We start from the raw sequence: 271,596 nt of genomic DNA on the forward strand, positions 1-271,596 counted from the left end.
CCTCCCTGCAGTGACCCCCCCGACCTAGGATTCCTGCCCCCCAGCAATCGCCTCCCTGCAGCGACCCCCCGACCTACGACTCCTGCCCCCCAGCAATCGCCTCCCTGCAGCGACCCCCCCGACCTAGGATTCCTGCCCCCCAGCAATCGCCTCCCTGCAGCGACCCCCCGACCTAGGATTCCTGCCCCCCAGCAATCGCCTCCCTGCAGCGACCCCCCGACCTAGGATTCCTGCCCCCCAGCAATCGCCTCCCTGCAGCGACCCCCCGACCTACGACTCCTGCCCCCCAGCAATCGCCTCCCTGCAGCGACCCCCCGACCTACGACTCCTGCCCCCCAGCAATCGTCTCCCTGCAGCGACCCCCCCGACCTACGACTCCTGCCCCCCAGCAATCGCCTCCCTGCAGCGACCCCCCCGACCTACGACTCCTGCCCCCCAGCAATCGCCTCCCTGCAGCGACCCCCCGACCTACGACTCCTGCCCCCCAGCAATCGTCTCCCTGCAGCGACCCCCCCGACCTACGACTCCTGCCCCCCAGCAATCGCCTCCCTGCAGCGACCCCCCGACCTACGACTCCTGCCCCCCCAGCAATCGCCTCCCTGCAGCGACCCCCCGACCTACGACTCCTGCCCCCCAGCAATCGCCTCCCTGCAGCGACCCCCCCGACCTACGACTCCTGCCCCCCAGCAATCGCCTCCCTGCAGCGACCCCCCTGACCTACGACTCCTGCCCCCCAGCAATCGCCTCCCTGCAGCGACCCCCCCGACCTACGACTCCTGCCCCCCAGCAATCGCCTCCCTGCAGCGACCCCCCGACCTACGACTCCTGCCCCCCAGCAATCGCCTCCCTGCAGCGACCCCCCGACCTACGACTCCTGCCCCCCAGCAATCGCCTCCCTGCAGCGACCCCCCCGACCTACGACTCCTGCCCCCCCAGCAATTGCCTCCCTGCAGCGACCCCCCCGACCTACGACTCCTGCCCCCCAGCAATCGCCTCCCTGCAGCGACCCCCCGACCTACGACTCCTGCCCCCCCAGCAATTGCCTCCCTGCAGCGACCCCCCGACCTACGACTCCTGCCCCCCAGCAATCGCCTCCCTGCAGCGACCCCCCGACCTACGACTCCTGCCCCCCAGCAATCGCCTCCCTGCAGCGACCCCCCGACCTACGACTCCTGCCCCCCCAGCAATTGCCTCCCTGCAGCGACCCCCCGACCTACGACTCCTGCCCCCCAGCAATCGCCTCCCTGCAGCGACCCCCCGACCTACGACTCCTGCCCCCCAGCAATCGCCTCCCTGCAGCGACCCCCCGACCTACGACTCCTGCCCCCCAGCAATCGTCTCCCTGCAGCGACCCCCCCGACCTACGACTCCTGCCCCCCAGCAATCGCCTCCCTGCAGCGACCCCCCCGACCTACGACTCCTGCCCCCCAGCAATCGCCTCCCTGCAGTGACCCCCACGGCTCCCTGCAGGAACACCCCCCCCCAAGCTCCTTGCCCTCCCCAACCCAGCAATCCTCTCCCTGCAGCAGTCCTGTGGCTCCCTGCCCGGGCAGGCCCAGGGCAGAGGGGGCCAGAGAAACGCGCTGGGCAGCATGTTCCTTCCCCCAGTGTCCACCAGGCCCAAGCATACTCCTTTCACAGGCACTGCCAGCCCAGGCCTGGGCGAGCAGCCTCCCTTTGGGCCTGCTGCTGGCAGGCGTGGGGCTGACGCCAGCCCAGGAACCAAGCGCTGCTCAGCCGCAAGGCTCCCCTGGGTGCCCTGGGCAGCAGAGCCGCGCTGGCCAGGTGTGCGCTGAGGGCAGCTGCCAGCAAAGGCCCCTGTGCGGCCCGGCGGGGCTTTTACCCCCAGGGAGGCAGACACAGCTCTGCCCGCAAGCCGGCTCCTTGGCCAGGCCAGCTCCAGCAGCCAATGGCTCCCAGGCCGCACAAGGCTTCTTTGTGCTGCACATGGAGGCAGCGCGCGAGCAACCAGACGACACTGAGCGGCTCCTCGTCCGTAGCCCCGTTTAGTGCAGCAGGCCCACTGGAGGGACATGCCCACGGCCAGAGAGCGAGGGGCCCCGATGGGCCCCGTGTACAGAACCCTGCCCAGCCGGCCGCTGCACAGTGTGCGACTGACCCCGCTGGCACTTGGCATGGCCAGGGCCGGGCCGGGCATGTTGGGCAGTGGGTGCTACAGGCCACTGGGCTGAAACAGCGCAGCTCATGCCAGTGCCGGGCTCACAGGGCGACTGGGCTGTACACAGGGCTCCATGCTGGCCAGCACCCAGACTGTCCCCTGCCTCCCTTCCCATTGTCAGGGCTGGGCCCCCCACTGCCTGTAGGCCCCCCTCTGCCCAGCAGAGCATGTACCCCCCTCCCATGAGGTCAGCAGCCTCGGCAGGAGCCCCTGCGCGTGGCTTTCCCATGGGTGACTGAGCAAAGGCTACAACTGCACGGAGGCAGGAGCTAACCCAGGGGCTGTGGCCAGGGTCTGGGGGCAGCAGGAAGGTACCATCTGACAGCCAGGGGCCAGCTCTTCCCAAGCCCCATCGCTGCAGGGCCTGGGGCCAAGCCCCTGGCTAGGAACATGAGAAACTGCCTGGCAGCCGAGCCACTTCCCCTGCTGCACACGGCTTTGCCCGGTGCCAGCCAGGGAACCCGTGCCCCGGCCTGGTAGCGCCCCACAACTCTTCCCTACGCCCCCACAGGAGCCGCCAGCCAGCAGCCCGGCCCCGAGAGCTGCATCTCCAGCTGCTCAGGTGGGGCAGGAAGCGAGCTGCAGGCTTAGCGCCCGGCCTGGCTCTCCCGGGCCTCAGGCAGACGCAAGCCTGGCTCACCTCCGGCAGGGGAGGAGGTGGAGCGGAACCAGAGTTTACCAGGCCTGGCTGGCCCGGGGGTTGGACATCACACGCTGGGGCACATGCAGGGCTGTGCACCGCGAGGCTCCCAGGGCTCAGGTGCATTTAACCCTCCCTGGAGGGCTAGGAACTCAAAACGGGCTTTGGGCAAGTGCCTGAAAATCAGAAGTGAGAGCAGGAGAGCCGAGCCACCGTGACGCTTACCAGGCTGCTGCCCCTGCCTGAGCCCAGTGACCTGCAATGGGGCAAACAGCCCGGGGGGGGGGGCCGTGCTGAGCAGGGTTTGGGGGGGTCGGAGGTGTGATGTAGTGGGCACGTGGTACTCTGGCTGGGCATTCCCTGGTCACTGTTCTTGGGCTGTGGGCGACCCCTACTGGCCTACATCTGTAAGCACGGCCCGGGGGGGGGCATCTCCCTGAGGAGCCTCATGTCCCTAGACCATGGTCCAACCGATTCTCACCTGAGCAGGGAGGGGTCTGAACAAAGAGGGTGGGTTGGAGAAGGGGCAGTCTGGGAAGAGGGTGGGTCGGAGAAGGGGCAGTCTGGGCTGGGAAAACATGGAGACTGAGCCGAGTGCGGGGGTTCGGGGCCTGAGGCTGCCTGGCCCTCACTTGGATGCGCACACAGCACCCGGGCTGGGCTGCACCTCGCAGAAGCAATAACCCCCCATTCGACTGGCTGGCGGAGTCTCATCTCGCTGCAGACGGGCGCGGGGGGGGGGGGGTCCCCGACGCGCCGTCACAGAGTCCCGTGGCAGCCCCGTCCCGTAAGCGTTTCCAAACTCCCGGGGGCGGGGGCGCTAACAGGTCGGCACCACGGCCACTGCTCACTGCTCCGAGGGCTCCAGGAACGCGATTCACACCAGGACCCAGGGCTCAGCCTGGGAACAAGGGCTCCCTGCCAGGGTCCTGCGCATCGCAGGGGCCTTTCCCCTCCCCGGCGCGCTGCTCCTGGGGGCGGTCAGACCACGGGCCCTGCCACCGGCATTTGCAAATCAGTCGTTTATTGGTCTGGAGCGGCAGCTTGCTCTTTGGCTCCAGCCGCTCGGTGCAGGTTCCAGGGCGCGAGGGGCGTGTGCAAAGTCAGCAGAAAGCTCCCGTGGAAAGTCCTGCAAGGGCTGTGCTGGGCGGGAGCTGGCATGTCTCCCGCCGGGGCCGCCCTCGCAGGGTTAGTGTCCCCCGTTAGTGTTAATGAGCATTAGGAGCGGGCCTGGCCTTAGCTAGCGCCCCTGCCCACAGCCAGGCCCGAATGGCCCAGCCCGGGCTAAGTGCTATTCTCAGTCAGCAGGGGCAGGTTTGCACACCCGGCCTGGCCAGGGCTGAGGTATCCCCCGGGGTGGCTGCCCAGCAGGAGGGCGGAGGTGCCAGGCTGGCCCTGCCCCCCTTGGGTAGAGAGCCCACGAAGCCGTGTGCACTGCAGGCTTGGCCCCTCCTGCACAGGCCACGGGACACACAGGCCACGGGACACAGCCTGTCCCAGCTGAGCTGGCTGGCCCCCGGCCTGGGAATACAGCGGGGCAGGGAGCTGGGGGCTCCCCACACACTGAGCTCTACGTCCTCCGATCAGCAGCTGCCCAGAGCCGTGGCCAGTGGAGATGCCTCGGCCCTGGTCTCTGGCCCATGGCGAGTGGTGCCCCCTGCACCTGCCCAGGGCCTGCCCCACTCCAGCCTCACACGAGGGGCCCTGCTTTTCTGGGAACATCCCCCCTCCCCTCCCTGCAGCAGGCCCCTTCCCAGGGGCGGGGGAGGCCGGTGGCTCGGGACGGTCCCTGGGCCGCCAGAGGGAGCAGGGCGGGATCCTCCAGAGCAGTGGCCCAGCTGGCCGGCCTTACGCAGGCGTGGCCAGGCCCAGCCCGGCAGGGGGAGACTATTGTTCCGAACACAATGGGGCGGAAGAGGATGTTGGGGCTGAGGATCTGTGGCAGGGCCCCAGCACATTCCTCTGGTGCCCGGGGGGGGGGCGAGGGGAAGGCAGGATTAACCCTGGCCAGCCAGGAGCCGGAGCGGGAATCTCGGCCGGCGGGGGCTTCTAGAGCGCCGGGACAGCCCCACGGCGCTGCAGCTCTCTGGCGCCGGCTCTGGGGGCAGCCCCCCACCCCCAACCATGGCGCAGGGTTGGCAGGCTGGCAGCGTGAGGGCCCGGTGCCCATGCAGAGGTGGCGCGTTGGGTTCCCGGCGCAGCACCTGCTCTGCCTCCTGGGCAAGGGACCAGACGCGGCTACAGAGACAGCCGCCAGCAGGCCAGGGGCACCACGGGGCCGCCTGCCGGGGCTGCGGAGCACAAGGAACTCGCTCTGCAGCCCCTGGGCTCGGACCGGGCAGCAGACACGCCCTGGCCAGGCAGGGTGGGGGCAGTGCCCAGAGCCGAGTGGGGAAGCAGATGGATCTGCCCGGGCACGGGGAGCAGTGGCACACCCGCACCAACCTGCGCCAGGCACGGGCGCCTGCAGCTCCGCCAGAGACGGGCAGGGCCCAGCCCCTCCTCCTGCCCCAAAGCCAGCAGAGCCGCTGGCTGCAGGTGCCTAACGCTGCCCTGCGGGCAAAACAACACGGCTCCGGCTCCTGGCCTGGACGAGGAGCCAAGGCAGGTGGGCGCTTGGCACCAGGTGTCTGAGCTGCTCAGACGGGCGGGTCTGGGACGGGTTTCTGCAGAGCTCCCAGTGCCGGCCACATGCCCGCCGGCCAGAGGGAGGCCCAGGCAGGGACTGCACAGGCAAGAGCCAGGCCAGAGCCCTCCCGCCCGCCATGCGCTAGAACCAACCGCAGCCAAGGGCCAGAGGGTGTAAAGCTGGCGAGGGAGCCAGGCCTGGCCCCCCGGGGGTGTAAAGCTGGCGAGGGAGCCGGGCCTGGCCCCCCGGGGGGGGTGTAAAGCTGGCGAGGGAGCCGGGCCTGGCCCCCCGGGGGGGGGGTAAAGCAGGCGAGGGAGCCGGGCCTGGCTGCAGGAGGGAACGTTTCAGCTAAAAGCACCCTAACTTGGATGGTAGGTTCGGAGTCGCCGCTCCCCCAACAGCGAGGAAGGACCAGGCAGTTGGCAGCCTGCTCGCCCAGGACGCCCCAGCCAGAGGACCAGGCCGGGGCTCCCCAGGGCTAAGGGCCCCTCCCTGGGAGAAAAGCAACTGAAAATACAAATAAATAACGGTGGGGGGACACGGAGGGGACTGGGCGCTGGCGCGAGGCCTCTCTGGCTGTGCCACTGGTGCATGCTGGCGCCGCGCCGGGGTCTTTGGGCAGCTGAGGGGCTGCAGCACTTGGCCAGGGCGGGGAGGAGAAAGCCGCATCCCCTTTGGTTTCCCCCGGCTTCCAGTTCGGCTCCAGGAATCCCTGCCCGGCCTGGCCCATGGCAGACGGTGCTGGAGGCGACGGCTAGCACAGCCTATGGGGCAACCGCCCAAGGGCTGAGCCCCCTTGGAGCCGGCGCCCTGCCGGGTCTCCTGGCTGCAAGGCACTGGAGGGGCTCCCCGGAACGGCGGGGAGGTGGCACCAGAGCCGGGGGGCCGCGTGGGCAGCCGGACGCGCCCTCTGCCCCAGGTCCTCTGGCAGGAGCCGGGAGCGCCCGGGGGGCAGGGCTGCTCTACGACTCTCGGGCGCCGAGCAGGAGACTCTCCCGGAGGCAGCTGAGCTGCTCCTCCCCCAGTTTGATCTTCTCCTCCAGCTCCCGCTGCTCGATGACCAGGGCCGACTTCATCTTGACGAAGTGCTGGTAGTCCTGGAGCTGCTCGGGCAGCAGGCAGCGCGCCACGGTGCCGAAGACGGCCCGCTCCCGCCGGTCCACGTGCTCCTTCAGCTCCTTGGCGTCCTCCAGCTGCGCCGCCAGCTGCCGCTTCTTCTCCAGCAGAGCCAGCTGTGGGAGCAGAGAGCCGAGTGGGCGGGAGGGGCATGGGGCGGGCAGTGGCCGTCTGGGCCCGGGGCCTGGGTTTCTCGCCTCCCCCAGCCGGGCTGACGGCCCAGCACACGGCCCAGCTTAGCCTGGCGTGGGCGCCCTGGCCAGCCGGCGGGGCCCGGCGCGGGAGCAGAGCCGGAGCCTACCTTCTCGGCCGGGCAGGCCTCGGGGCCCAGGCCGTTGAGGGCGTTCTCCACGCGGGCCAGGCGCCCCGACAGCGACAGCAGCAGGTTCACCACCTTGTCCAGGTCGCCGAGGAAGAGGCGGAACTTGTCGAACTCGCTGGGCTTGCAGACGCCCTTCACCTGGTCCTCCACCTCCTCGCCCAGGGCTGCGTTGGCAGCAACGTCCTCCTGCAGGCCCCGCTGCGCCTCCCGCAGCACCCCCAGCTTCCGGCTGATGCTCTCGATGAGCTGGGCCTGCCGAGGGGAGAGCCAGGCTCACAGCCGCTCCGCGCTCAGCACGGGGCGGGCTGGGAGTCCGGACACCCGGGTTCTGGCGGGGCTCTGGGAGGGATGTGGGGGCTAGTGGTTAGAGCAAGGGGGAGTTTGGGAGCCCAGACACCCGGGTTCTGGCGGGGCTCTGGGAGGGATGTGGGGACTAGTGGTTAGAGCAAGGGGGAGTTTGGGAGCCCAGACACCCGGGTTCTGGCGGGGCTCTGGGAGGGATGTGGGGGCTAGTGGTTAGAGCAAGGGGGAGTTTGGGAGCCCAGACACCCGGGTTCTGGAGCGACTCTGGGAGGGATGTGGGGGCTAGTGGTTAGAGTGGGGATGGGGGGGAGGCTAGGAGCCCGGACTCCTAGGTTCTCCCCCTGGCAATATCAGGCCCTAGAGGCAGGCCACAATCCCCATAGTGTCTGCCCCACTTTACCTTCTTCTGCGCTAGTTCGTGATCCACCTCCTCCTCCTCGGAGGCCCCCTCCGCCGCCTCCGGCAGCTCCGCCATCTTGTTGAGCAGCTCCGCCTTGCCCGCCGAGGTGTTGTAATAGGCTGCGTAGCAGGGGGGGCTGACGGCGCCCCCCGGGGGAGGGGAGAGGGGCTGGAACTCCTCCCTGCACACAGGGCACAGGGGTGAGGCACCCGGAGCCGCGCTCCCATGCACCAAGCCAGGTCCCTGGGGAACCAGCACCTCCATGCCCATGGTGCCTAACCCCACTAGGCTCTTTGAACCCTGAGCCGGCTGCCCCCGGGCCTGGCCTTCCTCCCCCATCCCCCCCAGCCCCTGCTGCACCCAGACCCCCCACCCCAGCTCCTCCTGCGCCCAGACCCCGCACCCCTCCCCGCCCAGCTCCTATGCCATGGGTGCGGGTATGAAATTCACTGCCCCCCATTCCTGGAGCACCCCATGCCATTGGCACCCCACTGGGTGTCCCAGAGCAGCTGCCCCCAGGGCACAAGGGAGCACCCCAGCCCTGTGATGGGGCAGGGGCGACCCCCCCACTCCCTGCTGGACACAGAAAGGGGCCCAGCGGGTGGGAAGACGCTGAGATCGCTCGGGGCCTGCAGCCGCTCTGAAGGAACGCGGGACGCTCCCTAAGGCATTAGCACCCACAAGCTACTTACAGACCAGGCCCCGCCCAGGGATGCCTCAGACGCCTCCTACCTTTCCTGAGCCTCCGCCTCGCTCTGCTTCTCGGGCCGCCAGTCCTGCTGGTAGAGGTCCCTCCAGGAGTGGCGGTGCCCTGCCGAGAAGAGCTCGCCCATGACCTCGGCGGCCGTCACCATGCGAGCGGCCGGGCTCAGCACGCCAGCCAGGGAGCGGTCCCGCCCCGCCACGTCCCGCAGCAGCTCCTCCGAGGTCCTGCGGCAGGGCGAGGGCCTGCCCAGCCGGCAGCTCTCCACCTCGGCATTCTCCTGGGCCAACTCCGCCTCCTTGGGGGCTGCAGCAGGAGGCAGCGAGTGAGCGGGCACGTCCGTCACGTGGCCCGGGCCACGGGAACTCACAGGGAAGTACCACTCACCCAGGCGGGGGGGGCTGGGCCGGGGGCGCTCCTGGCCCCAGCTGATCACTTGGTATTGCTCGTCCTTTACAGACTTGCCCGTATCCCACCGCGGCGTCGCCTTCGCCTCCTCTGTGGACCTGACTGGTCTGGAAGCACAACCCCAGGGGAGAGGGGTGAGTGGGAGGCGCCTGCAGTGTGACAGAGCCCAGAGCTCCCCAGCCTGGGCTGCGGAGACCCCCCCCCCACTCCGGGAGCTGGAGCCCCCCCCGTGTGTTGCACCCCACCTGGCTCTCACAGGGTTCAGGCTGCGGGGGGGGAGGCAAGGAAGCATTCGGTCTGGTCCCCGCTCTCTCCGCTGGCCCCCAGGGACATTTCGCACAATGCTCCTTGCAGGAATTTTAGTTAAATAGCTCCTTGGACTCATATGTCCAACACACACTTGGGAGAAGAGACCTCAAAGCTAAACAGGTCCAAGACCTGCCCCCTTTGATCCCAAGACTCAGAGCCCCGGAAACCTCCCAGAGACAGAGAGGGCCACGCTCCGTGAAAGTACCAACTTAGTGTCATGTTACTGGATTTTAAGGGGAGCAGCCAGATAACTGCTGCACCCGGGGTGGGGGGGTGTTTGCCCCAAAAGTGTATACTAAGGGGGCCATGTGAGGTGTCAGATGAAAGCTTGTCTTCTACTGATTCTGTGTGTGCTAGTCATGTACTTGTATAATAACTGTGTGTGGAGCTAGAAACATGTACTCTGCAAAAAAAGCTCAGCCTATGGTTATGCTAATTAGCAGGGCTTGCCAAACCGTGGCGAGCCCCGCTCACCAGCCGCGCTGTCCAGTGATCTCTGCATGCGCTGATCGCCCGAACCCGGCTCTTCCACGTTACAATCTACTCGCCACGGGCGAGTATAGACTATTATCTGTCGAGCCCTGCTAATTAGCAAGGAGACAACGAGTCTCTAGGGGCCAATACACATCTCAAGAATGTGACTGATACCTAAGGGCTACCAGCCGGGGACACAGGGATAGGCCACGGGCCAGGTGACCTGCTGCAGCCAAGAAGATGCCAGGAGAGGTATATAAGTGCCGTGTGGCACCCTCCTCCGTTTTGGTCTTCAGCTCAGCTCTTGATCCCAGAGGCAGCACTGCAAGGAACCACGAGCCAGGAAGAACCGTGGACCCATCCTGACATAGGATGTAACCAGAGACTTCTAAGCCAGCAGCTGTAACATCTCTGCTAGAGCCTGCCTCGAGAACTGGGGGATTCGATGCATGTAACGTACTGTACTTTAACAACCTCACTCTCAGGCTTTTCTTCTTTTTAGTATTAAACCTTTAGATTGTAGATTCTAAGGGTTGGCTCAGCGTGGGCTTGAGATCCAGAGTGTAAATTGACCTGGGACCTGTGGCTGGTTTCTTGGGACCGGACAGAACCCGTTGGGGGGAGGTGAGATGGGTCCTATAACCCCTCACCTGTGTGCAGGCCTGGGACTGATTGGGGCACAGGGAGAGCTGGGGTGTCCGAGGGGTTTTGCTCGTGAGGCTTCTGGCTGGCCAGGCTGGCAGCTGAAACACTCGGTGCGGCTGGTCTGGGGCCCATTTGGGAAGGGCCACCAGCCAGGGGTGTGAGGAGCCCCGAGTTTGAGCAATTTGCCCTCAGCGGTGCCCAGACCCGGCCCAGCCCGGCACACCTAGCGAGGAAAAGCCCCGGGGCACGGCCCCCCGCCCGACACCGGCAGCCTGGTGACCAGCCCTTTGCTCCGGTGTCTCGCAAGCCAGGATGGGCCACAGGCCAAGGACCCGCCGGCCGAGGCACCCAGAGAGCCCCCCTTGGCCATGGTAAGGGGCATGAGAACGAACGGGCTGGCTGAGGGGGGCCACGCCTCAGTCACTCACCTCTGGCGCTGGGGCACCAGCCTGGCAATCGGCCCATGGCCAGGCCTAATGCCCACACCGCAGGGCATGGGGTGCTGAGCTCAGCCCTTGAGCTGCATGGGGCGAGGGGGCAATGGGGAGGCAGATGTGCACCCGCCACGGGGGGAGGGGGGCAGCGGGGGAGGAGCAGAGATGTGCACCCGCCACGGGGGGAGGGGGGCAGCGGGGGAGGAGCAGAGATGTGCACCCGCCACAGGGGGAGGGGGGCAGCGGGGGAGGAGCAGAGATGTGCACCCGCCACAGGGGGAGGGGAGCAGCAGGGGAGGGTAGGTGGGGGGCAGCAGGGGAGGGGCAGAGATGAGCACCCGCCACGGGGGGAGGGGGGCAGCGGGGGAGGAGCAGAGATGTGCACCCGCCACGGGGGGAGGGGGGCAGCGGGGGAGGAGCAGAGATGTGCACCCGCCACAGGGGGAGGGGAGCAGCAGGGGAGGGTAGGTGGGGGGCAGCAGGGGAGGGGCAGAGATGAGCACCCGCCACGGGGGGAGGGGGGCAGCAGGGGAGGGTAGGTGGGGGGCAGCAGGGGAGGGGCAGAGATGTGCACCCGCCACGGGGGGAGGGGGGCAGCGGGGGAGGAGCAGAGATGTGCACCCGCCACGGGGGGAGGGGAGCAGCAGGGGAAGGTAGGTGGGGGGCAGCAGGGGAGGGTAGGTGGGGGGCAGCAGGGGAGGGTAGGTGGGGGGCAGCGGGGGGAGGCCATGCACAGCGCCGTGGGGCACGGGGTACTTGCCTGGGTGCATCCCAGGGGCTGGTGTCCAGCGCCGAGGGCTCCTGCAGCGAGCCAGGGCTGTAGCAGAGGTCCGGCAAGGGCCCGGGGCCCGGGGACTCCTGCGGGAGGGTGCCAAGCGTTGGGGGCTGGGAGATGGGCCCGGGCTGGGCCGCAGCCGCAGGGGGCTTGTCCAGGGGAAGGCTGCGGGAGCGCTGCCGGGCCGTCTCCACGCAGCCGCCCGCGGGGCGCGGCTGCTCCAGGGGCACTGCCAGCAGGGCGGAGCCGGGCCCGGCGGGCTCCAGCGGGTACAGGCGGTGCTGGGAGGCCCGGCGAGTCCTGTACTTCTCCCAGTTGGGGGGCGGGGGCCGGGGCGGCCCCTTCTTCCTGGCTGGCCGCGGGGGCGTGGAGCGGGGCTCGGCCAGTTCAGCCAAGGGGGCGTCTCTCGTCTCCCAGCCCCGGGTGCCAGGCGGCTCCGAGCTGAGGTGGCTCTCGGAGAAGGCCCGGCCCCGCAGCGGGCGGTGGAGCAGCTCGCTGGGGCTCTCTGGCGCAGGCTGCTCGCAGTCCCAGGACAGGTCGTGGGAGGACGTGGCCCGGTACGGGGCCCACGCCAGCTCCGAGCTCTCCGAGCCGGGCCGGAACAGGCCCTCCCGTGGGAAGCCAATTTCACAGTGCGCCAGCTCGCTGGGGAAAAACGGGGGGCAGGCGCCCCAAAACCCATTCAGTCCCAACCTGCTTCCTGCCCCGCCCCCACCAGCCGGCCCTGCCACCCCGCCTCCTCCTCCACTGGCCCCGCCCCCACCAGCCAGCCCTGCCACCCCGCCTCCTCCTCCACTGGCCCCGCCCCCACCAGCCGGCCCTGCCACCCCGCCTCCTCCTCCACTGGCCCCGCCCCCACCAGCTGGCCCTGCCACCCCGCCTCCTCCTCCACTGGCCCCGCCCGCACCAGCCGGCCCTGCCACCCCGCCTCCTCCTCCACTGGCCCCGCCCCGCCCGCACCAGCCGGCCCCGCCACCCCGCGTCCTCCTCCACTGGCCCGGCCCCGCCCGCGCCAGCCAGCCCTGCCACCCCACATCCTCCTCCACTGGCCCCGCCCCGCCTGCACAGCCGGCCCCGCCACCCCGCCTCCTCCTCCACTGGCCCCGCCCCGCCCGCGCCAGCCGGCCCTGCCACCCCGCCTCCTCCTCCACTGGCCCCGCCCCCACCAGCCGGCCCTGCCACCCCGCCTCCTCCTCCACTGGCCCCGCCCGCACCAGCCGGCCCTGCCACCCCGCCTCCTCCTCCACTGGCCCAGCCCCCACCAGCCAGCCCTGCCCCCCTGCCTCCTCCTCCCCTGGCCCCGCCACCCCGCGTCCTCCTCCACTGGCCCCGCCCGCACCAGCCGGCCCCGCCACCCCGCGTCCTCCTCCACTGGCCCCGCCCCGCCCGCACCAGCCGGCCCTGCCACCCCGCGTCCTCCTCCCCTGGACCCGCCCCGCCCGCGCCAGCCGGCCCTGCCACCCCGCCTCCTCCTCCACTGGCCCCGCCCCGCCCGCACCAGCCGGCCCCGCCACCCCGCGTCGTCCTCCCCTGGCCCCGCCCCGCCCGCACCAGCCGGCCCTGCCACCCCGCCTCCTCCTCCACTGGCCCCGCCCCGCCCGCGCCAGCCGGCCCTGCCACCCCGCCTCCTCCTCCACTGGCCCCGCCCCCACCAGCCGGCCCTGCCACCCCGCCTCCTCCTCCACTGGCCCCGCCCGCACCAGCCGGCCCTGCCACCCCGCCTCCTCCTCCACTGGCCCCGCCCCGCCCGCACCAGCCGGCCCCGCCACCCCGCGTCCTCCTCCACTGGCCCGGCCCCGCCCGCGCCAGCCAGCCCTGCCACCCCACATCCTCCTCCACTGGCCCCGCCCCGCCTGCACAGCCGGCCCCGCCACCCCGCCTCCTCCTCCACTGGCCCCGCCCCGCCCGCGCCAGCCGGCCCTGCCACCCCGCCTCCTCCTCCACTGGCCCCGCCCCCACCAGCCGGCCCTGCCACCCCGCCTCCTCCTCCACTGGCCCCGCCCGCACCAGCCGGCCCTGCCACCCCGCGTCCTCCTCCCCTGGCCCCGCCCCGCCTGCACCAGCCGGCCCTGCCACCCCGCCTCCTCCTCCCCTGGCTCCGCCCGCACCAGTCGGCCCTGCCACCCCGTGTCCTCCCTCACTGGCCCGGATACCCTGCATTGTCCCCAGCCGGCCCTGCCACCCTGCATGCCCTCCCGCCAGCCCTTACCTCATTGACTGGCCCTTCCTGTTTCTCAGTCCCGGTTCCCACTCGGCCAGAGGAAATTCCTGCAAAGGAGAATCGGGAGTGAGATGGCCAGGGCGCCCCGCTCTCCAGCCCCGCCCCCGCTCGCGGGCGCAGGACGGGGGCAGCTCACAGCCCCGTGGCCAGACCCCAGCAGGAGGGCAAAGTCTCAGCAAGGAGACACATGGGCCTGGCAGCCAGCCGAGCCCCCACCCCGATGGGCAGAACCACAAGCCTGCTCCCGCGGCCACGCGCCCAGGGGCTGGGCTGCAGGGGAAGCTCCCCCGGCCCGGAGCTGGCGCCGGCTCACGTCACAGCTGAGGGTGATGGAGCCGGCGGCACCAGAGACATGCCCAGGCCAGGATGCCAGAGCCTGCCCGGGGAGGGCGCTGATTGGCTGGACCGGCGCCGCCGGCAGGCACGTGCTGGATGGACACAGCCACGGCACCCCCAGGTCCCACGGGAGACCGAACCCAGCCACCCCCTCCCCAGCGTAGGACAGCCTGGGGGGCTGAGGCTCCTGCTGCCAGTGGACGGCCAGGTTCACAGGGCTCGGGTGGGGGGTGAGAGGCAGAGGCTGGCTCCCCATCCCTAGGACAGACAGACGGACAGATGCCCCCCCGCGACAGGCCCACCTGGCACGGCTTGCAGGGAGGTCTCTTACCGGCAGCGGGGCCTTCCTCGCCGGCCAGGGCTCGCTCTGCTCCCGGGCGGGGTGGGGCGCGGGGCAGCAGCAGTCCCCGCACGGCGGCGCCCAGGGGTGGGGGTGGCAGCGGTAGCCGTGGCGGCTGGGCTGCAGCAGCGCGGGGCACACGGCGCCGGAGCAGTAGAGGCAGGGCTCCACGAGCACCGCGCCCGGCCCGGCGCAGGCCCGGGCAAAGGGCCGCCGACACGCCACGTCGCTGTGCCGCGGGATCCCGGCGCAGCACACGGGCAGCTCCAGGCAGCACTCGGGGTAGGCGAGGAGGCTCTGCCGCCCGGGCGACAGGGGCGCGTAGGCCTGGTCCACGGAGCGGCGCCGCAGGTCCCGGCACTCGGTGCCCAGGGGCTGGAAGGCGTGTGGCTCGGCGGCCTTCGCCCGGCAGCCGGGGGCCTTGCTGTGCCGGGCCCCGCACCTGCTGGTCTCCTCAAAGAACTTCCTGCGGTCGGCGAAGGGCAGCAGGACGGTGTCCTCCGGCAGGCGGAGCGGGGAGCTGGGCGCCTCCCCTGGGCTTGGAGCCCGCTGCAGCTTGTGCTCCGGGGACCAGCGCCACCGGCCCCCTCCCGCCTGGGCCCGCGGCTTCTCCCCGGCCGGGGCAGGGGCGATGGGTTCGGAGGCAGCAGGCTGCGGGGCTGGGGCGCTCCTGTCCACTGGGTGGCCAAGGCTCCGGCCAGGCTCCCCAGCCGGCGCCGGGGCTCGTGCAGGGCCGACCGAGTTCCTGTCCCTGGGGCAGGGCAGCCTGGCCTGTGGTGGGGCGGGGGGGCTCTCGCCCGGCTCCTCGGTCTCCTCCACCGGCTCCGCTGCAGCTGGGCCCTTGCTCCGTTGCAGCTGGGCCTTGCGCCGCTGGATCTCGTTGCGCAGGTTGGTGGCGAAGCGCTCGCTCCGGCGCCGCAGCTGGGCGGGGCGCCGGTGGGAGGGGCCCGACGGCCTGGCCCCGGGCCGGCTCTCTCCAGGCTCCGCAGAGCTGCCCGGGGGAGGCGGGCCTGGCTCGCCGGGGGAGCCGCAGGGTTTCTCCAGCTCTGGGCGACACCCGTACGGCCCCTGGCTGTGGGCCTGGCCGGGAGAGCGCTGGCCTTGCGCGGCGCTGTCCTTGGGCTGCTCCGGGCCCCCGGCCGGCTCCCTGCACAGCTGCTCCTCGGCGTCCCCTGCCCGCTGGCCGGGGCCCGGCTGCTCCAGGTGCAGCGGGCTCACGGTCCACTGGTGCCCCTCCTGGGGCTGGGCGTCCCAGCAGCTGCTGCCTGTGGCCACCGTCAGGGAGCGCAGCTGGGAGGCCAGCAGCTGCTCGGGGGCACTGTGCCGGGGCCCCTTCCACGGAGACGGGGCTGGGTCCCTGGCGGCAGCTGGCTCTGCCCCCTGGGGATGCTCCGGGCTCTCCCCCGGCAGCTGCTGCGAGCTGGGCTGGCGCCTGTCCGGGTGGGAGCTCAGCATGTAGTACTGGTCGGCGGACAGGCCCGCCCCGGCCTCGGGCTCCGTGGCTAGCGGGCCCGGCGGGGCGTCCGAGCTCTGCCTGCCCGGGAGGTGCAGGGTGGCGGCGGGGGCGGAGGCCCGGCGTCTCTCGGTGCCAGCTGGCGGCGGGTTGGAGGCCCGGAGGCTGTCCCTCCGCACGGGGGGCTGGGGCGCAGCGCCCGGCAGGCTGCTCTCCTGGGGGCAGGAGGACGGCCGGGAGGTGGGGGCCGGGTGGGCGCCTCCAGCCCCCTCGCTGCCCGTGTGCAGGTAGCGCCCGTCGGGGGCACGGCCGGGGCTCAGGCCCTGCAGGATGGAGTCAGTGGAGGAGGCCTCCTCGGGGCGCAGGGACAGGGCGCAGTCCGAGGCGTTGGAGCTCGCGGAGAAGGAGCTGTAGGCGGAGTCCCGCTTGTCGGGGTCCGTGCCGTGCTCCGCGGGCGAGAGGCTGCCCTCGTAGTAGGTCTGCCCCGGGGGGTCCAGGCTCTCCATGCTGCCGATGGAGCTGCTCTTCTCCGTGCTGCAGTGGCGGGACAGCTGGGCCCACTGCAGGGACAGCTCGCTGGGAGAGACACGGACGCGTGAGCGGCCCCCTCCAGCCCCGCCCAGGCCAGGCACGCTCCCGGGCAGCTCCCCTGGCCTGGGCAGGACGGACTCGCCCCCTCCCCCATGGGGCCTCCTGCCTGCCCTGCCCCAGGGCGGGCGGAGCCCGGAGCTGCTCCCCACGGGGGTGATCTGCTGGGCCCAGCTCCACTGGCTCCTGCTCAGAGGTGACGGGGGGGGGGGGCCCGCAGCGCCCTCGCCCGTCCCCTGCGCTGGGACGATCTGGCATCTGCAGCCCCACTCGGCCAAGAGCAGGAATTCGTCAGCTCCGTGCTGCCCGCGCAGCCGGCCCTGGGCCCCACCCTTCCTGCTCGGGCGCTGGAGCGCGGCAGAGGAAACCAGAGCTGGGGAAGGCCGCGAGCTGGCCATGGGACCCCTGCGGCAGCGCCAACGGGACCCCGGGGGGCAGGGCAGTAGCCAGCTAGGCAGAGAGCGCGCTGAGCTCCAAGACGGCCCAGCCCAGGGGGGGAATTCCAGGCTGAGGCACTCCGGAGAGGCAGGCAACGGGCACTGGGGCCGGGCACGGGGCACTAAGGCGAAGAGACCAGCCGGGACCTGCACCGGGGGAGCGGCCTGACCTCTGCCCTCGGCAGGGCCGAGACTCAAAACCAGCCTCAGCCAGCGAGTTGCCGATGCCCGGCTGGCCCAGCAGAAGAGGCGACCCAGAGCCGGGCCCCAGGGCCGGGGGCAGCTGGCTCAGGACACCTGGGGGCTCACCTGGCGTCACATCCCGAGTGCCAGGACAAGCTGAAGGCGTCGGAAGCACAGTGCATGGTGGCAGCCTCCGTCCGGACCTCGGAGAGCTTGGCCAGGTGCCAGGAGTGGGGCCGGATGACGGGCACGTTCCTCCTGCCAAGAGCAGCACAGGGCTGACACGGAGAGGAAACCGGGCTGAGCTCACTTCCTGAGGCTGCCCGGCCCGGCCCGCAGGGAGGCGCCCTGAGCAGGACAGAGAGACACCGGGGCACCTGCCCCATCCCGCCCCTCAGCCAAGGGGGAGCCGCTGGCACCTGGGCACGTTCCGCCAGGCGGACGAGGCCACCAGCGCGTGGGGCAGGGGAGCCCGCTCTGGGCCGCCCCTTGGCCCTCTGCCGGCTGGGCCTGGCACCAAGGCTCTCGGGCGGGGGGCGGGAGGCAGCCAGCGCCGGGTGAGCCGTGCGGTGGCCGGCGCCGATAGCACAGCGGTAACGCCAGGACTTGTGGGCGCAGGGGGCGGCCCTGCGGAGAGACGTGTCCCCAGCAGGCCCCCCATGGCGGGCTGGAGACGCCCGGGAAGCCCAGCGGCCAGGCTCGGGCGTCCCCCAGCCGGGCAACGAGCTGGAGCCAGGGAGCCCAGTTCTCGGGGTGTCCTGACCCCAGGGGACTGGTCAGGCGCAGCCAGAGATGGAGCTCGTCGGGGCGGTGCCCAGCCCCTCGCGGCCCCAACTTTCCAGCCAGGTGGAAACCTGTAGCCTCCCCGCAGCCTGCCCGAGAGCGCTCCGACCCAGTGGCCCCCTGGCTCCGGAGCCGGGGCGGGGGCAGGGCACCGGGCAATGGGCACGGCAGGGCCTTCCAGTGCTCCGGGGACTTAGTGCCCCAGGGGACAGGAGCCCAGCATCTCAGCCCTGGCTCGGGGGGAGGGCACCGCGCCCACAGGACCTAGCCGCAGTGCAGGGGCTGGGCCCTGACCCGCCCCGTTCACTGGCACGGAGCACAGCCCCTCTGGCACCTGGCACTGCCCTGGCACTGCCCTCGGGGGCCAGCCGCGATCCCAGAGGCCTTGCTGTGGGAGGCAGGGCTGGGCTCTGGCGAAACAGGGCAGTTAGCAGGGCCTGGGGGTCAGGGCACCGGAGGGGCTGGCAGGGGCTGAGGGGCACCGGCAGGGCCGGGTGCTTGGCATGGGAGTCCCAGGAGGCGGACGCTCCGTGGGGGCGCTAAGCAGGGCCCCTGAACCCCACGGGGTGGGCAGCGCTGGGGCCGAGGGGCAGATGCCAGGGGACCTGGGCAACGCCCACGGATCTGGCAGGCGTCACCCCCTCCAGCGAGACGAGCCGCACAGCAGGGCCCCCTCCCCTCCCACTGGGCCTGGCACCCCCCAGGGCAGCCAGGAGCCCCCCAGCCCAGGGCCCCTACTCACCATGGGGAGCCCAGAGAGAGCCGGGCTGGGTGAGCACGGCTGCCCCGTCCCAGTGCGCTCGGGAGCCTGTGCCGGGGGAGAGCCCCACCCCCGGGCCCAGTGGCCAATGGCTCCCGGCGCCGCAGCAGCCAGGAAGGCAGCACGGAAGTGATGTTCAGGGGAGATAACGCTCCGGACAGCCAGGAACTGGCAGCCACATGGGAGGGCGCCGGCCAGGGCTGGACAGATCTCAGGGCTTCCTGGCTCCGCAAGCAGCCACCAGCCCACGGGAGCAGCAGGCCCCCGCCGGTCCCCGGCTGCCCCGGGCTGGGGATGCAGGTCCTGTCACTGGTGCCCTGGGGAAGGGGGCGCCCCCCTGGCCGAGCTGGGCGGGGGACCAGGGCGCGTCCTGGCCCTGGGGTCTCCGGCTCGGCTCTTTGCCGATGCCTCCCCGGCGCCTGCCCTGGGCTGTGGGACCCGGCCGGGTCTGGGGCTGATGGCAACCAGCCGCTTTCCTGCCCCCGCAGCTGGGCCGCCCTCCCCAGCCCGGCCGCAGGAAGGCGTGGGAAGCCGGGAACCGGGAGGTCACTGGGGATCTCCAGCCGGCTCCGGGCCGCGCAGACTCGGGCGGGGGTTGGGGAGTCCTGGCTGGGGGCTGCAAACCACGAGACCCCTGAGCAGGAAACCACCAGCTCAGCTCAAGCCGGGCTCCCCCGCCCCACGGGAGCACCCCCGGCAGAGAGCGAGGGAGCGAGGGCTGGGCTCTGGGGCCGAGCCAGGCCCATCACGGAGCCCGTCTGGCTCACAGAGAGCCAGGGGCCCCGGGACCCCCCGCACCCTCCCCATGGGAGCCAGCCCAGACACAGCGCCGGTGGGGGGTGGGGGGGCTCAGGCGGAGCCGTCCCTGCCACGGGCCCCACGCCAGGCCTGGGCCGTCTCCCTGCCCCCAGGCCCTGGCTCCTGCAGGAAGCAGACACATTCCAGGCACCAGAGGGCAGCCGCGGCTCCGGCAGCGCTCGCCCCCAGCCTCCGGCTCCCCAGGCCTGGCGGGGGGGGCGGGGGGGGGGGAATCCTGCGGAGCCAGGGCCCAGAGCCAGGAGCAGGGGCGTCTCCTGGGCCCCAGCCCTGCCTCTAGGCAGAGCACCAGGCCTGGGGTATCCCCTCCGCTCTGGGGTCCCTGGGGGGGGGCCTCCATGCTGCCAGCTGGACCCTCCTGCAACTTCCCCCTCTGACCACATGGTGGCGCCCTCCCCCAGGGCCTGGAACACAGCAGGGCTGGCGCCAGGACAATTCACACGCAGACACGCGCTCAGACACATGGACGCGTGCAGTGACAGAGACATGCACACGCGTACAGACACACACGCAGTGACAGACATGCACACGCACACACACGCGTACAGACACGCGCAGTGAGAGACATGCACACGCACACACGCAGACACACACGCAGACACACGTGTACAGACACGCGCAGTGACAGAGATGCGCACACACGCAGACACACGTGTACAGACGCGTGCAGTGACAGACATGCACACGCACAGGCACACACACAGACACATGTGTACAGACATGCGCAGTGACAGACATGCACACGCACACACGCAGACACACACGCAGACACACGTGTGCAGACACGCGCAGTGACAGAGACGTGCACACACGCAGACACACACGCAGACACACGCGTACAGACGCGTGCAGTGACAGACATGCACACGCACACACAGACACACGCGTACAGACGCGTGCAGTGACAGACATGCACACGCACACACAGACACACGCGTACAGACATGCGCAGTGACAGACGCGCACACGCACACACGCGTACAGACACGCGCAGTGACAGAGACATGCACACGCACACACGCAGACACACACGCTCAGTGACAGAGACATGCACATGCACACACGCAGACACACACGCGCGCGTAGACACGCACAGTGACAGAGACTCGCACACGCACACACGCAGACACACGCTCAGTGACAGAGACATGCACACGCACACACGCAGACACACGCGTACAGACACGCGCAGTGAGAGACGTGCACACGCACACACGCAGACACACGCGTACAGACACGCGCAGTGAGAGACGTGCACACGCACACACGCAGACACACGCGTACAGACACGCGCAGTGACAGACATGCACACGCACACACACACACGCGCAGTGACAGAGACATGCACACGCGCACGCACACACGCAGACACACGCGTACAGACGCGCAGTGACAGACATGCACACGCGCACGCACACACACGCGTACAGACACACAGACACACGCGCAGAGACAGACATGCACACGCACAGACACACGCGTACAGACACGCGCAGTGAGAGACATGCACACGCACACACACAGACACACGCGTACAGACATGCGCAGTGACAGAGACATGCACACGCACACACGCAGACACACACGCAGACACACGTGTACAGACACGCGCAGTGACAGAGACACGCACACACGCAGACACACACGCAGACACACGTGTACAGACACGTGCAGTGACAGACACGCACATGCACACACAGACACACGCGTACAGACATGCGCAGTGACAGAGACGCGCACACGCACACACACGCGTACAGACACGCGCAGTGACAGAGACATGCACACGCGTGCACGCAGACACGCGTACAGACACACAGACACGCGCAGTGACAGACATGCACATGCGTGCATGCAGACATACACGCGTACAGACTCACAGACACGCGCAGTGACAGGGACATGCACACGCGTGCGCGCAGGCACACACGCGTACAGACACAGAGACATGCGCACAGTGACAGGGACATGCACACGCGCAGACATGCGTACAGACTCACAGACACGCGCACAGTGACAGACATGCACATGCGCGCATGCAGACACACACGTACAGACATACAGACGCGCCCAGTGACAGACATGCACACGCATGCACGCAGACACACACACAGACATGTGCGCAGCGATAGAGGCATGCACACAGACACAAACATGCACACAGATGCATGCACAGAGGCATGCACACGCACCCACGCAGACACACACACGTACACACACAGACACGTGTGTAATGACAGAGGTATGAACGCATGCAGACACACACACAAAGACACATGTTCAATGACAAAGAGATGCACACGTGTGCATGCAGACATGCACGCACAGACACAGACACGTGCACAGAGGCATGCACACGCACGCAAACACACACGTACACACAGACATGTGCGCAGTGATAGAGGCATGCACACATGCACACGCAGACACAGACACACACACACAGAGGCATGCACACGCACTCAGACACACACAAAGACACATGTTCAGTGACAAAGGGATGCACACGCATGCATGCAGACATGCATGCACAGAGACATGCACACGCACGCAGACGTACACGCGCACAGATGCGCTCACGCAGACACACACACACACACAAAGACACATGTTCAGTGACAAAGGGATGCACACGCGTGCATGCAGACACACACGCACAGACACGCGCAGAGGCATGCACACGCATGCACGCAGACACACACACACACAGACATGTGCGCAATGACAGAGGCATGCACGCACGCAGACACACAGACGCGCTCACGCAGACACACACACACGCACGCAGACACACACACGCACGCACACAGACACATGTTCAGTGACAAAGGGATGCACACGCGTGCATGCAGACACACGCACAGACACGCGCAGAGGCATGCACACGCACGCACGCAGACACACAGACGCGCTCACGCAGACACACACACGCACGCAGACACACACAGACGCGCTCACGCAGACACACACACACACGCTCACGCAGACACACACACACGCTCACGCAGACACAGCCAGACACCCCCCTACCTCCTGACAATCATCTTCAGCGTGCGGTAGGAGCCCTTGATGAGCACCAGCGCCTCCTGCCGGGAGCCGTACAGCGGCGTGCCGTTAATGTTCACCAGCTCGTCCCCGGGCCGCATCTTGCGGGACAGGGCCGCCTTGCCTCCATCCTCCACCTAGCGCAGAGCCAAGACAGCCAGCGTCAGACCGACGGGCAGCCCAGCGCCTCTGCCTTGCCCCGGCGCCCCGCCTGCCTTCCAGGGGAGCCCCGCCTGGCTGCCACGGGCAGAGATCTCGTGGGACAGAGGGTGCACTGCACAGTGGGCGAGCTGGGCCACGTGGCAGGGCTTGGGATGCACCAGGCCCGTTGAGGCGATGCATATCCTGGGGGGGCTGGGCAGTCATTGGGGGGTCAGGGCAGGAAGACCTCCCAATGCCAGCCCCCATCCGTAGGGCTGCAGGGTCCCCGTGCCTCTGTGCACATAACAAAATGTATTCCGCACATGGGGGGAAAAGTTGGCAGAACGTTGCCAGCGCCCCTCCAAACCCTCGTCCCCAATGTGGCTACTGGCAGCCTGGGCCACAACACGCCATCCCGGGGCACCGCCCTGAACAGCTAGGCACTGCCCCGTGCCCCTCACCATGGTACCAGGCACCCATCCTCCCTCGGGCACTGCCCTCTGGGCCCTCCTGCCGTGCGCCACCCACTGGCACAGCTGGATTCCAGCAAATGCTGGAGGAGCCAGGGGGTGCCTGGAGTCCCCGGCCAGGGATCAGCTCCTGCCCCACCTAGTGCTGACCGCTCGGCCAAGGGACCAGGGCAGGGCAGGTCTGCCCCAGGACGGCCCCCAGGGCCTGGCACCGCCAGCACGGTCTCCCCCTCTGCTGGATCTGCGGGGGACGCCGGCGGCACCGCCCACACGCTACCCCACAGGGGACACGGCCCAGCCCACAGCACGGCAGGCGGCATCCACGCTCCGGCCTCGTCGGCCCTTCCCCACCCCGCTGCCATGCAATCCCCCGCTGCGCCCCCCCCGCCCCCAGGGCTTCCCCCTCCCTGCTGGACTGGCCCCACTGGGGGGCCCCGCTCTCGGGCACCAGCAGTGCTGCTCCCTGAGCTGCAGAGAGGGGCCATCAACGCCCCTCCTCAGAGGCAACCGGGCCCCTGCCTGGGAACCCCCCAGCAGCCCCCCGGCCGGGACTCGTACCGCTCGCGGAGGGGCCCGCTGGCTGCTCTCGGCTCGGATCCCGGGGCAGCCGCAACGCCCCAGGGGCCCCGCTGCCCCCCGGACGGGCCAGGCTGGGCGGAGGCTCAGAGCCGCCCTCCCCCGCCCTGGTCACATGCCTCTCGCAGCCGAAAAATGTCTCCCGCTCTCCCCGCAGATTCCCTGCCGCCGACGGGCGCACAAGGGCCCATTGTGCCGCCGAAACACCAGCCCAGTGTCCAGGCTCCGGCCGCCCGGCCTGCGTCAGCCCAGGCAGGCGTGGGACGCAGGGCTCGGGCCACGGGGCATTCCAGCTCCGGGACTGGCCAGCCTGGCTCGGCCCCACACCCCTGCTCGCGGGCCCGGGGGGGCACGGACGGGGCCTGGCTTGGCCCCACAGCCCTGCTCGCGGGCCCAGGGGAGCAGGGGGAGCACGGACGGGGCCTGGCTCGGCCCCACAGCCCTGCTCACGGGCCCGGGGGGGCACGGACGGGGCCTGGCTCGGCCCCACAGCCCTGCTCACGGGCCCAGGGGGCAGGGGGGGCACGGACGGGGCCTGGCTCGGCCCCACAGCCCTGCTCCCTGGTTGGGGGGGAGGTGGCACGGACGGGGCCTGGCTCAGCCCCCCTCACTGGCCAAGGGGGGGGGGCACGGACGGGGCCTGGCTCCTGGCCAGGTAGGGAAGCAGCTGCTGAGCAGAGCCCCCCAGGCTGGCACAGGTGGGCCCCGGTGCTGCCCCTCTTCACAGAGGGGCCACTGGCTACATGTGCCTGGCAGACAGGCCCCATCTCCCTGGCCCAGGGCATGGCGGGGCGAGAGCTGCAGAGGAGACTGCCCGGGGCGCCTGGCCAGGAACCGGGCAAAGGAACGTGGGTCCCCCAGGGCCAGTGGCATGGACCTGCACAGAGGGGCAGGCAGGCGCCCGAGCATGGAGCCCAGAGCTGGAGTGGGGAGACCGAGACCCTGCCTGTGCTAAGAGCAGCTGGCCCCTCGCCCCAGCACCGTGCTCGTGCAGGAGGACGGGTTAGGGTCAGGGGCAGCGCCCGCACTTCAGGGGCGTAAAGCACCCTAGGCAGGCACAGCACCACTGCTGCAAGGGGAAACTGAGGCACAAAAGGGGCAGCGCTTGCCTGGCCACAGAAAGAGTCCAGAGTTCAGGGCCCTGCTCGGCTTTCCTTGCCTCCCTGAGTAGAGCGGGCCCTCCCCTGGACCCCTAGCCCCATGCTCCCCTGGCCTGCCCGGGACCTCCAACCGGTCCAGCCTGCTTTGGCCAGGAGGAGCCCTCGCCCGATCCAGGAGCAGAACGTCCCCTCCCCCCCCAGCAACAGCAGGGACAGCCCCATGCTCCGGGCCACAGCGTGGACGGCAGCCCCAGAGCAGGCAGGCTGGCACCCACTGGCACGGCAGGGACGCCCCAAGGGCCAGCGCTGCCCACGAGCCCCCAGCACCAGGGCACAAACAGGGGTGGGAGCTCCCAGCCACTCCCACGCCAGGCTCTGGGCCCCCTCGCCAGGCCCAGGCCCTGCCCCAGACAGGATGTGGCTGAGGCTGCAAATCCCTCCCTGGCTGACGGGCCGGCTGGCCCCGCTCCCGCTGGGCAGCTGCCTGAGCCCTGCCGGGAGGGGCCACGGCCACGGGAGTGCTGCTGCGGGCTCTGCCCTGGGCCCAGCTCTGCCCAAGCTGCAAGGAACCTGGGCTGGAGCCGAGTGCCCTGGAACAGGCTGAAGGATGAGCCAGGCCAAGGCAACCCCACAGAGCATGTGCCCCCGGGGACCCTGCCCCACACCCTCCCCTCCATGGCTGCCAACGGACTGGGGGGCACAGCCCCTCCTCACTGCTCCTGCCAGCCCCCCATGGGGACCCCACAGCCAAGCATTAGAGCATGGCAGCCCCCCGTGGCCCCCACAGCACATCACCCCCCCACGGCCCCCAGAACCCAGCAGCCCCCCAGAACCCAGAGGGCTCCCTGATGGAGCTCAGCAAGGCAGCCTGCGCCCCAAGTCCTGGTCCAGGCTACGCAAGGCAGGGCAGGGACCTGGGACAGAAGAGAAATCCGGCTCCCAGCACCAGACTCCTGCCATCTCCGTCCCGCTGCCGATCCCAGCCAGCGGCTGGCCAGGGAGGGCTCTCAGAGCCGGGGGGGGAGGGGCAGGCCCAGGATCTGTGTGCCACATGGCGAGAGGTGCCAGCACCAGCATCAGGCCCCAGGTGCTGCCCCGGGCGCTGTCCTCCCCTGCTGAGCCACAGAGCTGGCAGGGTAACAGGTCAAGCTCCACCCAGACAGCCTGCCCTGGGGGCAGCTGTGACGGCACATCGGGGACCCCTGCCCCCCGTCCGCAGCAGGATGGGTCTGCGCCAGAGGGGTCAGTGCTGCTCCGAGACAGCCCAGCCCGGGTGCCCTGTGGACATAGGAGGAGGGGGCAGGCAGCCTCAGAGCCCTTGGGGCGGGGACACGGGCCCCGATCCCCCCGCACTCAGCCTGGTCTCTTCTCCTCGTGTTGGCCCAGCCAGGACTGGCCCGTGGCGTGGGGGGGGGTCTGCTCTGTGCCGGGTCCCCCTGCGCTGGGGGGTGCGATTCCCACTGACACCCACCTTGGGATGTGGTGTCAGCACCTCGCTGGTCGCGGTGCTGGGGCTGTGGGCGACCCCTACTGGCCTCTGGCTGTGAGCACGGCCCAGCGGGGCTGCCTAAGTCGGGAAGACAAAGACCCAGCCCGCGGGACGAGCGGAGGCAGCGAGGGAACCAGGAAGTGAGTGTTGGGGGAGGGCGCAGTCTGGGGCTGGAATCATGAAGGAACCAGTCTGAGGAGGGGGCTGGAATCTAGGGGCCCAGGGACCCATCTCAAGGGGGCTGGGGCATCCTGGCCCTGACTCCTGTAGACGCACCACGTCTGTGCTGGGCTGTACCCTGGAGGAGCAAGAAACCCCCCTGTTCTACCGGCCGGCGGAGCCTGTTCTTGCTGCTACGGGGGTGCAGTGTCGGGGGAACCCCACATGCCATCACACCCCCCCTCGGCCCTGGGCCACTCACTCTCCCCAGGCAGCCACACCCCTTCCCCTGGCCAGGTGAGAAGTTGCCAGGCCAGCGTTTGCCAAGCAGGTCCCATGGAGCCCCGGGTGCCGCAGAACATGGGCAGGGGCTCCGCGAGAAATCGTGGAATACAGAATTGTCGTCTCACAATGGAAGCTGACGACAGAACAGCTCTTCACAGATACATTCTCCTGACGATAACGTAGCAGGAATTGAACCGTGCTCCCCACTGGCCAGCAAACGTTCTCATAGGTAGGGGCTCCTTGGGATAGGAACGGTTATTTTAGGGGTTCCTCCATGGGAAAAAAGTCGGGAATCACTGTGCTAGGCCATGGCCTATGAGCCTGTCTGCAGAGACCCGCCCCGCCCCACCCCTGCGCTGGGCAGCGCTTACAGACACCGGCCAGTAGGGGTCACCCACAGCCCACACAGCCACCAGTGACTGCCCGACAGAGTGAGCCAGGGCCACGAGGGTGTAGAGCCCCCCACTACGGCTCAGAGGCCCCGAGGCAGGGGCTCCGGCCACCGCGCTGTGGGCCCCCTGCTCTGTGGGAGCCCCTCTGCAGGCCGGAGGGCTCCAGCCACTTGCTCTGTAGGAACCCAACTCAGGTTGCTGGCCAGGGAGCTGCCTCCAGGTGCCCGGAGAGACCGAGGCGCCCGGAGAGACCGAGGGGTGCCCGGCAGCAGGCACAGGGGCCGAGGCGCCCGGAGAGACCGAGGTGCCTGGAGGGGCCGAGGCGCCCGGAGAGACCGAAGTGCCCGGAGGGGCCGAGGCGCCCGGAGGGGCCGAGGCGCTCGGCGGCAGGCACAGAGGCCGAGGTGCTCGGAGAGGCCAAGGTGCCTAGAGGGGCTGAGGTGCTCGGAGGGGCTGAGGTGCGCCCAGCGGCAGGCACAGGGGCCGAGGTGCCCGGAGAGGCCGAGGTGCGCCTGGCGGCAGGTACAGGGGCCGAGGTGCCCGGAGGGGCCGAGGTGCACCCGGCGGCAGGCACAGGGGCCGAGGCGCTCGGAGAGGCCGAGGTGCCCGGAGGGGCCGAGGTGCGCTCGGCGGCAGGCACAGGGGCCGAGGTGCCCGGAGAGGCCGAGGTGCGCCCGGCGGCAGGTACAGGGGCCGAGGTGCCCGGAGGGGCCGAGGTGCGCTCGGCGGCAGGTACAGGGGCCGAGGTGCCCGGAGGGGCCGAGGTGCGCCCGGCGGCAGGCACAGGGGCCGAGGCGCTCGGAGAGGCCGAGGTGCCCGGAGAGGCCGAGGTGCACCCGGCGGCAGGCACAGGGGCCGAGGCGCTCGGAGAGGCCGAGGTGCGCCCAGCGGCAGGCACAGGGGCCGAGGTGCCCGGAGGGGCCGAGGTGCGCTCGGCGGCAGGCACAGGGGCCGAGGTGCCCGGAGAGGCCGAGGTGCGCCCAGCGGCAGGCACAGGGGCCGAGGTGCCCGGAGAGGCCGAGGTGCGCCCAGCGGCAGGCACAGGGGCCGAGGTGCCCGGAGGGGCCGAGGTGCGCTCGGCGGCAGGCACAGGGGCCGAGGCGCTCGGAGAGGCCGAGGTGCGCCCGGCGGCAGGCAGGCTGCTGCATGTGGGCAGCTCAGAGGCTCCGTGCCCCCGCACTGCCCAGCCTAGTGGCTGCTGGTGGGAGGCCGTCTGAGCCTGGCTCTGGCGGGCAGGAGTGCGGGCGCAGTCGCCGGGCCAGGCCTGGGCACAGGGCAGGCAGAGACACACCCCATGCTCCGAGTGCCAACAGGAAGCTGCTCCCTCCAGGGCTCTTTCACCCCCACCCCCGCCGGGGCTCATGCCCTGCTCACCAGCGAGGGATGCGCCTGGCCTGAGAGAATTTGCCCCCCACCCGTGGGATCCTGGCCTCCCGCCCCCCAGCTCCACATGGCAGCAAAGGGGTCCCGGGGCCGCATGTGCAGCTGGCTGGGAGCCAGGAAAGCGGCACACCCCGCCGGAGCAGCCTTCGGCCCCTGCTCCCCGACTCCCGCCAGCTGTGGGTGTGGGGTCCCAGTGCCCACAGAGGGGCCGAGAGCAGGAGCCCGCCAGGTGGACACGCAGCCAGACCGGGCCTGGACTCAGACGCCCGGGTCCTTCTCGCTTCCCATGAGGCCGGCCAGCTGACCCGCCCCTCAGCTCTGGGCACTGCGGGGTGCAGGACCAACCCTCAGGGAGCATGGCAAGCGGAGACAGGTCCCCCCCGAACCGGCCCAGAGCACTGGCTGGGGCTGCTGGACCCCCTGGAGCAGGCAGGCCTGGGGCTGTCCGTCCCCCACTGCTGAGCCCTTTGGCCCCAGAGCCCCATGGGCACCCGCCTGACCCGAGATCAGCTGCCCACGCTGGCCCACAGACCCCTGGGTGCCATGAGCGGGAGCCCAGCTGGGCTCCGTGTGCTGCCCCTTCTGGGCATGTGGGTACCTGCTTACTCACCTCCCCAAGGCCAGGGGCTGCAGCCAGCTCCCCTCGTGCCCTGGCCTCCCCCAGAGCCCCGCCCGGCTGCCCCGCTGCACTGCACGGCCTGCACCTTGCTCCAGCCCTAGCCAGGCCAGCACCAGGGCCCTGCCCCAGGGCTCACGTCGCTCGCTCACAGCAGACCAAGCCTGGGCCAACTGGTGCATGGTGGCATCCCCTGTTGCCCGCCCTGTCCTGCCGGCCAACACAGAACCAGGCCCAGCGCCCCTGCCCCTCCCAAGTTGATAGCCTGCCATGCCATCGGCAGCCCCCGCTCGGGTGTGCTGGAGCCACGAAGCAAGTCCCTGGGGAAGACACACGCGTGAAACTAGAGTCAGTCGATTCTGCCCCGTCCGGCATCTCCTGCCACCTGGACTAGCCCCCACCCACCAGGCAGCCGGGTATCTCCCCCTCCACTGCACAAAGGGGAAACTGAGGCCCAGACTGAAGGTGCACTTTGCCCAGGCTCCCACAGCCAGTCAGAGACGGAGCCCGGCCAGGCACACGTGGCTCCCCACTCCCTGCTGAGCCCAGTGGCAGGACTGGCCGGTGGGCAGGCTGCCGGGTGGGTGCTGCCGACCGGTTGCCCCTCCCGACCCGAGGCAGGACTCAGGGACCGTGTCCCACTGGGCTTCCAAGGAGAATCACCAGCGCAAGTGGCCGACTGTGCAGGGCCATCGGCAGCAGCTGCCCCAGAGGGAGCAGCCCCGTGCAGGCCATGGGACACACAGCAGCCCCGTGCACTGCCCACTGCCACAGGGCCAAGGGCCCGGGCCAGCCACCAGCCCAGCCCACAGCAGCAGACTGGGGGGGACAGGAGGATGCACCCTGCTCTGGCAGCCAGGGACCCCACCTAGCTCAGAGCTGCCCCCGAATGAGCCAGCGGGCCCTGGGGGTGGCCCCGGGGAGCTGCCCGGCCGTGCCCAGGCCACAGCGGGTGCTGAATTGGGCCAGGGCCATGCACACACCTTCCGCCCCCGGGCGTTCCCAGCAAGAGGAGGGAAGTGGAGCTGGAGGCCAGGCAGCTGGGAGAGGTTCCTGGGGCGGCCAAGGCCGATCCCGCCCACCCAGCCGGCACAGGGGACATGACGCTGGCCCGGCTGCCCGCAGCCCCCTCCAGGCCACGCGGCGGCATGGGGGGCGGGAGGAGGGCCAGGCGCCGCGGGACGGAGGAGCAGTGCCGGCGTCCCCCCCCAGGAGCACGAGCAGCCGCCTGCCACTGTGGCACTACCCACAGCCGAGCTGCCCTCCCCCTCGGCTGCCAGCCCCGCCAGGTCCCCACCACCCTGCCCGGGGAGCCCAGGGAGAAGGGTCAGCCCGGCAGGACCAGGAGAAACTCGCACACTTCCCGGCTGCCGCCAGGTGCCCACAGGCCTATGCCAAGGGCACGGACCCCCCGGAGCGGCAGGCGATTCCCCCAGCCCAACCCACAGGCCCCCTTCGGATTCTGGGAGTCTCAGGAACCCCAGCACCATGCTGCCCGCACCACCAGGGCCTGCAGAGCCAGGGCGGCACCCAAGGGAGGGCCCCAGCCTGCCCGCTGCTCAGACCCCCAAAGCCCAGTGTGACTGGGGGGGTGTCTGCTCTGTGACCCGGGGCCCTGCGCTGTGGGATTCCCACGGACTCACCCCGTGCGGATTGGCCCAGACACCCCGGCCCAGCCTGGGCAGGGAACAAGGCTCTTGCCAGGGGAGAGACAAAGGGAGGGCGGCGGAGCAGCCACCTGGCTGGGGGCAGGCCTGGGAGCTGGGCATTCTTGGCTGGGATGACATGGAGAGAGCAGGCTGAGCAGAGCGCTGGGAATTGAGGGGCCCGGGCACCCTGCCCCCAGGGCTCTAGAGCTGCCAGCCTGACGCCCTATGGCCACATCCCGTCTGCGCTGGGCTGTACCCGGGGAAGCACCAACCCCCCGTTCCACTGGCTGCGGAGTCTCCTCTCGCTGCTACGGGGTGCAGGGTGGGGGCCCCGAGGCGCCGCCACACCCGGCTCCAGGGAGCTGGCGGGGGAGGGACGCCTGGCAGAACCGCAGCCAGCGGGGCTCACCCGGCCCCTGCACTACGCCAGCCACGCAGCCCTCCCCGCCCCTGCAGCGGGCACAGCCCAGGCCCGGCCCCAGCCCACGAGGGCAGCTCCCCCCCCAGCGCAGCCAGCTCCGAGCTAGAGGTTTGATGTTCAGCACATGGGCCCTGGCCCCACCCCCGCCCACGGGGCCCCACCCACATTTCCGGGGGCGCGAGGCCCAGGAGCGCAGCACCAAGCACTCTCCCGCCCTGCCCGGAGTGGGGGGGCAACGCTGGCAGCCAGAGCCGGGGCATGAGAAGGGTTCGCCCCAGGCCACGGCCGAACTGACCTCCCCAGGCAGCATGTTCCCCGCCACCCAGCCAAGCCGCTCCCCTGTCGGGCTCTGCCGGCCCAGCGCCCCGAGGGGGGACGTGTCGGGTAACTGACTGAGGGAATAGTCGGGCACTTAGCCCCCAGGGCGCCTCCGCACATTCGCCCCAGGGCTGCCGCCAGCTTCAAAGGCAAAAGCCACGAAGCCCGAAGTCGGCAGGGAACTGCCACTTTGAACGGCCCCCCACTTCTCCCGCCCCCCGCTGCCTCTGATCCCCCCCTCTTCTCCCGCCCCCCCGCTGTCTCTGATCCCCCCTCTTCTCCCGCCCCCCGCTGCCTCTGATCCCCCCCTCTTCTCCCGCCCCCCCCGCTGCCTCTGATCCCCCCCTTCTCCCGCCCCCCCGCTGCCTCTGATCCCCCCCTCTTCTCCCGCCCCCCCGCTGCCTCTGATCCCCCCCTCTTCTCCCGCCCCCCGCTGCCTCTGATCCCCCCCTTCTCCCGCCCCCCCGCTGTCTCTGATCCTCCCCCTTCTCCCGCCCCCCCGCTGTCTCTGATCCTCCCTCTTCTCCCGCCCCCCCGCTGCCTCTGATCCCCCCCTTCTCCCGCCCCCCCGCTGCCTCTGATCCCCCCCCTTCTCCCGCCCCCCCCGCTGCCTCTGATCCCCCCTCTTCTCCCGCCCCCCCGCTGCCTCTGATCCCCCCCTCTTCTCCCGTCCCCCCCGCTGCCTCTGATCCCCCCCTCTTCTCCCGCCTCCCCGCTGCCTCTGATCCCCCTCTTCTCCCGCCTCCCCGCTGCCTCTGATCCCCCCTCTTCTCCCGCCCCCCCGCTGCCTCTGATCCCCCCCTCTTCTCCCGCCCCCCCAGCTGCCTCTGATCCCCCCCTCTTCTCCCGCCCCCCCCGCTGCCTCTGATCCCCCCCTCTTCTCCCGCCCCCCCGCTGCCTCTGATCCTCCCTCTTCTCCCGCCCCCCCGCTGCCTCTTATCCTCCCTCTTCTCCCGCCCCCCCGCTGCCTCTGATCCCCCCCTTCTCCCGCCCCCCTGCTGTCTCTGATCCCCCCCCTCTTCTCCTGCCCCCCCGCTGCCTCTGATCCCCCCTTCTCCCACCCCCCCCGCTGCCTCTGATCTCCCCCTCTTCTCCTGCCCCCCGCTGTCTCTGAACCCCCCTCTTCTCCTGCCCCCCCGCTGCCTCTGATCCCCCCTTCTCCCGCCCCTCCCGCTGCCTCTGATCCCCCCCTTCTCCCGCCCCCCCCGCTGTCTCTGATCCCCCCCTCTTCTCCCACCCCCCCGCTGTCTCTGATCCCCCCCTCTTCTCCCGCCCCCCACTGCCTCTGATCCCCCCTCTTCTCCCACCCCCCCGCTGCCTCTGATCCCCCCTCTTCTCCCGCCCCCCTGCTGCCTCTGATAAGAGCGGCCAGACTGGGTCAGACCCAAGGTCCATCCAGCCCAGTGTCCTGTCTGCAGACAAGTGGCCAATGCCAGAGCCTCAGAGGGAGTGAACAGGACAGGGAATGATCAAGCCACCTCTCTCCTGCCACCCATCTCCACCCTCTGACAGACAGAGACCAGGGACACCATTCCTCCTAACAGCCATTAATGGACTGAACCTCCATCAATTTATTATCTAGCTCTCTTTTAAACCCTGTTCTAGCCCTTGCTTAAACCTCCTTAGGCGAGGAGTTCCACAGGTTGACTGTGCGCTGTGTGAAGAAGAGCTTCCTTTTATTTGTTTTAAGCCTGCTGCCCGTTAGTTTCAATTGGTGGCCCCTAGTTCTTATATTATGGGAACAAGTACGTAGCTTTTCCTTATTCACTTTCTCCACACCAGCAGGCAGCGGGGGGGGGGGGGGGGGGGAGGACTAGTCAACTAGCCTGTCGACTGTCCAATAAGCATTTGCTAATCCAAGAGTCAACTAGTCCTTCACATCCGCCGTAAGAATCACCCTTAACGGGCCAGCGGCCTGAGCAGCCTGTCCATGGCCAGCCCAGGCATCTCACAGGCAGGGCTGCTCCGGCCCCCGGCCCACCCCCCTTCAATCGTTTAACCAGTTAACGGGGATCTGACTTCCCTAGCCCCTCCTCCTAGCCCAGACCAGTCACCCAGCCTCCTTGGGGATTTCACCCTCCAGACGCGTGTGCACGTCCGGCTCCCGCCACCCTCTCCGGCTCAGCAGGCAGCCGGGCATTCACGCCAGGGCTCCCAGATCAGCCTCTCTCGCCTTTCCTGCCCTTCTGCTCTCAACCTTCCCTCCCGAACGCCCACCCGCCTCCCTGCTCCCCGACACGCTCCTTGCTCCTTTCAGGCCCCCAGGCCCCGGGCGCCGCACAGCCTGCCTGCCTGCGCTGCCCCCCGTGCGTTTTAACTAGCAACGAGGCAAGCGCGGGTGGCAGCCAGCTGGAACGGTGAGTAGCAGGTTTAGGCTATTTCCACTGCACGGGGGGAGCCAGCCCAGCCCTGAATGGGAATTAAGAGTCATGTGGCCGCAGCTCCAACAGCCAGGGTTTATTTAACCTCCCTTTCAGCACCCTTTACATAAGTTTCCACTCGGATCTCACTGCAGGCGCATGGAACAAATGGCGAGGCACCTCCCAGCCAGAGTCCTAAAGCCGAACTCGCATTGAGAGCACACACAACAAAGCTGGTCGAGGGGTGTGAATGGGTAACCGGTTAACCAGTAAGCCTTCCCTTGCCAGATGAGGCTCTCCAGTAACCGGCCAGGCCACCGCCCCATGGAGCGCCGTGTAGCGAGCCCTGCCCAGCTGCCCCAGCCCGGCCCCATGCTACACCGCAGGCTGGTTAACAGTTACACATAGAGTTTAACCGGTTAACATTTAATACGGGACTTAACATCCCTAGTGTGGCTGCCAATATCCCATGCCACGTGTGAGCTGAGCACAACTGCTCCTGTGCCGTCTTCCTGAGCCTGCAGGCAGCCACGCTGCCTCTGCAGAGGCTCACCGCTTTGCTACATGTACAGTGAGGTTCACAAGCTGCTGGTCAGTTCCACGCCCCCGAGACAGCTGGCTGGACAGAGGGAGAGGGGAGACCTCTCTGGTCACGAACCGTGGGTCAAATGGCCAGAGAACCCCCCAACATTACCTAGAGCAAATTGCCCAAGGACGCAGCTGGCCTGGATTCAAACTTGCCAGTGACAGAAGAGCCACCATGCCTGGTGAATTACGCTGGCCTAAGACCCTGCACCTCATCACAAGGCCGGATTTCTCCAGCCTCCTGCCACTGTACCCTACAAGACCGTCCTTGCCTGGGCCCAAGAGCCCTTAGTCCATCGTCCTTCCGAGGCAGGCAGCTCCTCCAGCTTCCGGCCACAAGGCAGGTTCTCTATCCTTGGGCCATTCTGTGGCTCTTCTCTGACCCCTTTGCAATTTGCCAACCTCCTTGTGGCATGGTGGGCAGCAGCAGCGGTGGGCAAACTTCCAGCAGAGCCCAGGCCAGTGCTCGGGGGTGGAATCCCCCGCCCCCCGCTGCAGTCCCCGTCTGCGCAGCCCAGGGGTGTTCGCCCTCCGGCTGCAGCGCCAGGAGCTCACAGGGCGGATTGTCAGCCCCCCCAGCGGCTTTCCAGACCCAGAGTTGAGGCGCCTGGAGAGGAGGAGCCACAAGAGGGGGGGGGGGACAGAGCCTCGGGCTCCAGACCCAGAGGGAAGAGAGTGCGGATAAGGCAGCTCAGCCTCAAGCACCCACTGGCCAGAGGCCCCGTACCCCAGGGCAAAGCCCCAGAGGAGTCCCTCACTCCCCGGGCGGAGCAGCCCCCATCCCCCGTGCGCTGCCCCCTGGGCACCCACCTCTGTGCCCTGGCACGAGGGGGTCAGTCCAGAGCCCTGCTCCCTGCACAGCTGCACCCAGCGTCCCCCAAAGCCCGGCCCGGGGCCGCCCGGCTCCCTTCTGCCCCAAGGGCCCCCCTGAGCCCTCTACTCCCGGCCCCACAAGGACCCCCCCCCCCGCTCGGCCCCGCTCCCGGCCCCGCAGGGACCCCCCCCGCTCGGCCCCCCGCTCCCAGCCCCGCAGGGACCCCCCCCCCCGCTCGGCCCCGCTCCCGGCCCCGCAGGGACCTCCCCCCGCTCGGCCCCGCTCCCGGCCCCGCAGGGACCCCCCCCGCTCGGCCCCCCGCTCCCGGCCCCGCAGGGACCCCCCCCCGCTCAGACCCCCCCGCTCCCAGCCCCGCAGGAACCTCCCCCCGGCTCAGACCCCCCCGCTCCCAGCCCCGCAGGAACCTCCCCCCGGCTCAGACCCCCCCGCTCCCAGCCCCGCAGGAACCTCCCCCCGGCTCAGACCCCCCCGCTCGGCCCCGCTCCCGGCCCCGCAGGGACCCCCCCCCGGCTCGGACCACCCCCCCCCCCCGCTCGGCCCCGCTCCCGGCCCCGCAGGACCCCCCCCCGGCTCGGACACCCCCCCCGCTCGGCCCCGCTCCCGGCCCCGCAGGGACCCCCCCCCCGGCTCGGACACCCCCCCCCCGCTCGGCCCCGCTCCCGGCCCCGCAGGGACCCCCCCCCGGCTCAGACCCCCCCCGCTCCCGGCCCCGCAGGGACCCCCCCCCCGCTCGGCCCCGCTCCCGGCCCCGCAGGGACCCCCCCCCCCGGCTCGGCCCTCCGCTCCCAGCCCCGCAGGGACCCCCCGTTCCCGGTCCCCCCCGAGACCATCTTCCGGCTCGGACCCCGCTCGGACCCCCCCGGCTCCCGGCCCCGCAGGGACCCGCCGGGCTTGGCGCCGGAGCCGCTTCTCCGCACTCGGACAAAAGTTTCCAGCGGGCCCGGCCCGGCTCGGCTCGGCTCGGCCCCGCCGGCGCCTTCGGGCTCAGGGCGCCCCCTGCCGGCCGCGCCGCGCCCTTACCTTGGAGACGATGAGGGGCTCCCCGTGCTCCAGCCCCCCCTTGAGGGTGAAGCCCCAGGGCGCGCCCCCCTGCAGCTGCACGTGCACGTACTGGAAGGAGACCAGGCGGCTCTCGGGGCGCCCCTCGGCCGGCTCCATGGCCCCATCCCCGGCCGGCGGGGCAGGCTCCCGCGGCACTAGGAGGAAATGACACGGAGCAGCCAGCAGCGTGACGGAGGCGGGGGCCGGGGCAGCCCGGGGGCCGGCCAATGAGGCGCGGCAGGGGTGGGGCGCGGGGCCGCCCGGCCTCATTGTTACACGCTCGGCTTGCGGGGGGCGGGGGGAGGCCTGGATGTGTATTTACACAGGGCGCTTGAGCACACGTGGGCATTTCTGTGTGCGAGTGCAAAGCTGGCTGCCTTCCTGTGTACTAGTGCAAGGCCACGTGCATCCCTGTGTGCGAGTGCAAAGCTGGCTACATTCCTGTGTACTAGTGCAAGGCCGCGTGCATCCCTGTGTGCGAGTGCAAAGCTGGCTGCATTCCTGTGTACTAGTGCAAGGCCGCGTGCATCCCTGTGTGCGAGTGCAAAGCTGGCTGCATTCCTGTGTGCGAGTGCAAAGCTGGCTGCATTCCTGTGTACTAGTGCAAGGCCGCGTGCATCCCTGTGTGCGAGTGCAAAGCTGGCTGCATTCCTGTGTACTAGTGCAAGGCCACGTGCATCCCTGTGTGCGAGTGCAAAGCTGGCTACATTCCTGTGTGCGAGTGCAAGGCCGCGTGCATCCCTGTGTGCGAGTGCAAAGCTGGCTGCATTCCTGTGTACTAGTGCAAGGCCACGTGCATCCCTGTGTGCGAGTGCAAAGCTGTGTGCATACCTGTGTGCCTTGAGCATCCCTGTGTGCGAGTGCAAGGCCTCGTGCATTTCAGTGTGCATGTGGCTATATGTAGCTGGGCATGTGTGCTCCTCCTTCGCACTGAGGCATGTGGGTCGGCATGCCTGTGTGTGTGCACTGCAGGCCATATGTGTGTAAGTGAGCATGGGACCTTGTGCATGGGCCTGAACTGCCCCGGTGCCCAGTCCCCAGGCCTGTCGCAGCTCCAGGAGAGAGCCCGCTCCCCAGTTAGAGGCCTGGGGCAGGTTCCCGGAGAACCCTGCTCAGGTTTGCCCAGTGCTGTGTGTACCCCGTGGCGATGGGGGTGTGTGGCTATAGGGATCCCTGCAGGGACGTGCTGGAAAACCAATTTCCGTACCAGCACGGCCTCTGCCGGGGCCACCCCTGGGAAGCAGCTCAGTCCTTACGGGCTTGGGTGCATCACATCCTCTGTCCCAGGGGCTTGCAAACACTGCAGGGCAGCGCCTGTCTCTGGCCAGCCATGACATCCTGGCCCCCAGCCGAGTTTCGCCCTTGACTCGGAGGGGCCAGGATTGCTCCTGATGTGTCTGCAGGGCCTCCCAGGGAGCCCTCGCCTGGTTGGGCTCTGGTCTAAGGGTTACTGGAATGCAAGTAATGACTCACCCGCAGGCAGTCCCAGCTGTCAGCCTGGCCACCCGCAGGGTTTTGCAACAGCAGGGTCCCCGCGTGGCCCCGAGCCAGCGTCCCGCGTGCACGTGTCCCAGCTGGCCACGAGCGCGGCGCCAAACAGAGCCACCCAGAGACAGCATCTCCTCTGCAGGCCGGCCGCCTTTGCGCCACGGCCCCCCAGGCACCAGGCCCTTTCACTGCTTGGCCAGCTGGTAATTGGTGAGTTTCAAGCCCAAACCCTGATTGGAGAAGGCGAGAAACCTGCCCGAGCGGGCGCTAGCCCCCAGCTGGGCCTTGCTGCCCAAACCTCCCTGGTCCCGCTTACCCAGCCCCGGGCCGTCCCCTCCCACCTCCCCGGGGAGGAAGCCGGCGGCCGTTGTCCCACTGCTCAGGTGTGAACCAGCAAGACAGTTTGCCCTCGCTCACACCAGCCATCTGGGACAGCACAGACCTGATCCCAGTGACAGAGCTCACAGCTAAGTGCTCTAACCACTGGACCACCCAGCCCTGAATGAGGAATTATCCAGGACCCTGTGCTGTTGCCAGAGCAGCGGGGAGCCTGTTGCCAGGCCTGTCTGCAATTCCTTTTCCGTGACTTGGGCACTAGGGCGAAGAGGGCGCCCGAAATCACAGGGCTGCCCTCTCTTGCCCCGCCCCCACCCCCGCCCTTGCTGTTAAACTGCTGCTCACTGCACAGCGCCCGGTGCCTCACTCAGCCCAGCCACCCCGGGGCCCAGGGCGGGGAGCCCCTCCCTGCCGCGGCACAGAGACTCCAGGCTGCCCCAGGTAGCGGCTGCAAGGAAGCCAGGGGCAAGACACACAAAGCCTCCACAGCCGGGGTTCCCTGGGGACTGGGGCGCACGGGGGAGCCTCGCCAGGCTGAGGAAAGGCACCGAGCCAGCCAGCCAGCCGTGGGCCCTCTCCCCAGAGCGGGGCCCTGCTTTGCCTTCAGGCCTGAGTGAGCAGCAGCCAGAAAGCTCCCATGGTGCCATGGCGGGGGAGGCGCTGGGGGGGGCCGCACTGCATGGCCACATTTCCAGGGTGGGTCCTCGCTTCCGTTCCAGGGATCCCGGCACCAAGCTCATCCCACCGGAATGTACTTCCATGCCCTCCGACGTGGCTGAGCTGCCTGGCTGCGCCCTTCCTGGCCACGCTAGCGGGCTGGGCCAGCTGAAAGCATGGGACGGATCCCTGCCCTGCCCTCCCTGAGATGCACAGCCAGCCGGGCAGAGCAGTGCCCGGGGAAGCCACTGAGCCACCGCGGCAGGACGGTGACTTGGGATCGAGCCACACCCACTATCTAGCAGACCTGACCCCTGGCCCCAGAGCGCCAACGCACTGTGCTGTGCACTGGCCTGGGAACGTGGCCGATGAAGGGTCCATCTCGTCAGACTGGCACTGGCAAATGCTGGGCACTCAAGCCAGGGGCCGTCAGAGGGCCAGGGCCTCCGGGAGCATGGAGGTTGAGGGCCCTTGTGACCGGTGCACCAGCAGGGTGCTGCGCTCGTTCACCGGAACAGGACTTGCCAGCCTGGACGAGACCCCAGGGCAGTTCCACTACCCACGGTGGCTGGTACCAGATGCGTCAGAGGAAGGCAGAGCCCCACAGTAACCCACGTGGGATAATCCCTGCCCCCCGTGTCAGGTGTGAAGGACCCTGCGGTAACAGACCTGCCCCTCTGCATCATGGGAGGGGTAAATAGCAGCATGCAGCTGGATATTGCTGAGCCATTAGTGCATCTACAGCCCGTCAGCCTTCATTCATAAATCACTCTTGGCCTTTCTCTCAGCGCTCCCTGCAGAGCGCCTCAAAGCCCCGCGCAGCCATTAGCTCAGTCACCTTCACAGCCCCCACATGCAGGACCTCAGTGTCCTTAGCCCCCTTTTATAAATGGGGAAACTGAGGCACAGAGCGATGCCTCAAGCCACGCCTTGCATCTGTGAGAGAGCCACGGTCCTGCCCCCCAGCCCGTCTGTTGCTCGGATTAAATAGGCCAAGGCCTTGGAAACCTCCACCACCCGCCCCCCTGCAGGAAGCATGCCAATTGTGCTGCTCTGGTCCATGCTCAGGAGAGATGGGCCACATGGGAGCGCCCCCTGCTGGCCAGTGGCTGCAGAGGCCTCCCTGGTGCCCCTGGCCAGGTCACTGCACTGCCAGGCTTCTGGGTGCATCCCACAAGTACAGGATCACGGCCATGCAACCACGTTGCTCCCTGACATTCCAGACCCTGGCCTCAGGCTGAGGGGGGAGAGCGCAGGGGGCCTTGCTGCCGTGCTGCCTCGGGGGTCTGGCTGCAGCTCCTGCTAGTCACGCCATCCCGGCCTGCTGCGTGTCAGACACGTAGAAGAAGATAATTTGTTGGACAAAAGTCAACATGGGTTCTGTAAAGGGAAATCCTGTCTTACTAATCTAGTAGAGTTCTTTGAGGGGTTAACAAACGTGCGGACAAGGGGGATCCAGTAGATACAGTGTACTGAGATTTCAGAAAGCCTTTGACAAGGTCCCTCACCAAAGGCTCTTGTGTAAAGTAAGTTGCCATGGGAGAAGAGGGAAGGTCCTTTCTTGGATTGAGAACTGGTTAAAAGACAGGAAACAAAGGGTAGGAATAAATGGTAAATTTTCAGATTGGAGAGGGGTAACTGGTGGTGTCCCCCAAGGGTCAGTCCTGGGACCAATCCTATTCAATTTACTCATAAATGATCTGGAGAAAGGGGTGAGGAGTGAGGTGGCAAAGTTTGCGGATGATACGAAACTGTTTAGGATAGTCAAGACCAAAGCAAACTGTGAAGAACTTCAAAAAGATCTCACCAAACTGAGTGATTGGGCAACAAAATGGCAAATGAAATGTAACGTGGACAAGTGTAAAGTAATGCACATCGGGAAAAATAACCCCAACTACACGTACAGTATGATGGGGGCTAATTTAGCTACAACTAATCAGGAAAGAGATCTTGGAGTCATTGTGGCTAGTTCTCTGAAAACATCCACGCAGTGTGCAGCGGCCGTCAAAAAAGCAAATAGGATGCTAGGAATTATTAAAAAAGGGATGGAAAATAAGACGAAGAATATCTTACTGCCCCTGTATAAAACTATAGTGTGCCCACATCTTGAATACTGTGTACAGATGTGGTCTCCTCACCTCAAAAAAGATATTTTGGCCTTGGAAAGAGTTCAGAAAAGAGCAACTAAAATAATGAGGGTTTGGGTCCCATATGAGGAGAGGTTAAAGCGACTGGGACTTTTCAGTTTGGAAAAGAGGAGACTGAGGGGGGCTATGACAGAGGTCTATAAAATCATGAGTGGTGTGGAGAGGGTGAATAAAGAAAAGTGTATTAGTTCCCATAATAGAAGAACTAGAGGACACCAAATGAAATTAATGGGTAGCAGGTTTAAAACTAATAAATAATCCCTAAATAATCCCTATTAATTATTTAATAACTGATAAATAATAATCCCAGGAGCCCAGGGATGTTTCTTGTGCCCACGTCTGAGCTGCATGGCCTCAGGCAGTCACCTGATGGCCTTCCTGGCCCTGCCCGCCTGCCCCTGCTTCGCGAGCGCAGCTGGGGGCGTCCCAATGGACTCGAGCCAAATGCCGGCCACAGTCCTGTGTTATTGTAGGGCTGCTCCGTGGGGCAGGCGTGTTACTGTAGGGCTGTGGGGGAAGGCAGGTGTGTTATTGTAGGGCTGCTCCGTGGGGCAGGCGTGTTACTGTAGGGCTGTGGGGGAAGGCAGGTTTGTTATTGTAGGGTTGCCCAGGAAGTGGGTTTCTTCCTGTGGGGTCGTTGGATCCCTCCTGCCAGGGGCTTTGAGTTCTCCTCAGGTCTTTCCCTGCACACACCTCTGGTTTTCTGCCCTTCCTGCTGCTTCCTGGGGCTGCCTCCGTGCCAGTCGCTCCTGGCTCGGGGAGGGGCCTGCTGGCTCGGCGGGGGGGGGGGTGCTGCTGGCTCGGGGAGGGGCCTGCTGGCTTGGGTAGGGTGCTGCTGGCTCGGGGAGGGGCCTGCTGATTCGGGGGGGGGGGTGCTGCTGGCTCGGGGAGGGCCCTGCTGACTCGGGGGGGGGCCCTGCTGGCTTGGGTAGGGCCCTGCTGGCTCGGGGAGGGGGCGCTGCTGGCTTGGGTAAGGTGCTGCTGGCTCGGGGAGGGCCCTGCTGACTCGGGGGGGGGGGCCCTGCTGGCTTGGGTAGGGTGCTGCTGGCTCGGGGAGGGCCCTGCTGACTCGGGGGGGGGCCCTGCTGGCTTGGGTAGGGTGCTGCTGGCTCGGGGAGGGGGCGCTGCTGGCTTGGGTAAGGTGCTGCTGGCTCGGGGAGGGCCCTGCTGACTCGGGGGGGGCCCCTGCTGGCTTAGGTAAGGTGCTGCTGGCTCGGGGAGGGCCCTGCTGACTCGGGGGGGGGGGGCCCTGCTGGCTTGGGTAGGGTGCTGCTGGCTCGGGGAGGGGCCTGCTGACTCGGGGGGGGGCCCTGCTGGCTTGGGTAGGGTGCTGCTGGCTCGGGGAGGGGCCTGCTGGCTCGGGGGGGGGGGGGCGCTGCGGTATCAGGCAGTGGCTGCTGCACAGAGCCCACACCTGGTCTGTTTTTCTCCAGGCATTGCAGCGCATCACCCCCCAGGCAGGCACATTCCTGGCCCCTTGAGCATCTTCCCGGCCCCACGCTGCTCCTGGAGAACCTGCCTCCTGCCCCTGTTAATTATCCCCCTGCAGCAGGGAGTTGGACTTTCCCCAGCTTTGCACAGGCCCAACAACAAGGGCAGTTGGAGAAGTGCTCCCCGTTGGTCCTAGCCACTAATTAATAACTCCCCCCCCCCCCGCCAGTCCAGCAGGAGCAGAGAGCCAGGGCGCACACAGGCGCTCGCCCCCACTGCCCCACTGCCACACACGCACCCAGGACCCACGGCAGCCCTGCAGCCCCGGGCTCATGCGATCCGGCTAATCATTAACCCGCGGGACCGGCATGCGGCCCAGCCCGGGCTGCCAGGTCTGTGCATGGCCAGGGGGCAGGGGCTGGGGGAAGCCTGGGCCCCAGGCGAGTAGCTGCGCTGTGTGAGCCCCCCGACATCTCTGCTGATTCACCCTAGGCGGCCTACCACTGCCAGGGGCTCACCCCAGCTCTACCCATGCCCCCCCCCCGAGCTTCCCCAGCTCTACCCATGCCCCCCCCCGAGCCTCCCTGGCTCTGCCCATGCCCCCAGAGTCTCCTCACCCCCCCGGCTCTGCCCATCCCTGAGTCTCCTCACCCCCCCCCCCCCCGGCACAGGGGGCTGCAGGCGGGGGGAGGGGCACACGCCACGGGGCGGGGGCAGGCACAGGGGCTGCAGGCGGGGGGAGGGGCACACGCCACGGGGCGGGGGCAGGCACAGGGGCTGCAGGCGGGGGGAGGGGCACACGCCGTGTGCGTAAGGTGCCACCCGTCCGTATTTCGGAGACCCAGCCGTGCTCGTCCCAGCAGTATTGGTCGCTCTGGCGTGTTCCTCTGCGCACCCAGGCCACGGGCTGGCCAGGGAGGGTGGGCGTGCGGGAAACGCCCGGGCGCGCCGTGGCCCCTTGGCGGGGCTGGTGGTCTCCGGCCTCAGGCTGGGCACCGCAGAGCAGGACTGGGCGGCACTGGGAGCCGGGTCTGCCCCACTCTTTGCCCCCAGCCCACCTCAAGCCTGGGCTGCAGAAACCCGGCTGGGAGCCGGCCCTGGAGGGGTTAATCACCCCCCCGCCCATGGGACCCCTGCCCAGAGCCCTTCCCCAGCTGGTCAGGGGACCCCGTTCCCTTGGTGATGCCGCCCCAGCAGCTCCCAGCTGGGCCGCCACTGCTGTCGGGAGAGGGCAGGGCTGGGGGGCAATGCAGGTGCGACATGGGGGGGCGTCTGCTCTGTGACCCGGGGCCCCCTGCGCTGGGCTGAGATTCCCATGGACTCACCCCAAGCGGATTGGCCCAGACACCCCGGCCCGGCCTGGGCAGGTAACAAGGCTCTTCCCCGGGGGAGGCAAAGGGAGGGCGGGGACGGCCACCTGGCTGGGGGCAGGGCCTGGGAGCTGGGCAGTCGCTGGCTGGGAAACATGAAGGAAACAGCCTAAGCTGGGTGCTGAGGGCCTGGGGGGCGATGGACCCCTAACCCAAGGGGGCTGAGGCATCCTGGCCCTGACTCCCCTACCCACGTCACGTCTGTGCTGGGCTGTGTCCTGGAGCGGCGAGAGCCCCTCCCCGTTCTACCGACTGGCGGAGTCTGTTCGTGCTGCTACGGGGGTGCAGGATCGGGGGGACCCCGACCATCCCAGCGGGTGACTTGGGGGAGGAACACACCCTGCCCTCGCTTCTGGGGGACTTTATATTGGTTCTTTCTTCTGTTCTCCAGCCCAAACACAGGAAACAGCAGCCAGAGCTGCAAAGCCACCAGCTCTGAGCGGGATGGAGCAGGCGTCTCCTGCCCCTGGGGTTCTAACGCCCAGGAGAGGCCTTTTCCCTCCTCTGCTCCAAGACTCAGGGATGGGCAGAGATTTTACTGCCAGGCCATGGACCAAGCCCCTCTCCCCCCCCCCCCCGGAAAAGGTCTGCAGTGACCTCTGCTGGAGAATTGGGTCAGCTGCACCCCGGGGCCAGGGATGCCAGACACTCAGCGATCCTGGGAGGGGAGGAGGGGCCGTGGCGGGGCAGTGGAGAACCGCCAGCCCTGGGCGAAGGCTACGGTTGCCTCACATGCTTGCTGGAGAGAGGAACTGTGTTTGGCAACCCAATCAGTCCCCAGCTCTTCAGTCCCCCCTCCGTCCTCCCTTTCCCGGGGCAGCCACCCAGGCTGGGGAGCCCTCCAGCTCGTGGCAGCACAGATAATAATCTGCACAGCAGGGGAAACTGAGGCATGGCATTTGCCCACACTCACGCAGTGCGTGATTGGAACCCAGGAGTGCTCTAACCATTGGCTCATGCTGTCCCTGCAGGGAGCCCTGGCCAGTCAGTGCTCATAAGAACATAAGAACGGCCGTACTGGGTCAGACCAAAGGTCCATCTAGCCCAGTATCCTGTCTGCCAACAGTGGCCAGCACCAGGTGCCCCAGAGGGGGTGGACCAAAGACAATGATCAAGCGATTTGTCTCCTGCCATCCGTCTCCAGCCTCTGACAAACAGAAGCCAGGGACACCATTTTATCCCCTGGCTAATAGCCTTTTATGGACCTAACCTCCATGAATTTATCCAGCTTCTCTTTAACTCTATTATAGTCCTAGCCTTCACAGCCTCCTCTGGCAAGGAGTTCCACAGGTTGACTACACGCTGTGTGAAGAAGAACTTTCTTTTATTAGTTTTAAACCTGCTACCCATTAATTTCATTTGGTGTCCTCTAGTTCTTCTATTATGGGAACTAATAAATAACTTTTCTTTATTCACCCTCTCCACACCACTCATGATTTTATAGACCTCTATCATATCCCCCCTCAGTCTCCTCTTTTTGAAACTGAAAAGTCCCAGTCGCTTTAACCTCTCTTCATATGGGACCCGTTCCAAACCCCTAATCATTTTAGTTGCCCTTTTCTGAACCCTTTCCAAGGCCAAAATATCTTTTTTGAGGTGCGGAGATGTCACGTTACTGAATTTGAGGGAAGCAGCCAGATCACTGCTGCACCCATAGGTGGGGGTGTTGGCCCCAAAAATGGTATAAAAGGGGCCATGTGGGGTGTTGAATAGAAGCTTCCTGTCTGCTAATCCTGTGTACGCTAGTCATGTGATTGTATAATGTCTGTGTGTGAAGTTATAAGCATGTACTTTGTGTGGATACTGAATATTTCTCTGCATGTGGTTGAGCATTGGGCAGGGCCCGGCCTATGGACATGCCAATCAGTGAGGCCCTGTGGGACAATGGCTCTCAATGGGCCAAGGACACACCTTGGGAATGAGGAATGACACCTAAGGGCTGCCAGCAGGGGACACAGGGATAGGCCACTGGCCAAGTGACCTGCTGCAGCCAAGAAGAGACCAGGAAGGATTTATAAAAGATGCCATGTGGCTGACTCCATCTTGTACTCAGCTCAGCACTTCATCCCAGAGGCAGCAGTGCAGGGATCGAAGAGCTGGAAAGAACTATGGACCCATCCTAACCTAGGATGTGCAACAAGGACTTTTAAGCCAGCAGCTGTAACATCTCTGCTAGAGCCTGCATCGAGAATTGGGAGATTCGGTGCATGTAACGTACTATCCTTTAACAACCTCACTCTCAGGCTTTTCTTTCTTGTGTTAATAAACCTTTAGATGTTAGATGCTAAAGGATTGGCCCAGCGTGATTTGTGGGTAAGGTCCAGAGGGTAAATTGACCAGGGATCAGTGGCTGGTTTCTTGGAACTGGACAGAACTTGTTCGGGGTAGGTGGGATTGGGTGCTAGGACCCCCCACCTGTGTATGAGGCCCGGGGCCACCTGGGGCACGGATATTGCTGGGGTGTCAGAGGGATTTTGCTCGTGAGGCTTCAGGCAGGCAGCTGAAGCGCTCTGTGGGACTGGTTTGTGGCCTGTTTGGAGAGGTCTCCAGTCTGGGGGCTGTGAGGAGCCCCGGATTTGAGCAATTCGCCCTGAGCGGACGCCCTGAGCGGTGCCCAGACCCGGCCTGGTCTGTCACAGGAGACCACATCTGTACACAGTATTCCAGATGTGGGCGTACCATAGTTTTATACAGGGGCAGTAAGATATTCTGTGTCTTATTTTCTATCCCTTTCCTAATAATTCCTAGCATCCTATTTGCCTTTTTGACCGCCGCTGCACACTGTGTGGAAGTTTTCGGAGAACTATCCACGATAACTCCAAGATCTCATTTCTGATTTGTCGTAGCCAGATTAGCCCCCATCACACAGTACCGATAGCTGGGGTTATGTTTCCCGCTGTGCATTACTTTACACTTATCCACGTTACATTTCATTTGCCATTTTGTTGCCCAGGCACTCAGTTTGGTGAGATCTTCTTGGAGTCCCTCACAGTCTGGGCAGGGCCGGAAAGCAAACAGATTGTGGTGCGGGGGTGGCATCAGCATGGACCCAGCGAGGGACACCCAGCACCAGGCTCTCCGGCACGTGGGACTCTTGTGGGGAAGCAGTCCCCCGGGTAGGGGCTGGCAGCTTTGGTGCTTTCAGCCACAGGAAACCAGAACTCAAGTAAACTGTAACCTGGTTTCTGCCACTGACCCACTGAGTGGCTTTAGGCAAGTCACTTCCCTGTCTGTGCCTCAGTTTCCCCATCTCTAGAAGGCCAATAATGTGCCGCACTCCCACAGCACTCTCCCTGCAGAGCTCTCCAAGAGTCTCATCGGCGTTGGCACGTCAAGCCCAATGACCCAGGGCAAGGTGGCTCTTTGTTCTCAAACCCATGTTCCAAGTGGGGAAACTGAGGCACTGAACAGGGAGGTGAGGGACACACTAGCAAAGGTGCAGGAATGCAGTAGGGAACCACACCGAGGTCTCCCCACCCAGCCCGTAGCCCCTTGGGAGCTTCTCCCAGGTGCTGAAGAGCTGGGAGACCCTGTGGGGCTGGCCCTTGGGAAGGAGTGAGTTGGCGTGCGCTGTCGCTGGCCCCAGGATCCCGATGGGGCTGCCCCCTTGCACTGACTCCCCGTGAGCAGTGGAGCGCTCTGGCTGGTTAGCCCTGAGGCCCTCTGCCCTGCGTGACGCTGACAGCCGGGGCCAGGCGGGGGCTGGGGGTGTGCCCCCTTTCTCAGAGCGGCTCTGGGCGGCCCAGGGGCTGGAATGCTGGTGAGCGTGAGCCCCCGTCCCTCACCCGCCCCAGCAGGGCTGCCCTGGGGAGCGGGCGCAGAACAGCTCCTGGCCCTTTAAATCCTGATTGACACGGGGCCTTTAAAATGGGCGGGCGGGCAGCACCCTTCTCACTGCGGTGCTGGGCCGGAGAGGAGGGGCTGGAGCTAGACCTGGCCCAAGGACCCCTGCCCCCACTGAGCGCTGGTCCTGCTGCCCTTGCTTGAGCCCTGCCCTGGGCTGAGGGCTTTAACTGCACCTGGTGCCCGGCCTGGGGGCTGGGTTAGGCCCTAGGTTTGCCCTCGAGGGGGCAGGACTTGCCTGGCTGACAGGCCCAGCGTGGGGCAGGAGAGCCCTGGGACCTGCCGCTGCCTGGGGCGGGGAGAATGCTTCCACCTGCCCTGTGGCTCCCATAGCACCAGCCCTTCCGAGCCCTTGTCCCCCCTTAGCCAGAGCCTGCTGCCCTCCGTCAGGCCCCTTGCCATGGGCCCCCTCTGCTCCCTGGCCAGCCTGCTCCTCTTGGCCCTGCTCCCCCTGGCGCTGAGTGGGGGGGCGGGCAGCACGGAGCCTGCTGCCCTGAGTGTCCTGGCTGGAGTGCCTGCCTTGCCCCTTCTCCAGGAGCTGCTGGGGCAGGTGCCCAGTGCCTGGCCGGGCCGGCCCCAGACGCAGCCGGGCAGCTCGCAGCCGCTGCACTACATGCTCGACCTGTACCGGGGCCTGGCAGACCGGGCTGGGCGCCCCCGCCGGCACCGCACGCTGGGCACCAGCGCCCTGCGCCTCCTCCGGCCCTGCGCCTCCACCCGGCAGCCTGGGGCAGGTGAGTCACTGCTGGGGGGGGGGGGGGGGGTCTAGGGCTTGATGGAGATCCCGGGGGGGGGGGGGGGGGCACAGCTCCAACTGTGCCTGCAGGGAGGGGCAGGAGGGTTCTGTGCCCCACCTGGCCCCTCTCCATGCTGCCTCCGGCTTGCCCCGGCTCCCTGGGACTGGGGTCCCAGAGCTGCTCTGGCAGCTGTGGGGGGCGCTGGCTGGCTGTGCAGAGCTGGCCCCATATGCTGGGCTCTCCAGAGCAGGCGCTGGCTACCCAGCCCCCCTGCTGGGGCAGGCTGGCTCGAGGGGTGCTCGGCACGTAGGGCCCTGCCCGTGCACCCTGCCCTGGGCCTGGTGGCAGGCGGGGCTAAGGCAGCATCTCACCCCTCCCTTCCCCCCATGGCTTGGGGCTCGTGCCCCCTGGGAACCGCACCGTGCTGGGGCCAAGGGGGACCTCTGGACCTTGCCTTGCCCCCTGCGGCCAGGCCCAGGCGGCTGCTGTGTCTGTGCCACGCTGGCTCCCACGGCTCCAGGGGCGGGAGAGCTGCCCGGGCGGCTGCTGTGTCTGTGCCACGCTGGCTCCCACGGCTCCAGGGGCGGGAGAGCTGCCCGGGCGGCTGCTGTGTCTGTGCCACGCTGGCTCCCACGGCTCCAGGGGCGGGAGAGCTGCCCGGGCGGCTGCTGTGTCTGTGCCACGCTGGCTCCCACGGCTCCAGGGGCGGGAGAGCTGCCCGGGCGGCTGCTGTGTCTGTGCCACGCTGGCTCCCACGGCTCCAGGGGCGGGAGAGCTGCCCGGGCGGCTGCTGTGTCTGTGCCACGCTGGCTCCCACGGCTCCAGGGGCAGGAGAGCTGCCCGGGCGGGTGCTGTCTGTGCCACGCTGGCTCCCACGGCTCCAGGGGAGGGAGGGCTGCCCGGGTGGGTGCTGTGTCTGTGCCATGCTGGCTCCCACGGCTCCAGGGGTGGGAGAGCTGCCCGGGCGGGTGCTGATCTGGGCGTAGCCCCTCCAGACACTCAGCTGCCCCCCCGCTGGGAGTCCTGCCCCCATGGGTGGCTGCTGTGCCGCAGGCTCTTGGCTGGGAGGGGCCACCTGGGGACTTGTTTCCTCCTGTCCGGTGTTGACAGGGACCCCAGCAGCCGGCTACCCAGCCGCCCCTCCCAGCCGCTCTAGGTTGGAGCTGTACATTGCTGGGGGGGGGGGGGGCAATGCTGCCCCTCCTTGAGGGCTGGTGTGTGGCCGACTCCGCTCCGGCTCCCCCTGCTCCGTGGCTGGAGAAGGAGCCAGCCTGGCTACTCATGCCACGCGCCTGCCCTTCCCCTTGCCACGGGAGCTGTGCCTAGGCAGGGAAGCCGTGCTGCTCTCAGCCTCTGCAGTGGCCAGGCTTTGCCCTGGTAGCCCTGAGCCCATCGAGAAACCCTCCGGGTCACACGGCCAGGGCCTGGCGTGAGCAGGAAACCGAGGTCTCCTGGCCTAACCCCTAGGCCTTGCTGCTGGCTGGTCCATGCCTCTTGCCGTGGCTGGGGGTCCCCTGCACAGGGTCTTGGGCATGGCACTGGCTCGAGGGAAAGGCCTGCCCCTCTGGGGTAACGGCTGGCTCTTCCCAGCTCTGCCCCGGCCTGGGCGTCTCTTCCCTCCGGGCAGCGCTGCGGGAGGCTCCGACACGTCTGGCTCTAGCGCTCTGTGCCCTCCGGACTCCCTTAGTGCCGCCCATGTGGCCCCCCCATGCTTTTCGGGGGGTATTTCCTGCTTGCCGGCCAACGCCTGCGTGTCTAAGGGGTGAGGTCTCTGGGAAGACCAGGGATGTGGCTCTGCCCTGCTGGGGGGGCAGCCTTGGCCAGCAGGTTCTTCCGACAGCTGGGGGGGCACTCGAGTTAAACAGACACGGACCAGATCAGCTCCCCTTTGATCTCCGGTGTCGGCGCCTGCTCCAGCTGCCCAGAGCCTCTAGGGCAGCCCAGGCAGGAACTGCCCGACTCGGGAGCAAAGCTCCTTATTTAGGGACAGGGCCAAGCAAGGGGGGCAGAAAGCCCCTGTCTGTGCAGGTGAAAGGGGTGGAGGGTGCCGGCTGGGCAGCTCTGGGGGGGCACAGTCACCAAAGTGGCTTGTAGGGGAGCGGGAGGCTGATTCTGTGTCCGGCTGTTGGGGCCATAACGCCCGTCTCCTCCCCCGCAGGGCCCTGGCATGTGCGGACCCTGGACTACCGCCTGACCGTCCAGCCGGAGATGGAACAGCTGGTGAGGGCCACGGTGGTTTACCCTGCGGCTCTGCCGCTGGCTCTCGCGCGGCTGGAGTGCGTGGTGCGGCTGCAGGGCGAGGGCAGGCTCTCCGGGCGCGCTCCCCCGCCAACAGGCCACCGGAAGCCCCCTGCCACCTCGGGCATGGCCAGCTGGGCGGAGCAGGACGTCACCCCCCACCTCCTGCCATGGGCCTGGGACTCCCAGGAGAGCCGGCTGCTCCGCGTTAGACTCGTGTGCGTGCGGCTGGGACCGGCGGCCAGCTCGGCTGGCTGGGAGGAAGCTGCTTCCTTGCATGAGCCCTTCCTGCTGCTCTACCTCAACGCCACTGGGCCAGGCCTCCGGGCCAAGCGGGACAGCGCCGGCGCCCAGGAGACACGCCGCGGGCCGGTGCCAAGGCGCAGAGCGCGCCAGGCAGGCAGCCCTGTCCCGGAGTTCCCCGGTTACGTGCCCCCGAGCAGTGCCGAGACGGAGGTGTGTGCGCTGCGCTCCTTCCGGGTCCGCTTCGCCCAGCTGGGCTGGGACCGCTGGATCATCGCCCCCCACCAGTACAACCCCAAGTACTGCAAGGGCGCCTGCCTCCGCATCCTGCGCTACGGCTACCACGCCCCCAACCACGCCGTGGTGCAGAACTTCGTCAGCCAGCTGGTGGACCAGCGCGTGCCCCGGCCCTCCTGCGTGCCCTACAAGTACAGCCCCATCAGCGTGCTCATGCTGGAGCCCGGCGGCAGCATCCTCTACAAAGAGTACGAGGACATGGTCGCCGAGTCCTGCACCTGTCGCTAGCGCCCTGCGCCGTGCCGCGGCCCCTTCACCCGGCCTGAGCCGAGCCCCACCCCGCACCGGGACTGGGGCTTTTACAGAGTTTGTCAGCAACCCCCCCAGGCTGCACAACGGCCACTGGGCTCTGCTGGGGCCTTTTACAAATGGACTCTTCTGCAAATGTTGCGGGGCTGCAGTTTTAAAGGAAGCGCTGGCTGGGCCGGGTACAAAGGGCGGGCGCTTCCTGGGAGCGCCACTGGGCAAACGGCGAGATGGGCTGGCCTCCGGAGAGGGGGCAGCCGTCCCGCCCCCGGGGGTCTGTCTGATGCTCCTGCTTCTGCCTGGGGTGGAACTGGGCCCCTCGTAGGGCGTGACGGCTCCCTCTGCTCAGCGCTGCTGGGGGGAGGGGGGTGACGGCTCCCTCTGGCCCGGGGAGCCTGCTCGGAGGCACCGCGGGCGCCGAAGAGGCAGCTCTCCGGAGAGCAGCCAGGCTGGCGTTGTGGGTGGGGTGCCTGGCGCTTGGCCCCTTGCTTGAAGATCTTGGCCCAGGGAAGCTAAATCTGCTGCTGGCAACCTGGCAGCAGAGCCCCAACTGCTTCCCCTGTGGGTCTGCCCCCCAGCGCTGGCTTGTTGGGGGCAGGGCCGCCACTCAAAGGGCTTCCATGGGGCGGGCCTAGGCTAGTGCTGCTCAGGCACTAGCCACCTGGCCTGTCCGATAGCCCTGTGGCCCGTGCCAGGTGCGCTGCGTGAGCGAGGAGCGCAGGGACACCCTGTCTCGGAGCCCTGGCAGGCGGGCGCTCTGGGACGCTCCAAGTGAGGGGCCGACCTTTTTAGCTTAAACGCACCCCGGCCGGGCCCAGTGCCGGCATGCAACTGGCTCCTGGCTCCAGGCCCCCAGCCGAGTGGCTAGTGGCCCCCACCTCTCCCAGCACGCGTTTTAGACTCCAGCCCCTAGTTCTGCAGGGACTGCCTGACTCCCCTCCCCCACCCCACTAACGGGGCTGAGCTTTTAGCCTTAACGCAGCCTTCCTGCCTCGCTTTCCCTTGAGCAGAGTCTCGACCTTTCTCCATCTCGACCCGTTGCTGCCCCCGCCCGCGGGTCCCTGGCCGGCGCTGCCTGGCACCGGCGTGTAGCCTCCCCGGTGGGCTGAATGGCTCTTGCCGCCTGCATCTATTTATTACCTGCTGTATTTAAGTGCTGTTGTGTAAATAAACGGACTCCTTTTGCTACAGAGAATCACAGCCTCTTCCCTGGCTCCTCCCGTCCCTGCTGCTCCCCTGGGCTGAGTCCAGGCCCCGTGTGCTCGCCCCTTGCCCTGTGGCCGGGGCGGGCTGCTTCCCGGCCGGAGGTGCAGGGTGGCACCTCCATCCCCTGGGCTATGGCCATGCCCCCTTCCTGGCAGGCCCAGGACTGAGGCCCGGCAGCCAGCGCGGAGCCTGGCCGGAGCCCCTCAGCATGCGGGGAGCCAGAGCAGCCCCCGCCCCAGCAAAGCCTCGTGGGCCAGGATGGGGCCCCGGCCCGGTGCACTGCCCGCCTGGGGCCCGTATGCCTGTGGCTCCGAGCGGGGCAGTGGCAGAGTCCCCGGGCGCCTGCCCAGCCGGGAGCCGCGCCACCCTGGGTGCTGGCTAAGTGCCTGGGCTGCGCGAGAGGCGGAGGTGGGGCCTGGGCTCTGGAACCAGGCTGGCTGCTGGGCTGTGGCTGGCTTGCCCAGGGCTGCCCCCAGCTGGAGGTTCAGGGCTCCTGGCACGGCGGCTGCCCAGCCCATGGGGGTCGATGCGGAGCTGCTGGGGGGGGGGGGGGGGGGCTTTGGGGCAGGGCAGTGACCAGGGGGCGGGGCAGCTGGCTGGGCCAGCTCTGCTTTGGGGGGAGGGGATCCCTCTGACCTGCCTGGTCTTGCCTTGCCCCGGAGCCAGGCTGGGACTGTGCAGGGGAGTTGGGGGAGGGGAGTTGCCCCCTCGTCCTCCAAGGTGTTTAGGCTCCAAGTGCCAGGCTCTGCCCCCCATGGCTGGGAGGGGTGAGGGGTGTCTCCCCTCCCCTCCGCCCTGTGGCTGGGTGGCCCGAGGCTGGAGCCAGCAAGCAGAGGAGCAGCCACCTACGGAGCTGGGGCTGGTCAGTGGTTGATCGCCTCTATCCTGTGCTCCCCGGGCTGGCTCCATCTTCCTCTAGGCTGCCTCACCTGAGCCCCACCCCAGCCTGTCCCTCTCCCCGCCTGTGCTGGGAGCTGGCATCAGGGCTACCAGCAGCTGGTGCAGGCCACGTGCCTCCCATGTGACAAGCCTCGGAGCAGGGGCCTTTTCTCCCCCATGTCATTCTCTCCATGCTACAGATGGGAAAACTGAGGCTACCAGGGTCTTCCCCCTCCCCCTCAGCATCAGACAAGCAGCCCCCTGCGGCAGGTAACCCCTCTGGTCCTGCACCCCATCTGCAGCCAGAGGAGACTCCGCCAGCCAGTAGAACAGGGGTTATTGCTTGCCCAGACGTGATGTGGCTACAGGAGTCAGGGCCAGGCAGCCTCAGGGCTTTTGGGGGAGGGGTGCCCAGGCCCCTGAACCCTCCGCACTCCGCTCAGTCTCTTCCTTTCATGTTTGCCCTGCCCTGCCCTGCCAGGTGCCCGTCCCTGCCTCTCTCCCCCGGGAAGAGCCTTGTTACCTGCCCAGGCTGGGACCGGGTGTCGGGTGAGTCCCTGGGAATCTCACAGCACAGGGGAAGGTTACAGAGCAGCCAGCCCCCCCACTATGTCACAGCCCCACAGTGCTGCGTTGGGCATCACAGCCTCCCTGGCCTGCAGATCCTGGGGGCCAGCCCAGCGGCTGGGCCAAGCCCTCGCCCCACCCCCGCCGGCTGCTCTGGTCTAGGGCAGCAGATGAGGGTTTAGCCCCGGTGGTGCTCGGGGGGTGGCTGGTCCCAGGCGGCCGCTTGCCTCCGGCTGAGAGCGATGGTGCACTGGGCCAGAGCAGCCGGGCCTGGCGGGGGTCCTGCAGAGCTGGCCGGCAGGCGCTGGGCCTGGCCAAGGCAGGGACAGAGGCTGATCTCTGCTGGCAGGGTCTTGGGGGGGGAGTGCCCGTGTGGCCCTGCAGAGTCAGCACCGCGCCAGCCAGGCCTGGTGCCGCGTTACGCAAGCCGCTGGAGACAGCCCTGCCCCAGGCCAGCTGGGCACCGGGCCCCTGTGGGATGGGCAGGCCTTGGCCAGCAGCTCGCCCCTTGCTGTGGGCAGGGCAGGGGAGCCCCACGCATGAGGCCAGACTCTGCCCCCAGTGACCGGGCTGCAAAAGGGTCGTTTTGCCTCCAGTAGGGTGGCTCTGGGGCCCGGGGCTGGGCCGGGCAGCTCCATGTTGGGGGGGGGGAGGAGGGAGGCAATGCAGGAGAGGGCTCTGCTCTGGGGGAGCGCTGGGGCTGCCCTGCTATGCTGGAGCCTGCTGGGGGGGGGGGGGGGGGGGCGTGTAACCTTCCGCCAGCCTAACCCCGGGGCGTGGAGTCAGCTGAGGCCAGGTGCAGTGGGAAGGGCTCTGGCCCTGTTCCGCCCGGGTCAGAGCAGGGGAGCCTGGCTGCGCGCCCTGCCCCTGGCAGCTTTGCCTGAGCTGGGGTTAACCCCTTGTGCCCCACAGCTGGGGCTCCCCTTCTTCTCCGTGAGCCAGGGGCTGGTGTGCAGGGAGCAGCAGGTGCTGCCGGTGAGACAGACCCTGCCCTACAGAGCTCACCAGCTAGGGACAAGGGGGGGAGGGGAAACTGAGCCACAGAGCAGCCCCAGGACTTGCCTTGGAGTAGAACCCACATGGCCTGGGCTCCTAGCTCAGTGCCAGCCCCACGGCTCTGGGGTGGGCTGGAGCGATGCGAGGCCTGCTGCCCTCGCCTGAGCTGTGCGCCCAGACTCGCCTGCCTGACAGGCAGCGGCCCTACGCGGGAAGAGCAGGGCCAGGGCCTGGGGGGCAGAGGAGCTCAGAGGGGTGGAGGCCGGGGCACTTGGGCAGCAGCTGGGGGACCGAGTCCACCCGTGCTGGGTCAGTCCGTGCCCCACGGCGCGTCCCCCTCCCCCCGCGCTGGGTCAGTCCGTGCCCCACGGCGCGTCCCCCTCCCCCCGCGCTGGGTCAGCCGGTGCCCCACGGCGCGTCCCCCTCCCCCCGCGCTGGGTCAGCCGGTGCCCCACGGCGCGTCCCCCTCCCCCCGCGCTGGGTCAGTCCGTGCCCCACGGCGCGTCCCCCTCCCCCCGCGCTGGGTCAGTCCGTGCCCCACGGCGCGTCCCCCTCCCCCCGCGCTGGGTCAGTCCGTGCCCCACGGCGCGTCCCCCTCCCCCCGCGCTGGGTCAGCCGGTGCCCCACGGCGCGTCCCCCTCCCCCCGCGCTGGGTCAGCCGGTGCCCCACGGCGCGTCCCCCTCCCCCCGCGCTGGGTCAGCCGGTGCCCCACGGCGCGTCCCCATCCCCCCGCGCTGGGTCAGCCGGTGCCCCACGGCGCGTCCCCATCCCCCCGCGCTGGGTCAGTCCGTGCCCCACGGTGCGTCCCCATCCCCCCGCGCTGGGTCAGTCCGTGCCCCACGGCGCGTCCCCCTCCCCCCGCGCTGGGTCAGTCCGTGCCCCACGGTGCGTCCCCATCCCCCCGCGCTGGGTCAGCCGGTGCCCCACGGCGCGTCCGCATGTCTGTGTGCTGCAGGGGTGGCCTGAGGATCTGGCCCGGGGCCTGGGGGAGGGGTGTGGGGCGCCTGATAAGACTCACCAGGGCAGTTGCCAAACAGCCGGCACCTGTCAAATATTTGATCACAGGGGAGCAGGGCCAGCAGCTGCGTGTGCTGGGAGGGCAGCTCCAGGCCGTGTCCACACGGGCCCCCTGCCCAGGCAGAGGCAGCATGGCCAGCGGGCTCCCCGGGGCGCCGGGCACCAGGCAGGCTCTGCTCCTCGGCGTGCTGCTGCTGCTGCTGCTGCGCTGCTGGCCGGTGAGTGGGTCTGCAGGGAGCGGGCGCTCGGGGCTGGGTGCTGCCGGGGCCCCGCAGGCTCTCCAGTGGCAGGGCCGTGCCGAGGGAGCGCGTCGCCGCCTGCCCTGGCTCTGCCCAAGCCGGGGCTCAGCGGGTGGCCCCGAGCAGCGTGGGGGGAGGGGCCGCGCAGCGGGCACGGGAGCCAAGCAAGTGGTTCCCGCGGGGGACCCTGCGCTTGCAGCAGCGCCACCGAGAGCAGGGTGGGGCCTGCCCGGCTCCTCGCTAGGCTGAGCCCCACCCTCCCTGCCAGCCCCGGGGAGACCGAGGCACCCAGTGGGGGGCACCCAGAGAGCCTGTGCGCCGCCCATCCAGCGCTCCCAGGGGCAGGGAACCAGGCGCTCGCTGCCCGGGCGGGCCGCCTTGCCACGGCCAACAGCAGCACAGAGCTGGGGCTGCCCCCAGGCCCCCTGCTCGCCCTGTGGCCGGCAGCCCTGGCAGCTTGCGGTTCCCGTGGGGGTGTAGGCGCTGCAGGGCCTGGGCCTGGCTGAATGCAGAGGGCTTTGCCCGCGGCTGGTGCTGTGAACCCAGCTCCCTTTCCCAGACTGCTCCCCCGCCCGCCCTGCCGCAGGGAGTACGGGGCCTGCCCTGGCCTTTGGTGCAGGCAAACGTGGGTCACACGGGCAGGGGCCCCTCCAATCCCACCCAGAACCTCCTGCCAGCCCAGCCCTGGGCTCCCTGCACACAGCACCCCTCACCCCCGCCCCACAGCCCTGCCGGTGCCCCTCACCCCCCGCCCCACAGCCCTGCCCAGCAGCCCTGCCGGTGCCCCTCCCTCCCGCCCTCAGCCCCTGCCAGCCCAGCCCTGCCGGTGCCCCTCCCTCCCGCCCTCAGCCCCTGCCAGCCCAGCCCTGCCGGTGCCCCTCCCTCCCGCCCACAGCCCCTGGCCCATCCAGCATTTGTGCCCTTGCTCGGAGGGGCTGGAGGTGGGAGGCAGACAAGCAGAGAGTCTCTGGTGCAAGGGCCATGTCGTGGTGGGGGCTGCCACAGCCCCTTCCCCCCAGCCCAGGAAGAGGAGGTGGATGGGGGATCGGAGCGCGAACAGCAAGGCAGCCAGCAGCCCGGCGTGCTAGCGAGGGGGATTTCACTACGCAGACAGCTGGAGGAAAAGCAATGCAGCGAAACACCAAAGTTACGTCCACACTGCGCTGTGAAATATGCAAATGAGGCGAAGCATGGAATATTGCAGTGCCTCATTTGCATAATCAATGAGCAGCTGCTTTTTGTGCAAGAGGCTACACGGCACCTTTTTGCGCAAACCCCCCTTGCGCAAGAGCCGTTCTGCTTTTCTCAGGAAGAGCGGCTCTTGCGCGAGGGGGATTTGCGCAGAATGGAGCTGTGCAGACGGCTCCTTTTTGCGCAAAAGCTTCTTGCGCGAAAAGCGGCTGCTTATTAATTATGCAAATGAGGCATGGCGATATTACACGCTTTGCCTCATTTGCATATTTCTTGCACAAATCAGCGCAGTGGAGGCGACGCCCAAGTGGCCAGCACTCTCCTGGGACGGCCTGTTTCACCTGGCGAAGGGCGTGAGCAGGGCCGGCCGCGGCTCTCAGGCGGGGAGGCAGTTTGGAGAAGCCATCGCGAGTCCCGGGAAAGGAAGCAGAAGCAGGTTGTCCTGGAGTCTCCAGGAATTAATCTTTAATGAGATTGGGTCATGTGATAGCAGCTCCAGGAACAGGTCCAGCCTCGCTGGCAGCCCTGACATGAGAACAGCAGCCTAAGGACATTGGACTGCCCCCCCTCCCCCCCGGGATCTTAACAAACTCGGAGGACAGGGTGCCAAGGTCTGTGGGAAGAAAATCGGAGGGCAGGCGGAGCCCAGCAGGCTGGCTGTGTCTCCAGGCAAATTGCAAAGGCTCCTGGGAAGCAAGGAGCGGACGGTGGTGTGACGGCGCGTCGGGGACCCCCGATCCTGCACCCGTCTGCAGCGAGATGAGACTCCGCCAGCCAGTCGACTGGGGGGTTATTGCTTCTGCGAGGTGCAGCCCAGCCCGGGTTCTATGCGGGCATCCAAGTGAGGGCCAGGCAGCCTCAGGCCCCTTGGGGTGGGGTCCACAGGCCTCGAACCCCAGCACTCCGCTCAGTCTCTTCTCGCCATGTTTTCCCCGCCAAGAACTGCCCAGCTCCCAGGCCCTGCCCCCAGCCAGGTGGCCGTCCCCTCCCTCCCTTTGTCTCCCCCCTGGGAAGAGCCTTGTTCCCTGCCCAGGCTGGGCCGGGGTGTCTGGGCCCACCCCCAAGTGGGTGAGTCCGTGGGATGGCGCAGCACAGAGCAGGCCGCCCCCCGCTACGTCACAGACGGGAAGAGGGGCGCGTAGCTCCCTTGGCCGGGGCCCGACAATCACTAAGGAGCCCCCCGGAAGTGGAAACCTTGGACCAGTTGCTAAGGAGAAGCAACGCGGGTAGGAAGAGACTGAGCCAGAAGGAGGGACCCCTGGCTGGGGGGGCCCTGGGAGCAGGGGGAAGGTGCCGGGGCGCAGGCCTCTGCATGGCCGGCAGGAGATTGGACAGCTGATGCTGGCAAGCAGCGGAGCTGTCTAATGCCTGTTTACACAGCGCAGCGGTGACGGGGCAGGCGCCCAGGCGGGGCAGGGCTTGCAGGCGTTTGGGGGAGGGATTAGGACGCCGAAGGATCTGGACACACCAGAGATGAACGTCAGTGAAGACACGTGCAAAGTACCCGCTTAGGAGGCCTCGCATGCCCCTGCTCCCTGGGGAACGCGGCCGGGCCGTGCGCGGGACAGCTCTGCCGGCTCCTTCGGTCGTGCAGCCGCCCAGGCCGCGGCGGCGAAATGCCGGCACTCTGGGGAGTCTAGCGGACGTGCCGCGGGCATGGCGGGAGGAAAGGGCCTGGTCCCGCTTGGCACTAAGGGCCCAGCTACTGTGCCCCGTACAGACGGTGCAGGAGAGATCGGAGCGCGCCCCACGAGTGGAGGCCCAGGACCCCTGAGCTGGGAGGGAAGGAGAACGTCCGGGCGGGTTCTGCTTGGCTCAGGCTGTTCCAGGGGCCGGGGGTCGCTGGTCCGCCATGGCGCTGGAGGCAGGGGGAGCTGTGGGTGAGAGCTTGGGAACCGCTCTCTCCCTCGGGGTAGGTTAGCTCCAGGATCGAGGTCCGGGGAGGCCGGGGATCCCCAGGGCACAGGGAGCCCCCTGAGCGTGTCCCCCAGCCTGGCCCAGCGGTGACTCCTGCTCCCAGCATTGCAGGACAGGCCTGTGAGATGCAGCCCCTGCCCTGCGCGGCGCTCTCCCTCGCACCCCCCTGCGCACAGGCCTCGCACGCGTGCGATGCGCCCGGGGGCAAAGGCCAGATTTGTGCTGCTGCCGCTGCCCCACGGCAGCGCCCTGAACCTGGCGCCCGGCTGAGCCCAGCCCGGGGAGGGGGAGCTTGTACTGCGTCTCCCCCTGCCCCTCCAGTATGGGGCCTGGCCCCTGCACACACTAACCCGCTGGCGGAGATGGGGGGTCGGGCTGGGGGCGGGCAGAGGAGGGGCAGGAGAGCCAAGGGATGACGGGGGAGCGGAGGGGGACTACATTGGTGCCCCAGCGTGGTGCCTGGGGGTAACTGCCCCCTTGTGCCCCGTCGCTGTGCCCCACATCCTAGATCTTCTCCGGACTGAGCTAATTGCCTCATTAGCCCCACCACTGCTCCCCCCCCCCCCGCAATGACCCCACCCCCGCAATGACCCCACCACTGCTCCCCCCCCCGCAATGACCCCACCCCCGCAATGACCCCACCACTGCTCCCCCCCCCGCAATGACCCCACCACTGCTCCCCCCTCGCAATGACCCCACCCCCGCAATGACCCCACCACTGCTCCCCCCCCGCAATGACCCCACCCCCGCAATGACCCCCCCTGCAATGACCCCACCACTGCTCCTCTCCTGTGGCTCTAGGGAACCGCAGGCCCTGCCGGGAGCAGGACGCTGCTCAGCGCCCCAGCCAGCCGCCTCCCCTCCCCGCCGGCCAGTCTCAGGCTGGGCCCTGCCGAGGGACCCGCCCGCCGGGCAGCCAGGGCCACGCCGTTCTGGAGGATGGTGGGCAGCAAGCCGCTGGGAGCCTTCTGCCGGCATGGCCTGGAGTGCAGCACCAGCATGTGCCGGTGAGTCCAGACCGCGGGCTGGCACCCCCCTCGCCATGCCCCCTGCTAACCCAGCCCAGAGTCCCCCCGCCTCTGCCGCGCCCCCCACTCCGGAGCCGCAGCCCCTGCTAACCCAGCCCGGAGTCCCCCCGCCTCTGCCGCGCCCCCCACTCCGGAGCCACAGCCCCTGCTAACCCAGCCTGGGGTTCCCCCGCCTCTGCCGCGCCCCCCACTCCAGAGCCGCAGCCCCTGCTAACCCAGCCCGGAGTCCCCCCGCCTCTGCCGCGCCCCCCACTCCGGAGCCACAGCCCCTGCTAACCCAGCCTGGGGTTCCCCCGCCTCTGCCGCGCCCCCCACTCCAGAGCCGCAGCCCCTGCTAACCCAGCCCGGAGTCCCCCCGCCTCTGCCGCGCCCCCCACTCCGGAGCCACAGCCCCTGCTAACCCAGCCCGGAGTCCCCCCGCCTCTGCCGCGCCCCCCACTCCGGAGCCGCAGCCCCTGCTAACCCAGCCCGGAGTCCCCCCGCCTCTGCCGCGCCCCCCACTTCCGGAGCCGCAGCCCCTGCTAACCCAGCCCGGAGTCCCCCCGCCTCTGCCGCGCCCCCCACTCCGGAGCCGCAGCCCCTGCTAACCCAGCCCGGAGTCCCCCCGCCTCTGCCGCGCCCCCCACTCCGGAGCCGCAGCCCCTGCTAACCCAGCCCGGAGTCCCCCCGCCTCTGCCGCGCCCCCCACTCCGGAGCCGCAGCCCCTGCTAACCCAGCCCGGAGTCCCCCCGCCTCTGCCGCGCCCCCCACTCCGGAGCCGCAGCCCCTGCTAACCCAGCCCGGAGTCCCCCCGCCTCTGCCGCGCCCCCCACTCCGGAGCCGCAGCCCCTGCTAACCCAGCCCGGAGTCCCCCCCGCCTCTGCCGTGCCCCCCACTCCGGAGCCGCAGCCCCTGCTAACCCAGCCCGGAGTCCCCCCGCCTCTGCCGCGCCCCCCACTCCGGAGCCGCAGCCCCTGCTAACCCAGCCTGGGGTTCCCCCGCCTCTGCCGCGCCCCCCACTCCGGAGCCGCAGCCCCTGCTAACCCAGCCTGGGGTTCCCCACACACCCAGTGACCCTCAGGCCTGAGCCCCTCCTGAACCAGGGGTGGTTGGAGCCGACCGCTTTGGGCAGTTGCTATGGTAATCCCAGTGAGGTGGGGGCCCTGGTGGTGGTGGCCGGGGATGGAGATGGAGACCCACTGCCCAGGGACGGGGTGATGGTCACTCCCCCTCGGCTCACAGCTGCTTTGCCTCCCCAGGGACAGGCGCTGCGCCCCCCCGCAGTACGTGTGCTGAACGCTGGAGCCCATCGCTACTCGCCCGGGGGAGGGGCTTTCAGGCGGTCCCATCCCAGCAGGGTGAATTCCAAGCCTGGACCCCCCGCAACCCCCAGCTGCTCCCTGGGCCTGCTGCTGGTACTGAAGGGGCCTGAGCGCGCAGGGGCCCCACCTGGAGCGGGGGGACCGGGCCCTTCCTGGCCCCAGCACTGCTCTGTGCATGGAGACTGGGGCTCGAGGGGTCACGTGGACAAAGGGCTGCGATCCCTCCCTGGAGCCAGCCGGAAGGAAATGCCCCCGCAGCCTGGCCCAGCAGAGCCTCCCCCCTTAGCATCCCTCCTGCCCCAGGGTGGGCAGACTCCCAGCCTGCCCCTGGGGATGGGCTCGGGGGGGGGGAATTCCCCCCCCATTGCAAGGTGATGGACGGCACCCAATGCTGCCCTGCAGAGACGGGTGGGGGTAAACATGGACTTCGTCCTGGAGAGGCCTGGATCCCCAGGCTCCTGGCCGGCGGCATCGCTGGGCACCCCAGGACTGCCGGGACCACGGAACCCTCCCTTGCTCACGCAATAAACGCCTCTGGCCGGAAAGGCTGCCACTTCCCGAGTGTTTGTGAAAGGAGCCGAGCCCCCCTCCTGCCAGCCCTGCAGCCCATCAGCTCTGAGCACCCCGGGCAGTGGCGCCTAGGAGCCCTGAGTCAGCAGAGCAGCCCTTGGCTGCCAGCTCAGCGCCTCTGGCCGTGCTCCAGGGAGCTGCAGATGAGCAGCGCATGGGAGCAGCCGGGGGCATGTCCACAGAGGCCCAGCGCCTGGTTCCCACAGGCTGCCCCCGGCCTGGGTGCTGGCTGAGCTGCAGAGGCTGCAGGCTGGCGGGCAAAGGCCATGCCGCGCTGGAGAGAGAACTCAGAGGACAGCTCCGGGGCCACTGACGGGCCTGTGACGGCGCGTCGGGACCCCCACCCTGCACCCCCGTAGCAGCGAGAGGAGACTCTGCCGGCCGGTAGAACAGGGGGCTATTGCTTCCCCGGTACAGCCCAGCACAGACGTGACGTGGTTACAGGAGTCAGGGCCAGGCAGCCTCAGGCCCCTTGGGGTGGGTCCACAGGCCCCTGAAACCCAGTACTCAGCTCAGCCTCTTCCCTTCCTGTTTTTCCAGACCAGACTGACTCTTCCCCCTCCCACTGGCTGCACCTCAGAACCCTCAGGGCGCCCCCCGCTGGGCTGTGCTTACAGAGAGAGGCCAGCAGGGGTCACCCACAGCCCAAGCACAGCGACCAGCGAGTGGCCCGCCCCCCACTAGATCAGAGGGCCTTTGCCCCATGCATCCCAGGCCAGCAGAGAGGCCGCTGGGTTTGTGTCTGCCAGCCCCTGGCCCAGCTCCCGCCTGCGCGCGCAGGCCGGGCCCATGCGGAGGGAGGCAGGCAAGTTTTCCACATGCCAAGGCCTGGCCCTGAGCAGCCCTCAACTCACCCCATGGGCTATGGTGTGCTCAGCAACAGCCGGCGCCCAGGCCAGCAGGGCCTGTCCATTGCTCCGGGGCCTGGGCCAACTGGAGGTGGAGTCGTGGCTTTCCCTGTCCCATCCCAGAGACCCTCCCCTCCTAGGACACGGGCTCAGTCTGCACCCCAGGTTCCAAGCCTAAAGCGAACAGCTACAGGGCCAGTGCCGGGGGGCAGCTACAGGGCCAGTGCACCCACCCACCCGGCCCCGGCCCGAGGCTGCCCCATCACTTGGCAGGTACAAACAGGACCCAGGGCTCCCAGCTGTAGCGTCCCCAGGCTGGTGCCAGACGCGCTGCGCTGAGGCAGGGCTCTCAGCTGCTCTGCGGGGAGAGGAAGGGCAGGGGTGCAGCAGGGGCCGGGAGCTTCTTGGTGCTGAGCGAGGCTGCTCCATGCACAGCGCGATGCAGGGTCCTGGGGCATCCCCTCTGCCCCGTCTCCTCCGGCCAGGGAACGGCCGAGGTCTCTGGCGCTCGCCTCCTCGTGCCCAGCCGGGTCTCCACATGGCGCAGAGGTGGGGAGATCCCCTCCCCCCAGGTCAATGGCCTGGCCATTGGGTTTCCATTGTCTTCCCAGAGTTTCTACTGACTTGGTGTCACCCTCAGCCGGCCCTTCCCTCAGGGACAGCTGGGCAACACCCCCTGCAGCTGGACGGGGCGGGAGGAGCCCCAGAGGGCAGGAAGGTGGCACCGGGGGCTTGGACAACCCTGAGGCAGCAGCATGGGCGGCAGGGGCTCCTCGGAGTGAGGCCCAAGCGCCCCCCCCCACTGGGTGCAGGCCGGGGGAGCCAAGGGGGTACCAGGGGGAGTCAGGGGTGGCCGGGGGGAGCGAGGGGCTGTGTGTGGGCAGGGGGGGCAGGGGGGAGCCAGGGGCTGGGTGCGGAGGGGAGCCGGGGGGGGTCAGGGTGGGGGGCCGGGGGCTGGGTGCGGGCCGGGGGTAGCTGGGGGGGGCGGGGTGCGGGCCGGGGGGGTGCGGAGGGGAGCCGGGGGCGTCGGGGCCGGGGGGGAGCCAGGGGGGACTGGGGGGGTGCGGGCGGGGGGTGCGGAGGGGAGCTGGGGGGGGTCGGGGGGCAGCCGGGGGCGGGGTGCGGGCCGGGGGGGTGCGGAGGGGAGCCGGGGGGGGGGGCAGGGGCGGGGTGCGAGCCAGGGGGGGGGCCGGGGTGCGGGTCGGGGGTGGTCGGAGGTGGGGTGCGGGCCGGGGGGTGCGGAGGGGGGTCGGGGTCGGGGTGCGGAGGGGAGCCGGGGGGGGGCCGGGGCGGGGTGCGGGCCGGGGGGGACGGGGGCTGCGGAGGGGGGTCGGGGGCGGGCCGGGGGGGGTCGAGGGCGGGGTGCGGGTTGGGGGGTGCGGAGGGGAGCCGGGGGGGCCGGGGGCTGCGGAGGGGGGCGGGGGCGAGGTGCGGCCGGGGCGGGCGGGGGCTGCGGAGGGGGAGCGGGGGGCGGGTCGGGGGGCCGGGGGCTGCGGAGGGGGGGCGGGGTGCGGGGCGGGGGGGGGCCGGGGGCTGCGGAGGGGGGGCGGGGTGCGGGGCGGGGGTGCGGGCCGGGGGCTGCGGAGGGAAGCCGGGGGGTGCGGGGGCGGGGGGGAGCCGGGGGGGGGTCGGGGTGCGGGCCGGGGGGTGCGGGGGGAGCCGGGGGGCAGGTGGCTGCGATCCGGGGGCAGCTCCACCCAGCGCCCTGCAATTGCGGGGCAGCCTGCCCGGGGGCCGCCCGGGGGCTGCAGGCGGGGCCGGGGACGCTGCGCCCTTCGCCGCCGCCGCCGGGGCCGGCGCTTTCCCCTCGGCCCCTAAAAGTAGCAGCCGCGGCGCGGGCACTTCCGAGCGGGCCGGCCTGGGCGCGGTCCTGGCAGCTCGGTATCCGGCCCGCGCCGCCCGCCCGCGCTCCGCTCGGCCCGCCCCCGCAGCCGGTACGGTGCTGCCAGGACCTGGGGGGACAGGCCCCGCCCCCTCCCCTCCCCGCCAATCGCCGTGCGGCGGTGCGCCCGGCCGGGCCGTGGGCGGCGCGAGCTCAGGGCGGGGGGGGCCCGGACGGTCCGGGCGAGCTCGGGCTGCAGCGGGGCCATGCGGAGCCGGAGCAACTCCGGGGTGCGGCTGGACGGCTACGCCCGGCTGCTGCAGCGAACCATCCTCTGCCACCAGGTGAGGGGCCGGCCACGGGCAGGAGTTGGGGAAACTGAGGCAGGGCGCGGCGGCAAGTGCCCGTGGCGGTGCTGGGGAGCCCCTCTCGGTCTCCAGCCTGTCGGGTCACGGTGCCGGCCGGGCGGGAGCGCTGTTCCCTGCTGCCCATCACTTGCCCCAGCCTGGATCTCAGCGGGTTCAGGTGCTTAGTGGCCCTGGGGTCTGGGCCCAAGTGGCATAGGCAGGAATTGAGACCCGCCTTCTGGAGCCTAGGCCAGCACCTCCCGGTGCACCGGACAGAGGGGAGAGCTGGGTATCCCTGGCGGACAGAGCTGTGTGCTAGGGGAGCCAGGGACTCTCGCACAAGCAAACGCTTATCGGACAGTCAACAGGCAAGTCGACTTGTTGTCCCCCTCTCCCTTAATGCCTCTGTCAAAGAGGCAGGGAGGGGGTACGTCAAAGCGGCAGAGCCCGGGCTCCACGCAGCACTGCTGCTTTGAAATGCCACGTGCAGCCCGGGGCCTCCTGGGGTGTCCCCAGGCTGCATGCGGTGTTTGAGTGGCAGCGCCCCTAACCCTAACCCGCTGCGTCCCGCGTCCCGGTGTTTGAGTGGCAGCGTCCCGCTGAGAGGCGCTGCCGCTTTGAAACACTGCGGAGAGCCCAGTGTCAGGCTTCTTGCGGCGTTTCAAAGCAGCAGAGTCATGTGGAGCCCAGGATCAGCTGGAGTAGCAGTAGCCCTATTTGATTAGTCAATTCGTCAATATTTAACATCCTTACCACGTGCACAGTGCTCTGCTGTATCACTTTGCTGCAACGGTTGTGTTTGCTGCTCAGCTTCCCTGTCACCCCAAGTGACAGCTGTGAACATTCACTCTCCCTGGCTGGGTGTCCGGTTGTATCTTGGGAAATCTTTCCAATTGCGGATGCTCTTCAAGGATCATTTGATTCCAGTCCAGAGAGCGGAGCACGCACCCACAGTCTGTAAATGCATCTGCCAGGTGTCTGGAGCGCGCACTCAGACCACATGGGATAGCACAGAAACCCAGCTGCTCTTCAGCAAAAGGAATGGCCAGAGAACCTGTGTGAACTCTCCCGTCACACACACGGAGGGTGCCTGGCCGCTCGCTGCCCTAGAACAAGCCCAAACCCGGGATCAGGTCCAGGTTTCTGTTTCACGCAGTTCTGCTTGTTGAATAGACCCCAAAGACACTACAGAAGCCTGAGCCCCCCCCCCCCCCTTATTTCTTTGAAAGCCCCCGGGTCGTTCTCTGCAGATGATGTCCCGGCTCCGAATTGGAGTTGGAGACCAGACACTCCAGCCCGACTCTGCCTTTGGCTTTATGTGGCTTTCAGCAAAGTTTCTCTGCCGCCTCCTCTCCCGCTCTGCAATCTGGGATAGTTCCTGCCTCGTGGTAATTGGGGGCTAATTGTGCGGCACTCTGCAAACGTTCAGCATTCTGTGGGGGCAGAGCAGGTGGAACGGCGTCAGTCCCACCTCTGCTGGCGAGAGAGTCGAGCTTCCAGAGACCGCAAGGCAAGCTCTGTGCGGTGTGAGAAGCCGGGGTCTCGCCCGCAGACGTGGGCCCAATTCACGGTATTAGCTCAGCCGTCTCGTGTCTCTGAAGCATTAGACCCTGTTCTCCCCGTTAGTGACTAGGAAGCATTGCCTGAGAGGTGTGACCTTTGAGCCCCCAACTGTGGCAGGATGTAGGTCTGTCTGCAGCGCTCTGGGGTTCAGCTAGGGCCCTTTCCTGCTGTGGCCACGCAGCGTCTCTCCGACCCTGCCGGACTTCCCCGGGCTGCTGCAGGGGGAACTGAACTTGCCTGGTCAGATCCTCTTGCCATGTGGAGCCTGCTGGGCAGCAGGGAAAAGACGGGGTGTTGATTTCACCTTGCATCTGGCTTTCTCCAGAGGAGGATCCCACAGGCAGAGATAATTGGGGTGGGGCAGAGTAGTGGGGAAATCCCCCCCCCCCAGCAGATGCTGAGGCTGGAAGGTGTGATTGCTTGTGCTGCTAGAGATACCTGCTCTGGCGCTAAGCCTGCTAGGGCTCTAGCGTGGCTGCCGTGGGCCAGCTGGCCTCCTGAGAGCGAGCCTAGGTCGCGGAAGGGGGGTGTTTGGCCGGCCCAGTCAGCGCTTGCAGGGGTGCGTCTGCCTGAGCTGGGAATGGCATCCGGACCGGCAGGGCGCTGCGCGAAGGGAGGTAGCGAGGGTCTCCGCACCCCGCCCCTCCGCGCAAGCCGACAGCTTTGGTGCAGGGTAGGAGGCGTCACGTTTCCGAGGTTGCAGGGTACGTGCGGGCTGGACGTCCTGGGAACTGGGGCTCTGCCCTGCCCCAGGCAGATCGGCGTGGGGGGTTCTGGGCACGGAGCCTTTCATCTTTCCCATCGCCCTTTGCCGGCTGGGTGCCCTGGCAAACGCCAGCGCTGGTTGCAGACCTGCCAGCACCCAGGCGTCACTCCGCAGGGATGGTGTGTGGGGGCGGGGGCCTCGCCATGGGACGGATCTTGCTCCCTGTTTTCAGCGCCCTAGTGGCTCTCCCCGCGCTGGCCTAGGCAGCACCGGCCGTTCGCCGGCACCCCGAGATCCAGGGCCGGGCCGGGGGCTCTGGAGTGACTGGCTCCCTGAACTCTGAGCAGCCAGGGCGGGGGGGAAACGCTCCGCTCCAGAGGAGGGCTGCCGAGAAGCAGGTGTACAGGGGAGCTGAGGCTGGTGCTGCAGAGCGGGGGTGCGGCCGGGGGGGTCATGTCCGCTGAGACGAACCCTTTGTGCCAAGTGCTCCCGCCTTTCCGGCCGGTAGAGCCGGGCCCAGGGGAGCGCAGGGGCTGCCTGGCACTGGCTCTTCGGCGGTAGCCATGGCAAAGCCGTTGGCGCTGCGTGCGGCCGGCCCTCCCCCCGCCCCCCGAAAGGGCCCAGACAACGAGGGTTTGTTCCACTGCAGCCGCTGGCCCAGTAAATGGGGATTGAAGCCAGGCAGGGGAGGGGAGAGTGTCCGTCATGGGGTCTGCAAAGGCCGGGCTGGCAGGGGCTGCCGTGCCCGCCAGACGCAGCAGCCCAGAGGGTCCGTGCTCTGTGTGGGGCCAGCCCGTGGGGTGTGGCTGGCCGGGCTCAGCCCAGAGGGTCCGTGCTCTGTGTGGGGCCAGCCCGTGGGGTGTGGCTGGCCGGGCTCAGCCCAGAGGGTCCGTGCTCTGTGTGGGGCCAGCCCGTGGGGTGTGGCTGGCCGGGCTCAGCCCAGAGGGTCCGTGCTCTGTGTGGGGCCAGCCCGTGGGGTGTGGCTGGCCGAGCTCAGCCCAGAGGGTCCGTGCTCTGTGTGGGGCCAGCCCGTGGGGTGTGGCTGGCCGGGCTCAGCCCAGAGGGTCCGTGCTCTGTGTGGGGCCAGCCCGTGGGGTGTGGCTGGCCGGGCTCAGCCCAGAGGGTCCGTGCTCTGTGTGGGGCCAGCCCGTGGGGTGTGGCTGGCCGGGCTCAGCCCAGTGGGTCCGTGCTCTGTGTGGGGCAGTGGCTCGGCCCATTGGCCGGCTGTGCTGTAGAAAGGTGTGACGGGCCGGGTCTGGGCACAGCTAAGGGCGTCTGCTCAGGGAGAATTGCTCAGACTCGGGGCTCCGTACAGCCCCAGACTGGAGACCTTCCCAATAGGCTGCACACCAGACACACGGAGCGCTCCAGCTGCCAGCCTGGCCAGCCAGAAGCCTCACAAGCAAAACCCCTCGGACACCCCAGCTCTCTCTGTGCCCCAATCAGTCCCAGGCCTGCACACAGGTGAGGGGTTATAGGACCCATCTCACCTCCCCCGCACGGGTTCTGTCCGGTCCCAAGAAACCAGCCACAGGTCCCAGGTCAATTTGCACTCTGGACCTTACCCACAGATCACGCTGGGCCAATCCTTTAGCATCTAACATCGAAAGGTTAGAAAGAGAAAGAAAAGCCTGAGAGTGAGGTTGTAAAGGATAGTATGTTACATGCACCGAATCTCCCAGTTCTCGATGCAGGCTCTAGCAGAGATGTTACAGCTGCTGGCTTAGAAGTCCTTGGTGCACATCCTAGGTCAGGATGGGGCCACGGTTCTTCCTGGCTCGTGGTTCCCTGCGATGCTGCCTCTGGGATGAAGAGCTGAGCTGAAGACCCAAATGGAGGATGCCACGTGGCATATTTATATCCCCCCTGGCTTCTTCCAAGCTGGAGAGAGTCACATGGTCAGTGGCCAGGCACCTGGATTCCTTCCCAGGTGGGTCTCTGGTACTTGAGACCTATTGTCCCTGGAGCCTTGCTCATTAGCAGGTCCATAGGCTGAGCCCATCGCTCCACCACGTACAGAGGAACTTCCGGTCTCCGCGCAGAGTCTATGTCTATAGCTCCACACACAGATCTCATACAATCGCAGGAATAGAATATACAGACTCAGTAGAAGGGAAGCTTTCATTGGACACCTCGCATGGCCCCCTTTGTACCCCCCATGGGTGCAGCAGTGACCTGGCTGCTTCCCGTAAACTCCGGTAAGGTGACAGAAGGCCTGAGCTGATGCGGGCTGTGGGTAACACCTGCTGAGCTCTGTGGAGTCCTGGGGTCCTTGCGGCTGCTGCTGGGCTGTGCAGACCTTGGGGCATCTCTGCGCAGGGCGGGGCGGAGCCTGGTGCCCTGGGCAGGCGGCGGACGTCGAGGTTTCGAGCCTGGGCCCTGGAGCGCATCAAGCCTGGAGCCGCGTGGGGAGATGCCGAGGGAGCTGGCCGCGGCGCAGGGGTTAGATCGCAGGGGCAGAAGCTCTCAAGTGGCCTCGGAGCTCTGCGCTCGCGCTGTGTCCCGTGGGGAGCACCTGCCTTGCAGCGCTGCGCTCCGTGGCCAGGACTGTGGGCCGGGGCCTTTGCGATGTCGTGAGCTGAGCTTTGAGGGAGGAAGGAGTGTCCAGAGGCTGGGAAATCAAGGTTCAATTCTCCCCAGTCAGTCGCTGAGCCCCGGTGCCTCAGTTTCCCCATCTGTAAAATGGGACTGGAGCACTGCCCTCTCTCGTGGGAGTGGTAGGCTGGAGATGTAGCTGAAGATAGGCAGGCCCCGGAAGACTGTGAGGGGCTCGCACTTCACGGTCATGGTGGGCCAGAGGGGGTCGGGCAGGGCTGCTTTGGCGTGTGACCCTGGGGGCCCTGGCTTTCCCCTGTTTGCGTTCCTCGTGGGTAAGCAAGGCGCCCTTCCCGGCTGCCTGTCTCCCCGTGGCTGGCCTGCCCCGAGCGCTCGGGGCTGGAAGTTGAGCCCAGGTCTCTCCCTCCCCGGTGCTGCAGGACCCAGTGACGGGGCTGCTCCCGGCCAGCTGCGACCACAAGGATGCCTGGGTGCGGGATAACGTCTACAGCGTGCTGTCGGTGTGGGGCCTGGGCTTGGCGTACCGCAAGAACGCCGACCGCGACGAGGACAAGGCCAAGGCGTACGAACTGGAGCAGGTATGGGGGCAGGGGCGGGACTTGGAGAGCTCCCAGCGGGACTCCCGGGCACCCGGACTCCTCCAGCGGAAAGGCGAACCCGTCCGCAGCGGGCCCAGTGGGGAGGGCGTTTCCGCGGAATCCCACCTCGCCCTCCGCAGCCACTGGCCTGTTTGGTGCCCAGGGCGAAGGCCTCCCCCTCCGCTGGCGCTCACACGTCAGGGTAGCTGGTGCGCCCTGCAGAGAGCCTGAAACGAGCTGGTCCCGTTCCCCCCGGCCGGCAGGGCTGCGCGCTGCTCACGGGCCGCTTCTCTGGACGGGGTCTGTCCCAGGCCCCGGCGTCCCCGCTGCTGGGTCCTCCAGTCGCCTCCTCCCACAGCCTCTTCTGGGGGCTTGTCCCCCGGGACTCCGTGGGGCTGTGGACACGTGGGTGCCACCTGCTCCCTGAGCCTCGCGTGGGGGGACCCCCTTGGGCCTGTCGCTGTGCTGGGGAGGGGGCTCTGTCCTGAGTCTTCCCCGCTGTGCTGCTAGCGCACCCGGCCTCCTCGCGCGTCCAGGCAGGCGATGGGCGAAGGTCTCTGACCCCACGGTTCAGCATCCGCCACCGGCGGCGGGGGGCCCTCAGACTGCTGACGGCCAGCGCGGGGTCCGGAGGATTTGTCCTCCACCGGACCGAGCCCGTGAGATCCCCGAGGGAGGACTGGGGGCAAGGCAAAGCTGCTTGGGCCCCGGGGAGTGAGCACGTAACACAATAATTCTGCACTGGGGAGAGGCTGGAGGGACTGTGCGGGGGTGGCCTTGTCCTCTTCTCTTGGGGAAGTGTCTTGGCACGTGCCACGGCAACCTGGGCTACCAAGGGGCAGGGCTCTGGGTCTCTCCCCCGCCCCCCTGGGATCCTGCTGGCGAAGGTGGAGGGGCTGTGCGGTGGGGAGCAGCCTGGCTCCATGCGTGTGGCCGACCCCTGAGTCCAACTTGGGCTTGAGCCTGGCAGGACTCCGGGCTGCACTGGCTGGGGACCCGGGTTGTCCCCTGGGACCTGCTCCTCCCTCGGCCGCTGGCCTGGAGCGCCAGTGCGGGGCATGTGAGCGGCAGGTCCGGTTACAGCCGCGGGCTCCGAAAGGTCAGGCCCAGCTGCTGCTGCGTCAGGGCTCCGATGTGCTGACCAGGCCTGGCCTCCTTTCTGCAGAGTGTGGTGAAACTGATGCGGGGGCTGCTGCAGTGCATGATGAGACAGGTACGGCGCTGGCGTTGGGCCGGGCACCCAGTGAGCTCGGCCCTTCCTGTCCCTGAGCGCCCCGCTGCCCCTCGCTCTGGTCCTCTCTGCATCGCTGCCCCGACCCCTCTGCCATCAGCCCCCCGCAGCGGCCGGCCAGAGGGAAGGCAGCTCCCCCAGCCAAGCCCCAGCCGGGCCCCGGGCTCGCTAGCACCTCGCCCTGATCGGCCCCTTTGCCCTGGGAGCTAAGTGCAAATGCTGCAGGGTCCCCGGCTCAGTCAGCAGGTGCTGGGTGCGTCCTGGCATGACTCTTGTGCCGCAGCCGGCTCCAGCCCCGAGCCCAGTGTCCGGGCTTCCCACGCTGCCCTCCGCGCCGGCGCCCGGTGTCGCTCGGTGTCCCTCGGAGCGGGGCGCCTCCTCCCCCGCCGGTGGCTCTTCGTCTCCCCAGGAGCCGCGCCCAAGGCCTCGTTCTCGTGTGGGCCCTGGAGAGCCTTGCTCCGGCCCCGAGTTGCCGCTGCCCTCGTGGGGGAAGCCCCCCCACGGCCCTGCCAGGAAAGCTGTAACCCGAAGCTGTTCAGGGTTTTGTAACAGGCCTGGTCTGGGAGCCACTGCCAGACATGGCGCCCCCCCCCCTTCCCCCCTCGGCCCGGCGCGCGGCCCCCACTGCCAGCCCCCCCCCTCGGCCCGGCGCGCGGCCCCCGCTGCCAGCCCCCCCCCCTCGGCCCGGCGCGCGGCCCCCGCTGCCAGCCCCCCCCCCTCGGCCCGGCGCGCGGCCCCCGCTGCCAGCCCCCCCCCCCTCGGCCCGGCGCGCGGCCCCCACTGCCAGCCCCCCCCTCGGCCCGGCGCGCGGCCCCCGCTGCCAGCCCCCCCCCTCGGCCTGGCGCGCGGCCCCCGCTACCAGCCCCCCCCCCCCTCGGCCCGGCGCGCGGCCCCCACTGCCAGCCCCCCCCTCGGCCCGGCGCGCGGCCCCCGCTGCCAGCCCCCCCCCTCGGCCCGGCGCGCGGCCCCCGCTGCCAGCAGGCGTGTGACTGTGCTCTCCCTTCTCGCGGCGCTGCAGGCGGACAAGGTGGAGGCGTTCAAGTACAGCCAGAGCCCCCAGGACAGCTTCCATGCCAAGTACAACACCCGCACCTGCGCCACGGTGGTCGGGGATGACCAGTGGGGTCACTTGCAGTTGGACGCCACCTCGATTTACCTGCTCATGCTGGCGCAGATGACGGCCTCTGGTAACCCCGGGGCAGCGCTCTGGTGCTGCCAGCTGTGGGGCCGCGGCGCGGGGGGTGATGCCTCTCGCCGCCTGAGGGCCGGGAAGGTGGTATCGTCCCTGTGCTGCGGATGGGGAAATCGAGGCACGGGGGTGGGACTTGATGTGTCCCAGGCCACAGGGGTTGGTGTCGGAGCTGGGAAGGGAGCTCAGATCGACTGACTTCCAGGCCTGCGCCTTGTCCGCGGCCAGGGGAACGTGGACTAAAGACTCGCAGATGGACGAGCTGGGATCTATCCCTGGTAACCAAGGTTCTTGTGCAACCCTGGGCAACTCGTGCCGCACGCCCGTTCCTCAGTTTCCCCCAAAATTGACCTTCTTGGGAGACTTCATGAGTGGAAAGAGCTTGGAGGCGCTGAAGGCCCCTGCACGTGCCCACCCCAGCTGTCCTTGCCCTGCGCTGTGGAGAGGGCCCAGCCCTCTAGCGGCCGTGAAACTCGGCCGTGCTGGGGCAGCACTTGCTCACCTTGGGGCAGCCTGAGCTCGGCGGGCAGAGCCGCTGTTCGGAGGTGGCGGGCCCAGCCCTCCCCCGGCAGTGATGCGGGGCCGACAACGTTCACACACTGGGCCCGAACAAGCGCCCGGCCTGGAGCGACTGTCTCGGGGTGCTCGGAACGCTGACGGCTCAGCCAGGCGCCGGCTCCTGTATCGGTACCGGGGCCCAGCCACCTCTGGCGCGCTGCCCTGCAAGCACACGGCGGGGCTGGCCCAAAGGCACCGGCGCTGTCGGCAGCCCCAGGAGAGGAAGCCAGGCTGAGCAGGCCATGGGCCCAGCGGCCAGGGTCTGGGCTGAGGCTGCTGGCGTGGTGTGGGGGAGGCAGCGTGTGTTGCTGCACCTGGCCTGGGGCCGAGCGGATGGACGCAGGGGCCGGGCTCGGGCGCTGCCTTTGCTGGGGTGACACTGGCGTTGGTTGTGTGCGGCTCAGACCCCGCCGTGGGGTTGGGCTGAAAGCCTGCTGTGAGCGGCGCACTCGGGGCTGGCTGCCGGGGAGCAGCCACAGGCGGTCGCACTGGTGTGACGTCCCACCCTCGCACCTGGAACCCGGCCGGGGAGCTGCCGTGTGGCCGCGCTGGAGAAAGCAGCCCCTGCGTCACTCGGCAGCGCCCACAGGCCAGGGGCCTGGCGCGAGTCCGTGTCTCCGGCGCGCTCTGCGCCCTGGCAGCTCAGTAACAGCACTTGGCTCCACGCTGCTTCCCCGTTGGGAGGAGGCCGCCGCCGCCCCCAATGCGCTGTCCGCCAGGGGCAGCGTGTGACTCGTGGCCCTGAGCTGGCGAGCGACTCGCCGTGGGAGGGCCCCGTGGCGCGCGGCAGGACTGGGCTCCGTGGGGGAGGCGTGGCCGGGCGTGGGCATGCGGCTGGGAGGAGCGAATTCTTAGCCAAGGGCGGTGCGTGACCCGTGGCCCTGAGCTGGCGAGCGACTCGCTGTGGGAGGGCCCCGTGGCGCGCGGCAGGACTGGGCTCCGTGGGGGAGGCGTGGCCGGGCGTGGGCATGCGGCCGGGAGGAGCGAATTCTTAGCCAAGGGCGGTGCGTGACCCGTGGCCCTGAGCTGGCGAGTGACTCGCCGTGGGAGGGCCCCGTGGCGCGCGGCAGGACTGGGCTCCGTGGGGGAGGCGTGGCCGGGCGTGGGCATGCGGCCGGGAGGAGCGAATTCTTAGCCAAGGGCGGTGCGTGACCCGTGGCCCTGAGCTGGCGAGTGACTCGCCGTGGGAGGGCCCCGTGGCGCGCGGCAGGACTGGGCTCCGTGGGGGAGGCGTGGCCGGGCGTGGGCATGCGGCCGGGAGGAGCGAATTCTTAGCCAGGGGCAGCGTGTGACTCGTGGCCCTGAGCTGGCGAGCGACTCGCCGTGGGAGGGCCCCGTGGCGCATGGCGGGACTGGGCTCCGTGGGGGAGGCGTGGCCGGGCGTGGGCATGCGGCCGGGAGGAGCGAATTCTTAGCCAAGGGTGGCGGGGGCTGCAGTGCGGTCGTGTGAGCTGGGTGGGGAGAGCGGTGGCCCCTCACGGCCAGTGCGCTCACAGGCCTCCCTCCTCCAGGGCTGCACATCATCCACAGCCTGGACGAGGTGAATTTCATACAGAACGTCGTGTTCTACATCGAAGCAGCGTATAAAACCGCCGTGAGTAGCCCCCGCAGCCACGCCTGGTCGCCCCGGCCTCCTAGTGCGGCGTGGGAGCCGCTTTGCCCGGGGCGGGCCCTGGGGGTGGGGGCATGGGAGCTGGTTTGCCCGGGGGCGGGCCCTGGGGGCGGGGGCGTGGGAGCCGCTTTGCCCGGGGCGGGCCCTGGGGGCGGGGGCATGGGAGCTGGTTTGCCTGGGGTGGGCCCTGGGGGCGGGGGCATGGGAGCTGGTTTGCCTTGGTGCGGGCCCTGAGGGTGGCGATGTGAGACCCGGTTTGCCCTGGGGCGGGCCCTGGGGGCGGGAGCGTGGGAGCCGGATTGCCCTGGTGCGGGCCCTGGGGGCAGGGGCATGGGAGCCGCTTTGCCCGGGGCGGGCCCTGGGGGCGGCGGCGTGGGAGCTGACTGAAATGGCCCCCTTGCCTGCTCGTGGCCAGGGCTGCTGGGCTGTGAGTCCTGAGTCCCGCAGTGATATTGCTGGGTGACTGGGCCAGTGGCTGTGTTTCTGTGCCTCGGTTTCCCCACCTGTGCAGCAGGACTGTTGCGTGGCTCCACCGCTCTGAGCTCTGGGTGTGAGAAGGCCCGTGGATTTAGGATCCTGCGGTCGCAGGGCGTTCCCTTGGGCTGGGGCTCCCAGGGCTGCTGGCCAACGTGTCGCCTGATGCGCCGATGTGGATTTGTGGCAGGACTTTGGGATCTGGGAACGCGGAGACAAGACGAACCAGGGAATCACGGAGCTGAACGTGAGCTCGATCGGCATGGCAAAGGTGAGCCAGGAGCGGGCGCTGGGGATGGGTTTGGGGGTCTCTTCCCAGGGCTCCTTGGTCTGCTTTGTCCTCCAGCCTGCCTGGGGCGCAGCTCCTATCTTGAGGGGGGGGGCATAAAACTCCCCCCAGGAGCCGCACCAAACGGCAGCTGTTCACGAGTCTCGGGCGAGAGTTCAGGCCTTTTCCCGCTGGTGTGTGTCAGCCCCTCGAGTGGGAAGTGTCCAGCGTGGGGTGCTTTGCGGTGCCTCAGTTTCCCCGTCTGCGCAGTGCGGGTGGGGTGTTGCGTGAGGGTGCCTTGCCGGCAGTCAGGCTGGTAAAGCTGCCCGTTGGGGTGTCTGGCCCTCTGCTGCTGCAGGGCTTAGGGTGGCAGCTCCACAGTCCAAACCCGGGGCCAGCCCGGCCCTCCTGGGGTTGCCTGTCGTGGCTCGTCTGTGCCTCGCGCGGGGAGGGGTCCCACGGCGAGCTGCCGCCTCCGCGCCCGTCTCACGCCCTGGCCTCTGCCTGGCTCCTGCTCGCAGGCTGCCCTCGAAGCCCTGGACGAGCTGGACCTCTTTGGCGCCAAAGGCGGCCCCCAGTCGGTGATCCACGTCCTGACGGACGAGGTGCAGCATTGCCAGGTAGGGCCCCCCCGCCCGCGGTCTGGCCCTGGCTCCGCGGCGAGCAGCCGGCCTGCGGGTGCAGCGGATGATCCGTGCCCCTCCCTCCTGCAGGTCCCGCCAGCCCAGAGCGCTTGTGTGCAGGCAGCAGGAGCTGGCGCCATGTGGCTCCCCGGGAGCTGGGGGGGAGGGAGGACCAGCCCCCACTGATAAGAATCCAGCTGGCGGGGGTGCAAAGGGGAACCTGCCCTGGGCCGGAGGTGGGTGGAGGAGGGTTAGAGCCCTTCCCCGGGCACATGCCGGGCTGCCAGGCCGTACCCTGGCCCATGGGGTCGCCACGCCCCTCAGATCTGGTCATCTTGGCTGCCTCTGCCCACCCCCTCTGCGCTGTCACAGCCCTTCCACCCCCGGGCTCCCCGGTCCTCTGTCCTGTGGCCCCACAGTGCCGCCCTGTGGTCCCCGCAGTGCCCCGCCCGGCAGCCCCACACTCACACCAGCGCCCAGCGCCCCTCGGCGAGCAGGGACAGCGCTTGGCACGGCCCTCTCCTTCCCAGTCCATTCTCCACTCCATGCTGCCGAGGGCTTCGACTTCCAAGGAGATCGACGCCAGCCTGCTCTCGGTCATCTCCTACCCCGCCTTCGCCGTGGAGGACAGCGAGCTGGTGGAGCTAACGAAGCAAGAAATCATCACAAAGCTGCAGGTAAGCGTCTCTCCAGGCTGGCCAGTACCCCCGCCGGCCCCGTGGTGCCCCCGCCCTGCGGCCCTCAGGGGGCAGGGACCAGCCGCTGGGGCCCCACCCGGTGAGACCGGAGAGGAACAAACCGCCGCCCGAGCGTGTCCCTCCTCCAGGAGCCAGGGGCCTTGCGCTGCGGCTGCGGCTGTGGCCTGGCCCGCCAGCCGGGGGGCGTGCGGGAGGGAGTCCCGCCCCCGCTGACACAGGCCAAGAGGCGGCGGGGGGGCTGCAGGCTCCATGCTGCGTGAGGGGCCCTTGCCCAGTGACTTTTCTCTCCGCCAGGGGCGTTACGGCTGCTGCCGCTTCCTGCGGGACGGGTACAGGACCCCCAGAGAGGTGCGTGCTCCAGGCTTGCTGCTGGGCTCCCTCTGCTTTGCACCGTCGAGTTCCCTGGCTGCGCGTGAGCGGGGCTGGCTGGCGGCAGGCCTGGAGGGAGCCGGAGACGCGCTGGCCTGCCCCAGAGAGCCAGGGCCAGCGGTGCGGGCTCCGAGGGAGCCTAGTGTCCATAGACCCCGGGGTCAGCGGGAGTCCCCAGCAGACGTGGCATTTCAAAGTGGCAGCGCCGCGTGGAGCCCAGGTCAGTGGGCACCCTGAGCCCCCCGCTGGCCCCGGGCTCCATGCTGCGCCTCTGCCCTGAAATGCACAAAGCCCCCAGGAAGTGCCCGGCGACTAGTCAGTTAATCGCTGTTCAACATCCTTACCCCTCTCCCGCCCGGCACCCCTCCTCGGCCTTCGCCCGACCGGGCGCACGTGGACGCTGGGCCCCTGCTCCTCCCATCCTGGGGGCCCTGCAGGGCATGTAACGCCAGCAGCCCTGGCTAGGGCACAGCTCTGCCCTGCTCCGCGCCTGCTCCTTCGCTGTGCAGAGGCCAGGCCAGAGCCGCCGCCTCCGGAGCCTGGCGTAGGGGGGCTTGCGTTGCTTATGCACGAGCCCTTCGGGCGCTGGGGTGAATGAGGCTCCGGCGCTGCTGCGGGACGAGAGATCCTCTGGTTTCGCCAGGCGTTTAACCCGCACGGCGCCTGGGGCTCCTTGCGCTGCCCTTCCCCGCCCTGCGGCCGTCGGGTGTCAGGGCCGGGGGCGCCGCGTTTTAGCAGGCGGGTCTGAGCGTCTGCCTGGACTGAGCTCTCGCTGGTCATAACCCGAGCGCGGCGTGTCCCTGCCTCTGCCCGGGGCGTCCCGGCCGGCAGCATTGCAGCCGTGGCTGAGAGACCCGGCTTCGGGGAGAGGCCAGCTGTAGCCTGTCTCCGACGCGGGCGCTGCTGGGATCAGCGCGGAAAATCGCCCCTGAATTTCCCACAAGCTGCCCCCGCCCTGCTAACTTGGGTGGGCAGCCGCCCCCGGCCGGGCCCCATTGAGCACGTCCAGCGCTGTCTGCCCTGGGTCCCCGGCCTTTCGGCTGGTCACGCGCCCGGTTCCCGCCCCGGTCCAGCCCTCCTGGCTTCCGGGCACGTGCTGTGCCAAGGGGCCTGGCTGGGCGCTGCCCTGCCTCTCTGGGCTGCCGTTCCCGCCGGGGTCCCCGTGGAGCCCCCAGGCGCTCGGGGAGCCTGCGCCTGGCTGGGCCCGTAGCTTTGGGTGTCTCCGCAGGACCCCAGTCGCCTCTACTACGAGCCCGCCGAGCTGAAGCTCTTCGAGAACATCGAGTGCGAGTGGCCTCTCTTCTGGACCTACTTCATTATCGACGGGCTCTTCAGCGGCAACACGGAGCAGGTTGGGGCGGGCGGGGGGGAGCCGGGCGGGGCCCCGGGGGGGGGGCTGCTTTTGTGTGGGTGTCACACGGTCGGTGTCCTGGCGGTCGCCCCCCTGCCGGGGAGGGCAGAGCGGCTGGGCGCTTGGTGCGACGTCGGGCGGCGGAGCCCAGTCCGGGGCCAGTCGCGGAGCAGACAGCCCTGAACGGCTGCGGGGCAGGCTCTGCCTGCGTCCTCCCCGGCCCGGCCCTTCCTCCGACGGCGGGCAGGGCGGCGCCCCGGAGCAGAGAGCAGAACAGGGGGCGGCCGCGCAGGGACCCGCCTTGGCGGTGGCTGGGACGTCCCTGCGTGTTCCCCGCCCCAGCTGCCGGGGCAGAGGCTGACTCCTGTGGGCTCCCGCAGGTGCAGGAGTACAGGGAGGCCCTGGAAGCCGTGCTCATCAAGGGGCAGAACGGCCTTCGCCTGGTGCCGGAGCTGTACAGCGTCCCCGCCAACAAGGTGAGCGCAGCCGGGCAAGACGGGCCTGGCCCCTCCCCCCGCAGGGCCCCGGGTGCAAACGCCGACCCTCTGGGGGTCTACGGGGCCTGCCCCCCTCCCCTCCTCCGCAGGGCCCCGGGTGCAAACGCCGACCCTCTGGGGGTCTACGGGGCCTGCCCCCCTCCCCTCCTCCGCAGGGCCCCGGGTGCAAACGCTGACCCTCTGGGGGTCTATGGGGCCTGCCCCCTTCCCCTCCCCCCGCGGGGCCCCGGGTGCAAACGCCGACCCTCTGGGGGCCTACGGGGCCTGCCCCCCTCCCCTCCTCCGCAGGGCCCCGGCCGCAAACGCCGACCCTCTGGGGGTCTACGGGGCCTGCCCCCCTCCCCTCCTCCGCGGGGCCCCGGGTGCAAACGCCGACCCTCTGGGGGTCTACGGGGCCTGCCCCCCTCCCCTCCTCCGCAGGGCCCCGGCTGCAAACGCCGACCCTCTGGGGGTCTACGGGGCCTGCCCCCTTCCCCTCCTCCGCAGGGCCCCGGGTGCAAACGCCGACCCTCTGGGGGTCTACGGGGCCTGACCCCTCCCCTCCTCCGCAGGGCCCCGGCTGCAAACGCCGACCCTCTGGGGGTCTACGGGGCCTGCTCCCCTCCCCTCCTCCGCAGGGCCCCGGCCGCAAACGCCGGCCCTCTGGGGGTCTACGGGGCCTGCCCCCTTCCCCTCCCTCCGCAGGGCCCCGGGTGCAAACGCCGACCCTCTGGGGGTCTACGGGGCCTGCCCCCCTCCCCTCCTCCGCAGGGCCCCGGGTGCAAACGCCGGCCCTCTGGGGGTCTACGGGGCCTGCCCCCTTCCCCTCCCTCCGCAGGGCCCCGGGTGCAAACGCCGACCCTCTGGGGGTCTACGGGGCCTGCCCCCCTCCCCTCCTCCGCAGGGCCCCGGCTGCAAACTCCAACCCTCTGGGGGTCTACGGGGCCTGCCCCCCTCCCCTCCTCCGCGGGGCCCCGGCCGCAAACGCCGACCCTCTGGGGGTCTACGGGGCCTGCCCCCCTCCCCTCCTCCGCGGGGCCCCGGCCGCAAACGCCGACCCTCTGGGGGTCTATGGGGCTGCCCCCTGCAGTTCCCTCCTGGCAAGAGGCATCGTCTCCCCAGCGTCGAACCCGGGCGCAGGGCAGGGGCTCTGCTTTCCCAGTCCGAGGTTCCCTAGCCCCCTTCCACTGTCCTGCGCCAGGGCCCCACCCAGACCTGCTGCTCTCCCGGAGCCGCCTCCTGCAGGCCCAAGGCGGGGCTCCTGTCAGACGGCTCCCGGCCCCAGGGCCTTCACCTGCTCCCCCCTTCCCCCCCAGTGTGACGGCGCGTTGGGGTTTTCCCGTCTCCTGCACCCCCGTAGCGGCACGGACAGACTCCCCCAGCCGGTAGAATAGAGGGAGTTTATTGCCTCTCCAGGATACAGCACAGCACAGATGGCATCTGGTTCCAGGGCAGGCCTAGGATGCCTCAGCCCCCCTTGAGATGGGGGAGACTGGGCTCCTAAATCCCAGCCTGTTGCTGAGGCTGCTTCCTCCATGATCCCAGACAGACTAACTCGCTCTCCTCCAGCCCTGCCCCCCAGCCAGGGCAGCATCCACCTTCCTTTGCTCCTCTCCCTGGGGGGTAGCTGGGCAGACAGGTTGAGAGACCCCTTTGCATAATGACTCACCCCGTCCTGCTGGGCCGTGGTACCGACAGCAGCCTGTGGGGGTCACCCGCAGCCCCAGCATAGCAACCAGCAAGGTACCCCCACTACGTCACACCCAGGGAACCTCCCTCCGGACAGTCGCTTTGCTCCACCCACAGTCCTCCCTCCCTCCCCTGCCCAGAGAGCCCTGTATTGTTACAGGCCCCGGGTCTCCCCCCTGCAAGGCCTCCTCTGCTCCTGGGACCCACCCTCCTGGACCAGCCCCTTGCTTCTGGGCCCCGCGTGCGGTGGCCAAGGTGGCTCTGCCCCACGGGTCCCCGGCTCTGGCCAGTGCTCCTGACACCTTTCCTCCAGCGGGAGCAGGGGTGCTGGCCCGGGTCCCAGCCAGTGGTCCCTGCCAGCCGGGAGCTTGAAATTCAAATGCTGCCCGGTCGAGCCGCGGTGCACCCACTGCTGGACTTTCAGTGCATGTAAAAAATGTATACCGCACATGGATGAAACTATTAGAGAACATTGGGCCCGACTGCTGCTGCCTGGGGGCTCCGCTGCCGGCCTGGGTCCTGCTCAGCTGCCGGCCCGCGAGCCGCTTAGCCCGGTTCCTGCCTGGCCGCCGCCCCGTGCCCGGGGGCATAGGGCAGCAGCTGCAAACGTGGCCGGCGGGCGGGCACCGCTGTGGGCTGCCTGACCTCTGCCTTGTCTCCCAGGTGGACGAGGAGTACCTGCACCCCCACTCTGTCGACCGGGTCCCGATGGGCAAGCTGCCCCACATGTGGGGCCAGTCTCTCTACATCCTGGGGTGCCTGATGGCCGAGGTGAGAGGGGCCCGTCTCTCCGGGCTCCGAGGGCGTTGGACGCTGGGGTGCTGAGCGCTCAGGCCGGGAGAGCTCCAAGTCGGCGAGAGGTGCCCGGCGTTCCCTGGGCTCGGTGGCTTTTCCTAGAAGTCTTGGTCCGAGCCGCTGCCTTCTGGCTCCCACGTGGGGCGCGCTGCCTCTTCCGCCCAGGGCCTGGCTCCAGCCGGTCCGCTGCCCCTCTCCCCCCGGCTCGCGGCTGGCTGTCCCGAAAGCTGCTCCAAAGAATCGGCCGCTGCCCGCCAGGCTAGCCCAGGCTGCAGCCGTTCAGCACAGTGGGCGCCGCACCGTGCCCCCTGCAGCCAGTGGCCGCTGCGCTTGGCTTCCCCGGGCTGGGCGAGCCCCCTCCTGCCTCCAGAGCTGCTGCGCCGCGGGGTCGGCATGCTCGGTGTTCTCTCTGCCCGAGCGCGTTCGTTCCTGCCTGTCCTGGCTCCCAGCGGGGAAGGGGGTTCCGGGCTCTTCCTTGCCAGTGTGAGCCGCACGGGGGCTCCCCCGGCCAGGTCCTTGGGGTGGGATGCGATGGCTCCTGCGCCGAGGGCTCTCCCTGAGGACAAGGCCTCCCGGTTGTATCTTGCAGGGGTTTCTCGCGCCAGGGGAAATCGACCCCCTGAATCGCAGGTTTTCCACGGTGCCCAAGCCGGACGTGGTGGTCCAAGGTGAGCGCGGCAGCCTGGCGGGCTGGCTCCCTGCCCGGGCCTGGGAACGGGCGGTTCGGCGGGGCAGTGCGCCCCAGCCCCGTGTGCTGTGGGAGATGCTGTCGGTTTGGCCGCCCCTCTGAGCAACACAGGGCCAGGACTCTGGTCTCAAGGTTCCTTGTCCCCTTCAGTTACCCAGCTGCGCTGGCGTTCCCCAGAGGTGGCTGCAGCGGCGCGGGAGCTCCCAAGGGGCCGGTTTAGGGGTGTGAAGCGTGCGAGGCCGGAAGCTGCTATGGGCAGTACAGTGCCTCCTGCCAGCCCCGCTCTTGCTCCCCGCCCCGGTGCCGTGTGGCCACTGTCGCTGCCGGGGGGCTCAGACCCCCTCGTGGCGGGCGGCGCAGCTTGGCGCGGGGCGCGGGTTAGCTGGGGCGGGCGCTGGCCCGCGGGGTGACGGAGCCCAAGCCACTGACCCTGCTCTCTGCCCGGCCCAGTGTGCATCCTGGCCGAGACAGAGGCCATCAAGGCCCTCCTGAAGAAGCAGGGCATCGAGGTGGAGACGGTGGCTGACGTCTCCCCCATCCGAGTGCAGCCGGCCCGCATCCTGAGCCACATCTACGCCAGGCTGGGTGAGCGGCTGGAACGGGGGGCAGGGAAGGGCAGCCGGGAGGGCCACTCGATTCTCCCTGGGCCTGGCTTCCAGCGTGTGCTAATGGCCTGCCAGCAGCGGGTCCTTTCGTGGGCGCTGCCGCCTCTGAGGCCCTGCCTGCACCCCCAGGTCTCCCCTCAGGCTGCCAGTAGCCCTGTCCTGACTGAACACGGGTGTGTCTGCCGGTCCCTGCTCCTGGGAGAGCTCCCTGCCCCGAGCCCCCTCCAGCACCAGTGTGGGTCGCAGCTGACTACGCCCGGCTGCCCCGGCGCGGCCACGCTGGTCCGGTCCCATCCAATCCCAGAGCGGGTAAAAGGGCCTCGGCCGCGCTGCCGTCGGTGGAAATGGCTCCGCTCCTGTTGAAACCCCCGTGGCCGCGGAGCCGCGCTCCTGCTCGCAGACCCCGTGGGCTACCCAGCCTCCGGCCGGCCAGTCTGCCCTGGGGCCTGGAGCACGGCGGGGCAGCTCCGCTCAACTCCCCTGCTGCCCAGATACGGCCGCGGCTCTCAGCCGGGCCACGTGGTCTCCTGCAGGCAGTGGCTGGTTGTGCAGCGGGCCAGGCCGTGGCTCGTGTCTGCGGGAGCGTGGGGCTCGCGTTCTACTGGGTGCACTGGTCGGGCGCCGGGTGCTTCCGCCCTTCTGTGCTGGGGGAGCAAGGAGCCGAGCCCCGGAGGGGCCGAGAGCCACTGAGCTGAGGGAGCCCTCGGAGCCGGGCGTCCTGCCAGCGGGAGTCGATGCTGCTCCCTGGCCAGCCGTCCCCCTGCGGCATCGCTTGGGCTTTGCGTTCCCCGGGTGGCCTCTCTGGGCTCTGCCCGCCCCCGAGGGGCCCGTTGCTGGCGCAGCCTCCAGCTTCCTGGAACCCTGCCCCCTCCCCTCTTCGCTGAAAGAGGAAGCCAAGCAATAGCTTCCCTGCGGCTTGTCTGTGGGCCCCTGCTGAGCCCGTGGCAGGGCTATAACCGTTCCCTCCTCTCCAGAGCCGGGTCCTAGTGCTCACCCTAGCGGGGCTGTATGTCCCCGTTTGACAGACAGACAAACTGAGGCACGGCACAGCCAGGGGCTTTGTCAGGATCTTCCAGGAGGCCAAATCTCCAGAGTGCCAGTCTGGTGCTCTGCCCACTAGGCTGCACTGCCTGGCTCAGGTGGGCTGTAATGCCTGAGGCGCAGCTGAGCGTGTGCAGGGCGGGAGCTGTCCTCGGAGCGAAGCTCTGGCGCGATGAGCCCATTCCTGCCCCGTGCGGCTTGTCCCCAGAGTGTTTCTTTCAAGTGCCCAGCCTTTGAGCTGGTCTCCCCCAGAGCCTCCCAGTAACACGGCGGTGCCCTCCCCTCCCCTCCCCCTCCCCTCCCCTCCCCTCCCGTCCTCTCACGCTTCTCACAGGTCGCAACAAGCGCATGAACCTGAGCGGCCGGCCCTTCCGCTACATGGGAGTGCTGGGCACCTCCAAGCTGTACGACATCAGAAAGACCATATTCACCTTCACACCCCAGGTGGGTGCCCCCTGGGCAGCATGGCGGCCGGCCGGCGTCCCGGCCCTCGTGGTATCGGCCCGGGGCGGCCGGCCGGCGTCCCGGCCCTCGTGGTATCGGCCCGGGGCGGCCGGCCGGCGTCCCGGCCCTCGTGGTATCGGCCCGGGGCGGCCGGCCGGCGTCCCGGCCCTCGTGGTAGCTGCTTCGGTCCCCGGGTGGTGGAGAGACGTGGGGGATGGGGGGAACGTCTCTACCCTTGGCGGGGGAATCAAGGCTTGCAGCCACCTGCAGCTCTTCTGAGCCCCCATCTCCACAGTAACGGCCATCTCCCCCCGACCCCCTTGTCTCAGGTCAGACTGGGCCTGCCGATCTCGGCCTGGTCCACGGGGGCCTCGGTCCGTGTCCCTGCAGCCGGTTAGCCAGGAGCCGCCGGGGAGCCTTCCTGCTTTGCTGCTGCTTCCCGTGAAGGCCCCACCCAGCTCTCCCTGTCTGCCCCCCCCCCCGACTTTCGCCCTGTGACACGCGGCTCCGCTTCTGCACCCCCAGTTCCTCGACCAGCAGCAGTTCTACCTGGCCCTGGACAACAAGATGATCGTGGAGATGCTGCGGACGGACCTCTCCTACCTGTGCAGCCGCTGGAGGATGACGGGGCGGCCGACCATCACCTTCCCCATCTCGCAGACCATGCTCGGTAACGGCTGCCTTGCCTGAGCCCGGGGTGGGGGCGGGTCGATGGGCGGCTGCGGGGGAGGTGCTGCACTCCGCGGGGTCAGAGCGGCCCACGGGGGCATTGGGGGCTGGGGGAGGGGAGGCTGCCACAGAGCAGCCTCTGTCCACAACAGGCCCAGGCTTGCTGCAGACAGAGGCTGCTCTGCACGCGAGCCCAGAGCCCCATGGACGGGAGCCGCTTTTGCAGACTGGCCCCCGCCCGTCACCCCGCAGAGGCAGCCGTCTGGGGTGGCCGGGGTCCCTGGGAGGGGCTGTCGAATGGTGGTGTAAGCGCGGGGGCTCGACTCCTCGTACCCGTTAGCTAACACCCCCGGGAGAGGTCGGGGGTGTCTCCGCCCTGCCCTGCCGGCTGCCGCTCTTGGCAGTTTCGCAGCTCATGACAGCTGGCTCCCAGCTCCCTGGCCCAGGGGGGCCGCCCCACTCCCAGCCAGTGCCCCCCCCATTTGCCAGCAGGGGTCTGCGCCCAGCCGAGAGCCCGGGGGAAGTCGGTGGAAGTGTTCCTGCCGAGGGCGTGCGCCAGCGGGGCAGGGCTGGGCGTGGACCTGCCATGGGCCGATCTAAGCTCTTCGTGTCCCAGCCCGGCCCCTGGCTGGCCAGGGAAGCTATTGGAGCATAACGGGGAGGTGGGGGGGCCTCCTGGTGTCCTCCCCGTGACCAGAGAGACCCGCGAGCGCCCTCCTGCCCTGCAGCTCACTCCCGGCCTCTCTCTGGCAGACGACACTGGAACCAGCGTGCACCCCACGGTGCTGGCCATGCTGCGGAAGCTGCAGGACGGGTATTTTGGCGGGGCGAGGTGAGCAGCAGCGCCTGCCGTGGCGCCGTGCCAGCCAGCTGGGCCCTGCGGCCCCACGCGCCCTCCGGGACGCTGCAAGGGAGCCTGGGGCGCAGGGCTCGGGTTGGGGCGGAGGGGAATGGGCGGTGCTCTGCCAGCAGGTGTGTCTGTCCCTGGCAGAGTTCGGCCGCCCCAGAGGCCAGGCTGGGGCAGTGCCGAGGCAGATCGCCCGGTGCCAGGGGGCTGTGGGGCACACGGTGGCTGGGGCTCAGAGTGCAGGAATGTTTTCCTCTAGCCCCTGAGTGAGGGCGGGGCCTTGCCCCCGGCCCTGTCCAGCTGTGGCGCGTGGCGGGAACCCAGGCTTACCCCGGTGGTGCTTTGCCCCAGTGGCTGGGCCGTGGAGCTGCCTCTTAGCTCGGTGGGGGAGGCCTGTAGGTTGAGGTCCAAGTTTGACCCCTCCTGCTAACGCCCAGTCCCCATTGCCAGGGGTTTCAGGCAGCCCCCCCGGCACTCCTCCTGCCTCTTGAAGGCCCGCCCTAGCCGGAGGGGTGGCTGTGTGCCTGGTAATGGAGGGTCGGGGAGACAGTCGCGTGCTCAGCCTCTCCCTCTCTTCAGCTCCCTCGGCATCCTCCCGCCCAGCGACCTGGCCCGCTGGTATCTCCCCCCGTGGCCTTTCTTCTCCCTCTCCTGCCCTGCCCCCGAGTGCCCGGGCCTGGCAGCCTTTCCCATTAGGTGGTCACTGCAGCATCTCACACGACGTCCCCACGGGGCTGCAGCAGCCTCGGGCTCGCAGAGTCCAGCATCCCGGCCGGGAGCCGGCAGTGCCGGGCGGGGGGCACCGTGCCGCCCAGGCAGAGCCAGTAGGACCAGCCCCGGCCCGTCTGACCGGCTCTCTCCCGCCCAGGACCCAGACGGGTAAGTTGTCCGAGTTCCTGACCACGTCGTGCCGCACCCACCTCAGCTTCATGGACCCCGGCCCGGAGGGTAAGCGCCGTGCCCACGGTCACGGGCTCAGCAGCACGCTCGACCCCGAGGACTGGCTGCATGGCTTCCAGCTGGCAGAGGCTGGTAAGGACGGGGGCGGGCGCCGGACTAGGCCGTGGTCGGTCCCTACACCAGCGAACTCCACGCTCTCGGCCAGGCGCCCCCCCGCTTGGCTGCAGCCCCCACCGGCCCGGGCTCCGAGGCGACTCGTGGGGGGTCGCTGGCCTGAGCCTGTCAGCCTAGCCGGCCTGAGGGGGCGGTGCTGAGGGGGAGCTCGGGGCTGGGCCGTCCCGAGGGTGCTGCTGGCTCTCAGCGGCCGCGCTGGGGGCCCCGGCCAGGCTGCTCGGGCCCTGGGAAGCAGCGTGCCCGAGTGGGCGCCCGTTCCGGGGTCGCGCCGATGTTCCCAGTCAGGGCTCTGGTCTCTGGAGGGGCCAGGCCTGGGGCTGCGGGCAAAGGGCAGGGCCAGAGCGGCTAGCCGAGGTCGCTTGTTTCCTCTCCATCAGGTGCAAAGAGCTCTTGGAACCGAGTGTCCGTCCCGATCCCTTTCCTTGCCCCTCCTCTGTCCCCCACTAACGGCTTGTCCCCCGCTTGCATTGCCTCACCCCCGGCTCCATGCTTGGCAGGGGCTCCCCCAGGGGCTCCCCCGGCCCGTCTGGTCCCTTGGGCTGGGCGAGGGGCTTGTGTCCGTGCTGGGAGGCTGCAGCTCTAGGGCAAGTTGGGGGCTCTGCGCTGGCCAAACAGCCCTTCTCACTAGACAGCGCTGCCGCCGAGCGCTCCTGCGGCTTCCCACATCCCCGGCAGCCGCTCGGGGCCCCGACCCCGCTCCATGTCCGTGCTGCTCTGTGTGGCCACAGCACGGAGCCCAGGTGGCAAACCCGGCCCGGGGCCTCGGGAAGTGCCGCATTCGAGCAGGTCCCAGGCGTGCTGGGCAGTCGGGGGAGGCAGGAGAGCTGTGAGGCCATGCCCATGCCGTCACGGCACGGGGCCCTTTGCATGCGAGTGCCGTGGCCGCCTGCCTGACAGCACTGCACCCTGCCTGTGGCACTCCGACCCTTCTCCCAAGGGTGCACCAGGCTGGAGCCTGGGGTGGGTCCTCAGGCTGCATGGAGGCTAATGCACCGCGTGGGCCTCGCAATCGGCCCCCTCAGGCGCCCGGGCCGCCGTGGAGAGTGAGTGTGCGGCTGCCTGCATGTGGCTGGCAGGCCAGGGTGTGAACACGCTCCCTTCACGGGGGCTCGCGGGCGAAAGGGCTCGCGGGCGCCGCCGTGGCAGGTGGGTCTGTGCCGCGCGGGGGCTCCGGGAACAGGGCGGGGCCGTGCTCACTAGCCACGCTACAGGCCAGGAGCGCCAGTGCGTAGAAGCCCTTTGCAAGCCTCGGTTTGCCAGTCTGGTGGCGGCAGGGCAGGGCAGGGCTGGGCTGGCAGCAAACCGCTCCTGGGGCCGGCCAGCCGGGGCCATTGGGTTTTTGGCCCAGGCGGGAGAGGGATAGAAAAGGTGGATGACGTCCGGGATTTATCGAGTGGCTCCGGGTTCTCTCTCGCACCCGATTGCACGCGAGAGCCAGCACTGGCATCCCAGCGGGCACGGCCGAGCCGGTCCCTGCTCAGAGGGGCGCCGTGCGGTTGGAGAGAAGCCGCGGGGGGACGGCTGGGCAGGGCCTGGCCAGGGCAGCTGGGAGTGACGCGGGGCCCTGGCAGCGCGCTCAAGGCGGAGGCCAGGCCAAGGCAGGGCTGAGGGGCAGGCCAGGCCTGTGATTGCCGCAGGCTGTCCGGGCCCAGGCGCTGCGCTGGCTTGAGGTGGTGCTGCCTGTGCACGCCCCGGCCCCCGCGGTTAGGAGCGGTGCCCAGCAGTGCCGCCTCCTTTCCCCAGTGCTGGGTAACGGCGACTCCCCCAGGGGTCCCACACGGGGCCCAGCTCTCCCCTCAGGGTCTCCCCATGGAAACAGAGCAGCAGCAGGGCCAGCCGGCCGGAGGAGGGGCTGGGCGCTGTGAGGGGGCAGGAGCCGGGTCGGCGCAGGGCCCCTCTGAGTGAGCCGGCCGGAGGAGGGGCTGGGCGCGCCGAGGGGGCAGGAGCCGGGTGAGTGAGCCGGCCGGAGATGGGGCTGGGCGCGCCGAGGGGGCAGGAGCCGGGTGAGTGAGCCGGCCGGAGGAGGGGCTGGGCGCGCCGAGGGGGCAGGAGCCGGGTGAGTGAGCCGGCCGGAGGAGGGGCTGGGCGCGCCGAGGGGGCAGGAGCCGGGTGAGTGAGCCGGCCGGAGGAGGGGCTGGGCGCTGTGAGGGAGCAGGAGCCGGGTGAGTGAGCCGGCCGGAGGAGGGGCTGGGCGCTGTGAGGGAGCAGGAGCCGGGTCGGCGCAGGGCCCCTCTGAGCGAGCCGGCCGGAGATGGGGCTGGGGGCAGGAGCCGGGTCGGCGCAGGGCCCCTCTGAGCGAGCCGGCCGGAGGAGGGGCTGGGCGCGCCGAGGGGGCAGGAGCCGGGTCGGGCGCAGGGCCCCTCTGAGCGAGCTGGCCGGAGATGGGGCTGGGGGCAGGAGCCGGGTCGGCGCAGGGCCCCTCTGAGCGAGCCGGCTGGAGATGGGGCTGGGGGCAGGAGCCGGGTCGGGCGCAGGGCCCCTCTGAGCGAGCCGGCCGGAGGAGGGGCTGGGCGCGCCGAGGGGGCAGGAGCCGGGTCGGGCGCAGGGCCCCTCTGAGCGAGCCGGCCGGAGATGGGGCTGGGGGCAGGAGCCGGGTCGGCGCAGGGCCCCTCTGAGCGAGCCGGCCGGAGATGGGGCTGGGGGCAGGAGCCGGGTCGGCGCAGGGCCCCTCTGAGCGAGCCGGCCGGAGATGGGGCTGGGGGCAGGAGCCGGGTCGGCGCAGGGCCCCTCTGAGCGAGCCGGCCGGAGATGGGGCTGGGGGCAGGAGCCGGCTCGGCGCAGGGCCCCTCTGAGCGAGCCGGCCGGGCAGGTGAGGCTGCGGTGCCTTGGTGTCCCTGCGCGCCAGGCGGCCTGGCACACGTGACTCAACCCCTCTCTTCTGCCTGCTCCTGCAGCTGACGCCTACGACGAAGTGGCTCAGTATTTAGACCTGCTGGAGCAGGCGGCTCCCCGGGCTGCCCAGAAGGGCGGGCTGCATCGCTTCCGAGCCGCCGTGCACACCACTCGCGACCTCATGGCCCTGGCGTGCCAGGCCAAAGAGCTGCACGTACAGAGTGAGTACGGCGCCCGGCCTGCCCGGGTCGTGCATGGGCACTTCTGCAGCCGAGCGCTGGCTCCCGGGGGGCTGGGGGCTCCCCAGAGGGAATTCGTCGTCCCCCCCGCTCTCGGGAGCAGGCTGGTACTGCTGGCAGACGTGAGGCACATTGGGGGGCTGCGTGGCACAGCCGGCCGGGTGCCCCGGGCCCTCTCCCGGTGCCCCGAGAGGGTCTAGCCAGGCCAGAGTCCCAGCACTGCTGTGAGGGTGGGCAGCCCTCCCTGCGGCTCCCCTCTCTGCCGCGCCCTGCCCAATACCTGCTCCTGCGGGGGGCTGCCCTGGCTCCTCTGCCGAGAGCCACTGGGGCCGCTCCCCACGGAGAGGGAGCCCGCCTCCAGCTTCTCCTCTGGCTCAGGTTCTTACCTTGCTCCCTCCCCGATCCGCCTCTGCTGGCGTTTCGTGGCTTGTCACGGGTGCTCCCCAAGCGCTGGCGTGCGGCGGCGGCCCGGGGGGCTTTGGGGCTCGGGTGGATGTGGAGCAAATGGGGGAGAAGGCGGGGTTAGGACTAGAAACGGGTCGGCTGTGTCGTCCCATCCTGCCCCTTCTGTTGCCGCGCGCCTGGGCATCTGCGTGCAGCCCCGAGCCTGGGAGGCGGAGGACCGGCCACTGCCCTCGCTGCGTCTGTGCCAGGGCGGCGTAACTGGCAGGCTGCAGCCATGTGCTCAGCCAGACTCGCGCTTCTCGGCTCTTCGCTGTGTGGCACCCGCGTGGCCCCGGGGCTGGCACCTGGGCCACGGCTGTGTGCTGCTCGGGCTGCACTGGGTTCTCCGCCGGGCCACCCACCTCCCGGGGCAGGAGGTTCGCAGCCGATGCCTCCCCAGCGGGGTGAACGCTGCCTGGATCAGCCGCTGGCGAGCAGGCCCCGCGCGTCCTGCCTGGGGCGGGGCAGAGAGGTTTTACTTGGGGAGCCCTGTGGCGGCAGCGCTTCCGGTCCGCTCTGCGCTCCCAGGCTGCGGAGCTGCAGGGTGGCGCACAGACCTGGCAGAGCCGTGCCAGGCAGGACCTCCTGCGTGGAGATGCCCTTACGCTGTGCCCTGGGTCTGATCCCTCCCTCTTGCAGCTCGTGGGGGGGAGCATTTAGCACCACTCCTGCCCCTGGCCTGGCCCAGCCCAGCCCCCTTTTGGAGCAGCGAAAGCCGACAGGCCTGGAGCTCCGCAGCGTCCCTGCCAGCTGCCCGTGAGCGCGCAGCACCCCGCCTGGGTTCCCTCGGGCTGTGGCCAGGGCCGGGGCAGGCAGTCCCCCCCAGCGTCACCTCGCTCTGGCTCTGGCACGCTGGTCCCGCATGGCCGGGGCGCTGTTCCTTGGTCAAGCCTTAGCCGAAGGCCAGGGCTTTATCCGCCCGTGAGTGAGCAACCGGGGCAGCCAACAGGCGGTTTTGAGGGCACTGGCCATTCGTTAACGAGCTGATTTACATAAACCCCCTCCCTAGCCGAAGTAGCTGCAGGGGCGAAGGCAGCAGAAGCCCAGCAGCAGAGTGGGGGCTGTCCGGCTCATTGCGCCCAAGGTAGCGTGTGTCTCCCCTGCCCTGCGGGCGGCTGGCGTGTGCGCATTTGGTGCAAGGAGCGCCTGGCCCTCAGAGACCACGTCCGGGCTTTGGAGGCCAGGGTGGCTGAACTGGAGGAGCAGAGGGAGGCCGAGAGGTGCATGGGCGAGGCTTCCCCTAGAACTGCCCACCTCCAGTCAGACAGCCCCCGCGGTTAGGGAGGGGGAAAGGCTCAGGGAAGGAGAGCAGAGGGGAATGACCCTCCTTCCCAGTGATGTTCTGGGATCCTCTCGCACTGAGGAGACATCTCCGGGGGAGGGGACTCCCGCCATTAGGAAGAGGCAGGTGTCAGCAATGGGGGATTCGATCGTTAGAGACACAGAGAGCTGGGTTTGTGCTGACCGGGAGAACTGGATGGTCACTTGCCTGCCTGGTGCGAAGGTTGCGGATCTCTCGAGGCATCTGGACAGACTTATGTGCGGTGCTGGGGAGGAGCCGGTGGTCGTGGTGCATGTAGGTACCAATGACATAGGGAGGGGTAGGAGAGATGTCCTGGAGGCCAAATTTAGGCTGCTAGGAAAGAGACTGAAATCCAGGACCTCTATGGTGGCATTCTCGGAAATGCTTCCAGTTCCACGCGCAGGGCCAGGTAGGCAGGCAGAGCTTCAGTCTCAATGCGTGGACGGGACGATGGTGTAGAGAGGAGGGGTTTAGATTTATTAGGAACTGGGGACACTTTTGGGATGGGGGAGCCTAGACAGGAAGGATGGGCTCCCCCCAAACCAAAATAGCACCAGACTGTTGGCACGTCACATTGAAAAGGTCGTAGAGCAGTTTTTAAGCTAAGGGCTGGGGCAAAGCCGACAGGTGCGGAGGAGCACATGGATCGGACAGACACATCTCTTAGGGGAGGGTCTATTAATAGAGATGCTCTGTGTTCCAGGCAGGGGGAGAGGATGGAAGTCTGGCTCGGATCAGATGAGGCACAATCAAATGAAAGAGTCTAACACACCAGGAAATGGCAGACAGATAAATAGTGACAGATTATTAAAGTGCTTAGACACACATGCTAGAATTCTACATGGTAAAATGGGTGACTAGAGTGCCTAGTTTTAAAGGAGGCTATTGCTAGAACAGGCATCACGGAAACTTGGTGGAATAAGGACGATCAATGGGACACAGTCATACCAGGGTACAAAATATATCGGAAGGACATAACAGGTCGTGCTGGTGGGGGAATGGCACTATACACGAAAGAAAATGTAGAATCAAATGAATTAAAAATCTTAAATGAGCCAAAATGTTCCATAGAATCTCTACGGATTGTAATCCCATGCTCCAATAATAAGAATAGAGCAGTGGGGATCTATTATCGACCACCTGACCAGGATAGCCATGGTGACTATGAAATGCCAAGGGAGATTAGAGAGGCTATCAAATTAAAAAACTCCATCATAGTGGGGGATTTCAACTATCCCCGTACTGATTGGGTACATGTCACCTCAGAACAGGATGCAGAGATACAGTTTCTTGGTACCTTAAGTGACTGCTTCTTGGAGCAGCTGGTTCTGGAACCCACAAGGGGAGAGGCTGTTTGTGATTTAATCCTAAGTGGAGCGCAGGGTCTGGTTCAAAAGTTAAATAGAACTGGACAACTTGGAAATAGTGACCATAATGTAATAAAATGTAACATCCCTGTGACGGGACAAACCCCTCAGCAGCCCAACACTGGCATTTCATTTCAGAAAGGGGAACTACTCCAAAATGAGGAAGTTAGTTAAACAGAAATTACAAGGTACAGGGACACAAGTAAAATATCTGCAAGATGCATGAAAAATTATCAAACCCCATAATAGAGGCCCAACTTAAATGTATACCCCAAGCACAGCCAGGTGAAAGAAGCAGTAAGGGATAAAAAGATCTCTTTTAAAAAGTGCAAATCACAGCCTAGTGAGGAAAATAGAAAGGAGCATACACTTTGTCAAATTAAGTGTAAAAATATAATAAGCCAAAAAGGGAGTTACAGTGAGCCAAAAACTCAGGAAGTCAGAGCAAAACGTTTCTGTGCATCAGAAGCAGGAAGCCGGCTAAACACCCAGTGGGGCCCTTGGATGATTGAGATGCCAAAGGAGCACTCCACGATGATGAGGTCATTGCGGAGAAGCTAAATGAATTCTTTGCTTCACTCTGCATGGCAGAGGATATTGGGGAGATCCCCAAACCTGAGCCAGTCTTTGTAGGTGACAAATCTGAGGCATTGTCCCAGATTGAGGTGTCATTGGAGGAGTTTTGGAACAAATTGAGAAACTGAACAGTAACAAGTCACCGGGACCAGACGGCATTCGCCCAAGAGTTCTGAAAGCACTCAAATGGGAAATTGCAGAGCTATTGACTGTGGCGTGTAACCGATCCTTTAAATCCGCTTCTGTACCCAATGAGTGGAACATAGCTAATGTAACGCCAATGTTTAAAAAGGGCTGTAGTGGCGACCCTGGCAATTACAGAGCGGTAAGTCTAACGTCAGTACCGGGCAAATGAGTCGAAACAATAGTAAAGAAGAACATGGTCAGACACATGGATGAACGTAATTTGTTGGGGGAAAGTCACCATGGGTTCTGTAAAGGGAAATCCTGCCTTGCTAATCTGCTAGAGTTCTTTGAGGGGTTAACAAACATGTGGACAAGGGGGATCCAGTGGCTAGAGTGAACTTAGATTTCCAGAAAGCCCTTGACAAGGTCCCTCACCAAAGGCTCTTAAGTAAAGTAAGTTGCATGGGATAAGAGGGAAGGTCCTTTCCTGGATTGAGAACTGGTTAATAGACAGGAAACAAAGGGTAGGAATAAATGGTCAGTTTTCCAAGTGGAGAGGTAACTAGTGGGGTCCCTGAAGGGTCCGTCCTGGGACCAATCCTATTCAACCTATTTATAAATGATCTGGAGAAAGGGGGGATCAGTGAGGTGGCAAAATTTGCAGATGATCCCAAACTGCTCAAGAGAGGTAAGACCAAAGCAGACTGAAGAGCTTCCAAAAGATCTCCCCAAACTCAGTGATTGGGCAACAAAATGGCAAATGAACTGCAATATTGATAAATGTAAAGTAATGCACATCGGGAAAAGTAATCCCAGCGACACATACAGTATGATAGGGGCTAATTTAGTTACAACTGCTCAAGAGAGATCTTGGAGCGATTGTGGAGAGTTCTCTGCAAACATCCCCTCAGTGTGCAGCGGCCGTCACAAAACGCAAATCGATGTTGGGAATCATTAAAAAAGGCAACACACAAAAACCTGTAGGAGAACATTTCAATCTCCATGGACACACAGTGGCAGAATCAAAGGTAGCCATCCTGCAGCAAAAAAACTTCAAGATCAGACTTCAAAGAGAAACTGCAGAGCTACAGGTCATCTGCAAATTTGACACCATCACTTTAGGATTAAACAAAGACTGTGACTGGCTAGGCAGCTACAAAAGCAGCTTCTCCTCCCTTGGTGTTCGCACCTCCACATCCACTGCTAGAAGTGGGCCTCGTCCTCCCTGACTGAATTGACCTCGTTACCTCTAGCCTTACTCTGATTGGAACTCTTTTCTTGTGCCTGTATATTTATACCTGCCTCTGGAATTTCCACTACATGCATCTGACGAAGTGGGTCTTTGCCCACGAAAGCTTACCGGTATGCTCCAATAAATCTGTTAGTCTATAAGGTGCCACAAGACTCCTCGTCGCTTTTATTCAAAAAGGGACAGAGAATAAGACAGAAAATATCTTATTGCCTCTGTATAAATCCATGGCACGCCCACATCTTGAATACTGCGTACAGATGTGGGTGCCTCATCTCAAAAAAGATCTGTTGGCATTAGAGAAGGTTCAGAAAAGGGCAACAAAAATGCTGAGGGGTTTGGAACAGGTCCCATATGAAGAGAGATTAAACAGACTTGGACTTTTTAATTTAGAAAAGAGGAGAGTAAAGGGGGATATGATAGAGGTCTATAAAATCATGAGTGGTGTGGAAAAAGGGGATAAGGAAAAGTTATTTACTTATTCCCACAATATAAGAACTAGGGGTCACCAAATGAAATGACTAGGCAGCAGGTTTAAAACAAACCAAAGGGAGTTTTTCTTCACTTGGTGCACAGTCAACCTGTGGAACTCCTTGCCAGAGGATGTGGTGAAGGCCAGGGCTTTAACAGGATTCAAAAAAGAGCTAGATAGATTCACGGAGGTTAGGTCCATCGATGGCTATTAGCCAGGCTGGGTAGGAATGGTGTCCCTAGCCTCTGTTTGTCTGGAGGTGGGTGACGGGGAGGGGTCATGTGAGGATTCCCTGTCGTGTTCCCTCCCTCTGGGCTCCTGGCGCTGGCTGCTGTGGGCACACAGGACCCTGGGCTGGCTGGACCATTGGTCTGACCCCGTCTGGCCACTCTTACGAATTGGGGCTCGCTCTGCATTCCCCCAGTGTAGACAGAGTCGTCTTTAACTCTGGGTGGGGCCAGCAGCAGAGCCAGCCCCCGGGACCTTCTCCCTTCCCTCTGCCCTGGTCTCAGGTCCCCCCGGGCTGGCCCAGGGGAGCTCGTATGCAGGGCTGCTGCCTGCCAGTGGTGTGGTTCCCGAGGTGTTTCCAGTGTAGGCGAGGTGGTTGGGGCTTTTCCCATTGTCCAAGTGGGGCTCCTGCGTGTCCATCTCTCTCTGTCGCCTAAAACTTAATAGTCCTGCTGCTAACCAAGAAAACTGCCTCCCTGGTTCCTTGTGCCCTTCCCTACACATCCCAGACTCCACTCCTTCCCGTCTGTCTGTCTGTCTGTCTGTCTGTCCCAGCCAGAGGGGTGCTGTGCGGCCCTGCCCAGGCTGGGGCGCCGAGCAGCTGGCACCGGCCCTGGCACGACGCGGCAGGGCTCACTGCTGCCCCAGCTGAGCTGTGGCACCGTGCCAGCCCTGCCTCTGCTGCCGGTTGAACTGTGTCACAAGCGACCCCTCCGGCCACCAACCAGCTCTAGCCTGGGCAGCCTGGACCTGCCGGCCTGTGGACACCCAGCATGGTGCTCACGTGTCTGACGCCAGCTCTCCAGCATCCCAGCGGCTGCACCACACTAGCGCGCCTGGGCCGCTGCGGGGGCTGGCGGTTACCGCTCTGCACAGGCACCTTGGCCAGAAAGCAGGCCCCAAACCATCTGTGTGGAGGCCAACTCGGCCGGCCTGCAGCTTCCCAGCCTCTCGCGGGCAGACGTTCCGCGGGACTCTCGTGCCGGCCTGTGCGCCAGCCCTGGGGAGGTCGGGGCTGCTGCGCGGTTCGGTGTTTCCCTCAGTGGGACCGAAACCTGCCGGCGAGAGGGGTCTGCTTCCCGCTGGCCTCGCTGGGCAGGTGGAGTCGGCGGCGTCTCCCGGCGGGGGCTGCCCGTGGCCCCGAGGAGAGCGGGCCCAGTCCGTGGATACTCGTTTACTTGCGACACGGCGAAAGGGTTCCCAGCCTGAGAATGCCGCGCTGGCCCGGGTAATGGTTGCTTCGGAAGGTGTCTGGCCTCTTCTCAAAGGAGGCGCGTCCTGCAGACAGCACCCAGCCACGGAGCCAAGGCCACTTGTCTCGTGGGGCCAACGAAATGCTTGGTTTCTCCTGGAGCCGAGGTGAATCGTTTGCCCATCTGTCGCCGTGGCCACTAGGCCCGCCCCTCGTGGCGTAGGGTGGGCTGGAACCGCTGGGAGACGTATGATGTGACCGGTCATGGCCGGGGCAGGGCCTAGCTGAGAGGCTGGAGGCCTCTCCCCACTCGAGTTCAGCCCAGCGTGGGAGGCGGGGGCCGTGGGGCAGGCTCCGTGTTCACCGTTGGGTGCAGAGGTGCCCGTCTGGCCCGAGCTGCGCGTCTGCCCTTCCTGTCTCCAGGCCAGTGGCTCTGCCGCGAGCAGGGGACGCAAATCGGCCTCTCGAGCGTTACTGGCGCTTGGCTTCCTTCCACGTCTGTAAAGTGAGGGTAAGGGACTTTCCCAAGGTGGCCGAAGTTGTCGGTGTCAGAGCCTGAGACCAGCGTGATTCCTCCCTTGTCCTGGCCAGCCCGTCCCAGGGCTGTTCTCCTGCCTCCCGTGGGAAAGCTTCCCGGCGCGATTAGCCGCAGGTTACGCCTGCTCAACGAGAGCCCCAGTTCTTTGGATGGTTTCCTGCTTTGCCCAGCGGCCCGGTTTCTGTGGCAGCCGGTGCACGATGCTCCCCGGATCGTTATTTCACCAGTACTTGCTCTGGGAAAGAGAAGCGGTTTTCTTCTCCCCTCACACAAGCGCTGCGGGGCCCTCGCTTCACCGCGAAAGTGCAATTTACAGAAGTTGATTTCTTTGGTACCGACCCGAACCCCAGCGGACACCGGGAGCCCGCGATCCTCTCGGTTGTTTCACTGTCAGCCGGTCGCTCAGACGCGCTGGTTACGTTGACGGGCGATAGTGCTGCCTGCTTCTCGTCTGCACTGCCCCCTAACGAGAGGGCAGGCGTGGGCTGGGGAAGCTGGTGTCGCGTTGTATTTACATGCCAGCTGTGCTAAACAGTCGGGTGCATTTCCGCCCTCCGGCCACCGCTCCTGAGGGCAGCTGCCATAGTGCGGGTGCTCGTTCCAAGCACACCGCGAGCTCCGGCGCCTGTCCTGTGCGGCAAGGAAATGGCGGAACCATCCCGAAGGAGTTAAATAACCGGCTCTGGACGACTGCTCCAAGCAGTGCAAGGAATTGGCTGGATTTGTGGGATCGCCAGGCAGCCCTCGCGCCGATGCTTTGCAGCCCCCAAATGCCCCAGAGTAGAAGCTACTGCATGCCCGTCAGTCCCACCCCCAGTCCTGTGCCCCGGGGCAGGGCTGGGGGCTGGCAGTCCCTTCTGAGCACAGCGGGCGGCTGCGCCAAGAGGTAACGGGGACTCCGAGCTCTGGGGCGGGGCGGGGCCCCTGCGTGGGGCGGGGCGGGCCGGGGAGCGTGGCGGGGGCAGTGGCTCCGTGCTGCCGTTGGAAGCCTTCCACAAGCAATGTCGGTTTCTTGCAGATGTCAACATGTACATCCCGTCCAAGCTGTTCCAGGCCTCCCAGCCCTCAGTGCACTTGCTGGGCTCCACCCACCCAGCCCAGCAGGATGGCAAGGTGACCGACTGGCTGCGAGCGGGGGTGGTGAATGCTGAGTGCACCCCAGCTCGAGAGTCAGCTGCCTGGCTCCTCTCTGTCCAGCTGGCACCTACTCAGGCTGCCGCTCAGGTGCAGCAGCGGCGTGGCCCGGGGGCGGCTAGGCCCGTGGATGCCCCCGGCGTGGCCCGGGGGCGGCTAGGCCCGTGGATGCCCGCGGCGTGGCCCGGGGGCGGCTAGGCCCGTGGATGCCCGCGGCGTGGCCCGGGGCCGGCTAGGCCCGTGGATGCCCGCGGCGTGGCCCGGGGCCGGCTAGGCCCGTGGATGCCCGCGGCATGGCCCGGGGCCGGCTAGGCCCGTGGATGCCCGCGGCGTGGCCCGGGGCCGGCTAGGCCCGTGGATGCCCGCGGCGTGGCCCGGGGCCGGCTAGGCCCGTGGATGCCCATGGCGTGGCCCGGGGCCGGCTAGGCCTATTGGCCAGCTGCTCAGCAGCTCCGGCACCGCCTGGCTGGAGGAACTGGTGTGGGAGGCCGGGGGGATCCACGGCTGCTCCGGCAGGTCACACGAGGGGCAGTGGTGGCTCTGCGGGAAGCGGGCGTGGGGCACTGGTGAGGCGTTCCCGGCAGAGCCTCCAGGTAGGGTCCTGGCAGGCAGAGGCTGCCCCAGCCCCTCGCTGTGGGGTGGCTTGCTGAGAGCAGGCTGCCCAGCCGTTAGCTGGGGCCAGGGCTCTGGGAGCGGAGCCAGGCCAAGCCGGCTGCCCTGTGGGGGTGCTTTGGGGCTCGGGGCCCAGCTGGAGCTCTCGCCTCTCCTCCCCCAGAGTCCCTCGCTCCACGCCCTGGTGAACCTGCCCCGCGACCAGGCTGGGGACGTGGACTGCAAGGCCCTGGTGGACCAGCTGCGAGCCTGCCCCACCCTGCAGGAGCAGGCAGACCTCCTCTACATGCTGCACACCCTGAGGTAGGACGTGGCCTTGCCTGGCTCCGTCTCCCTGCATCCCGGCCTGCCTGGCTCGCTGGGGGAGGCTGGCCGGCCACGGATTCGCCCTGCGCTGGCGCCTGGCAGGCCCTGCCCTTGTCCTGAGGCAGGGCTGGGGAGAGCGACCCCTTCCCCGTTCCTAGAAACCTCGCGTGCTGGGACCCCACAGCCGCCTGGCCGGTGCGTGCTGGCAGCCCCGCTAACGAGCCCCCCCGTCCGGTGCGTGCTGGCAGCCCCGCTAACGAGCCCCCCCCGGCCGGTGCGTGCTGGCAGCCCCGCTAATGAGCCCCCCCGGCCGGTGCGTGCTGGCAGCCCCGCTAACGAGCGCTGTGCCTGTGACGCGTGCGTACTCGGCTGGCGCGCGGGGAGCTGCGCGGTGCTGTGTGTGCGAGCCAGCGAGGCCCCTCAGCGGGCTGGCTCGACCTGAGCGGCCGTGCCGTGCTGCTGCGCTTCGGGGCCTTCTCCCCCACCCTGCGCTGTCACCGGCGTCCCCTTTGCCGCAGGGGGCCCGACTGGGACACGGAAATCGATGGGCAGCCGGGCGCGACCGTCAGGGACCTGCTCACCGAGCTGTACGTCAGCGTGGGGGCCACCCGCCAGTGGGCCCTGATCCGCTACATCTCCGGGATCCTGAAGAAGAAGGTGGAAGCTCTGGACGAGGTGAGGCTGGGCCCGGGGCCTGGGCCAGAGGCGGAGGGTGCGTCTCAGGGCTCGCCCGCTTCCTGGCGCGCACGGAGGTCCCCGAGGCGGAGGAGGTGCTGAGTGGCCTGGTCCCTTGGGAGCACTGGGGTGTGTAGGCGGGGCCGAGAGCCCGGCCGGGGGGCCCCTGCAGACAGCATCCCCCGGCCCGGTGTCGGAAGGGGCCGCTGACGCCCGCTGGGAGGGAGGGGGGCAGCGTGAGGCCCCAGGCTCCGTGGCGGAGCAGCAGCCATAACCAAGGGCGCGATGGTGTCTCTGTCCAGGCCTGCACTGACCTCCTGTCCCATCAGAAGCACTTGACGGTGGGGCTGCCCCCAGAGCCTCGGGAGAAGACCATCTCTGCGTGAGTTGGGTGCTTGTTCCTCAGCCCGGCCCGGGGCCCGTAGCGGGTGCGTCCCTCGGCCCGGCCGGGGGCCCGTAGCGGGTGCGTCCCTCGGCCTGGCCGGGGGCCCGTAGCGGGTGCGTCCCTGGGCCCGTAGCGGGTGCGTCCCTTGGCCCGGCCGGGGGCCCGTAGCGGGTGCGTCCCTGGGCCCGTAGCGGGTGCGTCCCTTGGCCCCGGCTGGGGGCCCGTAGCGGGTGCGTCCCTGGGCCCGTAGCGGGTGCGTCCCTTGGCCCCGGCCGGGGGCCCGTAGCGGGTGCGTCCCTTGGCCCCAGCCGGGGGCCCGTAGCGGGTGCGTCCCTCGGCCCGGCCCGGGGCCCGTAGCGGGTGCGTCCCTCGGCCCGGCCCGGGGCCCGTAGCGGGTGCGTCCCTCGGCCCGGCCCGGGGCCCGTAGCGGGTGCGTCCCTCGGCCCGGCCCGGGGCCCGTAGCGAGGGTGGGCGGGGGAACAGAACAGCCAGTGACAGCTCTCCCTGGCTCCCCCTGGCCTGGGGACTCTGCCACCCCCAGGAAAGGGGCCCAGCCCTCCCGGGTTGGGGTCCATGCGTGCTCCCTTGCGAGCTGGGCGCAGGGACCCCGTGGGGGGGGGCTAAGGGCAGGCGAAGGGCGTTGGCCCTGCTCGGAGGGGCTGTGGCTTGTACCTTCCCTGGCTGTGTGCCTGTCACTCCCCTCGTCTCCTCAGCCCCATTCCCTACGAGGAGCTCACCCGCCTGATTGACGAGGCCAGCGAGAAGAACATGAGCATCTCCATCCTGACCCAGGTGAGGGGGCCCAGGCCTGGCAGGGCCCGGGCGGCCTGGCGGTGCCCTCTGAGGCCTGCCCCTGGGGGGCTGGTCTGTGACCGTGTCTCCCTGCTTTTCCCATTCAGGAAATCATGGTCTACCTGGCCATGTACATGCGCACCCAGCCCGGCCTCTTCGCCGAGATGTTCCGGCTGCGCATTGGGCTCATCATCCAGGTGATGGCCACGGAGCTGGCGCACTCGCTGCACTGCTCAGGTACCGGCCCCTCTGGGTCCAGCCCGAGAAGACCAACAAAGGGCGGGAGCGTCGCCCTCGCTGCCTGTGTCCCGGGGCAGCAAGCGGCTGCCTTTGCCTGCCCGGGGGAGGTGTCCGGCGCGGTGTCCCCCAGCCGGGGTCCCGAGGCAGGAGAGGGCTGGGAGAACACGCTGTCCCCCAGGCTCACCGCAGGCCCTGGCGTGTCTGGGAATCTCTGTGGGCCCCTGGTTGGAGTAACGTGGCTATTGGGGTTAAATCTCGTCTAGGCGTGGAGCTGCTGAAATGTTTGGGGGTTTCACGCTTACACGGGGCGGGGAGAGGGGAGCGAGCGTCACCGTGAGCCAGCTCCCGCCTTCTCCCCCCTCCTCCCGCCACCATCGGCCCCGGGGCAGGCGGCTACGTGGGAGCCAGTTCCTGAGCATGGCTCCCGCCTGCCCCCTGGGCGGGCGCCGCTGGGAAGGGCGTGGAAGGGAGATGCCTGGCTCGTAGGCGCACCGAGCGCCCGATAGGACCCCAACACAGCGGCTCTGCTCGGACTGGCCTGCCCCTCCCTGCGCGCTCGGCTAGCTGCTTGGGCTGCGGAGATACCGGCAAGGGAAGTGCTTCGGCGTCTGGGGTGCGTGAAACGGCCCCTCCCTCTGACGGGACGCTCAGTTCCCCCGTCCGGGCGATGTGGGTTAAAGGAAATGCCGATGGCTCAGGGCGCTGCCCCCTTCTGCAGTCTGGCTGGTTTGTGCCCCCCAGCGACTTGCTTACAGACCCAGACCTAGAAATCCCGGGTCCCGGTGCCTGGCTCCCGAGCCCTCGCGGCCTTTGCCCGGCGCACGGATGGCTGGAAAAGCAGTCCTTGGGCACCAAGTGCTGTCCTCGCGTTTCAGGCTGCAGCCCGTCGAGCAGCCGGAACAAGCCATTGCGTGCAGCGTGCTCTGCACCGACTGCTCGTGCTTTACGCAGCCTGCGGGGCAGCTAGGCGGGGGTAGCCGAGTTGACGCACCCCCGGCCGCCCTCTGCCTGCCCCAGACACATACCCTGGCTGAGAGCGGCTGGCCCAGACCACGGGCCACTAGCCTGGGGCTTCAGAGAGCTGAGCGCAGTTCCTGCTGCGCCACAGACTCCCGGTGTGACCTTGGGCAAGTCACTCAGGCGGGTCTACACGCTGATGGTAGGTGCCACAGTTAGATCCTGGGGAGGTGTGGAACCCCTCCCGGCCTATGGAACCTGCAGCTCAGCACAGACACCGCGAGGCCGGCAGCAGGAAGCCTCGGGGAGGAGCGGGCCTAGCGCCGCGGGGGAGCCTACGGCTGTGCTGGTATCGCTCCGGGTGCTGAAGCCGGGCGGCTCTAGTGTAGACGTGCCCTGAATTCTCCTTCCCCCTGTTCCCCTGCTGTAGAGTGGGGGAAATACCCCACTTCCCGGGTGCGTCCTGGGGCCGTGGGCGTCCCCGCGCACACCCAGCCGGGAGAGGAGTGCTTGGTTCGGCCCCGAGGCGTCAGGCTGGCGGGGTCGCTTGGCCGTGCCGCTGCCGCCTCTCTTCCGGGGAGGGCTGGTGAATGAGCCCCGGAGCCCCCCTCTCCGCCCGTGGGGCCCTGGCTGACGCGCACCCACCCGTGAATCTCTGCTCTCTAGCTGAGGAGGCCACCGAGAGCTTGATGAACCTGAGCCCTTCAGACATGAAGAGTCTCCTGCACCACATCTTCTCGGGCAAGGAGTTCGGGGTGGAGAAGAGCGGTGAGTCTGTCGGGGCGCTGACCCCGCCAGGGGCTGTGGGAGCAGGGCTGGGCCGCCTCCCGGGTGCAGCTGCCCCTGCACGCGCTCTGCCCCGGCCGTGCCCTGCTCCCACTGGGGCGGGGCTGCCGGCGTCCTGAGACCCGGGTCCTTCCTCCTCCCGCTGCGGTTCAGGCTGCTTGGACTCACACGGGCCCCGCCCAGAACTCAGTGTTGAAATGCCCCCCGGCGCTGGCAGTGCGGGAAGGGGCGTGGCTCTGGGATGGCAGGGCAGCGGCTGGGCCCAGAGGCACCCCCCTTCGCTGGCGCTAGCTCGTGGGGTTGGAGTCTCTGGGCTGGTTAAAGCCAGGGCGCCAGGCCCTGCTCGCTGGCGGTGCGTGGGCGGGGCCGTGGGGGGTGTCAGGCGGAGGGGCTCGCTGGCGGTGCGTGGGCGGGGCCGTGGGGGGTGTCAGGTGGAGGGGCTCGCTGGCGGTGCGTGGGCGGGGCCGTGGGGTTGTCAGGCGGAGGGGCTCGCTGGCGGTGCATGGGTGGGGCCGTGGGGGGTGTCAGGTGGAGGGGCTCGCTGGCGGTGCGTGGGCGGGGCCGTGGGCGCCAGGTGCCCTGGCTGTGCCACGTCGCTGTGCTCCGTGCAGCGTGTCCTTACTGTCCCTCCCGTGGCAGTGCGTTCCGTCGACTCGGCCCTCACCCCCGCCATTTCCATCCGCGAGGTCGGTGCCGTGGGAGCCACGAAAACAGAGCGAGCCGGGATCGTGAAGCTGAAGAGCGAGATCAAACAGGTGGGGCTGGGGTTAGGGGCCAGCTGGCTGGGGGCCAAGGGGCTGTGGAGGGAGGGGCTGGGGCTGAACTGGCTGGCGTTCCGGGGGGGTCGTGAAGGGTGGGGCTGGGACGTGGAGGGCGGGGCTGGAGGCTGTGGGGGGGGTTGTGGAGGGCGGGGCTGGAGGGAGCAGGAGGCAGGGCTGTCTGTCTGGTGAGAAGCTGGGTGGTAGGTTGGTGCGGGTCTGCCGTCCTGCCCTGTGCTGGAGAGGATGGGAGCTACCCGCTGCCGGGGGCCCCGCCCTGTCGACAGCTCGGGGAGTTCTTCCCCCAGCTCCAGTGGCAGCAGGGACTGCGCGTCTCTAGCAAGGGCATCGGGCTCACCCCCCCATTGGCAGGAAAGTCCCGGAGCCTGGCGCAGCAGGGGGTAGATGCCTGGCCCCAGCATGCTCAGGATGCTCTCTGGAGAGCAGCTGGGTTCCTCCTTGTGCTTGGGCTCTGCAGCTGGCTCCTGTTCCCTGTGCCTACGAGGGAGCTGCTGAGCCAGGCCGAGGGGTCCTGGGAGAGCCGGGGCTGCTCTTGAACCCTGCCTCCTGGGCATCGGAGGAATGCTGTTCCCCGGGCCTCTTCCCTGCTGGCCCTGTGCTGTGGCAGTGTGCGCCTCGCCCCTGCTGGGCTCCAGCTCCGGCCCTGGCTCCGGGGCCGTGTGCGCCTCGCCCCTGCTGGGCTCCGGCTCCAGCTCCAGCCCCGGGGCTGTGCGCACCTCGCCCCTGCTGGGCTCCGGCCCGCGCAAACAGGCAGGTTGTTCCGGGGCGTGTGGGTGGAAAAGCTGCATGCAGCAGGGGAGAGGCTGGGCTCGTAAGAGGGAGGAGGGCCTAGTGGTTAGGGCACTGGTCATGGCACGCCAGGTCCCATCGCCGGCTCTGCGGGGGCGAGTCGCCCGGTCCCCACGTGCACAGCGGCCCAGTGGTCAGCGCTGGAGTGGTGCGGAGGGCCCGGCGCAGGGGCAGAGGGGACCGGGAGGGGTCGCTGCCGCCCCGTTCACACGCCTGGCGATCTCCCTTTTCTCTTTCAGCAGCTGGATAGGCGTAGGCAGTCTCTGAGGGACAGCAAGGTGACAGCCCCTTTTCCCCGCAAGCCTCGGCTTCTTCCGCAGCCTGGCGTCCCCAGAAAGCTTCCCAGCTTGCATGAGCTGCCGGGCTTGTGTCCAGCCAGAGCAGGCGAGCTGGCTTCCCCTGGCAGCTTGGGCCTCGGGTCAGCTCTCCGGCTGGAGGTGCCGGGGGCTGCAGCTCCGTCACTGAGGCCCAGCCAGCAAACGAGCTAGAGAGAGGCTGTGGGGCGGGTTCATGCCTTGCGTTCCCGCGCTTGGGGGTGGTGGCCAGGGGCCGGAGAAGCCGTGAAGGGCAGGTGGACTCCAGCGCAGGGTCTCTCTAAGGCAGACTAACAGCGCTGCCATTTGGGGACCCAGTCTGGGATCTCCTCTGGTTCTCTGGCTGCTGGCCGGGGCCAGCCTGGTCAGGCCCAGTGGGACCGGAAGAGGAACAGGATGGGGATGTACCGGGGGTCAGTGGTGGCGTGCACTCAGCAGACCTCTGAATGCAAGAGCGGCCAGGCGGAGTCAGCCCAGTGTCCTGCCTGCCGACAGGCCAGTGCCAGCTGCCCCAGAGGGAGGGAACAGAACAGGGAATCACCCTGTGATCCCTCCCCTGTCGCCCATTCCCGGCCCTGACACACACAGACTTGGGACGCCAGCCCTACTAATAGCTGTTGTTAGACCTAGCCTCCAGGAAATTATCTAGTGCTTTTTTGAACTCCTGTTATAGTCTTGGCCTTCACAACATCCTCTGGCGAGGAGTTCCACAGGTTGACTGCGCTGCATGAAGAAAAACTGCCTTTTGTTTGTGTTAAACCTGCTGCCTGTTCATTTCACTTGGTGACCCACCCCTAGTTCTGTTTTTATGGGAACAAGTAATTAACTTTTCCTTATTTACGTTCTCCACACCAGCCATGTTTTTGTAGACCTCTCGGATATCCCCCTTAGTCTTCTCTTTTCTAAGCTGAAAAATTCCAGTCTTGTTAATCTCTCCTCATATGGCAGCTGCTCCAAACCAAGGGTGTTAAGTATCGTGTAATTGACTCATTGAATAGTTGATGCATTTTTGCATCCACTATTCGATTAGTTAATAGGGTGGTGCTGCCCCTTAAAAATACCGCGGTGGCATTTCAAAGCAGCAGCTGTGACGGACCAGGCCAAGTCTGGGCACAGCTAAGGGCGTCCGCTCAGGGAGAATTGCTCAAACTCGGGGCTCCGTACAGCCCCAGACTGGAGACCTTCCCAAATAGGCCACACACCAGACACACGGAGCGCTCCAGCTGCCAGCCTGGCCAGCCAGAAGCCTCACGAGCAAAACCCCTCGGACACCCCAGCTCTCTCTGTGCCCCAAACAGCCCCGGGCCTAGCACAGGTGAGGGGTTATAGAACCCATCTCACCTCCCCCCAACGGGTTCTGTCGGGTCCCAAGAAACCAGCAACAGATCCCAGGTCAATTTACACTCTGGACCTTACCCACAAACCACGCTGGGCCAATCCTTTAGCATCTAACATCTAAAATCTAGAATCTAACACTGTTCATTACTAAAAGGAAGAAAAGCCGGAGAGTGAGGTTGTTAGGGTAACTTACATTCCATGCACCGAATCTCTCAGTTCTCGATGCAGACTCAGTGGAAGGGAAGCTTTCGTTGAAACACCCCCCATGGGCGCAGCAGTAACCTGGCTGCTTCCCTTAAACTCCGGTAGTGTGACAGCAGAGCCGTGTGGAGTCCCCCGCTGGCCCCGGGCTCTGTGCGGTGCTGCCGCTTTGCAGTACCCCCTCTTCTTTTCCCCTTTTGCCTCTATCTGAGAGGCAGCAAGGGAGGGGGAGTGACTAGTCGACTAGCCTGTCGTCTAGCATTTGCGTATCGACTAGTCCTTACCATCCCTACTCCAACCCCTCATCGGTTTTGGTTCCCTTTTCTGAACCTTTTCCAGTGTCGAGGGATCTCTTGCGATACGGTGCCCTCCCTGCGCGCCGCGCTCGAGATGCGGGCGTCCCGGGGGTTACCCAGCGGCAATACGATCTTCTCCGTCTCCTCCAGACCTTTCTTAAAGATTCCCCCATTCGGTTTGCGTTTGTGGCTGCCGCTGCACACGGAGTGGCTGTTTCAGAGACCTCTCCACAGAGACTCCCAGAGCTCCCTGCCGTGGTGACAGCTAACGTGGTCCCCATCGCTTTATGCACAGTGGCTTTGTGTTTGCCTTTGGGCACTCCATTGCACTCCCCACGTTGCATTTCGTCTGCCGTTTGGTGAGCTCCTTGGGGAGCCCTTCACAGTCTGCCTGCTTCCGAACCATCGTGAGAGGCCGAATCCCCTGCAGGCTCCCTGGTTCCCCCTTTGCCCTGGTCGCTTATGAATAGGTGGGTAGGCCGCTGGGATGGTCGGGGTCCCCCCGATCCTGCACCCCCGTAGCAGCACGAACAGACTCCGCCAGTCGGTAGAACGGGGAGGGGCTCTCGCCGCTCCAGGACACAGCCCAGCACAGACGTGACGTGGGTAGGGGAGTCAGGGCCAGGATGCCTCAGCCCCCTTGGGTTAGGGGTCCATCGCCCCCCCAGGCCCTCAGCACCCAGCTTAGGCTGTTTCCTTCATGTTTCCCAGCCAGTGACTGCCCAGCTCCCAGGCCCTGCCCCCAGCCAGGTGGCCGTCCCCGCCCTCCCTTTGTCTCCCCCGGGGAAGAGCCTTGTTACCTGCCCAGACCGGGCCGGGGTGTCTGGGCCAATCCGCTTGGGGTGAGTCCGTGGGAATCTCACAGCGCGGGGGCCCCGGGTCACAGAGCAGACGCCCCCCCCACGTCGCAGCCGGGCCCCAGGACGGACGCCAGCGGGACTCCCCTAGTCGCCTCTCTCCGTTTGAGAACTGACCCTCTCCTCCCAGGAGCCCTCCAGCGTCCAGGGCGGGCTGGGGGAGGGGAGTCCTGGCACAGGACCTGGATGACGGTGCTGTGGCTCCGACTGGGCCTGTCTGCATGCGCACGGCTGCTTGGGCCCCCTGGGTCAGAGCCTGCAGCCTGCCCTGGAGCGCGCGGCACTGTGCCCCAGCCAGACGCTGCCTTTGCTGGCTGCCCCAGTCACGCTGGGGGGCGCCTGTTAGAGCCTAAACTCCCCCCCCCCCCGTGTGACTTCAGCTCTCCCTCCCCCGCTCCCGGCCGTCACGCGGCCTGGCTACCTACGTCTGCGTGCTGCTGGCATGAGCTCACTGGCTGTCCCCCGACCACTCGGAGCCCCTGCCTGCGTAGTTCTCTCCCTCCAACACCCCCCTCCCCGAGATCATAGCTGGGCCGAGGGGCTGGCGGCGCCCAGCACTGTTCCCTCCAAGCTCCTCCATCCATGTGAGGAACAACTTTTGTTCTGTGCACCGAGGCATAAGCCAATGTGCACCACCAGCAGAAACGAACCGAGCTGCTAATCAGCCAGGCGGCATTGGATTCTCCCAAGCGGCCGCCCCCAGGGATCACTGGTGCCCAGGCGGAAGCGGCAGTGTCTGAAAGCCACACGCTGTCACACCAGGTACCCCTGGAAGGGAGCGGCTCCGTGGATTTCCCACGGTGGCGCGTGAGACCTGGACACACTAAACTGTTCACCCGCCTCTCCAGGCACCTGCCTGGCTCTTGAATCTTTGCCCCGGTCTGGCCCTGCCCCCGGCCCCGCAGCTCTGGAACGACTTCCTAGCCTGGCCCGGGTCTCTGGCCACCGCACCCGCCTGGGCTAGCCCCGACTGGCCGCAAGCTTTGCCCAGGCTCTGCTAGCGCATGTGCCGCCTGCTGCGTCCCTCAGGCTTTGACTGTCTCTTCTCTCCCCTCCAGTCCTGCGGCTTCCACTCGCTGGAGATGGAGTCAGGATCTTCTCCGGTAACGTGCGCCTCGTGGAGGGCGGGGAATGGGGCGCGGCCGCCTCGGGGGGGGGTGGAGCCATCTCCTGCGGGCGGGGTGGGGGTTGCGGAGTGTGGCTGCCTGTGGCTGGCTAGGAAGGCTACACAGCCATGTAGGGCAGGGAGCCAGTGGGTGGCCGCTTGGGAAGCCAGGCCCGGCCGCTGGGGCTAACGTGCTCTCCTCAGGAGGCTGCAGACAGCGCCCTTCCCTCCTGGCCTGTCCCCCCAGCCCGGGCGTGGGGTGAGCCGAGCAGGCCTGGGGCCCTGTGAGGTCCCGTCGCCCGCTGCCCCAGGGGCTCGAGAGGAGGGCGTGGAAGAGCCCTCTGGCTTGTCGGCTCGTGCCCCGGCTTGGGCGCAGGCTGTCTGGGGTCTCTAGTGGCCCCAGCGGCTTTGTCTCCTCAGCCGGCACCGGCGCTGTGTGTCCTAGCCCCACGTGGACACTGGCCCATGCGGCTGGCAGGGGAGTGTCCTCTACTGACCTACCCCGGTCGTCCGCTGGGGTGCTCGCCCGGCCTGGCCCTAGCTCGCAGCCTGGGGAGCAGGGCCCGGTGCAAGCTGGGGGCTCTGAGGCTCACCCCGGTCCTCCGGCCTTCTCTGTCCCTTGTTTGTGCTCAGGGTTCGGGGGGGTCCTTTGCCAGCATGCTGGGGGAGCAGGGCTCCATGGACGGCCGCCACGGCCAGTGGCAGCGGAGAAGGCGGCTGGACGGAGCACTCAACAGGGTCCCCGTGGGCTTCTACCAGAAGGTCTGGAAAATTCTGCAGAAGGTGAGGTGGCCCCACGCTGCCCCTTGTGCGGCGCTCCCCCCCCCGCCTGGCTCGGGGCACGTCCGGGATCCGGCTCCCCCGGGACAGCCCACCGGACGCATGCGCCCCTCCCCCGGGCCCCGTCCTGGGGGGTGCTTGGGAGCGCTGTCTGAGCCCAGGCCGGGCCCCTAAAGCCGGGTGCTGCTCTCTAGTGCTGGGACCTGCTCCCTCCGCCAGCACCACACAGCAGCCCTGGGCTGACGGTGCCGCTTGGGAGGGGCTGGGGGGGACGTGTGGCCCCTGCACTAGCCAGGGCAGCCCAGCCTTGGCCCCTGGCAGCTTGTAAGCTGCAGCTGTGGGCCCCGCTGGGCCCCCTGCCTGGCGCAGGCCACGCTGGGGCGGAGCTCTGCCCCGGCGGAGCTGCCAGTCTGCAGGGGAGGGTCCTGGTGCCAGCCGGCCTGCAAGGCTGTGGTCCCCCAGCGAGGCCTGGGTGCGAGACGTGCCGCTTATCTGGGAGATGCAAGGAAACAAGGGGGCTGTTGTGATCAGCCCTTCATCACCCTCCGGGCACCTTGCGAGGACTTGGCCAGCTGAGCCACAGCGCTCTGGAGGCTCCTGCGCCACTGTGGGTGCCCACAGCCAGACTGCAGCTGCAATGGCCTGGGGGCTACACATCCAGCGTGGGGGGAGTCAGCCTAGGAAGACGGCCAGAGGGGTCAGACCAATGGTCCGTCCAGCCCAGGGTTCTGCCTGTCGACAGGGGCCAGCGCCAGGTGCCCCCGAGGGAGGGGACACAACAGGGAACCCTCACGTGATCCCTCCCCGTCACCCATTTCCAGACAAACAGAGGCCAGGGACACCCACCATCCCTGCCCAGCCTGGCTCACAGCCATTGATGGACCTAACCTCCGTGAATCTATCTAGCTCGTTTTTGAACCCTGTTAAAGTCCTGGTCTTCACCGCATCCTCTGGCGAGGAGTTCCACAGGTTGACTGTGCACCAAGTGAAGAAAAACTCCCTTTGGTTTGTTTTGAACCTGCTGCCTGTTCATTTGGTGACCCCTAGTTCTTATATTGTGGGAATAAGTAAATAACTTTTCCTTATTCGCTTTTTCCACACCTCATGATTTTATAGACCTCTATCCTATCCCCCTTAATCTCCTCCTTTCTAAGCTGAAAAGTCCAAGTCTCTTTAATCTCCTTTCATATGGGACCCGTTCCGAACCCCTCATCCTTTTTGTTCCCTTTTCTGAACCTTTTCCAGTGCCAATGTATCTTTTTTGAGAAGAGGCGCCCACACCTGTACGCAGCATTCAAGTATTCAAGGGCGTACCCTGGATTTATAGCGGCAATAAGCTATTCTCTGTCTTTCTCTGTCCCTTGTTGAATGACTCCCAACATTCTGTTCGCCTTTGTGACTGCCTGCCCACTGTTTGCAGAGAACGATCCACAGTGACTCCAAGATCTCTCTTGAGTAGCCAAATTAGTCCCCATCGTATTGTACATTGGGTTGGGAGATTGTTCATAGCTGGGGAGGAGCACTGTGGAAAGGCATCTAGGACCAGAGGGGTCACAAGCTTAATATAAGTCAACAGTGTGACACGGGCAAAAAAGCAAACATGCTTCTGGGCTGTTAGCAGGCCCCGAGGAGTAATTCTGCCCCAACTGGGCCTCAGCTGGAGTGGTGTGTCCCGTTCTGGGCAGCACATTTCAGGAAAGAGGAGGAGAAATCTTTGTTGCCCAGAGAAGAGCAACAATAATGATGAAAGGTCTAGAAGACGTGAGCTGGGAGGGAAGACTGAAAGCTGCTCTTGTTCAGTCTGGAAAAGGAGACGGAGAGGGGATGTAAAAGCAGCTTTCAAGTACCTAAAAGGTGGTTACAAGGAGGGAGAAAAATTGTTCTCAACTCCTGAGGACAGGACAAGACGCAAGGGGCTTAAACTGCAGCCAGGGAGGTTGAGGTTGGACATGAGGAAACCCTGCCTGCCTGTCGGGGGGGTTACACTGGAATAAGTTGCCCGGGGGGTTGTGGAATCTCCCTCCCTGGAGATATTGAAGAGCAGGTTGGACACGCACCGGTCAGGGATGGGAGAGATCTGTGGTGTCCAGCCCGTTCTGAAGCAAACTAGCCCCATTATTCTGAAAATGTAAATCATTGTGAGAGCCAGCTAGCCCCGCCCAGCCGGCCAGATAGCTGCTAGTGGCTAGTGTAGTGACTAGCCGGCGCATGGCCCTGCTGCGAGGGCAGGGGACGGGGCCTGGGGACCTTTGAGGCCCCGCCCAGCTCTAGGACTGTGGGGTCTGTTTCAGGCCTGGTGGGAAAGCCCCGAGTCTGCCAGGAGCCCCGTGTGCCCAGCGGCTGCCTGTAGATCTCAGGGCTGCAAGGTGACGGGAAGAAGCGCGATGGGTTTGCAGCGTTTTAAACACTCCGCTGGGAGCCCAGGATGGCGACCGGGCCTGTCCGGGCTGCAGCCTCTAACCCCGGCTCTCTCCTGCAGTGCCACGGCCTCTCTGTGGAGGGCTTTGTCCTTCCTGCCTCGACGACCCGAGAGGTGAGTGCTCTGGGCAGGGCCGTGATCTGCGGGAGCATGGGGCGAGCGCGCCCGTCACAAGCGCTACGGCTGTGACTCCGGGCGCTCGGCACTGCCCGTTCCGAAGGGAGCGGGAGGAGTGCAGCCGCCTTTGTGGGGACGCGCCGTCCTTCCTGCCATCCCGACAGCTCGGGCGCGGGGCCAGGCCGGGGTGCGCGTGCGCCGAGCGAGGCCGGGACTGTTCCCAGCTGCACCGCGGGACCCGGAGCGCCGTGCTGCCGGCGGGGCTGGAGCGGGGGGCCGCCCGGGTGCGCAAGGCTCTTCACGGGCTCCTCTCTCGCCAGATGACTCCCGGGGAGATCAAGTTCTCAGTGCACGTGGAGTCCGTGCTGAACCGTGTCCCGCAGCCGGAGTACAGGCAGCTCCTGGTGGAGGCCATCCTTGTCCTCACCATGCTGGCTGACGTGGAGGTGCCCAGCATCGGCGGCATCATTGGTGTGGAGCAGATTGTGCACATAGCGAACAGCCTGTTCTGCGAGGAGCAGGTGGGGACCCTGCCGGGGCTGGAGCTGGCCCAGGCTGTGCAGTGGGGCTGGGGCGCTGGGGGGCCGGGATGCCACTCGGGTGCACTGGGGGCTAACTCCCTTCTGCCCCCCTAGAAAGCACTGGGCGCCGACGACAACATGCTGGAGAAGGATCCCGCCACAGGCATCTGCACCCTGCTCTATGACAGCGCCCCGAGTGGCAGGTTTGGCACCATGACCTACCTCTCCAGAGCCGTGGCGACGTACGTGGAGGAGTTCCTCCCCAGCAGTGGCTGCACCATGCAGTAGCTCCGCCTGGGCCTGCAGCTGGAGTTTACACCCTGCCGGGGCTGCGTTGGGGCGTGGCGCTAGCTTGCTGGAGGCTGTCTCCGTGCCGGGGGTGAGAACCTGGCTTGGCCCTGGGTTACCCCACAGCTGCGGAGAGCTGCCCCCAGCGGGGGAGGGGCCTCTGCTGCGGCCCAGCGATGGGGCAGGAGAGAGTGAGTGTGTGTGTGTGTGTGTGTGTGTGTGTGTGTGTGTGTGTGTGTGTGTGTGTGTGTGTGTGTGTGTGTGATTTGCATGCAGCCCCCCAGCTCCTCCCCCCGGACCGTCTGTGCCTTAGTCAGCCTGGGGGCTGCCCGGAGAGGGGCGAGTGGGGCAGGCTCCGGCTGCCCTGACCCCACTGGCTTCCCTCCGGCCTGGCAGGGTTTGCACTGGCGTGTGGCATTTGGAAGGAGGGTTTTAGAAACTGAGCTGTGGCTTGTCCTGCTGTGGCAAGGCCCAGAGCAACCCTCCTGGCATTAACGGAGCGACCCTAACCGCGTCCCTGCGCTCTGCCCCCTCGGCCCACATGCTGCTTCCCGTGCTGCAGGCTGGCCCCCACTCCTGTGCCCCACAGCGCTCCCCCCGCTCCTGTGCCCCACGGAGGCCCCACGGCGCTCCCCCCGACCCCCGTGTGCCCCACAGTGCTCCTCCCTTCTGTGCCCCACGGAATCCCCCTGCTCCTGCGCCCCACAGAGACCCCCCCTGCTGTGCCCCACAGCGCTCCCCCCGCTCCTGTGCCCCATGGAGGCCCCACGATGCTCCCCCTGCTCCTGTGCCCCGTGGAGGCCCCACGGCACGTCCCCTGCTCCTGTGCCCCATGGCGTTCCCCCCCCCCGCTCCTGTGCCCCACAGAGCCCCCCTGCTGTCCCACAGCACTCCCCCCGCTCCTGTGCCCCATGGAGGCCCCACGGCACTCTCCCCCACTCCTGTGCCGCACGGCGCTCCCCCTGCTGTGCCCCACGGAATCCCCACGCTCCTGCGCCCCACAGAAACCCCCCTGCTTTGCCCCACCGCGCTCCCCCACTCCTGTGCCCCATGGAATCCTCCTGCTCCTGCACTCCACGGAGCCACGGAGCTTTAGGGAACCAGGCAGAATTACAGGTGGGTGCACGGAGCCTGAGCTGCCCCTGGGCCCTCTTGGGGGCTCGCCAGCCCTATCCCATGCTGTAGGCAGCCAGGCTTTGACATGCTGTGCGCCTGACCCCTGGCCTGGCGACTTGCCCCCGCCCCTCCCAGAGAGCCCTGGCCGTCTTCTCACTGCCTCGCGTGCCTGGTCAGAACGGCAATGGGGAGGGGCCCTCGCTGGGGTCTGTCCCCCCAGGGACTCTGGTCTCAGAGCCCCTGGCAGCGAATGCGGCTCCTGCCCCCGGCTCCCTCGCTTGCAGAGCAGTGACTCGGCTCCCAGTGCCAGCTGCAGGGCAAACCCAGCCACAGCCCCGCCCCGCACTTTTACCCCCCGCAGGTGCCCAAGCTCTGCCCTTCTCCCCAACAGCACCCCCAGGGCTGCCTCCTGGAGCCCTGCCCCTTCCAAGGCCCACCACCAGCGTGCCCCCACTCCTGCCCTTTGCCACCAGACTGGCTTCTGTCATGCTCGTCTTGCAGAGGGGGCCTCCAGACAACTCTCCTGCCCTCCCTCCCGCCGCAGCCCGGCCCCGTGTGGCTGCGCGCCCCTTCCAGGTGTGCCCTAGAAACCTCCCCTGCCGCCCTCCGCACTGTCCCTCTAATCGACCCGGGGCTCCACGTGGCCCGTAGGCTTCCTGGTGCTCTCCAGCTGTCTGCCCCACAGCCATGCTGAGTGCCAGCGCCATGCCCACTTCTCACTCGTGCACCTCAAGCTCCTTGCAGCAGTTGGGACTATAGTGGCACCAGCCTCTGTTTGTCGGGCTAGGAATGGGCGAGCGGAGGGATCACTTGGTCGTTCCCTGCTCTGGTCACTCCCTCGGGCCCCCGGCATTGCCCACTGTGGGCAGGCAGGACTCTGGGCTGGATGGACCTTTGGTCCGCCCTGGTGTGGAAGCAGGATGCCTTGAGGGTTACTGGAGTGTGATGGTCACAGTCGAGCTCCTCCCAGTGCCAGAGAGATTGTCCCGCAGAGAAGGGGACAGGGAATGCCTGAGTTGGGGCTGCTTCATATCCAGTCGGTACCATGTCTTACAACAGGAGCCCTCCGGGAGCTGGGGGTCTCGCATGCAGCTAGCTCACCCGCGGAGGAGGCTTGAACCTGGGCCCTCCGATGTGAATGCACGAATGCCTATTGCCCCTGAGAAAGGAATGAAGCGCCTCTGGCTGCTGGGGGGCGGGGGAGACGCTAGTGCACACGTGAAGGCTCGTGACGTGGGTGTATCTGGAAAGTTGCTTTGTGCTCAAACACCCGAGTTCCTCCATGCTGCAAACCAGTCACTCCTGGCAGAGGGAGGAGGGGCTGGCGGAACTGGCAGCAGGACCTGCCCAGCCAAGCCTCTGGAAGTTCTTGCCATGGTCCTGGAAGAACAGCTGCCGGTGGCAGTGGATGCCTGGAAGGAAGCAGAGTGGCTAATCTCTGTGTTGGACGGGAACGCTCCTGGGCATTTATTGGAACAGAACAGGCCATAAAACTGGACTGTTTTTGGAGCGGGGGCTCCGACCATCCATCCTGCCACCCCTGTCCTCTGAACCCAGCCCCAAGCCCTCTGGGCCTGCTGTACTGATGGGCACCGGGGGCTGAGGAGCAACATGAATAGTAAACCCTTCTCCCCATGGAAGGAGAGTGCTGCCAGCCAGTGCTGAGTTCTGGGCCTCCACAGTGGGATGCTGGGCATCTCTATCTCCGGCTCTGGCACCACAGGCCAGGGGCTCTAGACAGCGTGTGCTCCAGAGAGCCTCCGTATGGGCCAGGAACCCGGCGTCCTGCCAGGGGGCTTCTGCTCAGCTGCGTTCAGCTTTGCTTCTGGAGAGAGCAGAGGCTGAGCTGCACCTGCACACCTGGTATGACACACTCAGGGGTGTGAGGCCAGCCGGGGCCCAGTTGGGCCGTAGGTAGTTAGGGGTTCCAGCGTCAGGCCGCGTGCTGCGCTCCACTGGGAGGGTTTGCTGGCCTAGCACAGTTGCACTCCTCTACACAGCCATGTAACAAATCTGCCTTTCCTAGGTCTTGCCTTTGGTTTCAGAGTGAGGCTGAGACGCATGTGAACATCAGACCTTTTTTTTTCCCTAATAAAACAAAAAAGCCCAACTTGTCTGAAGTGTGACAGGCTAGAATAAAACGCCTCCCTTTCCCTTGCGTGTCTGTTCATTTCTCGCGGGGCCATGGCCAGGCGGCTGGGGGTCGGCCCCCGCCGGGGGTCCTGGGGGCCATTCCGCTTGCCCGTCCCGAAGCCGGCTGGGGCGAGCGGCGTGTTCCCTGCCAAGGGGCTGCAGGCCCAGGAAAGGGCACTGGAGTGCGGTGCTCCAGGCAGCGCTGGGGGCGAGCGGCGTGTTCCCTGCCAAGGGGGCTGCAGGCCCAGGAAAGGGCACTGGAGTGCGGTGCTCCAGGCAGCGCTGGGGCGAGCGGCGTGTTCCCTGCCAAGGGGGCTGCAGGCCCAGGAAAGGGCCGCTGGAGCGCGGTGCTCCAGGCAGCGCTGGGGGCGAGCGGCGTGTTCCCTGCCAAGGGGGCTGCAGGCCCAGGAAAGGGCCGCTGGAGGGCGGTGCTCCACGCAGCGCTGGGGGCTGCTCGGACGTGCAGGGAAGCCAGCCTGGTCCCAGTGCAGACTGGATTGTGGAGAAAGGTGGGGCACAGGACTACAGCTCCCGGCGTGCCCCGCGCATGAGGCCACAGCTCCCAGCATGCCCCGTGCATGGGCCGCGCCGCGGGACTACAGCTCCCAGCAAGCTCTGCGCGTGGGCCGGGCCCTCAGGGCTACAGCTCCCAGCATGCTGTGCGCACGGGCCGCGCCGCCGGACTACAGCTCCCAGCAAGCTCTGCGCGTGGGCCGGGCCCTCAGGGCTACAGCTCCCAGCATGCTGTGCGCACGGGCCGCGCCGCGGGACTACAGCTCCCAGCATGCTGTGCACACGGGTCGCGCCGCGGGACTACAGCTCCCAGCATGCCCCGCGCAGGGTCCTGGCCCTCAGGGCTACAGCTCCCAGCATGCTGTGCGCACGGGCCGCGCCGCGGGACTACAGCTCCCGGCGTGCCCCGCGCCCGCCCGGCGAGCCGTTGGCCGAGGCGGAGGCGCGGGGCCGATGGAGGCGCTGCCCCCGGTCTATGTCTGCGGCGCCGAGTACCTGGCGCTGTGCGACTCGCTCTGCAAAGTGCCCAAGCGCGTGCGTGAGCCGGGCCCGGGGGGCGGGGGGCCCTGGTGGGGGCGGGGCGCTGGGGGGTAGAGGCGGGGGGGGGCCGTGGGGGCAGGGTGCTAGGGAGCAGAGGCGGGGGGGGGCCCTGGTGGGGGCGGGGCGTGGGGGGCAGAAGCGGGGGGGGCCGTGGGGGCAGGGTGCTAGGGAGCAGAGGCGGGGGGGGCCCTGGTGGGGGGTGGGGCGCTGGGGGGTAGAGGCGGGGGGGGCCCTGGTGGGGGCAGGGTGCTAGGGAGCAGAGGCGGGGGGGGCCCTGGTGGGGGGTGGGGCGCTGGGGGGTAGAGGCGGGGGGGGCCGTGGTGGCGGGGTGCTGGGGGGCCGAGGCGGGGGGGGCCCTGGTGGGGGCGGGGCGTGGGGGGCAGAAGCGGGGGGGACCGTGGGGGCAGGGTGCTAGGGAGCAGAGGCAGGGGGGGCCCTGGTGGGGGGTGGGGCGCTGGGGGGTAGAGGCGGGGGGGCCGTGGTGGCGGGGTGCTGGGGGGCCGAGGCGGGGGGGGCCCTGGTGGGGGCGGGGCGCGGGGGGCAGAGGCGGGGGGGCCCTGGTGGGGGCGGGGCGCGGGGGGCACAGGCGGGGGGGGCCCTGGTGGGGGCGGGGTGCTGGGGAGCAGAGGGGGGGGCCCTGGTGGGGGGTGGAGCGCTGGGGGGCAGAGGCGGGGGGGGCCGTGGTGGCGGGGTGTTGGGGGGCCGAGGCGGGGGGGCCCTGGTGGGGGCGGGGCGCGGGGGGCAGAGGCGAGGGGGGCCCTGGGGGAGCGATGCGGGCCTGGGGCCAGGGTAGCGGGGGGGGGGTTTACAAAGCAGTGTGAGGTGCAGCCCCCCGCGCTGCGCTGCAAGGCCTGTGCCCGGCCCTGGTGCATGGCGCCAGGGGGGGCTGGAGACGCGCCCTGCTCCCTGCAGGTGACGGGCGCTCGCTGGCTGTGTCCGGCCGTTCAGACCTGGCCAGGGAGCAGCCGGGAGCCTAGTTTAGAACAACCGGGCACAGATCTGTTTTGCTTTGGTACATTCTGTGTAAAAATCTCCTTCTCCCTGCGATAACTTCGGGGGCAAGGGGACCCCAGCAGACCTAATCTCTAATCAAGCTGCTCTCTTCCTGGCTCTTGGGTAGCCGGGGTCTCCTGGTGTGGAGGGGAGCAATATGTGCTAAGGGGTTTTCAATATCCTCTGATCCAGGGAAGCTTAAGAGTATACAAAACTTGAGATAGCTAGAGCCTGAAAGAATGTAACAGGCTTGGGGATAAGTAGAACCCTAGAAATCCATGGATGTCTGCTTTATATCGGCAGGTATCTGCAGATGTGGGTGCAGATATCTGAGGCTCATTTTTGCAGATTCAGTTGTAGATACAAAATTTTGTATCTGCACAGGGTTCCTAGGATAACTCCTCCTTGTGCCAAAAGCAGGCTGCTGGCTTGAGGCAAATTTTGAATAAATCTGGATAAAATCTTTATAGCAAAGTCTGCACCCTGCCTTTTAAATTAAAAGGCAAAGAAAAAAGTAAAACAAGGCAAAATCTGTTTGAAGTTGCCCAGAGTTCAGGAGTGAGTGACTGTCTCTGGGAGACGGATGAGTGGACTGAGTCCAAGTGAGATGCATGCTAGATGCAGCGCATCACATGGATGTCGCCTGCATGATGTACATAGGCCCTTTGGGTTTGGGTTTTATTTTATAACATTTCTTTTATAACATTAATTAAAATGGATAACACCTGAAATCTGAAGGTAGGGGTCGTCTCGCCGTGTGGCAGTAGCCTTCCACTCTCTGCAGCGGGTCAGCCTCTCAGCTTCCAGGACCTAGTTTTCTTCCTGTTCATTCTGCCACTTTGCAGAGGGAGCAGATGGAGCCATGGTGAAGTGCTGAGATGTGAGGGGAGCAAAGGGTGCACCCCATGACTACTGGCCCCTAGTATATAGAGCCCCCCCCCCCCCCCCCCCCCAACCTGGCTCGCCCTCCCACACAGCTCTGTCTGGTTTCCCTGCAAAAATGTCCTGGGTCCTGAAAAATCCACCATTTGGATGAAAATCAGTAAAACCCGAATGCTGGATTTTTCCAAACCCAGGTATTTTGGAGGGAAATCAGCAAAGACACATTGCTGGGCTTTGGACACACCAGCACCATTTCGGGGTAGGACCTCTGCCATGTCTGCTGCAAGTCTGTGTGAGGGTGAGCGTCACTGGCATGCTTTTACGTACGGCTCAGGCATGCGTCACCTGGTAACCTGTGCTCTTCATTTCTCTTCCCCTGTAGGCCAGCATGGTGCATTCTTTGATCAAAGCATATTCCTTACTGGACCACATGAGGTAAGTGACATCACCTCTTTCCTGAAGGCTGTATGCTAATTGTCTGATGCTGCAGGTGCTGAGTATCCTCAGCTCTCCGGGTACTCAGTGCCCGGCAGCGCTTTGCAGGACTGGGCCCTGCATTCTGTGCATTCATAAAACCCGTCCACTGACTTCTTGTGTTGGTGATTTATATGGTGAAACTCATGAGGGGTCAGAGTAGGGGGTTAATCAGACTGAGGGGGATGCATTCAGGAGTTTGCAGTTTTCCTTGACCTCTAAATTGTGCTTTGTGACAGTAAAGGGTGCATGCGTGTAACGCATTGGTTTGCTAAGCTGGGTGTCCTTGCTTTGCTGTGGTCCTGCCCCTAAAGGTGCTAACTGGAAAGCAGAACTCTCAGGTAGGAACTAAGGGTTCAAGAAGGCTGACACCAGTTCTGGAGCCAGGGGGCCAGATGTGGGATGTGAAAGGTTAAAAGGCTGCATTGTCCTGTTTATCTTACTACAGAGGTAGGCAATGATTCCCACTTTAGAAATTGTTCAAGTGCCTCGGGCTGCACAGGAAGGGGTGGGGCATCAAGTGGAAGAGGCAGGGCCAGGAGACTTCCAGGTTCCCCACTCCCAGACAATGGTTGGTCTGGGGGTGAGGGAGTGCTTTTGCCCCCTCCCCCCCCCCCCCATGGTTCCCGTGGGTGCCCATGCTCCTGGCATGGGAGGAGACTTCTCGCGCTCCCCTGCCCCTAGACCAATTAGGCCTGGGGGCGGGGGAGTGCACAAAGCCTCCTCTGCCCTTCCCCCGCCCTGCGAGCAGCGTGCAGCATTTAAAAGCACCACGTGCTCCGGGCAGGGCAAGGGAGGCTTCTTGTGCGTCTCGTTCTAAGGCCTGGGGCCAGGGCAGCGGCAGGGCCTCCGTGGGCCGAGTCTGGCCTGTGGAGGCCCGTTTGCCCACCCCTGTCTTGGTAGCACAAGTGAATTTCAGATCCAGACTGAGAAGCTTGCAGCCAAGGGGTTCCCGACACCTCCTGAGTCTGCCATGCTGATCTTGTTCCGTCGGTCTTGCTAGGCTAGTCAAGCCCAAGGTGGCGTCCCTGGAGGAAATGGCGAGCTTTCACACGGATGCCTATCTGCAACACCTGCAGAAGGTCAGCGAGGAGGGGGACGACGACCACCCGGAGTCCGTGGAGTACGGGCTGGGTAAGGGGCCTTTTGAGCGGAGACCCAGGGGAAGGCGGCTGTGTTCATTTTCAGCTTGCCCTTTTGTGCGTTTCTCACAGGGGGCTTTCACCAGAAGAAGCCTTCAAAGGTTTTCTCCTTTTCAGCCTTTTAACCAAAGGATGGTTCTGTTCTGGGGAGTGACTGTAAAAACGGGCTGCTCTTACTGCACCGCTCTGTGACATGCAGTGCAGACCTCTTCTCCAAATAGCGCCTGCAAGAGGCAGCATGTGTCCGACAGGGAGCTAGGTTCTAGCTGTCTCGTCCACCGTTAACACAATGCTAATTGAGTTTTGGTTTCAGGGTCGGTATTACAGGGGCTGGTGTGACGAGGAATTAACCCAGCATATCTTTCAGGTCACAGGGTAAATTGGAAGGCTGAAAGCTAGACACAATACAAGCGTTTACTTGGAAACTGAGTGCATTTGCTCTGGCGAGTCTCTACTGCCTGCAGCAGACATGCATTGGTTAGGGGTTGTGGTAGTGCTCTGGGAATGGCTGCATAGACAGCGTGTCGAGTGCCTGTCGAGGTGGGCTGGCAGGCACGGCTGCTGCCCCCCAGAGACAATAACCATGGGACCCCAAGGGACATCTTGGAACTGTACGTCGGTGGCCGGGCTGAATAAACAGTGACTTCTGGCCCTTGTCTAGGCTAGGGATGTCAATGTGTAGTCGACTACACGATTAACTGATGAGCCTGGGCTTATTGGTAATCCTGATGACTACACGCACTCCTCCCTTGCTGCCTTTGTATCAGGCAGCAAGGGTTGGGGGTGGGGAACTGGTGCCTGTGAGGAACTGGCTTTTAAGCTGGCTCCCCACAAGCACCAGATCCCACAGAGCTGCCTGCTCACCCACCCCCACTGCTGCTTCTATTCGAGAGGCAGCAGTGGGGGAGAGAAGGGAGCCAGGAGCCGTTACTTGGGGCTTTCAGGCGTCTCCACAAGTGTATCCGCTCCTGTGGAGCCGCCGCCCTATGGCTGTATCAGAGGCAGCAGCATGGGCGGGGCAGCCAGAGCTGTGAGTAGAGCCCAGTGCAGTCCCTAGTCCCCCAGGAATGCAGCCGTGTTCCCACTCAGTGACACTCCCTGGTTCTTGCCCTAGGTTACGACTGCCCTGCTACTGAAGGGGTCTTTGACTATGCAGCCGCTGTCGGAGGGGCCACCATCACTGCAGCCCAGTGTCTGATGGACGGCAAGTGCAAGGTAGCGATTAACTGGCCTGGAGGGTGGCACCATGCAAAGAAGTAAGAACACAGCCTGTTACCGCGCGCTTTCCACCCTGGTGTCTGAATGAGCCCGGAGCTCCTGGCTTTCCACGGCCCCGCAGGAGCCACAGAGGCCAATCCCAATGTATCGGGGGCTGCTCGGGTGGGCGGGCTGAAAGAGAAGAGGCAGCTGGGGAAGAAATGGGACATAGCACGGAGGAGCCCTCCCATGCTCTTTGCTGTGTGCCGTCGAGTGGTCGCTTAATTCTCTGCTAGTACCTCACGTGCTCCCAGGGCCGCTGCACTGCTCGGTGCTAGACAGACAGGCAAACTGCTGGTGTGCTGCCAAGCACTGAAGAAATAGGAAACTTGGATACAAATGAAGGCGTTAAGAAGAGGTGAGGTGGGCTGGGATTGGGGGTTGGGTCTTCATAGTCCTTCCTGCGCTCTGAAAGTACCTGTTAGCGCTGTACCCGAACAGCTGGGAGAGGGCAGTACTCAGAGCAGCCCGAGAGGAGAGGGGGACTTTTCCTCTAAGGTGCCCTCGTTCCCAGAAGGTCACTGGACTACAGGGCTACGTCTACACTGGCCCCTAATTCCGGAAAAGTCATGCAAAGCAGGTAAGTCAGAATAGGAAAATGCGCGGGGGATTTAAATATCCCCCGCGGATTTAAATAAACATGGCCGCCGCTTTTTTTCCGGCTTGGGGAAAAGCCGGAAAAAAGCGTCTAGACTGGCGCGATCCTCCGGAATAAAGCCCTTTGCTGGAGGATCTCTTATTCCTACTTTCAAGAATTGGAATTAGGAATTAGGGGCCAGTGTAGACATAGCCCAGGTGTATGCAGCTAGCTGGGGCTTGTCCCCTTATTACGGGCTGAGTTTCAAGCGACAGCGGTGCTTTATCTTCTGAAGTGCAACGGCCGCCTGACAGTGAAAAAGTGACCCTCCTTCTAATCCAACCATAAGATTTTCCAGACCCTCCTTCTAATCCAACCATAAGATTTTTGGACCAGTAGTCTGTCGGGATGTAAGACTATAGAGTGGGGGCCCACTCTGGCTGGGTGGGGCCCGCCCCCGTCCCCATCCCCGTATGTCCCGCACTTAGCCATTCGCACTCCTGATAGCCTATTGTTTTGGAATCCTGCCTGCCATAGTAACCTAAAGCTGCAGTATTGGAAAATAAATCCTCCCAAAGTACCTCATCGATTGTGGAATGCTGTATTTAGGGCCTGAGTGCGATTCCTTCTTGCCCTTTGTGGCCCAGTATGGGGCCAGTCAAACTTACTGCAGCTGTGTTCCCGAGCAGTCTGGGAAGATGTAAGGAGAGTGCAGAACAGTTTCATTGTGCTCAGGTCGAATGAATGTTAACAGCTTCTTGTGCTGTGCTGTTTTTACTGGCCTGCCTAGGGTCTGCCAGATCAGTGATGCCTGGAACTAGGAGACAGCGTCTCTGATGTGCTGAGTCCTTCGTGCTGTTTTGGGAGGAAATGTTGCATGCTGAAAACGGCAGGTTTCGCTTACTGATTTTCAAATCTCTGCAGCCTTTGCCAAAGTACCACTAGGGAGAGCTCTCGATTAAGTCCAGTGGCGTTCCCCCACTTCAGCAAGCACGTGGAGTCTCTTAGCTGTGTATTGTGTCTCTAGTTGAAGGTTCTGTCGGTATTTCCATGACAAATATCTGTCCTCAGGAGTTAATAGCTTGTCCATAGCGTCTGGCACTAGCCGGAAACGTAGCCTGCCGTGAGACAGCTGAGACCATCTCTTTTCTCTGGTGCACCGAACAGAAACGTCAGTACAGGTAGTTGGGATTTTGAAATCAGTCTCCAGATGTCTCACTGAAAATGCCTTGGGGAGCTCTGAGGGCACTTCCCGTTCCCGGGACAGGCGCATTGACAAGGACGTAACAGTGTCTTTGGCATTAGCTTTGCTCAGAGAAAAGCGTTCACTCCCGCGAGCTTGGAGGTTGTCCCACAGGAGCCTCCGTCGGTCACTGATGTGTCAGATGATGCATCCTGAACGTGTCCAATAAAGCCAAAGAAAAATCACCTGGTTATAGATACTCTGTTACGCTTGTGAATCCGCTGGGTGTTTAACTTGCAGCTGAGGCTTTTCCCTGGCGGCCCTGTCACTCCTGCCCACAACGTGCATTTTAAACACTAGCCTTGCTGTGTGCTCTTTGGGATCAGTATTAGAGGCACCCGATGTTTGTGTTCATCTGCAGAACCGTTACGGGGCTGTGCTAAACGCAGACAAAACCACTTCCTGTCTCCGCTGTCAAGTGAACTGCCTCAGCAAGAACACCCCTTTCCCCCGACCTGGATGCATTCAGCGCCTGCTGTTAGCGGTTCTATTCTTGGCCCACTGTTTCCTGAGGCTCTTTGGTTCTGCTTTGTAATAAACCTTCACTGATGTGTGACCTCGTCCGCTAGTGGATCTTTATCTTGGTGGCTCGGTTGCGTAGTTCATCCTGGAACCGCAACAGACAGGATTGAATAGAATAAATGCTTGGACTTAATGAGGACTCTTGTGCTGTTTGCACAGTGTAAGGCCCTGGTGAAGTGTCAGCCCAGAGTCACACCCTTAACAGCTGCTTCTGGTGTATTTATAGAGAGAGACCTCTCGGGCCTACCCCCACTGCGCTTCAATTTCCTAGTCGTGTGTGTTGTGTCCTGAAGCCTTCCTTTGCCTCTTGCCTAAGGCAGCGCCACATTCCCTCCCACCCACACTCCTGCAGCTCCAAACGCGGGAGAGCCCCAGACAGACCTTTCTAGGCAAGCGGGCCGCCGGTGTGGGCCACGTTTTCGTGATTGTGTATGTTACCCCTAGGGGAGTTCTGTGCCAAACATTAAAACTTCTACACACAATATCCTAAAAGTCTGCACGCCTTACTTATCCAAATAACACGATCGAAACATGCCAGTTCCAGGTCTTTTGGTAATTGATTTCAGAATACTTGTCAGCCACCTAACAAAGAGTCAGGAAATACTTCCCAGACGGGTTCCTTATTAAGGGCATTAATACAGAAGGGAGTCGGTCGTTTACACTCCAATACAGGAGTGCATCTCCCCCACCCTTCAGAAGCAGGGCAGATGCTTGGGCGAGTGGGGGTGACAGCAGCTGAGGAAGAGGGAATTAATTGCTGGGAAGGTGCCTCAGCCCCCACCAGTTACCAGTTAACCAGTAAATTTCTAGGGACACCAGCGCCGTGAGCACAACTACCCTGTCCCAGGAGCACGGCTCCGTTAGACAGTCTTGCGGCCTGCGGCGATGAAGGAGGGCCGCCCCTGCGGCTCGTGCGCCAGTCCAGGGTGGAAATCCCATGGGTTGGCCTTGAAAATGCATCGCCTGCCTGGGACAAATGTAGGCTGCTCGTTAACATGCTTGGGCAGCAGAGGAGGAGACCTTCCCTACAGTCACCCAGCAGCCGACACTTGGAGGCCTGTTCGGAACATGGTCTAAGTGGTAGTTCAGTGAATCCTACGGACACGCTGCAGGGCCTGGGCTTTGCTTGGTGGATCTAAGGGCTTGTCTTCATGGGCAAGTTCTTCTGGAAGAAGGCAAGGGCTTCGTGGCGGGGGTGGGAGGACAAGCGGTGGGCTGAAGGGGAGGGGGTGGGCCTCAGGCACTGGGGGACAAGTGGATTGGGGGTGGGAAGAGGCAGAGTGGTTGTTAAAAGGAAACACCTCTGGCTATTCTGTCAATGGGTGCTTAGTCCTAAACTAGGATCTTTGTTAAAGCCAGCTCAAAGTCAAGTTGTGTCCCTGCCAAACAAGCGAACACAGGGGTCTGCCAGATGCCCATTGCTAGCTGTGGCTTGTGTTCCAGACTCAGACTGCGGGCCCACTTCTGGCAGATAGATGGGTCTGTGGGGCTTTTTCAGGCTCACTGTGCAATCTGGTCAGTTTCAGAATGGTGCTCTAGTCCTACCTTACCCCGCCACTGCGAATGGCTTTGCAGTGACGTTTTCTCAGTCTGCTGCATATTTCTCCCCCATGCAGTGGGACAGGTCAGTGGGAACAACACAGGAACCTGAGTTCATGGGAAGCAGGGCATTGGGCTGCCCACAAGACATTGCCAAATGCACAGAAGCAAACGGTCTGGGAGGGGACCATCGTTTTGCGGCCTTTCAGTCGCTGTACTCAGAGGTGCTGGCTGTAACCGCAAGAGGTCACATTCAGGCAATGTAGCTTCTTAAACGTTGACTTTAGCACCAGGAAAGTGGTGGAGCAAACTGCAGAGAGAATGTCAGAGGGGACGCTGGGTAGTTAAATGATTCCAGGTTTTTTCCCCATCCCCCCATTTTTAATAGAGGAAATAATGATGCTGTAAAACCAGAGAAGCTCTGGTCTGCAAAAGTCATTGGGTTGGAGCTGACAGCAGAGCTACGCATTTGACAGGCAACTTGAACTGGGCGTGGGGGGTGGAGGAGAGAGGAGGAGGCAGGAGTGCTGGGTGTTTGGAAAGGGGGGATCTGGGTGGAAGGTTCTGATTGTCCTGTTCCCGGCACGGTGACCATTTTGGCAACAGCGCTCAGGCTTGTTAGTGAAGTTCCCCTCCCTCAAGTCATTGCACTTGTGGAGAAGGGAGGAACTTGGTCTGGATGTGAAGATATTATAAAATCTTGCTGCTTGTTGCTGGAGTCCATTTGGTGAGGTCTTTCTTCATGCTGGACGGCCCATCGTTTCTCTTGGGGATTGTGCTTGGGCTTTCAGATGGGCATTGCTCGGATCAGACTCCTGTTTTCTTTGCATATTGGTGCTCTACTTGCTCTTCACTAATTGTTGGTACTTCGCCAGTTACCCGTGTCCTCAGAAATGATTAGCAGTGCTGTGAGGGCGGTAGAGGCATTGTATGATGGTCCTACACTTTTTATCATGGGTCTCTGTCTCCAATTCAGCCTGGGCAGTGGCACATTGAAAGAGTGAACAATACTCACAAACGGTAGGCATGGTGCACAACAGAATGAGGCGAGAGGGTTTGTCTGTTGGACACACGCTGGCTCAGGGTATGCAATTAGCTAATACCATCCTTGTTATCTTAGCGAGGGAGCTGCTACGCAGCACTGCATGTGAATAAATCCATTCTTCAGCTTACATCTTTCCTTTACTTGCTGCTTTTTCTGCAACTGTTGTACGGATTTACACACCTAAGTGCACACATGCTTCTGTTTTGGAGCCCTGAGCCAAATGGGTGTATCTAGAATAAGTGCCCCTTTGTCAAAATAACCTGCTTGTGGGGGAAGTAGGATGTTGGCTTAATTGCTTCCTGAGGTCGTAAACGTGGAAACAGAAACCACAGTCTTCACGGGCTCAGGGCTTCTACTTCCAAATAGCCTAGGCTGGCTTGGGGCGAAGGGTTGGTGCCTTTTATGGCTCCAGCGCTGCCCTTTGATCTCTGGTACCACACTCCAAGCTTGCATCCACCATGAATCTCGGGGGCATCTTGGAAGCAGTGAATTCTCCCTGCTGGAAGGTGCACTTGGGCACTTGCCACTTCTGGTTTCCTTTACGTTTCTCCTCTGCTCTGCTTGCAAAGAGAGCCAGACAGCGGCAGCTGCTGCCTTGTCTTTCTGCGGGAGGGGGCTAGTGTGATCATCCAGTCTGACCTCCTGCACAACTGTATTCCCCACTCCTGTCATAGCCCCAGAGTCCTCAAGCCTTGGTTTCAAGCCTTCACGTACCCGAGAATCCACCGTTTAGTCTAGTGCATATCAAGTGACCCAGGCCCCATGCTGGAGAGGAAAGTGAACGTTCTCCAGGATGTCTGCCAGTCTGACCTGCGGGGAAGTTCCTTCCTGACCCCGGCATGGCCATCAGTTATCCCAGGGCATGTGGGCAAGACCCACCCCACCAGTCAGACACCTGGGAAAGACGTCTCCATGGTAACTCAGCACCCCTTCCCATCTAGTGTGTCAGTTCCACCTGTTGGAGATGTGTGCTAACAGCAGGCATGGATAAGGAACCGGGGAGGGCCTGTAACTGAGCCAGAGGGGGCATAGGAATATGAGTGGCCAGACCGGGTCAGACCAAAGGTCCATCCAGCCCAGGGCCCTGTCTGCCCACAGAGCCAGAGCCAGTGCCAGGGCCCCAGAGGGAGTGAACTAAACAGGGAATCATCAAGTGATTCATCCTTTGCCACCCATTCCTTGCTTCTGACACCCTCCCTGCCCATCCTGGCTAACAGCCATTGGTGGACCTGTCCTCCGTGAATCTGTCTAGCTCTTTTTTAAACCCTGTTATAGTCTTGGTCTTCTCAACATCCTCTGGCAGGGAGTTCCACAGGTTGACTGTGTGTTCTGTGAAGAAATACTCACTTTGGTTTGTTTTAAATCTGCTGTATCTTAATTTCATTGAGTGACCCTTCGTTCTTGAGTTACACTGCCTCTAGCAGTGAACCTCTCAGCTCTGCTCCACAGACTCGACTGGCTCAGGCTCTCAGCCACGCTGGGGGCCAGCCTACACTGAGGGGGAACCAGTAACATCTGCCCGCCTGGAAGGCTTCTTGTGGCTGTGCTCCAGGGCCTTGCTGGAGCCTAGCTCCAAGTACGATAGGGTTCTGGCGAAGCTGCCGAAGGGAGCAAGGCCCTGGCTGAGAAGAAAGGCTCTTGATGTATCGCATGGCTGACTTGGGCACGCAGGATCGCAGGCCAGCTTTTGGGACTGGGCCTTGAGCATGCAAAAGGGGTTTTGTCACAGATTTGCTTGTGATTGGCTTGCACTCTAGAAGAAAGGCACCAGCATTTCTTCTAGATTTCAGCCCCCTCCTAAGCCTCCTAGGGAAGGGCTGCTCAAACTTGGGCCACCAACAGTTACCCGGAAAGTGTCCCAGATGTTGGAGGGCTCCCCTTCACTTCCTTAAGATGGAGGGATTGCAGCTGCCCTTTCCTTCAGCCCAATGCCCTGCTAGCAGTAGCAAGGGAGTTAGTGTCACATTATTGGCTTGTGAGGGGAGCAGCCGGGTCACTGCTGCACCCATGGAGGGGTGTTTGCCCAAAAGTGGTACAAAGGGGGCCATGTTCCTAACTCCACATGCTGATCTATGAAGAGCAGATACAAAATCAGAGGAAAGGAAGCTTTTGTTTGACCCCTCACGTGGCCCCCTTTGTACCACTTTTGAGCGAACACTCCCCCATGGGTGCAGCAGTGACCCGGCTGCTCCCCTCACAAGCCAATAACGTGACAGTAAGGTTTGTGGCCCAGGAGGCTCGCTACTGTGTCTTGGATGCTAGGTTACCGATCTCCTTCCTTCTCCTTCGCTGGGCTTCCTAGAGGAGTGATGATTGCTACCTCTACTTTCCTGAGGGAGAAACTGAGGCCTGGGGAGGCTAAGTGACTGCCCCGTGGTCACACAACCTGTTAGTGGCAGCACCGGGGAGCCAGGTGTCCTACTCCTGCTCTGTGGTATCGTGTCCATTATGCTGGGCTGCCTCTCCCAGAGCTCCATGGGTTGTGCTTAGGTGGCCTCTGTATTGGATGGTTTCCGTGCTTGCCACAGACCCCCTGAGTCTGCCTGGTGCTCACAGATGCCTGGCTCCTCACAGGCGGCGGGTTCCTCTAACTCCTTTGCCTGCTGCCTCCTTAAATCAGCCTTGTGCACAGGAAGAATTCCTGGCACACAAATGGGGCTTTACTGTGGAGGCAGAGCTGGGAAGGGAGAAGTCCCCTGCGCTAGCGGAGATCAGCTCGTTCCCGCAGCGGCTTGCGTTTGCTCCCCGTATGTACCTGTGTGCAGGTCCATGGCACCAAGGAAAGCACGGTTCACGTTGATTTTGTGGGCCCTTCTTGCCCTGAGGGAGGAAGAAACTATTCCTGCCGTCAGCTTAATTCTCACCCCAATGGACCCTCACTGGTAGACTTTCTGGAGTGGGAGGGGGCTTTAAAGCTGCTCTCCTCTTCCCCAGGGCTGCATTGGAACGCCTCCTTGGGGAGATGCGCTTCCTGCACATGCAGGCTGAGAGCTGGATTTCAGCCCTCAAATCCAAAAGGAGCCAGGGTGGCGGCTGGGGCTGGGAGTGGGATCCAGCCCGGGGCAGTAGTGCCCTGGCTGCTTCCCTTGAAGTGCGGCCAGTGCCGAATGCTTCGACACTTACCTGCTGGCTGCCAGTTCACGGGGGTTCTTAGCAGCAGGAGTCCAGCGCCCAGACCGCACTTTAACCCATCCGCTGAGACTGCCTCCGCCGGTTAGCTCGGCCTTGGGGGCGTGCAGGTGTGTGCCTTAGGTGCGCTGCAGTGTCTCGCTTAGGGGTGTAATGGAGGAACCGGTTCAGCGGTTAAACCAGAAGCATGAGCTTATCGGTTACTGTTAACAATTACACGTTGGCTCTAGGTCCCACTCCGGGAGCCGGCTGCTGCCTCTGTATCAGAGCCTGCAGCGTGGGTTGGCAGCCAACTCCTGCAAGGGGGCTGAGAACCAGAGCCAGCTGCTGCCTCCCTATTGGTAATGTGCTACAGGCAGAGGAGTTCGACAGTCCGGTGCCTAAATCTGCCACCCTACGGTAGCGCCAAATTCATGTGGTGGTAACGCCAGGGAAATGCTCTGGATTGCCCTCTGCTCTTCAGCACCGGCCATGGGCCGTCCGTCAAGCCCCCAGAGGCCAGGGTGGCCGTTTTGGTGTGGATTAAGGTGAGACCGGCAGTCTCCTATTTAGCTGGACATGGAGCCAGGTTTCCAGACTCCCACGTAACTGACCAGCCACCCTGCGTGTTTGTGGATGGCTCTCGATGCTCCTGACCGGGGGCTAGTTGAGAGCTGGGCCTCAGATCTCTTCCTGCTCTGCCTTCCAGTCCACACTAGCCAGAGGCTGGGCTGCTGGGGGGGCGGTGGTGGAAGGTGCAGGGGCAAAGGCGGGTGCGCAACTGTCGAGTGTCCGCTTGGGGACGTTTAACTTCCCGACTGTTTCCTTGCAGAGACGAAGCGTCTGGCTTTTGCTACCTAAACGACGCCGTGCTGGGCATTCTGCATCTGCGTCGGAAATTTGATCGCATCCTCTACATCGACTTGGACTTGCATCATGGGGATGGTAAGGCTGCCTCGCGGAGGGCCCTGCTTCGGGGAGCCTCTGTGGGCACCAGGATCACCGAGGGGTTTGTAAAACCACGTGGCAAGCCCCTGGCCTGCACTCTGGATGCCTCAGCCGCAAATCACAAATATCCGTCCTCAAACAAGGTGCACGAAGGAGCAGCCTCATCTCCCCTTTACTGGTGTTGCTTCGCCTCGGAGGCCGGCGGGACAGCTGCGACTGGCCAGCCCGACTTGTGCAAGGCGGGCCCAGGTCTCCCCCAGCAGAACTGCTGTTTAGAATAGAACAGAACTATTTAGAACATTCTCCCTGCAGTTAATGAGCCCCGGCGAGGGGGAAGCGGTTCCCGAGGAGGAGGTGGAGGGGTGCTCTTCAGGCTGTGAAAGTAGATGAGATTGGCAGAGCCAGGCTATTTTGACTATTTAGGGGTAGGAGGGGAGGGAGCAGGCGATGCAGCTTAGGGCCCCTCCTGGAAAAGACTAGTTGATAGGCTCTTGGACATTTCCAAGGAGGAATGCGGAAATCTGCAGGCAGCCTGGGGCTGGCCAGAAGTCCCCTGACTCTGGGCTGCATGGGGTGCCTGCTTTGAAATGTACAAGTCTCCCCAGCGGGGGCTCTTGTGCATTTCAAAGCCATGGAGCCCGGGGGGTTTGCAGAACCCAGGGTCAGCTGGGGAGTCCCCAGCTGACCCCAGGTTGTGGGGTAATGGTAATGCTGCGCTGACCCCGGGCTCCACGGCGGCCCCTTTGAAACGTGCGGAGGTGGCGTTTCAAAGGGGAACCCGCCGCACAGCTGATCCCGGTTGAAGGTGCTCTCCCATGCTGAGGGCGTGGCGGTACCCTCAGAGGTAAGGGTCTGGATTGGTGCATCCAGAGCAGTCCCAGCCTTCTCACTCGTGGAGGTTTGCCGCAGTTGGCTGGGGGTCTAGCCAGACCTTGAGATGGCTTCTGCGCTTTCAGGGGGCCGGTACAAGTCAGGCCGATTCTTTTAACTGTTTGCTCCAATCTCCACGACTGGAGTCTTCAGTGAGTTGAGTCTTTGTCGGGCAGGCGAGATCCAGGTCGATGGGGCGCACGACTGATTCACATGGGTTGGTATCGGTGAAGAGCTGGGGCGGGGTGGGGGATCGTCAGTGCCCTGGGGGAGTGAGCAGCAGTGAGGCACTGCCTTGTGTGTGGAGGAGACGCCTCGAGGGCGGCTCTTGCCTTGCGACGAAGAAGGGTACGAGGTGCAGGTCCCTCCGCTCGCTTAGGCCCAGCTCTTCAAGCTCTCTAGCCATCGACTGCAGGGAGAGTTTAGATGCCTGCATTCTGGTGAGTGCCTTGCCCCTGGGGGTTGTGCCTGATTATTGCAACCCGAGGCCTTGTGCTGATGTTCTGAGCAGCGTAGCTATTCCAAGCAGCAAGCTCTGATTCTCTTAAGCCCCTCCGCCCAGGGTCTCCAGCGCACGCTGCCCCTCCCCTTGCACACGGAGTGCAGGACTGTCTCACGGCCATTGCTGCCTCGGTGCAGACTTGTGAGGCTGCAGCAGTCAGCACTGACTGATGATTCCATAAAAGGAAAGCGGGACTGGGCCTTGCTGAAGCTTTGGGGCCATTATTTCAACCCTATTTAACGTTTCCTGCTCTCTAACTTTTACGGCGTGTTTCATTTTAGTCCGTTCCCCCCCACATTTGGTTTGTGTTAAGTCTTGTGCAACCTTTTTTCCGTTGTCTGTGCATGCTACAAAGAGGGCTGGAACTGGTGTGCTGCAGAAGGGGAGAGGCCCGTCGCGCTGGTTCTAATCAGGAGTCAGGCTGTCCTGGGGCACCCCAATTCTGAGCTGCAGGCTGCCCTCTGCTCTTCCAGTGGGAGCAGGCAAGCCCGAGGCTGCTGGCTTTTGCCAGGCCTGGATGTGCAGACGAGGCTGAGACCAGCAAAACTCATGTGGCTTGTGACCCGCATTACATTTGAACTTGTCTCCGTGCGCTAAGTCCCCACGTGCATTGACTGGGTCGGATCTGCCCTCCCCCCGTTGCTTGGTTGGGGCATGCGCTTGCGTTTCCTTCGTAATGTGTAGCTTGTGAACCATTGACGCCTGAGCTGCTCCTTCTCTCTCTCTGGCAGGGGTGGAAGATGCCTTCAGTTTCACCTCCAAAGTCATGACTGTGTCGCTGCATAAGTTTTCCCCAGGATTTTTCCCAGGCAAGCAAACTTCCGTTTTCACGAACCAGCAGAGTTTCTGCATTTGGGTTAAGTCCTTTCCCTGTCCCTCTTTCCAGCTTCCCCCCCTCCCTGTTTCTGCGTCTTTTTTCCCCAGAACAGTGTGCACAGTCAGTACTGCACTTCCTCAGCCTCTCCCTGACACTACGCCTCAAGGGACCCTGCTGGGTCCGTTCCAGTGCTGCCGCTCTTTGCCTGGGCTGGGGTCCGGAGCGCCAGCCCAGAAGGGGCACTGAGAGCAACCTCACCCTGCGGGCACCGTTGGAGGGGAGTGGGCAGTGAGATGCCAGGCACCCTGGCTTGTGCCTTTTTCAGGAGAGGAAGGCTGGGAACCGCTGTGTCTACACTTCCTGCAGTGCAAGGTGCTGGCAGCCAGGAGACATGAGGCTCAGCTTGGGCTGTACGCAGCCCAGGGAGGATTCTACCATGGGGATTCAGGCAGGTGTTTTGTTTAAAGAAAACCCGTAGCCAGTTTTTAATGTTAGCGTTAAATAATCTGACACACCTCAATTCATGTCAGCTTTTGTAACGGAATGTAAAGACAGTTCCCACGTCCTTGCACTGTTAGCAACCCAAACTCAGCAGAGCCGTGCAGAAACCCTGTGTCAGACTGTTTTGGAGGCTTCGTCTGTTTCAGCAGAAGTAACCTGGAGCCCAGTTTGCCTAGTCTTTAAGGTGCCACCCGACTCTTTGTTGTTTGTGTGTGAAACTGGCGAGTCTAGTGTTTACCATCTGAGCCGAGTGCACTGTAAATGCTCAGTGAATCTGTCTAAATCCCTTCCAGTGCAGTGCTAGGAATCGATTCCTAGGGAGCCAGACAGAGCTCTTAAGATCAGCTTTATCTTCGTCATATCCTGCCCCGCCCCGAGCCAGCACAACACACGTGCTTCATTTGGAGCGTTTAACAATCCCATCGATTTCCTCGGGACGACTTAGGTGCTTAAAGTTCAGCACATGCTTAAGAGCTGTACTGGATCGGAGCCAGTGGACTCGGCACCTCACAGGACTGAGCCCAAAATAGCACGTCTCTGGAGCTGTCCCTTCACTGCATGTTTGCCAGCAGCGTCGCTGCCAGAGCCGCTCGAGAATAGCTGCCGGCCTGCAAACCCCGGGCCAGATTCTCTGCTGCTGTAACCACTAGAGCCAAGCGTCTGCTTTGCAGGAGTTCATAATGTCACTACTCGTGCTTTGCTTCCCCAAGCCCGTGTTACCCAGCGCCACAGTAAAGTGCAGCAGGGTCGCCGCTGGCTAATTAGTGCACTACATGTGCAGTCTGCAGTGCTGCTCTGAGAGGACGAGCCCTGGAATACAAGCAGCGGGTCTGGTTTGCTATTGCTGTGTGTTGCTTACAGTGAAAATCGGAAGCCCTGAGTGTGGCTTTGTTGTGGGGCATGCACCGTGTTTTTGCAGACTCTGACCAGTTACTGGTAATGCCCAGAAGTTCCCATGGGACCCGCTTCTGTCAGGTGCCCGGCCCCCACGGGACCTGCTTCTGCCAGGTGCCCGGCCCCCATGGAATCCCCTTTTGCCAGGTGCTCTGCAGACACTTCTCACTGCCAGGTTAATGCAGAGGTTTGGCATGTGGGTTGGCCTAGCCCGGGTGTGAGCAGCCATGCCGTACTCCAGTGACTGTCCACACAGGTGCTGGGCTCCCCATGTCCATTGCTGGGACTTCTGGGGGGCCCGTCGCCTCGTTCTTAGCACTGCAGGAAGCTGAGCTGCTCCCTGATCCTTTCCCGGATTGCCGGAGAACTTGTGTGCCCAGGGCGCGTGGGGGATGGAGGGTCAGAGAGCTGTTGGTGTCCAAATGACCTGTGTGCTCGCTGCGGAGTAGGCAAGTTGGCAGCCTGCGTGCAGGCGGCATTCAGGCCTTAGGCTGGTCGGACGGGCCAGCCATTGCCTGTGGAAAGCACCACTGCATTTGGCCAGAGCGGAGCGTGTGGATATGGGAGCCAGTGCACAGCCGAGCAAAGCCCAAGGTGAGACAGGCCCTGCTCTCCAGAGCTAACCGCCTTGCTGAGAGAGGAACTTTTCTCTCCAGCTTGGGCGCCAGTACCGAGCGCCTTTCGGCTGTGCTGATTTCCGTTCCGACGCAGTCACGGTGCACATTTCACTGTGCACAATGGTGTTCTGAGTACAAAGGAGAATCCAAAGAGTGAGCTCATACAACTATCGTAGCGCAGTCTCCTTAGCCTGCGGTGCACCTTCTGTCTGTAGATTGCTTTCCACATTCTCGCATTTTGAACCAAACTATAAACCCTGAACCGAAAAAAGGCAAATCTGCCTTCTGCTGAAGGCCCCTGACTCGGCTGGTGGGTCGGTCGCTCTGCTTTGGATGTTACTGAGCGGAAGCCATCGTCAGCATGGGTGCCTGGCTTCTGGAATGGGGGCGCAGCTTATAGGGACGTCTGAATCATTAGTGCATCTCTAGTGAGATGGGCTGCTGCAGTGCCTGGTGAACGCCTGTTCTCACTTCCAGGTGACGCAGTGAACAAGAAGCAGGTAGCAGTATCTCCTGCAAAGGTAAACTAACTTGTTCTAGGCGCTCACACTTTGTTTGAGTTTTCCGGTGATTTTTTCACATAGTTCTGCATTTGCAAGTCCAACTTGCATGATAAAGATTGCACTACGGTACTTGTATTAGGTGAATTGTGCAACATGCTGGTTGTTTATTACAAATATTTGCACTGCAAAAAATAAATCTAAAGTGAGCTCTGTCCGCGTCGTGTTATGGGTTGTAACTTACATCAATACGTTTGAAAACGTAGAATGCACCCACAAATATTAAGTACGTTTTGATGATTATTGAGCAAAAACATTTGTAATTGCTTGGCAACCTAATATTTACTACAAGCCTTTGAAAATGTAGAGCCTTGACACCTGACTAGGTCAGCGGCTTTTACCAAAGCCCTTTTGCTCCCTCCCTTTGCCATCTGAGTCTGCCACTGCCGCTTTAGCAGCCTGCGTGGAGGCCTGGCACTCTCACTTCCACTCCCACTGTTGCTAATGGGTTGCAGTGTCTGGCCTCTCTCCAGGGCTGTAGTTTGCAGGGTTTGAAGTGTGAAAGCCCATGCCCCGTGGCAGATGATTCTTGGCCGAGGTAACTCCAGAAGCTCCCCTGTTGGAAGTAGATCGGAGCCCTCTCTGAAAGCATGCTGGCCATCAGTTCTTCCCCTCCCAGATCTGCAGCTGATGTTACTGTGCTTGTTTTCTCCTTAGCTGACTGATAGTTTGGGTTTGTTTTTGTCCCTCAGGAACAGGAGATGTGACTGACGTTGGCCTGGGGAAGGGGCGATATTACAGTGTCAACGTACCTCTCCAGGATGGCGTTCGGGATGAGAAATATTACCAGATCTGCGAGACGTGAGATCCGTTTTCTATTTATTTGAACGGAGCATTTCAGAGAACAAAACCGGGGCAGGTTTTTAATAATAATCTTTTTGTGACTTACGTTTTGGCCCCATGTACGGTGTCAGTTTATAGACACAGGGCTGTCTTCACTAGTGAGCTCACCTTGTAGCTACAGAAGCACCCAACAGCAATGGCATCCACCTGTGGGTAGGGGGCACAAGCACCCTGTTCTATGGGGTGTGTACTCTGAGGGGCCCAGGGGTACAATTTTAATCAAGCACACTGGGGCAATATCCAGTCTTGGAATAAGTGCCGTGGGCTCTCTGGTGTCCATACAGAGAGGGACGTGGTTATGGGGGTTTGCAAAGCTCCATTGGACTGATCTATCCAAGAAGGACTGAGCCATCTTTGCTGGAATTGGAACGCTGGGTTCTAAGGAGTCTAATGCTGCCCCTTCCCAGGTGCATGGCACGAACCACTGAATCAGTCTGTCTAGCTAGCAGTGAAATCCAGGGAGGGCCTGCTCTTGTGTAAAGGCGATTAATCTGAGGGTGCTGCTGCATGCAGTTGTGTGTCAGGCTAGCACTAGTGCTTGTGAAAGTCAGGAGTTGCACCAGTTGCTAGCTCAAGACACACCATCAGCAGTCCTTGTGCAAGCTTCCCAAATCAGCCCTGTCAATACATGTCTGTCCAGACCTATGAACGACCGGACCTCCCCCACCACCTCCAGTATTCCGGTCGTGGATCACTTCTGAGCATGCGGAGTCAGTGGACAAGGTGATTTCAGGATTGCAATAAACATCCAACCAGGAGTAGGGAAGGGGCCATCAAATTCATAGAATCACAGAGCTGGAAGAGACCTCAGGAGTCATCAAGTCCTGCTCTAGGCAGGACCAATCCCAACTAAATCAACCCGGCCAGGGCTTTGTCAAGCTGAGACTTAAACACCTCTAGGGATGGAGACTCCACTACTTCCCTAGGGAACCCATCCCAGTGCTTCACCACCCTCCTAGGGAAATAGTTTTTCCTAATATCCAACCTGGACCTCCCCCTCTGTAACTTGAGCCCATTGCTCCTTGTGTTGCCATCTGCCCCCACTGAGAACAGCCTCTCTCCATCCTCTTTGGAACCTCCCTTCAGGAAGTTGAAGGCTGCTCTCAAATCCCCCCTTGCTCTTCTGCAGACTAATCAAACCCAAATCCCTCAGTCTCCCCTCATAGGTCGTATGCTCCAGCCCCATTTGGTCGCCCTCCGCTGGACCTTCTCCAATGCATCCACATCCTTTCGATCGTGGGGGGGCCCAGAACTGGACACAATATTTCAGATGTGGCCTCACCAGAGCCGAATAAAGGGGAATAATCACTTCTCTGGATCTGCTGGAAATGCTCCTCCTAATGCACCCGAGTATGCCACTAGCCTTCTTGGCTACAAGGGCGCCCTGTTGGCTCATATCCAGCTTCTCATCCACTGTACCCCCCAGGTCCTTTTCTGCAGAACTACTACTTAGCTGGTTGTTCCCCAGCCTGTAACAATACTTGGGATTCTTCCCTCCCAAGGGCAGGACTCTGCACTTGTCCTTGTTGAACCTCATCAGATTTCCTTTGGCCCAAACCTCTAATCTGTCTAGGTTCCTCTGGACCCTATCCCTGCCCTCCGGCGTATCTACCTCTACCTCAGCTTAGTGTCATCTGCAAACTTGCTGAGGGTGCAATCCATCCCCTCAGCCAGGTCATTCATAAAGATGCTGAACAAAATCAGCCCTAGAACAGATCCTTGGGGCACTCCGCTAGAAACCGACCGCCAACCTGACATTGAGCTGTTGATCACTACCCACTGGGCCCGACAGTCTAGCCAGCTTTCTATCCATCTTGCAGTCCATTTATCCAATCCATATTCCCTTAATTTGCTGGCAAGAATATTGTGGGAGACTGTATAAAAAGCCTTGCTAAAGTCAAGGTCTATCACATCCACTGACTTTCCCACGTCCACAGAGCCAGTTACCTCATCATAGAAGCTAATCAGGTTGGTCAGGCAGGACTTTCCCTTGGTGAATCCATGTTGACTATTCCTGATCACTTTCCCCTCTTCCAAGTGCTTCAGAATGGATTCCTTGAGGACCCCTCCATGATTTTTCCAGGGACTAAGGTAAGACTGACTGGTCTGTAGTTCCCTGGATTGTCCTTCTTCCCTTTTTAAAGATGGGCGCTACATTTGCCTTTTTCCAATCATCCAGGATCTCTCCCGATCTCCACAAGTTTTCAAAGATAATGGCCAAAGGCTCCGCAATGACATTTGCCAACTCCCTCAGTACCCTCGGATGCATTAAGTCCATACCCATGGATTTGTGCATGTTTAGCTTTTCTAAATAGTTCCTAACTTGTTCTTTCCCCACCGAGGGCTGCCCGCCTCCTTCCCATACTGCGTTGCCTAGCGCATTAGTCTGGGAGCTGACCTTGTCCGTGAAGACAGAGGCAAAGAAAGCCTTGAGTACGTCAGCTTTCCCCACGTCATCTGTCACTAGGTTACCTCCCTCATCCAGTAAGGGCCCCACCCCTTGTTTTACTTGTGACTCAGGTTGGGATTTAAACCCGAATGTAAAACTATTCAAACAGAGCACACTGAAAATCTCCTGATAAAACAGTTGTGAAGTCAAATGTACTAAGTGGGAAAACCTTGGCTTGCCCTGGAGAGCATTAAAGGAGCTAAAAGGTCCCTTCCGTCTGCCTTTTTTTTCAGAGCTAGAACAATAACCATGGAGTCAATTATCCATTTCCCAAGCAGTCATGGGTTGGCTCCTGCGACCTTCTGAGACAATGAATTCTGTAAACGGGACTACTCCCTCTGCCAAGTATTTCCTTGTATTCTTCTCACCAGTGACCCCTGCTGGCGAGACGGGCCCTGCTCATTGGCCGCTTTTCCTCTGGCCAGTAGCCAGACTCCGCGCTTGCTCTTCGGCCTTCCCGCAGCCGAGTCCCAGGCTGTGTCCAGACTCCATGCCTCCGTCGACGGAGGCATGTAGATTAGCCACATCGGAAGAGGGAAATGAAGCCGCGATTAAAATAATCGCGGCTTCATTTAAATTTAAATGGCTGCCCCGATCTGCCGATCAGCTGTTTGTCGGCAGATCGGGGGAGTCTGGACGCGATGCCCCGACAAAGAAGCCTTTCTTCATCGACACAGGTAAACCTGGTTTCACGAGGCTTACCTGTGTCGATGAAGAAAGGCTTCTTTGTCGGGGCATCGCGTCCAGACTCTCCCGATCTGCCGACAAACAGCTGATCGGCAGATCGGGGCAGCCATTTAAATTTAAATGAAGCCGCGATTATTTTAATCGCGGCTTCATTTCCCTCTTCCGATCTGGCTAATCTACATGCCTCCGTCGACGGAGGCATGGAGTCTGGACACAGCCCCAGTAAGAAGTGAGGCAGACCCATGCCACGTTCCTCCGTCTTGGCGGCAACAGCCTTCCTCATCCTCTAGGACGGATCTGTTGCAGCACAACGAGATAAAGGAATAAAAAGGGCGTTAAACCATGTGCACTTTGAACTGGCCTCTCTAAATAATAGTGCACGTGTGTGAACGCTTCTGTGTTAGAAGAGACACTCCTGCCTGCTCCCGGGCGGTATGGCGTTTGGATAATTGTGTAGGGCAGCTCTGAACCCGGTTCAATGACATTGTTAGTAATTGCTGCAGTGTGGCGCGGAGGCCGAGGCAGGACCTTTGATCTTTTACAAGTCTGATAGGTCCTTACAATAGTGTAGCTGAAGGCTGCCAGAGACCAGCAAAGCTGGGTGGAAGGAGGCAGAGGGAGGCGGGGCCCGGGGCAGAGTGCGGTTGCCCAGCCCCTTCCCCGGGTTGAAGATGGTGCAGGGTTAGGGTTGGGTGCCAGGGGCAGCTTCGTTTTCAGGGCTTTCCCTGGCCCCCGTCCTAATGAGTGTGCCTCGCCCGGCACTAGGGAGACGGCTCCTGGAGTGAGAAGAGAGCCCATTCTCCACGCGGTCCCTTTTGTCTTGGTGCCAGGAAAACATGTTTGTGGGGAGGATGTTCTGTGATGGTCAGTTGCCTGCCCCCATAGGCGTCCCATAGGGGCTACTGAACAGCGTCCAACCCCCCGCCGATGGGCTGCTGCCACCCCACACTGCTGCCTCTGTATCAGAGGCAGCACTGGGCGACAGGCAGCCGGTCTGTGAGGGGAGCTGGTTTTTCAGCGGGCTCCCCTTGTGGACCAGCTCCCGCTGGCCCCTCGCGCTGCTGTGGCAGGGGGCTTGTTGGGAGCGAGGCCAGAGCACACCGGCTGCCGGCCCTGCCCGTGGACTATAGAACAGTCGACTAACCAATCAGAATTCAGGAGGGTACGTGACTGTTCAATTAACCGCTATTTAGCATCCCACGGTCAGATGAGGATCTGGTTCGGCTACGGGAGAGGCAGAGCCAGCCTGTGAGGTTGGGTGCTGTGGCAGGTGGGAGGAGAGTGGGGGGGCCATGGTTGGGGGTTCGGGGCGCTGTCCCGGGAAGGTTGGGGACGATTCCGTTGCTCGTTTTTCAGCGGGCAAGGTAAATGCTTGAAGAGAAGCCCAGACGTTGGGAACTCTTCCAAACGTTTCAAAACCACAAAGCGTGCTGAGATTCACCCGTGGCTAGCTAGGAGAAGGTCTGACGCCTCCAGCCCTTCCTGGGTCTGCCTCGTCCCTGCTCATGGCATTCTGGTTTCCATTCATCTTTCACTCGAGACACTGGAGAGGTTTCCTCCCCCTCCCTTCCCAGCTGCGTGCCAGTCAGGAGGCCCCATTCTTCTGCCCTTTCCGTATGGAACAAAGGGGCACTTATCCTCGGCCACGTCCGTGCTGGGAGTGAATTTAGAGCTGCTGAAAGATGCTGGTCTGAGAGCCCTGGGACGGAGGCCTCTAGACACGCCCCCAGGCCAGGCCACGCTCCTCTGATGGGCTGTAAGCGCAGGTAGCTGACCCCAGCTTGGCCGGGCTGGGCTGCTCCCTGAGCTTGTCACCCTTGGCACGGCGCTGGACTGGCCACTCGTGGCCTGGCAGACTCTGCACGCTCCAGCCCCTGGAAGGGGCGTCTGCTGTGTGCTTCCTGCTTGAAGTTGCTGCACGCTGCAAGCTGCCCGGCAGAAGATCCGAGTGCGTTCGGGACAGTGCGTGTGCAGCAGCAGTGCCTGCATGGCCCCCAGCACGGTGCGAACTGGCCCCAGGGAGACAAGCCCACGCCGAGGAGGGAAGTAGTGCTTTCACCCGGGCCTTGGTCCTGCAGGCCTGTGCAGCTCACTTGGACTGTCCACGTGTCACAGCGAGGAGCCCTGGGGCACCTTAGGGACTAGCAGCTGTATTCGGGCACCAGCTTGCCTGGGAAAAGCCACGTGGTGGGGTGCAGCTGACTAAGTGCTTTTTCCCCACGGAAGCTCCTGCTCAGATGGGCTAGTCGCTACAGTGCCGCCCGGCTCCGTGTGTTTGCAGCCACACACTAACACGGCTGAGGCTTGCCCCGTTCTGCGCCCACGCGCTAGTGCAGCCGCGGCTGGAGTTCTGCCGATGCTTGATGCGCCTGCTGACCCGCAGGGAAACGTGAGGTGGTTGTCAGGAAGGAGTCTTCCCCAAAACCAGCTCCCTAGTTTGTCACATGGGGTCCAGGGAGATCTGCGTTTAGTTTTCTCCCTCTTTGCTGAAGCAGAAGCGATTTCTTCCCACGGGTGATCTGTGGACCACATTTTTGGAGCCGCTGGCTGGATCTTTGTTGGTGTATCTGGTACTGCAGAATCCCTGCCCGCCCCTTTCTTTACTGCCCATAGGCCCGGTTAGTGTACCGTGGGACTGAGAGCAGAGTCCAGGCCTGACCAGAGCGGTGTTCTGGAAACAGGAAAGTCCTTTGCTCAGACTGCAAACCCTGGCCAGCGGTTGGAAAGGCTGAGTAAAGGGGTGGGTTAGCTGTCTCTGGCCCTGTGGGCAACTCGGCTTTGGTTTATTGCCTGCAGTGTGCTGAAGGAGGTGTACACGGCGTTCAACCCGGAAGCAGTAGTCCTCCAGCTGGGCGCAGATACGATCGCTGGGGACCCCATGTGCTCATTCAACATGACTCCGGTGGGGATTGGCAAGTGTCTGAAGTACGTTCTCCAGTGGCAGCTGGCGACTCTCGTCCTGGGCGGGGGTAAGTGCACCGTAGCTCATGCTGCTCTTGGAAAGCGAGCCCCTTTGCTCCTGGGAGCGGCGGCGGCTGAGAAGGGCAGCTGAAGGGCCGGAGAGGGCACTGGGGTACACTGAGTACACAGGCTTCCCCTCCTTGGGGCCCGCAGATCCCAGTCTCCGCCCCTGGCTCCCAGATCCTGGGTTAAAGGTTTCTTGGCTTCTCCAGAGATCAGAGCTGGTAACCCCAGTGACCTCTGACCCTGTCTGCTCAATGGCTGCTTTAAGCCCCAGCTCTTGTGATCTGTGCGGCAGGGCTTCTCTTGAAAGGCAGGCGCTCTGCTCCCAGCCTCGCCTGGCGCCTTTGGCAGCAGGCCGCTCTCGGGGGCACTGGTGGCATTCCTGGTAAACCAGAGGTTTGGCTGTGGTGGAAGCCCCTTGCGTGCTTGGCCTGTAGCGCATTCTGCCACTCAGCCAACAAGCAATTCTGTGCCAGCGCTGTCCCAGGGATCTCCTCGGCTTCCTTTGGCAGATGCCTTGCCCACAGCGTCGGCGGTCTGAGTGGCAGCTACCGTTGGGGGGCTAACGTTATCCTCTAGCAGCATGGCCAAGAGAGCGGGCCTAAAAATTGCCCTCGCTGCCACCGTTGCTGGGTGGCTGTCCCCTGTTCCAACGGGCTGGGAGAGTGAGGAGAGGCCCGGAGGAGGGGGTTCAGCTGCCACTTGTCCAGAAGTGAGCAAAGTAGCCGCTGTCTGAGGGAAAACAGAACTGCGTTCCCCCGATGGCTCCGTTCCAGCAGTGACGATGGCCGTGGGGGCTGCAGGGGCAGTGTGAGAATCGGTGCCACTCTTCCAAAGCGGAGTTTGGATTGTTACTCGTCACTCGTGGAAAGGCCTCCGGGTGGTGTGACTGGAAGAACATCGGCAGTGCTGCCCTTGTGACTAGCGGAGCCCCACTTGGGGGTGTTCATTTGGGGCTGAACCTACTTGGGGTTCTTTCACCGCTCCCATTGCCTCCATGGTTTCTCACCACTTTTAAAGAAGAGCATATTCCCCTCTTGTCCCCCCCTCGGGGCATGCATGCTGAGAGGTGGGGCCAATGGAAATCTTACCAGCAATGCTCAGTGGTGTTTATCCGTGACTTCGCTGTGGGTCACCAATGGGGGTTAGAACAGATCCCAAACTGCTGTAGCGGATTAGTCGGCTCTGCTCCACTCCTGCTAACTCCTTCCATGCTGAGCATGAGCCTCTGCCTCCCCAGCATGCCTCCTTGGCCCCAGAGTCAAAGGCTTGCAGGCATCCCTGGGAGCGAAGCTGGAGCAGTAGATGATATTGCATGTGCAATGGCTGAGGTGACCTCTGGGTTCAATTTTGCAAGTCTCCCTTAGTTCAGGTGACTTACTGCTTTAGCTAAGCATGTGCATTCAACAGGTGAAAAATACCACTCCAGTGCTCCACCCGAGAAGAGTAACCAAAAAGCCTCGTTCCTCTGCATGGCAGATACCAAGTCTCTTGCGTCTCACAATGCATTCCTTTCATTAAAACGGGCTCTCTCGTTCTCTCCCCTTCCCCTTCCTAATTTCACAATTCCTGGTGGAGACAGGAGGCTACAACCTTGCCAACACAGCTCGCTGCTGGACATACTTGACTGGGGTCATCGTGGGGAGAACACTATCCTCCGAGATCCCTGATCACGAGGTAAGGCTCTGACAAACCAGCCCTTCTAGCGCGAGAGCTGAGTCATTCCACCTAATCGAAACGGCTTTTGCTGAGAGACGCTCCTGTAACAATGACACACTGTCCCAGTAGCACAGTGGACTCTTGTTTCCAGAACCCGAGACCAGCTGCGTCTCAGAAGCCAGGCAGTTTGAGAGGGGTTCACCTGGTTGCACAAAGAGCTCTTTGGGACGTGCACATATTTTCACCAGAAAAAAGCAAGCCCCCTCTCCTGTTAAATTGCTCCCTGTTTTCCCCAGATTTCTAGAAAGTTCCAGAGGCAACTTCCAGACGGTGCCAACAGCTGCTTTCCCCAGGGTCATAAGGCAGGTGCTGTTCTTTCAGTGCAAGCAAGGTGTTCCCCAGGACTAGGAGCAGCATAGAGGAATGCTGGCTAGGGACACATTTGCACCTTCCAGTATGTGCTTCAGGGCTCTTCCGTCCCCCACCAAGGTCCAGTGCTAGCAGCCCTGCCGAGCCAAAGCGGAGGGCTCAGCTGTCTCGGACGTCGGGAGTGGCCCTCTCCGGAGGCGCCCAGGAGGAGGCACAGAGCAAGTGCCTGGGGTGGAAATGGATTTCAGAGTCGAGCTCGCCAGCGGGGGACAGCGATTGTAAGGTGCAAGAGGCCTGTGTAAATGGGAACCTCTGGCCATAGCTGGCGAGCATGTGAGTGACCCTCGCGTCTATGTGGCGAGTAAGAGAGGTGCCAGTTCGGAATCCGTCTGAGTGCTCCTGGCCCGGAGGGGTTAGTGCAGTGCTGACCTGGAGCAGCTGGAGGATGGTGCCATGCAGAGACCAGCATCGCTTGGGCCCCAAGCCATCTGCCTTTTGCATCTGGGGTATGGGCTTGGTATGGGGCAGCTTTGCTGGCAGAGCTGGGCTTGCTCTGCGATTGGCCAGCAGCTTCCTGGAGCCTTGCAGCGCCTGCATGCTCCAGGGATTGCTCAGTGAGCCGTCTTGAGTGCATGTTAGCAAACGGCCATGTGCTTGGGGGTGGCCCCAGAGCCAGTGGCTGGAAGGGCCTGGGATCCGGTGAGGGGAGGCATTGCACCGGCTGCCCTGCAGAAATCCCCATTCCTTTTGTCGAGCCATCGGCCATCAGTAAGGGTTAAGCAGATGCTCTGCAGCCAGTTCTGTGATCTTAGTGCCTGGCTGTCGGGCCATGAAGGAGAGTACCAACAGCATCGCTGCCTGTAGTGAAGTGTGGGCATCAGCTGGTTCAGCCAGCAAATCAGCTGTCGAGGGACAGAGGAGGTGTAGGAACTGCGTCTTTGTAAGCTGCGTTTCCAAACCCAAGCGCCTAGGAATGGTTGTCCTGGGAAGGCGCACTCATCCTTCTGGTCTGCTAGCCCAGCTACCATCTCCAGACTCCTGCCTGCTTGCATGCTGTGCCCCGAGCTCGGCTGTTCCTCCTTCGTGCTTTCTCCCGCTGTGTCTGGAACAGCCTCTCCTACCAGGCATCAAATGGCCTCCCCTCTGCTTAAAGCCCCTTGGATCACCTAGGCTGACCCATGCCTTTGCTTTGCACCATTTCTACAGGATAGTGCTCAGGGCAAGCAGTGTGATGCTGATCCTTATTTAAATGCCAGATGACTTGCTGAAAAGAGGCGGGTGGAACTGTACAGCCCTAGGCGAAGAGCATTGAGGGAAAGGAACTGCAGTTCAGCGCTCCCTCCGTCTGTCTGTCTGCACTCATGTCTCAGCATCGTGGTGCCAGCTGAGTCCCAGTTATTTGGATGTTTAAAAGGCCTTTTAAACTCCTTTGACAAAGTCCCTCCGAAGAAGCTGCAAGAGCAAGCCGAAGCCCTGGCGTTGCTCAGGTCTTGGCTGAGATGATGGCACCACTCCGGAGAGCTGGTCCATTGTCCGCATGCACAAGTTGCATACAGGGCCCCTGTTGAATACCTGCAGTGGTCCAGGTAAAGACGGCGAGAGCCAAGTGACACAGCTTGAGGGCAACGTAACTACTTAGGGTAATTGAGACAGAAGGCTGAGGAGCTGCGGAGGGACCCAGTGCACTTGTGAGCAGTGAATGCAGCTACCACAGTGGTGGGCCGTGGCCAGGGCCGACGGTTCCTTGCTACGTGTTGCTGTAAGCACAGCACGCAGGAGGACGGAGCAACGCCATGGCTTGTGCCACTGCTCCGCGGTGGCCAGAGGAGTCGATGTTGGGCATGTTTAAAAGGGCATCTGTGGGTGCTGCTTTCCAGGTGGGCGTGGAGAGCTCTGGTTCTCCTGCTCTCCGTGGCAGATACATGCATAACCCTGCTGTGAAACCCATGGAGCAGTTTGCAGCTTTCACCCCCAGGCTACTGCCCAGGTTCCCTTGGAAAGGATTTCCTGTCGCAGGGTCGAGCTGTGCTGCTCCCGTTTCCCTCACGGCGATCGCATGCGCTTCTAGTGCTCATGCTCTGACCAAGCGGGACAATTCCTGCAACTGGCTGTCTTGCCAAGAACGCTGAAAGATTGTGTGTGTTTTCTTTAACCCCCCCCCCTCCCTGCTGAACAGGAGCACCTCAGCACTTGGCTTCATTTGCCCTCCCGGTGGGTTGGCAACATACGTTGTGTACCTGCTGCCAAGAGGCTGGGGGTGCCACAGGAGGAGCAGCCAAAGCAGGTGAAGGGAAGCAGTCCCTCTGCTTGTGCTACCCACCACCTCAGGAGAGGTGAGGCCCTGGGCAGCCCCTCGCCTGCAGAGGCCCTGTTCTGCTTTGAATTGGTTTTGGCTCTGGCTGTCCCCAGCTCCCACTGTCAGCTATGGAGGGAAGCAGTTGGCCTTCTCTCCCCCCCGCCCTCTGGGGCTGGGCATGTGCAGTTGGCCCTCTTCTCCCCCCCACCCCCGGGGCTGGGCGTGTGCAGTTTGCCCTCCCCCCCACCCGCCCGCCCTGGGGCTGGGCATGTGCAGTTGGCCTTCTCTCTAGGGCTGGGCGTGTGCAGTTGGCCCTCTCTCCCCCCCCGTCTCTGGGGTGGCGTGTGCACCACATAAAGGACCTGTCCCTGTCCCTGTCCCTGTCCCTGTCCCTGTCCCTGTCCCTGTCCCACCGCTGGGCTCTGCATTGCGCTGGCAGTGTTCTCCTGGGCAAGTTCCCCAAATGTAGCGACTAGATCTGGAGTCCCAAAGCATCTGGGCTGGGCCAGACTGTGCTGTGACCGGCTGGGTCTCGTGCAGACGGTCCGTATGGGGTGTGCCGCATGTCAGTACGGCTCTTCCCAGTAGAAGCTGGCCCACTAAAGGACATGCCCCTCCCGCACCATGTCAGTCTGATGTAGCGGCTCTCAACCTGCGGCTGGCCTGCCCCTCGCACTCCAAGCCCAGCTGCGTGTTACTGGCCGGGCTGCTGGCTCGCCTGCCTGGTGGGCAGCTGGGAGCAAGCATGCTGTCTGGCCCCACGAGGTTGAGGGCTTCCTGCAGGCTCCAGAGTCTTGGTTGCCCCCAGCCCCACATGGAGGGGTCCAGGAGAGTTGCATGCTGGGGTCCAGGCTGCTGCTGCCCTGCCACCTGCAGCCCAGGTAACGTGTGCCCCAGTTACGCAGCCCACAGTGATGAATCCACCGCGAACCGCTGCAGCTCAAAGGCAGGTTCTTTCCGTCAGCTTCGTGGGCCTGAAGAGCAGCCGTGAGCATCTCCCTTTGCACGCACCATGAATCCCGAGGGGGATTCTCCAGGGTTGTGACCACTGCCCAGGCAGGGAGGGGGCGGGGGGCCAGTTCCCACCAGCCTTTGAAATGCCAGGGGGCGGGATGGTCGTGCCAGGACTGGTGCGCTGGCCATGTGCTTCTAAAGGAAAAAGCGTTGAACCCATCATTCTGGAATGCCCTGCATCCCATCATGCTCCCACCCTGTCTTCCTCGGCTTGCACTGGAAAGAGTAGCTCATTCTTCCCCGCGTGCTGCAGGCCAACTCCACCTCCCCGCAAGAGAGATGGTCGCATGCCGCTCCCCTCCAAGCCAACAGGCGCTGGCCGGCCTCCAGGGAGTGGCGGTGTGGTGATTCCAGCCCTCCCCCAGGGACCTGTCAGAGGAGGAGCAGTCAGCGGGGCCCGTGTCGGAAAGAATAGCCAGAGTGGATGGAGCGAGGGGCTGGCGAGGCGGGTGCAGCCGGCCAGCAAGCTGCACAAGCAGAGAGGTGTCACTCAGGCCCAGCCCCTTCTGCCTGCTGGATGGAGCGGATGCAGAGTCCTGGCGTGGTCAGTCAAGGTGCCATTCCCTCCACCTTCCGTAGCAGCCTTTGTCCCGGCCTGGTTCGTTTCCCAGCTCGGGGCTCTGCCTTTTCCCATTGCGAGGAAGAGCTGCTTCGGGGCTAGGCACTGGCAAGACGCCCACCCTGCGTCAGCACTTTCACCCCAAGGTTGGCGAGAGTTCGGTTTGATGGTTTTTCCTTCCTACGGCTGTTCTGCTTTTCCGTCTCCTGGTACCAGCAGCAATGACCCAGGGCCGGGATCCCAGCATCCAATCAGCAGCAGGAAGCACTGGCAGATTCAGGAACCTTCCAGCCCAGTCTGGAGAGTCTCGGCGTCGGGTGCTCCTCGGAACCAGCCCGCAGCGCCGCCGTGGCCTGGTGGGGGCATGGCTGCAGGCTTTAGCATGCCGTGCTCTGGCCTCATCTGCGTAACCCTTTGTACCGCAGGAGCCTTTCACCCCCGGATGGCCCCTGCAAGCTGGGAGGCAGGATGGGGCTGCCCACGTGGTACCGCTCCGAGAACAGACAGTTTGTTCTCCCGGGCTGGGATCTGGCCAATGCTGCCAGCCCTGACAAGAGGAAGCGAGTCAGAGCCTAGTTTCGGAAGGTGATAGAAGCCAATTTGGCCCATTAGCGCTAATCTCTCCTCGGAGGTCCAGGAACGGGGGCCAGGCGGCGTTGGTAGGGCTGACGTGCGGGCCCAGGAACAAGACCAGGGCATGCTGGCTCCTGTCGATTAGCGAATCAAACACGGTCAGTCGTGCAGGGAGCAGGGCGAGCACCCAGCGTGCGTTTGGATAGCGCCCCCAGCTGCGAATGGCAAGCAGAGCAACCGCCCAGGCTTGCATGTCTGGAGACCCCTTTGGTTAAAGGAGCAAGCGTGTAGTGCAAGACACACCCAGCCTCTGTTGGCCTGGGTCTTCGTGGTGGGACTCCAGCAGCACTGGGCCCTTTGGTGCAAGAAGGGCAGGGCAGCTTGGATTTGGGCCTGGAAGGGTTAACGGTGCCCAGTTCCGTGTCGCCTGTGGTCATTGCGTTGCTGTTTGGAGCTGGCAAAGCCAGCCATGCTCACCCACTGGCTATTAACTGGCCCCAGCTGGAGGGGCTAGCGCCTGCTCTGGTCTTCCAGGCAGCGGCGCGGGCTGCATTTCCCCCGTTGAGCGGAGTGGCCTGCAGGCTCAGCTCAGCCGGGAGCATTGCCCGAAGCTCCTCGGGTTGGATCTGAGGCCGGCTCTGCACCGTGTGTGTATCTGCTCTCCCGTGCCTCCCCCCGAATCCAGGCAACGCTCCTGCATGGCCAGGGCGACGCTGCAGGGAGCTCGGGCCAGACGGGGCGTCTCCTTCGCGCACTCGCCTGTTCCACCACCAGCCACACGACTTTATTCTTACTAGCAGGTTTCCCCGCTGCCGCTTGGCCCTTAACCCCATTCATTTGGGGCTGGAGGGTACCATGAAACTGGCCAGGCTTCATGTGAACTGCTGCTCTGGGAGGAGGGGTCAGGACAAGGCTGCCCTGGGGAGGGGACGACCCAGCCCCCTCGTACCGCAGAAGCTTGGGGCCGGGTGAGAGGTGCCGCTCCATGGCTGCTGCAGCTCCAGCGCACACAGCTGGGGGAGGTCCATGCTCGTGTGCCCCCCGCGCTCCCCAGCCAGAGTGAGCAAAGCAGCAAACTGGGCCCTTTCCAAGGGAATAGCCAGCCACCTCCCCATACGAAGCTGAGGGGAGGGCTTCAGAGTACCCGAATGTGGGGGCTGGGGAAGTCCAGGAGGAGGGAAGGTGCTTTCTCAGCCAGCCCCTTACACCTGCCTGCTGGTTTTGAGAGCAGCAGCCCCACTGTCCTGGCACAGCCAAGCCCTGGCCTTGCTTGGAGCTACAGTAAGAGGAAGCTTCCTTCGGAATGTGGTTCTAGGAGTTCTTAACAGGCAGACTCCCAGCTACAGAGCAGCAGTGCGGGGCCTAAAGGCCCTTCACCCGGTACTGCCAGAGCGGGGCTGGCTTTGGTGTGCGCAGGGTCCCAGACTTTACAAAGGGGACAGTCTCCTGAAAGGGGCGTTGCCCCTGCTGCGTTCAGACCCAGCAGCTAGGGAAGGGAGATTCCCCTTTATATGCAGGTTTGCTTCCCCGAAGAGACGCAGGGGAGTCGGGGGTGGCCAGGACTTCTCCAGGCACGGTCACGTGCAGATGGCTTCATGCCCGGAAGTCCTGCTGAGCTGTCAGCCCGTACCGCCCTCACTCCCCTCTGCTTCCGGGGCGGGAGAACTGAACCTGTTAAAGGGAATCTCCCCTCCCAAGCTGTGCACGGGAAGGGGACTGGATCCCCAGCAAGCTAGTGGTTTGCTGCCCCGCAGGAGCAGCTGGGCGGTTGGTTTGTGCAGGCTGAACGTGCCGCGGCACCCCGTGAGATCCGAGAGAGCACGTCTCTGTCATGGAGGGTTTGACCGTTCCCAGGCACGGAGGGGGCGAAGCGATGTCACCGCCTCGGTCGGGTCGTTTTCCCCGTCAATCCCAGAAGCCCTCACCACCTGAGTCTGGTCTTGCGCTCTGCCTGGAGTCTGCGATTCCTGTGTTGGACTCCTCTGTGGCTAGCTTGGGGCCGCAAGACCTGGGTTCTTTTCCCAGCTCTGCCACTGACCTGTTGGATGTCTTTAGACCAGTCAGGATCCCTCTCTGCCTCCGTTCTCCCTCCCACGCTGGATATCTTGCCAACCTGGATCATTAGCTCTTGTGCTCCTACAGTGCGTCACATATGGGGCCCTGATCTCAGTGGGGCTGCCAGGTGCTATGCAGTCGAAATAATCTGTCATCCAAGATGGTTCCTGTCCCATTGCTCCTTGGGTCTGACATCAACTTTCCCCTTTGTGTGCTGCAAACTTCTTCACAGCTGATCAGGCTCCGCCATGACAATTGTCTCTTTGCTGCAGGCACAAGGATGTAGCGGCTTGGGTTACCTGCCAGTCGCTGAAGTAATCCCGGGGGGATCCCCTCGTGTCATGAACTTTGTAATGTCTCCTGGGAGTTGTCTGCTTTCATGCTGCTACATCCCGACTGTTCTGAGCGCGTCTGCACCTGGTGATCTTTGTGCAGGCTGCCTGCATTGTCCATAAGGGGACAGGTGAATCGGGGAAACAGATCGACAAAACACATGAGGCTGGTGGGAAAGTGGCCTGCGTCTAGCGGAAACGGCAGCTGAACCTTTGCCACGGCTCTGAGATAACCGTGTGTGCTTTCTCTGCCTGTGTCTGCGCAGAGCTGCTGACAATGTCAGGCTCCTGGCTTTACACTGCTGCTCCTGGCAAGGAACTGCTAATGATTTAATAGCTTGTCAACACCTCACAGAGAAACAAGGGCTGGCACTTCCTGGTTCCATATTTTCTTTGCTTTAAATAGGAACTCATTGTGACGACGCGTTGGGATCCCCCGTCTCCTGCACCCCCAAATGGCACGAACGGACTCCACCAGCCAGTAGAACAGAGGGAGTTTATTGCTTCTCCAGGACACAGCACAGCACAGATGGAATTTGGTTCCAGGGCAGGCCTAGGATGCCTCAGCCCCCCTTGAGATGGGGGAGCCTGGACCCCTAAATTCCAGCCCCTTCCCTAGGCTGTCTCCTCCATGCTCCCAGACGGAAACTAAACTCTCTTCCAGCCCCGCCCCCAGCCAGGGCAGCATTCCACCTTCCTTTGTTCCTCTCCATGGGGGGTAGCTGGTCAGACAGCTTGAGAGACCCTCTTTGCATAACGTCTCACTCCCTGTCCTTCTGGGCCGTGGTACCGGCAGCAGCCAGTGGGGTTAGCACAGAGCCAGCATAGAAAGCAGCCCAATACCCCCACTACATCACACTCCTCTTCTGATTAACTGAAAGCTGGCAGTCAAGCTGTCAGGCTGGGCTGTGTTGAGAGCAGCACAGAGCAGGTTGAATGTAATCCTGGCCACTTTCCTGCTATCCAAACCCAGGCTCTGCCCCCTTCCTAGAGAACCAGTTACGAGTTCATAGCCTGGGGCAGAGCATTTGCTGAAGCATGTTGCCCCGAGGCAATTGAAAGTGGAACAGCCCAGTACGTACCAGGCCCTGTAACCCAGGGTGCCCAGCTAGTGTCAAATTCGGCTTCCATTGGATCAGCAGTGTGGCTGAGGCGTGTGCGCCGCGGTGCTTTCCTCAGGAGGCAATGGAAGGAGCTCAGCTGGTTTTGAAGAAAGGCCAAAGACTCCACCCGGGAGGCAGAGAAGCACTCCACGCTAAGCCGCGTTAGATCATCTCTTGATGTGGGAGGCCTGTGCGGGGTCGTCGCTGGGCCAGGTGGTAAGTGCAGGGCTGCACGCTCCCATCTGCTGTGGGAGAGTTGCGGCGAGACCAAGCAGGAAGTCTAGCCTTCCATGCAGTGACTGCAGATCTTTGACTGGTTCCGTGTCTTGCTCTTGCATTTGGCTTCCTTCCTTTCAGGAGCACTGCTGTTCCTGCCCCTTTCTGTTCTCCACTCCCACCCGCCTTTCACTGCTCCTGGCTTTCTCCCCTCTCCACTCCCTTTCCGGCAGCAGCCATGTCTTCCGCCTCCCCGGCTTCTCTCCCATGCCCTGCGTCCCCATAGTTGGCCAGTTGTGGCTAATGTCAGCGGAGAGTCAAAGGCTTGACTTGCCCGACAGGCAGGCTTAGGCCCATGTTGCTTTCTGCTCTTGAGGATTTCTACAAACGTTTGTACTGATCGTTCTAAACAATTGGGTTCTAATATCAAAGGGGGGTTGGGTTGGGTTGGGTGTTTTCCCCCGGGGATATATGACTGTGAGGCACAATGAAGGCATCTGGTTTTGTCATTCTTGGAGCACAAAGTTGCCTTCTCTGAACTTTGTCTTTGTTCTGCCAAGAGAAACAAAGCGAGTCTTTTTGCTGCCTTGAAACCTCCCTTGGCTGTTGTCCAGCCTGCCAGGGATTGATTCCAAGATGGCAGCTGTCTCTGGGCTGTTTGTAGCCATTTTAGAAACCGTAAGTCTCATAAAATCCCCCATCTCGGAAAGAATCAAAGCTGGCCTTTTGGTTTTTGGGGTAGGGATGTCTTCCCATGCTTGGCCCTCTGTAGCCCATCAGAAATAAGTAAATACCCCAGAGTCATTTGCTGCATGTTTAATTGAGGAGTTTTAAGAGTCTTGAATTTTGTTGTAAAATAGAAAATCTCAGTACAGTTGAGAATTCACACGTTCTGAATCCACATAGAGTCCTTGGAACAGGCTGCACATGCAGCCAATTGCAGGATTAGGATTCCACTTTTTAAATACAACACATCTGAATTTTTTCAGTAAACAGCAAGATATACCTGAGAACGTAATTGCAGAAACCTGTATTCATGTGGAGTTTGTGATTTAGTTGTATGACATTAAAGTCTGGAAATGAAAAAGTTGAGGCTCTGACACCAATATTATCCTGACTGTTGTCCATAACTTCTTTGTATGGACATGTCAGGTTGGTGGTTTCTAGTGGAGTGCCCCAAGGATCGGTTCTGGGGCCAGTTTTGTTCAACATCTTGATTAATGCCCTGGCTGAGGGGATGGATTGCACCCTCAGCAAGTTTGAGGATGACACTAAGCTGGGGGAGAGGTAGATACGCTGGGGGGCAGGGATAGAGTCCAGAGGAACCTGGACAGATTAGAGGATTGGGCCAAAAGAAATCTGATGAGGTTCAACAAGGACAAGTGCAGAGTCCTGCCCTTGGGAGGGAAGAATCCCAAGCATTGTTACAGGCCAGGGACTGACTGGCTAAGTAGCAGTTCTGCAGAAAAGGCCCTGGGGGTTACAGTGGATGAGAAGCTGGACATGAGCCAACAGGCGCCCTTGTAGCCAAGAGGGCTAATGGCATATTCGGGTGCATTAGGAGGAGCATCGCCAGCAGATCCAGAGAAGTGATTATTGCCCTTCATTCAGCTCTGGTGAGGTCACTTCTGGAGTGTTGCGTCCAGTTCTGGGCCCCCTGTTACAGAAAGGGTGTGGACACATTGGAGAGGGTCCAGCGGAAGCGACCAAAATGCTGAGGGGGCTGGAGCACATGACCTACGAGGAGGGGCTGAGGGAGTTGGGTCTGTTTAGTCTGCAGAAGCGAAGAGTGAGGGGGGATTTGAGAGCAGCCTGCAACTTCCTCAAGGGGGATTCCAAAGAGGCTGGCGAGAGGCTGTTCTCAGTGGGGGCAGATGGCAGAACAAGGAGCAATGGGCTCATGTTGCAGTGGGGGAGGTCTAGGCTGGATATTAGGAAAAACTATTTCCCTAGGAGAGTGGTGAAGCACTGGAATGGGTTCCCTAGGGAGGTGGTGGAATCTCCATCCTAGAGGTGTTTAAGTCTCGGCTTGACAAAGCCCTGGCTGGGTTGATTTAGTTGGGATTGGTCCTGCCTTGGGCAGGGGGCTGGACTTGATGGCCTCCTGAGGTCTCTGTGATTCTGTTATACTTATGTCATAAGCCATAGTGTACTGTCCCAGGAATAAACCTCACTAGAAAACAGTGCAACTAGGCAATGTTGCTCTTCGAACCATAACCTTTTTACCTTTTAACTCTGCAGCCCTTACGTTACAGTGGTTTGCATTTGATTTCTCATGTTTATAGCAAGGAAAGGAAAATACCTGGTGGAGCTTAGCAGCTTTTTCACCTGAATATGTAAAGTCCCTGAAGTAACTTGCTTTGCACATCATGACCTGCTGGTGACGCAGGCCACTAAGCTCCCCTGCAAACTGCAATCTAGAGCCTGTAATCCGTGGGTTGCTGGAGATGTGCAGACTGGCTAAGATTCCCAAAGAGTTCCGCGGTGTCCCCCACATCCTCAGAGGTATCTGTGCTGCTTACTCCCTTTGAAATCAGTGGGAGTGTAACACCTAAATACCCTTGAGGATCTAGGCCTTAGACTCTTCTGAAAATGGGCTTTGAATGCTTCTGAAACTCTTACCCTAGGAGAAATGACTCTTGCGCTTACATGGCCTTCGCCTCCTGCTGCTCTAGGAGGAATCCTGCCCCAGGGCCCTGCAGGCAGCCTGGCCACAATCTAGCCTGGATGAGTAAGAAGGTGAGAATTTCCAGCCGCTGTTGCATTGCCGGGAGCGTTCCTGGAGGCCCCTTAACTCTGTTTCCTGGCAGAAGCAGGGGCATGGCAGGATGAAAGACGTTCTCTGCTTCCTTACCCTTCAGTGGCGGGTTCCATAAATGCCTGTACCAGTGTTGTTCCACTGGCAAGCCGGCGAGCAGTTACCCATAGCTGTGTTCCGCAGTCCGAGGAGGAAGGTGGTGACCAGGTACAAACCACACCCTCAGATCCCGCCCAGGTCGATAGGGAAGTGACTGCAAGGCTTAGCTGTTGGGTGTCTGCTCTGAGTGGCCTGGGGGCAGAATTAGTCACCATCAGGCTGCCAGCAAAGTTCAGAACTGACTCGAGTCCTGGAGATTTCTCTCCTCCTCTGGAAGTGGTTGCTGGTCATCAGAACTGAAGCATGGTATTGGTGCACTGGGTGGAGAGCTTTCCCAGCTGCTGCCCTCGAGCTGCCACATGCCACCTTTCCTGAGGTCACAGCCTCCAAGGAGAGCCCTGTGCTGTTTAATCCCGGGGGGAGGGGCAGTCCCTCGATTTGCTACAAGAAGCCAGATTCCTGCGTGTCCCGTTCCTTTCTCACAAACTGGCCAACCGTTTAGGCTAAGTCAGAATTCTAACAGATCCATTTCTAACACGCATCCCAAAACCAGACACATTTTTAAAATCTCCTGCGTGTCTGGTTTCGGTGCTTGGAGTGGTGTGCTCATGAAACGACATCACACAGGCAATAATTCCCGGCATTCTGTACTAATAGGAAAACCTGCACTTAGTTGCACATCTGTAGCACATTCTGTGTAAGTGTTTAACAGGCTTGTGCACAGCCCCGTTCCTTACTGCGTTTCTGAGCTGAGGTCGCAGGGATCATGCCGGGGAAAGAACGTGCAGTAATAGTGCAGGGCGGGGGTTCCAAAGTGTCATGGAGATGCAGCCAGAGTGTGGATTTTATTGTGTGTTCTCATTCAATACAGGCAGGGGTCCGTGTGATGTAACCATGCTAAATGGATTTGCCAGGTGTGCCAAGGGGGATGAAGAATGCAATTACATTCACAGCTGCAGTGCTGGATCACAGCTGTCTGTGGAACTTGAATTGTTAGAGCAGTTGTCGAGTTGCATCCCGCGGGCGCGGACTAAAGGAGCTGCGCAGAGGAGAGGGGCAGGGCAGGGCAGGGCTTCGCACTCGACATGGGGAAATAGCCACTGGACTAGAGCGGGACAGAAGGTCTCTCACTGGAATATCAGGAGCACATTTGGAACCGACTGGGAATCGGTCTCCACTACCCCAAGTGCCCTGCAGCTGCTTCCCCGACTGCACTGTTGTTGGGACACCTCTCGAGCCTCGCCCAGATCAGTGCCGACTTTGCTGGTTTCCTTTCCCTGCAGTTTTTCACAAAGTACGGTCCTGATTACGTGCTGGAGATCACGCCGAGCTGCCGGCCAGACCGCAACGAGCCACACAGAGTCCAAGAAATCCTCAGCACCATCAAAGGTGAGCTTCCCCCTGCCCTGGGAGACAGACCACTGGGTGCTGGGAAATGCAAACCGGTCCGTCAAAGGGGAGACCACTTCTCTTGGTGTCTGCACGGCCCTGGCCAGGCAGCTGACCTGCATGTGCCTGACGTGCTAACATACAAGGCAGCCTCCTTCCGCCCAGCATTGGAGGTGGTAACAGGCTTGTTGTGAAGTGCAAAAGACCTCCAGGCAGGACCTTGCGCTGTGGTCTGTGGCCCATGGAATGCTGAAAAATCCAGTCCGCTGCCGTCGTTCGCGTGCGCACGGGGAGGCAGCAGCAGAGACCCAGCACTTGTTCAGCTTTCGTTGTTTACACCGGTCTGCGGCTGCTGCGCCAGCACAGACTGAGTTACCAGCCGAGCAGGCTCATATCTCCAGCAGAGCATCAGCCAAGCAGAATGAGTTTAGGCCCCCAAAGGCAAAGGTGTGGGCTCTGCTGGATTAACAGGATGTGTCCAGAGCCAAGGGCCCCACAACGCCCCCTCCTGTGCGCACAGCTCACAAGATGCCCACTTCTAGCCACATTTCTTGAATTCATTTCAGCTGCTTATGGGGAAGGGTGGGCCAGGCCCAGCTGCTTAGGTGAGGCTAGAGTGTGGCTCTTCCTTGGAGTTCCAGATTCCACTGCCATGCTGCACTAGGAGGAACTGAGTGCTACCGAGACACTCCCGGCTCTGGAGGGAGGTTAGGGCTTCCTGCTCCTGTTTTCTTTGTAAGTATTGTGATTGGGTACGGGATCCGTTTAACCCTCCTGCCATGCTGCGGGGAACACAAGCGGAGCAGTTTAGTGTTACTGCCTGAGCTCTAAGTGGATGGCAGAACCGCAAAAGTGAATTGGACCTTAGTGTTCAGTGTTAACGATCGGGTGTAGAGCTGGAAGCACTAGGAAAGTTGTGCTCAAACGCCCAGTGTCAGAGGTGTGCGCTGGACTCAGGTGCACCACACAGGCCCACAAGAAAACAAGGCGTTTGATTCTTGGATTAGTGCTGATGCTGGTTTGTAAGAAAGGGACGTCTGCGAAGCAGAGACTGTCGTGTTCTCGTGTGAACACACAGCTGCCAGCCAATCCTGCCAGGGAGATAGGTGAGGCTCCCTACAGTGGTACGTGGCAGGTCACAGGAGTTGAGGACTATGTCTGAAGTAAACGGGGAACAGATTCTTCTGCCTCCTGTATGGTGTGTAACACTGACGCCCGCAGACGGGAGTAGAGTCTGTCTTTGGGACTGGCTTGGCGTTCCGGAGGTTTACGATTACCCCTGTGGAGTGACAACCACTTCTTCTCGGTGGGGGGAGGGGAGGCAGGAAGAGGTGTGCCCCTGTACTGCACATGATCAATCACTCAGAAGGTACGCCGGAGGCACGGGCCTTTGTGGGAGAGACAGGGGCGTCCTTAATAGGAGCCATGTGCCAGACCGGATTCAGATGCCTGTGTCTGCACTCGAAATGAAAGCCTGCTAGTACTGAGGTTGCACTAGGACGGGACGGCTGCCTCGAGCCTGACCTGGAAATTGGTGCGGTTGATGCTTCAAGGCGTTGGTTCAGAATAACGCCTGTCGAGAGGGTGGAGCACGGGGCCGTGTGCTAGGGTTGTATTGCTAACCGACTGTAAGAGCACTCGGGAATGGATTCTTGCTGCCAAGCTCACACGGGCATCTCTGCCAGCAGAAGTGATGAGAGATGGAGGGCAGGCTCGCTACCCTGCGGACAGAAAAACGGTGTGTGCACGGCCTGGGTCTCGCTCGTCACAGGGTATCTGTGCTGCCCATTGCCTGGGGGAAGGGGAGAAGTCTCTTCGCTCGCTGCTGCGTGTCCAGCTTAGTACAGACCTGCAGGCTTAGTAGCAGTTCAGACCGGATGGGTGGAGGAAAGTGCTTTGGGCTTCAGCCCTTTCTTTAGGTGTTCTCCCTTCCCAGCCAAAGCCCAGCTGCTCTCCGGGGGCTGCTCACGTGCAGGCGCTGGGGCAGCCCTGGGGTGCGGCTGCATGTTACAGACCCGACTGTGCAGCTGGCCACTGCTGGCAGCGGAGCCGGGGCCTCCTGCAGTACTGGGCAGCTAGGCAGGGCTCTTGGGGATGCGCTCTGCGTTCCTGTTCAGGGCCTGGGTGCAGAGCCCCGGGTGTGCACCGGTGTTGCCTGTTCCCAGCACCGGGCTGGGGCTGCTGGCCCAGGAGAAGGGGGCCAGAGACAGGACAGCTGGGAAGCCTGTTGGCGAGGTTGCTCCGGAGAGCCAGGGAGGCCCTAGCGAGGATGCTGTGGTAGAAGGGTGTGTAGCTACATGCCAAGCGGGGCGGCCTGCCTCGGGCCTCGCCTCTGGAAATGGCGGCAGGCTGCCAAGTCGGCTGAAATGTACGCAGCTCTGCCGGCCGCTGGAGGGTGCAGCAGGCTGCCGCAGGTGTTGAGAGGCTGGCTCACCAAACCGAACCCAGTACAGGCCGCGCTGCTGGCCTGCACCCCAGATGCTCACCTGGCTGCCTGAAGAACAGGAAATAGACCAACTGCTTCCCCACGGTGCCAAGAGCAGGGCAATGGAGGCTGGCCCCAGCCTGGGCCAGGGAGCCGCCACGTGCTACAGCCCCCAGTGTTTTCTCGGGTCAGCGCCCTGGGCCTGGCTCTGCCTTCCTCTAGCAGTGCTGGGCTCGCGCCAGCCGGGGCTCTTCTCGGAGCTGCAGCAGGAGTGGCTCGTGCTGTCCGTTCAGGGAGTGGTCCACTGCCCGGTGCACTCCTGGCCCAGGCAGGGCAGAAAGCCGCTGGCCCCAGCCGGCGTGTCAGCAGGGACTAGGACGCTGGCAAAACGCCACCAGGAGAGCAGGCCGGGGCCAGGCATGCACCGCTTGCTGTGATGCAGCATGAGCCCAGTTCCCTGCCTCCCTCGCCCACACAGCACGGCTGCTAGGGAGCATCTCCCCCTCCCCGGGCCTAAGGGCATGCAGGCTCCTGGCTCCTCTCTGAGCTAATGATGAGGCTCCAGGCCAGATGCTTGTCTGTCACTCGGCCAGGGACCAGGCTGGTTTCCCAGCACGCTCTAGGGGAGTCCCTGGGCTTTCGGGAGGGCGGCCCCCCCAGACACAGCAGAGATGAAGACCAAGCAAAGGAGCCTGCTCTGAGGTGCTCTCTCCTGTTTACAGGGAACCTGAAGCACGTCACTTAGCTGCCAAGGAGAGGTGGGTTCCTGAGGCCAAGGCAGCCCGCGGGGGACGTTGGAAGGAATTCCTCCTCTTCTGGACCATCCCAGGGAGCGCCAGGGGCGGGGGCACCCCAGTGGCTGTGAGCACATGGCAGCCCCATGCTCCTGCCGTCCAGCCCCTTGTTCCGACAGCTTCTCCCCAAACCTGCTTTCATGGTCCCTGCGGGTCCTGTGAGGGGCCCCGGCCTGGCCGGGCTGCGGGCGACCCCGCTGTGATGTGCGCCTCGGGCGCGCTGAGCGAGAGGCTGCGTCCCTGCCGGGGGAGGGGTGGGTGGGACAAGTGTCTTTTTAGCCAGGTGTGTTTTTAACAAATAAAAGGGTTGAACCGTTTCTGCTGCGACCGCCGGGCTGGGCCAAGGGCCCGATTCTCTGTGGCTGCTGGAGGAGGGACAGAAAAACGGCTTCCTGGGCAGCAGAGCAGAGCTGCTTACCCCTGCTTCTGTGCACGGCTGGGGAGCCGGTTGCCCTTCCTTCCCGGTGGGCCTCACCTGCCTGGAGCCACCTCCGCAGGGGCATGGCAAGGCGCAGGCTGAGCGCCCAGCAGGGCTCCATCCCCACCTCGCCTGGGCCTTGGCCTGTGCGGGCTCCTGCTGAGCTGCCAGCGTGGCACAGCCTGTGCCAGGAGCCCAGAGGCAGCTTGCCCACCGAGCCTGGCTGGGGGCCAGGACGAGCTACGTGGCCAGCAAGCCCGGCGGGCCGTTAATTGCTGCTGCTGATAGCAGGGCCACATCCCCTGAACGGCCGGGCGGCTCCCGTGTAATCACAGCCGGCAGCTGGAGCCCTGGCTCCTGCCGATAAACGGCCTCGTGCTAGCCCTAGGGCCTGGCTGCCAATGGACCGGCACGCTCACGGCCTCTCCGCAGACGGGCTCTGCCCTTGCCCGGCCATTCCGGCAGCTTCCGGGGGGGGGGGGGGGGTGTCTCTGATTAGGGTCCAGCTGTGCTGAGTGCAGGAGCCACAGCAGGGGCCCGCCAGCCCTAGTCCCCCTGCCCCCACCATGCAGGAGCGTCTGAACATGGATGGACTGGGGCCAGTGCGACTGAATGGGCCTGGCTGTGGGCTCCCCACGCAGCTGGCACCCTAGCTCGTTGGGCAGGGCTGGCTGGGGCTTGTCTCTGGGGGAGGGGCATTTCCCTACTGAAGGTACCAGGAGGGAGGTCACTGGTGGAGCGAGGGGCAAATACACTCACAAGCTCGGAGCATCCTGTTCGCCCGCCTGGGAGACCAGAGCCAAGGCGCAGGAGCCACCATCAACCTTGCTCCTGGCCCTAGAAAGCGGCAGCTGGAAGACAAATGGTGAAACCGGAAGGAGAGAAATTCAGCTGGAAACCACGTGCCCCGGGGTTCCCCGGAGCAGGACAGGGAGCCGCAGTGTTGAAAACGAGTCGGGTCCCTTCACGGGCAAAGCCCCGCTGGGGAGCTTTTTACACCATGGACAAAGCTTAATACCCCCTGCCCCAGGCCACAGCGCCTTGGTCCAAGCCCTTCGCTTTGTCCTGCTGCAGTGGTGCTAGTGGGTCACCCTGGGGTTAGGCGCACCCCCCCCCCCCCCCCAGAATCCATAAGGGAATAAAGGGCCTGGCACAAACAGGGACATCTCTGCCAACAGCAGGGGTGTAGCCAGTGCCAGGACAGCAGAGACTGGAAGAGGGGGCGTCCTCACACAGCTGCGCCCCCTCTCCCCAGCACCTGTTGGGCCCATAGAAGTTTTGCCCCCTTGTCTCTAGCAGGAAGCTGTTTGCACAATCCCCCGGCCAATGGAAACACAAACACCGGTTGCTGTTGCCCTTTACGCTTTGCAACCAGCCTGGGCCCGGAGAGGCAAGCAAGGCGTCTGGGAAGCTGCGGGGTTCGCGTGCCCGGCTCCGTTTGCTTCTTACCTCGGGAGGACTCTTGCTACAGACTGAAGCGCTAGGACCGGGACGAAGGACCCACGCGAGCTGCGGCCCAGAAAACACACTGGCCCCCGCTCCCTCCGGGCCAGGGGGAAGGAAAGGCCTGGCCCGTCCCCGGGCGCGGAGCCGCGCTGTGACCCGGGGCGCAGGGACCCCGAGTGGCCGGGCCTAGCTCTGTCCGGCCGGACGCTGCAGCCAGAGCAAGAGCCGCCTCGTCCCAGCCCCCGCCAGAGACCGGCCCCGTGTGTCCCGGGCGGGGGCCCCTGCCGAGCGCTCCCACGACCCCCCCGCGGCCGGCTCCGCTCAGGCGCTGGGCAGGAGCCGCCTCCTGCTCCCGGACTTGCGGCCGCGTTTTGGGGCGGGCTCGGCGAGCCGGGCCATGTGCGGGAGCGCGGCGGGTATAAGAGGCGGAGCGCGGCGCGGCGTGTCCCGGCCACCGGGCAGAGCTGGGCTGCGCTGGAGCCGCCGGGAGGTGAGAGCGGGGCCGGCTTGTGACCGGGGGGCGGGCGGGTCTCGGGGGCCCTGCGCGCGGGGGGTTTCTCCATCCTGGCCCGGGGGTGACCGTCGTAGGTGCCCCAGATTGCGTCGGGGGGCCCTGCATTTCCGGCCCCCCCCGTGACTGAGACATGCGAGTGACACCGCGTTGTCCCCAGGTGCTTGTCCCGTGTGACCGCTGCACTCCCCGGCTGCGAGCGCGGAAGCGGGCGCTGCTTTCCCCGGGGAAAACTGAGGCGCGGGGGGGGGGGGGGGGGTTTCATCCAGGCAGGTCGGTAGCAGCAGTGCCTGTCGCTGCGGAAAGTGACCCCAGATTCCCGACGTGCTCCTGTGCACTAACCACTGGGCCGTCCTGCCACCCTTGCACCTCACTGGGGACTGCAGCGAGCGAGGGCTCCTCCCTGGTCTGGCTGTACTGGGGGGGGGGGGTACGCGAGGGCCCTTCCTCTATCCGCCCTGGCTGTGTCATCGCTCTGTCCTCTGCTAGGCAGGCTCGGAATGGCCCAGCTCTGTGTCATAGCCCCTGTACGGCTACTGGCGACTCTCCTCCTACGTGCGCTCTCCGTGCCCGCTGTCAGTGAGCGGCGCGGGGCGGTGACACGTTAGCAGAACCGTGGGAAAGGGCCGAGCTTTGCCAGCCTCGCCTCCCCTGCGCAGCCACAAGCTGGGGTCGCAGCGGCCGGCGGCTCAGAGAGCCAAGCTGGGCGCTCTGCTGCTGCGGGACTCGTGCGCCTGCCCCGCGCCGTGCGGCTCCGCAGCGCCCGGCCCCCGCGCCTGCCCCGCGCCGTGCGGCTCCGCAGCGCCCGGCCCCCGCGCCTGCCCCGCGCCGTGCGGCTCCGCAGCGGTGCCCCGAGCGGCAGAGGCTGCAGCTGCCCCGCCGCGTTCCCCTGCCCGCTAGCGCCGCCTTCCTTCCCTCGGGCGGGGCGCGGCGGGCCCGGGGTCCCGACTGAAGCGCCGCGCAGCTGGTTTAACGGGCCTAGGCCATGCGGTGCCCGTGCCCCGCGAGCCGCGGCGTCCCTGGGGGGTTGCCGAGCTGCTGCGCACGTGCGCAGGCCCCGCTGCGAGCAATTCACCCCCCGCGCTCGGGCTCGACCCCCTCCCGCAAGGACCCGCCGAGCCGCCCCGCACTGGTGCGCAGGGGCTTGGCCTGTGAGGTGCGGCCCATCGCGCTTTAAAGCTTTACCCCCCCCCCCCACACACACACAAGGGAGCTCTGGGTGCGGGTGCTGCGGGGCAGGGCGGGGTGGTTACCTGCAGGCCCATGGCCTGGGGGGCTGCTCCCATGGGGGGGTCCCCAACCCTCCCGTCCGGTCCCCTCGGCGACTGGGCAGGCTGGGTTGCGCTGGGGGGGGGGGGGGCGGGCGGCACCTGCCAGTTCGGTGGCTAAAGCATTTCAGTCTCGGGGCAGCGACTTTCGTTCTCGGGACGCTGCGGGAGACAGCGCCTGCCCCAGCATCTAGGCCTGAAGGCGGCAGGGGAGGCTGGGCTGGGAGGGAGACCCCACACCCCAGCTAGACCAGCCCATGTGCAGGCACCACTGGGTTTGCTCCCGGGGTGGCTGCATTCGGCACCACGGTGTGATCTGCCCATCAGTCCGGCCCTTGCGTCTGCTGGCTCCGGGCACAGGAGTCGGGGCAGGCTTGGTGCGGGACCTCGCCCCAGGGTGGCATGACCAGGTGAGCAGGAGGGGATGGCAGCCGGGGGGGCGCCCTGGCAGGCTGAGAGCCAGCAGCCCACACCAGCTGGTCCTGGGCCTGGGGGTTCGTCCCCTGTTCATGGGCTGACGGCCGGGGGTGGCCCTGAGCACCCAGTGCAAGCCTTGGGCCGGACCAGGCAGAGCCCTGATGCTGGCTCCCCTGTGGCATGGGGTGGGATGCAGGGTGCTGCCTGGGGGGGCTTCTCCCAGTGCCCAGGACTGGGGGATCGGGGAGGCGCATGGGGGCCTGGCTCTCGTAGTGAGGACTCTGTTTCTCTCCAGGACGTAGCAGGAGATGAGCTCTCTGGTTTTTCCCAGCCTGAGCATGAAGGACCACAAAGCTGTGACCATCCTGCACTACCCCAGCGTGGGGTCCCACGTGGCCAGCACGGGTATGATGGCCCCCTCTGCAGCCCCCCCGCCCTCGAAGCAGCCCCCTTTCGCCCTGCAGACAGCCCCGCACCTGCTGGCCAGCATGCAGCTGCAGAAACTCAACAGCCAGTACCATGCCCTGGGCATCTCGGGGCACCCGGCAGAGGCTGGCTCCATCCAGAGCTGGGCCTTCGGAGCACAGCCCCTGGGCCCAGGGACACTGGTGCCCCCTGCTGGCAGCCCCAGCCAGGGCGTTTTCGACTCGGATCCGGTGGACGAGGAGGTGCTGATGTCGCTGGTGGTGGAACTGGGCCTGGACAGAGCCAACGAGCTGCCAGAGCTGTGGCTGGGCCACAACGAGTTTGACTTTGCTGCAGATTTCCCCTCCGGCCGCTGACCCGGCCACAGGCGCCCTGCAGGGGGCGGTACTAGGACAGCCCCAGGGCAGGCTGGCGTGACAGACCAGGTCCTCCGGCCGCTGACCCGGCCACAGGCGCCCTGCAGGGGGCGGTACTAGGACAGCCCCAGGGCAGGCTGGCGTGACAGACCAGGTCCTCCGGCCACTGACCTGGCCACAGGCGCCCTGCAGGGGGCGGTACTAGGACAGCCCCAGGGCAGGCTGGCGTGACAGACCAGGTCCTCCGGCCGCTGACCCGGCCACAGGCGCCCTGCAGGGGGCGGTACTAGGACAGCCCCAGGGCAGGCTGGCGTGACAGACCAGGTCCTCCGGCCGCTGACCCGGCCACAGGCGCCCTGCAGGGGGCGGTACTAGGACAGCCCCAGGGCAGGCTGGCGTGACAGACCAGGTCCTCCGGCCGCTGACCCGGCCACAGGCGCCCTGCAGGGGGCGGTACTAGGACAGCCCCAGGGCAGGCTGGCGTGACAGACCAGGTCCTCCGGCCGCTGATCTCAGTGCTCCAGGAGCGGAGTCCCTGCTGAACCTGCGCCCGGGCCCATCCAGGCCGTTTGGAGCAGCTGAAGAAAGCAGCACGGCTGGGGGTGCATGGGCAGACCCTGCGGCTCCGAGCCGCTGCCGGGTGGGGGTGCTGGAGGGACGTGTGCCCTGGGGGCTGGATCCCAAGCTGCCACTGGCCATGGAGGTGGATTGGCGGGACGTGGCCAGGCAGAAGCCGGACAAGGAGGCTCGCGCAATACGTACATGGGGAGGGGCTGCCCCGAGGGTCCCTTGCAGCTCCCAGGGACCGGAGATGCCTCCCAGCCCGTGGGGGGCCAGAACCTCGCTTTACGGAGGTGCCGGCGAGGGGCTTTGCTGCTGGGGGCGCTGGACCAGGGTGGGGGCAGGGCTGTTCCTGCAGCAGTGGGGGGGGGTTGCTCCCATGTGGCGTCTCCTTCCCCGGTTTTATGGAAGCTGCCTGGCTCCTGTCACCCTTTGGCTGATTTATGGAGCCGGAGCCGGAGCTCCCACTCTGCCGGCTGGCCCGGGCGCAGCTCTGAGGGCTGCTGCTTGCGGGAGACGGGGGCTTGGGCTCCTCCTGATCTCAGCCAGCCGTGTGCAGCCGTGCCTGCGGGATCTGACCTGGGGGAGGCGCTCGGCGGGGTGCCCGGCAGCCGCCTCCCCGGGGGCAGGGTGTTCTAGCTGGGGGGAACCAGACCTGCCGGCAATGCCTGGTGACCTCTGACCCTGCTGTGCCGCTGATGCCAATTAAACCAAAGGGTGGAACACGTTGCTCCCAGCCTCTAGCATCTCGTTTCTGGGGGGGTGACAAGGCAGGGCTGCTAGTGCCTCCTGCTGGGGGCCAGGGGGGACTTGGGGCTGGGTTTTTCGGGGGGGGTGCAGAGGGGTGAATTCCCTCCCCTCTGGGAGAGATGGGCCGTCCCAGGGTCTGGGGAGCCAGGGGCAGACGTGTGGGTTCCCTTTGCCCCTTCTACTCATGCCAGCTGCCCTGGGCAGAACAGCAGCCAGGCCCGCGACCTGCCCAGCCTCGTCCATCCCCCTGGGCCCCCGGGACAGACGCCCCCGGCCAGGAGGGGCTGGGAAAGAAAGTGGAGTAAGGACTGTGGTGACACTGGGCCCTGCCCCCCCTTGTGCAGGGCTAGTGGGAGCGTTTCACTGCTCGGGCTGCAGCTGGGCTCCTGTAAGGAGCCCCTCGGTGAGTAGCATGTCCAAGCCCTGCTGTGTATGTGCCCCCCACCCCCCCAGGTCCAGCACAGCCCCCAGGCCGGGCTGCGGGAGAAGCTCCCAGGCTGGTCCCAGTTTGGAATGTTTTGGCTCCAGCCTGTGACCCCGGAGCCAAGCGCCTGAGCAGAGCGGTGAGGGGGGCTCAGCAGCTGAGGGGAGCCCCCGGGTGTGCAGGGCGAGCGAGGTGCCAGCATTGGGCAAGGCAGGGCCCCTGTGGCCAGGGAGCAGCGGCAGGCACCGGCGAAGCTGGGGGGGCTGCCAGCACAAGGGCCCCGCTTCAAACCAGGCCCCTGGGCTTGGCCTGGCAACTCCCTGCACCCCTCCCGCAAGTGCTGCTGCCAGGCCCCACGGCTGCGCTAGGCCATCGGCCCCTTGCTCTGTAACGAGGCTGAGCCCCTCCCCCCTCCCCCTTAGGAGCCGGGCTCCCCCCAAAGCTCTGTGGGACCAAACTTCTGGGCTGGTGGACGTGTCTCTAGGGCAGAGCCGGGGCTTATCCCACATGCCGGAGCCAGCCCTTCCCCGTGGGGGGAGGGCACCCTGCCGGGGGGGGGGATCTGGCTGGTCAGCTGGCATGTGCCTAAAGCCCCTAGGCTGCCTGGGAAGTTTCGGACCCTTTGTGAGCTGGACCAAGGGCCCTGCCTGCTGCTCTGCTGAAATGCGAGAATCCAGCTGGTAAAATCCCAGCAGGGAGGAAAGAAACGGCAGCGGGACACACACTGAGAACCCAAAGGGACTCCCCGACCGGGCCTGCTTGGTTCAGACGCAGCAGCGGGCTGGCCGGGGCTGGCCAGGGCAGCTCTGTGCTGAAGGGTCAGTGAGAGGGAGGGCATAGGGCTCCCAGCTCCCAGCTCGAACCCGCTTTCTGGCCCGTTGGCAGGGTCCTGGCGCTCCCCATTGGGCTGCGAGGTTCAGGCCGGGTGAGGTTTCTCCGGAGGGGGTGACAAGCAAAACCATTCCTGGGGCCGAGCAAACCATAAAGCTGCCGGGGGGGGGGGGGGGCAGAGCAGCAGGAGACGCTGAACTAGCCAGTGGAGGGGCCAGGCGGCCACGGGAGGCGGAGGGGCTGCCTGTGGCCCGGGGGGAGGACTCTGCTCGCGGGGGTAACTCTATGGGGTGGGGGAGTGCCTGGGCTCCCAGCCTGCGTGGTGCTGGGGGACAGGGCCTGCCCTCAGGGGTCTGTGCAGTCTCCCTCCTGGCTCAGTGCAGAGCAGAGGCCCCGGGCTGGGGAGGAAAGGGGGTTGGAGAGCCCGCCCTGTGCTCACCCCACAGCAGTGGCTCCTGACTGCAAGGCTGGGCCTGCTCTGCTCCGTGGGCTCTTGCTGCTCGCAGAGTCGGAGCCCACCGCGGTGCCACGCGCATCCCCCTCCTGCGGCGCCCTGCCCTGCCCTGCCCCTTCCCGCGGGTGGCATTTCACCGGCCGGGCCGCGCACACACCGGTGGGCTCAGACAGCCACAAGGCAGAGACGGGGGGAGGGGGCCCTCTCCACCAGCCTGTGTTGTACATAAAGCCCCAGCCCTGGAGCCCACCCGCCCTGGGTGCTGAGACAAGCGCAGGCAGCCGGACCCAACACACCTGCCTTTTAAAGCCCATCGTAAGTTGCTTTAAAATCCTGGGCAGGCCCACGCAGAGCGCCCAGCGCCCGCTCAGCCTTTAAAGGGGCGAGTGTATTCACAAAGCAAACAGCTGAGGCGTTCCGGAGCACCCGAGAAACCAGACAGCCCGAGAACGGCTTCCTGGGATTCCGCGGGGGGGGGGGGCGGGCTCAGCGCAGAGGAATGGATCCAAACGCCAAACCAAAGAAAACAGCCTGATGGGGTCTAGTACAACAGCCCCGTCTGCTCCAGAGCCGCCCTCCCAGGGTCCGGTCCAAAGGCACACGTCCCTTCTCTGGGCACGGTCCCTGCCTGGTTCAGTTCATCTCCCCACCTCCTGGATTAAAGCTCCCGCAAAGGAGACTCAAACAGGCCACCTGTTTCAAACCCGGCCTCACCCCTTCTTCCCACTGGCTCCCTGCCAGCACTTCCTGGGGCTTCTCAGGGCCTGCCTGACTCCGCGTTTAACCCTTTATAAGCAAAACTGAAACACCAGCCATGGTCCAGCAGCACTTCATTCCCCAGGCTGCAGGTGAGGATGGGGGGGGGGGGACTGGGCCTGGCTCCCTGCCCTGCCCTGCCCCTGCCCTCCTGCTCGCTGCACTTTGTGGGTAGTGACTGAGCAGAGCCCTATCGGGCCAGGTATTGCACATCCCATCACTGCAACCGCCGCACACAAGCAGCCTTGCCCCTCTGAGCCCCTGCTCACCCCGCCCCCATGGGATCTGTGGGGCCAGTGCTCCGGGTGGGGGCAGTGTGCGGCGCCCCTGTGCCTAGGGAGCAGAGGGAGATGCCCCTCTTCCCAGGAGCTGGGCACATCCTGCCTGCCCATGCGGGTGGCCACCACGCTTGATGTGCAGGGTCCCTTTTCGACTGGACCATGGGCCGTCCTAAGCTGGAAGAGCTGACGGCCGCAGCCTGGGGAGAGCTCCCCCAGCAGGGAGGTGGGAAGGCCTAGCTGTGCTAAGCTGCAGCCCCGGTGCATGCACCGTCAGGGGCTCATAAGAACATAAGAACAGCCGTACTGGGTCAGACCAAAGGTCCATCTAGCCCAGTGTCCTGTCTGCCGACAGTGGCCAGCACCAGGTGCCCCAGAGAGGGTGGACCGAAGACGATCAAGCGATTTGTCTCCTGCCATCCCTCTCCAGCCTCTGACACACAGAGGCCAAGGACACCATTTTATCCCCTGGCTAATAGCCTTTTATGGACCTAACCTCCATGAAATTATCCAGCTTCTCTTTAAGCTCTATTATAGTCCTAGCCTTCACAGCCTCCTCTGGCAAGGAGTTCCACAGGTTGACTACACGCTGTGTGAAGAAGAACTTTCTTTAATTAGTTATAAACCTGCTACCCATTAATTTCATTTGGTGTCCTCTAGTTCTTCTATTTAGGGAACTAATAAATAACTTTTCTTTATCGGCTCGATGGCCAGGTGCTTAGTGGCTTTACAGACGGGAACTTTGCTGCTGGAGCAGAGGCTGGAAGCGCCAAGGACAGAGGCCGCCGGCCCACAGCGCCCCGTGCCTGAGCCCCAGGGCAGGTCACTCCGGGGTAGGATGTCAATGCCACGCCCTCCCGTGGGCAGCTGAGGGTGGATCTGAGACTGCCGCGGCGGGGATCTCGGCGCGTGGGCTGCGGGCTGGCCCGACTGGGGTCCGGCCACTGGAGGGGCGCAGCACCGCGTGGCGCTAGGGTGGGTAGCGTTCCTCTCCCCATTGCAGGGGACCAGCCCCAGGGCACCCAGCAAGCCAGTGGCGGAGCCAGGCCTGCTCTGCGGGTGCCTCGTGCATTAGCCGGCTGCCCAGCTGCACGCGGCTCTTCCTGCCCAGCCCCAGGACTCTCGACCAGCCAGGCCGGCCACTGACTCCTCTGGCTGCGCTGCCGCCTCCCCGCCGGCAGGGGGCGCTGTGGCGCACTCGCTTGCAACCGGGCTTGTCCTCGCCGGGCCGCCGTCCAGCCGGCCGGATATCCGTGGCGAGGCGGAAGCGGCGGGCCCTTTCCTCGGCACAGCGCAGCCATGGTGAGTCGTGCGCCCGGGCCCTGCCCCGCCATCCGCCGCCATCCGCCGCCCGCCGGGGCCCGGCCGGCGCGAGGGGGCCCCGCCGTTGGGGGCCGGGGGGAGCGGGGTCGGACCCCGGAGCCGCTCGCCCCGCCCGGCCGCGGAGCGCCCCGCACGGGGGGTCCGGCCTGAGCGGCCGCCGGGCCCGCAAAGGGGGGGGTCCTGAGCCGCCTCTTTCTCCCCAGGCTCGCGGGCCCAAGAAGCACCTGAAGCGCGTCGCGGCGCCCAAGCACTGGATGCTGGACAAGCTGACCGGAGTGTTCGTAAGTGCCCCGGGGAGCCCCGGCCGCGCGGGGGCCGTTCTCCGGGCTGCTCGCCCTTGGGGGGCGGGGCGGGGGGCGGGGGCGGGAGTGGTGCTCGCAAGGGAGGGAAGCCCGTTGCCTCTGTGGCCTGCGTTCGCACAGCGACTCGGTGCCGTGTCACAGGAGAACTCAGCGTTTGCATCCACTAAACTCACAAATCTAAACTAAGTGCAGCCTGGGTCTTCTCGCCCTCTGCAAGGCTGCTGGGTTTCATTCCTGTCTGAAAACTGCACGTCCGACTGGTTTGGAAGAGACTGGCCTGGCTCATTTCCCTGCTAGCTTGTGGTTTGCCCCAAGCGTAGATTAAGTTGCATATTTAGCCCTAATTAAACCAAATTGCGTGCATTTACTTTGGAAGTTTGAGTGTTGCGATGTGAAAAGTGGGATGATTAGGGTGTATAGGTACAGAACTGAATACACAGTGTAACATGTCAAACCTGTATCAAATTCAATTCCAAACATCTTTACACTTTCGACTCCTATTCCTCCCCTTCCGCCAACAGCCTGAGAAAATAGATGGGTCATGCTTTCTGCCCGAGAGGCTAGTGAGATGACATTGGAGTCGAGTCTGCTCATTGAGAACTCCGTGCCCCTAGTCACCAATAGTTTACACCCAGGCACTGCTGTTGAGTGTGCTTCTACTGTTGCTGTCTCTGGCATATAAGGAGCAAGGTTGTCTGTGAGCCAATGGGATCCAGACTGCGTGACATTGTGAAGAAGTCATAAGTCTAACCCAGTATTTATTGAGCACTTGCTGTTTCTCTTTTGGAAGATCAGTGTTACTATTTGCTGATGTGATAGCACAGTTGGCATAGACTGAATTTTTCTTCTGTTTGTAGGCTCCTCGTCCATCTACAGGCCCCCACAAACTGAGGGAATGCCTTCCACTCATCATCTTCCTTAGGAACAGGCTCAAGTATGCCCTGACAGGAGATGAAGTCAAGAAGATCTGCATGCAGCGGTTCATCAAGATTGACGGCAAAGTCCGCACTGACATCACCTATCCTGCTGGCTTCATGGGTGAGTGGAGACAACTCTTGGGAGATGTGGGGGGGAGGGGGAAAATGCTTCTTTTAAGGAGCTGTTGCATGGCCAAGAATGAGCCTTCCGTCCCCGTGCCCTAAAAGCCAGTGCTTGGTCTTGGTAGTTGTGCAGCTGGGTGCTGTGCAGTGTGGGTTGTGTTGCTTAATGTTTTAAGTGCGTGTGTAACCAGAGGCCACAGTTGGCCAAACGCGGCATTCGGTGCATCATTGACATGCTTGCTCCAGATGTTGAAGGTAGTTTCTGGGACCCTCAACTGATTAAATTGAAGAGCATCTGGCTGAGTCTTCAGAACTGTTGGCTTGTGTTCCTAGTTGAACAAATTGTATAAAACTACCCTTCTCTGAGCATCCTTGGGCTGAAACACTGATTTGTGCGTAGAACCCTTATCCCGGGAACGTTTGCTGTAGCTACTTGGCAGTTTGATCAAACAGAAAATAAAGGAAGTCCACTTAAAGCTCCATGCTGAGCTGCTCTGCATGCTTCTGCTCCTCTTCCCCACCCTTCCCCCACAGCTGGGGTAATGGCAGTGCGCAGAGCTGCTCCTCCCATAGCAGGGGGGTGAGGAGGGGGGTTGTGCCAGGGAGCACAGACCCACAGTGCCCTCCCTGGCCTGCCTCATGATTGTTTTTTAAACCAGATGTCATCAGCATCGAGAAGACTGGTGAGCACTTCCGTTTGGTATATGATACCAAGGGTCGTTTTGCTGTTCACCGCATCACAGCTGAAGAGGCCAAGGTGAGTCTGCTCTGGCAGGGCTTGGTGATGTTTCATTAGCTTTTGAACCTGGTGCCTGTGTTTTGCTGCAGATATCAAACTGCCAAGTGTGTGAGTCTAAGTTGGTGTCAGCCCTACTGCCTTGAGAGTTACGCTGTGTCTACACTGGAAAGGTTTGGTGATCAGTGTCGCAAAGGTCAACAAAAGTGAAAACTGGTCAGACCAGTTTTTCCGCCTCTCATTGTCGACTTTTCATGGCCACATTGCTAGCGCCCTGTCCACAGAGCAAAACATCCACAGTGCAGTGTTGAGGGAAGGCAGAGCTGCTCTGTAAGCTCTCCAGCTGAGGGATGTCAAAGCAGCAAAGCCGTCTCTCCAGCCCTCTTCCAGCAGCAGCCTGCCTGCCGCTGTGTTCCTAGTGCAAGGCAGTACAGAAGCACTCCAGTAGTTTGTTCTTTGGAGCAGCTCACTCAGCAATCCATGCCTGCAGGGCAGCAAAGATCACACAACACTGAGCACAGCTATCAGGGCAGGCATTGTGGGATACTTGTGAAATCTCTTGCAACTGCTGGAAGTTTTGTTGCCAAGACTGGGTGTTTTTCCTGACAAAAGTCTCAGTGTAAACACTCTTACTGTTTTGTCACCAGAAGGCAGTTTTTGGTGACAAAATGTGCCAAGCCCTTAGACTGAATGACCCAGATAATCAGGTGCGGTGTCCCTGGAGTTCAAGGGGTGGAAGTGGAGAGGACTTGCATAGTCTCCGGGCACAGAAGGACGTAGCTAGCTGTCCAGTATGCGGCGGTCTAAAGAGGAGTCTGCTGTGGTGTTACCCTTGCTGTAAACCCTTTTTTTGGAGCCTTTGAATAGGGGATGATGTGCAGCTCTTCATTGGGGTGTCTACAAAGCGCTTGAAGTAACACAACATAAAAATGGTCAAAATACTCAGTTGGCTACAAGATCAGCAGCGCTATTCCTCGGTTAATTGCTTCACTAAAGAGCTATGGGCAAATGTTCACGCCTGAGTTCTTGTGCAGTGCGCTACTCTCCCTGCACCTGTGGTCAACTAGTCCCTTTTCGGCAGCCCCAAACTGCTGCCTTAGGCCAGGGAAAGCCAATATCTGGGCTGCAGGCCAAATCTGGACCACCAGGTGCTTTTAACTCTTTCCTCTAGTCCCAGTGTCACTTGTTCGTTTCTTTTGGTTGCCATTTCGGGTTGCGCAGGTGTCCCTAATGGGACAGTGAAGTCTAGTGTCTTGGTGGTGGTCCGTGAGCAGGAAAGGTCTCAGCTTGACTCCCAGGTCCCAGGGGGAGACGTTAAGGCTGGTAGGTTAGGAGAAAACATTTGATTTGTAAACTCAGGAATTTAGATGAGACAGACAACAGACAGCTGGCCACTGTGCTGCCTTTGGTTGTACTTCTGAGCAGACCCAGGCTGAAATCTCCTTGTGGAGCTTTTGAAGCACTTGGCTTCTCTAGGAAGTAACATTAGAGTAGCATTAAGAGGTGAAGATGAACTTGTTTTGCTGCAAAGCAGGTGAGGGTGGATATGAACTCAGTGCCTGACTGCTCCGATCTCCAGGCTACGCTGCAGTCTGATTCTCTCCTGTATGTACACCACAGAGACATGAAGCAGCCATGCAGGGCGCAGAGCTCAGAAAGCCCTTAGACACCCAGAGCTCTGTAGGGTGGGCTACAGCTGGAGACTGACCCCACAGGAAAGGGTTCTGACAACTGCTCTTTGTCATGGGCCACGGTCTTGAGATCAAGAATGGAAGCAAAATCTGGAAATCGGTTTCTCTTCTACTTGCCTGTTAGGTTTGCAGCTCCCTTTGTAAGAGGCTTTCAGCTTGTGTTGGGAAGCTCCGAACGCCGAGCTGAAAAGGCTCAAGTGGCGTTTGGCCTCAGCCGCGTCCTTGTTGCAGAGCCGGGATGTCAGCGAGCGCCTGATGGAGACGGCAGTTCTCTCCTGACTTGCCCAGGGCCGGCAGCAGGACCCTCGTGGTGGGAGTGCTGGGACGGGGGAGTTGCTCTTTTTAACTCCACTCGGGAGTAAATGATTATTTTGAAAGTCTCTGCTCTGAAGTGGAGCTTGGCCTCTGCCCTCGGCACGGGGCTCATGGAGCAGGGCCACAGCTGCAGTGTGGCAGTGACACACTTTAACCTCTTCAGTGTGGTGCCCTGGGGAAATAGGCTGTGCTGGATTTTGGAATTTTCCCGACCGTAATGAAGGGTGCTGGGGGCGCGGGGTCTGGGCGGGCATCCAGACCAGCGCTCGGCTGCACTGCCGCTGCCCCCGCTCTCTGGCAGAGCTGATCCCTCCTGTGCCAGAGGCCAAACCATGGGTGTTCCTGGATCCCGGGGGCTGGGATTATGGAGGTTGAAGTGCGCTTCATGCATTGTACCTAGCTCCTGCCCTGTAAGCCACCGTTGTAGCCTGCTTGCATTCATTGCTGTTGGCTTGTGTTCCCAGTACAAGCTGTGCAAGGTGAGGAAGATCTTGGTGGGCACTAAAGGAATCCCTCACCTGGTGACCCACGATGCCCGCACCATCCGCTACCCAGATCCCCTCATCAAGGTGAATGACACGATCCAGATCGACCTTGAGACTGGCAAGATCACAGACTTCATCAAGTTTGACACCGGTACGTTCCTCCAGCCCCTCCCCCACTCGGCTCTCCGAAGCAGAGGACCACGATTTCCCTGTGAAACTGCCTGGGCAGTTTCGCACTGTGGTGATGAGTGCAATGGCAATATTGGCTTGCTGGGTCCGAGCACAGTGCCCTGCAGCTGTTGGGGATGTGGGTGTGAAAATCGGCACAGAGCTGACGTGTGGGCAGCGGTGCCTGGGGGTGTTGCTTTGCCAGGTGGGTCTAGAATCGGCAGCTCCCTTAGGCCAACTCTTGCCTGTCGCCTGCGAGCATTTGATTCTAGGCATGGGATGGCACAGGAGTGGGGGCGAAGTTTCACTGCCCCTGCCCTGTCGTGCTCGAGAGCCGCTCCCCCAGGATACAGTTGAGGCAGGCTGGTGCTGTTTCAAAGGCAGCGCCTCTCCAGCAGGCCTGAACTCTCAGGCTGCAGCGGCGCAGGGACAGTGCAGCTCACGGGCTGCCTGGCACAGGAGCGTGGATCCGTCTCACAGAATAATGTAATGTGATGGCCTCAGCCAGGGCCAGATCTTACGTTCTGTTTGCCAGAAGGGTCTTCTCCCCTCCGGTGCTCTGCTAGTCCTGCAAGAAGAGGACGTGGTTCTCCAGTTGTCAAGGCGGAGGAGGTGCCCCCTGTGTGACCTGGGGGGGAGAATTTACTGGATGTGGACTGCCCTCCCCCAAACAGAAGGCAGCCCAACGTCTCCTCTTCCTTGCCCAACCCAGAAGGGGTGCCGCATGTGCTGGGATGCGATCCCCGCTGCAAACCCAAATTAATCTCTTGCCCGAGTGATGCATTTGTGCCTTGTTGTGGAGGGGCTGGCCGTAACTGGTACTATAACATCTTGTGCCATGCTAAGGCAGGGACAGATCCACGGGGGGGGGGGGGAGGTGCAGCTTTCTGTAAATTCTGCAAAAAGTGTGGCTTGTGTTTGATGTCACGTCTCAGCATCAGTATTGCTCCATGCAGGAGCTTAAAGAAATTCCTGAGAAATTCACTTCAGAAGGACCATACTGAGGGGTTTGGGGAGAACCCTGGGTCATAGCTAGGGCCCTACCAAATTCAGTTCACTTGCGTCAGTTTCACAGTCGTGGGATTTTAAAAAGTCATAATTTCAGCTTTTAAGTCTACAAGTTCACGGTGTTGTAATTGTAGGAGTCCTGCTCCAAAGGAGTGTGTGGGGAGGGGAGTGGGGGGTTGCACGGTTATTGTAGAGAGTTGTGGTTCTACTGCCCATACTTTTATGCTGCTGCTGGTCAGGAGCCCATGCTGAAGCGCTTTTTCCAACTGGTAGTGTTTCTGCGTGGCCTCTGCCAGCGTGTGACCGTACCGTACCAGCAGCAGAGCAGGCAGCTGGAGCCCCATCTCTAGCAGTGGGCCACACGTGGTACAGATGATGCACGTGGTCAGAGAGAGATTGGAACTGAGATTCAGACTGGCTAACGGCCCTTCCTTCCGCATAGGTAACCTGTGTATGGTGACTGGCGGTGCTAACTTGGGCCGTATCGGTGTGATCACGAACCGGGAGAGACACCCAGGCTCCTTCGACGTGGTCCATGTGAAGGACGCCAATGGCAACAGCTTTGCCACTAGGCTCTCAAACATTTTTGTTATTGGCAAAGTAAGTGGGAGCAGCTGGAACCGGGGGTGTCTCCCTCCCTTCCTCCCTCCCTTGAAGGGGCAGGCTCGCTGCAAGGGAGCCGGACGTGCTCTGGCGGGGGCAGCGAGCTCCTGTGCTGTGCCATGGAAACCTGCCTGCTCTTTACCACGCTGGCCAGAAGGGACCTGCTGGTGATCTAGCCCATTCTCCAGTGCAGAGGCGTGTGGGGGAGGGGTACACCTGCAGAAACCATGCGGAGCCCTGTGGCACCTTAACACCCAACAGATCTATTTGGAGATACGTTTCCATGGGCACTGCCCACTGCCTTGGGTGCTTCCCTCCCCAGTGTCGCGCAGGCCAGAGAACTTCCCTGGGCCAATTCGCTGCCGGCTAGAGCACGTCTTGTAGAAAACATCACTTGAAAACCACCGCAGCCCTCGTAAATTGTTCCAGGGGCTAGTTACTGTCCTAGGGCCTCCTCCTGAGAGATGAGCCTGTCACTCTGTACTGTGTGGCTGTCTGCTCAGTGGTGCTGGCGATAGGTCCTGCATATAGGGAAAGCCCCCATGATCCGATAATCTGCTGGGGATTGACCGGCGAGCTGGGACCAGGGAACGCGCTGGCCCAGCAGCTGACTGCGCCTCACGTTTTGGGGTTAATTTGACTGATTTCTGTGATGGATTTCTTAGGCTAAGGGCTTGTCTAAACGAGGCTTTTAAACCAGGTCAGTTAAACTGGCACAGATCTCTGTGGCTGCTCGTGTTCTGCGTTGAAGCATTTATTTCAGTGTAACTTAAAATCTGCTCCCAATAGACGAAAGCTAAACTGAAGTGAGTGTCCATGCGGCCGCTTGCACCTGTGAATCCCATCGTCAGCTCTTGTGTTAAACAAGCCCCTAGGAGCTACAGCCCAGGGACGGGAGTTCTCTTCTCAAAGGGAGATTCTCCTAGCCCTGGAGTGATCTGGGGGGGGGTGGGGAGAGCACTTTCCATGCTATTGAAGGTTGCTTTGTTGTGCCAGATTGTGATTCTCCCCTCTTGCTTTAGGGTAACAAGCCCTGGATCTCCTTGCCCCGCGGGAAGGGAATCCGTCTGACCATTGCCGAAGAGCGAGACAAGAGACTGGCAGCCAAGCAGAGCAGCAGCTAAACGCTCAGGAGGGGACTAACAGCAGACGGCCTTTTCCTTTGTCAAATAAAATTGTTACCACACGAGGCAGCCTTTTCCCTGCAGCCATGGCCAAAGGGGCAGTGCACTGCAGCTGGGCCAGTGAGAGGGCTTTGGTCTTGCTGGGCACCAGGTCACGTGGACGAGGCAGCAGCGGGACGGCCTGTCCCTTTTTAAAAACCCAATTCTGCCCTAAGTCACAGTGGCGCTTACTGTACTAGGCCCAGTGTGAGACCAGCAAACCTGGCAGCAAGTCTCCTTCCCCTTTATAAAAGTCCAGACAAGCCTTTGTCTTTGTATCCCCCCCACACCTCGCAGCGAGACTCCCACAGCCCTTTATCAGAGGCCTGGTGCCATCCCCGTGTGACCTAAGTCCTGTCCATTTCCTGCAGTAATCACGGGCTGCTGCACTTTGTAGTCCCAGCCCTTAATAGGGTCGGCAGCAGACTGGAACCAACCTTGATTCTGTCGCAGGCAGCGGATTTAGGACGCTGGTTCCGTTGGGTATCTAGAATGAACAGAGGTAATGGTGCCTCCTTTCAACCTGTGCTGCTGGTCAAAGGGCCCTGTGGCTGTTTGTGCTGGGGCCCTGGCAGGACAAGGGGACTGGGCAGTTGCTCAGTGGCAGGGCTAGAGGGGGGTGAGTGCCCTGCATGTGCCCTCAGCTGCTGAGAGCTTCCCCAAGGAGCAGGCTCCTCCCCCAGGCCAGGCCTGCCCTTTCCCCACCATCTGCTTCAGATGAAACCTTGTTGCAAAGAATGTACGAAGTCCCTGACGCCAGCAGAATGGAAGGTGCGGTCCCCTAGCTTACTGCTTCACGCACCTTTGGTCATCAGGCCCTCGAGTGCTAGTTTTCCCTGGGTCACACGACTCAGGCTCCTGCTTGGCTTTCTTGTTTTGCCTTCTGTCCTCTGTTCTATACCCCCTTCTACCCAACCTGGTTCTGAGCCCCCTGGAACCGCTGCTCACCTTGTGCTTGGTTTGGGGCAGGTTTTCTCTGGTCCTACATGTGGCTGCTTACATGTTTCTTGAAACTACCTTAGGAGAAGGGACATTGCACATCAATATGAAGGAGATTTTTACCAGGTTGTCATTTTGATTCTTAACTGCAGCTCAGATACACAGGCCAGGAGTTTTTCATCCTCTTCCTGTTCTTGGGGACTCTAGCTGCTCCCCACACAGTTTTCTACACCAAGGAATTTTTGTACAATGCTCACGTGGCCACCTCGCCCTGGGCACCTTTTTGACTTAGAGCACCTCCAGCAGCGTGTCCCCTGCAGTGACGCTTCAGAGCTGTTAGCCAAGCTGTGTGTTTAGCTCCACTTCGCGCTCTGCATGGGGCAACGGCTTAGAACGTGCCACATCGCCCTTCAACCTCCAAGGAACCAGGCCCTAGGGCCTCGCCTGCGCTGTGCTGCTGTCTCACGCTACGGCTACAGGGGCTTCCCATTCCTCTAGTAACCTCCCTGCAAGGCCGCTGGGAGCCGCCTGGTGTCCAGCAGTGAGGCAGGTAGCTGTGTCGACCTCCATTTTCAATGCTCCAAATGCGAATCCCAGCAGCACAACCCTCATTCCTCTTCCCCATCTTTTAATTCAGGGTTGGGGAAACTAAGGCCTGGGGGTCAGATATGGCCCCTGGCTTGCCTGGATTTGGCCTGAGTCTCAGGGTTCCCTCCCAGGCCCCATGATGATGTTCCAGCCCCCTCGCCAGCCACCCATGGAGTTGGAGCTCTCAGAATCTGCTAGCTGGGCCCCCACGGCTCTGGGAGTGAGGGGAACGTGGGGCTGTCCTCAGGGGCCAGGCGTCTCACTTGTGTGCAGCCCTCGACTGATTTTTCTGTGGGTCAGGACTCCCCCCTTCCCCCAGGTTCCTCCCCTCCGTTTGAAGTGGCGTTCGGGCAATGGGATCTACGGACCCATCAGCGACTGGAATGCCCGGCCTGCTCTGAGTCACCCGCCTCCCTCTGTAACAAACTCCCTGCCTGCCCCCAAGACAAAGCTGGGCTTGCCGCTGTAGGCGCTGGCAGCGCCGATCAGTCCCACGCAGAAGCGCCAAACAGCTCAGAAGCCTCCGGTCTCTGCTGGCGTTGGTGCTCCGCTCGCTGCCGGCGGCTTGGGGTGCTCCTGAGCCCCTGGGATGCCCCCCTGTCCCATGGCGCTGCCCGCTGGCCGGCTCCATCCCGCACCCCAGCGAGCCTGTGGCGGGCTCTGTCCTGTCGTGGCACTGCCTGGGGTCCCCGCAATGCACCGGGCCGGTTTGCACCGCTCCCCCGCCCCTCCTGGCACTGCCCGCTGACTGGGACAGCTCCCGTCTCCTGCATGGGGCATCCGCCAGGCGCCCCTCCTTGGACGGCCTGTGTCCTTTGGGTGCGCCGCGCGCGGCTGGGCCATCTAACATCTCTTGTGCTGGGCTTCAACACCGCCAGGCAAAACCTACCAGCGATCACTGCAAACGTGGGCACCCTGCCGCCCCCCCCCGGCCGGAACTGCCGGCACCCTGCCCCGCCCCCGGCCGGAACTGCCGGCACCCTGCCCCGCCCCCGGCTGGAACCATTGGCACCCTGCCCCGCCCCCGGCTGGAACCATTGGCACCCTGCCCCCCGCCGGGCTGGAACCATTGGCACCCTGCTGCCCCCGGCTCAAACCCACACGTTTTGACCAAAATATTTATTCTCTCTGGCAAAGCGGCGCCCGTGCTGCCGTGGCTCCTACGCTCTCTCCGGGGCAGCCGCGCTGGCCGCAGAAGTTCGCGAGAAGACTCTGGACAGAGCAGCCGGCACTTTCTTGAACAGTGACGAGGGCCGCTGCCTGGGCACGCTGGAGTCCGAGGCAGCCGCAGCGACTGGAGCAAACAGGCGGGGGTGAGTAACCTGCGCAGGGGCCCGCCGGGCTGGCGGCGAGGGCTCCCGCTCCCAAAGCACAGAACTGGGACCGCCCGCGCCGGGCCTGGCGAGGGACCGGTGACCTTGCCTTCAGGGCGTGCGGGCGCCCCACGCAGCGGGTTGCCGGCAGACAGTGCCCTACCGGGAGGTGCCTGGCGCCGTGTGGGAGGTGGGGCCACTGGCTCGGGGGAGCGGCGCTGGAACAGATGCTCTGAGCGGGGGGGGGGGGCGAAGGAGGAGACGGACTAAGGACAGACGGGGGCAGGGCAGGACGGACGCTGGGCAGCTGCCGTGCTCAGGAGGGCTGAGCTCAGAGCGGGCTGGGAGCAGCTCCGCGCTTGGCCTGGTTTCCGAGAGCTGGAACTCACGGGTGCTCCTAAAGCCCCTCGGGCGAAGACACGCCTGTGCCAGGCCCGGTTCCCCGCCCCCGAGCGCTTGCGGCAAAAGGGCAGCGTGCGGCCTCCGGAGGGCTCGGCCCTGAGTCCAGGGGCGGGGGCAGGGCTGGCAGTGCCCCACGCCCCAAGAAACGCCTCAGATGCCAGGCTGGAGCCAGGCAGCGGGCCCTAGAGCCAAGAGCTTGGAACAAGAAGCAAACTGGCTGCAGACCCAGCGGGGAGACTGGTGACCGGCCAGAAGGGCCCTGGGCTTTCAGGTGACAGCTGGTGTCGTGGCCTTTCAGTTCTGGCTGAGCCACAGACGGCCTGGTGACCCTGGGCAAGTCACTTAATCCCTCAGTGTCTCCATTCCCGTGTGTGCTCCCATGGATGAATGCCACTGGTGCGTGGCAGGGGCAGAGAGGCTGCACGAGGGGGGCCCATGTGCTCCGTTACCTGTTTTCTCTTGGAGCGGGGAGTCTTCCTGTCCCACGTCTTCGTAGGGCGAGACAAGCTGCGCAGGGAGAGGGAGAGTCAGAAGGCACCAGGTGGGCGTCCCAGGAGCCGAGTGCTGCCATTCGGCCCCCGGCTCATGAGCATGGCGGGAACGGCTCTGCCTGGCCTGCGCTGCTCCTTGGGACGGAGGATTCGTGGGCGTTTTGTGCCTCGCGGTGCCGCACTGGGGCTCCGACACCCGGCTCCCGGTGAGCAACAAAGAGCTGCGGGGCTCAGAGGCGTGTCTGTGCTCCCGGCAGAGCCGCACAGCTAAGCAGAGGGCGTCCGCCAGCAGCTGCCTCTAGAAGCAGCCGCCAGGAGGCCTGGAGCGTGGAGAGTGAGCAGGCCACGGAGCAGCTCCCGCTATGACACCGCTAGGAACAGAGGGACGTGTTCCTGGGGGCAGAGCAGTTCTGTGCCTGCCGTTCGGGGGGGCTGCAGAACACGCAAAGGAAGGCGACTGGGCGGCTGGAGAAGAGACTAAGGCTCCAATCCTGCCCACAAGGGACCACTGCAGGCCTCTCACCCAAGCTGTGGGCAGCCCCCCATGTAATGGGGCCGCCAGGCCTGGCGTTGGACTACCTGGGACGCGGGGCCGAGGCTGGATAATTCCACCCAGCGATTCCTCCACTGAGCCCCGCAGGGCCTGGCGGAGCGAGTGTCCCCCCGGCTCTAAAAGGGCCACTTTCATGGTGGCCCGGGCGAGACGTCCCGACAGCTAATCGCCCCCTGGGAAGCGCGTGGCCTGACCCCGTCTCCCGTCCGCTCCAGCACTTGCTGCTTTCGCTGCCGGTGCGGCCGGGAGCTGGAGCCCGGCTACCAGAAACCCCCCTTGGGGTGTACACAGAGCAGGACCCTGCGGCTCTCCCGGCGAGGCAGGCTGCCGGCCTGCGGCTCGTTCGCACGGCTCCGGCTGAATGCTTGGCAGAGCCCGTTCGGGGCTCTCCCGGTCCCACACGCAGCCGCGATGACGCCCACACCTCCGCGCCGTGCTGGTGCAGCCAAGGCCCCGCTAGCCGGCCCGGCCCGGGGAGCTCTGCTCTGTTCATTTCCACCTGGCCGGGACGCTGTGGCCCGCCCTGAGCCTGACGGCTGGGAGGGCTCGTGCCAGGGTGGGACTCGGCTGTCCTGCCGCCGGGGAGGGCAGTGTGGGTTCGGCTGGCCTGCTTGGTTTTCAAATGCACAGACACTTGTACGGCCGTGGGTACCACGGGGCCCAGCCTGCGCCGCGTCTGCCGAGCCGGCGGGGCCTGTGCAGAGGATGGGAGCAGCTTGGAGCCGTTAAAGGGCCACAGGCCCGGCGGGGGCGTAAGATCGGAGCTCCAGCTCCTGTTTCAAAGCAAGGTCGAGCGACCAGCCGGGCTGGCAAGAGGGGCTGGGGGCAGGTGTAAAACTCTAAAAGCCAAGAAATGTGGGTCCCTGGCTGCCCAGGGCCGCACCCTCCGACTGGGCACCGGGGCAGAGGAGGAGCCCGGACTCGCCCGTCGGTGGGGTGGGGCGAGGACCCGCGTTTCAGGGGAACAATGGCACCAAGGAGGGGACCCCGGGCGCAGGGCTCTGCAGCGTCAGTCGCGGGACGCGTGCTGGGGCAGGGCCCCGCTGTCCACGGGGCGGTGGGGGAAGGAGGCCGGACAGCCCCTCCACTGACCTGCGCTCTTGGCTCCGGGGCGCAGGGCCTTGCAGGCGGCTGGGCTGAGGCGTGTCAGGGGGCTCAGGTTTCTGTGTGAGCCGGACGCTCCCTGCACTGGCCTGTGCCCCAAATCGCGTGAGGCTTGCAGCCCCCAGCAATGATTTCGCGTTTCTGCCCAGCTCCGTGCAGGAGCCCAGTGGAAACCCCCTGAGGGACGAGGACTCCCCTTGACAACGGCTCATTGGTGTGGCCGGCAGAGCCGGTTGCTGGACAGTGCCGGTGGGAATGGAGGGGCAGAGAGGGGGGAGCCTGGCGAAACCACTCCCGGGGGGTGGGTGTCGTTGGCAGCTTTAGCACAAACTTACCTCAAAAATCGCTGAGGTGTCTTCTGTGTCCCGAGCCTCGTGCATGGTGTCGTACGTTCCTGCAACACACGGGCGTTGGCTCAGCAGGGCCCGTTTCCGCTCTCCGGGCTGCCTGCCATCGCCGTCGGGCCGGGGCTCGCAGCCTCGTGTCTCAGGCTGCACGGACATACCGTGTGCACCGACCTCGCGGGGGAGCCGTGTCTGCACGGGGGGGTTGTTACCGTGGGCGTCTGGGCACGGCGCAGGGGCTCTGGGCCTCCTGGCGCTGTGCCAGCGTGGCAGCTGGAAGGCGAATGGCGCCATACGGAAGCGTGAGCTCGCCGAGTTTATGCTCCAGTGTTGCAGGTTTCCCAGGGACCGGCGCCCTGGCACCAGGTCGTTGGTGAGCTAAAGGGGGAACCATCGAACCCTCCCAAGCATCGCACCCCAAAGCACCAAGCCAGCCTTCACCTTTGTCCTGCGCCACAGGCACCGGGGCTGTCTCTCCGGCACTCCCCCTGCAAGCAAAGGAACGGTTCTGAGCGCCACCGCAAACTGCGCCCGCGTGCTCCATCTGCAGAGCAGGGCCTGGCTGGACTGTTAGGCGCTGCGCTGGACCCTGCCTTGCTGGTTGATTTGGGGCATACACCCACTGAAACCAGCCCCAGGCACAGAGGTCCCTATGCTGTACTGATCTCTAGCTGCGGTTTGGGCTCCTGGCAGCTTTCGGCATCCAATATCAGTGAAAGCAGTCCCCAGCAGTGTTCCCTCTTAATGTTTCCAGCAATGTGTGGAATGCATTTTGTTATGTGCACCAAGGCATGTGCAGACGTGCACCACCTGCATTAACACAGGCTGCTGGCTGTGGGCGCTCTAATCTGCTGGGCAGCATTCGAATCTCTCCTGGGTGGTGGCTCAAGGGCACAGCTTAGTCCCTGGGCTGGTCTAATGTGTACCAGAGACTGTTCTTGCCCAGAGCGAGAGCCCTGCGCAGATACATGTTGTATCCACAGAAATGAGCTGCAGGTCGCCGTGGATTTGCAGGGCGCCACACACAGCAGCCGTGGATTTGCAGGGCGCCACACACAGCAGCCGTGGATTTGCAGGGCGCCACACACAGCAGCCGTGGATTTGCAGGGCGCCACACACAGCAGCTTCCCTGCTGAGGGCTGTGGCCACTTCCCCGCTACTTCTCAGTGACCCCCGTTCCTGCTCTGCCCTTGCCTCAGGCCCTCAGCTTGCAAACCCCAGCAGCCAGCCGGGGCTGTTTGTAGCTCCACCAGTCCCACCAGCAACACTTTCCTGTGCAGGGGGCTAGCTTCCCTCCACCTGCAAAGCAGCTAGTGCTCCCTCCTTGAGCTCCAAGGAGCAACTGACCCTGCTCTGCTCTGCAGCTCTTATATGGGCCTGCCTCACCCTGATTGGCTGCTCCTCTCAGGCCTTCTCTGGCTGCCTCCAGTGCAGCCTCCCTAGTGTGCTATTAACCCCCTTGAGGTCAGCATGGGGCCAGTGCCCTCTCACATACAGACCCCCACAGTTACCTTAAACATGTGCTGTCCTTGTTCAGAGCGGACACATCTGTGCTGGAGGCTGAGCCGATGAGATTCTGTTCCGAGTCAGGCAGGGGCCCGTGAGTTGCTGCGGTGTCTTTCGCACCCTGGAGAACACGTACAGTTATTTCAGGCAACATTTCCGCTCCCTGGCTCACTGATCTTTGCCCTGCTTCTGATCTTGGTCCTGCTTGGTGCCCCTTGGTCGCCCCAGCTGACTGCTCCTGCCCCAGAGAGGACACTCGAGGGTAGCAAAGGACTCTTGTTGCTGGACCGGTGCAAACACAGGGCTGCATGGATTTCTCTGACCTCGGGGTGTTCACAACATCCGCCCTCCTTAGCAGCCTTTCTACATTAGCGAGATGAATTTTTTCACTGGATTTTCAGGGTTAAACAATGTAACAACCAATAATATGGCAGTGAGGGAGGTGGACACCGGGGGCGCTCGAATGCATTAAACCTCCACGTAACCTGGAGGCCAAGTACTGAAGAGGTCGGCCAAGTGGCTCAGACAAGCGGCGGGAGATGCCATGTAGGAGGAGAGGCTGGCAGGAATCCGGACGAGCTGAGCAAGCCCCGTATGTCTGCACGGCGTAGGAACGCGGTCTGGGCGGAATCCGACAGGGGCTTAGGCAGCTAAACTTGGGTGCATAAATCTTGGGTTTAGGCGCCCGAGCCCCAGTGTTGGCTCTTTCATGGTCCACAGGACTCCCACCGGCCCTGGCAGGTGCCCTGACTCGCTTGGTGCCTAAATATTCAGGGTGAAAGTTCCCTGGTGCCTGTGTTTCTGCCTCTGGGCAGTCATGCGGCTGCCTCTCGTGAGGGGGCCAGGTGCCTGTCTGGGGCTGAGGCCGAGTGAGTCACCAGACGGGCTCTTGGCTGCCTGGCGCGGGCCGGGCCCAGGCTGCTAGGTGTGCTCGGGGCCCCTTCGGAAGCTGCTAGGAGGTGGCACTCGCCTGGGATGTTGGGGAGCCAGGGTCACATCCCTGCCCTCTCTGTCGGGGGCCCTGGGGGGCAGTGCTCTGAGCTGTGGCATGTTCGGGGTGGGGTGGGAACCCCTGGAGGCTGTTCTGTGGGGGCTAAGTGACGAGTACAGTCGGAGCAGGGAGCATTCTCCTGAGAGGTGGGAGGCCTCTGTCAAAATCTTGTCAGCCCGGCTGGTAGAGAGAGGGAAGTCAGCCCGGGGCAGCCACCTCTAGGTAAGCGTTGTAACCACTAGGCTAAATGTTCCCAGGTGGGCGCCGTCTCCTGGCCGTTTCACCCCACGCGGGGCAGGGGAGCGTCGGTGCCTACGCAGCTTTGCGTGCTGCAGACTTGGCGCCTGTCATTTTTCTAGGCCCCATGGATCCGCCAGAGCCCCTGCCTGGATCCCACCCCTCTTCTCCCGCTCGCTCGGTGCGCCTGCTGGTTGGCATGGCTGCCCGTGAATTCCATAGGGACTCCTCCTCCCGGTGAAGGGGGCTGCTGGACAAGCTCCGGCTCTGATCTCTGCTCCGCCTCCCTGTTAATTCTCAGCGGCCCTTGGAGGAGCAGTGCCAGGCTGGGAGGGGCACTGCAGGTCACCCAGGGGACTCCCGGCCCTGCGCTCAGGGACACGGGCAGGAGAAGGCTTTGGCCAAGGGTCGTCAGGGGCCTGGTCCAAGCTTTGCACGCTCCGCTTACCTGGTCCTGAGCCTCTTTCCCGGGTCTTGGCGTGGCGATTGGAGGGTCCCGCGTGCTTGCCGAAGGGAGACGGCTCAGCTGATCCTGGTCATCTTTGATTTCTCTGACGATGTCTTCAATGTCTTCAGGGATCGAGTTGGACAGAGCTTGGCAGCACTTGCTCAGCGACAGAAATTTCTTCTGGCTGCTCGTGCTTGGCCTGACTGCTGGCAAAGAGGCTTCGCTCTCGTACCGCTGCTGCTTCGAGGGGCGCGCAGACGCCGCGCCCTCTCTCCCTGCGGTGCCCGGGCGGGACCGGCTCTCAAAAATCAAAGAGGATTCGACTTTTAAAATGTTCTCAAAAGCTGCCTCCTCCTCCTGCTGCTGCCCCGCCTCTGCCTCGATATCACGGGCGACGAGTCTCCTGATAAGGTCCTGCTGGTTCTTCACATCTTTTAAAATTTCCACTTTGGCGAGGTCAGGCTTTAACATGTCCCAGAATGAATTTCGGCTGGTAAGCTGCAAGGGAGAGAGAGCTTTTGAAGCGAGCTTAATTTCAGAGTCAGGTTTCTTAGGGGGTTTTTTTTCTACTGTTCACTAGCTAGAGGACATAAACTGAGGCTCTTTTGACTTGCATTTGGGTACATCGTTTTCACTTCCATCGAGAATTCGGAAAAATCCTGATTTTTCTATTAGAAATTTAAAATAAACCCCATGGGAATATGACAAAAGGGAAACCGGAATGCACGTGCACCTCGGTGCGCATTTGTCCTGGACTCAAAGACTTTGAGGGGGGCCATTATGATCAGCCCCCGAACCCCCCCCCCCACTCCTGTAACAGACCCTGAGCCACGGCTGAGTCGCGGGTGGCGTCGCAGCGGGAGGTAACAGCTTCGAGTAATAAGGAGTCCTTGGCTTACACTGGTTTAAACCCGCGCGTGACCCCTGCCTCACGCTGCAGACGAAGGGCAAACCCCAGGGGTTCTCACCAGCCTGTCCTAGGGAAAAGCTCCTTCCCAAGCCCAGATATGGTGCTTAGTTAGATCCTGGGCACGTTGCTGAGGGCCCCCGGCCAGACGTGAGTCCTGGGAGCTAACTCTCTGTAGTAACTCGGCGCCCTCCCCACCTAGGTCTGGTCCCTGGCCTTTGGAGATATTTGTGCTAGCAGCCTCAGAGCGGCTCTATGGCACTGTCGCCCTCCCATCACACCCTCCCCTCCATAAACGTGTCCAGCGTGGTCTGGACATTGCTAACGTGGGTGCAAAGGATGGGGCTGCCTCAGCCACGTTGGACGTTACATGCAAAGGGGCGTCACAGGGAAGGTTACAAGCAGACAAAACCGAGTTCCCAGGCTGACACAATGGCCAGTCGGATTCTGCTTGCTCACCTCCTTCGGTCTGACATCCAGCCGGCCTGCCGCGCACAGGGACGGGCGCCTCTCTTTCTTTTTCCTCTCTTCAGCGATGCTGGCTTTGGCCGCGGGACTGTTCCCAGCCACGGTGGCTCTCCTCAGGTCTGTCAGACTCAGCCCTGCGAAAGCACTGCAGGCCTTTTTCAGCTCCTCCAGAGGCTCCGTTTCTATGGAGATAACGGCTAACTGGTCGGGCACGATGGCTGGGTCGATTTCTAGCGCGCTGTTCCCAGTGTACGGGATTATGTTAATGGGCAGCCTGGGTTCTGTCGGTTGCTCGTTTGCATTTTCATCTCCGAGGGGCTCCCTGGAACATCTGGGCTCAGGCAGGGTGTGAAGGGAAACGTGCGCGTGGACTCGCTCCACGATTCTGTTGAGTTCCATGGCGCTCTGGCTAACCATCGGCGCGCTGCCTTTGAAAGCACGGGCCAGGTGACAGTGAGAGATTTCATTAATTATTATACTGGCTACTTGCTGAGGAAAATTTGTTCTGGAACTCGTTACACTGTCATAAAAGTCTTGTTGCGATCCAGATTTTTGCAGGACATTACTGTAAATGGCGTGAGCCACTTGGTTCAGAGTTTCGTTGTGCTCTGAATTGGCCACATCACCTGCTCCTTCCACAAAACTGATTTTATTTTGGAACATTAGTTTTTCCATGGACTCTTTCAGCTTCCCCGCAACTTCATTCACTTCAGTCTTTGATAAACTTCTTTCTGAGCTTCTGCTGTGAGTTGGCTTTAAGATTTTAGACAAGAATCTGCTTAATATTTCTTCCACAAACATCACCGGTAACACAGGGCTATGTGATGCCAGGGGAGGTTTCGGAAGCTCTGTGCTGGTAAGAATCTTTTTAAAAATATTGACAGCCTCCAGCATCAAAGGGAAAGTGGGGGGTGGTTCTTCCAGCGACGTGAGCTGGATTTCGTGTTTAGAAGGATTACCAAGCACCAGAGAAGCTACTCTGTTAGCTAAAACGTCATTCGGGTTTGTTAAATCTTTGTGAATAGAAATGTCAGAGTCGGAGTGTTTCAAGATGTGCGTATAGACAGGACCGGCTGCTTCTCCAGAAGCTCTGCTGTCGTCTTCTTGCAATGAGTCTGGCTCGTTGCTGCTGTCGCTGATCTTCAGTTGGTTTTTTGAAAGGAGAGCTTTCAGCGAATTCATTATTTTGGAGGTTAAATGCTTCACGGAAGAAGGATTTTGTTCATCCATCTCCACGGTGGGGAATATGGACAAAAGTTTATGTAAAAGTTTATATGAAAGTTCCTCTATGATGAGAGAAGAGAATTCCCCGACATCTGATGTGACGGGATTTGGGTGAGCTGAGGGTTCGGTGAGGTCTCTAAGCATGTCTTCCACAACACTGTCAGCTCCAGCACACTGGTCAGCTGTTAATTCCCCAGAAAAGAGGGTCTGCACGTGATTTTCCGACACCTCTGTTAACACCAAGTCAGCTATTGCTTCCGAAAGAATTGTGCACCCACTTTTTAAACACTTCTGCATTGTTAATTGGGATCCAAACTGTGGCAGAAGCTTATGATAGACTGATTCTACAACCGCTGGAATAACGGAATCCCCATCTTGGTGCAAATCCTTAACGTACTGAATAATCCGATTCTGCTCTTTAGAGATTTCTGTCCTAACCTTACTTACCAGCGTCATGTGAATAAAGTCAAACTCTGCAATCTGATTTTCCGTTTCTGCAGATGAAGACACGTCGGAGTGTTCCGGGAGCATTTTCAATAACAGCTTGGTAATTACGTCTTCTAAAAATCCATGCGGTACCCTAACAGTCTGGCACTGGGTGCTGGGTTTGTTATCCTTCTGTGAGACCTCGTCAGCAATCAGCCCAGATTCTAGAGGTTTAACTACAGTAGAAGATGAAGCTTTTGCCAGTGGTCCCTGAAATTGGTAATCAATAATTTCTCTCCTTACTGAAGCAGCCAGCGTTTCTACTGAAGCACTGTGGTCACTTTTGATGGCTGTATAATCTGAGGCTTCAGAGCCACTTTCTTTCAAAATGTCGCACAAACTGGAGTGAATAATCTTAGTGGCCAATGTGCTAACCTGCGGTGGGGGGTCCGGATCTTCCTGGGGTGACGGCTCCTTGACGTGGGACTTTGAACACTCATTTAACATTGAATCGATGATATTTGTCACCACCTGGGAAGGCTCCGTGACCTCCGTTTTTCTGTCCTGCGTGTCTCTGGTGTGAGAAGACATGATCAACTTGCTTAGCAGTTCGCTACACATTTCTTTCAAAAAAGCAGCAGAACTAACTCCATCCTGAGACTGTGTTGCCTGCCTCTCGGCTTCACGTGACGGCAGGCACTCCCCATCCTCTTCACCCCTGTGCATTGCTTCCCCTTTGGGAGATTTCTTTGTGTCTATCTTACAGAACGACTTCCTTGCAAATTGTCTTCCAATCGGGGGTAGCGTCATCCTGGAGCTCAGTGTTCGTGTTGATTCTGGCGCTGGCCTAGAAAATCTCGGTTTGGGAGCTGTGACGCTGAAAATAGACTTTCTGATTCTCTCGGATGCAGTGGAAGTTTCTCGGGCAGAGAATTTGCGACGCTGGAGAGTTGGAAGATTACGTGGAATGTCCTTCCACATTTCTGTTTTTTCCTCTGAATTAATCATCATGTCGGGAACACTGATAGGCGGAAAGGTTTCTCTTAAGTCAGCTTTTAATTTTTTCGCAGACATTTTCATGCCTCCCAACCTCGTGACACCCTGATTAGGTGTTTTATTATTTCCAAAGGCTCGTCCGGGTTTCTCCATCCGAGGATTTTCAAACTTGGATTCTGAAGTAATTTCCATCAAATTTTGACTGCATTGCTCTAATATGGCACCAGTTAGCTGACTCGCCAGGATGTTTTCTTCCGAGACATCACTAAATGGAGATGTTTCTCTGTGGCTAGGTTCTTTTTCAGGTTTCCACTTGATGATTTCCAGAATTTTGGTGACAGCAATTTTAGCATAAATGCTCAGTTCCGAATGGAGTCTTTGGACTTGGCAAATGGCATTTTGTATGCTCTCCCTGGTAATCATACTGCTGACCCGTGACAGGTCAGGAAAACTATGAAAGGGTTCTAACGTGGGGAGCGTTCTTTTACTGGTTGTCCCTGGCACTGTATGTTCAAATGATACTTCTATCTCCTTTGCTACCTGAGTTGAGAGCGGCCGCAGGAATGGTTTGTGTTGGGCACCAGACCTGTTTTCAACAGGGAGTTTCACTATTTCAGAAAATTTACATTTAAAGTCATGTTTAAATTGAAAGGCTACGAAGGACTCCAGTGTGAATATAACACTTTCAACCGTCGCTTTGGCCATTTTATCGATAGAAGCCAAAGAAATGTGACGGTCGTAAACAGGCGAGTCAGATTGCGCACCTTTTTTTTTTTCTGATTTGGAAACTCGGCTGGTTGACCCAGGGGCAGTCGAGATGCTGGATGCCAAACACTTGTGAAAGTTATCAAACACGATTGCTACAATCTCTCTAGCAACTAATCCAATTTCTTTCTGGAAATCTTTCTGGAAAGTCCCTGGAGGTTCGGTTCTTTTAAATTTACTACAGAACAATCTTTCACTAATCTCGATTGGAGCCTTCTTTAGAATGCGGACAGAATGGTCCAGATCTTGCACCCTCATAAACACGTCCTTGACAACGTTCTCAGCCACCTGGAGCATCTTCAAGTTGTCAGTGACATTTGCTTCAGTTCCTCTTTGCTGCTCCAATAATTTTTTAAAAACACTGTCTTTAGGAAGGCTTTGGCTTACGGCTGAAGGAATATCCCCGCCACTCAGACAGTGTTGGGGGTTGGCATCGTTTGCTGTCGATTCAAATGTAAAATAAGTTGGGATGAACGGAAACCTCTCTGTTTCAAAGTTCTTGCTGGGAAACTCACCTGCACCTCCCATGCTCATGACTTTCCTCTGAAAACTCAACGCATTTTTAGTCTGGGACGGAGGTGTTTTTCTCTTGTGAATATTTCCTTTGCAGAACTCACTTTCCAGAGACACCCGTGTGCTCCTCGTCAGAGGTGTGAAAGGTGACGTTTGAGACAGCTTCCCTTCCGGCACTGTCTTGTGATCGGCTGGTGAGCTGGTGGGTTTCCCCTCTGAGCCTGGAAAGAAGACCCTTTTGGTTCTGGAGGGTGGTAGACTTCCAAAGAGCTCTTCATTGCAGCTACTAGAGTTCTCAGAAGAGAGGACTGGCCCGTCAGCTGTCGCAGGTGGCTTGGCTCGGGCTGTCTCTTCATACTTTGTCACAGCGGGGTACAAGATACTTGTTACTTCAGCCAGGAACCAGGTCATAATATGCTGGATTTTACTGTTCAGGTCTTCAGTCCTGCGCTTCTGTAAGAGAAGCAAATATGAAAGGGCAAGGGAACGTGTTCATTTACTCCGGTTTTTCCTTCCTCCCCCGGTGTAAACGACTTACTGTGTCTGCTTCAAGCATACAGGGTGGCCATAGCAGCCATGACGAGCGGTGACGTTGGTGACTGGCTAAGGGTGACCAGTGGGCGACCCATTAGGGCCACAGGGCTTGCTCGGGGGCTCTGAAGCTACGGCAGGCCCTCTCTTGCCCCCACTGGAGTGCCTGGGACGTGTGCCATCAACTCCAGCAGAGCCAGGGTCTCACCCCATGAGCCAGGGCGACTGAAATTTGCCTGGTGGCCCCTGCGGCAGTGTCAGGGAGGGCTCCGAGCAGGCCTGCAATGAGCATGGACACCGTCCCGTGCTGGCGGGAGAGTGCAGCTGGTACCCCGGCAATGCCGAGCGTTCAGACGGGGGGGACCCAGAAACCTCCACGCCAGCAGCAGTGCCTGGTTCCCAGGAAGCAACGCTGCCACAAGAATTGACTCTACCCAGGGAGATTAAGGCAAACTCTCCCCATCGGCAGCATCCTCCCCCAGAAGAGGCCGTATCACAGAGTAACAACAATACAACGTTTCCTCAAAGACTGTGCCCTGCTCACGTGCTAGGTAAAGGAACGGATACGTGTGCAAGTACCAGCGCCGTCTGGTGACGCATCCATGCGAACCCTTCTCATACCTGCCACACGGCAACGTGCGTCCGTTGCTTTACTTCGCTGTCTGAGATCGGAAGGTGGAGTCCGCCCATACCTGAAAGCGTGCTCTTTTCTTCTTCAGATTATTAGCAGTCGGCTCAAAAGGCTGCTGAGAGGCCACTGGCGGAAGTGATGTTTTCTTTCCATTGCCTGACGGTCGACTACAGGCATAGGCTCCTGGGAAAACAATTACAGAAACGTCAGGTGTACAACTGTGACACAGAAATGTGATAGCGTGGGGCAGCTAAGAGAATGTATTGCCGTGAGTTTGAGGTGAATGCAGGATGTGGACAAACTGGGGCAAGTCCAGAGGAGAGCGACACAGATGACGAAAAGTCTAGAAAACATGGGCTCCTTCTGAGGAAAGATTGAAAAAAATGGGTTTCTTTAATCTGGAGAAGATGGGCTGGGGAGGGGCAGGGTAGGAATATAACCCTTGTCAACTAGGTTAAAGATTGTTAAAATGAGGAGGGTGATAAATTGTTTCCTTAGCCAATGACAAGAAGCAAGGAGCTTAAATTGTAGCAAGGGAGATTTAGGTTAAACATTAGGAAAAACGTCCGGTCAGGGAGGTTTAAGCACTGGGACAAATTGCCTAGGGAGGCTGTGAATCTCCGTCACTGGGGGTTAAGAACAGGTTGGACAAACACGTCAGGGATGGCGCTTGTCAGATTGACAATACTTAGAACCCTGAAACACTGGCCTGGAAGGGACCTCGAGAGGTTATCAAGTCCAGTCCCCTGCCCTCAGGGCAGGACCCAGCACCGTCTGGACCAGCAGTTCCCAACCTTTTCCAGATGAGGATCCATTCTGACAATTCAGGACGACTTGGTGACCCAAGGCAATTCAAGAATGGGGGGACGAGGGAGGACAGAGCCACCTGGGGAGACACTTGGTGACCCTTTTGAAATGTAATGGTGACCCATATTTGGGTCCTGACCCATACGTTGGGAAACCCTGGTCTAGACCATCCCTGGCAGGCATCTGTCCAGCCTGCTCTTAAATATCTCCAGAGATGGAGATCCCACAACCTCCCCAGGCAATTGATTCCAGTGTTTAACCAGCCCGACAGGTAGGAAGTTTTTCCTCGTGTCCAACCTAAACCTCCCTTGCTGCAGTTTAAGCTCCTCGCTTCTTGTTCTATCCCCAGAGGCCAAGGAGAACAATTTTTCTCCCTCCTCCTTGTGACACCCTTCTAGGTACTTGAAAATCACTATCCTGTCCCCTCTGTCTTCTCCTTTCCAAACTAAACAAGCTCAATTCTTTCGGTTTTCCCTCACAGCTCATGTTCTCTAGACCTTTAATTATTCTTGTTGCTCTTCTCTGCACCTTCTCCAATTTGGCCGAGGAGTGCTGTGAGGTAGTATGGGTACCTTGCTGGTTGCTATGCTGGGCAGTGGGCTGTGGGTGACCTCCACTGGCTGCTGGCTGCAGCACGGCCCAGCAGGGCAGGGGGTGAGTCATTATGCAAGGGAGCTCTGAACCTGTCTGACTAGTTATCTCCCAGGGAGCGGAACAATGGGAAGAAGGGGAGTGGAGCCCTGGCTGGGGGCAGGGCTGGAAGTGAGTTAGGTTTCTGGCTGGTATCATGGAGGAGGCAGATTGAGCTACAGGCTGAGATTTAGGGGCCCAGGCTCCCCCATCTCAAGGGGGGCTGAGGCATCCTAGGCCTGCCCTGGAACCAGATTACATCTGTGCTGTGCTGTATCCTGGTGGAGCAATACACTCCCTCTATTCTACTGGCTGGTGGAGTCTGTCCGTGCCACTACGGGGGTGCAGGAGGCAGAGGAACCCCAACATGCCGTCACAAGGGCGCAGGCTGCATGAGCAGGGGAGGTTGTGGAATTGGCAGCAAGCGTGGCCACAGGCGCTGGGGCTTAGGCAGGAGGAAACAGCCGGGCTGTACAGATTACGTTATGTTTACAGCCCCATTTTGTAAGCTGCGTCCTCGCGTAATGGCTTACCCCAAACCTTTCCGTGGCTGTCAGCTTCCTCACTGGGGTAGCCTTCCGCACACAGCGTTCTCAGGCGGACGGCCGCTTCTTTCTCTAGCTTCATTTGTCTCTGGAGAAGTTAAGGAAAACGCGGAAGTGTCGGTCAACCACGACTTCCATTGCAGAGAGCAAACGGCTGTTCTTAAGTGCACGGACATTGTGCTGGATGGGTGCGTGGGAGAACATCTCATCTGTTAGACGGCGTCTCTTTGGTCACCATAGATACGTAACTGTCCACTTCCATCATCTCCTTGGCTCCCATCTGCGTCTCTCCCCCCACAAAATGCTATGTGTTGAGATGGCTTGGCTCCCATGGGCAGGCTCACTTTTACCTCCTCCTCTGGCCCCGTCTCTTCTGTCAAAGGTGCAGCCAGAGCGAGCAATTCCAGCTGGCTCTCGAGGCGCTGCCCCGCGAAGCGCAACACTCACAAGCTGGAAGCTGCTAGGAGGGCGTCTGGCACCGGCTAGCATTCGGGACAGCCCTTTGCTCTTTGGGGATTCGTCCTCAGCGTCCTGATTCCTGAAGATGTTTAGGTGCCCAGCGCTCAGTCATCTGGATGGAGCTAGGCCTCTAAGTGTCTTTAAGTTTCCTTGGCCAGGGGCAGATCCGGGTTGATCCAGCCCGCAGAAGCCCTGCCACTCCCCCACCCCCAGGCCAATTAGGGCCTCGAGGGGCGGGGAGGGGGAGGAAGCGCACAAAGTTTCCTCCACCCTGCCAGGAGCACGTGGCACTTAGAAGTGCCACGCGCTCCTGGTAGAGGGGGAGGAGACTTCGTGTGCTCCACTGCCCCCAAGCCCTGATTGGCCATGGGGCAGAAGGGGGAGCGCATGAAGTCTCCTCCCACCCCTAGGGGGGTGGGCGCCTGGGGGAATCTTGGGGGGGGCCAAGGCGCTCCCCCACCTCCAGACCAATCATGGTCTGTGAGTGGGGAAGCTTGGAAGTATCTTGGCCCCGCCTCTTCTGCTTGACGGCCCGCCCTTCCACTTGAGGCCCCGCCCCTTCCGGAGTGACCTGGAGCCACTTAAAAATTTCGGAAGTGGCCCCAGAAAGAATGATGCCCCCCCGGCCTTGGCCTGGCGCCCTTGCTCTGCGGCGCGAGAGGGCTGAGCAGCAGGTTCAACGTACCCTTGGGGCTTTCTCTGGTCTGCTTTTCCGTCGCAGCTGCTCAGCTCTCAGCTCCTCACGCACGTCAGCTCCGATTTTCAGCAGAAGTAACATTTCCTTCTTTTTCCAGGCCTGAGGAGCATACACGTGCCGGGCTGTACCGAGCGGTGACCGCTGTCCGCAAAGGCCCCGACTGCCCCTCGGCTGGGGGGTGCACCGCACGCCCCCTCCACCCCGCCCTGCCCCTTCCCCTGCCCGGCTCCTCCCCCGCCCTGCCCCATTCCGCCCCCTCCACCCCGCCCTGCCCCATTCCGCCCCCTCCACTCCGCCCTGCCCCTTCCCCTGCCCGGCTCCTCCCTTGCCCTGCCCCATTCCGCCCCCTCCACCCCGTCCTGCCCCTTCCCCTGCCCGGCTCCTCCCCCGCCCTGCCCATTCCGCCCCCTCCACCCCGCCCTGCCCCTTCCCCTGCCCGGCTCCTCCCCCGCCCTGCCCCATTCCGCCCCCTCCACCCCGTCCTGCCCCTTCCCCTGCCCGGCTCCTCCCCCGCCCTGCCCCATTCCGCCCCCTCCACCCCGTCCTGCCCCTTCCCCTGCCCGGCTCCTCCCCCGCCCTGCCCCATTCCGCCCCCTCCACCCTGCCCTGCCCCTTCCCCCACGCCCTGCTCCTCCCCCGCCCTGCCCCATTCCGCCCCCTCCACCCCGCCCTGCCCCTTCCCCTGCCCGGCTCCTCCCCCGCCCTGCCCCATTCCGCCCCCTCCACCCTGCCCTGCCCCTTCCCCCACGCCCTGCTCCTCCCCCGCCCTGCCCCATTCCGCCCCCTCCACCCCGCCCTGCCCCATTCCGCCCCCTCCACCCCGCCCTGCCCCTTCCCCTGCCCGGCTCCTCCCCCGCCCTGCCCCATTCCGCCCCCTCCACCCCGCCCTGCTCCTTCCCCTGCCCGGCTCCTCCCCCGCCCTGCCCCATTCCGCCCCCTCCACTCTGCCCTGCCCCTTCCCCTGCCCGGCTCCTCCCCCGCCCTGCCCCATTCCGCCCCCTCCCCTCCGCCCTGCCCCTTCCCCTGCCTGGCTCCTCCCCTGCCCTGCCCCATTCCGCCCCCTCCACTCCACCCTGCCCCTTCCCCCACGCCCTGCTCCTCCCCCGCCCTGCCCCATTCCGCCCCCTCCCCCACGCCCTGCTCCTCCCCCGCCCTGCCCCATTCCGCCCCCTCCACTCTGCCCTGCCCCTTCCCCTGCCCGGCTCCTCCCCCGCCCTGCCCCATTCCGCCCCCTCCCCTCCGCCCTGCCCCTTCCCCTGCCTGGCTCCTCCCCTGCCCTGCCCTATTCCGCCCCCTCCACTCCACCCTGCCCCTTCCCCCACGCCCTGCTCCTCCCCCGCCCTGCCCCATTCCGCCCCCTCCCCCACGCCCTGCTCCTCCCCCGCCCTGCCCCATTCCGCCCCCTCCCCCACGCCCTGCTCCTCCCCCGCCCTGCCCCATTCCGCCCCTTCCCCAAGCCCCTGGCCTGGCCTCTCCCCCACCTCCTCCCCTGAGCGAACCCAGAATGACCAGTGCTCTCCAGGGCCCTTGGTAGCTCTCACGGCCGGAGGGGACCACTGTCATCATTTGGCCCGACCTCCTGTGTAAGACAAACTGTCGAACGACCCCAAATCACCCTGGAGCCAGGTCTGCTGACGGGGGGAGGGAAGGGGGCAGGTGGCCTGGTGATACAAAAGGGCCTGGGCCCTTTAAATTGCCGCTGGAGCCCTGTGACCCTGAGGGCTGCCTGGGAGGGGCCGGTGCAGCCTGCTCTCGATGGCGTGGCCATGCCCCTTTGGTCCAAGGCTCCACCCCTTCTGGGAGCACAGAGTCATCCCTCCCCTGCCCATGGAGCCGGCAAGGTTGTCGGTGCCCTTGCCTGGAGCAGATCGTTTAGAAAAACATCCAGGCTTGATCAAAAAACTCAGTGCTGGAGAATCCACCACAACTCTTGGCAAGTTGCTCCCCTGGATAATATCAGCCATCAACGCCCCGTTTGATATTCCTGACTTGCCACGTGGCATGTGCCACATGATCCTCTAACGGTACAATTCTAATGCCACATTTAGCGCTCCATCTTCAGCCTAGTCTCCCTTCTTCCCAGCACCGCTTTGCATCCAGAAAACGTCTACTGTTGTTTGTTTGGCTCCTACAAATAACCACTGGCCCAAATCCTACTCCCACGCCTGCTAAATACCCGATCGCTTGCCGTTAAACGGTAGCTGCCTTGGTCCCAGGGTATTAGAGCGACCAGGCAGGTGAGAGATTCCCTGTTATTTCCTGGTGGTGAAAGACAAGCTTTTGAGCGCACACAGAAGAGCTCTGCACAAGGCCGAACATTTGTCTCTTTCACCAGCAAAAGTTGGTCTAGAAAAAGATTTCATGGACCCACCTTGTCTCACATGACCTGCCTGTGAATGCAGATCCGGAGTGAAGCCTAGCCTTCTCCGATTCCACAGGGGCTTTGCCCATTGACTACCGTGGAACCAGGATTTCAGGCCAGGTACCTACCACCTGTCTGAAGGGTAGGATTTGTGACTGTAAAAAGCAGGCACAAAACAGGGAGGCAGTATCTGGAAATTTGAGCTGTAACTCAGCCTAGGTTATGCCTACATTGGTTTAAGCCTATCTGGTTTTAAAATGAACAAGGTGGGTTTTTTTCTTGCAACATACCCAGACATGTGTTTATACTAGGGATACATCCAGTCCTATTAAACTCAGTGAAACTGCCCACATGTTTCAAGTTAACGGCTTGTATGTATGTTTGCAAGATTCAGCAACTGTTAAAAATTCGTTCCGGACTTGCCAGAAAGTGGCACTGCCGGCTAGCAGCCTTAAATATTTGTCAGCGCCTCTCCTGAAGGTGGGTAAGTGTTTATATCGGTCCCGTGTCTTTCAGTTGCCTGTGTCTAACCTCCTCCATTTTTTGACGAAGATTAAGTTGTTTCTTTTGGTTGTGGCCATGGTGCTTGTTCTCTCCCTCAGCCCACTGGAGGTGATGCTTTTCCTCTCGAGTCGTCTTGATTTCTTCCAGTTCTTTATTAATCATGTCTAATTCTCTTAGGAGAAAAGCAGAAATAGTTCGTTAGAATCGCTTGCCATGAGCTCTACTCGTCTGTTTTCTGCTCTGCTCCAGCCATTTGCTTTGCCTGGATTCCTGTTTCCCCAAACCACCTGAAAAATGTCAAACTGATTTCACAAAGATCCTAGCAAAATTCGCCCCCAGTGAATAAGCACATTGGAATGGGACTGAGGTATGTTGCATATCCCAGGCGGCCTGCGTGGAGCTCAGCACAGGCCTGCACAGACCTTGGGAATTCCTGTACCTGTTCCTCGCCTGTCCCTCTGCATCATGTAGATCGGGACCTTGCTGTGACAGCCACTCCCCGAAGTGACAGGTGTCGCCTCCTTCCGGAAGGAGACTGGCTTCTTGGCGTCTTGCAACAGGTTTTTCTAGCAGTCTCTGGAAAGGGAGAATAGGCTTTAGGGCTCTGTTCACCAGGAACAGCTTCGTCGGCACCAGGCTGTGCCAAGGCCTCAGACGGGCGCCTTGCCGATGGTGGACACGAGGAGGGACCCTGCCGCAGGACCTAGCCCGTTGCAGACCCGCAGCCTCCTCCACTTGGGGAACGAGCAAGCAGAGCTGCAGCCACGCCCTGGATCCGACTGAACCGAAAATCAGCAAACCCTTTCGAGGGCCGTGGAGGAAACAAAGCACCCGCCTGTGGATGCACACAGGTCTGCCCCTCCGGCGGTCACAGGCGGAGGGCAGGTGGGGTTGCTACCTGTGTGTTATCCAGCGCACAAAAGACGAGCTGTTGGAGCTCTCTGCTGTGCCAGGATGCTCCCATCCGCTGTCATGTCCAGCCTCACCACACAGGAGGGCCACGTAACCCTAACCACAGCCCGGGGCAGGCCCACCAGATCCCATGCACTTAATGAGGTTTCCAGGCCCCTGCAGAGATTTTTATGTTAAATTCAGCTTGGTTGGTAGAGATTTCGATAGTTTGTTTCTCTGCGCTCTGTTGCTGGGTACAGAATTGTGTGAACTCAAAGGGTATAGACATGACGACAAACCACTACCGTTAGTTCTGTGAACAGGCGGTGGCCTTAGGAAATGCTTTGTTGGGCTGGGTACGGCCCGTAGGCCATATGCTGGGTACTTTGCAGTACAGGGGTCCGTCTGCTGCCTTATGGGAAGGGGAGCTGTCGAGTCGGCACCAGGACCATGCTCACGAAGGGGCATTCGGGGCGTTTACTATCACTCGAAGACAAAGGGAGGCTTGCAGACAACGCTCAATCTTTTAATAAGCGGGTTCTTCTTTTCCCTTCTGCAGCAGTCTCAGAAGGACCAAGTACCCGCTGGAGTATGTAGGGAAAAGCATCTCCCCTGGAAATTGTCAAGACTGGCTTAGGAGCAGCCGCCTTCAGCAGCTGCCCAGCTCTGGACAAAGCAAAGTGACAGGAAGCGATCGTTCCCACGGCAAGACAGGACGCTCCGGCTGAGCTCTGGGAGCTGCCGTTTTACCATAGATCCCAGAGCTGGAAGGGACCTCGAGAGGTCATTGAGTCCAGTCCCCTGCCCTCACAGCAGGACCCAGCACCAGCCAGCCCATCCCTGACAGGTGCGTGTCCAACCTGCTCTGAAATATCTCCAGTGATGGAGATTCCACAACCTCCCTGGAGCCTGCATCCCACCCTGACCCCTCACCCCAGAGCCCACATCCTCGGGCAGAGATCTCACCCCCTGCCCCAGCCCTGAGTCCTTCCCACATCCTGAACCCTGCGCTTAGGAAGTCGGCAGCCCCAGGGAGCTGAGCATGTGCGTAAGCTCCAGGAACGTCCAGTGGCTGCATGAGCAGCGGGCGGGAACCATCACGTGTCTTTGCACATTAGCCGTTAATGTGAGGGGCCTAATGGCGCTGAGAGCAGCACAGCCCTGAATGACAAGGCTGCCCTGGTGCCTCAGCCCTGGCCTTATTCACACGTGTGCACAAGTGTGGGCAGACCCCGTCTCCCTCCCTGCACAAGCAGCCAGACGGACACTGCCCATCGCTCCCGTGCCAGTGGCAGGGGAGGCACCTGCTGACCCACGCCCAAGATGCCAGCAGCAAAAGGAGTAGACAGGCCAAGCAGCAAGGGGCTTCGACTGCAGCAGGGGAGGTTGAGGTTGGACATTAGGAGACACTTCCTGCCTGTGCGGGGGGTGAAACGCTGGAATAAGTTGCCCTGGGGGGTTGTGGAATCTCCATCCCTGGAGATACTTAAGAGCAGGCTGGACAGACGCCTGCCAGGGATGGTCTCGCTGGTGCCTGGCCCTGCTGGGAGGTCTTGGGTGGTCCCTGCCAGCTCTAGTGTTCTGTGCCTCTATGCACGACCCAGCTGGCCAGTCCGCGATGGACAGGGAGCATGTGCTGCCCCGGGGAGGCGCAGTCACAAGCGGTTGCCGTGCGCTGGTTTATTGCACGGCCACCTGCCCCGTGCGGGCTGCCTGCTATGAAACACCCTGGGCGTGCAAGTGCATGTGAACACCCCTCCCCCTGCGATTTCACCTACCGGACTCTCACTGCCGACATCGCTGGCTCTTCTGCCTCTCCGCAGACTGTCTGTGCGCTTGTAGTAGGAGCACCAGGGAGGGCTGTGCAGACTCGCTGCCATTATTTGGCAGAAAGGATCCCCGAGATCGAAGCCGCTAGAAGGCTGATAGAGCTGCAAAAATATGAAGAAAAGCTCAACGGCCAGGCAGAGAGAGATGGTCCCAAGTTCTTTCTATGAGAGCGTTGTTCGGGCAGGTAGGTACGTCCTGGTTTCAGCACAATCCCGCTGGGGATGCATCTGACCCGAATGCAGGATTTCTGAACTTGTGGCACTCGTAAAGTGACAGTTACGCTCGTCCTAATCTGACACGTGTCAGTTCTGGGGTAACTCTATTGGCTGCGGTGCCAACAAGACGAATCATTTCAGAGATTTATTGAGATTTTTAGTTGCTCGACTAAAATGTACAAATTTGCTTCTCCGGACACAGTTAGCCCTGGCAGTGGATGTGCCTGAGTGCGGCACATGCAAGGTATTCCTGGCTTTTTCTGAAAGTGCATTGCAGCTGCAAATTGGGGATGCCATCCACTGTAAGAGCCAGATTGCCCCTGCGGAAATGGAAGCCCAGTCTGAAAACCAGACCCTAAGCTTGATTCAACTATTTTACCTTAATTAAAAAAAACCTATTGCCAGACTTCTGAAAAACTCCAGGCAGAAAAACTCAGATTTCCCTTGTCAGTTGTGGCTGTTGCTCCGACGTACAGTAAGCCAATGAGCTGTAAGATGTCAAGACACGTAGGAGAGTAAAGGGACCCGTTCCTGGAGGAGGGTTCACTTTGCCGTGTACATTAATCCCAGAAAATGCCGCGCCTATGACAGGTCCTCACGCAACAGTCACCTGGAGAATAGAGCCACACACCAGTCAGCTCCCCACGGGGCCGTTTTCTCTTATTCTCGGCTCCTGCGCCACGGACGGGCTGGCTCAGGCAGGTTTGATCCCCCCTCCCCAGACGCTGCAGCAATACGGATTTAAAGAGTGAAAAATCTTTGGGCCATTTTCCTGGTGTCCTCCAGAAGGAAAGTCTCCCAGGCTTGTTTTCACTGCCGGGGGAGGCATGGCCGGAGCCCTCCGCAGGTTGCTGCTGCGTCCAGAGAGCTTGAGGGAACGTCTCAAGGCAGCAGGATGCTCCTGTGACTCTGCAAAGGTCTCTCGACTCCGGAAGGCGTGAATCCCGAGGAGCCGATGACACACGGCTGTAGCGAGGCAGCGACCCGGCCAAAGCCCCCGCGGGGGCAGGCGTGCAGTCCCCACCCCCAGCCCGAAGACAGAGGGGAACGGAAGCGGCTTGCGCCCACGAAAGCGCATGGTGCCGTGTGTCTCTGGGCGTGAGTCTCGACGGTGCCGCAGGCTACTCAGGTGGCTTGTCCAAGTTTGTCAAGTCACAGACTAACCCCGCTGAGCCTTGGTAGCTTTGTGACCCCGGCCGATCCCAGCCCCCCGCTGGTGACTCAGACGAGGGCACCTCCAGTCTGCACTCCCAGGCGGCCTTTTCCATGAACACAGACTTGGCCATGCTGGTCCCCTCCAGGGCTCTGCCATGGCCTGCCCCTCCGTGCCAGAGAGCTGAGATCTCCAGAGACAGCCAAGGAAAGCAGATGCCACATCCCTGGGTGCCTTTGTAAATCCAAGCGTGAGCCCAGCATGCATGGCCCGTGCCCTTCTCCTAAGGAATCTGGTACGGTCGCTGGTGAGCGTCCCTTGGAGCAGCACCTCTCATGGCTAGAGACTGAGAGAGGCCCTAGAGATCCGGGGTCTGAGCCCGCCTGGTCTCTTCCAGGGTCAGGACGGCGGAATTCCTCCGCATGCCCGGGAACGGACTCGGTGGCTTTGTTGCCTACAGCATCTTCTCCTGGCACACGGCCCCAGCGCAGCAGGACTCTGTCTGGCGGAGCCCAGATGTTCTAAAGCGATTGAGCCTGGTTTGAGAACTGCCATTTGCCAGGCCAGCTGATGTTCCCACTGGCCATTGGCTCAAGCACGTTGCTTCCGATTAGCCTGCAGCTGTGTTATCCGCGGGAGGCTACTAAAAGCGCCTGCTATTCTCCGGCGCACTCTGCCTGCGAGTGGCAGGAGGGGGCGACCGAACACGAGACGAGTGGCCCCTTTCGTTAGCCATTGGTTTACCTGTTTGCCCAAATGCGTGGAATAGAACAACCTGCTGGAGCCGGGTAGCAAAGGCAGCCTGGCCCCGAGTGGCAAATCCAGGAGTGGGTTGGGCGCGAGCGCTGCCAATCGCTTTCTGTGCCTGCCCTAGAAAGAGAACGGGGGTTCAGTCTGACACGTGCTCTGCGGGGCCGTCTAGCCGGAAGCAAAGGGCCCGCGTTCTGGGGAGAGCCATGCAGTGCGGCTCTCTGGTGGGGAGTGCAGTCTGCAGCTGCACTGGGGTGTGGCTGAGCCGCCTGTCCTCACAGACTGCTCCTGAAAGGCCCAAGGGCCAGATATGAAGCTCTCTGAGGTCTGTGGGGTGGAGGGACTTGCACTGGGGGGCCGGGGGAGTCGGGGGCTGAGATACTTGGCTCCAAAACGTCCTTTCAATCCATAACGCCCAGGCAGCCTCATGGAGAGGCGAGCGCCGGGGCGCGGGGGGAGAGTGGGCGCTTCACGCTGCAGCGTCTCTTTTCATACGTAACCTCGATGGTGTGTCCCCCTCCCAGCCCGTTCTCCCTCTCCCTGCTCTCGCCCCCTGCTCCACAGGGCACCCAGGAAAACCCTCCTGCGAGTCTCTCACCTCTTCCGCCTCCGCCGTCCCCAGCAGCTCGTCGGCCGTCCGGGAGCGGGCGCAGAGATAGTGCTCCATGGCCGTCTTCAGCACCCCCCGTCTGGGACCCATCGTCCTCCCCCCGCCTCGGCGCACTGGCCCCAACTGCCGCCGCTGGGCTGCGATTCTAGAACCAGCGCGCCCCGCGCCCGGCAGTGTTCGCTCACAATGGCTGTCCCGCCAGCCGGGGGTTCTGGGGCCGTCCCCCGCGTAGGGAGCAGCTGCTGGAGAGCCTGGCGGGTCATTCCTGTCTCCTACCCTCCACCCTTCCTGGCACAGGCTCTCCCTGCTGCTTCCGAGACCCGGCTCCCACTCCCACCGTCTTTGACGGGAGCAGGCTCAGGCCGTAGCGGCCTGCAGGGCCTGCGTCGAGCTCCCCTTGCGACACACGGCCCCTGCAGGCCTGGGAGCCAGAGCGTCTGGGAGCCGCAGCCTGGGGACGCTGCTTTGCTTAGCAGCTCCCCTGGGCGTCGGAGGTAGGGGCGCCCCTACCCTCTGGAGTTCTACCTTCCCGTTACTGCTCCTCGCCCAGCTTGGGAGTTGGGTTTGACTGGCGCACACACGCCAGCACTGCTGAGTTAACTGGGGTCTTCCTAAAGCGGAGGAGCTCGCTAGGATGAACCTTCTACTTCCCAGGCTCCTGAGTCAGTACCCGGCTCCACAGCGGCTGCGTGTGGGGGGTGCTTCCTCGGCTTTCCCTGCCTACAGAGATCCTAATTCCCCAGGCTCCTCTGGGTCCCCAGAGCTAGAAATTCCAGTGTGCTCTGAGCGGAGCCAAGGAGGTGGGGGCCCGCCGGGGAGAGGCCCCAAGCTGGCGGCACACTGGGCTTTGTTCCTTTTGGAGCGAGGGGTGAATGTCCAGCCTTACCCTGAGCCATGCCAGGCTCAGCGCCACAGGCCCCTGTGCTGGAGCACGGGGATTTCAGAGAGACGCTGCTCGCCCAGAGCGGTCCCCACACAAGGCCGGTCTGGGCATAGCCGTCCTGCACACCCTGGCACTGCGGAAACTGCCTACTATGAGCACAGCCAGGCGGGCACCGAGCAAAGGTCCAGCCGGCCCAGCGTCCTGCCTGCCGCCAGCAGTGCCCGGTGCCCCGGAGGGAGCGAATCCCCGTCCCTTGTCATTCACACCCTGCTCCTCTCACAGGGCCTTTGCGTGGGCTCCCCAGTCAGGTCTCGGGCCTCTGCTCAACTGGACGGGGAGACGGACTCACCGGTTACCGCTCACGGGCGCAGCTGCTGTTCCGTGCCTGCGACAGATCCCGGACAGCCCGGGCCACGCGAGGTGGTTAGTGAAAGCGTGTGATTGGCTGGCTCTGTTTATACTGCGCCTGCGCATGGGCCGTTTTCGTATTTACAGCTCCGAGTACCGGCTGCCCAGGCTGACTGGCCCATCCAGAGACACCCGACAGACACTGAGACGGGAAGCAGCAGCTTCACTGAATGGACCCGCAATCTGGAACGCGGGCCCTGGTGTCCACCTGCAAAAAACTGACTCCTGCATGGACAGGGGACTTGATCATGTGACTTCAAACTCCATCTTGGGATAATTTACTTTTGCACAGCGAGAACAATGGGATTCCCGCCACAAGTCTGAGGGCCTGGGAATCCTGCTTCTCTGGAGGGTCTTTGCTATGAACTGAAGGTCAGAAAAAAGGACTGACAGTTCATCCAAGGGGGATGTATTCCAGAGACTTGCCCACACCAGCACCAAGAACTTTGAAATTGGTGTATGTATTTGATTCCTTTAACAATTTAATATCTATCTATCTATCTATCTATCTATCTATCTATCTATCTATCTATCTATCCCCACACACCCTATCTATCTATCTATCTATCTATCTATCTATCTATCTATCTATCTATCTATCTAAGATTCTAAAGGCTTGGCTACAGCATACGTTTGGGGTAAGATTCTGAGTTATAAGTTGAGCTGGGACTGGGGCTGGTCCCTTGGGATTCAAAGAACCTTTTTGTTGGTGAGATTGTTTTCCCTACCTCTCCTCTGGATAGGAAGGGATGCCGGTGGCGGCACAGGAGAACTGGAGTGTGTAAGGGAATTGCTGCTCTTTGTAGCTGGTTGGGGTTTCTCCGGGTGGAGGAGCCCCAGGCCTGGGCTGTCGGTAGCCCTGTCTCGAAGCAATTCACCCTGACTTGACGCTCTCAGCAGAGTTCCCAGAAAGCCCCTTTTCACACTCCCACAATTCCCTGTGGCAATCTCAGCAGGGCCGGCTTCTGCACCGTGCCTGCTGCTCTGCTGGCTCAGGGTGATGAGCCAGGGGTGACAAGCCAGGTACCATGGAGCAAAGTTCTTTTTATTCAGCACAAACTAATTACAGAGAAACCATCATGAAACCTTTGAGCAGTTCCCAGGCCTGCCCGGCTTGCCAGGTGGGGTGCTGGCAGGTGCCAGAGCGCATGGCCTGTGCCTCTTGCTCGCAAGCTTGCGTCCATTTGTGGATCAGGGTGACTGACATCTCTCCCCGGCCAGGCCTCCTCTCTGCTTTCCTCCCTCGGACTCCTCGATGGCCAGCTCCTTCCTATTGGGAACTTCTGAGCCTGGCTGGCTAGGAGCTCCTCAGCACCTCTCTGATTCTCAGCGGCTTCTCACCCTTTCCGTCCATGAATCTTCTCCAGCACAGCTGCCAGCTTGCACAGGGAATGCCCATCTGGCGTCGGGCGGGAAAGAACATGGCCCCCCCTTGCAGGTCACCACCACTGTCCCATTGCTGGCCCTCTCCAAACTGCACATGGAGCTCAGCCTGGAAGGAAAGCCTCTGCCACTCCCTCGCCTGGCTCTGGCTGAGCCTCTCCTGCTACCTGTCTCTGTTAACAGCTCTCGACCGTGCCTAGTGTGACGTAGTGGGGGTACCTGGCTGGTTTCTATGCTGCTGGCTCTGGGGTAACCCCCACTGGCTGTCGTGGGTACCACGACCCAGCAAAACAGGATGAGTCACTATGCAAACCAGTGGCCAGACACCCCCCATGGAGAGGAACAAAGGAAGGGGGAATGCTGCCCTGGCTGGGGGGCAGGGCTGGAAGAGGGTTGGTTTAGTTGCTGTCTGAGAGCATGGAGGAGAGCCTAGGGGAAGGGGCTGGAGTTTAGGGGCCCAGTCTCCCCCATCTCAAGGGGGCCTGAGGCATCCTAGCCCAGCTCTGTGACCAGATTCCATCTGTGCTGTGCTGTACCCTGGAGAGGCAATAAACTTCCTCTATTCCACCGGCTGGTGCAGTCTGTTTGTGCCATTTCGGGGTGCAGGAGACGGGGAAACCCAACCCACCGTCACACCTAGCAAGTGACTTTTTATACCCAGCCTCCTTGCTTGGCGCATCTCATCTCCAGGGAGCCAGCGAACACTCCGAGACGTCAAACAATGGCTCCAAAGGTCAAACCTCACGGCCTTTAGCAAGGCACCAATGCATGGGGCCCACGCTCCTGCTACACAGCCTGGACACAGAGAGCAACCAACCTAGCATGGGCCACGCATGCCCCTCCCCACGTCCAGCTGCCTCCAAGCAGAGTCTGCAGTGACATCCCTGCCGGCTGCCTCTCGTGCCAGTCCCAGGGCCACGTTCCGCTGGCAGGGAGTGAAGAGTGAAGTGGATTTCAGTGTTCGTGTGGGAAGGGCTTGCTTGTGATCAGAAACAGCACGATGGGACGGATGTGGCCAGCCACTTCTAGGCAGTGTAGTTTCACTTCAGAATATTTGATTTACTACTTAGGTACTTACTGTCTATTCACGCCAGGGATTAACATCAGTGGACAGATACGAATAACACATTTCATATTTAATTTAACCACAATATGCCAGCATCTCTATGGCTGACCTTGAACTGCGTTTCCTCAGCTCTCGCCCCCTAACACCCCTACTTTACTTATGCTACATCGATGACATCTTCATCATATGGACCCACGGGAAAGAGACCCTTGAAGAATTTCACAAGGATTTCAACAACTTCCACCCCACCATCAACCTCAGCCTGGCCAGTCCACACAAGAAATTAACTTCCTTGACCCTATAGTACAATTAAATGATGGACAAATTTCCACCACCCTATACTGGAAACCTACTGACCCGCTACACTTACCTTCATGCCTCTAGCTTCCATCCCAGACACACTTCTCAATCTATTGTATACAGACAAGCCCTAAGATATAACCAGATTTGCTCCAATCCCACAGACAGAGACAGACGCCTACAGGATCTATATAAAACATTCCTAAAACTGAGGAAGTGGGTCTCTGCCCATGAAAGCTTCTGCTCCAATACATCTGTTAGTCTGTAAGGTGCCACAGGACTCCTTGTCGCTTTTGCAGATCCAGACTAACACGGCTACCCCTGATTCCTAAAACTAAAATACCCACCTGGTGAAGTGAAAAAACAGATCCACAGAGCCAAAAGAGTGCCCAGACACGAACTACTTCAAGACAGGCCCAAAAGAGAAAACAACAGAATTCCACTTGTCACCACCTACAGTCCCCAGCTTAAACCCCTCCAACGCATTATCCACAATCTACACCCTATCCTGGAAAATGACCCCTCACTCCCACAGGCCAATTCTCGCCTACAGACAACCCCCTAACCTCAAACAGATCTTTCCCAGGAACCACGCTACATCATAAGCATCCAGGACCCCACCCCTGCAACCAGCCCCGGTGCCAACTCTGCCCACACATCTACACCTGCGATTTCATCACTGGCCCCAAGCACATCAGCCACCAAGTCAGAGGCTCATTTAACTGCACATCCACTAAAGTGATCTATGCCAGCAGTGCCCCTCTGCGATATATACTGGACAAACTGGGCAGTCCCTACGGGAAAGAATGAATGGACACAAATCAGATCTCCAAAAAGGCAACACACACAAACCTATCGGGGAACACTTCAACCTCCCTGGACACTCCTTAAGGGATCTGTAAGTTGCTGTTTTGTTTCAGACCAATTCTACAGCCAAATCCACAGAGGAGGACTGGAACCCCACTTCCTTCACAAGTTTAACTCTCATGCAAATGGTATGAATCGGGATATCTGGATGGCTCGCACATTATCAGCCCAGCAAACAATGAAGGTGCCAGTGGTTCTTGATGTCTGTGTAGAATCTGGTGTTAGTCCTCTTCCTTCCCCAGTGCAAACGCATGGCTCTTACCAACCGCTGGTAACTAGTTAGTCTTTAAGGTGCTACTAGCTATTTGTTGTTTTTTAAGTTTTCCTGTTACAGACTGGCTCTGCGATCCCTGTGAAACTTATCTACCCAATAAGCAGCGAGGAGTCCTGGGGCACCTCACAGACTAACCGAAGTGTTGGAGCATAAGCTTTCGTGGGCAAAGACCCACTTCGTCAGATGCATGTCTGGGTCTTTGCCCACGAAAGCTTACGCTCCAACATTTCGGTTAGTCTGTGAGGTGCCACAGGACTCCTCGCCGCTTTTGCAGATTCAGACTAACACAGCTACCCCTCTGATACTTATCTATCCAATGTCCTCTTCTCCCCTCCCTCCCTCCCTCCAATTTTTTTTCCTCCTCCCCCTCTTCCCTTATTTATTCTTGGTTCTGGACTTCCAGCACTCCGGTCATCTGAAGAAGTGGGCTGTGCCCACGAAAGCTCATGATCCCATCCACATGTTTTGTTAGTCTATCAAGTGCTACCAGACCATTGGTTGTTTTTTAAGTTTTCCTGTTACAGACTAACTGGGCTCCCCTGCAAAGCAGTTTACAGACTTTGTTTAGGGAAAGCTGGAATGGATACGGTTAGTAATCAATAGCTCTGTTTGCACTGTAGCTTTATTTTCATGGTAAGTGCAGTAACTGCGCACCCCGGGCATGGTCTTCAAAGCGGCCTCAGATTCAAAGGGACATTGTCAAGTTTGAAAACATTCCTGTTGCTGACAGAGCATGCTTAGAATAGCAAGGCCAGGGAGCTTTGCAAAAATTCCCGTTGGCCATTCTCAACGCTTGTGATTTGGTGGGTATTTTTAACCCACCAGGCTCTGGAATTTGGGACACTAAGTGCGACTCTTGGCTTTCACTGAAAAGGGAAGTGTCTGGGCTTCCAGATAAAAGAGTCTGAAGTTGTTTTAAATGCTCATGATTTGGGGCCAGGCTCCTGATGTTTGAACCCTTGGGATTGGCAATGCTGCTTCAGGATTTTGTTTTCTAAGGATTTTCCTGCTCCCTGTTAATTCTTAATAAGGGTCTCTTGGGCAGAGCTGGCAGCAAGATTGTCATGAGACGTGCTGGCAGGCCTGCCTGCAGGCCTCAGAGAGCAGGGATGGAAGTTTCCTAGCTGTATCACAGCCTGGTATCCGTAGCCTGCAAGCACAAACCCCAGGTGTTAGCTATCAGACGCCCTTCATTGGCCACAGCTTCCTATGCTTGCTAGCGGAGAGCCAGCCCCGTGGGAACATTAACAGTGGCATCGGGCCCGCTCACGCACACTCAGTAAACAGCTAACATCAAATCCCGGGGAGTCCCGCCCCTAGATGAGTCTCAACCGGGCCCCCAACCTCGAGGGCTGAGCGGGATTCCCCCATGCGGGAGCCACGTCCACTGCGGCCGGGCGCGAGGTGAGCGGAGCGGGACGCGAGCACTGCAGAGAGCCTTGTACGCCTTTAGCCATTGTCCTGTGGTGCTTTCGCTTGCTAGAGTGAGCCTGGGAAGTGGCGTGAGCTCGCTAACGTGCATTATCCCTAATCGGCTCTGTGTTGAAGAGAATGTACAACCCTGTTGGGCCCTGGCCCTGTGAACTGACAAAGACCAACCCCCAGGCACAGCCTCTGACCCCCACCCTGCCCCAGAGGTGGAAGCAGGCCGGTACGGGATACCAGCAAGAACCAGCTGCCAATCCCTGCGAGTACCTGCCTTTTATTCCCCCCGTAGGTGGCCCTGCTGGTAGGGGTCTGGCAGCGCTGCCGTGGCCAGAGCCTGCAGCATTGGGAAGTCGCTGGGTCTTTGGCTGGGACACAATGTGGACAGAGACTGGGGCGATTCCCGGAGGTGCTGCTGAGTGAGGCGTCTGCTTGTGCCATGTGCCTCGGGGCTCCGCGCCGGCCATTCTGCTCACGTTCGCCACAACCCTTTATTCCTATTGTGCTGCTTCCTCCAGCCCCTCGCCTGGGCCGCCAGATAAGCCCAGGCCAATGGAGCTGTCGTGTGAGCAGAGAGGCCCTCGCTTTGCACTGGTCAGAGCTCCTGCAGCAACTTCTCCCCCGCCCCGACCTCTCCTCCCGCAGGTTCCAGCAGGCGTGGTGCTGACGCTACTCTGGGCGCGTGGAGGAAGGCCCTCCAATGGCGAGTCCCTGGACCTGGGAATGGGCGACAGGGGAGGGGTCGCGTGAGGATTCCCTGGTGGGTTCCCTCCCTCGGGCTGCTCTGGGCAGCAGGGCACTGGGCTGGACGGGCCTGTGGTCTGGCTGGTCTCTACCAAGCACGGAGTGAAAACTCAGCATTGACCATCAGGCCACCTTGTTTGCATTCCGCCAGCAGGGCACGGCTCCGCCGGGGCTAGGCTGTCTCCTGGTCCAAGCTGAGGAGCAGATAGCAGGTCTCCAGGTGGTCAGGGCCCATCCGGTGCTCAAAGTGAGGCTGCAGATCCTCGGGCGCGAACTGGGCCTGAGCCGGGACGTGGTCGCCCAGGGACGGATCGGGCTCCCCTGCAGGCAAGCGTCAGACGGGTGAGTCCAGGGGCCCCTGCGGGAATGTGCAGAGCAGGGCCCCTTGCTCCTCACCGCACCTGCCTGGTCCCAGCCTGCTGCTTAGGGGCTGGCGGCCGCCATTCCCCAATGGCCGGTCGGTGGCGGCTCTGGCTCCACGCCATGTCTGCAGGTAGCTCTCTCCGCCCCTCCTCTCCCCCGCTGCTCTCAGGCGGCAGGGACAGTGGATGCCACGCCAGGGGATGGGACGGAACAGCCAGGCTGCATTCTGGGCCCTGCTTTGCCCCGCTGGGGTGGGCCAGATGAACCTTCTGCGCCAGCTTCCCCGCTGCACAGGGGTAACGGCGATGAGCTCCCTGGGCGATCGGGAAGCTCAGTGGTTTCAATGCATGCGGGGGGGGGGGGGGTACCGCTCCCACTCTGGCAGACTCAGCAGGGAGCAGGCCGCGTCACTAGGGATGTCAAATAGCGGTTACCCAAATAGTCGAGTAACCTCAGGAATGCTCCTCGGGTACTCGACGAGTCTATAGTCCCCAGGGCCAGTGCGCTCCTGCCCCACTCCCGAGGAGCCCCCCGCCCCCACGCTGCTGCCCCTGTGTCAGACAGCTGCACTGCTCTGGGGGGGCCAGGCGGGAGCAGGCCCACAGGGGGAACCAGTTTAAAAACCAGCTCCCCTCGCGGACCAGCTGCCTCTGATACAGAGACAGCAGCATGGGGTGGCAGCAGCCCCTGCCTGGGGGGCCTGAGCTCCTGGACCCAGCCAGGACTGAGCCGGGCTGCCCGCCTGGCTCCGAACACACTCTAAATGCAGAGCTGCAGCAGGGGTAGGTCCCAGAGCCGGGCTGCTAAAGCTGTACTGGTGGGAGAGGGAACGCGTGCAGTCCAGAGCATGAACCAATCCGCTTTTGCTCATCAGTTACCTGACTGCACTCTTACACCCCAGCAGTGGCTGCGTTTCGGCCCCCTCCAGAGCCCCCGGAAGGCACCAAAAGTAGCAGGGGGGGCTGGGTGGAGTCACCCCCACTCCCATTGCCCACCTTGAGCCTCCGGCTAACACTCAGGTATTGAAGGTAAAGGGGCCCATGCCACTGCCCGATGGGGAACGTTGCAAAGGATTCTGGGACAGCGCGAGCGAAGGAGAGAGGCCGTGGGAAGCTGAATCTGTCCCGAGCTGAGGGCCCTTTGTCACAGCCCAGCTTGTCTCCTGCAAGGCAGATGCCCAGGAGCCGGTTGCCTCGGCGCGGCAGACTGCCGGCAGCACGGGAAGGCAAGACTAGCAGGCCCGAGTGCATTTACTGTCTTGCCCGGGGCACCTCACCTGTGCATGTCTCCCGCAGAGTCCTCAGGGAGGCCGAGAGAGCAGCGGGCCCTTGGGGATCCTCCTGGAACGCCTCATTGTCAGCTGGCACCTGCATGGCGCAGCGGGCACTGCTCACCACCGCTTCCAGGCTGGGCTCCTCCACCTCCTCGAAATCGTCCGGGTAATCTGCCAGCTCCACCTCATCCCTGCCCTCTGCAGCAGGAGGCAGGGAGCCCCGGGCATCAGGCTGGGCTCGTGCAGCTCTCAGAACAGAGCCACGTGGCACACCCCCTGCCACCCCCCAACCCACTGCATGGCAAAGGTGCTGCACACTTACTGCCCCCGGCACATCTCTGCTCCTACGCAGCACCTCCTCTCCGCTCTGCCCCTCCCCGTACCACCGCCACCCTGGCTCCGACCCACCCTGTCCAGGGGAGGGCCACGGTGCCACGGGGGGGGGGGGGGGGGCCTGTACACATGCCAGGACTGCGTGCCTCCCCAACAGAGCCAGAGAGCCGGGGGACGAGGCCTCCCTGAGATGGCCGGACTAGCTGGGGCCCCACTAGGCACGTTTGCCTGGCTATGGCCGTGGCTCTCCACCAGGGCCCGGGGCCACGAGCAGGTTTCAGGGGTCCACCACGCATGGCTGGCATTAGGCTTGCGAGGTACTGGGCCTCCAGCCACACAAGCCAGGGCTGAAGCCAAAGCCGAGCGACTTAGCTCCACGGCGAGCTCTGACAGCTCCTGGCTGTCTCATGTAGGGAGGCAGCTGCCGCCGCACGGATGGGCTGGGGGTTTATTGCACGGGGGGTGCTCAGAAAGAGAAGGGTGAGCCCCCAACAAGGGCTGCCGACAGAACTCCTGGGCAAAAGGGAGGGTTGGCTCTGGGGCCCTGGGCAGAGCTGGGGGCTGGTCTCCCCCCACCAGCACTTCAGTGTTGCCTGGTCCGCACCGCCTGGAGGCCTGGGGGTGGTTTAAAGGGCCTGGGGCACCGGCCGCGACCACAGCAACAGGAGCCCCGGGACCTGCCCCGGTCTGCCTGCTCTCTGGCGTGCCCAGGGGGTGCACAGCTGAGCTGGGGTCTCCTGACATTCCCGGCACACCCAGACCCCCCTGGCTGCGGTTTCTCTTTCCCAGCCTGTTCCCGGCGCGAACCCCGCTGCGCCCGAGCACGGCGGGCACACGCTGGCACCGGGGCCACATTCTCTGACCAAGGCCAGTCCTGGTGGGAGTCCCTGCTCGGGTTTCCGGGATGGCGCAGACAGGACACGGGAGGGTACCTGGTGAATCCGCGCTCAGGGGTGAGTCAGGAGGGCTGGCCTGGCCTGCGAGGAAGGAAAGAGGCCTGTTAGGCAGAGCGGAGCCTTACGGCACTGCGGTTTCTATGACAACACGGGGGGAGACCAGAGCCCCTGCGATGCAGAATTCAAATCTGGGTTTGGGTCCAGCCTGGGGCCCCGGCGCAGACCTGAAATCCTGGCGGAGTCCCCAGGGGGGCTACTTTCCTAACCCGAGATCTGAGTCTACCTGCTCCTAATGCCCCTGCCAGTGTTCCTGGCGAGCTCTCCCTAGAACCTGGTGTCCGGAGCCTTTCCTCCCTCCTCCACCCAGTGTTTCCCGGTGGCTCTCTGATGCCCCTTGCTGTCTGAACCAATTTTGCTGTCGTTAGAAGCTCAGGACGGACTAGCCGCAGAAAGTCTCCGCAGCAGTGGCCAGCACCCAGCTCTTACCGCTCTCTCGTGGGGCCTGCGTGGACAGGCCCGGAAGGGGAACGTCGTCTTCTAAGTTCTCCTCGGTGGAAGAGGCGCTTTCACGCTCAAAGTCCTCGGAGTAATCTGAGCTTCTGTCTAGCTCCTCCGGCTCCGAAAGCTCGGGCCTGCGTGTGCTGACGTACGGCGGTGCTGACTTTGGCCGGAAGGCGCCCCTCCCTTGGTGAGCCGGGAGCGTCTGACTTGGGGGCGTGGGAGGGAGGGGATCCGGGCTGTCCTCCTCGTGGGGCTTTGCCCGATGTTGCTGCTTGAAGAGCTGGGACTCTCGGTGACGAAGGAAAAGCTGGAGGTGGTGCTGGACATACGGGAGGTTGAGGACGCCGCTGGCACTGGGCCGCTTTGCGGGGCACTTCTCCAGGATGGCTTGGATCACGCCGTGCAGGGGCTCGGAAAAGCACTCCGGCACCGGGGCGTAGGGGCCTTGCACAATCTTGTAGAACAGGCTGACCAGACTGATGCCATCGAAGGGCGGCCGCAAGGCACACGTTTCAAAGAGGACACATCCCAGTGCCCAGATGTCTGCCTTGGAGCTGTACGGCACGTCCTCGCAGAGCTCGGGGCTCAGGTAATAGGGAGTGCCCACAAAAGTGCTTGCCATGTCCAAGGTGCTGTTCATGACCTTCGAGATGCCAAAGTCCCCCAGTTTCAGCATCCCTTTCTTCGTGAGGAACACGTTGGATGTTTTGATATCTCGGTGCAGGATCTTCATGGAGTGGATGTGCTGCACGGCCATCGCTAGCTGCACAAACCACTCCATGACGGTGCTCTCGGGAAAGTAGCCCTCCTTCCTCTGCTTAATGTGGTCGTCCAGGGAGCCGCCGTCGCAGTAGTCCTGGACGATGAACATGTGTTCCTTGTCAAAGAAATGCTCGTGGCAGCTTACAATGTGGGGGTGCGTGAGTTTGCCCAGGATGGTCACCTCCTGAAGCACTGCCTCTCTGGTCCTCGTTTTCTTGGACGGATCGGTCTTGATTTTTTTCACGGCAAACAGTTTCTTTGTCCCTGTGTCCCTCATCAGGAGGACCTTGGCAGTCGCTCCCCGGCCTATGGTTAGCATCTGCTCATACTTCTCCATCGTCGCAACCAGCATCCGAACTAGAGGGAGAAGCAACGCCTCAGGTTACCATGTCGGAGACGTCAAGCAAGGCCGCATGCTTTCTGTTTCGCGACCGGGGGAGGGGCACCCAAAGTCATGTGACTCGCGGGGGCGTGTTGATGACAGCGGATGGGGCGGGATTCGGAGCCTTTCACCTCGACATCTCTGGGGTGAATCGGGAGCAGGGCACGAGGGCCTGACCGATGTGCCTGTCTGACAGCAGCTGCGTAGTGGGCCTGCATGAAGGGATCTGTGGGCCCAGTCTAGTGGCTGGGCTCTACATCACAGAAACCACTATGACACTAATCCCCCCCTGAAAAGCCAAGGACCGAATGGGCCACACTTCGTCCACAAGGGCGGCCTCTCCAGGGCTGAGCTGGGGCTTGTTGGCCGGGGCGGTAGGCAGCTGGCACTGCTGCTAGTCTGCAGTGTGCCTGTGATGGCAGCAGGCCAGGTGCCAGCTGCGCCGACGGCCCGTGTCTCAGTGGAACAGTGACAAATGCCTGGCAGAGCCACTGGAGCCAGCACAGGTAAAGCAGGCACCAGGGTTATAAATGTGCTGAGTCTTTTTCGAAGGGCTTGTGAGTTGCAGCCGGCGTCCCTCTCGCTCAGAACATCTGCACCCCGCTTTGTAAGGGAACAGCTGAGCGTGAGCTCACCAGACCGCTGAGGCACATTCACTAGTGTAAGATGCTGATCTCCCAACAGGAACGGTCCATCAACACTAGCGGGACACCAGATGGTCTAGTGTGGGGCATGAGAGAGGACAGAAGTCTCTGTTGTTCTACCCCACACCCAAAGATGAGCCATGCCAGCTGAATTCTCTCCTCTGCTGTTTGCAGCTCAGTGCAGGAAGGGGCTAAGAGCCCCAGGGAGAAGGAACGGATTGTCTCTGTTTCTCGGCATCTGAGGGGCAAGGTTGACTAGGCATAAGCAAAAGATCACCAGTGCTTTTTCTGGGTTAGCTCTAAAGGACCCCAGAGCTCGCTTATTTCAGAACCTTGTATTCCCTTTTGAAATGTCAGATTGTGTCAGTCGCGTCGCTCTGTTTACCTGCTTTAACCTTGGAAATAGCTCTCCTGGTTTCATAGAATAATAGGAATCATAGAATAATAGGACTGGAAGGGACCTCGAGAGGTCATCGAGTCCAGCCCCCCGCCCTCAAGGCAGGATCAAGCTCCGTCTCCGTTTCCCCACTTGATACTTCTGTACAGTTTACAATAGGGTCGGTTGCAAGTGTCTGGGGTTGACCTGGGGTAAGCAGGGGCACCATTTCAGATTTTGGTTGGGGGTGTGTGTGTGTGACCTGTACATATCGGGAGGGGTGGAAGAGAGTAAGAGCATGGGGGGGCAGACTGAGGACAGCAGCTACAGCAGGGTTACTGAGCATCAAACTAGGGCTGACCAATCCCATTCACCCCCTCCCCTCCACACATATCATCTCTTTCTAGGGCTACTAAGGCACTGGAGAACTAGGGTGATTTTTGGCAGATAACTTAGCAATTAGCTGGCAGGAGCATTGTATGCAACTCCTAGGCTGTGTCTAGACTGGCCAGTTTTTCCGGAAAATCAGCCGCTTTTCCGGAAAAACTTGCCAGCTGTCTACACTGGCTGCTTGAATTTCCGCAAAAGCACTGACCATCTCATGTAGGATTGTCAGTGCTCTTGCAGAAATACTATGCTGCTCCCATTCGGGCAAAAGTCCTTTTGCACAGAACTTTTGTGCAAAAGGGCCAGTGTAGACAGCTCAGATTTGTTTTCCCGCAAAAAAGCCCCAATCGTGAAAATGGCGATCGAGGCTTTTTTGTGGAAAAGCGCGTCTAGATTGGCACAGACACTTTTCTGCAAAAAGTGCTTTTGGGAAAAGCTTCCTGCCAATCTAGACACTCTGTTCCGAAAAGGCTTTTAACTGAAAACTTTCTGTTAAAAGCATTTGCGGAAAATCATGCCAGTGTAGACGTAGTCCTCTAGAAAAGAAAGAAAATGAAATAAATATTAGAGCCCCTCATCTCTAACACGCACCTGTTCTGATGTCCCGTGGCAAGTCACTTAGGAGACACTGGGTAGCCCTACCATTGTAATACATAGCCTGACCGTGGCAACCCGCGTCCTGCCCTGCAGAGAGCGTGGATAGGGCGAGAGGTGTGCTCTGTCTCCACGGCCCATCTGGGCCTTGGCTCTGCTCACCGTGCCAGGAAGGCAGGGGCCAAGCAGGCCTCCTGAGGGGGAAGCAAAGGGGACAACTGCCCTGGGGCCTGGCAATTCAAAAGGGGCTGGGGCTTGCGGTGGTAGCAGCAGTGGTCTGCACAGCCCTGGGCCTTTAAACTGCTGCTGGCGTGCTGTGCAAGGTGTTCCAGGCAGCAATGTGGGCTGAAGGGGGGCACACTGAGGTCCGGGTAGGGTCGAGGGGGAGATGCCGCAGTCCAGGTGGAGTCAAGGGCCAAGGGACCCACGCTGCAGTCCAGGCGGGGCCAAGGGACCCACGCTGCGGTCCAGGGGGGGGCCAAGGGGGCCACGCAGCGGTCCGGGCCGGGCCGAGGGGGCCACGCAGCGGTCCGGGCCGGGCCGAGGGGGCCACGCAGCGGTCCGGGCCGGGCCGAGGGGGCCACGCAGCGGTCCGGGCCGGGCCGAGGGGGCCACGCAGCGGTCCGGGCCGGGCCGAGGGCTGGCTGCCCAGCTCTGCCCTTTCTACCCCAGGCCCAGTCCCTTCAGGGAGCATGAAGCCGGCCCCTCTCCCCCCGTGCCCTGGGGCCCTGCAAAGCTGTCGGCTCTCCTGGGCTCGGTTGCTGCCCGTGGCGAGGGGCGCAGCTGACCGGGTGCTCAAACCCACATGCACGGACTCACTGCCAGCACCTGCTGGGCGGCCCAGTGTGCAGGGAGTTTGTCCTGCTCCTTCCCCGCCTTTCAATATCTGCCATTCTGCTGGGCTTGCCACAGTCCCCTCAGCCACTGACCCCAGGGGCGGAGCAGAAAGCGAGTGAGGTCACTAACGCCCGCTGGGTCAGGTCCCTTCTCCCCTCCCCCCGGGGGTAGATCCATGGACCCCCCACTGTAAACACGCGCCCTGGCTGCACTATTGGCCCGCACACCGGTGCCTTGCTCTAGACCTGCCCCGCGGACACGGGCCAGGCCGCCTGCTAGGTGCGCGCGGGGCGCATCTGCTCACCCGGAGCGGCGGCTGCAAGGCCTGAAATGAGCATCCCCACCCCGGCGCGGCGCGGCGCTTGCTCGGCCGGAGGCTGGCGCTCACCTCCTCGGCCGCCGCCCCGGCTCAGCGCCCCCGGGGGCCGGCGCGGCAGCCGGCCAGGCTGTGGCGCAGGGGTCCGTGCCGGGGCCGCGGCGCTGCCGGCAGGAGGGCTCCAGGCCCGGCCGGGGAAGGGGCTGATGCGCCCCCCGGCAGGCGGGTTGGAGCCGGCCTGTTGCTCTCAGGCGTCCCCGCCCGCTGGGGCGCGGAGCGCAGCGCGCTGCCAGTGTCTCCGTGGCAACCCAGCCTCGCCAGCCGCCCGGGAGCGCGTTGCCCTGCGCTGGCTGCTGCTGCAGGAGCGGGGGGCCCCGAGGCGAGCCCGGCCCGTCAGACTGCGGTGCCAGGCGGAGGGAGGGTGAAGCGCAGACCCGCCCCGCCCCCGCCCCGACAGACGCGGCGCAAAACCCGCCGGGGATGCTGAATTCCAAGCCGCGCGGCGCGCTCCGCGGGGCTCTCCGGAGCCGGGCAGAGCAAGGCCCGCTGGGATCCAGCAGCCCCTCCCCGGACCCACCGGGCTGCCCCCGCTCGGAGAGCGCTTCGGCCCGCCAGGGCTGCTCCTCCGCAAGCCCCGCTCGGGGTGGAGACAGGCGACCCGCAGAACCGATGGGAGCGGCGCTGTGCGAAGCCACGGCCCGGCCCCCGCATGGGCGCCGCAGGTCGCCCCCTCTCCAGCCAGGCCGATGGGAATTGCGCAGGGCGCAGAGCGGCGCCAGTGAGGCTGGGCAGGGAGCCGGCTCCAGCCCAGGAAAGAGCAACAAGCCGGCGGGGGGGCGGGAGAGCGAGTTAAAAAAGCGCGAGCAGCGAGGCGGGGAGTCATTTATCGTGTGATCCCCCCGCCCCCCCGGCCAGGTAGCCATTAGCTGCACCTGGAGCAGAGCTAGGCGGCTTGATTGGGGATGAAGGTCACCTGGGTAGAAGCAGGCGGGGCGTCTAGAAAGCGGGGAGCTGGCCCGAGGGCGCGGACTCTACTAGAGGAGGGGGGGATGCAGCAGGCCGGCAGCAGGCCGGCCTTGGCAGCAGTCCAGGGAGCGCACCACAAGGGCTGAGAGAGAAAAGCGAAAAGCTGCTGGGCTGAGGGTCCCTGCATTGGGCCCAGGTGTAGCTGGGTTCTCCTGCAGCCGCAGTGGGAGGGGCCTGTGAGGGTCAGTTTGGAGGGGGATGTCAGTATGCGGGGTTCAGGCTCGCAGTGGAAGGTGCTGCAGCTCCAGGGGCCTGAGAGCGCCCACGGGAGCAAGTGGGGCCATTGGGCTGCACTGTGGCAGGCAGGGCCGTCAGGCCGTGTGGGGTATTAATAACCAGATGCACCCTGAGGAGGTGCCAGCGCAGTAGGAGCAGCTCCCAGTAGCTCTTCACGCCCCCCCCCCCCACACACAAGCACTAGGCCTCATGCAGTTAGCAGAGTTACAACAAACAGGCAGCACCTCCACATGCAGTGCACAGCCAACCCATGGAACTCACTGCCACAGGGCACTGGAAGGCCACAAGCAGAACTGGGCTGAAAGAACGAGTGGTCCCATAGCACCTTAGAATCCCAAGATTTCGTGGGTAAAGCCCACTTCCTCAGATGAGTGGGAGTGGACATAAGCCAGTGGGAGAAACCCAGATCTGTGTAACAGCAGAAGTCCCTGTGTAAGTCAGCTGGATGGTCCCATTCTTGGTTCTTAATGTGAAAATGGGGGTGTTAAAGGCGGGAGAAACTGGCTTAAAAGGAAAGTTAGCTGAGTTCATCAATGGCCGTTAGCCAAGAAGCTCAGGTTGCCACAGTATGCTCTGGGTGGACCTAGCTCTGATGCTGGCACTGGATGACGGGGGATGGATCACTTGATCGTCCTGCTCTCTGTTCCCTCTAGAGCATTTTGTGTTGGCCACTGTCTAAATGGGCTAGATGGCCCATTGGGCTCATCCCACAGGGCCATTCTTCTGTGGTGCTGGAAAGATCCCTACCCCACTAAGAGTAGGATTGTATGAAACTTCTCTGTGTGTAAATCTTGCACCAGTCAGCATCTGAAGAGCTGTGAATGCCTAACCCATGGGAGTATTGTCAAGCAGCGCAAATGGTTACCTGTAGGCTGTTGTGACCTAGTAGACAGCTAACCTGTGGAACTCACTGCCACACTACACCAATGAGCTCTGGAGGATGAGATATCTATGTCCTCACGTCTGGTGGGATTTCTGAAAAGCCTTGTGAAGTAGAGCATAGACTCTTGTGCTTGAGGGCGTGAGTGAGCTAATGTTATTGCTGAGAAGCCTTAGGGGAGCCATTTTAGTCTGTAACTTTAAGATCCAGGAGCAGTCCTGTGGCACCGTAGAGACTAGCCCATACAGTGGATTGGGAAGGAACATCCCCAGTGGCTGCTTATGCCGAACTGTCCCCTGAGGCTGTCTGGCCCCTTCCTGGGAAGCAGCTGATAGCGACCAGGGTTAGCGATGGGTTCCCGGCTGGCTGGGCCAGGCTGTGGGTGGGGCTGGTGATTCCTGTGCACCTCACAACAGACCCCAGTGCTCTTGGCTAGCTCAGGGCTGACCCCACGTCCAGGTTAGCCCCTGCAGCCAAGTCACATGCCATTCAGCACCAGGACTGACCACCAGGCAATTCTGACTCTGTATGTAGGGGAGGGCGACAGTCCGCCCCCCTCCCCCGGCGCCTCAGAGTGGCACCGTGACAAGCCAGGTGGGGGAAATCCTTGGGGAGATCAGACGCTGGCCCAGCCTGCTGTCTGTTCCTGGCTCTGCTCTCTGGCTGCACCTCCAGGCTAAATCTGGGGAAACAGTGTGACGGTGCGTTGGGGTCCCCCGCCTCCTGCACCCCCGAAAGGGCACGAACAGACTCCACCAGTCGGTAGAACAGAGGGAGTTTATTGCCTCCCCAGTATTCAGCACAGCACAGATGTCACCAGGTTACAGGGCAGGCCTAGGGTGCCTCAGCCCCCCTTGATATGGGGGGGGGTCTCGGCTTCTAAACCCCCCAGCCTGTTGCTGAGGCTGCTTCCTCCATGCTCCCAGACAGAAACTAACTAACTCTCTTCCAGCCCTGCCCCCAGCCAGAGGCGGCATCCACCTTCCTTTGTTCCTCTCCATGGGGGGTAGCTGGTCAGACCGGTTTGGAGCCCCCTTTGCATAATGACTCGTGTTAAACAGCAGAGGTTGCCACAGCCCTAGCAAGGTTGCCCCACTACATCACGCTGGCCCAGCCTGCTGTCTGTTCCTGGCTCTGCTCTCTGGCTGCACCTCCAGGCTAAATCTGGGGAAACAACTGGACTAAATGCTGCTTTCTGGGAGCCCCTGCACAAGGACACACGGTCCCCTGCCTGCCGTGCTAGCAAAGAGAATCACTGAGCATGGTGGCGTGTTGGGGTCCCCCGTCTCCTGCACCCCCGTAGTGGCACGGACAGACTCCACCAGCCGGTAGAACAGAGGGAGTTTATTGTTTCTCCAGGATACAGCACAGCACAGATGGAATCTGGTTCCAGGGCAGGCCTAGGATGCCTCAGCCCCCCTTGAGATGGGGAGCCTGGGCCCCTAAATCCCAGCCCCTTTCCCTAGGCTGCTTCCTCCATGATTCCAGCCAGAAACCTAACTCACTCACTTCCAGCCCTGCCCCCAGCCAGGGCTCCACTCCCCTTCGTTCCGCTCCCTGGGAGATCACTGGTCAGACAGGTTCGAAGCCCCCTTGCATAATGACTCATCCCCTGCCCAGTGGAGGTCACTCACAACCCACTGCCCAGCATAGCAACCAGCACGGTACCCCCACTACGTCACACTCAGACCTCATCTGAAGGTGCTTTGGGCCCCTTTCATAGTTCTCCATGGAAGCCTGGCTGATGTGGCATCCACGGAGTTCTTCTCCCCCTCCCCACGCCATCAATTTCTGTCTCCACGGGCGAGCCGTGCCTTTCTCATCTCTGGGCACAGTGATGTCACCAAGTCTCCAGCCTCAGTGCAATTTACCAAAGGCCGGTGCAAACAGCACGCCCTAGATCATCATGCTGGTCTGGACATTTCCCCAGGGTGTCAGCGTAATGGGCCCCTCGGTTCTGCAGCACAAACGGACCAGGGAGGGCAGAGTCACTCCAGGGTTTGACTTGGAATCACAGAACCCCAGAACCGGAAGGGACCTCGAGAGTCATTGAGTCCAGTCCCCTGCCCCACGGCAAGACCCAGCACCGTCTGGGATCATCCCTGACAAGTGTCTGTCCAACCTGCTCTTAAATATCTCCAGGGTTGGAGAGTCCACAGCCTCCCCTGGCAATTGATTCCAGTGTTACCACCCGCACAGGCAGGAAGTGTTTCCTAATGTCCAACCTCAGCCTCCCCTGCTGCAGTTGAAGCCCCTTGCGTCTTGTCCTGTCCTCAGAGGCCAAGGGGAACAATATTTCTCCCTCCTGCTTGTGACACCCTTTTAGATCCCTGAAAACTGCTGCCAGGTCCCCTCTCAGCCTCCTCTTTTCTAAACTAAACAAGCCCAGTTCTTCCCTCCTGGCTCCTGTTCTCCCGACCTTCCATCGTTCTCGTTGCTCTGCTCTGGACCTTCTCCAATTTCTCCACATCTTCCCTGAACTGTAGTGCCCAGAACTGGATCCTAGCGGGCAGCTGCTTTCTGGTTGTCTGCTCCCCAGCCTGCCCTAGAGCCATGGGGAAAATTCAAGGCCATACAACGTGGTGTTGTACTGACCGTGTGCCACGAGGTGTCGCTGTTTCTCTGCAGATGTGGATGGAGGGGTGGCAGGCTGGGTGGGGTCCCAGCTGGTTCCCGAGCAGTTTTGCTGGACGTAGGCAGGGTACACTGTGTTCACCCAGCGTGCTCTCTGCAGCCAGATGTTTCTGCGCGCCTCTGACCCTGCTAACGTCTTGGCCGGTTCCCGCTGCAGAGGAAAGCTGCTGCACTCGGCACTTCTAGCTGCATTCAGGAAAGAGCCTCCCCCGGGCCTTTCCAAAGCCCCTCGCCGGAGGAGAGCTAATTTTAGAAGCCTGGATGTCCTGTTTCCTGCCCGGGAGGCTCTGCGCTCCAAGCCCTGCTCCCTCCGGTGGCGAGGTGCTGGAGATGTGGCCACGCGGGGAGCCAGCGGCCCAGGTCTGCGTGGCTAGATCCCCGGGGAAGCCTTTGCCAGTGTCAGTGTCTGGCTGTGCTGATGGAACAAAAGGGCCCCCCAGCACCAGCCGTTCCCCTCCCACTGCTGTGGGGACGCTGTCTACCCGTGCCCGGGACTCAGGCGCCGGCCCTCCCTGCCCCTCTGGGAGGGACCATGAGCAGCGCTGTGGCCGGGCCATTTTCAGATTGTTTAGGACACGTATTGTGGGAGCCACGGGGAGGGACCGTGCTTCCCCATCGACGGCTCCTCAGGCGGCTCGAAGGTCAGAGGGACTGGTCCGCTTGGACCCCAGCCCACGCGTGGCCCAGAGAGCAGCCTCCTGGGATTGGATCACCCCATGGAACAGGCAGCCCCAGGCAGACAGGAGCGCTCCGTGGGCCCTTGGGCACCAGCGCAGGTGTGGGCTGCGGGGATGGAAGCTGCTGCTGTGCCCTGGCACTCCCAGGAGAGGAGGCAGGACGGGCCGGACCTGCCCTTCAATTCACACCAGAGCAAAGAGCAGCCTTAGGAGATGCCGGCTGAAGGGCCCTCCGCCCAGTCTGCCTGGGAAGCTCAGCAAGGGCTCTGAGGGCCATCCTGGGCGCACACAGCTCGGTGAGCGTGGCAAGTTGTCTGTGGCCAGGCCAGTCACCTCAGGAAGGTGGCAGGTCAAGGGAAAGCCGGGGAAACCCTGGCCCAGTGGCTGCAGCTGTTGGATGGGCAGTGCCCGGCTGAGAGTGCACGTGGCACGCTGGGCACAGCGAATGCCTCAGTCTGTACTGCACCGTGTGGGATCCGTCAGGAAATCACTGTGCCCTGAGCCGCCCCCCACCAGTCCACACCGGGACACGACCCAGGGCCTGGGCTGGCTGCTGCTTGTTGCTGAACTGGTTTGCAAGGGCTGCAACACCTGGGACTGCTTTTGTAACCCTCCTTTCCCTGTGCTGTTAGTTACTGCTCCCCCACCCCCAGGGCTGCAGCTCCTGCCCTGGTTACAAACAGTTCTGCTGAGCGGAGGCTGCTGCACAGCTTGTGCCGGAGGTTATCTCGGTGCGCGGGGTGTTCCTAGAATGAGAGAACACCGGAGCGGGGCGGGACCTCGAGAGCCGGCGAGTCCAGTCCCCTGCGCTCCCAGCAGGACCAAGAGCACCCTTGCCAGGTGTCCCTCCGACCGGCTCTCGGATCTCCCCAGTGGCGGAGAGTCCACAACCCCCCAGGCAATTCAGGGTTTGACCACCTGAGCCTCCCGCGCTGCAGTTTCAGCCCATTGCTGCTTGTCCTGGTGAGAACAGGCCCTTGGGAGGAGGAGCCTGTGCCGAGGCTGAGGGGACTGCTGGGCTGTGGGGCGCATTGGCCCTGCACAGACCCCTCTGCCCCGACCAGCCTTTCTGCCCACTTTGCTTTCCCCCGTCACAAGCTTCCACTCTGAGGTGGGGGCTTCCTGGGCAGACCTGGGACGAGCCGGCGCGACCGAGAGTGGCCCCGCCTGGGGCAGGAGAACACAAGGGGCAGCTTGCGGCTGGGCCGGCTGCAGGCCCGGCGATCGCTGGGACAGTCTGTTCCCGCGGCGTGACGTTGACAACGATCAATAACAACACCGAGCAGCGTGGGAGCTGGCCGGGAGCCGGGCTGCTGGAGCAGGCACAGGGCGTGTTGGCAGCGTCTGACCCCTCCGCCGCAGTCAGCTCACTCTTCCCAGAGAACCTGGCTCCTGGCCCTGCCTGGCTCCCCCCCCCCAGGGAGCAGGAGAGACGAGCCTCGTGCCAGGACACCCAGCAGCGCACGCCTGTGGGCGCAGGCACACGTCTGCATCCTGGATACAGCCCTGGACCCCACCACAGCCCGGGCGCACTCGCATGGCTGGCACCCAGCTCCAGGGACCCACAGGCACAAATTGCACACTCGTACATGGGGGACACACAGGGCGGGGGGGAGGGGGGACAGGTACCAGGCCCCGGAACACAAGGAAGGGGACACTTGCCTACAGCTAATTTCACAAGCTGCAGAGCGGGCCGGCCAATCATTCCTCAGAGCCCTTCGCGCTTACGTAACGCCTGGCGCCTGCCAAGCGCCACACAAACAGCCCATCTCCCAGGACTCGGTGCGGATCCATGAAGACCGGGAGAAGGCAAAACAGGGCTATAAAAAGCCAGCAGAGCCGCTGCCAAGGCCCCCGTGACCCGGCAAGGAAGCGCTCGCACTCACGCGCAGAGAGGGCTGTTTGGGACGGTAGGCTCCTGGCCGAGCCAAGCTGGCCGGGCGCGGGTTCCCCTCCCACAGGAAGTGCCGAGTAGCCGAGCTTTGTTTTGTTCTTTTTTGGAACGAAAACGCGGAGCCTCAGACCGTGCCCTGAAAGGGAACATGCTGATTCGGCAGCACTGTGGTGCCGCTGCCAGCCTGGCTCCTGCGCCCCTTCCGTCGGGGGCTGATGGCAGGAGAGAACCCTGGCTCCGTGGGTGTGTGAGGAACCCGGGACCCAGGGAGTTAGGAGCCTGGCGTTCCAGCACCCTGCCGAAGTGGGAGGGGTGGGAAAATGCATGACCCCAGGGGGAGCAGGGCAGCCCAGCCCCAGGGGAGCCTGCCAGGCCCACCAGCCGGCTGCCTGGCTTCCTGCAGAACTTTGGATGGTATCTGCAGGAAGGTCCAATTTTCTTCACATCTGCATTGTCCTTCCTTCCGCCACCTGGCCAGCTGCGCCCCCCACAGTCCCCCTCTCCCCTCGCCAGGGGCAGGGCAAGCCAATCGCTGCGTGCAGGGCAGAACGCATGCCCGACTCACCATGGATTACTCCTGAAATCGAGGCATTTTCCCCGGTAACAGAGCCAGGGATCAGGCTGGGAGGGACAAACAGTCTCAGGAACTGGCAAGATCCTAGCCACCGCTCCTTTCTTGCACATGTTTTTTCCAGCACTTTGATGACTAAGTTACTCTGGAATAGTTTCCTCGCTGGATGCTGCGTTAAATGTTCCACGCTCGCCCGGGTGCTGCCTGGGAGGGAAGGAATTTGGGTTTTGTTCAAAAACTTGCATAATTGGAGCCAGTGATTCAGTGCCCGTATTTGTCGTGGGTTCTTTTTCATTTCTTCCTTCTGCGGGTGGGTCTGGAGCCCCCCGGGCTGGGCGCGGGGCTGTCACTGTGGCGCTGGGGGTAGAAACAATGAAGACACCTTGAAAACAATACGTGCAAGTGAGAACTTCGACCAGCCTCCTTGAGGACGCCTGCAGCCGACTCTAGCTGCAGCTGTGGGTTCCGACACAGGAAGCTCCTCGTCACCTGTGGCTGCAGGCTGGATGGAGCGTGTGTCTCGCTCTCCATTCTGGGTTATTCGTGTCCAGCCCCCCTGCAATTCCCGCACCCCTGAGCCCTGCCCGCGCCAGGCTCCCCGCATGGTAGCGCCCGGAGGAGTGAGAGGAGGTCACAGATCTCGGCCCGAGGGGGCCTCTGTCTCATGCAAACGCCCACATGGCCCTGGCCCGCCAGGGAATAACCATTTGGAGACATGCGCCCTCTTGCCAGGCGGCGCTGGGCAGCCCCACCCAGCAAGCTCTGGGGAAGGATGCCCTTGTGCGTTGCACGGGGAGAAGTGTGAGCCCCCCTGTGACGACATGTTGGGGTCCCCCGCCTCCTGCACCCCCGGAATGGCACGAACAGACTCCACCAGCCAGTAGAACAGAGGGAGTTTATTGCTTCTCCAGGATACAGCACAGATGTCACCAGGTTACAGGACAGGCCTAGGGTGCCTCAGCCCCCCTTGAGATGGGGGGGGGTCTTGGCTTTTAAACCCCCCCAGCCTGTTGCTGAGGCTGCTTCCTCCATGCTCCCAGACGGCCACTAACTCACTCTCTTCCAGCCCTGCCCCCCAGCCAGGGCAGCATCCACCTTCCTTTGTTCCTCTCCATGGGGGGTAGCTGGTCAGACAGGTTGAGAGACCCCTTTGCATAATGACCCATCCCTGTCCTTCTGGGCTGTGGTACCGGCAGCAGCCAGTGGGGTTACCACAGAGCCAGCATAGAAAGCAGCCCAATACCCCCACTACGTCACACCCCCGGAGCTGGTAACTTGGTTTGTTGTCCTGGCGCTTTGGCCTGATCTGCAGGTTGGTGTTTCCCACTGGCACCTGCTTTCTGGCCCTGTTGCTACAGACTTTGGTGCCAGGGTATCCCCATGCCAGCCCCTTCTGCACCCTGCGGCCCTCAAAGCCCCTCCATGTCCCCGGGGCTCCTTGCTCGGCCCAGCCTGGCTCAGACGGGGGAAGGAGCAGAGAGCGGTTCCGGGGTAGAAGCCCAGACTGAAGAGGGGTCTGGGCGGGATGCTGCCCTCTGCCCAGGGAGGGAGCGGCACGTCTGGGGAGGGAGCGCACGCCGGGGGAGGGAGCGGCACGCCGGGGGAGGGAGCGGAACGCCGGCTGAGGGAGCGGCACGTCTGGGGAGGGAGCGCACGCCGGCTGAGGGAGCGGCACGTCTGGGGAGGGAGCGGAACGCCGGCTGAGGGAGCGGCACGTCTGGGGAGGGAGCGCACGCCGGCTGAGGGAGCGGCACGTCTGGGGAGGGAGCGGCACGCCGGCTGAGGGAGCGGCACGTCTGGGGAGGGAGCGCACGCCGGCTGAGGGAGCGGCACGCCGGCTGAGGGAGCGGCACGCCGGCTGAGGGAGCGGCACGTCTGGGGAGGGAGCGCACGCCGGCTGAGGGAGCGGCACGTCTGGGGAGGGAGCGCACGCCGGCTGAGGGAGCGGCATGCCGGCTGAGGGAGCGGCACGTCTGGGGAGGGAGCGGCACGCCGGCTGAGGGAGCGGCACGTCTGGGGAGGGAGCGCATGCCGGCTGAGGGAGCGGCACGTCTGGGGAGGGAGCGCACGCCGGCTGAGGGAGCGGCACGCCGGCTGAGGGAGCGGCACGTCTGGGGAGGGAGCGCACGCCGGCTGAGGGAGCGGCACGTCTGGGGAGGGAGCGCACGCCGGCTGAGGGAGCGGCACGTCTGGGGAGGGAGCGCACGCCGGCTGAGGGAGCGGCACGCCGGCTGAGGGAGCGGCACGTCTGGGGAGGGAGCGCACGCCGGCTGAGGGAGCGGCACGTCTGGGGAGGGAGCGCACGCCGGCTGAGGGAGCGGCACGTCTGGGGAGGGAGCGCACGCCGGCTGAGGGAGCGGCACGTCTGGGGAGGGAGCGGCACGCCGTCTGAGGGAGCGGCACGTCTGGGGAGGGAGCGCACGCCGGCCGAGGGAGCGGCACGTCTGGGGAGGGAGCGCACGCCCTGTCCGGCGCGGGGGTCTGTGTGAGGGTCTCGCCAACCGCACGAGAGCCCACGCAGCAGCAGCGTCCGGATGCTCCAGCCTCGGGGGCGAGAGCAGAGCAGCCGGCTCCAAGGCCACGCGGCTGAGTGGTCACAAAATGGGACTTGAGGCAGGTGCCCTGGGCTGGGCCACAGCCTAACCCGCCGGGCTGTGGGCGGGGTGCCCGGGGGCGAGGGGGAGCCGCAGACCCATCCGTGTGGCTCTCTGGAGACCCTGCTGGAGAAGAGTCCGGGCAGGAGGCCCGGGGAGCCTGGCAGAGGCCAGGCGCAGGAGAGGGTGTGGCCAGCAGTGACTGCCCAGAGCGAGCCTGCTACGTCCGCCGCTCGGGCAGCTCCTGGCGAGTGCTGGGCCGTGTGTCCGGCGGGCCGGCCGCCTGGGCACTCCCTGCGTGATTGCTTTAGAGGAGACAGTGTCTCCGGCTCCCTCTCGCCAGCCTGGCAGCATCTCGGCCTCCTCCCTCGCCTCTGCCAGGATCCTTCCCCGCCCGCTGTCCAGGCAGAGAGCCAGAAGCAGCCAGCCGGGGCTGTCCCAGGGCCACCTGCCCCCTCGCCACTTCCATCTGCACCCCGGCCTGCAGGAACGTCCGGGAATAACCCGGGGGAGCAGGAACGAGCGTGGGGGGACAGCTTTGCAGGAGAATAGCCCAGTGCACTGCAGGCCCCGCGAGACCCCTGCGCTCCGCCCCTTCTGTGCAGGCAGCACCCCGGGGGGAAGGAGCGTGGCCACGAGAAACGTGGCTTTCCAGTCACTCTGCATCGTAACCTCCAGTCAGCTGACGCCGCCTCCCAGAGAGCTGGGCAGGACCTGCGGGCTCTGCCCCCGAGCGGTGCCAGCTCCGCCGCCCTGCGCGTCTCCCCTTGCGCCTCGCCGGCTGGAGCCAGGTGGGACCGGAACATCTCCTCCTTCATTCGGAGACAAGGGCGGCCCCCCCAGCGCTATGGGGAAACCCGAGCCCTGAATGCCCCCCTGGCAGGCACAGAACTCCCCCCCCCCCCCCCCCCCCCCCCCCGCCAGGCTATGAGTCCCTGCCCCTCCAGGGGGTGAACACAGTTGTGCTCGGATGGTCCCAGGTCCCAGCCTTTGACCTGCGTTCGGGCGGTGGGCCCGATCCTCACGTGTCCGGCTCCAGGGTTGATCCCTTGGCCGGTTGCCATTCTGCCAGGGCGCCTGCTGGGCTCTGGCTCGGCAGGGGCGCGGGTGCCTCTCCGAGATGCTGGGCCCTGTTGGTTCCAGGATGGTCAGGGCTCTCCTGCAGGGCTGGGTCGGACAGCTACAGGAGGAAGCAAGTCGTTTCAGTTCTCAGGCTGCAGCGCCCGTGTGACATTCCTGCGGCGTCCCCTTGGGAAGGGAAACGAGGAACCCTGCTGCAAGTTTCCAGCCGCAGGGGGCTGGCCCACGCGCTCCCTATACACATCGGCTCTCCCTTGGGGAGGGGCCAGGCGCCTCCGGGGGCTCCGCCGCGGAAACAGGGAGTCCCGAATCCCCTCTGGCGTTTGGCGGGGAGATTTGCACTGTCCCTCTCCTCTGCCCCCCCCGTGCCACCGGCCTGGGACCTTCTTAGGGCGCGTCGACACCACAGGGCCTAGCGCCAGGTCAGCCACGCAAATGGAGCTACGTCCGTTGCATCGCTTATTTCCACATAGGCAGCGGCCACTCAGCACTCTTTCCACCAGAGCCCGCGTCCTTGGGCATCCCTCCCTCCTCCTGCAAGGGGTTCCGGGCGGCGGAGGAAGACGTCCTCCCCTTGACCGTATCTTGACTCTTTGGAAATAACTGCCTGCCGTGGAGACGTGGCCTGTTGTTCCGGACGGTGCTCGTTACTCTGGAGTGGGGGGGCAGTGTAGACGTGATGTAGTGGGGGGCGGGCCACTCGCTGGGCGCTAGGCGTGGGCTGAGGGCTGTGGCTGACCCCTACTGGCCTCTGTCTGTGCCCCTGAGGGCCCCCATGTCGCAGACAGTGACCCAACCGGAGTCGGAACAAAGGGAGGGGAAGAGCCAGTCTTGGCTGGGATGACATGGAGAGAGGAGGCTGAGCAGAGCGCTGGGAATTGAGGGGCCTGGGCACCCTGCCCCCAGGGCTCTAGAGCCGCCAGCCCCTGACGCCCTACGGCCACATCCCGTCTGCGCTGGGCTGTACCCGGGGAAGCACCAACCCCCCGTTCCACTGGCTGCGGAGTCTCCTCTCGCTGCTACGGGGTGCAGGGTGGGGGCCCCGACGCGCCGCCACAGACGTCCCCTCAGCCTGACCCTCCCCTGCACCTCCCGGGAGCGGAGCCGGCGGCAGCAGCCAGGGGCCTGGGTACAGGCTGCCGCTGCTTTTCTTGGCCCTGAGAAGAAGGCGCCGCGCCGGGCCGGGCGCCCCTGCAGCCTTGTGGGGGTGAATCAGCAGAGAGCGTTTTCCTCCGGGGCTGAGCGACGCCCTGGCCCCGCTGCTGTCCTGGGCGCTGCCCCCCTGCCCACGGGCCTGCCCAGCCCGGCCCAGCAGGCGCCTTCCTAATCCAGCAGGCTGGGAGCTGTCTGATGGGGCCTTTCCCCAGGGCTAGCTCGGGGCCACAATGCCAGCCAGAGCCGTGCGCCAGGCGCCCCAGGAAATCCTGCCCAGGGAAGACCCATCGACTCCGATTGGCCCAGGCATCTCCTGAAGCACGAGAGGGCCCAGGGACCGGTCTGCGCACCCTGGCAGCGGCTGGCCTGCTCTTCCCACAAGCTTTGGCACTGCTCCGGGCACGGCTCCTCATCCCTCCCTCTGGCTCCGGTCCTGGCTCCGGGGCTGAGCTTTCACTGGACTTACGGTGTCTGGCTCTGAGCCCCCTGACTCCTGCTCTGACCAGTAGGCATGATTCCTGCTCCCATCCACTAGGCCAGACTAGGTCGCTCAGAAAAGGCAGATTGGATCCAGCCAAAACTTTCCAGCTTTGAGGAATTTTCCATTTCAAATATTTTGTTGGAAAATAAAAAAGGTTTGGAAATTGCCCGACCGGCCTGTTCTGAGATTTTCCGAACGAAACGTTCGGGTTTGGGGGCTGGAACGGCCTTTGTTTGCTCTGGGAAAAGACGTCATTTCGCAACCAGCGCGAAATCAACACAAACCCGTTCGATGTTCTGCAAACAAACCAACCCAGCGGGCCCCCCTTGGGGAGGCGGAATTCAGACCCAGCATCTTCTGAGATTTGGACCCCGCATCCTGGATCGGGATCTTTGTTTTGTTTAAATCTTGAAAATGCTCCTGGGGCAGGAAACCCGTTTCCCACGGCGCTCCCCGTCCCAGGACGCAGCCTGGCTCCCGCTGCCCTGCACAGTGTGTCTCGTGGCAACACCTCTTCAGACATCACACCCCTCCCGCTGCGCGTGTACCTGCCTCTGGCGCTGGCGGGCGCCTTGGACCCCCAGTCGCCAGCCACGCTGCCCCCGGGAAAGGTGGCTCGAGAAACAAGCTGCATCTAATCGGCTGCAGTCCCGGTGGGCCGCCCAGGCCAGACGAGAACCTGCGTGAGCAGGGCGGTGCTTGTGCGCGCTGAGAGGCAGTGAAAGGCACAGCCTGCGTGGGCAGGGGCGGAGAGGGTCCGGGCTGGCGCGTGCCGGCGGGGCTCACAACACAGCCTGTCCGCCACAGGGCCGCGGGTCGTCTCCCGTTTGTTAGAGCACCGCGCGGGCGCTGGTTCATGTTCCCACGCCAAGCTGTGCGGCTCTGCCATTGGCCAGGCTCTGCCCTCGGGCCAGGCTGCCTGGGTGTGCGGCAAGCGAATGGCCTTTCTCCAGCTCTGGGCTGCAGCGGGGGCAGCTCCCGGGACAGCCGGCCGGACAGCCCAGTTCTCCGCTCAGTGTCCCAGCTCGGCACCAGTGGCCCGCGGCGATGCACCAAGGAAGCCGGGTGGCAGGGAGGGAGGAATCGGCCCCAGCTTCAGGCCCTGTTCTCCAAGCCGCTGCTGTGCATCCTGCCCGTACACGGAGGGTGGCACACGCCATAGCCCCCAGGCCCGGGGGAGGCTCAGAGCAGGGGCTAAGAGGCCCCCAAATGAGCGTCTGTTCCCAAAGGCCCTTCTGCGCGGTGCAGCGCTGAGCAGGCAGTGGTGGCTGGAGAGCCGTGGTCCCGCTGGGTTAGCTCCGTTCTTCCTGTGTCCCGGGCATCCCCGGGAGATGGGAGCTGATCCGGGGGGGTCCAGCGCTCCGACTCCAGCACCGATGGCCAGGCAGCTGCCCCCACTGAAACGGCCCTTCGACGGCGGGTTCACAGCGGCCCGGGGGAGAAGATCGACGGCACGTACCGCGGTCTGGCCTGAGGAGCGTGCGCAAGGGCTGGCGGCGGTTCTCTTGGGATCTCAGGGGAGCAGCCCTACGTCCGCGCCCCTGTGCGAGCCGTCTCTCTTCTCACGGGCACTCAAACCAGCGGTTCCCCAGGCCCGACGCGGGACGCTGCGATCGCAGGCAGCGTGCGCTCACAGGGAGCCATGTCGTCGGTTCCAAGCGGAAGCATCGACTCCTCGGGAAATGAAATCCATCGTCTGAAAGGCCCTGGGCCCGCTCCACCCTGGCCATTTACCCCGGTGAAGAACATGAGCACGGGCTGCACCAATGCTCTCTCTGGCCCAGCACCCGTGTCTGCCAAGGGGCTGGTGCCAGCTGCTTCAGAGCGCGCCAACAGAAATCATGGACTGATCCCTCACAGTGCCAGGTGGGCCGAGGGTTAGGAGCATGGGGTGCATCCCGGCCCATCCTGGCTAATAGTCATTGATGGACCTGTCCTCCAGGAATGTAGCTAGTGCTTTAAAAATCCATTTATACTTCTGGCCTTCCCGCCGTCCTGTGGCAGTGAGTTCCGCAGGTTGGCTATGTGGTGCGTGACATGGCCTAGTGCTCTTCCCTTTGCACTAGGTGAGCAGGACAGACAGAGAAATATGCTCAGGATGATTTCTGCCTGTGGGGGCCAAAGTCATGCAAGACCAAGAGTTGCGTTCCTGGCAGCAGCAAGTCCAGGTTAGAGCCAGAGCCAGAGCCAGAGCCAGAGCCAGGTTCGGCCTTGGGTCTGTCCTCTGAGCCTCATCTAACCATAGTCCTGCCCGAGGCCGCTACAAAATCCAGCTAGCCACATACCTGCTCAGTGCCCGCTATGCTGGATATTGCAAACGTCCCAGAACCAGCCACCTGCCCCTTCTCTGAGAGCGATGAGCTGGCCTGGGACAGGTCCTGCACACAGGGCACAGGGCCGGGGTGGAAGGAAACTTCTCACTATATACCCCAGCCTTGCAGGGCCCAGTGGGAATTGCTGCCCTTGGGGTGTGGCAGGGATTGCTCCATCGCAGCCCCGGAGAGGACAGGGAGGAAGGTGTCTGGGGGTGGAGGACGTACCCGGAGCAGGCTGTCCCCTCGGGAAGGGCGGGGATGCTGACATGCCCCAGCACCCTAACAGGTGACCCCTCCCCCGGCGCTGCTCTCCAGGGCAGCGTTTCTCAGCGGCCGCTTCTCTGCGGCTCCGTGTCTGGTGGCAGCGACCTGCACCTCCACCCCCGGGCTCCAAGGGGATTGGGGTCAGCGGCGAGGTGGCCGTCGTGCCAAGGGTGGATTACAGCCGGACAAGGGGAGATTAGACCAGCAATTGGCTCCGGGGGACTCCCTGGCTCCACGCGCCCAGAGCGGCCGGTGGGGGTGGCCTAGCCATTGCTCCAGAGGGCCAGTGCCAGGGGACGGGAGGTGCCATGATCCAGAGCCCGGTGCCAGGGGACGGGAGGTGCCATGCTCCAGAGCCCGGTGCCAGGGGAGGGGAGGTGCCATGCTCCAGAGCCCGGTGCCAGGGGAGGGGAGGTGCCATGCTCCGGAGGCCCGGTGCCAGGGGACAGGAGGTGCCATGCTCCGGAGGGCCAGTGCCAGGGGTCGGGAGGTGTCATGCTCCAGAGGGCCAGTGCCAGGGGAGGGGAGGTGCCGTGCTCCAGAGGGCCAGTGCCAGGGGACAGGAGGTGCCATGCTCCGGAGGGCCAGTGCCAGGGGTCGGGAGGTGTCATGCTCCAGAGGGCCAGTGCCAGGGGAGGGGAGGTGCCGTGCTCCAGAGGGCCAGTGCCAGGGGACGGGAGGTGCCATGATCCAGAGCCCGATGCCAGGGGAGGGGAGGTGCCATGATCCAGAGCCCGATGCCAGGGGAGGGGAGGTGCCATGCTCCAGAGGGCCAGTGCCAGGGGACAGGAGGTGCCATGCTCCGGAGGGCCAGTGTCATGCTCCGGAGGGCTGGTGCCATGCTCCTGAGGGCCAGTGTCATGCTCCGGAGGGCCAGTGCCAGGGGACAGGAGGTGCCGTGCTCCGGAGGCCCGGTGCCAGGGGAGGGGAGGTGCCGTGCTCCAGAGGGCCAGTGTCGTGCTCCGGAGGGCCAGTGCCAGGGGAGGGGAGGTGCCGTGCTCCGGAGGCCCGGTGCCAGGGGAGGGGAGGTGCCGTGCTCCAGAGGGCCAGTGCCAGGGGACGGGAGGTGCCATGCTCCGGAGGGCCAGTGCCATGCTCCGGAGGGCCAGTGCCAGGGGACGGGAGGTGCCGTGCTCCAGAGGGCCAGTGTCGTGCTCCGGAGGCCCGGTGCCAGGGGAGGGGAGGTGCCGTGCTCCAGAGGGCCAGTGCCAGGGGACGGGAGGTGCCATGCTCCGGAGGGCCAGTGCCAGGGGAGGGGAGGTGCCGTGCTCCAGAGGGCCAGTGTCGTGCTCCGGAGGGCCAGTGCCAGGGGAGGGGAGGTGCCGTGCTCCAGAGGGCCAGTGTCGTGCTCCGGAGGGCCAGTGCCAGGGGAGGGGAGGTGCCGTGCTCCAGAGGGCCAGTGCCAGGGGACGGGAGGTGCCATGCTCCAGAGGGCCAGTGTCGTGCTCCGGAGGGCCAGTGCCAGGGGAGGTGCTGTGCCCAGGTGGACGCTGGCGCGGGCTCTTTAGGCAGCTTTCGGGCAGTTGGGAGGTTCCCGGGGGAGGTGTCTCAGCTCTGGAGTCAGGGGCTGCTGACCTTGTGGGCTGGCTCCCGCCCGGAGCTGTGTGCACTGGTGGGACTGGCCAGGCCCGGAGCGCCCGCAGCGCCCGCTGCAGTCTCCTGGAGAGGGGCTGCTGCGCACGGCTCGCGGGCCACTCGCCTCTGGCACCGAGCCTCTCTCCCTCTGTACCTAGAGCCGCATGCAGCCAGGGAGGGGCCGTGGTGGAGCGGGCGGGTGGGCCGCCCCGGGGGTGGTTTTCTTGGCCCCGGAGTGGCGGGATTAGGTCCCGTCTCCTGTCACGGCGGATGTTCCCGTGCCCCAGAGACGTGTCTAATCCCGGTAAGCCCGTGGGATCTGGCTAAGCGCCCAGACACACTGCGCTTCGCAGGATCGGGCCCCCACCTGGGGCGCGGCTGTGCATGCCCGTTCTGGTGTGCAGGCGAGAGAGGTAGGGGCCGGAGCCAGGGGCCCGTGCTCTGAGCCACCATGGCCTCGGGCCAAGCTCTGTGCCTCGGTTTGCCCATGTGCGAGTGTGGGGTGCACGGCGTGTTTGCACAGGGCTGGGGGCTGCACTGGCCTCACGGCAGCAGCGTAGGGACTGTGCCCCCAGCAGGGGGGCTCCTTGGGCTCCCGTCCAGTCAGGCAGCACACGTCCTGCCCCGGGCTCGCGGTCTGGCTGCACGCGGCGGGCGGGTGGTGAACCCCGCTGTGCCGCTGGGAAGGCAGCAGAGATGAACGGACTCCCCCAAGGCCATCCAGGGAGGCTGTGGCACAGCCAGGAACCTGGCTCCGCCCCTTCCTCTTGACTGCAGCAGGCAGGTCCCGGCGTGGCCCCACCTGCCCGGGCTGCCCCTCCCCCAGTGGGTGCAGCGGGACAGGAGGGGGGTGGCCTGGGTGCCGTCCGTCTGCGGGGGGCGCAGGGGGCCTGAGCCAGCCTGGCGGTGCCCTGCAGCGTGCAGCCGCCTCGCCCCCACCACAGGCCTTGGGTGCTTCACTCGTGGCTGCCTCTCGCCTGCCTTCCCTGCCGGCGGAGAGGCACATGACAGCCAGTCATCCCTCCAGCAGCGTGACAGCCACGGGACGCCAGGCACCAGGGGCGGGTTCTGGGCTGGCCACGGGGACGCAGGGCTGGTGGCAGCGAGCCTGGGCTTGGAGTGGAAGCCCCGGGCTGCGTCATGTCCATGCCCTGCTGCTGGGGGGGAGGGGACTGGGCAAGCCAGGCAGCGTCTGGGCGGGTCCGGGATGACAGGCGGCAGGAGAACTGCATTCAGAGCCTGGCTCAGCCACACTCTGCCTGGGCAAGTCCCAGGGCCATCCTGTGCCTCAGTTTCCCCATCGGCAACATGTGCACCCTGTCTAATGGGTCTGGGAGGCTGTCAGGCAGGGACTGTGTTCTGGGTCTGCGCCCAGCCGAGTGCAAGGGCCCCCCTCGGGGAGGGGGAGAGCCACTGACCAAGCAAGAAGCCCAGCCAAGCCGTGTGCTGGAATCTGTCTGCCCGCAGGGGCGGAGTCCCCGTTCCGCGGCTGCCCTCCCCAGCCTCGCGCCCACCTCCCGCTGCCTCCTCTTGGGTCCGCCGGTTTGCCCATCTCCTCGCCGGCTTTGCCTGGCAGCCCCCCCCCCACATTCCACAGCTAGGCCCCACGGCCCGCCTGCCCCATTGTCCCCAGCCACCCGCCCAGGCGCCTTCCCAGCACAGGACAATGTGGGATTAGCTCTGCATGCCTTGGCAGGCTTGCTGATCCTATCTCCTCGGCTCACTCCAGCGAGTACTGCCTCCCCGGCTGGTTCTGCCCGCTCCCTTGGGGCGCCCAGAGCCATGCTGCAAGGGGGCGGGGGCCTGGATCCAGAGCCTGGCGCCGTGCTAGCCGGAGAGGGGCCGCTAGCACGAGGAGTACCGGTAGTTCGGAATAGGACCCTAGTCCGAACTACCTAGTTCGAGCCCCGTGTAGCCGCGCTACACGGGGTTCGAAGCAGCGGGGATTTAAAAATGGCGGCTCCCCGCTTATGCTAATGAAGCCCGGGAAATTCAAATCCCGGGCTTCATTAGCAAGTGCGGTATGCATACATTACCCCGCTAGTTCGAACTAGCGGGGTAGTGTAGACATACCCGGAGGCACTAAGTGACATGCCTGGGGTCACACAGCGAGGCAGCAGCAGAGCTGGGCTGGGACCCAGGCATCCAGGCTGCTCCAGCTGCCCGGGCGCTGCCAGGCCTGAACCCACGAGAGGCCTACACGGGCGCGGTGCCCCGGCATTGCAGTGTGGGGCAGTTTGGGGACCTGAGGGCTGGGTTGTGCCCCGGCGGGGCTGCCCACCGAACACCCAGCAAAGCTGGCAGGGTGCCAGGCGGCCTGTGGGGCTGTGCCCGGCTGGCGCTCGGAGCAGGCGCAGGCGTGAGAGTCGCTGAGGCGGGGCGGACCCGCAGCCCGGGGGCGCAGCAGACAGTGGCTGAGGTCTCTGCTGTCACACAGAACTGGCCCTGGGTGGCATGTTCTTCGCCCCCAGAGCCCCCCCCCTTCATGGCTGGGAATCATGGGGGTGGGGCTGTCGGGGGCGAGGTGGCAGGGACGCCCCTGGACGCCCCGCAGCAGGCTCTGCCAGGGAGGGGAGGATCCGGTGGAGCCCAAGGCCTCCTGGAACGCAGTCTGCAGCAGCTGCTAGACCAGGCAAGGATCCTGGCTCAGCCCGCGACCCTGCTGCAGGCTCTAGGAGCTGGTTCTAAACCCGGCTCACTCGTCCCAGTGTAACGCCTCCTGGCCCCATGGGGCGAGAGTTGCTTCTCCCCTAGGGCAAGACTGAAACCCACCAGTGACCCCTGCAGCTGCCAGGGAAACCGGCCCCAGAGGACTCTCCCCCCTCAGACGTGTTTGCCACAGCAACATCTTGCGGTGTGGAGTTCCACAGGTGCTGCCTTTTCAGAGCCTGCCCTTTGGCAGCCAGTGCTGGTTCTGGATGGGTGGCCCAGGAGCACTTCCCCTCCCGGGGCAGCCACACCGCAGACTCGCTCTTGGACCCCGCGGGGAAGGCGTCTTCAGCCGCCTCCTCACCTCCCCGCACAGAGCCGGGGCAGCGCTCGCCTTTGTCTATAGGCGCTGAGCAGCCGGCCCAGCGGTGCCCCGGGGGCAGCCGTCAGGGCTGGAGTGGATGGGGGCTGGGCTAGTCCCCAGGCTCCCCTGGCCCTTGGTGCCGTGGCTGGTGCATGACAATAAGGAGGCCTGAGGGGGCGCGAGGCCTCCTGGTGAATCGTGGCTCGACTGGGGCTCTGGGGGGCAACCGGGGCCACTGGGCTGGCGGGGTCTCCAGTGGGGGCGTAGCTGCCCCTTTGCTTTGGCCGCCAGAGGTAGCTCCGCACCAGGCTGGCAGCGAGAGCAGCTCTGTGGTTAGCGGCAGCAGAGAACGCGGAAGTCGGAAAGAACAAACTGTGCAGACACCGGGCCTCCCCGCGGCTGCAGCTCTCGACCCGCCCAAGCCAAGAAAACAAGGGCTGCGGGTCCCGCCCCTCGTCCTCGCTCAGCAGCTGCCTGGCGAGGGGCTGGCCCGGCCCCGACACGGGCCCAGCGGGGGCTGCAGCGCCCGCTCCCTGGCCCCGCCAGCTCCGTTCACCGGGGAGCTCTGGACCCGGGGCTCAGCCGGTCTGTGCACCAGAGCCCACGGCCCTGCCCCGAGGCGCAGCGCCCAGCCGAGGACACCGGGCCAAAGCCAGAGGGGCCAGGCCTGGGTTGTCCCTGCCGGCTGGGAGGGGCGTGGGGGCTGCATGGTGCCAGAGCCAGAGCCCAGCCTGGCAGAGCCTGGGGAGAGGCAGCTTCCCCCAGGGATCCAGGCCCTGGGCTGCCCGTGGGGCCCCGGGCGCGTGGTCAGTGCTCATCTGGCCCTGCCTTCTTCCGCTCCACCAGCCCTGGCTGCAGCGCCCCGGCCGGCCGGCTCCGGCCCCAGGCCGGCTAAGCAGCCCGGAGGGTTTGCAAGCCCTTCGCATGCCCCCGCTTGCCCTGGAGAGGGGAATTTGCATATTAGTGAGAGGCCAAGAACTTCCCGGAGGAGCCTCCCAGGTGCTGGGCTGTGCCTGTGGCCCTCCCCATGCCTGCTTGTGCGGCCAGGCCCAGCTCTGCGCTGCTCCCCCTGGGCCCCAGAGCCCCCCCCAGCTCTGCGCTGCTCCCCCTGGGCCCCAGAGCCCCCCCCAGCTCTGCACTGCTCCCCCTGGGCCCCAGAGCCCCCCCCAGCTCTGCACTGCTCCCCCCGGGCCCCAGAGCCCCCCCCAGCTCTGCGCTGCTCCCCCCAGGCCCCAGAGCCCCCCCCAACTCTGCGCTGCTCCCCCTGGGCCCCAGAGCCCCCCCCCAGCTCTGTGCTGCTCCCCCCGGGCCCCAGAGCCCCCCCCAACTCTGCACTGCTCCCCCTGGGCCCCAGAGCCCCCCCCAGCTCTGCGCTGCTCCCCCTGGGCCCCAGAGCCCCCCCCAACTCTGCGCTGCTCCCCCTGGGCCCCAGAGCCCCCCCCAGCTCTGTGCTGCTCCCCCCGGGCCCCAGAGCCCCCCCCAACTCTGCGCTGCTCCCCCTGGGCCCCAGAGCCCCCCCCAACTCTGTGCTGCTCCCCCGGGCCCCAGAGCCCCCCCCAGCTCTGCGCTGCTCCCCCTGGGCCCCAGAGCCCCCCCCAGCTCTGCGCTGCTCCCCCCAGGCCCCAGAGCCCCCCCCAACTCTGCGCTGCTCCCCCTGGGCCCCAGAGCCCCCCCCAGCTCTGTGCTGCTCCCCCCGGGCCCCAGAGCCCCCCCCAACTCTGCGCTGCTCCCCCTGGGCCCCAGAGCCCCCCCCAACTCTGCGCTGCTCCCCCTGGGCCCCAGAGCCCCCCCCAACTCTGTGCTGCTCCCCCGGGCCCCAGAGCCCCCCCCAGCTCTGCGCTGCTCCCCCTGGGCCCCAGAACCCCCCCAGCTCTGTGCTGCTCCCCTCAGGCTCCAGACCCCCCCCAACTCTGTGCTGATCCTGCTGGGCCCCAGCCCCCCCCAGCTCTGCGCTGCTCCCCCCTGGGCCCCAGACTCCCCCAGCTCTGCGCTGCTCCCCCTGGGCCCCAGACTCCCCCAGCTCTGTGCTGCATCAGGATCCTAACTCAGCCCCACTGGTCCAGTCCTTTGTTACTCAGCACCCAACCCTGCTGGTGCCCCTCACTCCAGACCCGCAACCCCTGCCAGCCCAGCCCTGAGCTCTGAGGACGGGTTGCACGTAGCCGGTAGCGTTAACCGGGGGCGGGGGGGGGAGGGGTTGCATGTAGCCGGTAGCGTTAACTGGGGGGGGGGGTGGTATTGCACGTAGCCGGTAGCGTTAACCGGAGGGGGGGGCGTTGCACATAGCCGGCAGCGTTAACCGGAGGGGGGGGCGTTGCACGTAGCCGGCAGCGTTAACCGGGGGGAGGGGCGTTGCACGTAGCCGGTAGCGTTAACCGGGGGGAGGGGCGTTGCACGTAGCCGGCAGCGTTAACCGGAGGGGGGGGCGTTGCACGTAGCCGGCAGCGTTAACCGGGGGGAGGGGCGTTGCACGTAGCCGGCAGCGTTAACCGGAGGGGGGGGCGTTGCACGTAGCCGGTAGCGTTAACCGGAGGGGGGGGCGTTGCACGTAGCCGGTAGCGTTAACCGGAGGGGGGGGGGCGTTGCACGTAGCCGGTAGCGTTAACCGGAGGGGGGGGCGTTGCACGTAGCCGGTAGCGTTAACCGAGGGGGGGGGCGTTGCACGTAGCCGGTAGCGTTAACCGGGGGGGGGGGGGTTGCACGTAGCCGGTAGCGTTAACCGGAGGGGGGGGCGTTGCACGTAGCCGGTAGCGTTAACCGGGGGGGGGGTTGCACGTAGCCGGTAGCGTTAACCGGGGGGAGGGGCGTTGCACGTAGCCGGTAGCGTTAACCGGGGGGAGGGGCGTTGCACGTAGCCGGTAGCGTTAACCGGGCGGGGGGGTTGCACATAGCCGGTAGCGTTAACCGGGGGGGGGGCGTTGCACGTAGCCGGTAGCGTTAACCGGGGGGAGGGGCGTTGCACGTAGCCGGTAGCGTTAACCGGGGGGGGGGGGCGTTGCACGTAGCCGGTAGCGTTAACCGGGGGGGAGCGTTGCACGTAGCCGGTAGCGTTAACCGGGGGGGGGGGCGTTGCACGTAGCCGGTAGCGTTAACCGAGGGGGGGGCGTTGCACGTAGCCGGTAGCGTTAACCGGGGGGGGGGGGCGTTGCACGTAGCCGGTAGCTTTAACCGGGGGGGGGGCGTTGCACGTAGCCGGTAGCGTTAACCGGGGGGAGGGGCGTTGCACGTAGCCGGTAGCGTTAACCGGGGGGAGGGGCGTTGCACGTAGCCGGTAGCGTTAACCGGGGGGAGGGGCGTTGCACGTAGCCGGTAGCGTTAACCGGGGGGGGGGGCGTTGCACGTAGCCGGTAGCGTTAACCGGGGGGGGGGGGCGTTGCACGTAGCCGGTAGCGTTAACCGGGGGGGGGGCGTTGCACGTAGCCGGTAGCGTTAACCGGGGGGGGGGGCGTTGCACGTAGCCGGTAGCGTTAACCGGGGGGAGGGGCGTTGCACGTAGCCGGTAGCGTTAACCGGGGGGAGGGGCGTTGCACGTAGCCGGTAGCGTTAACCGGGGGGGGGGCGTTGCACGTAGCCGGTAGCGTTAACCGGGGGGGGGGGGCGTTGCACGTAGCCGGTAGCGTTAACCGGGGGGGGGGGGGGGGCGTTGCACGTAGCCGGTAGCGTTAACCGGGGGGAGGGGCGTTGCACGTAGCCGGTAGCGTTAACCGGGGGGGGGGCGTTGCACGTAGCCGGTAGCGTTAACCGGGGGGAGGGGCGTTGCACGTAGCCGGTAGCGTTAACCGGGGGGGGGGCGTTGCACGTAGCCGGTAGCGTTAACCGGGGGGAGGGGCGTTGCATGTAGCCGGTAGCGTTAACCGGGGGGGGGGCGTTGCACGTAGCCGGTAGCGTTAACCGGGGGGGGGGCGTTGCACGTAGCCGGTAGCGTTAACCGGGGGGGGGGCGTTGCACGTAGCCGGTAGCGTTAACCGGGGGGGGGGCGTTGCACGTAGCCGGTAGCGTTAACCGGAGGGGGGGGGGCGTTGCACGTAGCCGGTAGCGTTAACCGGGGGGAGGGGGGGCGTTGCACGTAGCCGGTAGCGTTAACCGGGGGGGGGGGCGTTGCACGTAGCCGGTAGCGTTAACCGGGGGGGGGGCGTTGCACGTAGCCGGTAGCGTTAACCGGGGGGGGGGGCGTTGCACGTAGCCGGTAGCGTTAACCGGGGGGGGGGCGTTGCACGTAGCCGGTAGCGTTAACCGGAGGGGGGGGGGCGTTGCACGTAGCCGGTAGCGTTAACCGGGGGGAGGGGGGGCGTTGCACGTAGCCGGTAGCGTTAACCGGGGGGGGGGGCGTTGCACGTAGCCGGTAGCGTTAACCGGGGGGGGGGGGGGCGTTGCACGTAGCCGGTAGCGTTAACCGGGGGGGGGGCGTTGCACGTAGCCGGTAGCGTTAACCGGAGGGGGGGGGGCGTTGCACGTAGCCGGTAGCGTTAACCGGGGGGAGGGGGGGCGTTGCACGTAGCCGGTAGCGTTAACCGGGGGGGGGGGGGGCGTTGCACGTAGCCGGTAGCGTTAACCGGAGGGGGGGGGGCGTTGCACGTAGCCGGTAGCGTTAACCGGAGGGGGGGGGGGCGTTGCACGTAGCCGGTAGCGTTAACCGGGGGGAGGGGGGGCGTTGCACGTAGCCGGTAGCGTTAACCGGGGGAGGGGCGTTGCACGTAGCCGGTAGCGTTAACCGGAGGGGGGGGGGCGTTGCACGTAGCCGGTAGCGTTAACCGGGGGGAGGGGGGGCGTTGCACGTAGCCGGTAGCGTTAACCGGGGGGGGGTGGGGCGTTGCACGTAGCCGGTAGCGTTAACCGGGGGGGGGTGGGGCGTTGCACGTAGCCGGTAGCGTTAACCGGAGGGGGGGGGGCGTTGCACGTAGCCGGTAGCGTTAACCGGGGGGGGGTGGGGCGTTGCACGTAGCCGGTAGCATTATCGGATGAGCAGCCGCTTTCTGTTTAGTCGGCTACTTGTCCCTGGCTGGAGCAGGCCCGTGCGCCGAGGACCGGAGCCCTGCTAGGACAGGGCAGTGGGGTCTCTTCTGTGACTCTGTCTTTCAGTCTCCGCCTGGCTGGGGCCTGGGTCACGGAGTCCAGTCCCGTCTATTGCAGCAACCCCCCCCTCCATCGTCATGAACTTCCCTGCTTTGCCTGGCTTGGAGGCTGGGCCGGGGCTCCCGCCCACGGTCTCTGCTGGTGCTAGCACAGGCCAGGCCCGCTCCTGGGCCCCGGGGGTGGCTGGTTACCGGAGCCGTTCCCGATGGCGCGGCGGGTCAGAGGGGCGGACGCTGCTGTGCCCCCCTGTGGCGCGCCCCACCCGGGCCCCGGGCCCAATCCGGTTGGCGTGGGGCAGTGCGGGGCTCTTGCACCTCTTGCTGATTTCCGCCGTCCCTGGGGTGCAAGCGCCCTCCCCCGCAGCCTCGGCACACGGGCACCGAGCAGAACAGACCCAGCCGGGCTGCCAGCTGCCCCGGCCCCTGCTGCGGGGAGGGGCTTCCGGACCCCCAGGGGCGCCCCGCGGGGACGTTGCTCCTCCCCTGTGTGGCTGCAGCGGGCGCAGGTTTCCCAAGGCCCCGCGTGGCTCTTGCGCATCTCCGGGAGCGCCCGGCTAGCGCGGGCCGGCGAGAAGGCTCCCCAAGGAACGGGCAGAGCTGAGCTTTCCCCCGGCGGCTGCCCCTGCTCTCTGCTGGCGGGTACCTGGGGTTGTGCCCGGCCTGGCAGGGTTGGGACCTGACCGGGAGCCGTCCCCGGGCGCTGCGCTGGAACCAGCGGGCAGGCAGGGCCCTTCGCTGGGGGGACGGGGCCATAGGGACGAGCCTGGTCCCTCCCCCAGACAGAGCTGCAGGAGGTGCTGCCCCCATGTGTCCCGGCCACGCAGCGTAGGGGCCACGCTCCTGCGCGGGGCTGGGAGGGGGAAGCTGTTCCCAGCACAGCCTGCCAGGTGGGGCTGGCTCTGGCCTTGGGCCGGGCCGGGGAGCAGCCGGGGACAGATGCTCCCAAAGCAGGCGTGGCCCAGTCCACTCAGCGTGGCTGGACTGGGCTCTGGGGCAGACCGTGCCCCGATGGCGGGGGGCGCGAGGCTGCGCTGTGACATGGCGTGAGGGGGCCAGGCGGAGCCCGTGGGCAGTTTCTGCGGCAATAAGGGCCTGGCCAGGGTGGGCCGGCAGCCCCTGACCCTGCATTGCAGAAGCCTAGGTGGGCGGGGAGGGGGGTGCTGGAGGCAGCACCTGGGCCCGGAGGGCCACGTCCGGCTCCGTGCGAGGGCCTGCGCCAGGCTCCGAAAGGAGAAGCTGCGGTCTGTGCTGAGCCGCTGCAAAACAAAGCAACTTTCTTGTCTTGTCGGAGGAGCCCAATTCCCACGCCGGGGGGAGGGGAAGCGGCGGGGGTGGGGAGCTGCTGCGTACGGCCCAGCCTGCGAGCTTCCTTCCTGTCCCAGGGCTGCGCGGAGGGTATATAAGTGCCTGAGCTATAATTGTCTGGGGACCAAGAGCAGCACAGGCTGCGGGCTGAGCTCCCGGCCCAAGGGGACGCGTCAGCGTCAGCGTCAGCAACCTGCCCGTTGCAGCCTCGAGCTGGACTTCCGGCCGCCAGCCGGGTGTCACCCACCGCAGCTGGCCACTCCAAGGTCTGACCTCACCCGCCTCGCCCCGAATGCCCTGGCAGGGGCCCGGCGCACCCCTGAAACCAGCTGACCTGCCCCCCAGCCGCCCCGCGGAGCTGGGCACCCAGAGCCGTGAAGAGGAGACGAGAAATGAAATGGAGGCTGCAGAGCAGCCGGTCAATCAGAATCCCGACATTGTGGGGCTGGAAGGGACCTGGGGAGGCCGCTGAGCCCAAGCCCCTGCCCTGAATTCGTCCCTGACAGGTGTGTGTCACCTGCTCTTATCAGCGCCCGGATGGCGATTCACAGCGCTAGGCGCCTGACAGGGGGAAGTGTTTCAGCCAGACCCGCCCTCGGTGCCATGGAACCCATTGCTGCTAGTCTGGCCCTTCCTGAGTAACGTATCACCCTCTGCACGTAGCAGCCCTGTACACGTGGGCAGGCTGTTCCGCTGGCGCCTTCTCTTGAGGCTACACCCGGCACTTTCCCAGGTCCCCTCCTCGCCGCGTTTTCCGGCCCTCGGGTAACTTCTGTCGCGCTCCTCGGGAGTTGCCCGTTCGGTTGCGACCGTCCTGCGTGGTGGCACCCAGAAGCAGCCATGCTCCTGCAGGGGAGGCCTTAGCAGCGTGGAGAGCGGGAGACTCACCTCGCAGCTCTTGCTTACAGCACACCAGCTAATCCAGCCCAGGAGGTTCCCTTTTGGTGCAGCAGAGCTACAAGGCTGGCTCCTGTTTAGTCAGCCAGCCCCCCGGAGCGCTCTCCGCAGCCCTGGGCAGGCAGGCAGTTCCCACCCAGCCCCGCTTGGGTTTCTGCAGCTGAGTATCCCCGCCCCGCGGCTGGACGTGGCGTCTGCTCACTGACGTCCAGCCCGTCTCGTTTGTCAAAGCCGACCAGGAGTCCGGCAGCACTTTGAAGACTCACAGACTGAGTCTCATGCACTTGCGAGTCTTCAAAGTGCTGCCAGACGCCCTGTGGGTCGGGCTGACGCAGCCTGACGCGGCTCCTGCCGAGACCTTTGTTCTCCAACGCGCGTGCAGCCACCTATTGTCTGCAGACTGCACAAGCGTGTTTGCTGGCCTGCTCCTCGCGCGCTTATGAAGATGCTGAATCGAGCTCGACCCAGGCCCGGTGCATGTAGGGTCCAGCCTGACCGTGACTCACTGAGTGGGTGTTTCCAACCAGGGCTGCACGCACCAGAGGGCAGGTTTGTCTTGACCAGATTTCTCTAGCCTGTATATGAGGAGGTGCCGTGAGCCCATCCAGAGTCCTACTGAAGTTGGAATATAGCACAGCTCCCGCTTCCTCCTAGCCACAAGACTCTGGCAAAGACGCTTGGTTCAACAAGATTTGATCTTGCCAAGCCCATGCTGTCTGTTGCTTGTCCCCCGCCTGCCTTCTAGGGGCATCGAGACGGAGAGCTGGCTTGTTTGTTCTTGCTGGCTGCTCTGTCGTTCCCTGGGCTGTCTCTTGGCCGGAGGGATGAGTGGGGAAGTCGGTGATAGTTTCCCCTGGGAAGTAGTGGCAGCCCCAGTGGTTAGTGCTGGATTCTTCCCTGCTTTTGTTCCCAGTGGAAGAAGGAGAAAAGGTAACCCCCCCCCCCCCGCGGTTGCTTTGTTCCCTCCTCCCCGTGGAAATGAAACAAAGGCAGATAAGAAAAGTATTTGCTTTCCCATGTCAGATTTGGAAACGAAAAGATTTCACAAGAAACTTTGAATAAAATGAAAAAAAAAGTTCATTTTTCCTGTTTTTCACCAGATGTTCTCACCTTTTTCTGATGTGCTCGGAGCCAGCGCACGGATATTTGGGTCTGTGTGATTAGACAGTTGGCACCTTTGGCATCTTGTAATGGCAGACACCTGGGTACAAAGCATGGGTAGTTGGGTTTACGCCTACAGCTCGTCCCACAATCAGCTGGACACAGCCTTTGCCTTCCCTTGCTGGCTGGGACCAGTCAGCAACCGCCCCCATTCAGCTGCAATGCAAACGCTTGTCTCTGCGCACGTGCGTGTCCCATGGGTTTGCTGGTGCACGTGCACTAAGTCTTGGTGAGCTGGAGCGGAGGTGGCTTTCGCGTCAGTTCCCAGGTTCAGCTGCACCCGCAGAAATCATGAAACCGTGGGTGCAAAACAAGACAGCCCGCACTTCTCCTGGCCCGGTGTGAATGGGAGCCCGAGGGCTGGGCGTGGGCCAGTCAGGGACTACAGTGGAAAAGCCAGACAGGGACAACGGCCCGTCAGCTAGGACAGTGGACTGCAAACTGGCTGAGCCTTCCTGCGGGTGTTCCACATGGCTACTGACCCTGGGCGAGAGTCACGTGAGTCAGGCTAGCAGCCTGCTGAGGACGGGGGTGGGAATCGCCTTATGGAAATGATAAGGTGGGGGAGGAAAACAATGTTGGTCTTCAGCTGGCTTCAGCTCTGCCTCCCTGCCCCAAAGGGATACTTGAAAACTGGGGTGGAGGAGAAGCACTGCCAGACCCAGGCTAGAGAGAGGTCTTGCTGGTGAAGGATTCTACCTGAAACCGTAACTAGGGTGAGAAGTTATTATTTGGGACCAGTTTTTTAGTGAATCTAGATTAGCTTGTGAGCTTTATATTATTTACTTAGTAATCTGCTTTGTTCTGTTTGCTATCTCTTTGATCGCTTAAAACCCACCTTTTTTATATTTGAAATATTCCCAGTTTATAACATGATCCAGTTTATTTAATTTCTAATGGGGGAGGGGGCTGTGCATACCGGCCTCCACATTGAGGGAGGAGGCAAACTTCATGGAACTTTGGGTTTGTAGCCCAAGGGGAGCGAACACCCGGGGCTGTGGCAAGTCCCTTAAACTGGATCCTCCCAGAGCCGTGCTCAGTGACTGTATCCGCAGCGGGGTGATGCCCTGCCTGTGAGATTTGCTACAGGAGGCTTTGGTGCCTGCCTCAGCAAGACGGGGTTTGAGGCTGGCAGAACAGGCTGGCTCTGGTGTCTCAGCCCCTGCAAGGGTGTCCCCGGCCACACTCCCCACGTGGACACGCTGTTCTGGGGACACATTACTTTTGTTGGGGAATGATTGCTCCACTTGGTGAGAACTGTGCTTGTTCCGGAGCCGTCGCTGTTCTTTAGGAGCCGCATGCCAGCGGGGAGCGCTCTGCTGGCGTAGTTTACCATAGCGATTCCAGTGAGTTGCCACAGAGAGGGCCCCGATGTGATGCATGAGAGAAGACCTGCTCCAAAGTGAGGCAAAGTGACTGACTTGCATGTGAGCCGGGGGGGGGGCGAGCAATCGGAGAACACAGTCGCTGTACGCCCGTTGGACACGGGGGAGAGGCCCTAACACGCCTGCTGCCCGCAAGCACAGTCTGGCCTCTGGCTAGGTTCCTCAAGCGGGAGGACAGCGCAGCGGCCTCTTTGCTGTGCACTGGGGTGCTCTGCTGACGCACAAGTGGCTGAATGCTGCTGGCCAGCCGTAGATCTGCAAGATGGAGGGGCTGGATGCAGGACGGGGGAGGGGGAACAGCTGCCTCGTGGCCTCGCTCCAGGTGGTGCTTTGGTGAGTTGGAAGGCGCAGTCCCACGTTCGCTGCAACGCGCCGGCGACTTGCCCTGCGTCAGCCGTGCAGAGCAGCGTGACCCTGCCCCAGCTCAGCGTGGGGTGTGCTGGGCTTTGGCACCTTCACGTGTGCGGAGAGCGACAGAGCAGCCGGAAGTGAGTCCAGTGCCTGGTGCTGAAGCTGGATTAAAAGATGGTCCTTGATCACCCTGGGTCTGTCTGGGCTAGCCAAGGCGTCACCCCCGGGTCCGGGCCGGCCGTGTGAGCAGTGCCCTGCACAACGGGACCCTGATCTCGGCCCTGGGTCTGTCTGGGCTAGCCAAGGCATCACCCCCGGGTCCGGGCCGGCCGTGTGAGCAGTGCCCTGCACAACGGGACCCTGATCTCAGCCCTGGGTCTGTCTGGGCTAGCCAAGGCGTCGCCCCCGGGGCCGGGCCGGCCGTGTGAGCAGTGCCCTGCACAACGGGACCCTGATCTCAGCCCTGGGTCTGTCTGGGCTAGCCAAGGCGTCACCCCCGGGGCCGGGCCAGCCGTGTGAGCAGCGCCCTGCACAACGGGACCCTGATCTCGGCCCTGGGTCTGTCTGGGCTAGCCAAGGCGTCGCCCCCGGGGCCGGGCCGGCTGTGTGAGCAGCGCCCTGCACAATCCGCCGGGCGCTCCCTTCGCCATGCTGGTGAAGAGTTAACTAGCGATGCAGCTGGTGGCGGGAAGCCTCTGGCCGCGAGGCGCGTGCGGCGCTCACCGCTCCAAAGCTCTCTCCGTAGCTTGTCATCTCCGGGCAACCCTAGAGCACACCGGCACAGGGTCGCCATGGACACGGCTCCCCAGCAGCCACCTAGCTCACCTGGCCAGTGCAGTGAGGGGAGCAACAAGACGGTGTGTGTGTGTGTGTGTGTGCGTGTGCGTGTGCGCACAAGTGTGAATGTGTGTGTGTGTGTGTGCGAGTGTGTGTGTGTGCGTGTGTGCGTATGACGTACCCTGTGCATGTGATCAAGTATGGATGGATCTAGGTGTGGTCAATACACGTGGCCTGTTGCCTTATCCCCCTGAGAGAGCTCCCGGGTGCTTCTTTTGAGCACAACGCGGCTGCCTCCCTCGTTCGCAATCACGCAGGGCCCGGGTCCACCTGTCAGTGCGGCACCAGGGCCCTGTCGCGGGAGGGGGGTGAGAACCGCAGGCTCGGGGGGTCAGCCCTGGGCAGCCCCCCCAGGACGCTGAGTTGCAGAGCACAAAGGGCTTCCAGCGAGCAGCCACGTGGGCCTCCAAATCGCCTCCTTTGACCTCATTTGATGGTCTGGGCAGCTCAGGATGAGGGGATTAGGGCTGCCCTGGGGAAGGCAGCTGCTCAGGCAGGCAGGGCCCTGTCCACTCAGGGGCGCCACCTAGGCCATGGAGTTCCTGGCTCTGCCCTATGCCTCTGCCGTGCCCAGGGACGTTTGGGGTGCGCCCGCCTCCCCATCGCTCTGTCCTGGCGATCAGACCCAGGGCACGGGGCACTGGCCTGGGGTCCCCTCCCGGCTCTGCCACTGACCAGCTGGGTGGCCTCAGGCAAGGCCCTTTGCTTGGCCCATCTCCCCTCCTGCCCTCTGCCTTGCGAGGTGGCAGTGGGCCGCCCGCTGGAGAGTCCCCACAGGGCAGAGGCTCCGTGGGGTGGGCTAGAGAGGCCCCTTTGTGCGGTCCCAGTGCCAGCAGCGGTGTTAGTTCCAGACGCGGGGTGTTCCCCAGCTCCTTGGCAATCAGTGTGACCAGAGCCGTCTGCAAAACCTCCACAGACACAGCCCTCCACCCGCTGGAGCCCCCCTCCCACGCCGGTGCTTGGTCCACGCAGGGTTCGGGGTTTGCACAGCTCCGGGGCGAAGGCCCCTCTCCAAAGACACCGCGGCTGATGCGCCCACTTGCTCAGCCTGGGACCTGGTGGGTTTCTTTCGGGGGTTCTGCGCCCAGGTTGGCTGGCACAAGGCCTCGCCGTCCCTTCCCCCACCTCCTCCTCCGGCTGCCCAGCCCTCCTCTGCTCCTCCCCAGAGCAGCCTCTCGGAGGAAAAACAGCGAGGAATTTACAGCCCTTCACCTTGGCCTCGGCAAGGCAAAGTCCTCCTGCTTCCTGCTAGGCTATCTCCCATTTCCCTGGAATCTGCTGAGCCAGGTCGCCTGGGCGAGGGCAGGGACCTTTGGGAGCAAACAACCCGGGCCGGCCCCTGGCACCGCGGGGCGCGGCACCAGCCCCTCCCAAGGGACGTGCGGGAAAGCGACGAGAGGCCAGCCCCAGCCGGGTGGGGGAGCGCGTCTCACAAAGCGATTTTCCGGCTCTGGCCTCGCCCTGACCCGCCTGGCATCCGGGGTTCACAACCCGCTAGACGCTCAGCTCGTCGGGGAGCAGGGACCCGGTTCTGTCCCTTCCAATAACCCTCCCTGCGGGGCGCGAAGGGCCCTCCACACGTCTGTGCCCAGGAATTGCTCAGCGCTCAGCAGCATGCCCGGCTGTGACCTGCAGCTCTGGGGGCCAGGGCTCACCCCAGAGATGGGGAGGGGGGCAGGGAAGTCTCCCCCCCTTCCCCCCTGCAGGGAGCTGGAGGCTGCTGTCCGATTCCCCCCTCCCTCTTCTCCGCTGCAGAGTGAACAAGCCCCAAGCCCCCTCCCCCACCTCTCCTCCTAAGTCCTGTGCCCCCCCACCTCCTTTCCCGACCTGGGATGATTAAAATAAAAAGGCGGCAGCTAATTCCCCTCCACTTAGCAACTGGGGCCAGCTGCCATCCCTCGGGTGCACTCTGTCCGCGTCCCGTGTGCTCAGGAGCTTCCGGGGCCTCCGCGTGGGGGGCGAGGCTGCCCCAAGGGCCTGCAGGAGACAGAGACCTGCTCGCTTTCCCCGTGACGCCCCGTCCCCCCAGGCAAGAGGGAGCCAGTCCCAGGTGGCGGGTCCCGCGTCTTCCAGGCCCGCCACGGTTGGGCTCACGGACAAACACGGCCATTCACAGGTCAGTGGGGGAACTGAGCCGTGAGGTTCCCAGGGTCTCCCTAGCGGCCTCATTCGCGCCTTCCCCGTTCAAACCGTCCCTTCGCACGCAAGGAGGGGGCCGCGCACAACCCGGGATCAGAGTCATCAGGCTGGAGCTGGAAAACTGACGTTATATGATGCATAATGCGGGTTCAAGTTCTGCATATTCATAAGCCAATTTGCATAAAGTGGGGGGTGTCAGGGCTGTCAGGAGGGGTGGTCCTGCATGGGGAACCGTGGTCCATGAGCAGTCCCTGTGCCCCCCCTTCCTCTCCGCTTCTCCCACCGAGCTGGGAGGGACACGGTTCCCCACCAGGCTCCTGCCGTGTGCCGCCCCGGGACGTGTGTGCACGGAGGCCAGAAATCCGCCAGCCCCACCGCCCGTCGCAGCGGCTCGTCCCCGGCACGCTGGCACTGCGCCACGCTGCCAGTCCGAGCGCGCCAGCCCCTCTTGCAAAGGCCCCGCGTGGGCCGGTGTTACTCACCCTGCCGGCAGCCGCGCCCGGAAAGGCAGCCTCACCGACGCCGGGCCACTGGGAGCCAGTCTGACGCTGCAGGCCCCCCACTCCTGAAACAGAGCCCTAGGCCCCTGGTAGCTCTGCGTCCGCCCCGATGGCTGCCGCCTCTGGCAGGGCGTTTGTATCCCGGCTGGGGCCCGTGGTCACGGCATGCGCCGTCCGGCCCGCTCTGGCGGCACCCCCAAGGGAGTCTGCGTAGCTCATCCCACCCTGCGGCCCCACCAGCCCGTGGGCGCTCCCTTGGCCCGAGGGGCGAATCCTGCCGGGCTTCGGGGGGTGCTGGTGGGTGGAGAGGGAGCCGGGGAACTCCGCAAAGAGGAGGCAGCGGGGGCACGGGGCATAGACCCTGCTCCTCTGCCCACAGACCTGCAGGGAGCCATGACCACAGCTGGGGCAGGGGCTAAGCAGGAGACCGGCCGGTGCCATCCCTTCGGTCGGCTCGTGCCTGGGGCGCGCCAGCTCCCCGGACTCTTATTGCTAAGGCCTGGCTGGCGCAAGGCGGGCGCCCCTGGGGCTGGCTGGAGTCCCTGACTGCTCCCAGCATCAGAGCAAGCTCCCCCCTGCAGGGCTGCCAGGCCCAGCGGTTACACCCAGAACTCAGCCCCTTGGTCCCTGGATGGGAAGAGAGAACTCGACCCAGTGACCTAGCGGTGCCAGGCTCCGGACCCATAGGGAGGCCTGGCCACGGGGTGGTCTCCGTGGGCTGCTCCAGGGCAGGTGTGGACGGGGCTCCCCCGCACCAAGGGCAGGTGGGCACGATCCTCCCAACCTGGCCCCCTGGCGGCGTGGCAGAGCCGTCGTTTGGCTGGGAAGCGAGACGAGTCAGCCAGAGACCCAGGAGCCCGTGGCCTGGGAGTTCAGGCGTGATCTGTTCACAGCCGGAGCCTGCGGCGCAGCCTGCCCTGGCGGCTGGGCAGCCCAGGTGGAGCTGCTGGCCAGGGCACCAGCCCTTCGCCCAGAGCTGGGAGGACGCCAGGCCTGGCAGCGCAGTGTGAGCCACCGAAAGGCGGGGTGGGGCGGGGCGGGGCAGGGAGGGGCGGGGCAGGGAGGCGCCGGCACAGCTCCGGGAGCGTCGGGGGAGTCTCTGGTCGTGTCCTGTCCCCGCACTGGCAGGGGCTGAGGAGCCTTTTAATTGCTTCCTGCTGAGCCGGCAGCTCCAGTCATCCCGCTGGGAAAGCTCTGACGCGGGGATCCCCTTGGCTTGCATCAGCAGCTCTGACTCACGCGTCCCAGCCCACATGGCAGCCACCCAGGGCCTGGCAGGGGGAGCCAGCACATGGCTGTGCCCTTCCCAGGGGCTGGGACTGGGACTGGGACTGGTTTGCTGCCGCTCCTGGCCGGGTCCCAGACCGTCTGCTGGGCAGCATGAGCCATGGTGGTGAGGAAAGCCCCCCCCCCCCCCCCGATTAAAGCAGCCCTGGCTTGGGAGGCACGAGTCACTGTGGTGGGGACGGAACAGCCACCAGCGGGACGACCTGTGACAGACCAGGCCGTGTCCGGGCACAGCTGAGGGTGTCCGCTCAGGGCGAATTGCTCAACTTTGGGGCTCCTCACAGCCCCCAGACTGGAGACCTCTCCACACAGGCCACAAACCAGTCCCACAGAGCGCTTCAGCAGCCTGCCTGAAGCCTCCCGAGCAAAACCCCTCCGACACTCCAGCAATATCCATGCCCCAGATGGCCCCGGGCCTCTGTCCGGCGACCGGAGAGCTCCATCTGCCTTTGCTTCCTTAGCAGGGGGTCGCCAAACAGCCTAGGAAAATGCCAGCCTATGGGCTGGTTCACATGCCCCATTCACTAGCCAGTGTTTGGGCTGGCAGTGTGGCCTAGTGGATAGAGCACCTGGGCCTCTGCGGGTGGCCTTACTACAGTCTTGCTCCGTGCCTCAGTTTCCCCATGTGGAATGGCAGTTGTGCTGGGGCTCTTACCAGAGGTGGGTATTATGGATTGGATTGGCTGCCTAAGTCATATGCCTTTGTTTCTGTGCTCTGATTGGATGACTGAATCTTTGTAAACAGGGGACTACAGCCAGCTGTGATCATAGAACCATGGAACACTAGGACTGGAAGGGACCTCGAGAGCCATCGAGTCCAGTCCCCTGCCCCCATGGCAGGACCCAGCACTGCCTAGACCACCCCTGATAGACACTTATCCAACCTGCTCTTAAATATCCCCAGAGATGGGGATTCCACAACCTCCCTGGGCAATTGATTCCAGTGTTTAACTACCCTGACAGTTGGGAACTTTTCCCTAATGTCCAGCCTAAACCTCCCTTGCTGCAGTTTAAGCCCATTGCTTCTTGTTCTATCCTCGGAGGCTGCAGCAGGGGTGTGAAAAATCCACCCTCCCGAGTGGCATTGCGAAGGGGACCTCGCCTGGGTGCAGACGTGCGGGGGCCACGGCCGGCTTCGTCCATCCACCCTCGGGGAGGTGGGGTAGCTACAGCGAGGGGGCAGGGACGGGGGTGACTCTCCAGCTCCGCAGTGCGGTTTCTTTGCGCTTGAAACGCTGCAGCAGCACGGCTCCGACTGCCCCGCTGCAGCGCGCCAGTGTAGATGCTCCTTGTGCGATGGGAGGGGAGCAAAACACCCCGCAACCCCCCTCCAGGGAACGCGGCGTCCCCCCAGCAGCCCCGTACGGTATCTAGAGAGAGAACACGGCTCAGGTTGACACCGCCACACGGCTCCTCGCTCCCCAGCACTCACACCGCTCTGCACACCCATGCGATGCCCTTGTGCAGTGGTGGGCAGCCAGCGACTGTATGTGCAACAGGCTGACACTTCGAAGAGTAGCTGGCCCGGGATCGGTGTGAACAACACAAAGTTTCACGACCATTCAATTATTTTCCTGGCTGCTGGCAGCTTCATAAAGAGGCCAGCCAGAGCGGGGGAGGGTTTCCCACCCGGCTGGGCATCCCACTGGGCAGCGCAGGCCTGCCCTGCAGAGCGGCAGCGGCGCATTTCATAAGACGTGAACGGACAGGGCACCACGCTGGTTCCCACCCCCCCGCATAACCTGCCGCCTCTGTGCACGCAGCAAACCGGCCCTCCCTTCCCGCTGCCTGCTCCTTTCCCCGTGGGCACTGGCCCAGCCGGAGGGCCGGCAGGGGCTGTTGGGGGAGCACAGTGGTGAGTGCGCAGCAAGGGGAGCCCTCCAGCCACAGACGAGGCCTGATCCCGCCTCCTGCCCATCTCTCTCGGGAGCCGCCTGCTCGGATTCATGCCAGGGGGCTAGCCCAGCTCTCACTTCAGGGCACCCCACATCCCACCCCTCCAGCCCAGGGGCAGGCTCCCAGCCTCCCGCTCAGGGCACTTCTGAAGCCCTGTGGGAAGCAGAGCATGCGGGGCGCTCCGGCCAGGGGGGCCTGGGTAGGGAAGCCAGGGTGAGCTCTGGCGGACAGGCTCTGTTCCTTAGCAGCTCTTGCATGCGGTTGCCTCATTGTTCGCCTCTGTGCTGCAGACGTGCTCTCCAGCCCCTGCCCCCACCCCAGCGGCCTGTGATGCCCGTGCGTGTCAGCCCATTGTGGCTGGCGGAGGGAGATTATTTTGGGGAGCCGGCTTCCTGGCGCGGAGTCGCTCTCCCCCGGCCGCCCGCCCTGGGCGCTGTCTGATGCAATCGCTGTGTCTGGAGTGGGGCCCGTTGTCGTTTGACACATCCAGGAAGTTCACATGGATCAGCCGGTCTCAGCCAGCAGTAACTAGCCTCCCAGTGAGACGGGAGAAGCTGTAATTTAATTTGCGCTGGTCCCCGCCCAGCGCCCACTTGGCACAGGGAGGAGGTGGGTGGGCCCCGGGCATGGCGAGAGGCTGATCGATGGATGAGTCACCCAGGCTGCAGGCCCATCGCCCCCCTCCGCCGAGAACTGCGGGTGGAGACGCTGCACCCCAGCGTGGCCGGGGACGCTGGGGTCCCGCGCGTGGCCCCTTGCCGAGGCGGCGACTGTCTGACTGCTACAGGGATGCTCCCTGGTCAGGACGTCCCGGAGGCTCCGAGAAGAGGCAGGAGGAGAGGCCCAGTGCGGCAGGGATGACTCAGCACCACTAGGAACTGGGAAGGGTAATTCCCAAAGGAAGGTGCGCGTCACCTCACCCCATCTCAGCCCAGGCTGCCGGCTCGGCTTGCTTAGCTCCCCAGCCCCACCTCCCTCCACGAGGCAGCGTCAACGGGCAGCAAGGCAGGACTCAGCAGAGCCGCTGTTACGCGAGTTACCAGCCTGGGAAGGTTTCTGTGCATGACGCTCTGACTCCCGGGCCTGGCGACCGGCTAGTTCCGCGGCACCAAGAATGGATTTGGCGGTTCGGCGGCAGCCCCCGGACCAAGTGTTTCCAGCTGAAATGAAAGTGATTTTCTCAGCGTTACTCAGGCCGATCCTTGCGCTCGCTTCTGGGGTGTCGATGTGCAACTGTCACTCCCAGCCGGAGCACTCGCTCGCACACACGGCCCCTCCCCGGGAATCCTGGGGACAAGCAGAGCTGCACAATCACTTGCTGCTGTTGACTGGAGTTTGACCTGATTTGAAGGACCCCTACGAACGTAAGAACGGTCAGACTCGTGGTCTGTCTCACCCAGGAGCCTCTGCCAGCGGCCAGTGCCTGGCATGTTTGGCTCTGCTGCTGCTGGGTGGGAGAACGGGTGGCCAACACAGCCAAGCAAATCTCTACTCACCCCCTGCCGTGTATGGCTGGTTCCCAGGGTGCCTGCTGCTTGGGGCTCTCTCTGGCTTTGCACTGACACAGACAAGGCTGGGAGGCCGGCCCAGTGGGTGTCCCCCATGGCTTCCTGGACCAATGCGCCATTCAGGCCGTGGTGGGGTGCCACGCAGCCAGTACCTCGGCTGCTCACGCCGGCCTGGCTACGGGCCCGGCGCTGGCTGTTACGCAGGCAGGCTCTAGCTAGCTGTGGTGAGAAGAGCTGTCACAGGTCCCCCCCGGGACCCCTGAGTGCATACTGGAGTGTCTCCACATGCCCCCAGGGCCCGGCAGCGGGGCCCACACAGCCTGTGGGGCGCCTGGGTGGGCAGGGCCCGGGCAGTGCAGCCAGCGTTGGGTGCACGGTTACTAGCCGGGCACATGGGGGTCGCTGCTGAGGGGGGCTCTCCTGAGAGACACCCCCCACGAGCCGCTCCACTCATGTGCAAGAGGAGTCGGGGAGGCCTCAGTCCAGTTCCTGGTGGACAAGGGCCCTCGACACCAGCCCACAGGCCACGGAGAGCGAGCAGCTCCCCAGGCCGAGACGTGGCCCCTCCAGGTCGGGGGGAGGCGCATGGAGCTGGGCCCACGTCGGAGCATTGGGCACAGGCAGGCAGGATGTCCTGCGGGACAGGCAGGCAGCCTCCATTGCCAGCGCTGTCAGCCGCGCCCCCGCCCTGGCACACGCTTCTGGGCCTGACTCCCGTGTAACACCAGCAGCGCACCCGGGGGGCTGGCCCCGTGGCCTGCGCTGCACCTGGCGCCTCGCTGCTCCACGGCCTGGAGCGGAAGAGCAGCTCCCCGCCGATGCCGGCGCGGGCGTGGTGCCGCCATTCCCAGCCCGTGGCTGCGCTGCCGAGGGCCGGCTCCGGGGCTGCTTCGCTGCCTCAGCAGAAAATGGCTCTGGCCTCTTCCCGCCGCCGCATCCGGGCGGCCACCGTCCAAGAGACGTGTCCCTGGCAGCTTCCCAGGGGACCGGGACGTGCTGCACGTCCGGGACAAGGAAAGCCGGAAAACAAGGGAAGATTTATCCCCCCTTCCCGTGTGTCGGCCTCGGCTGATCTGTTGTTGTTTGGAAGCGTTGATGCTGGCAGCCGACGCCGTGACTAGCCCGTCCCTGTCGCCAGCGGCAGGGGCCCTGATTCCTCCCAGATGTGGTGTCTCTGGCAGCTGGCGGGGGTGGGGGCGGGCGGGGGTGCAGAGGGGTATGTCTACAATACAAAGCTAATTCGAACTAACAGCCGTTAATTCGAACTTAATTGGAACTAGCGGAGCACTTAATTCGAACTAGGGAAACCTCATTCCACGAGGACTAAGCCTAGTTCCAATTAACTAGTTCGAATTAAGGGCTGGGTAGCCCCTTAATTCGAACTAGTGGGAGGCTAGCCCTCCCCAGCTTTCCCTGGTGGCCACTCTGGGCACCACCAGGGAAACTCATATGCCCCCCTCCTGGCCCCAGAGCCCTTAAAGGGGCACGGGCTGGCTACGGTGCCTGTGCCAGGTGCAAGCCTGCCAGCACCCAGCCAGCAGACCCTGCACCTCGCACAGCATGAGCCAGCCACCTGCTGCCACCCAGCCCTCCGCTTCTTCCCAGGAACAGGCTGGGGGCTCCCAGGAGCCTGCCCGGCGCTGCAAGAGGCGGGCGCCCGCCTGGTCTAGTGCGGAGATCGTGGACTTCATCGAGGTTTGGGGGGAGGCCTCCAATGTCCACGACCTCCGCACTAGGCACAGGAATGCAGCCGTCTAGGGCAGGATAGCTGCAGCCTGGCCACCAAAGACCACATGCAAACCCAGGAGCAGGTTTGCATGAAAATCAAGTTGGTCCAGTGAGACCCCCGACCCTGAGCCCTGAGCTTAGAACATAAGAACATAAGAACGGCCGTACTGGGTCAGACCAAAGGTCCGTCTAGCCCAGTAGCCTGTCTGCCAACAGCGGCCAACACCAGGTACCCCGGAAGGGATGGACCGAAGACAATGACCAAGCCATTTGTCTCGTGCCATCCATCTCCAGCCTTCCACAAACAGAGGCCATGAACACCATTCCTACCCCCTGGCTAGTAGCACTCCATGGACCCAACCTCCATGAATTTATCTAACTTCTCTTTAAACTCTGTTATAGTTCTAGCCGTCACAGCCTCCTGTGGCAAGGAGTTCCACAGGTTGACTATGTGCTGTGTGAAGAACTTTCTTTTATTAGTTTTAAACCTGCTGTCCATTCATTTCATTTGGTGTCCTCTAGTCCTTCTATTATGGGAACTAATGAAGAACTTTTCTTTATTCACACTCTCCACACCACTCATGATTTTATAGACCTCTATCCTATCCCCCCTCAGTCTCCTCTTTTCTAAGCTGAAAAGTCCCAGTCTCTTTAGCCTCTCTTCATATGGGACCTGTTCCAAACCCCTCATCATTGTAGTTGCCCTTTTCTGAACCCTTTCCAAGGCCAAAACATCTTTTTTGAGGTGAGGAGACCACGTCTGTACACAGTCCTGAAGATATGACGTACCATAGTTTTATACTTCCCCTCCTCCTTCTTCCCCTGGCTTCCCCCTTCCAGCGCCCTCCTCCCAGGTTTTCCCCTCCCCTCACCCACCCTCTCTCTTCCCCTCTCCCACCTCCTTTTCCCAGTCTCCCCAGAGGTTAATCCCCCCGCTCTCCCAGTTTTGTTAAATAAAGAGAGTTTCTATTTTTGAACACACGTGTCCTTTATTTTTTACATCAGGAAGGGGGGCTAGGGAGGGGTAAGTGGAAGGAGGTGAGGGAGGAATGGGGCACGAGCCCCCGATGGGGAGAACTGGGGTGGCTCTGTGGGCTCCTTGGGGTGGAAGCTCTCCTGCAGGGCCTCCTGGATCCTGACAGCCCCCGGATTGGCAGCCTGCAGCAAGTGCAGCCGGGCTGATGGCCGAGTGCTGTGATGTGCCGAGTGTGGGCACTCAGGGCACTCCAAGACAGGACTGCTTTGCTGTCCCTCATTGAGTTAGACAAGCAAGCGGGGAACCCTGAGAACTGTCTGTCCGGGGTGGGGGTCGGGTCCCTTTAAGCACAGCCCTCGGCTAGCCTGAGACAGCAGCTCCACGCTCTAAGTCCTACTCTGATGCCCTGCCGGCACTGCTTCCGGCCATCCTTAACCCCGGTTCAGGGTCCACTCAGTGTGGACATGCTAGTTCGAACTAGTTTTTAGGGCTAGATGTGCTAATTCGAAGTAGCTTAGTTTGAATTAACCAATTCGAAAGTTAGTTCGAATTAGCGCTGTAGTGGAGACATAGCCAAGGTGAGCAGTGACTCGGGGATCATGCCACCGAGGCAGCGTTCCCGTTGGGCGCTCCCCGTTGCCAGGCCCGCTGGCTGAAAGGTTCCAGCCTGGGGCTCCGGGAGCCCGTGTGTTCCCGGTGGGGAGCCCTGCCGGCCTGCGCCATCTCAGGGCCAGCGGGGGTCCCCGCGGCTGGGACGGGTGGTGCGGGCAAGCCGCAGCAGGGTGGGCGCTGAAGAGCATGGCCGCCGCGTGAGCGGGAGGGAAGGGGGGTCTAGCCTGTCCCCGCTGGCAGTTCTGCAGCTGGAGATGCTGCCCCGTGCGGGCTGCGTTTCGCCTTCACCCCGATCCGCTGCACGTGCGGCAGGCAGGCTCCGAGCTGGGCCTCACCTGGCCCCCTGGCACTGAAACTCCGGCCCCACTTGGCCCTACGCGGGCAGCGCAGCCTGCTCCGGGGCCTGCCGAGCTGCCTGTGCTGCTGAGCGCCCTCGGCTCCACTGCAGGGAGGGAGCTGGGTGCTGAGCCCTTAGCACCAGCCCCCCCGTCACTCCCTGGGGGCCGGGTGGCAGTCAGCATGGCTGGCAGCCTGGGGAGCACTGGGGGGTCTTCTCCCTGCCACAGAGCTGGAGGCGGAGCACAGCAGGTGCCAGGGCAGTGGAGCCGGAAGGCTGTCTGGCCAGGAGAAGCTGCTGGATCAGACCCGGACCCCCCAGCGGGCGCTCGGAGCGCTGGGCCCGCCGGAGCAATGCGGGCAGAGCTTTCAAGCCCAGCAGAGACCTATCTCGCCTGATCTCCTGCCTCACACGAGCCAAAGCCCTCAGCCCGGGGCGCCTGCCTCCAGTCCCCCCGGCGTGGGGGGCACCCTGGTCCCCGGAACGTGAGCAAGCAGCCAGGCCAGGCAGAGTGGCCCTAGCCTAGAAGCAGGTGACGTGTGGCAGGCCCTGGGTGTGATCTGGGTGTGACGGCGCGTTGGGGTTTTCCCGTCTCCTGCACCCCTGTAGTGGCACGAACAGACTCCACCAGCCAGTAGAACAGAGGGAGTTTATTGCTTCTCCAGGACACAGCACAGATGGAATCTGGTTCCAGGGCAGGCCTAGGATGCCTCAGCCCCCCTTGAGATGGGGGAGCCTGGGCCCCTAAATTCCAGCCCCTTCCCTAGGCTGCCTCCTCCATGCTCCTAGACAGAAACTAAACTCTCTTCCAGCCCCGCCCCCAGCCAGGGGCGGCATCCACCTTCCTTTGTTTCTCTCCCTGGGGGGTAGCTGGTCGGACAGCTTGAGAGACCCTTGCCTAGTGACTCATCCCCTGCCCTGCTGGGCCGTGCTGCAGACAGCTGCCAGTGGGGGTCACCCACAGCCCCAGCCTAGCAACCAGCAAGGTACCAACACTACATGGGTACGTCTACACTACAGCGCTAATTCAAACTAAGCTAATTCGAACTAGCGCATCTAGAACTAAAAACTAGTTCGAATTAGCGTTTTGCTAATTCGAACTAGCGCGTCCACACTGATTGGACGCAGGGGGGCATTTAAGGGCAGCTGAACCCGGTTCCGGCAGGGCATCAGGTCAGTAGTTGCTTTGTGTGGCTGCTGTCTGAGGCTATCTGAGGCTCGTGCTTAAAGGGACCCCCCCTGGACAGCCGGTTCTCAGCTTTTCCTGCTTGCTTGCCAGCCTCGCCGAGGGACAGCAAAGCGTCGGTCTCTGTGCCCGTCTGTGTCGGTGCTTCCCTTCGGAGACGCCGCCGCAGGTGGCAACATGGAGCCACGGCTCGCCCTGCACCTTCTGGTGCACTTTCTGGACTTGCTGCTGCAAGCCTGCCAGCAATGGCTTGAGGCTGCCTGGCACCACCTGGTGCACGTCAGCTCCCTGCCTCTCCGCCTGGCCGCCCTGGGGGCTGTGGAGGAGCCGCGGTGGCGCCCCGGCACCGGCGTGCCCCACCGCGTCTGGCATCTGGACACCAGCACCGACTGGTGGGACCGTATCGTCCTGGAGCGCTGGGAGGACCGACAGTGGACCCAGAACTGCAGGATGAGGAGGGACACCTTCCTGGAGCTCTGCGAGTGGCTCGCCCCTGCCCTGCAAAGAAGGGACACTCGCATGAGGCCCGCCATCCCCCTCCAGAAGCGGGTGGCCATCGCCCTCTGGAAACTCTCCTCGCTGGACAGCTACCGATCCGTCGGGAACCAGTTCAGTGTGGGGAGATCCACCGTCGGAGTGGTGCTCATGCAGGTACGGTGCTCGTCGGCCACCGAGCCGGGGGGGAAGGGGGCTGCGAGGAGGGGATGGGCCGCCCCAGGGACAAAGGGGGGCGGGAGGAGGCGAAAGCGCCCCGCACCGGAGGGATCGGGCTGTCCCGGCCTTACTACACGCCGCCAGGGGGGTTGCTTCTGGGAGTGGGGCGCGGGGCACTGCCAGGGCACGCACGCTCCCAGCCACCCGGGCGCCCCACTGATTGGCGCTTTGCTGTGTCTCTCTCCGCAGGTGGTCAAGGCCATCAACCGGGTGCTGCTCCGCAGGGTGGTCCGCCTCGCCGACCCGGACGCCGTCATCCGGGGATTCGGCGCCCTCGGCTTCCCCAACTGCGGGGGGGCCATCGACGGGACGCACATCCCCATCCGTGCCCCGGAACACCAGGCGTCCTGGTACGTCAACCGCAAGGGGTACTTCTCCGTGATCCTGCAGGCCATGTGTGACCACCGGGGACAGTTCACGGACATTAATGTGGGCTGGTCCGGCAAAGCACACGACGCCCGGGTGTACCGCAACTCCTCCGTGTGCCAGCGGCTGCAGGCCGGGACCTTCTTCCCCGACCGCCACATCAGGGTCGGGGACGTGGACATGCCCGTGTGCCTGGTGGGGGATGCCGCCTACCCACTGCAGCCCTGGCTCATGAAGCCCTACACGGGGCACCTCAATCCCTCCCACCAGGCCTTCAATGCCAGGCTGACCAGGGCCCGCATCGTGGTGGAGGGGGCCTTCGGGCGACTGAAAACCCGCTTTCGATGCCTCCTCACACGTCTGGACCTGGCCGAGCACAACATCCCTCCCGTGGTGGCGGCATGTTGTGTGCTCCACAATTTGTGTGAGCGAAAGGGGGAGGCTTTCCTGCCAGCCTGGATGGCTGAGGCTGACCGCATGGCTGGACACTACGGTCAGCCCCGCACCGCCGCCATCCGGGAAGCCCAGCGGGGGGCCGTCCGGATCCGGGAAGCCCTGCGGGAGAGCTTCCTGGTGGAGGAGGAGGAGGACTGACCTCTCCCTGCATGCCCCACTGGGGCCTTCTTCCACCCTACCCCCCTTCCCCTTTCCCCTCCCTATCTACTGTAAAATAAAGACACCTGTTTTTCAAACAAAAACGTCTGTTTATTTAACATAACTGGGTGCGGGAAGGGAGGAATGAGGGTTGGAGAGGGGAGGGGGAAACCTGGGACGAGGGAGCTGGAAGAGGAGGGAAGGGAGGAAGGGAAAGGAAAGCTCAGGGGTGGGAGTCCGGCTGCCTCTCCCGTCTCGCCACACTGCGGGTCCGGGGGCGTCGGTGGGAAATGGTTGTGGAGGGGGGGGCAGGAGGGATAGGGGGTGTGGAGGAAGCAGGAGCGGAAGCAGGAGGGAGAGCAGGAGGAACAGGGGGAGCAGGGGGAGCAGGGGGAGCAGCAGGAGGAGGAAATGGGAAGCGGTCGAGCAGGCTCTGGAGGTGGCCTCGCAGGGCACGGCCCTGCTCCTCCAGGGCCTCCAGACTCCTCCGGCGCAGCCTCAGGTCCTCCTGGACCCAGTGGTCCTGGAGACGAAGCTGTTGATCCAGGAACCGGAGGTGCTGCCTCTGGTACTCCTCCTGGTTCCTGGCTGTCCTGCTTGCCCGGGCGCGGGCGGCTGCTGCAGGCGGGGTGGTGCGCCCTGCAGTCCCAGGTGCTGCGGCTGTGGTGCAAGAAGACCAGCGGTCAATTACCCCAGGGGCCCAGGTGTGTGAAACGCAGCTCCCCTCTGCAAGGCCAGGGCCCCTGCAGGATCCCCAGCTGCTGCTTCTTGGTGGGCAAGGCCCAGGCGCACGGTCCCGGGGCTCCCTCTCGCCCCAGCCCCCCGTACACATAAGGGGAACACGAGGGTACTCACAGGTGGACGCCTCCCCGGCCTCAGACGACGCAGGCGAGCGGCTCTGTGGGGTGCCTCGGGGGTCCCGGGTCCTGGGCAGGCTGGCGGCAGGCTCCTGGCTCTCAGAGCCCTCTTCCTCCTCCTCCGTCTCCAGGAGCGGTCCCTCTGCCCCGGGGTCAATCACGTCCCGGGGGGCAGGGACGGCATGAGCCCCCAGTAGGCGGTCCAGGGCGTGGAAGTGGGGGCAGGCCTCCGGGTCGGCCCCTGGCAGGCAGGCCCGGGAGTAGGACTGCCGCAAGTCCTTAATTTTGCAGCGCACCTGCTCCCGGCTGCACTGGTGGCCCCTGGCGGCCAGGCTGGCAGCCATGCGTCCGTAGACGGCCGTGTTCCTGTGGCTAGTGCGGAGATCGTGGACATTGGAGGCTTCCCCCCAAACCTCGATGAGGTCCACGATCTCCGCACTTGACCAGGCGGGCGCCCGCCTTTTGCGCCCCCGGGCAGGCTCCTGGGAGCTGCCAGGCTGGTCCTGGGGACAGTGGAGGGCTGGGAGCCCTCGGATGGCTGGCTCATGTTGTGGCAGGTGCAGGGTCTGCTGGCACGGGTGCTTGCAGCCTTGCAACTGGCACAAACTGTGTAGCCAGCCCGTGGCCCTTTAAGGGCTCCGGGGCCGGGAGGGGGGCAATAGAGGTTCCCTGGTGTTGGCCAGAGTGGCCACCAGGGCTCCCACTAGTTCGAATTAAGGGTCTACACAGCCCTTAATTCGAACTAGCTAGTTCGAACTAGGCTTAATCCTCGTAAAATGAGGTTTACCTAGTTCGAACTAAGCACTCCGTTAGTTCGAATTAAGTTCAAACTAACGGAGCGCTAGTGTAGCGCCTAGGAAAGTTAGTTCGAACTAACTTTGTAGTGTAGACAGACCCCATCACAGTGGGGCATGTCACTTAATTCCTATCTCCCCTTTGTAGCAATGAGGACAAGTGAGGCTAACTCCGTGGCAGTAAGGCCCAGGGCTGGCAGAGCTGGGTGTTTGGGGCGCGCAGTGCGGGGATAGCGGGGGCTGGCAGAGCTGGGTGTGTGGGGCGCGCAGTGTGGGGATAGCGGGGGCTGGCAGAGCTGGGTGTTTGGGGTGCGCAGTGCGGGGATAGCGGGGGCTGGCAGAGCTGGGTGTTTGGGGCGCTCAGTGCGGGGATAGCAGGGGCTGGGTGTGTGGGGCGCGCAGTGCGGGGATAGCGGGGGCTGGCAGAGCTGGGTGTGTGGGGCGTGCAGTGCGGGGATAGCGGGGGCTGGGTGTGTGGGGCGCGCAGTGCGGGGATAGCAGGGGCTGGCAGGAGGCTGCAGGTCACAGAGCTGGGGGATGGAGGAGGGAGGAACCTATAAAACTGGCAAGTATGCAACACTGCTGCTTGAGATGCGGGAGAATCGCCATCATCAGCGTGGGGTCTATGATCCACAGTGGAGCCATGCTGATGCTCCCCAGCGGGCAGCAGTGGCACTGTTTCCTAGGTAAGCTGGTTGCGGAGTGTTGGCCCCGCTGCAGCCAATGCATTGTGTCTGATACGGCGTATCACGAAAAGCCCAGGCGCGTGTAATCTCCAAGGGAAAGCAAATGCCATTGTGCTGTGTAATGCTTTATCAGGAACAACACTGCGATTCATGGCTGGTGCCAGGCGGGAGGGGGTTATGCAAATGTTACAGCAGCCTCTCCTGCCACGCCTGCTTCTCGGATATCTTCGTTTCTTTGCGTGGCCTGGAATGGGAGCGCCCGTGAGTTACGGAAATAAAGTGCCCTGGCAAAGCTGAGGGGAGCCCAGTGCAGGGATAGCAGGGGCTGGCAGAGCTGGGTGTGTGGGGCGTGCAGTGCGGGGATAGCGGGGGCTGGCAGAGCTGGGTGTGTGGGGCGCGCAATGCGGGGATAGCGGGGGCTGGCAGAGCTGGGTGTTTGGGGTGCGCAGTGCGGGGATAGCGGGGGCTGGCAGAGCTGGGTGTTTGGGGCGCACAGTGCGGGGATAGCGGGGGCTGGCAGAGCTGGGTGTGTGGGGCGCGCAGTGCGGGGATAGCGGGGGCTGGCAGAGCTGGGTGTGTGGGGCGCGCAATGCGGAGATAGCGGGGACTGGCAGAGCTGGGTGTTTGGGGTGCGCAGTGCGGGGATAGCGGGGGCTGGCAGAGCTGGGTGTTTGGGGCGCGCAGTGCGGGGATAGCGGGGGCTGGCAGAGCTGGGTGTGTGGGGCGCGCAGTGTGGGGATAGCGGGGGCTGGCAGAGCTGGGTGTTTGGGGCGCGCAGTGCGGGGATAGCGGGGGCTGGCAGAGCTGGGTGTTTGGGGCGCTCAGTGCGGGGATAGCAGGGGCTGGGTGTGTGGGGCGCGCAGTGCGGGGATAGCGGGGGCTGGCAGAGCTGGGTGTGTGGGGCGCGCAGTGCGGGGATAGCGGGGGCTGGGTGTGTGGGGCGCGCAGTGCGGGGATAGCAGGGGCTGGGTGTGTGGGGCGCGCAGTGCGGGGATAGCAGGGGCTGGGTGTGTGGGGCGCGCAGTGCGGGGATAGCAGGGGCTGGGTGTGTGGGGCGCGCAGTGCGGGGATAGCAGGGGCTGGGTGTGTGGGGCGCGCAGTGCGGGGATAGCGGGGGCTGGGTGTGTGGGTCGCGCAGTGCGGGGATAGCGGGGGCTGGGTGTGTGGGGCGCACGGTGCGGGGATAGCAGGGGCTGGGTGTGTGGGGCGCGCGGTGCGGGGATAGCGGGGGCTGGGTGTGTGGGGCGCGCAGTGCGGGGATTGCGGGGGCTGGGTGTGTGGGGCGCGCAGTGCGGGGATAGCGGGGGCTGGGTGTGTGGGGCGCGCAGTGCGGGGATAGCGGGGGCTGGGTGTGTGGGGGCGCGCAGTGCGGGGATAGCGGGGGCTGGGTGTGTGGGGCGCGCAGTGCGGGGATAGCAGGGGCTGGGTGTGTGGGGCGTGCAGTGCGGGGATAGCGGGGGCTGGGTGTGTGGGGCGCGCAGTGCGGGGATAGCGGGGGCTGGGTGTGTGGGGCGCGCAGTGCGGGGATAGCAGGGCCTGGGTGTGTGGGGCGCGCAGTGCAGGGATAGCGGGAGGATCATCTCTACCGCTGATTTCCATTGGGTCCCGAGATGGTTCGGGGGGCCACGCGCTGGCATGGGGGGACATCGGCAAAGCTGCATCTGGAGATGGGGGCCGCGGGTCAGGCCTGAGGGGTGCTGGCAGTGTGGGGGGACGGAGAAGCAGGACTGGGCTAGCTGAGGGGTGTGGGCGAGGTTAAAGTTCAGGGTTGTTTCATGTTCTACGTGACGTCCTGCAGCCAATCTGCCAGCCCGGCGTGCCTGGCTGCCTGTGTCTCTGAGCATTCGCTGCCGGCTTCCCCGGGCCCTGGGCCCTGCAGCAGAACACAAGACCTGTGCCCTGGAGGGCTGGCATGGGGCAGTACCTCTCCGGCTGGGCTGGGGAGTCCCTGATGCCCTAGGCTGCTCCTTCCCCAACTCCCTGGATCACCTGCAGCGTGGATCCCTGTTTCACCAGCGCCTGCCACGTGCCTCGAGCCAAGCGTGCGCACAGGAGCTGGGCTCAGCGGGGCAGGAGCCCTCGGTTAGCGGTGGGCTCCCAGGCGGTGAGGGGTTGTCAGCAGTCTGGCTTAGTCAGCCCCACTGGGGTCGCTGGCGCATTGGCGTCTGTGGGGCTGGATAGTAGCAGCTGCCACGCAGCACGGGCAGCGCCCCCCGTGCCGAGCCCTGCGCCTTCTCTGGGCGCCATGTGCTGGCAGGGATCTGCTCTTGCGGCCGCTCCATTCGCCGGGCAGCAGCTTGCACTGCTGGCCGGTTGTGCGCTGAACGGGCCCCGCCGCCCTGCCCACGTCGCCCCCGGCCAGCCCCACTGCCCCTGTGCCAGTCTCTGCCGCGGTGGGTAAGCACCTTCGTCCAGCCTGTGGCTGCTTGGGGAGCAGTGACACTGGTGCTCTATAGCGGGTGCTCACGGGGTCAGAGCCGATACGCCAGGCTCTCCACAGGCTCAGGCACCGCCCCCACCAGCCTGCCTGGGTTTCCAGGCTGACGGCTCTTTGCAACTGCGCCAGATCCCCTCCTGCCCCCCACCGCACCAGAACATTCGCCCTGAGTCCCACCGGCTCAGGATCGGGCCCTTCGTCGTTTTGCAGAAGAAAGGGTTGGAAGCAGAAACACAGTTGCCCAGCAAACTGGCCAAGCATGATCACTCAGCAATTCACAAGGCCCCGTCATGGCATTCAGGCGGGACCTTTGGCTGGGCAAAGCGCAGCTTGTTACAGAGGAAAGTCGGTTAAAAGCCAAACAATTGGCCTTCGTGTTTTGCTTCACAGTCACAGTCGCCGCCCAGAATCACTTTCACTTTTGCTCACTTTCACTTTCAGGGACTGCTGCAGCACCAGCCTGGCCCTTCCAACGCCTGCTTCCAGGAGGGTTTTTTAATCAACGGAAACTCTGGGACGGTTTCTCCCGGCCGCTGTGTTTTGCGAGCGCCTGTTCTCGCCACGTCGGGGTCCAGGCAGCGCCAAGCATGTCCCTTAAGTTACACTGTCACTTCCAATCATGTAACTGTGCCCCGGGAGTCACAAGGCTCCCAAGCACCCTCTGCACGGCTCTGCCTGCGCAACGGCGCTGCCGTGTCGGCTCGGCGCCGAGGGCTTTTCCAGCGCTGCAGCGACTCCATTCCCTCGAGAGGAGGTCACGCGGTCCATGGATGGACTGTTCCCCCGGGGTGTCTGCTGTGGGGGCCTGGTCTACCTGCTTATCACCCCAGAGGAGGTGAACCTGAGCCCTGTAAGCCGGGTGAGACGAGGGTTCGGTGCAGCCCAGCACCCTCCCTGCAGCACATTCACACTGCGGGGATGTGAACGGGTGTCACTCTGCTGAGCGCCTGTAGCCCACCCTCCACCTGAAGGAACAGCGTCACTCCGGTCCGCGGGATCCCTGGGATTGGCTGAGGAGAGTTCCCAGGTGCTACTCCACGACTCGGTCGTTTTGGTCTGTTCGTTCCTCGCTCGGCACGGCGAGGCCCCGGCCCACGCCTGGCACCTCCTCAAGCATCGGCTAACGATGGTCACCGCGGCCCCGTGGCTTTGTGAGCGCCGGTGAAGCCGCGAGCAGTAACG

General features: G+C 63.5%; 7 protein-coding genes and 2 long non-coding RNA genes across 43 annotated transcripts; 5 read left to right on the top strand and 4 right to left on the bottom strand.

The window, feature by feature from the left end:
- Positions 1-6,269: 6,269 nt before the first annotated feature.
- Positions 6,270-36,314, bottom strand: SHROOM4 (shroom family member 4). 5 transcript variants are annotated; one of them, XM_075941277.1, is made up of 11 exons: positions 36,099-36,314; positions 22,285-22,436; positions 17,022-17,153; positions 14,226-16,263; positions 13,547-13,605; positions 11,323-11,982; positions 8,680-8,807; positions 8,322-8,598; positions 7,590-7,770; positions 6,866-7,138; positions 6,270-6,680 (listed from the first exon to the last, which is right to left on the bottom strand). In XM_075941277.1, the coding sequence occupies exons 1-11, from the start codon at positions 36,234-36,236 to the stop codon at positions 6,411-6,413; spliced, it is 4,308 nt and encodes a 1,435-aa protein (XP_075797392.1). In that variant the 5' UTR covers positions 36,237-36,314; the 3' UTR covers positions 6,270-6,410. The 5 variants fall into 5 exon arrangements, with proteins under 5 accessions (XP_075797392.1, XP_075797393.1, XP_075797396.1 ...); XM_075941278.1 differs by lacking the exon at positions 36,099-36,314 and adding an exon at positions 23,469-24,925; XM_075941281.1 differs by lacking the exon at positions 36,099-36,314 and having other exon boundaries at positions 17,022-17,173.
- Positions 36,315-47,434: 11,120 nt separating this feature from the next.
- Positions 47,435-51,683, top strand: BMP15 (bone morphogenetic protein 15). Its single transcript, XM_075896549.1, has 2 exons — positions 47,435-48,125; positions 50,287-51,683. Exons 1-2 carry the CDS (start codon positions 47,792-47,794, stop codon positions 51,132-51,134), a joined length of 1,182 nt encoding a protein of 393 aa, XP_075752664.1. The 5' UTR covers positions 47,435-47,791; the 3' UTR covers positions 51,135-51,683.
- A 4,168-nt stretch (positions 51,684-55,851) lies between these two features.
- LOC142818245 (uncharacterized) lies at positions 55,852-61,570 on the top strand. Its single transcript, XR_012895616.1, has 3 exons — positions 55,852-56,036; positions 59,967-60,172; positions 61,432-61,570. It is a non-coding gene; the product is annotated as an uncharacterized LOC142818245 (long non-coding RNA).
- A 3,350-nt stretch (positions 61,571-64,920) lies between these two features.
- On the top strand, positions 64,921-116,716 carry PHKA1 (phosphorylase kinase regulatory subunit alpha 1). 7 transcript variants are annotated; one of them, XM_075896551.1, is made up of 33 exons: positions 64,921-65,078; positions 70,326-70,484; positions 71,650-71,697; positions 72,734-72,902; positions 74,974-75,056; positions 75,739-75,819; positions 76,338-76,436; positions 76,859-77,116; positions 77,432-77,485; positions 78,735-78,857; positions 79,238-79,333; positions 81,686-81,793; positions 82,407-82,485; positions 82,956-83,090; positions 84,486-84,595; positions 85,121-85,265; positions 86,018-86,096; positions 86,980-87,143; positions 90,080-90,238; positions 98,770-98,864; positions 99,661-99,800; positions 100,322-100,478; positions 100,781-100,860; positions 101,577-101,655; positions 101,763-101,892; positions 103,519-103,620; positions 104,278-104,393; positions 105,446-105,484; positions 109,271-109,315; positions 109,951-110,100; positions 112,577-112,630; positions 112,954-113,154; positions 113,269-116,716. In XM_075896551.1, exons 1-33 carry the CDS (start codon positions 65,001-65,003, stop codon positions 113,440-113,442), a joined length of 3,789 nt encoding a protein of 1,262 aa, XP_075752666.1. In that variant the 5' UTR covers positions 64,921-65,000; the 3' UTR covers positions 113,443-116,716. The 7 variants fall into 7 exon arrangements, with proteins under 7 accessions (XP_075752666.1, XP_075752668.1, XP_075752669.1 ...); XM_075896553.1 differs by having other exon boundaries at positions 86,980-87,059; XM_075896554.1 differs by having other exon boundaries at positions 76,970-77,116.
- Positions 116,717-117,571: 855 nt separating this feature from the next.
- Positions 117,572-167,860, top strand: HDAC8 (histone deacetylase 8). 19 transcript variants are annotated; one of them, XR_012895617.1, is made up of 12 exons: positions 117,583-117,738; positions 120,002-120,054; positions 121,097-121,227; positions 122,350-122,491; positions 131,359-131,471; positions 133,578-133,655; positions 136,928-137,036; positions 143,011-143,183; positions 144,761-144,855; positions 156,030-156,093; positions 157,495-157,600; positions 160,748-160,767. XR_012895617.1 is itself a non-coding variant. In XM_075896563.1 (11 exons), exons 1-11 carry the CDS (start codon positions 117,658-117,660, stop codon positions 165,189-165,191), a joined length of 1,098 nt encoding a protein of 365 aa, XP_075752678.1. In that variant the 5' UTR covers positions 117,583-117,657; the 3' UTR covers positions 165,192-165,339. The 19 variants fall into 19 exon arrangements, 14 of the variants coding, with proteins under 14 accessions (XP_075752683.1, XP_075752673.1, XP_075752674.1 ...); XM_075896563.1 differs by lacking the exons at positions 156,030-156,093; positions 160,748-160,767 and adding an exon at positions 165,175-165,339; XM_075896562.1 differs by lacking the exon at positions 156,030-156,093 and having other exon boundaries at positions 117,584-117,738; positions 160,748-161,387.
- Positions 160,748-161,695, bottom strand: LOC142818246 (uncharacterized). Its single transcript, XR_012895622.1, has 2 exons — positions 161,420-161,695; positions 160,748-161,381 (listed from the first exon to the last, which is right to left on the bottom strand). It is a non-coding gene; the product is annotated as an uncharacterized LOC142818246 (long non-coding RNA).
- A 3,079-nt stretch (positions 167,861-170,939) lies between the features above and the next one.
- Positions 170,940-178,572, top strand: RPS4X (ribosomal protein S4 X-linked). The gene is made up of 7 exons (XM_075896574.1): positions 170,940-171,017; positions 171,242-171,319; positions 172,198-172,378; positions 173,040-173,137; positions 175,587-175,758; positions 177,226-177,383; positions 178,409-178,572. The coding sequence occupies exons 1-7, from the start codon at positions 171,015-171,017 to the stop codon at positions 178,508-178,510; spliced, it is 792 nt and encodes a 263-aa protein (XP_075752689.1). The 5' UTR covers positions 170,940-171,014; the 3' UTR covers positions 178,511-178,572.
- A 2,636-nt stretch (positions 178,573-181,208) lies between these two features.
- On the bottom strand, positions 181,209-205,497 carry LOC102446450 (uncharacterized). The gene is made up of 15 exons (XM_025185443.2): positions 205,368-205,497; positions 204,764-204,889; positions 202,600-202,752; positions 200,370-200,506; positions 199,958-200,102; positions 197,053-197,163; positions 195,897-195,996; positions 193,988-194,109; positions 188,832-193,217; positions 187,466-187,963; positions 185,795-185,910; positions 184,725-184,771; positions 184,275-184,333; positions 182,241-182,298; positions 181,209-181,370 (listed from the first exon to the last, which is right to left on the bottom strand). The coding sequence occupies exons 1-15, from the start codon at positions 205,467-205,469 to the stop codon at positions 181,237-181,239; spliced, it is 6,294 nt and encodes a 2,097-aa protein (XP_025041228.2). The 5' UTR covers positions 205,470-205,497; the 3' UTR covers positions 181,209-181,236.
- Positions 205,498-207,694: 2,197 nt separating this feature from the next.
- On the bottom strand, positions 207,695-220,954 carry LOC102446217 (uncharacterized). Of its 7 annotated transcripts, none has more exons than XM_075896576.1 (6): positions 220,382-220,945; positions 216,081-217,214; positions 215,562-215,675; positions 214,369-214,563; positions 212,862-213,050; positions 207,695-211,710 (listed from the first exon to the last, which is right to left on the bottom strand). In XM_075896576.1, exons 1-5 carry the CDS (start codon positions 220,413-220,415, stop codon positions 212,902-212,904), a joined length of 1,626 nt encoding a protein of 541 aa, XP_075752691.1. In that variant the 5' UTR covers positions 220,416-220,945; the 3' UTR covers positions 207,695-211,710; positions 212,862-212,901. The 7 variants fall into 7 exon arrangements, with proteins under 7 accessions (XP_075752691.1, XP_075752694.1, XP_075752693.1 ...); XM_075896578.1 differs by lacking the exon at positions 207,695-211,710 and adding an exon at positions 212,572-212,702; XM_075896579.1 differs by lacking the exon at positions 212,862-213,050 and having other exon boundaries at positions 207,695-212,702; positions 220,382-220,954.
- Between the last annotated feature and the right edge of the window lie 50,642 nt (positions 220,955-271,596).

The sequence above is a fragment of the Pelodiscus sinensis genome, chromosome 13 (genome assembly GCF_049634645.1).
Source record: "Pelodiscus sinensis isolate JC-2024 chromosome 13, ASM4963464v1, whole genome shotgun sequence".
In the NCBI taxonomy this organism is placed as follows: Eukaryota; Metazoa; Chordata; order Testudines; family Trionychidae; genus Pelodiscus; species Pelodiscus sinensis.

Coding starts and splice junctions, on each gene's coding strand:
- SHROOM4 (XM_075941277.1), bottom strand. CDS start 36,236: ATGGAGCCGGCCGAGGGGCGCCCCGAGAGCCGCCTGGTCTCCTTCCAG. Junction 8,808..11,322: donor AGCCCCTGGGATGCACCCAG/GCAAGTACCCCG, acceptor TTGTGCTTCCAG/ACCAGTCAGGTCCACAGAGG. Junction 6,681..6,865: donor AGGCCTGCCCGGCCGAGAAG/GTAGGCTCCGGC, acceptor CTGCTCCCACAG/CTGGCTCTGCTGGAGAAGAA.
- BMP15 (XM_075896549.1), top strand. CDS start 47,792: ATGGGCCCCCTCTGCTCCCTGGCCAGCCTGCTCCTCTTGGCCCTGCTC. Junction 48,126..50,286: donor CACCCGGCAGCCTGGGGCAG/GTGAGTCACTGC, acceptor CCTCCCCCGCAG/GGCCCTGGCATGTGCGGACC.
- PHKA1 (XM_075896551.1), top strand. CDS start 65,001: ATGCGGAGCCGGAGCAACTCCGGGGTGCGGCTGGACGGCTACGCCCGG. Junction 72,903..74,973: donor GGCGCAGATGACGGCCTCTG/GTAACCCCGGGG, acceptor TCCCTCCTCCAG/GGCTGCACATCATCCACAGC. Junction 100,861..101,576: donor CGGGAGAAGACCATCTCTGC/GTGAGTTGGGTG, acceptor TCGTCTCCTCAG/CCCCATTCCCTACGAGGAGC.
- HDAC8 (XM_075896558.1), top strand. CDS start 117,658: ATGGAGGCGCTGCCCCCGGTCTATGTCTGCGGCGCCGAGTACCTGGCG. Junction 121,228..122,349: donor GTCCGTGGAGTACGGGCTGG/GTAAGGGGCCTT, acceptor TTCTTGCCCTAG/GTTACGACTGCCCTGCTACT. Junction 131,472..133,577: donor GGACTTGCATCATGGGGATG/GTAAGGCTGCCT, acceptor TCTCTCTGGCAG/GGGTGGAAGATGCCTTCAGT.
- RPS4X (XM_075896574.1), top strand. Junction 171,320..172,197: donor ACAAGCTGACCGGAGTGTTC/GTAAGTGCCCCG, acceptor TTCTGTTTGTAG/GCTCCTCGTCCATCTACAGG. Junction 173,138..175,586: donor TCACAGCTGAAGAGGCCAAG/GTGAGTCTGCTC, acceptor TTGTGTTCCCAG/TACAAGCTGTGCAAGGTGAG.
- LOC102446450 (XM_025185443.2), bottom strand. CDS start 205,469: ATGGGTCCCAGACGGGGGGTGCTGAAGACGGCCATGGAGCACTATCTC. Junction 202,753..204,763: donor CCACGCATTTGGGCAAACAG/GTAAACCAATGG, acceptor ATATTTTTGCAG/CTCTATCAGCCTTCTAGCGG. Junction 195,997..197,052: donor GACCAGAGAAAGCCCCAAGG/GTACGTTGAACC, acceptor TAACTTCTCCAG/AGACAAATGAAGCTAGAGAA.
- LOC102446217 (XM_075896576.1), bottom strand. CDS start 220,415: ATGCTCATTTCAGGCCTTGCAGCCGCCGCTCCGG. Junction 214,564..215,561: donor TCCCACCAGGACTGGCCTTG/GTCAGAGAATGT, acceptor CTCCTGCTGCAG/AGGGCAGGGATGAGGTGGAG. Junction 213,051..214,368: donor TCTGCGGGAGACATGCACAG/GTGAGGTGCCCC, acceptor GCTTGCCTGCAG/GGGAGCCCGATCCGTCCCTG.